Raw genomic sequence first — 209,836 nt, 5'->3', positions numbered from 1 at the left:
GGCCCTGGATGAAATCCTGAATCCCTTCCAGACAGGATTCAGCCAGGGGACAGAAACAGCCTCGGCTGCAGCCTGGCGAGAGCAGGATGGGGGTAGCGCAACCATCCTTGACCTCTCAGTGGCCTTCGATGCCATTGACTAGAGTGTCCTCTGGGGCTGGCTGTGGGGCTTGGAGTTGGGGGCTGGTGGCGCAGTTCTGGGCTGGTTTGTCTCCTTTCTCCAATCAGTGTGGATAGGGAGTGAGAGGTTCAGTCCATGGTCGGATGCATGGATGCATGGCTGGGTGGGTGGGTGGAACAGTGGCCCTCTCCTTTCTGCTCATTCCCAGCTCCAAAGCCTCTTCCTCTGCCTTGATCTTCACCTGATCCTAATCCGTTCCCTGCAAGTACGTTTCCCTGCATCAACCGGCACATCCCTTTGAGAAACCAGCAAGCCAGGAGAGGACTTTTGTCTCACAAGATGAACCTGGCCGATGCAGACAACATGAGATAACCCTGGGTGGTTTGGGGGGAGGGGGGGAGAAGCTTCTGCTATTTCACCAATATGGCATCCAGCAACGGAGTCTGGAGGGTTGCATGTAACCAAACACACCGGAGGGCAAAATCTCTTGAAAGCTGAAAGCTCCCAGAGCTAGCAGCCCTCCTCCTGCTGCTGCTGCTGCTGCTGCTGCTCCTCCTCCTCCTCCTCCCCCTCCTCCTCCTCTTCCTCCTCCTCTTTGGCTGCTCTGACTCAGAGGCTGCTTTTAGTGCCCTCTTTCAACATTAAGGATCCTGTTAAAAACCTCGGTAAAAAGAAAAAAAATCAATCTGTCGCGCCTCAGGATGGTTTCTCACAGAGAAGAGCACCCATTAAGTCATCATGAAATGTTCATGGATTTGTCAGAAGAACGATGATAAATGAAGGCCTCACCGTTGAATCATTGATGGCAACCGCCGAGAGGCCGGCCTCGTGGGCAGGAAGCCGGGTGAGGCACGTCAACCGGTTCAGGTCCCAGAAGATGCAGGATCCGTCCACAGAGCCACTCAGCAGGAGGCCGTAGGCCGTGGAGGCGGCCAAGCAGGTCACCGGCTGGGTGTGTCCATAGAGAGGCTGGGGAGCAAAGCAAGCAATGAGTACAACACGCACACATACACACACACACAGAGAGAGAGAGGGAGAGAGGGAGAGAGAGAGAGAGCGCAGTGCAGCCTTCCTCTTAGGCCTGCCGGCCAGGGAGGGGACTCGGTGGGAGGAGAGCCCCTTGGGAAGGGACATAAGGCACCAGGGCACAATCTCCTCCTTTTGTGACACACACACACACCCCTGGATAGGAAGGCAACGCAATTCCAAAAGGGCTTGAAATAAAAGCAGAGAAGTAGGATTGCCCCTTTAATATCCGAGCAGCAGAACTTGAACTTTGCAACCAAGCCGGGGAATGTTAGAGCCACACCGTTTTTTAAAAAGAAAGATATTGAATAATGAAGCCTTCTCTCAGACCTATAGTACTAAAACACATCAGTCAACGGTGAGAATGCAGAATTAAATTGCCGACATCGCTGTCTGCCAACTTCTGGCATGACTATGGTTGCGATTCCTGTTCCTGTTCTGTCACTGCATCTCAGAGCTGGGGAGAGCGGAGGGCAGCTGCTCTAGGCTACTCACTGAAAGATGGAAAAGGTGGCGGGAGGGGTAAAGATACAACAAATTATGCGTGTGTCGGAGGAAACAAGAAAACTTTTCTCCGTGTCTCCAAAGGGTTAATATTTGGGGCAGCCAACGAACTCCAAGGGCAGGAAAATCAGGGCAGGCTAAGCGGGCGCAGGCCGAAGCAGGCAGGGGACAAACTCCTGGCCCTTGACTGTCGTCCCACCGGGGCCTGGTTTACGCTGTGCCCGGTTCCTTGGAAGGGAGCGGTAAAAATATTCTGATCCAGGAAGGCAAAACTGTTTGCACTGATGGGCCTCTCTGGAATTTGGAGAAGGGGCTGTGGGTGCTTCGAGGAAAGAAATGCTGGGGGGGGCTCCCCATAACAACAGGGCTGCCATGGAGGACGGGGTCACTTCCCACCATGTATTCCAATGCCACCAACCCCTTATTTAATCCCTACAAGTGGCTTCCTTCTGCCCTTTGCCTGCCTTTGCCCCTGTTCTGGGCGGAGGGTCCACTCCCAGACTATTGTTTGTTTTGGGGGCTCATTTAAAGATGGCCAACATTATGTAGAAGCCGGCCCTCTGCTTTAGGGCAAGCCAACATCCCGTGTTTTAATCATGTGCAACCGTTTCTGCAGAAGGTCAAGAGGTCTGAGGAGGAGAGGCATGGGAGGGTCTGCAAGGTTGCCGGCCCTTCCAGGCGCCATGCTGAGAAACCCAGATGCAGCCCTCCCGTCACTGAAAGCCGCCTGGAGTCACGTAAAAGTGAGATGAGTGGCTATGTAAGTCAAAGGAATGAAATAAAGAAATCCTCCCTGATGCACAAGGACACGCACACAGACACAGACATGGTTTATATAACGCCCGTCCCTCCTTAGTTAACACCACCCTTCTTCATCCTGCGAAGGGCAACCTCTGCACTGATCGGTGGGCACAGAAAGTCCCAGGAAATCATCTTTGGCCGCTACTGAAGGCCCAGCCGATGACATCTGAGCGGCCCCCGGAGGGTCTTCAGGAAGCGCAGCAGGGGCCTGGGAAAGTGGCCCCTGATAAGGACAGCTGGGCTGGGCCAGCCAGCCTTGCCCTCTTGGCCCGGCTGCAGCCAAGAATGCTGCGAGCCAAAGGAATCGTGGGAGGGCTGCTCCCCTCCTTCACGGAGGCTCCCCTGCCCTCTTTCCTCTCCCACCTGGTCAGGCCATTGTGCCTGGATAATTAAATAAATAAGATCAGGACCTGCAGTCCGGTATAGCCGTTCAATGGCATCCAAGGGGGATCAGATAGTTTCATGGAAGAGAAGGCTGTTAGAAGCTGTCCTGGCGGTTATATGCATTTATTTCAAAGTTCATTCTTCAGATCAATAGATTTCAGGGTAATCAAATACAATTAGTAAAAGCAATAAAACATGCATATATACGCACCCATCATGCTTTTTCTTTTCAGAATGAGCAATATTATATAAAGATAAGCAAAATAAATTAAAGGCAAAAGACAAGATAAGGCAATCTAACTAAATAATTAACCACTCCACATCTTTCTGCTTTAACAGACTATTCATATTCTCCCATTTATTCCTTTTACCTCTCTCTTCTTGTACATCTCATCAAGTCCAGTTAACCCATTTATGTCTTCTTCTTTTTTTAATGGTTGGATCATTCAATCTCTCCCTATGACCCAAATACTTCAGTACCCACAAATCAGCCATTCCTCTGCTCAGTCCACATTCACCACCTGTTAATCTTTCTCCCTTTCTCTTCTCTTTTTACTATAAGCGCCTCTGAGGCCCACCGTTCCCACTGCCTCCTCCGCACAAATTTTGTTTCTGCTGACATTCCCAACTGTCTCCTTCACATGACAAAGAGCTCCCATAGACAGCAATCTTCATAATTTTGAGAAACATCAAATGATTGCAACAGATCAATATTACACTCCACGTACTATGTTTCTACTAGAATTTACATATCTTAAAATTCAACATTGTACTATTTATTGTATCATGACCCTCAAAATGAGCTAATTCATTAGTCAGAACAGTTCTTTTATCTTTTCCTGGCTGGGGACTAATGGTTACGTGAACCCTGTCCCTAAATCAGAACTAATCCTGCTAATTTCTCTCTTTTCTCCACCCATTTTTCTTCCTCTTCACTCCTGAGAAGGAACAAGGTGAGAAAGGGGGATACGGAGGAGGGAGAAGAAATCTCCTGCTCTGCTTCCTGCTAAGCCCCTGTGGGCGGCTCTTGCCCCAGACTCTCTACCCCAGCAGCTCCATTCGGCTTCAGAAGAGGAACTGGGGGGGGGGAACCTACCTGTTTCAGAAGTAAAGCCGTGGCTCCCGCCGTGCTCCTGCAGAGATCCCAGACACAAACCCCGGAGCTGCTTCCAGAGGTGATGAGGGTGCCGGGGGTGGGAGACACAGCGCAGAGACAGTCACCCCAGTCAGCTGGGGCCTCCAGGACGGTCGGCCTCTGCTTGGACCAAGCAGCCAGCAAGGCAGGACGGAAGCAGAGAAGAGCACAAGGGAAGAGTGAAGCCCACGCTTACTTATATGCTTACTTACTCTGGAATTTTAAATGAGTTAAGTAAAAGATACTTTTGGGCTTAAAAAATTAAATACAAAAATAGTTGAAGAGCAAATATGAATTTTGAAACAATTTAATACTGTTTTTTGCCAGTTTTTTTCCATAAAATGCGGTCTACCAAATTATTTTTGAATATAAAGTCTGTGCCTTCTTCCTGCAGCCTCCACTGAGACTGGCTTCTTTGTCCAAGTCACGAACACCAGTGAAAAACCAACAAACAACTGACAATATCAAAACACTAATGAATTCATAATAATGAGTACATTCCAAAATATACTCAGAACATTTCATACCGCTTATTAAGTGGAAAAATGCATCCATCTTATCTGCTGCTGAAGGAGGGAAGGAGATTTTCCCACTCATCTAGCAGTGCTGTAACTTGTCTTCCTTTCGGCATTTCACGCAAGCTTCTCTTTTTAAACAAGGTTGGGGTTCCAGGCCATCTGGCTTCCCCACCAAGAGGAGGTCGCCAAGAGCGCCGTCCACACAGTGGCCGGAGGTGTGTCACGCCCCGACTGGCCACCTGTCTCAGGTTTGGTGGGCGGGAGTGGCTTGTCATGCACTACCCAACAGGTAGCAATCTGTAGTTCATTATTACCTTGTCTGATCCAGAATCAGCCAGACAGCAGGTGAAGTCACTGAATCCCCAGGAAAATATTTTACTCCACAGTGGAGGAAGCAAAATACTTTTCTTCTCCACAGCCAAAATCCCCTTTTCTGTACATACAATATGACCAACAGGTCCTTGAGGTGCCTCTATGGACGAGAAAGAAAATAATTTTAGAACACATTTTACAGAGGGAAAAAAAATCTGCTACTTGAATTTGTTCCAGAAAGTTTTGTGCCATCCGATGTCTAGAATGCTCTTTCTCCCCCAGTTCCCCTCTTAGAGCTGAACCGCTCTAAATGCCAAAAGAAAAGTGCCCCGATCTAGAAGTTATACTGCTCTTTGTGCACTGTTTATCCAGTCTATACCTTTGGGAATAATTGATGTCAGTTTCAGATTATACAGATTACTGACAGAGAGAGCCGGAGAAGGAAAGAGGAAGCTGTCTTTCCCCACTGAATGTTTCCTCAGGCTCACAGCATTTCTGGAGGGATGCGGTTTCGTAAAAAGCTGAGAATGAAAAAGAACCATAAATAAACAAATTACATCAAATCAATGGATTCCGTAAAGTAACATACACATGCATCAGGAGCTCCACTGTATATCTTTAAAATATTTGTTTCCTTAGAAATTACTTTTTACTTTTCAATGCAAAGAGTTATGGTAGCAACCAAAAATCTCTGAAAAAGTTACAGTAAGCACAGTATTAGCATAATAAAGCAGACATTAAAGCTGTACATGAATAAAATAGTAAAAGTATATTGTGTCACAGGGAGGGAACACCCTGCTTCAGGCGCTGATGAGAACGAGGGAGGGATCCCTGCTGTCCTTCAGGAAGGCCAGCGAGGAGGAGAGCAACCATTCCTCCTCCTTACATTGTGATTTGCAGAGTGAGATGTAAACGTTCACATGAAAAGCCCTTTACAAACTTGGGAGGAAAAATGATTCAAGTCCAACGAGTGAGCTAAGCAATTAAATAATAGTACTTAATAACTTTGATTACTGATTAGATGAAGAAAACCTGATATATGATTTCCAAGTTATCAAAACAAAACAAAATATATTAAAATGATATTAAACTCAGAGGGTATCAGAAAAGTTAGCACATGAATGAAGACAAAAACGGGATCTGCACCCTGACTTGTATCATCTTCTAGAGTCATCGTTGGATAAATTAATATTATATTAATAAAGATAAGTTTTATATTGCTTCAGTGGTGGCTGAGTGATGCCTGAAAACACCAAAATTCAACTTTCTTTTGGCAACCAGGTTAATTTTTCAAGAAATCCCATAACAACAAATCTCAACATGAGATGAAAATAATTTCATTTCCTGCTAATTCTATGTCCTTGATTGCTCAATGGCACCCTGCCCGTGTTTGTATCGTACCTGCTTTGGGATCTGTCCAAAATTGCTGACAAATCCCAGGATGGTGCTCTTGATGAGAGGGTCACCAATGTTGTCCATTTGTACTTGATCGCTGTAGAAATAGGGGTGGAAGACGTTCGTGGCCTTCACGGCAGCCGAGCCCTGCTGCTTGAAGCCGAAGATCAGGTCGATCCAGTGGTGGAGGTGGCTGCTGACGTAGTCGCTTTCCAGGGCCTGAAACCCAACGGAAGCCACTCAGTTACCTGGACGGCAGGAAGGCATCCTATCCCTTCTCACAAGGGAGGGGGCTGGGGGGGCTGTAAGAAGCCTACATGTCTGGTTCATCACAGTGGCCTCATGTATAATGTCCACTTCAAAATACAAAGGCTATGAGTAACGGCTGCAAAAAGGGAATCCTATTTCTTTTCAGAAATTTCTCTTTACCTTTATTTTAGACTAAAACGTATGTTGTGAATATTATCTCTGACTTTGTGGTCCTGATTCCACCAAACCGCCTCTCCGTACAGACCTGCCTGTGCAGCCTAATAAACCAGTGAGGGTTTCCTCCCGCCCAAGGTGGCAGGTCCACGTCGTTCAGCCGGGTCCCGTCCTGCAAGCATCCTGCAAGGGACAGAAGAGGAGACGCTCTGGTGGTACAGAAGAATCCACACAAAGAGGGTATAGTTTAAGAAGCCCTCGTCAGAGGACAGCTGGGATTTGGTGGGAGAAGCTGCTGGCAACAAGTAAAAAAAAAATTGGAAGGCAACAATGGAGCAAGATCCTTAGTGATCATCCCAGGTCCAAATCTTGTGGCGTGGACTTCAAGCAGATTTAACTGCTGAGTTGATAACCGCTGTGATCTGTCCAGTTTTTGTCTAGACAGAATCTGTTGATAAGGAAAAATAGATTTAGCCATGGACAAATTCCTCCAGGGTGTTTTAGAAGGGAGGGGTGCTGAGGCAGGAGCACTTTGGCTGCAATTAGAACTATAAAAATGAAAAAAGACTAGTTTTTAATGGGACATCCAGCCAGCTCAACATTCCAACGTTTATTTGCACGTTTGAGCATAGGTTCATCTAGAAGTCTTTAATTTTGGTTCTTTCACTCAAGAGACAAATCCGTCTCAATCATTCTGAGACTGTGGAGAGCCTATGATTCTAACCGGAAATCCAACGCAGCGTACGCCTACTCACCAAAGTCAATGTGGTTGTGGTTTGTTAAAAATTCAGGGAGGTAAAAGAATTCAGGTATCAGTTCCCGGACATCCGTCATGTTGTCTCTTGAGGCTGACTCCCAGGTGTTCCTCACGCTGTGGAACATGCGATCTGCAACATCCAGGTCCCCTCCCTGTTGAGAGGAGGGGGAGAAAAGAAGAGAAGCCATGCCACCAACCACAGCTTTAGGCCACAGGCCTCCGGGAATCAGCATCCACCAGAACTGCAAGCCGTGATTATGACAAAACATTTCAAAATGGTTTGAAGAGTCAGAACAAAGCATTTTGAAATGTTTGGACGTCACCCTGCAAGGCACGTTAGGAGGAAAAGGAGTGAAGCACGTGGGGAAACGGATTCCTTGCCAGCCATTAATCACGAAGGGATCTCTAGGGTGCTTCCGGAGAGTGTGGCGGTGCTGATGTGCACAGAAAATATTGTACAGGTGAACGCAAGCATGTGGCTTCTCTAAGTTTCGGCATAACCTCAAAGGTAATATTTCCTCAGCAAAGGAACTGAAGCTGAAAAGAGTTTGGATGTTTCAAGAAGGCAATTGTCTAAAATGTGTCTCCAAACTCTGCAGAAAATGCTTTAGAGGAAAGAAGGGGGAAAGGGCTTGAAATGGACTTCAGAGTCCTCAGACCTGAGCACGGATCTCAAAGGGACGCAACAGGCAGGGAGCAGGGGTAACATTTCCCAGAGAGAAGAGTTTTGCAAGGAAGACTCTTAGCTGGGTGGAGGAAACATTTGCAAGCTGTTATTTTTTTCCCCCAAAAGAATGATACGAAGTATTGACTGGAAGGTGGCTCAGATTGTTGCACCTTCCATACTCAGTTTCATTATTTTGAATCTGCAAACAATTACAGGTTCCCACAGTGAGGCCATCCTTAACTCTGTCCAGGCAGAAGGTTGTTGCATCAGCTGCTTTCCGCTTAAGGATTTCTTGAAACTTACAGTCTCATCAGTGATGCCAAAACATTTGCACAAAACTGCCCTCCCCCCCCCAAAGTGAAGCAAATCATGTTCCCAGGGTGCTCCTCTGATAATCCACGGGGGGAGGGGGTGTTACCCCAAAAAGTAAGGGTTCGCCTCCTTCTCCCTAATTGCACTACTCTCTGCCCCATCCTGTGAGTAAATCTACACCAGTGGGATTGTGCAAGGGAGGACAAGGAACCGTGAGCAGGTTGGCGGGTGTGTTGCAAAGTCATTGTTGCAGAGGAGTTCATCACTCAGAGGCAGCCTTAGCGGCCCCCGGAACCATTTTCCAGTTAAAACTAGACGAGTCAGCTCTGCAGAAAGCGCCAGCTAACGAGCTCTCTCCGAAACCTCTTCGGGGCTCCCTGGCTTTGATCTGCATAGATAGAGGACACTCTGGACAGAGTATGTGACTGACACCTTTTCATCTGCTTTTTCCGTTTTTATGAGATCTGATGGTAATCTCTAGAGAGACGATGTGATTTGTAATAAAAAGGTTATCTGTATTAAATAAAAATAATATCTACATAGGAAATGTTGTTAGCGCCTCAAATCTGGTTAAAGATATTACCATCCAGAAAAATGTAATTTTTTGCAGCTATCTAATGCATTTTGGAGAAAGTAATATCTCTAAAACGCACGCCTGTTTTATTTATAAAGAAAGCAATAACTGATTTGCAGTATTTCTTATATTAATAACTGTATTTGCATATACTTGTATCAGAATTAGTGGGCTTTCTTTCTCTCAAGATGCCCAGGTTGCACAGGAAAGGAGGGGCGGCTAATTAGTCCATGCAGGAACCTCCCCCCCCCCCCCCCCGGCTCTTCTCTGGGGTCCTGGGTGCAAGGCCTGGGAGCCAAATTTGTTCTCTGAACCTGCAGAACTTAAGAGGCGGCAAAGGTTCTGACTGCCTGCTAAAGGGGAAACGTAACATATTTTTAAGATCACCGCTGGATAAAGCTCCCTTCATGGTGAGTTATGAAACTCAGAATATTCTCCAGCCCAGAGAATTGTTCCTGCAATGCATGAACCTTATTCCTGTTTGCTTCGTTTGCAACTCTCACCTCTCCTACAATCCATTTCTGTTTTCTTTCTCGCTGTCACCGTTTTTAATGTTTTAAAAGATTTTTTTTTACTTTTTTCCATAACAATAAGGGACAATGGAGGCTTTTCCTTTAGCTCATGTTACTGTACAATGTCCCTTTGTTAGGCAAGTCTGCCTCTAGGACTAGGAGGGATTTGCAGATCAAGGTCACAGATTCCTTCCGTATCTTTTGTCCGGTGTCCTGCCTCTGTTAGGCACCGAGGCATCGCTTCACGCTTAGCAAAGTATATTTAACAGTAGCACTTCGTTCATAACATAGTTTCATATTTCTGCTGTGAGTTTAAGCACTGCTAGGGCTTTTTCAATGATACTTTACTTGCACGTATAGTGCTGGAGTGAACTATTCCATTTATTCATTCATTCATTTACTTTTGGAAGCTCTCACCCTCCTCACAGAAACGAAATGCTGCCAGACGACCGTGCCAGTAGCAGTTACCAATTGAAACTGGCGCAAGAGTTTGCCTGACCTTGACCTTGGCTGATTCAGAAGACCCAGATCAAAGGAAGGGCTCATTCTTGGCTCTCCATAACTGAGGGATGACGGTGCCCAGAGCGTTTGTCTCTGCTGGGCCTTCATGATGTGCCCTCCTCATTCCTCTCCTGTTAATGAAGAAGCTGACCTCCATTCTTAGTGGTCGGTCGTTCTTACCATTTTGAGTTAATTCTCCTTTTCCTTTCCTGATGCTCTCATCTAGTTGACGACTAGTGGTGAGGGACAGGAGAAGCTGCCCGGTTCCTGTCAGGTACTTTATGAAGCTGCAGGGAAATTTCCACATCCACACCGACACCTCACACCCCCACCCGCCACTCCTTGTGCTCCACGGCTATTTTGGCAATGAAAATTGGACCCCTGACTTCCACAGAGACTCCTGCAGCCTTAATGCAGTTTCCAAAGCAAGGACTCCTTTTGAAAGAGCACCAGACTGACTTTTCATACTACATGGAAGGTGAATTTAAATCTTACTACTGTTTAATTGCTTTAGGCTGTTTTGTGTTTTGTGCAGGGTACTTTTTACTAGTAGGCAACAGGAAAAAGACGAATGAAAGAAACAGTGGGAGGGGGGACAGAGAAATTAAGAGTTAATGGTGAAGACTGAGCCTATTGCATAAATAACTTTCTTGCTAGGCCATTGAGTTCTCAGCTACCTTAGAAGGCAACTCTCGGCTATAGCTTTTCCGCCTGGCTTCCAAGTTTCTTTAGGCTTGCATAGCTCCTTGCAATCCTCCCTGCTGCACGCATCCATTTGCTACCAGAAGCACCAGGACAGAGTCCCACGGGGGGGGGGGGCTCGTGCGGCTGAAAAGCTCCCAATTTCATCAGAGCCTTTGCCACGGGTGCCACCCCACCCACTCACCCACCCACCCCTGTGTTTGGAAGACCCCACCCCGTGCAAAGTTCATCCCACCTGCAAAGATCGGAAGGTTTCTGTGAAGGGCTCCAGGCGGACCAGGTAGGAAGCCACAATCATGGCGGAGGAGTAGTGGGTGCAGTAGTGGCTCTGAGCCGAGAGGTTACCTACAAACAGGAAAAATCCACAGTTTATGGACTTCATTTCTGGATATATCAATTTGTCTTGATTTCTTCAAAATCAAGCAATCCCTGAAATGTGTAATAATGTGTCTTATCAAGCAAGTTTTCATTCACGTCTTTAACCAAAGCAGGCCCCTGATCAGGGCTGACCGATGGCTCAGGAAGATGCCGGACCAGTCAGTTCTAGTGGGCTGCACTTGCTCATGCCAACCCCACCCCACCCCGTTCTATCCAGCTCCTAATCTCCGCTCAGTTTTGTGAGAACAACCTTCCTGCTGCTTCCAGTTTGTTCCAGACCTTCTTGCCAAAAAGACAAGGGGGTTGGGGGGAGCAGGGATTTGGGGTACAGCATGGTGATGCTGGAAATGAGGTCTGTACCTTCAGTCTTCTCCACTTCTTTGAAGCGCTGGATGAATTTCTCTTTCCTCTCTTCTGTCTGTGCCCCCATGGGCTTGGAGAGGTCACGGAAGGTGTTGGGATTGGCCAGGTCCAGAGCCTGGGATGCAAATGCAACATCGCTTTACCTATCGGCCCAGCGGGGGAGGGGTTCCAGTGGCACACCAGGCGCACTTTCTATGGACTGCTATGTTGTTCTAGGGACGTTCTCGGTCAACCAAGCCCTGATGCAGTCGCCTGACCGGGAAGGGGCTCACCTGGGAATGGTAGTCTGCAAGGACCCAGGGAAACACGGGGTACTGCATGAGGTCACTGTGGGTCCGTCCCGCCAGGGAGTTCAGGTGCATGAGGTACTCAAAGTTGCTGATCTCTCTCCTCTGCCAGGCCATGAAAACAAGGAGAGTTGGCTCAGTTGCAGGGCTGCCTCCCAGAAAAACGGGCTTATCAGTTACCTCATTTGCTAAACGTGTTTTCCCAGGACGGCGGCCACTGTCTTTTCAGCTAGTTTCTCCAGCTTTCTTTTGTGCCTTTTCCTGTGGATGCCTGTGGTCACGTGTGGGAAGAAAAACAGCTTCCCTCACTCCCCTTCCAGGAAACCTCCTGCTCTGGACACCCACCCCAGCCTAGCCTGATTCACCCACCAGGAATGGAAGAAAGCAGTGAGAGAGGAGGAGGCACGAAAGGCACGAAGCTGAATGAAAGCACCAGCTGAAGAGAGCGAATGGGACTTCGTCGAAAACGTCGCCAAGACACTCCAATTTTTACGTGGAGAAAACCCGAAACAACAAAGACCTTACATACAAATACCGCGAAAACCTCGAACACATATATATATATAATATCATATATATATATATATATATATAGATATAATATATGTATACATATCTCTATATATGTGAAGTAGATATATGTACGTTATATTATAGTGTAAGTAGTATATATATATAATATATATATATATATATATATATATAATATATATGTAGGTTTTGGGTTGTTCGGGTTTTCTCCCGCGTAAAATTGGAAGTGTCTTGGCGACGTTTCGACGAAGTCCCATTCGTCATCTTCAGGCTGGTGCTTTCAGCTTCGTGCTTCGAGGAGCAATGTGTGGTCTTAGCTGTTTCTTCCTTTTAACTGCCAGTGGGGGTATGAACTGATGGCTGTGTTCTGATTGGGGGGTTGGCTGTGCTCTGATTGGCTGGGGGGTTGGCTGTGCTCTGATTGGCTGGGGGAGTGTTCTGTTTGGTTGTGCTCAGGTTAGTCTGAGTTGCAGAGGGATTCAAGATTTTGGGCTGCCCTGCCATTCCTTGGCTTCGTGTTCGTGGTCGTGCTTCCTCTTCATGGAGGGTGTCAGTTTGCTTCATGTATGGATTGGGGGGGTTTAAAGTGGCTAATGATGCAGCTGTGGTCTGGCTTCTGGTTTGTGGTCGTGCCTCATAGTCAGTGTGGCTTTGGGTTTGTTTTTTGCGTGGATGTTTGGTGGTGACATCCTGTGTGGTTTTTGTGAGTGTGGGTCTGGTATCATTTTTTGTGTTAGGGAGTCGTTTGTCAATGAGGGCGGGTTTCCAAATGGCTGGTAGGCGGGAGGTATCATCTCGCTTGTTCATGCTGTGTGGGCGTTTTTCTATCTCGATGGCTTCTCTGATTATTCTGTTATTAAAATGTTCACTTTTGGCAATGGTTCTGGTATTTTTAAAGTCAATTTCATGTCCTGTGGCTTTAAGGTGTTGGACCAGGGAAGATGTTGGTTCCTCTTTTTTGACTGAGTTCTTATGTTCTTCAATGCGTGCACTTATTCTTCTGTTGGTTTGTCCGATGTATGTGGTGGGACAAGTGGTGCATGGGATTTCGTATACTCCTTGATTTTCTAATTCAATTTTATCTTTGGGGTTTCTAAGGATGGTGGATATTTTTCTGTTTGTGCAGAATGCTGTTTTGATGTTGTGTTTATGGAGGATCTTACTGATTCTGTCTGTGATGCCTTTTATGTATGGGAGGATGGCTTTGCCGTTTTCTTGTTCTTTGTCTTGGATTTTAGTGGGGGTTTCTTTTTGGATTAGGTTTGTAATCTTATTTCTATGGAATCCATTGGATGTTAGTACATTGGTGAGAGTGTGGTAGTTCGGGTTTTAGGTGTTGTTCGTCAGCTAAAGCGTTTTGTTTGGAGAGGAGTGTCTTGCTACAGAGTTGATCTGTGCTGGGTGGTGGTGTGAGAGAGCGTGCAGATAGCGGTTTGTGTGTGTTTTCTTCTGGTAGATGGTGTGTCCTAGGGAGCCATTGGATTTCTTGTAGACTAAGACATCCAGGAAGGGAAGTTGGTTGTTAGCTTCTGTTTCCATGGTGAACTGTATTTTGGGGTGTAGGCTGTTGAGGTGTGTGAGGAAGTTGTCCATTTTTCTTTCCCATGTGGCCAGATTATGAAGGTGTCGTCTACGTATCTGAGCCAGAGTTTGGGTTTGTGATCAGATTTTTCTAGAGCTTGGGTTTCAAAGTGTTCCATGTAGAGGTTGGCAATGACAGGTGAGAGGGGTGATCCCATGGGTGCTCCTTCTGTTTGTTTGTATTTTTGTCCATTATAGATGAAGTATGTGTTGGATAGGCAGTGGTTGGTCAGATCTAAGATGTGTTTGGGGGGGGTATATTTGTTTTGGATAGCTGTCAAGGCTTCTTTGATAGGCACTTGTGTGAAGAGGGATATGACATCGAAGCTCACTAGTAGGTCGCTGGGCTGTAAGTTTTGTTTCTTTATGATCTCTATAAACTGGAATGAGTTTTTTACGTGTGAGGTGATGGATTCTGCATAGGGCTGTAGTTGTTTGGCGAGAAATTTGGCTAGGTTTTGTAGAGGTGAGCCTATGGAGCTGACTATAGGTCTGAGTGGGGTTCCTTCTTTGTGTATCTTGGGGAGACCATAGAGTTTGGGGCATCTGGATGATTTCTCTCTGGGAATGATTCTTTGCTGGATCTCTTCGCTAATGGGGGAGGCTTTTATAACAAAGATCTCCTCACACTCCACCTCAAACTCAGCAACAAGATCCACCCCGCACTTTGGGACAAATCCAAACAACTTGCCGTCTGGAGAGCCGAAACACAGACCACCCTCAAGACAGATACACACACCAACAAACTCCGAAGACTACAAGAACGCCAGAAACAAACCCCTCCTCCCTCACAGCCACACATGAAGCAGACAGTGCATAACATCTCAGATAGGATCCTCACCAAAGCCGAAACCAATGTCCTTTCCAAAGGATTCAACTTTGCAGTCGCTCCCAAACACATCCCCACTGAAACCATTATATGTGGAGTTGAAACCAGCCTGACTAAAATCAACCCCGACGACGCCAACAGAATCAGACTCGAAATCACCAACATCCTCTGCACCAGCAAGCCACCCAAAAGCAACTTACCCAAAGAGGAACAGACAGCACTACGTAACCTGAAAGAAGACACCAGCATAATAATCCTACCAGCAGACAAGGGCAACGCCACGGTGGTTATGAACACATCTGACTACCAAACCAAATTAACCAACCTACTCCAAGACTCCACATACAAACCCCTAAATACAGATCCCACCACCTACCTGGAAAAAACCACCAGATCCAAAATAAAAGCCTCCCCCATTAGCGAAGAGATCCAGCAAAGAATCATTCCCAGAGAGAAATCATCCAGATGCCCCAAACTCTATGGTCTCCCCAAGATACACAAAGAAGGAACCCCACTCAGACCTATAGTCAGCTCCATAGGCTCACCTCTACAAAACCTAGCCAAATTTCTCGCCAAACAACTACAGCCCTATGCAGAATCCATTACCTCACACGTAAAAAACTCATTCCAGTTTATAGAGATCATAAAGAAACAAAACTTACAGCCCAGCGACCTACTAGTGAGCTTCGATGTCATATCCCTCTTCACCCAAGTGCCTATCAAAGAAGCCTTGACAGCTATCCAAAACAAATATAACCCCCCCAAACACATCTTAGATCTGACCAACCACTGCCTATCCAACACATACTTCATCTATAATGGACAAAAATACAAACAAACAGAAGGAGCACCCATGGGATCACTCCTCTCACCTGTCATTGCCAACCTCTACATGGAACACTTTGAAACCCAAGCTCTAGAAAAATCTGATCACAAACCCAAACTCTGGCTCAGATACGTAGACGACACCTTCATAATCTGGCCACATGGGAAAGAAAAACTGGACAACTTCCTCACACACCTCAACAGCCTACACCCCAAAATACAGTTCACCATGGAAACAGAAGCTAACAACCAACTTCCCTTCCTGGATGTCTTAGTCTACAAGAAATCCAATGGCTCCCTAGGACACACCATCTACCAGAAGAAAACACACACAAACCGCTATCTGCACGCTCTCTCACACCACCACCCAGCACAGATCAACTCTGTAGCCAAGACACTCATCTCCAGAACAAAACGCTTAGCTGACGAACAACACCTAAAACCCGAACTACACACTCTCACCAATGTACTAACATCCAATGGATTCCATAGAAATAAGATTACAAACCTAATCCAAAAAGAAACCCCCACTAAAATCCAAGACAAAGAACAAGAAAACGGCAAAGCCCTCCTCCCATACATAAAAGGCACCACAGACAGAATCAGTAAGATCCTCCATAAACACAACATCAAAACAGCATTCTGCACAAACAGAAAAATATCCACCATCCTTAGAAACCCCAAAGATAAAATTGAATTAGAAAATCAAGGAGTATACGAAATCCCATGCACCACTTGTCCCACCACATACATCGGACAAACCAACAGAAGAATAAGTGCACGCATTGAAGAACATAAGAACTCAGTCAAAAAAGAGGAACCAACATCTTCCCTGGTCCAACACCTTAAAGCCACAGGACATGAAATTGACTTTAAAAATACCAGAACCATTGCCAAAAGTGAACATTTTAATAACAGAATAATCAGAGAAGCCATCGAGATAGAAAAACGCCCACACAGCATGAACAAGCGAGATGATACCTCCCGCCTACCAGTCATTTGGAAACCCGCCCTTATTGACAAACGACTCCCTAACACAAAAAATGATACCAGACCCACACTCACAAAAACCACACAGGATGTCACCACCAAACATCCACGCAAAAAACAAACCCAAAGCCACACTGACTATGAGGCACGACCACAAACCAGAAGCCAGACCACAGCTGCATCATTAGCCACTTTAAACCCCTCCAATCCATACATGAAGCAAACTGACACCCTCCATGAAGAGGAGCACGACCACGAACGCGAAGCCAAGGAATGGCAGGGCAGCCCAAAATCTTGAATCCCTCTGCAACTCAGACTAACCTGAGCACAACCAAACAGAACACTCCCCCAGCCAATCAGAGCACAGCCAACCCCCAGCCAATCAGAGCACAGCCAAGCCCCTAACCAATCAGAACACACCTCCACCCAATCAGAACACAGCCAAGCTCCCACCCAATCAGTTCATACCCCCACTGGCAGTTAAAAGGAAGAAACAGCTAAGACCACACATTGCTGCTCGAGCACGAAGCTGAAAGCACCAGCCTGAAGATGACGAATGGGACTTCGTCGAAACGTCGCCAAGACACTTCCAATTTTACGTGGGAGAAAACCCGAACAACCAAAGACCTACATACAAAAGAAAACCTCAGAAAACATATATATATATATATATATATATATATATATATATATATATATATATAAATGGAATGAATAAAGCGCATTCACCAGGAGAGTTTAAAGTTAAAATACATTAATTAAAGTATTTTACTATATATATATATATATTAAAGTATTTTACTATATATATATATTAATATATACATTAAAGTATTTTACTATATATATATATATATATATATATATATATATATGGAATGAATAAAGCGCATTCACCAGGACAGTTTAAAGTTAAAATACTTTAATTAAAGTATTTTACTATATTAAAAGGTTGCCAAGCTTTCGTTGGGAAAACTCCCCAACATCTTCAGGGCTGAGAGACCGTTTCTAACAAGGTGATTCAAACGGGTTCCATAGACGTCTGCACGTGGTTCCTAGACTGTGCTAGCATTCCCTGCTGAACAGCTGATAGGTGGGGGGGGGAATCGGAGTAAAGATTTCTTCTGTCGTTCTCTCGAGCACGTGCAGACGTCTATGGAACCCGTTTGAATCACCTTGTTAGAAACGGTCTCTCAGCCCTGAAGATGTTGGGGAGTTTTCCCAACGAAAGCTTGGCAACCTTTTAATATAGTAAAATACTTTAATTAAAGTATTTTAACTTTAAACTCTCCTGGTGAACGCGCTTTATTCATTCCATTTATAATTATGCCCGGGAGTCGCATTTTCACCATCATTATTGATATATATATATATATATATATATATATATATATATATATATATATATATATATATACATATATATATATATATATATATATATATATACATATATATATATATATTTGTTTTCTGAGATTTTCGCGGGTATTTGTATGTAGGTCTTTGGTTGTTCGGGTTTTCTCCCGCGTAAAATTGGAAGTGTCTTGGCGACGTTTCGACGCTGTTCGAAGCACGAAGCTGAAAACACCAGCCTGAAGATGACGAATGGGACTTCATCGAAACGTCGCCAAGACACTTCCAATTTTACGCAGGAGAAAACCTGAACAACCAAAGACCTACATACAAACACCCGCGAAAACCTCAGAAAACATATATATATATATCACAGGCCTCAGTCTTTGAGCATATGCTGCATGGTCCATATGGTGAAAGAGGGCTGTAAGAAGAGGCGCTCGCAATTCTGTATGAGCTTCCAACGGTTCTCCTGGCTCCAGTTGGGAAATAGGCTTAAATGAGGATGCGAGAGGGGCCCATTCTGGTAATAGGTTTGATTAGGAGCTGATTTCCAGAAGCTGCTGCAAAGATAGAACTCAAATATTTCTCCCAAACGTCTGCTAAAATTCCACAGTCGGTTGTGTGTAACAAACCCCCTTCTAATCTAATGCCAAAAATTGGCAGAATTTTTCAACGTAACAGCTGATATTATTTGCTATCAATTCTCTCTCAGGGTGTTCATTTTTTTCTTTCTAATGAAGGCTTTATATTGCATTTTCTGCCGGCTCAATGTTTGTGGAGGAACGGGGCAGTTCTCCCCCCCTCCCTTGAGTGCCTTGTAGCTGGGGCTTTTTTGTCTTCCTGCATTCAAGATTAAACCCACACTTAGAGTTGGGACACCTACAACATTTCCAAATATGGCCTTGACACAAGGTCACAAGGGGTTCGAATTAGTATCCAAAATTGCTCATCAGCTATTTCTGATTAATCGGCTGATATCGTTGCTAACTTAACTTGGTGAAACCTGAATCTAGTAAAAAACCAAACTCATCTCCTGGCCACGGAAGACCACCAAAGCCTTGGATCACCTTTTTCTACCAGATAAAGCTGGATTCGAATCAACCATTTGAAAGTTCAAGTTAGGAGCTTGAAGACGGCATCGGACTCTAAACCCATCGACTGAACAAACAGCCTACATTGGACTACAATATAATCAATGGCTATGTAAGTCTCCATTTGTCTATTTGCTATTTGGGCAAAGCATAGCCCTCCCATATATCACAAAATCCATCTTTTGATTCCAACCCAAAGCATCATTATCCCCAGCACTCATTATCCAGTGATATACTATCAAACCATACATACAACCTCTAGTGCCGTTTGAATTCAACCAAGCATGGAAGTCTCCCGCTATGATAGCAGCTGCTTCTGAATGAGCCCGCAAAAATAGGCCTTTCTATCATTCCAAATTATCCCAAGCCGCGGTAGAGGAGTGCAGATATTAACAACTGGGAAGTGTTTCATCTGAACATGACTAATTAGAAACAAATTGGCTCAGGACTGTAATCCAACGAGGAAAACTTTGTTTGGGACAAAGATTTTTGGGATATCCCTTTGGCCAAATTTCATGGGTGCTGGAAGTAGCTTCAAGCCCAGGAGAGACAGCCCTTTCATTCTAACGTAGCTCAGGACTTCTGACACACAAGTAGGCAGCACCCTGGATTGGGCCGGACAGATCAAGAACGAGAAAGGCAGTTTCTAACAAGCAAGCAAAGATTTTAGGACCCACTCTCACCACCCCCACCTCCCCCTCCTCCTCCTCCAACCCTTCGCCAGACTCAGGGGGCTCCCATGCTTGCTTCCTGGCTTTGCATATAAAATTCTTAACTCTATGGCTTATAGAGAAATAGCACTATCCTTCCTGGCTCCGACGTAGAGAGTGAAGCACTTTTTGTAAAGTTTGGTATGTATAGAATACTCAACTGTGAAGAAAATAATCTTAAAAAATTAATTGATGGTGAATGGATTGATTTCAGTGGAACAACACCAAAAAAAGATTTTACCTGCCACTTCAACAGCATGGACTTTTTTCCCCCAGATTGTTTTCTGCAAAAAATAAATAAATAACATTGTATCACTCACATTTCCTTTTCTAATGACCACAGAATGGGAACAAAACCCGATTTGTGCAAATCAACCTTGATTTCATTGGAGATCTGAGATTCAAAGAAGACCTGATTCAATTTGTGTCTGAAATCTGAACGCAAACTTGGTCAGTTTAAACATCAACATGAGAGCAGGCGCTGCTCCCTTAGCAGCACTGATGCTGCTGCCTAGTTTGGGCCATGAAACGTCTGTGAGAAAACCGCCCGGCTCAGAGAGCACCCAGGACCCTCAGTTCGACCCTGAGCTGCCAGTATTCTCCTCTATCACAATTGTAAGACCACTGCAACCACCAGATGCTGTGCTTAATGGCCATGTCTCTTAGCCCCAGAATTGCCAGCCCTAACTGTGGTCATTAAGTGAGGACAACCTATAAATGTATGCAGTACAAATGAGGAAGAAGTGGGGGGATTTGGGCTTGGCAATGGTGTGTGTGTGGAAAGGATTTCAGAACCACAGCTGACCCCGAGATAAATGAGACTCAGCAGCGTGACCTGGCCTGAAACAGGCCACCACTTTTCCAGAGGGTGGGGGCTCCTCCTCACCGGAAGGGTCCAAACAGCCATCGGTGGAAATGACTTCATTGCCCCTTCCCCCCCCGTCCTGAGCCAGGGGCCCTGCGGTGACTCTCTGCTTGCATGGAATGCAAATGAACATGCTTGCTGCAGCATTCAGACATGTCTTGTCTCTCCATCGGAGAAGACGCTCTCTCTTCTGCTGGGTGTCACTGGGACTAGAACGCCGCAATGATCTCACAGACATGGTGGAGCTTCTGACATGGTTCCAGCCCCCGTTCGCCAGTCAGGAGCCCCTGGCTGGGGCTGTTGGGAGGCTGAAGGCGCTTTCTGTTAATAGGGCGGGGCTGGTTTCCCAGGCCCGGGAAGTGGAGCTGGCCTGGCTGGGCTGCCTTTGAACTTGCCCGTTGGCACGAGGCCCGTGTTGTGTGATCTCCAAGGGCTTGGGATTTCCTGTCGCTTAGATACCGAGTTTCACAGGCGGCATCACAACAGCTGACAACAATATCACAGGAACAGGGTAAGTCGCCCTCTCTTGAAGCAAGCAAATCGGCAGTTGTTTTAAATTGCTGTTTCAGTTTTAGAATTTGTGGGCCAGCAAATATCAAATAGAGTTTTCCATGCAGTTCAAAGATTTATCTCCAAACACTGGGAAAGAAATTCTCCATTAATCAGAGAAGAGTCTTGGAAGAATGGGTTTGCCAAGAAAGCATGAGGCCAGGCAATTTCTTAAAAATAAATAAATAAATACTTGTTTTCTTGTTGATTCTGTGTACAGTAGAATTTACAAGTCCGGATTGGGAACTGCAGGCTCCATTTAATTTAAAGCAGCCTGTTATTTGGAAGTAAAGCTATTAAAGCGCTACTCAGCTATACCACAATCTAGGAAATTCAGCAATCTGGTGAGACTGCAAGGAAATCTTTAAGGCTTACATCATTCCTGGGTTAGACGGGCGCTCCAAACGGGCTGCAACCCTTAGTAAGTGCCATGTATTGTGGAAGTTATGCTGACAGCTGTGACCCCGAGGAAAGTCCCTCTGAATCCTTTCTTGGCCAGTCCGGTTCAAAAGTGATTGCATAGAAGAAAGGAAAAATTTGCCAGCTCCCGGAGACAAAGTTTTCCAGAATTTAGGATTCTGACAGTTCATCTGTGACTTTGAGGGGAAGTACCTGCTGCGTGCTGGCTTAGTGATGCTAGCATTTAAATGAGCACTAAGTCTACAAAGGAGAATTTCCAAATATTTTATTGCCTAATTCAGAAATCTTACTTTTGCAAACCATCTTGATTATTTTGACCCCAGCCATAGAGCTCCTGGCACACATCCATTCCTCCTGGTGGTTGCCTGTTAATCTACATCTGCACAAACACACTAAGCAGCATTAGGGCAGGAGTTAGACTAATTCTTACTCTCTTTGTCCATCTTATTAATTTTGATTAAAAAGTGAGCAATTAAAAGATCAAAGCAGATTTCAGATGAAGTGGGGCTTTTGTAAAAACTTTTTCTAATACTTCTAAAACACTCCTCAGTAAAGTCAAGGCCAGCCTGGCCAGAATGTGACCCAGGAATGCCTTCCCCCACCTCTTTTTTCCTCTGAATGAATTTTAGGGCGAAGGGAGGAACCTGGCCCAGACAGCCACAGCCACACATGTATTGTTCAGGTGGGTTATTGAGACAAACGCAAAGCCATCGTTTCTCTCTGATCTTGCTGGAGGTCCCTGGAGTTGCCATGATTAATGAGCAGTCGAAAAGCCTGAAGCGCTTGTAACAGAAGCCTTCTAATGGAGAAGTGTGTTCTAAACAAATCTACATTCTTTTACAAACAATCATTTATGAAAACAGTGATTTGACTCCTCACAATTAAATGTGGAGAGTTTGGATCAGCTGGGGATAAGCCAACCGGAACCTCGGCTCTTCCAAAACAGCCACCAGCTTATCCCTGCTTGTTTCCTGGCCTCTTCTCTGGGGGGGGGGGAGAGGGAGGGCAGCTGCTTCTTGAACGCTGTTCTGCCCTCGGACCCCTTGAGAGACCCATCTGTCCAGAGGAGCCACGCGGAAGACCAAGCGTGAGGCACCCTGGCATTTAATGGGTAAAGGCGGAGAGCAGCCTGGGGGGGGGGGCAGTTGTCAGGAGAGCAAGCGAGGAGGGGCTGTACAGGGAGTCCTTGCCTTATGATAGCAATGGGGATCGCTAAGCAATGCAGTCGTAAAGCAGGACGTCACACAACCGCATCGCTTAGCAACAGAAATCCCGGCAGTCATGGTGGCCATTGTAACACCAAGCCAGGTGGGTCATCATGCGGGAAGCTGGCGGAGTCCCAGGTAAGAAGTGTGGGGGGGCTGTGGGGGGGAGGTGTTAGGATTAGGGCAGCCCTCCCCCCCCCCCAAGCATTCTCCACCTGACTGCTTTGTCAGGGATGGGCAGACTGGTCCAGGGGAGCTCTGACCAAAGCAGGCAGAGGAGATAAATGCCCTAAAATAGATGATGTGTTGTGAGGCGGCTGTGATGGCTGCCAGCAGTGGCCAACGACCTCACAAATGCACCCTTCTGGTGGCCTCCCCAGGCGCAAATGCCCAGGGCAGGCTGGGGGACCCTGGAGGGCCAGGTGAGTGACGCTGACGCTGCTGCCTTGGCCGCTGCCGCGAGGGGCGAGAGGCAAGGAATCAGCCAGAAGCAGTAAGAGGATCCCACCCTCCTCGATCTCAGGCAGCAGAGCCTGGGGGGGGGGGTAGCCACACTTGCTGCGGTCTCCAACTCTCCAAGCCTGGCAATTTGCCTCAAGTAACAAGGCTACGCAGGCTAAGGGCAAGATGTATCCCGGTTTGTGGGACTATAAAATCTGGTAGAAGTTTAACTTGTCCTCCGCCAGAGATCAGGCTGGGGACTTTGGGCCACCTGAGGAGGAAAACCTGGCCTTCCGCCCTTGGCGCAGGCCGAGCCGTCTCCCTCTCTCCCCTTCCCTCCCCAGGACTGGGAGCCGGGCGAGAGGGAACGCGCTCGGCAAAAGGACCTCAGGTGGGCTAGGGACGCCAGGCCTAAGCAGAAGGCGCCAATGGCAAACCACTTTGATAATGTTTTAAGAAAATAGCATAATTTGTGATGATGTCACTAGGATTCAAGTCTCAACTTGAAGTAAACCTTATTTTGACACAACAAAACTATCGCATAAACACTGAAATAGATCTAGTATATTTCTAAAAAAGAACCCTTGAAAGCCTTACAAGCTTCTATCTCTGCTCCCCAAGTAGCAGATCCACAATCAGTGACATAGGATTCCCTTCCCCTATAAATCCTTTAATTATAGATGTACCTCCTTACTTCGCTACAGGGAGCAAAAATCAGCCCTGAATTGCTGTAGTGTATAGAAGAGGAATGCAAAATAAATCATGGTTGACACCTACGTGAACCAGTATTTTTCCTTTCTGTTGAAAATGTACATGCTCCCACTGAATTTGTCTAATGAAAGGAGCATATAATGCTTTCCTCAAATGTTTGTTATAAACATACTGGCTAGCTCCTTTTGTCTACAATAAAAAAATCCTTTTATTGGCTGGCTATAATCCATGGATTTGTGGCAGTTCTACTTGCTGCTTTAACCACAGAGATGAAACATGAAAACATCTAATATTAAAGTATGCCAGAGGTTTGTCTATCATGTGTAAATTAGTGTCATGAAAAGTAATTATCTGAATATGACTTTAATTCATATATTGTTAGGTACAAATTGCCTTCCTTTGCTTTAGCCAGCCATGGATGGCCTTATAAACTATAAATCTTACTCCCTGAGCTGGTACAGCAGTTGTAATTCCAAGCCAATTACAGGTCCAAACTGCATCAGTTCCAAACAATAACAGTTGAAACCGCAGGCTGTGCTGGTAGCTGTACAGCTTTTGTTTCATTTAAGACTCCTTAGAATAAAATAATATTATTCTACTTCTATGACAGGCTTTGAAATGATAAACACTTTCCGATTAAGATCACTGCAGCAACTCTTTGAAATACTAATATATATATATATATATATATATATATATATATATATATATATATATCCATGCGTAATATAATATTTTCAAAGTGTTCGTGAACCTAGTAGTAAGATAGATTTGAAAGTCACTTTATAGATGATATTTGCTTCCCTAAGCTTACCTAGCTGTGAGTAAAACAATGCACACATTTGTAAAGATATCAGAACACGTAGAGATGACAGAACACGTATTTATAGAAAAAGTATTACCATGAGAAGCAAAGCATTACCAGTTATCAAGAACTTGATGCTCAACCCATTCTAGCAGCTCCCTCCTACCTGGGAACAGGTGCCTTTCTGTTCTCTGTCTCCCCAGCGCCCCTCGGCAACCGGCCTCAGCAGCCCTGCAGGCTGGGCAGGCGGGCTCTGGAGGAAGGGTCCCTCTCCTGGTTAACTCTGCTGCCCGTCTCTTTGCAGGCTTCTAAGGTCCAGCCTCGAGCGACACCTGCAGATATCACCGGGATACCTTTCCATGCCCTCTGAGGGGCCCCGTTTCCAGCCAGAGAGATGGCCAAGGGAGGAGCCAAACCCCCCAAGGGGAAGAAGGTCACCTTGAAGGTGGCCAAGACCTGTATCAAGATCACCTTTGATGGGAAGCGCCGTCTTGACCTGAGCAAGATGGGCATCACAACCTTCCCCAGGTGCATCCTAAAGCTGGAGGACATTGACGAGCTGGACCTGAGCAGAAACATGATTAAGAAAATCCCGGAGTCAATCGATAAATTCCAGAACCTGCGCTGGCTGGACTTGCACAGCAACCAGATTGACAAGCTGCCGGAAACCATCGGGAACCTGCAGAACCTCATTTTCCTCAACCTCTCCAACAACAAGCTGACGGCCCGCAGCTTGCCCATGGAGCTGAACCAGCTCAAGAGCCTGCGAAACCTTAACCTGGGCCTCAACCACATTGACAACCTCCCGACCACCCTGGGGGCTTTAAAGGAGCTGCAGGAGGTTGGGGTCTTCGACAACCTGCTGACCCTTATCCCGAACAGCGTCGCAAAGCTCCCCAAGCTGAAGAAGCTAAACGCCAAGAGGAACCCCTTTCCTGGACCCACCGAAGAGGAAATCTTTATTGATAACATCAAGCGCCTCGAGACGCTCTATTTGGTAGAAGAGAAGGACCTTTGCCCCCCCTGCCTGAGGAAATGCCAGGAAGAGAGGGACAAGCTCAACAAGCTGAAGAACACGGTGCCTGCCCCCCTCAGAAAGCCAAATTTCTCAAACCTCATGACCCCCAACTCCCTGGCAAAGGAGAATCAAGCCGAGTGGAGGTGAAGAGGCCGCCAGGCCCATCCCCACCTGAGCGACTCAGCGCAGGGCAGAGCAACTGTGCACCCCTTCCTGAGGAACGATCCCAACTAATAAAACAGCACTAGGTCACGTGTGACTTCTATGATGCTCGCAGACCTGTGTCAATCCAGCACACATTCCCACAGCAAGAGACCAGGCTCTAAAACCTGCTATCCCCAGCTTCTCTCCCACTTGCCCCTGGAAGCAGACCTTCCGATAGGTGCCACAGCGGTGAAGGCCTCCCCTCCCCTCTTCTGACCCAACAGAGCCGGGCTGGGCCTTTGGCCACCAGACACAAGAGGGGCACCCCAAGGTAGCCCAGGGCTAGAGGCCTGCTCTCTCCTCCTTCTCAGAGGTCCCAAGGTGATTGGCTGCCAGAGGCAGGATGCTACCACCAAAAGGAAGGGGCGGCTTTGCCTTTTAGAACCAGGCTAGTTTCCCTTTCCAGTTCAAAACTTGGATTTTGGGAAGAAGAGCCAAGGGTTGTCCCCGTGTCCTTAACCCCTCCATGACTAACAATATTTAGGAGCTTGAGGTCCTGAATTAGAAAAATCACAGAGGGGTGAAATCTATTCTTCTGATGATTCTTGCTCCTGGCTAAATCCAGTCAGGTCCCAAGGATCATTAGAGAGCAGCCAGGCTGCCTGCTCCAGCGTGTCTCTCTCTTACCAACAGATCACATGTTGCACCTCAACCTAGCGAACAACAATTGCAATTCTTTTGGCTCCTTTCAAAATTCTTCTTTTTTTTTTTTTTTTTTTTTTTTATTGAAAATTTTTACATTTTACAAAAACAAATCCCCTTCCCATACCCCCCCCTACCTCACCCCCCCCCTTCCCAAGCTCCCAAACCCTCCCCTGGACTTCCCAGAGCTGAGTACAGGCTTAATTAAAAAAAAAAAAAAAACTTAAAACACTTTTAAAACCTAAACAAATTTAAATACAATCATCATTCTATATAAGCTCCCTCCAAAAACACAAATTTAAACATTACTTTCTTTGAATATCTATATCTATAATATAAAATCTAATTTCTCCCTCTTTCTTTATCCTAAAACGAAAAAATAAACATACAAATCTTTGTTATACCATTAAAGCTAAATACTCTTAAAGAACTTAAAGTAAGTACATATTTCCTTCAATCTTCATAATCTTCTCTCCTATCCAAAAAGAAAAAAAAAAAAAACAAAAACTTAAAAAACCTATAAGTCCTAAACAAATCTAAGCACATTTAATTAAACAAATTATTTTGTCTTAAAAATATTAATAATAATATTTAAAAACTAAAAACACTTTTAAATCCTAAACAAATCTAAATACAATCATCACTCTATATAAACTCCCTCCAAAACCACAAATTTTTAAAATTTAAAACATTAGAATCCACTCACTAAAATAAGCAAATTATAATCCCTTCAAAACACAAATTTAAACAATATTATCATTAAAGGTTCAAAACTTAAAACAACAAAGTTAATAAACACATTAAACATTTCAATCTTCACCAATAACTAATTCCATCCGTAAAAAACTACATCCTTATCAATCTCAATTATATTAGTATTATTAATTATTCACATTCCAGTTTTTTCCATTCTCCATTCTTCCATTCTTCCATTTCCCTTCTCCATTCTTGTATCAAACTCGTAAGAAATGCTGCAAGTTCTGCCTTAGGAGACTGCTCCAAAATTCCTGAATCTCCCATCGACTCCGAAGCCAATAAGGGTTCCTTAAATTCCTCCTTGTATTGATCTTTACAATTGTAAGTTGTACAAGTTATCCTCTGCCCATTCCTCTCTTGTTGATGCCCCTCAGACTGAGATTTCCCAGTTTCCATTTCAGGCAACAATTCCACCCTTAAAGATTGCTCCAAAGACTTTGTAGGTCTAACATCTCCCAGAGATTCAGAAACCACTAAATATGAAACTTCCTTAACCTTCTTCTGTTGCTGCTTTTCTTTGGGATTATATACTGCACAAGTTGTCTTCTGCTCCTCAACCTGGACTTGTTGAGGCCTCTCACACAAAGATTCTCCAGTTTTCATAAATATAGGCTCTTCAAACTGTGATTCTACATTCTTTTCTTCCAAAGCTTTAAACTTAATTGATGGCGATGCACATACCCCCAGGACCGAAGTATAAAAATCTTTTGCTTGAGAAACAGTATTAAGTCTATAACATGTCCCCAGGTAATTCACCACCATTCCAATCGGAACATCCCATCTGAATGAAATTTTTCTCTTTTTAAGTTCATTTGCTAAAAAAGCAAACTCCTTTCTTCTTCTTAAAATTTTAGATGGGATCTCTTTAAAAATTATAACATCTTGTGAAGCAATTTGAAATCTCTTCTTATAATAGGCTTGCACAATTTCATTGCGTAAAGATCTTTTACCAAAGTAAATTACCACATCTCTTGGCAGATTCTTCTGTGCTGCCACCACAGAGTTAACCCTAAATAATTTTTCAATTTCATTAAGTATTCCCTCTTTTTCTTTATTCAAAATCAATGCAAAGTCCTTTGCAACCATCTCCTTCAGATCTCCTTGCAAAGACTCTCCCAGGCCTCTAATTCTTAAGGCATATTCCATTTGTCCATATTGAAGCATAAGAATCTCATTTTCCATTTCTTTTTCCATACTTTCAATTTTCCCCTCCATTATGTCCACTTTTTCAGCTACCTCTTCCACATGGGAGTTCACCTTTTCAAGAACAGAAGCAACACCTTCTAAAGCCAAAACAAAATCTTGTCTCAAGATCTTATTGTTTTCCTCTAAAATCTTTTTCATTTCTGCCCTAATTTGAATTATAACATCTCCCATCATGTCTTGCAAGTCCTTCATAGTTATTAGCTGACCCCCAGAAGAGGGTGAAACTGTTGATTTAGAAGCTGTAGAAATCCCTGGACGCTTTGGAGCCATCTTAAAGAAAAACCTTTAGTCCTTCTTAAGAAATTATAAAAATTCCTTCAAAAATCATAACTCCCTCCAAAGAAGGTCATTATAATAAAAAGAAAAAAGGGAAAAAAAGGAAGAGAAAAAGAATTAAAAAAAAGTTTTACTCCTTCTTAAAAATTACAAAAAATTAAACAGAAAAAAAGTCCTTCAAAAAAGGGTCATTACAATAAAAAAAAAGGGAGTTCAAAGGAAAAAAAAAGGGAGAAGAAAAAAAAAATAATAATTAAATAAAAAAAGTCCGTTCCAAAAAAAATACTTAGAGATACCAAAAACAACCATTCCAATCATAAGGAAATAAAAAGAGAAAGGGAAAGGAAAGAAAGAAAAACACCAAAAAGCCTGCCGGTCAGCATTCTAACTTCCAGAAAAAAAAAACACCGAGGAGTTTGCCGATCGCCATTTTACTTTCCCTTTCAACAAAGAAAAAAAATAAAAAGAGAGAATAAAAATAGAAACAAATCTTAAAACTTAAAATCCAAATAAGTCAAAGAAAGCAAAAACTAAATCCTCTACTCAGCTCTGTCCATTTAAAAAAAAAAACTCACCAGTTCTCTTTAAGCACGGAGGTGTTTGCAGCGGCTCGTTTTGTCCCTGAGGACAAAAACAGCTGGGAAGCGGAGACAAGTCTGAACTCCGTGGGAGCACTCCTTTCACCCCCCCAAAAAAAAAAACTTGGGGGGTGCGAAAGAGGCTCTACCACTATTCAGACACTCTCTACCCCCCCCCTTTGCCCGGGAGGGGGATTTTGAACCGCTGAACAGCTGGTGTCTGCTGTTCATAGCGGTTCTTACACTTACCCAGGAGGACGGCTACAAAGTAGCCGCCATCACGCACGCAAAATCCACCGGAAGTCGCTCCTTTCAAAATTCTTTAGATATTTGGCCTAAGAAAAAATCTCTAACTGCATTTTGAATTTTACAGTATTTTGGTAGCCCTTTGATTGTGAACCTTTAACACCATATCAATTGTTGAAATTTCCTGGGTGTGGACCTATTCCTTTTCTTGCCTCGCTTGTAAGAGTTAATGCTGGCAACCTTGGTAATTGCATACGGAAATTACTATTTTAAATTGTCCTATTTTATGCCTCAGCTCAACCCATAATGGAGTTTTGCAGTTTCTCTGTATCTCAGAGTGTCAGATGAATTAGTACACTGAGAATTTCAAAATGAGTTGCTTCTCTAGCGTTTAAACACAACGTTGGCCAGGACACAAAGCCTTCAGAAAATTCAAAGGATGCATCATTGCAAGCAGAAGAAAAGAGGTTTACAGCCTGGGGCCACAGACGGCATTCAGGTTATGAAGATGGATAAGGGATGCCTCGATCATTTGCAATCCGGAGTCACAAGACTTTGCTGTGCATGCAGAAGGGGACTCTGCAACTCAGGCTATGGAGATACGTTGCACATTTGTTATGTTACCAGTTGTGAGGGTCTTTGGATTACGCTGCCACTATCACATACTGGGCGGCCCCTATTGTCAGTCCCCCTAGGTACACCAGACCAGGAAAACAACTCCACAAGAAGGCTAAAACTACATTTGGAGGTTGGCCATAATAACAGAATGTGGAAAACCTGGTTGTGCTGTTTTTCTCCTCCTTGCAGTTCAATGAATTCACGACATGTCTTTGTGGGAGCTGCTTCCAAGTGTTGTCATGATGTTCGGGACTTGAAAAAGTTTCAGCCCCTTTTGCCTCGGCTCTAGCATATTTCCATCCAGGTCATCCCTAATCTCTGCTTCTGTTGAGCCATTTCACACAGACCTAGCGTTTATTGTGTACCCACAAAACTCTTATCTGAAAGCGACCATGTGCCAGCACTCGGATGTCTAGCATTTAGTCCTTGTGTGCTATCTCGTGTGCATATGAGAACTAGTCAAAAGAACATCATGGATTATCGATATGGACATGCATGATCCCGAGTCACATTTATGCAGGACATTTGACCGTCTTCTATAAAAACCAAGCTGCTTCCCTACAGAATTTCCTCTCAAAGGAGCAGCCAAGGAGTTCCAAAACACATGAGGCACTCCTTCCTCACACACCAGGGATGCTGCTTTCGACATGAGGTTTCTGGGCCAAAAGAAAATGTTGGGCCTAGGGCAAAAATTGGAATGTAATTATCATAAGTCATTCAAGGAGCAATGAACCTCTGTGCTATGATGAACATATAGTTTCCCAAAACCATTTTAAGAGGCAAACATAAATTAAATCTACAGCCAATAATTTTGCAAATTTGTCTGCTAACTAGTGCAAATACAGGGATCACATTATCTCTGTACTGTTAATTTAAGATACTAGCCCTGAAAGTCCTAAATGGCTTAGTTAGGGTCTCCAGTTTTAAACCTAGCTAGTTGTTAAGATTGGCAGGAAGCCCACCTCTTCAGAAGCCCACCTCTCCAGCCAGGTCTTTTCCTGAGCTTCTCCAAGGCTTTTCCTCCCCTACGTCCTCCAAGCCTCTGACGTTTGCCTGGGAAATGGCTTCAGTATTAATACAATGCTTCTACTTCTTAACATGCATCCTACTTTCTATGTTCTGTTTAAGTGTTTTGAGTTGGAAAGCAAATGCAGACTATGTACCTGATAGATTAGATGAGATTAGATGAAGGGAAGGGAAAGGAAGGGGAAAAAACCCTGAAGTGAACCATACACTTTGAATCCAAAAAATGTTTCTAGAGACATCTACGAAAGCCCAGGTTTCTAAGAATAAAACAAAACAGCATGAATCAGCTGTTCTTGAGAGCTAAATCCAGAGGCTTCCCGGTCAGAGGCACACAAAATAGCTGAAATTAAGGCAGAGCCTGAAGCGCAAATGATGCCTGGCGTTACAGGATTTAGAAGAGGGATGTAGTAAATGATCCTGACGTATCTGCGTCCATCAAAGGCTGATTTAAGAAATGAACAAAACTGTAAATGTGGTAATTCTGTTCATTGAACTTTCTTCTTGGAATACCCATATATTTCTGTTACTGTAATACTGTGTTTAGCATTTACTAAAAAAATAAAAATAAAAAAGGAGAAATGTAATCAGCTCCAACAGAAACTGTTAATGTTCTCTGTCTTCTGCAGGACTGCTATACGAGCCTCTAAAGGTCAATACGGCAGAAATCTTCTTTGTTTGGAAAGAAATATGCTTTGCTTCTTTCTTTAAACACTTTCATGTGCTCCGTGCTCATTCTGTTCCTCCGTTAACTGGAAATCCCTTCATTTGTTATTTAAGTGTTATGTTAATATGTCCAAATAGTAAACGAGCGTGGAAGAACAAGATCTGAACTCTGACGTCATGCTAGCCTCTGAGAATGCAAATCCATTTACTTTATACCTGAATGTGTACAGGTAGTCCTCAACTTACGACTGTTTATTTAAAAATGATTTAGAGTTACAGCAGCCTGGGAAAAAATGACTTTCCTGTCCTCAAAGTTATAACTGTTGCTCTACCTCCACCCCATCCCCGGCGCCCCGTGATCACAATTCAGGCAGGTGGCAACTGGCTCACATTTACAACGGTTGTGTCTTGCAGTCACCTGATCACAACTTGTGACCTTTCAGCTGGCTTCCAACAAGCAAAGTCAATTGGGGAAGCCAGATTCACTTAATGATCATGTGACTCACTTAACAGCTGCAGTAAAAATGATTGCTAGAGAAAGAACCATCTGTCCCCCAAAGCTGAAATTCAGTGTTTCTAAGGCAAATGTCAGGAAAGGGCTAATACAAAAAACTACAACATTTAATTGGTCCTATATTAGGATATGCAAATATACCTTTTATGAGTAGACTCATCTGTGGTGCCTTTTGATTTCATTGAACAAAATCTGAGGGGGAAAAGTAGCGTTATTCCTCTGGAAGGTGAGAGCCTTAGACAATTCATTCTGAAAATTCTTGCATATTTATGATGGACATACAGCAATTACCACCCACCGACAGGATTGGAACGACTTTGTTTGGGGATCCTATTTCTAAAAAGAGCACACAAATATGCAGCCACACCTGCGCAAAAGCAAACAAGACGGGGAAAGCCTGCAGAAGGGGTCCTCCTTCATCCGCCGCATCCGGGAGTTGTCTACCTCTCATGCTTTTTATGGGGCACCCGGGGGCCTCCCTGGGGCTGCTTGCCTGGGAGACTCTCCAAAGCTGCCTAGGGTCCTCTCTGGGTCATGTGACCAGGAGAGACTTTGGAACCGAGCAATTGCCAGCATCCTCAGCTCTCCCAACAGGCACCTCTCTCGCTTGCCCAGGGATGCACGGAGGGGAAGATAGATAGATAGATAGATAGATAGATAGATAGATAGATAGATAGATAGATAGATAGATAGATAGATATAGTTATAGTTATAGTTATATTTTGCTCTTTTCTTCAAGAGTTAGTTATTTCTTAGGTCCACTTGATTTTTCGTATGGTTTTCTCATGGTTGTTCTATCATCGCTCTAACAGGGTCAGAAAGAACAATTCATCCAGCGTGCCCCGATTTTGCCTGCCAAAGGCAGGAAGCCAAGTTGTCACTCTCATTCCCACTTGACTAAGGCCAGAATGTGTTTGGGCTTAGCGATTGTCTGTTTTAATATTCTGCAGATACAAGAGAAACACAGGTTTACAAAGAAGGTCTTGGAAATCTACCTGTTACATTCATATAATTGGAACAAATAGATGACTCTGTGGGCCTCTGTAGAATGTTTGATAATGATGCGAAAACGTGCAAATGCTGGTGACACGGCAACACGTAACGTATGGTCTGTTGCACAGAACAAATGTTTCTCAAACAGCGCAAATAGCTAGGCATACTGTATGTGGAAAAGTAAGATTTCTAATGAACTCTTGAAGAAAACCCTGTGGGACCAGGCAGAAAGCAAAGCTTCTTCACAGCTGCTCAAAAGGTACCTTGTCAAGACCTTCTTCCTGTCGCTGTTGTGGAATACAAGGAACATGGAATAGCCGTTGTTTAAGAAGATCTCCAGGGCGACCTCCTGTGAAGACAAACCAAATGGGGCGTGGTCTGCTGGCAAGGGAAAGGGAAAAATGCTTCTTTCTCTAGGCGATTTCAGCTGCAATCGGCTAGCCAACCGGACTAGATCCAGGGACCTTGGGAACTCCATGCTGCTATCCCTAGAATTCATTGTCAGGGATGCAGATCAGACAGCTACAGAAAGCTTGTCCTCCAGGCATCTTCAAAAACTACTACTGAACTTTACGTTTAAGGATACAGCTAGAGAGTATATATATGAATGACTTAGAGAATTGTTTCCCGGACTTAGCCGCTGTTTTTTTGGAGCATGGCCTCTGGCAGGACCCGCCGAAAGGTTCAGAACTCCCAACCCAGAACCCTGCTCCGGGTCCACAGCACAGCCGCTCGTGCAGTCGGTCAATTGTCCTGAAGCTGAAAACCTTATGAGGTTTCCAAGAGCTCTGCTGGAAGAACAATTGTTTTTGTTCAGCTTGCTCATCTATGCAATTCCAGTTCTGCGATTGCTTAAAGCATCCCACTGACAGGAAGACTCAGGCTTGGAAGAAATGTCAAAATCAGAAACCACTTCATTTAACCTGGCAAAACCCAGGCAGTTTTTTTTCTAAAAAAATTATACTTGGTTAACTTCACTGGTTTATTGTTGCTATTATTCTTGCTCTGTCCCTGATCAAGTTGAGGATTTAGAGCACATTCAAGTCAAATGTAGATATGGAATTCATTCAAATATTTTCAGAATCATCCTGGCTTTTTCTGCCATCCAATGAAGCATTTAACAGTTTGTGCATTTATATAATAGTTGATGATTTCTTTCACTCTAACCTACTGAGTATCTATCCAAGACTTTGTTTGTCTTCCTTAGGTGTCCTCTCCTCAAAGGAAAGTCTAGGTGCACAGCCAGCTGGTTCTTACCTGCAGAAGGAAACGCATTGGCCGGATCTCCCGAATGTCACCGTAGGAATGGCAGGAACACGTGGGCTCCACAGCCATGGCCTCCGTTGAGCGGCACAAGTTGTAAAGGAATGGCTCACTGATGCTAGAAACAAACATAGGAAGTGTGCATTAAACAACCATTGCATCATTCATTGGACTCTGCTAGTGGCAAGCAAGGCGGTTGTCCTCTTCTGCCTTGCCCTAAAACCTGCAGATGACAACTTGTTCCAGGCCCGTCAATCTGAGTCAGAAAATAAGACCAGCTCCTGCCCTATAAACAGGAAGCCATTTGGCTTCTTTCCTCAGCACCTTCTTTGCTCCCCTAAAGAGGAGCCCTTTTTCCAAAGCCTCAGCCAGCCCGAACCCTTTGGGACCATGGAGTCTGAGACCCGCGGGGGGGGGGTCTGGATGGAGGGCAGCATCTCCTTTCCCTCTCTGGATGTAAAGCCATCTCTCCGGGAAACATGGTAGCAAGGTGAGAGACAGGGCATGTTTTGACCAGCAATAGCCCGTTTAACCCCAGGTGCCGCTCAGGTAGGGAACCACTCACCAGGACAAGCAGTGGCGCGTGCAATAAACATCCCCCAGGTGGGACAGAGTAAAATGCTTGCAGAGGTAGAAATGGTCCCGGCCAAAGAGAACCGCCCCTTCCAACGCTACGTGTCCGTCAACTATCACCACAGACAGCCGGCAGGTAATCTTAAACAGGGAAGATGGCAATGCATGTAAACTGCGTGGCCCTGCTAACTTTTTCTGCCCTGTTAATATTTTACAAATAAAAAATTAAGAATCATTGACTGAGCAACACTTGCTTCTAAATGCCCTTCCATCCGTAATGTAGACTTATTCATACTAAAATAATTGTTAGTCACTTGAGAAATTAATTAATCCTAACCATAAAAAGCTTCAAAAAGGGGCCGTAGTGAGTGGGTGAAAATAGCCCTGCTTTTCTGATGAAGAGTTTGCCTCCTGATTGGAAAGGGGGGCGCCTCCCCCCCCTTTGGCCTTGCCCATTCATTTCGCAACAGGAGAGGAAGAACGTGGAAGCGGCTGAAATTTGGGGAGAGCACCGGTCAGCCCTTCCCACGTGCTCCAGACTTGCTGTGATTGTACCTTTTCATCTTGTACTAATTCCTGGAGGATGATTTTCCTTTCCACACAGACTTCCATGAACTCCTCCGAATGGAGATGTTCATGCAGGGCAGGAAAAAATGTCAGCTGATCCCGACCTGCTTCTGCTTCTCTGCTCAGGGCTGGTCGTTCACCTGCGTTAAAATAAAAGGCAGAAACTGTGCAGCACCTTAATAGCTTTCCATAGCACTGTGGAACAAGAAGATCCTTCTATGAGACGCTCTGTTCTTTAACTGAAAATCTAATCTTTGCTTTTATCACATACTGTAGCTTAGGAACGCGATATGATTTTTTTTTAAAAAAAGCGTGTGCTGCCTGCTCTTACAAAGCACGTCAGCAGGCGGCGGGAAGGGTTAGGGTTGGAAATATTGGCTTTAGCAAAGGCTGCCAGGCCTCTGTGTGGTCCCTGCAGTCAGGCCGGCATGTTCTGTGCCATCACGGCACCTCAGCTGGGAAGATTACCTTGATCTGCCACAAGAGCTGGAGGGGAGGCCGCCTTCCGTGTCTGGGGAGCCTGGAAAGAGGAAAGGTTTGAGCTGCAGGGAAGGCCCTGAAGACGGAGCCAGGCCGCTTCTGCACAGGGACTGACTCCTGGAGGCGCCTAGAACCAGAAGCAACAGCTTACTGTAGACTTATGCACCGCTTTCACAGCCCTTTCTGCAGCCCTCTCTCTAAGCCGCTTACAGAGTCAGTCTATTGCCCCTCCCCCCTCCAACAATCTGGCTCCTCATTTACCCAGCTGGTAAATGGATGGAAGGCTGAATCGACTGTGGTGGCGCAGTGGTTAGAATGCAGGACTGCAGGCTCCTTCTGCTGACTGCCGTCTGCCAGCAGTTTGGCAGTTCGATTCTCACCAGCCCAAGGTTGACTCAGCCTTCCATCCTTCCGAGATGGGTAAAATGAGGACCCAGGTTGTTGAGGGGGGGCAACAGGCTGGAGAGGGCTGTATATAAATCTAAGTGCTATGGCTACGGCTATTGAGCTGGTCAGGATCGAATTCCTGGCTATGGGCAGAGTTTGCCTGCAATCCTTCACTCTAACCACTGTACCAGCCCATCAGCTTATTTCCTTCATGCAGTTATCTAAGAGTCACCTGCCACGCCACCTCAGCCGGCGGCGGGAGGGAATCCTGTTTCCCACTCTTTTCTTGCTCGTAATCGCTCTGCATCGCAAGCTCGGCTTCACTGGCCCGTTTTCTGGTTTTGTGGCCTGAAATCCCCCAGTGTCACCCTAGGACTTTGCATGGCAAGCCAGGAACTGAAATAACCTCTTCAGCCTTATCAACAGCTAGCAAACCTCCCAGCCTGCCAGCTCAGAGGGCTAAACTGCAGACTTTGAGCGTGCCTCTTTTATAACACAAAGCAGCCTCTTTTTTTTCTTCTTTTCCTTTCCTGGCTGGCACCAGGGGCACAGTAAGGCAGAATTTAATTTTTTTTAAGTTTTCAACTGCAATTAATGTAATTCAGCGATCCGTCATTCGGGGAAGTCTCGGTTGATGAGACAACCCTGGGCAAGAGGGGACTGGAGCCTGTTTTCTCGTCTCCTGCCCTGAAAGCAGGTTACCTTGTCTTGCAGTGGTTCCGCTGGATCGTGGGCGACTTTGAACTGGATCCTCTTCCTCATCCGAGCAGGACCTTCGTAGGCATCCAGGACCCACCTTGCAACTGGAGAAGCTACTGCAGAGCCCCACGGGCCCCCCTTCCTAAAAAGTCGATCTTCAAGCTCAGTCCAGGCTTTGGCAGACTTAGAGTGCATGCACAGCAATCTCTGCAGGAAAGAGAGAATCCCTAAGAGCAAAGTCTTCTTCTCTGCTCCTACTCTTACCCAGCTGCTGCATCTGTGCCTTGAAAAGGAAAGCAGAATAATAATAATAATAATAATAATAACTCAGTTACCTGCAGAAGCTCCAGGTGGTGCCCTGGTATCCCTCCTCCTCCACTTATGCTCCACAGAAGGCAGGTTGGGATGAGACGAAACTCTCCCCGGTAGCTGAGGAGGGACTTGCACACTCGCTCTATCCCCAGAGCTCCACCTATTGTGGAGTTCTTTATGCGAGAACTGATCATTTCTTTGGGACCAAGGGAGGCACAGGGCTTTTGAAGGATTATCAGGACTCATAAACTACCCTTGATTTAATTTAAATGCAATCAAAATGAAATAAATTGAAGGTAGTAAAGAGGGCTGCATTTAGTACTTTGCTCTAAAATGTCACATAGGCAGAATGGGACATCTTGTGAGTCAAATCCTCTTAGCTCACTCAGTGAGCAGTGATGAAGTATTTTTTCCTGTAATTGCTTTCAGAGCAATAACTCCCATCAATTCACTATATTTTAAGCAGATAAATATCAAATCTCCTGCTAGAAATGAATTCAGGTAGTGACTACTACTATATCACTGATATACGAGCGTCACGGAGAAGTAAATGCAGATATTAATACATTTGGGGCCCCAAAGCTTTGCAGGAAAATAAAATTAAAATGGTATTTTGTAACAGAGAGGGATCTGAATGGGAAGAAAGCCAAAGAAGCACAAATGAATCTGGAATAGATCACCGGATCAGTGATTGGCCGAAACCTTGAACAGAAGGATCTGCTGTTAGGAGGCAATATGCACAGCAAAAGGTTCTGCTTCATCCCCAAAGGAGTAAACATGAGTCCCAAAGGAGTAAACATGAGTTAAGAAAGTGAAAGTGAAACAAAGACACTCAAAATAAAGAGAAACCCCCTGCTTGGATAATGTTTACTTAAAAAAAAAAAAACAGAAAGAGAATAAGGATTCAAGGGAATTTGACGCATAACAACTCCACTGGATGGACATCATGATTTTAGAACTATGGTTCGTTTCTCAATCTTACTATTTTCTTTCTTTCTCCATTTTTACTAATGTAAACTTCTCAGAGTCTCCTGATGGTTGCAGTATGTGATCAATGTAATCAATCAGCCAATCAATCAATAGAACCATCCCCTCTCCTTCCCTGGAGGCATCCAACCCTATTTTGTTTTTCCTGCCAGGGAAAAACAAGACTTTATAGATCCTTACCTCAACGTGATCCTTGCACAAAGCTGCATAGAGTTCTTGGCCAGTTCTCCTGCATTTTTCTAAATATGATGTAAAATCCTGATTTAAAACAAAAATTATTAATAAACTGATGTCTGTAACAAAACATTTGTGCTTCACATTTGATGAGTAAATCTTAAATGAGTTTTAAAATTGTGCTAGGAAGTCTTTAAGTGAGAATCTCGCAGTCTTTTCTGTCATGGACCAACCTTTTTAAGGTCCCCTTGATAAACTGGGAAAACCAGACATTTAAAAACAGGGTGTGTTTGTGTGTGTGTATGTGTGCATGTGTGCACTTCCAAAAGAGTGATGGCACAGATAGAAAAGAAAAGAGATCAAAGAAGGGGGGGATAAAGAAAATTAAAGGTAGAGAATGAAAAAAGGAAGAAAGGAAGAAAGAAAAAGAATAACCGGGTAACAGAGTTGGAAGGGACTTGGGAGACCTTCTAGTCCTGCTCAAGTAGGAGACCCTCTGCTATTCCAGACAAGCAGCTGCCCGCTCTTTTCTGGATGGAGCACCCATGGCCTTCAAGATCCGTGCCAGGATGTAATAAAGCAACCGGTATAGTACTCTGGCTTCCAAGATTTGCAGCAGAAGGAACAAATTTTCTCCTCTTGATGAAGAAACGAAAATACAATAATATCCCTAGTGTTATTAGTGGTACTCTATGATCTGATCTCAGTTTTGGCCATGCAGACAGAAAAGCTCTTCCTGCATCGACAGAAATCACCCAGATTTACCAGCAAATCAGCAGTTTTAAAGAAATGTCATTTCTAGTCTAGCTGTGAACTAGATATCAAAAAAAAGACATTCATGCTGCAGTGGGGAAAAAGTTAATATACATCATTAAAAGCAAATTCTCTGGTTGCACTGAAAGAAAAAAAAGGGTTGCCATGAGCAGTTCTGAAATGAATATCAGATTCAAAAGTCCCCCTGTGTATTTAATGGCATGCTAATTTACATTTTAATTACTTCCTAAGAAATCAAAGCATTTGTTGACAGTGGAACATAATGTCAGCTTCACAGAGCACTGTCGGTAGATGCTTAATGAATTTAATTAGATAATCAGTGATGTTATCTTTCTATTATGAAGATAAAGATGTTACACAAATGATTAGCAGAAATATAATTAATTATAAATTTGCTTGTTTGGTCTCTTGAAATCGAAATAATATACATGGCATTATGATAAGAGACTTGAAGAGACCCTGACATTGTGCACTTCACAGGCTGATGAAACCCCAGCTGTGAAAAGGATTGCAGGCAAAACTCACATCCGGACTGGTGACCTGCTAGCACAGCCACTGGACGTTCTGGTGAGCTCAGAACAATTGACTTCTAGCAAACATGTCTTGGAGGGCCCTGCATATATCGCAGTAACATTATATGCTTCCTTTGAAACAAAGTACACAAGGGGACACGGACATCATATTTTGGCCAAGCCAAACAGAATAAATGAGTTGCAGGTAGAGGTGAATATGGGTTGCGCTGCCTCAACTTCCTTTCATTTATCTGGGTGGGCAAAGGGAGCTTGCCTGAGTATGACATTCAGACAGCCTTTCCCTAATTACAGCCATTGTGTTAAAAAGCAAAGGGATTGACTTAAATATTAAAAACATCTTTGCAGAAGAAAGGGTTAAAAGTTGTGATGTCTTTGGAATTCACCAAAAAATGATTAGCTACATGTACAAGAACCTCTGCTTGGATTATAAAAACAACTATTTCCCCTTTTCCTTTTGGGGAAATAATACTGTTTGTTTTTAAATTTGGACATTTTGCTTTTTGAAGTCTATGTTTCTATTTGCAAGCTGGGAGAACAACTAAGTGCTTGAGCTGTAAGAAAATGCTCGTTGTTGAGAGTTGTACTAGTGAATGAAGAAACTTTATGAAAATTTCTCCTGGTGGCAAATTATTTCCATATACTGTAGGGAGAGAGAAGTTCCGATTCAGACATGTCGGTGGAAAGGCATTTATTCTGAGAGGAAACCCTTCAGGGAAGCTTTTGGTCCAACATGAGGGAAGAGCCGAGGTGGCGCAGCAGTTAGAGTGCAGTACTGCAGGCCACTTTAGCTGACTGTGTTCAGCAGGTCAGCGGTTCAAATCTCACCGGCTCAAGGTTGACTCAGCCTTCCATCCTTCCGAAGTAGGTAAAATGAGGACCCAGATTGTTGGGGGCAATGTAAAATATATATATACATTGCTTACTGGTGTACACCGCTTAGAGAGTGCTTGCACTTAAAGCGGTATATAAGTCTCATAAATAAATAAATAAATAAATAAAGATCTATAAAGATCAGGGCACAGTCACATGTTTTGGTGAGAAAGAGACAGAGCCAAAAAGAAACCCTCCAGTTGAAAGCAGAAACAGAAATTTGATGCAGAAGACCAACCTCTCCAAGGGCAAGACTGTGTCCAGCCTCTCCAGTTGGAAAGTCAGATGTGAGGCAACATCTGCCCAGCCTCAGATTCAAACTGGTTCATTCTTTGGGGTCAGATATTTTCAAAATCTTCTAATTAAAAGATCCACATGTTGATTATAATAAAGAGTTATCTCTTTTTTAACATGATCTTATGGTACTATGGCTGACTTCCCTCTTTATATCACAAGCAGGCATCTATCTTGGTTCCCTGAGATCTATTCCAGAAGATGCCTAACACAGACACGGGTGGCAAAAAGGCACCAACTCTACTTGGGAATGTTTCTGGCAATTAGGATAGGATCAACGGTACTTGCTTAGTTGAATAAAAATGCAAGAAGACAATAAGCCTGGCCATGGATTTTGTAGCAGTGGTTCTGTATTACCACTCAGCTCCTATAAAGTTCCTCGCCCTAGTAGGTCAGCCTCTGACCTATGTCCACCCTGACACCCTCATCAGCCTCCTCTCCTGACTGTCTCCAAAGGGGCTGAGGGCTGAGTTTGGGGAGGCAAAGCAGCACATGACAACACCCCCCCCCCCAAAGACCCCTTGCAGCATGCCAGGTTGATTTCCTAAAGGACGCTTTGGCCAGGACTGATCTACAAAGGCTCTGAAATCTGGTCAGCTCTTCCTCCTGTCCTTCTCTCTGTACCTGGCTTGCTTACGGTTGCCAACCTCCTTTAGCGAGAAGGCTGAGTGGAGAAACAGTTAAAACAATCTAGGAGGGAGCAGAAATCTAAACCACCAGCACTGTGAATTCTTCTCTTTCCAAGGTGCACAACCCCACCCCACCCCGAATGCACCAGAGCTGTAAAGAATATACTTCTGTCTGTCTGTGTATCTGGAAGACCCAAAGATCTCCAATCAGTCATTTAGCCCACTGTACAACTCATTTCCTTGAAAAGCACAGAAAAATATAATTGCCTGCAGCAGAAAGAGAGCCGAGAGTTGCAGGCTCGGTGGCATGTCACACTACAGCGAAGCGTCTATCAGATCTTGAAGTGTCAGTTCCTGACATCACCAAGAGCAACACAAAATGAGTAATGTTCCCCTGTAATTCAGCCTCTCCTTTAATTACAAGCCTCTCCTTTTTAGAAAAGAAAGACAGAAGACGCAGGAACCCCAATTTCATGCACTTGTGCCTGAATAATGCGTCTACTCGTCCTTTTCCAGATGGCCTCCCTTCCTACCACAAGAACTAATGATGTGGGCACATTTAGGGAAAAACCAATAACAGTCTTTAACCTTCAACAGCAAATACAAGTTGTACAAAATGTTCCTTGGGATACATTAAGAAATATCAATTACTTTGCTCACTGATGTGTAATCAGTTGTAATAATCAAAATTAATTTTAAGAAATAATTAAACAGACCCCAAGGCAAATAGTTGGTGTCAGCACTGAACAGTAACGTGTATTCCCATCACACCTGGAAGGAAGTTACTTAGTCTGAATCTCTTTCTCAGCCAACAAAAATAGCTAAAAAACTAGCCCTGAGTTTGTTCACCCACCGTTCATTGCACTTTGCGCTGCTGGGGAAAAAAGGTCCCCTGGTTATTTGGCCATTGCTTGTCATCAAATAGAGCAGGACTAGGACTTCAAGTCAGGAAGCTCAAGATATTACTTACAACCTTTTTTTTTTTTTTTGGCACCTGAGGTTCCCACAGGGATTTGGAAAGGCCAGTTTATGCCAGTTTTGTGTTATCACCTGTTTTAGGTTCCTGCTGGGAGTCGAGGTCTCGTTCAAAGGGCTCATCTTGCTTGAAGCACTGACTAGAATTTTGCTCTGGGAGTTTTTCTTGTCCGACACTGGAACCACAGAGAGGAAAGGAACAACACGTGCAGTTAATGCTATTGTTATGCTGTATCCCTTCAGGTGCCCCGGAACGCCTATTCCTGACCGTGGATGCCAGGCCCTGCAAAGCAGCACCTCAGGGGCTTCAGGTTATTCCCCAAGAGCCCAGGCTTGGCAAGGCCCAGAGGAGAGCTGACCTCATAGGCCGCCAGTTGCATTTCCTCTGACCTTATTGATGCTTGTTTTTCCAAACAGCAATCTAGAAGACGCTTTCTGCTGTCTAGCAAGATCTCCACTGCATCCAGCTATGGGCTGCTCAGGACATCTCTGCCCTGTAAATAACCGGAGCCCACCTGTCGTTACTAGTTATAGCCCTCCAGGTGGATTCAGAAGTTTAGATCACAACGGGACCTGTCCCACCGCTTGCTTGGTCACATCTATCAGGGTTAATAGCTTCCTAACAAACCCTAACCCTCCCCCTCCGCCCCCCAAAGGCCAAGAGCCCTGCGGTGACGCCACGTCCGTCAAAGACTCTGTGCAATTTAAGGGCAGAGACCTAGAAAGCCCCGACAGGTCTTCCTCATGGCTTCTTCCCACAGAGGAGCTACGTCAGCCATCTTCATTGTCTCTTCTCCATCGCCTTTCTCTTTAAATAAAGAGATTTTATATGCGTCCTCTAAATCTTTTCTTCTCCCAGAAAGAAGCCGGAGCCAGATTTCCTCAGCTGCCCTCTGGATCTCTTGCTGAACTAGAAATAAATGAAATGCAAACGTGCTTTGGTGTGGAAGGATCACATCAACAAAAGGGCCACGCATCACTTCCAGATTCACGGGTCTGCCAAGGTGAGCCTGACCAGCAGCTTTGCTGGTATTTATTGAAACCAGGACGCTTACGAAAGCAAAATCACTCGCAGCACTCCAGATTTTGATACTGCTTGTCCAGAATGTATGTAGAAATCAGAGCAGACATGACTAAAATAATAAATGGTCCATTTCTCCCCACGTATCTCGTGTAACATTGTCTTATTTTGTTGCCATACAGTAAATTATAAACAATTTGGGTAACTGAGGGGTGCCCTCCGAGCTTGCTTGTTTTCTTGCAGACGTTTCACTACCCAAACTAGGGAACATCATCGGTGCTAGTTGTTCCTGTATCTACATTACAAAATGCACCCGTGTTTTAAAGAGTGTACAGAGCAAAGCAGGACGCACACAAAGGCCTTCTCCTGTCCTTCTCTTGACCAGCCCCTGCCCCACACACCCCGTTTCCACACCAATCTCGTCATGTTTACCCTCCTCCAGGGCAGGAAGGTCACCATCAGTTCTCTCTTCCTCTTTTCTCGGGGCCAGAGAAACAGGGCAACCCAAAGCTGGCATCCGTTTCGCCTCACCACTTTCAGGATAGCTCTGGCTGAAATGCAAGCAGATTCATTAAGACCACTATCTGAGTTGGGGGGGGGAAGTTGGGCTGTGGATTATTTAATACATCTTAATCCTGATATATTTATTTTCAAAAAACTTCTAAAAATATATGGTTATTTTTAAGAACTCTAATAACCAAGAACAACAACTAAAAGACATATTGCTTTGATATCTGCTATTTGGGGATTTACTCTGGCCAAACACAGCATTTCGAGGTAAAAGAAGTATCTGTCTCCATGTCCCTAGGATGGATTCCATTTATGGATCCATTTTTTTCTTTATCTTTATCCTCTTCTTTAAGTTGGAGGCGGTGCTGTTGTTCCACCAGTGAGGGATGGGTGCCGTCATTTCCGAGGTGAAGAACCCTTTCCAAATCTAAGGGGAAACGGCATCTGGGTCCTTCTTAACAGCGAAATGGCCGTCCTTCGTTGCCACCTGTCTTATTTCAGCTCTTGGAATTTTCTACTGAGCCACAGGAGGATGCAGCCTTCCGATAAAACAGCCTAAATAGAGCTGTTAAGACTTTGCAAGCAAATGGCAAACTATCCAAGGATCAAAACCAGAATAAAGTAAGAGACAACTGGGGCCAAGGAATGTGCCACACTTACGATCTGACAATAAGTTGGTGACGCTACTTATTCACCAAGAATAATCACAGGTTTACTGAAAGTTTACTCTCTCACGATGGGGACTTCATAGTGCCACATGCGTGGTGCTGGAATCCCCCTTCTCAGTTCGGGAACATCAAAAGAAGTTCTTCCCCCAGATTTGAAATGACAGGTAAACAGAGGGAGCTTTGAAGGTGGGCAGCTTCCCTTGGAAACATGCCTAGAAACAAAGAGGCCATTACGGAAGTCCTTGCAACTCCATAGGACACATCCACTGGACACATTTGTTCCCGTGTTCTACATTAAACTCCTGGAGTTTCTTCAAGATCAAATCAACACTGACCACATTGGAATTATTCAATGAGTACCCTTGAAATGCATACCCCTAAAGCAGTGTTTCTCAACCTTGACAATTTTAAGGCGTATGGACTTCAACTCCCAGAATTCCACAGCCAGCAATGCTGGCTGTGGAATTCTGGGAGTTGAAGTCCACACGCCTTAAAATTGTCAAGGTTGAGAAACACTGCCCTAAAGGAAACATATCGTCTCTGAAAAAAAGGTTTCTTTAAATTTCTGCTCTCTTGCATCTAACAGTTCTGCCAGAGTAAGAAAGCCCGGCCGCACCTCATGGATCTCAGCTGCAGCAGGCAATACAAAAAGCTTGCGATGAAATCCAGGCTAGAATTGTGTGCTGCAAAGATGATGTCCCATTGTGTCTGAAGAGTGTGCAGAACTTCCAGAAGATTTTGTGACCCAGAAAAGGGGTCCGATAAATAGTACAAGATGCTGTGGTTCAAACAGTTGTACAAGTTGCTCAAAATTGATTCTTTGTGGGGAAAGAGCTTTCTTGTTACCTGTTAAAAAACAGTCAAGAGGTTCAAAATGCTCTGAATTTAAGGATAAGACCCAAGCGTCCCTAAAAATATGAAAAATTTAAAAATAATTCTGATCTAAGACACTTAAAAGCAATTATGCATACAGATTTGAAACAAAATATTCCAGAACGAGAAATGCTGTCCATTCTTCTGCTTTTCGTGGAATTTGTTTTTGCTTGTTTTTACAGACATTCAGTCACATGCAGATACAAATGAAGATGTTTCTCGTTTCTGTTATTTTTAATCTGTGGCATGTGAGAATGTGCACTGAAATGCACGTCCAATCATGATTCTTAAACGCCCGTTTGCCTTGTGCAAAATTTTCTCTAATCCAACTACTTTCCTGATCCAACAGGCTTGAGCAAATGTGAGCACTGAAGCTATCAATCCCCTCACAATGAAAATTAAATCCATTATAAAGAGGATTTAGGGTAATTATTTGTTGTCACAGAAGTAGCATCCCTGGGGTGGAAACCATCCCTAATAAGCTTACAGCGGCCATCACGTCTTACATCTGCTGCTCTCTAAAAATGGCTGGGAAGGGCCCTTGTGGGGGGGGGGGGAGAAGTGAAGAAGCTCTTACCAATTGCACGTGCTCTGCAATGAAAAGGATGGTCTTCCTCGGGTCTGTGACACACATTCCCTCATGAAGTTTGCCTACCAGCTTCTGAGTAAAATAGCAAACATTTGTGAGAAAATAAGGCCTGGCAGATTCCAAAATGTTCCTGGTATCACCACTTCCTGCAGGGCGGAAGAGAAGGATGTACTTCTAAAATGCAATCAAAAACAATGGAACCTCTGCGTACTTTTTTCTACAAAATATTATGCGGTGGCTTTCTCTTGTCTTCTTAATTTTTATTTTTCTAATATTACAGAAACGATCTTCAATTTAAAAAAAAATAGAAAAGAGACCACCCCAAACAATATAAAATACAAACTAAGAAGGAAAAAAAGAGAAAAAAATTACCTTGTATTTTATATTTATTGTTAGTATACTGCATTTACTAATAAATATATTGCTAATTCAAATAAATAAATAAAATAAAATATAGGTAATTATCAGTCCTTATACTCGGCAATCAAGCAGTCTAAGCAATTAGGAAAATGTACGCCTTCAGTGAAGAAACTTTCATTTCTACAAATAATGTTTTGATTAGGAAGTTATTATGTTATTTATGACCTCCAGCACACTGGCTGGTCTTGCTGTTACTGGCTCCCCGGATAGTCAGGATTCAGGTTAGATAACATACAGCTGAATTGCAACTCCCAACACTTAGCATGGCTGTTTACAAAAAAAAAAAAAAAAAATGCTGGGATCTGCAGTTCAGCCATACCTGACCTCATGGTACGTTCTGTGCATTTCAGGTAGACTCAGGTAGAAAGGTGGCTGAACTGCAAGTGATACTCGCCTGTTGAACCGGAGGCTTCCTTGTAATTTTGACCAAGGTTGTAGACAATCTGCATAATGGAAAGCAATAGCTCTGTCTGGAAGGACGTCTTTTGCTCAATAGCAGCGTTCTCTGGAGAGGCCTGTATAGCAATAATATATAAACGATTGAATCTGCGGGGTTAGCGTTGTAAGCAAACAAAAAACAAACCCAGTTCTTAGGAAGGTTACACTGGAGTGAAAATATTTTCAGAGAATGTTCTAAAAGAGTGAGACAATAAAAATAAAGCAGCCATTTCCAGAGAGCCAGGCCTTTTCCTCAATAAAAGGTTGGCAGTGGTCCTAATACTCCATAGTTCACTAACGAGGCTGTACAGAGAGCCATACCTGTACATCATAAGATCCCTAAGGAAAGTAAGCTTGCAAAAACTCTGGAATGCCAAAAGTGAGCCAAAGCATCTGCTTCCCCTCTGTTTTATCAAATTCTCCTACCTAGAGAGTTTTCCTAAGTAACAATGCAAGCAGCAAGGGACAGAATATGTCAGTGGCAAGCAAGGGACAATCCTGGACTTCCAACTCTCCTCCCGCCATCTCACCCCCCCCCCACAACTGAAGGGACAGACAAAAGCACCAGACCTCAAGAATGAACTCCAGCGGGTGCCACCTTTTGTCCCTCCAGTCCAGCAGCATTATTCCCCTCAGGAGACGCTGAACCAAGTCCCAAACTTCTTTCCTAGCTGGAGGCTGAAACCAAGAATCACAAAGGCCAGAATGATTTTCCTGGGAGGAGGCAACAACTGACCCGCTCCCTCCGCCATCTTGGAAAAACAGGAAAACATTAGCAATCCCAGCGTGGGACCAGCAGGTTGGGTTGTGTTTCCACAGTTACATTTTATCCCCTATGCGGAAGGCTGGTGAAAAATAGATCAGCAACTGGAAGATCAACTGTATATAAACATAAAACCACAAATAAGACAGATTGCTAAAATGTAATAAAGCAGCAGTCATGATGTTAGACGAAATTGCATATGGAAAATGAGCAGCGGCAGAAGTAAAGGATGCTATAAATGAAAAGCCCTTTGAAACCATTTCTGGTGGGAAAAGAGACAAAGATGGCTTTTGTCAACAAGAGTATCTGGAGCCCCACTTTAAATGAGCTCATCCTTTGTAGGAAAATCCAGATGCCCCCTTCCCCAACTGGCACTTTGGACTCGCTCAAAATTGTTTCTTCCAGGCTCAAAGAGCACATTAGGACCTGCCGGCATCTCACTCGGTTAATGTTCCCAGAGTCGGATGGCCGCGTGGAGAGCAATTGCAAGAGTAATGGAGTCCTTACTGAGTTGTGGCCAGCATTGATGATGCTTTCCTTTTTCGTCCGCCCCCTCCCATCATTTGTAAAATAAAATAATAGTAACAACAACAACAACAACAATTATAATCTGGTTTCCTGATTTCTGAGGTGGCTTTACACTTTTCAGGTTGCAGCTACAAACTATAATTCCAAGACTCTACTATTCTCTTTTAGAAATTCTTGAGCATAAGTTGTTTTTAGTGTGGCTGCCTGGCATTTCCCATCCTGGGGTTTAAATTAAGGGCTGCTTGTGGGGTGAGAGAAGCAAGAAACAAACGCGTGGGCAACTTTCTTCCCCGAGGCAGGAAGAGAGGCAGGTAAGAAGAACAGAACTTGGCCTCTTTGCCTCTTTAGAGCTGCTGGAGAGCAACCAACTTGATTAAACTCCTGACTGGAGGGAAAGCGGGAAAACTTTTTCCAGATGGCCTCTGCTCTCCCGTAAGCCACAGCATCTGTAATCTCAAGGGGCTTGACTGACGTGTTGTACCCAAGATTCGTGCTATTAAACGAAGCCGGATGCTTCTGCTCCTGGTTTCAGCCACTCCGCTTCCTCAGCTAAGTCGCCCCTATCGCCTTGCCTGGGGTCAGCAAGACTGGGCCCTCTAGCGCCTTCCTTCACTCTCTGAAGAAGGAGAATTTGTTTCCTGGAAGAGCACTGCTGGGCAGAGTCTGTCCCCCAACAGATGTTGTGGGAATCACTACAGGGCTTTCTCTGCTGCTGAGCTGGGGTGCCATCCACCCATCCATGAATGGGCAGAAAAACAGACGAGCCTGAACTTTGCTCTATCGGTATCCACTGTTGATCCCCGTCTCTGTTTCCAGTCACTGCAGTCAGCTGACTCCGTCCTGGGTACTAAGTGACCAAGACTAACATAAACCTCTTACAGACTTTGAGGCACTTTGGGACATTGTTGGTTTAGGGGGGAGAAAGCACAACTTCCATGTGGATGGAGATTGCTTCATGCTGTCTCACTCACAAGATTAAACCATCTTATGAGGACACAACAGAGATGTTGCCAAGGCGTGTTTATGTTGTGGTTAGATGCAGGTGGGAAAAGTCCACTCAACTTCATGTCTCTGTGAAAGAGTTAAGGCATAACACGTAGCTGGTCAGAAATGAGCATTTTCCCATATATTAGCCTTATAATATCTAGATAAATTATATGTTGCCTAAAAAGTACAGCCTAGGCTTGGGTAGATGCAGAGTTAGATCAAGCAAAGTTGAAAGAAGGAATCATTTATTAATTTTATAGTCTGACTTTTCCTTCAAACTGATTCTCAAGACAGTTAGCAGTTCTTTAATTTGCCTTTTCACTGACTGAAGACTTCAGTTCAATCGGGATGATGCATCAATTTGTTTTCTGTCATCTAATCATCTGGTACTATTTGAATATCGTCCTTGAATGTCAAATTTCAGACTCAACCATAAGAATAATAATATTGTCTGGATCTTAGGTTTATCCAATTAAAATAAAATCAAGTATACCAATTCCTCAAGACCTCTGTACCAACTCCTGGTCTGTTCCATCTACTTCTATGGGGCTGCTTGCTTGCTGAACCAGCCTCTTGAACAGAACAGAATCAGCCAGTCAGCCAATCAGCCAACTGGACAAAACCGCAGCACTTCCTACCTGGGATGGCCCAGAGGGGAAGGCAGCCAAGGCTGCGGCTTGGAGGAAGTGAGGATTAGACCAGAGGGGATCCTGAGGGGATCTGTGGTACACCAGGTGGATGAAGTGCAGGACGTCCTTTAAGAAGCTGGTTTGCCAAGAATCCTCTCCCTCTGCTGGAATCTAGAGGAGAACATAAAACTTAGTCATGAAACACCATCAAACAACCATCCAATTATTTAGGTTTTACTTTCACTGAGAGAATAGAAAATAAATGAGTGGAATGGACAAAAAATAGCAGAGAAAGCAAAGTTTAGATGCTGTTGAAGAACTTGAGAAAGGCTTCCTGCCGTTGAATTGTAAAGCTATTTGGCTGTTCTTTATTTTTTCCTTTTCAGGGCAATTTGTCTTTCTTTTCTCATTCCTTATTTCCATCCTGTTTTCTGGAAGCTTTTCCTCCTCGTTGTGCATATTTTAATCCTTCCCTCTCCATCCTGTTTAATTTTATTTTAACTGAATTTTTACATTTGCGATCTTTATTGTTTCAATGTTTTATGCTGCATTTTATTCAATGTCTAGGATCACCTTTGGCAAGATGGGCAGCAAAGAATTTTGGTTAAATAAAATAAATAAGCTACTGCGTATACAGTAACTGAGACCCAGTTGACAAACAGGGTTTGGTGTCCTACACAAAGGTGTCTCCATCCAGATGTATTCCACACGACAGAAGCTCAAGCCTGACAGTCTGTCTACTGACATATTTTTTAACCCCTTTTCTGTTATTTTGTTCTAAATTTTGTACTAAATTTTCAAAACAGCCTAAGCTCAGATGTATGTAGAGACCAATCAGCTGCTGGGACCGCTTCACCCCCTCGGTTGCCCCCTCAGTTGTGGCTGTGGGGCTTCATCCTGCAACACCCCCCAGGACAGCAGGACTCACCTGCCTTGTGAGGGACGAGACCATCTCCAGCAGCAGAACAGCGGCTTCTGTGCACAAGCCGGCTTTGACCACTGTCCCTGTGTGAGGGTTGCACAGCAGCCACTCTAGTGTTGCACCCAAACCTGCCTGGAAAATAAACATCTCGTGAAGATGCAGAAAGTGTCCCAAAGTACGAGCTTTACCCCACCGCTAAGCCATGCAGGAGTCTGGGTGGATTCTCTTGAAGCAATCGGGTCTGTATTCACTGGAAAGCACGAGGAAACCTAGAATTCTAAAAAAAGATACCTCCAAAACTGTCATCACATTTCAAATTGATTTTTACTTCTAAATTCTATTCAAAATATAGGTAAATGAGGGAACCTGAATCAAAATATTGTGATGCAAATTCTTACAACACTAAAAAAAAGTAAATAAGGAGCAGAACTTGCAACATCGCATCACAACACACATTTGAGAAAAACTCCTTTGATGCAGATAGCCAGAATAAAAAACACTGCTCAGTTTGTTGTTCCTTAAGTGTTCTTGTGTTAATGAAAAGTATTCATTAATACATCTTCGGGGGGGGGGGGAGAAAGCAAAATGTGACAGTAGCCTATTTATATCAGCATTTTTTCTGTTATGCTTACTTTGCAAAAATTTGTATATGCACATCATCATCTCAAAGAATTAAACAAGGTATACCTGAATGCGTACCCCCCACACACAGACACAATTTTTTTGTGGTTTAATCAATAGGCACACGCAGGCTGATAATTACCTATGACAATAGACCTTATTAAAATTTTCATTTGTTAACCCTAAGGACAGATGGCCCTCCAGCCATGTTTTGGGGAAGGGGCAATTAATTCTATGGGTTAATATCTCTCGTTATCAGAAAATTCCTCCTAATATCTTTCTTTACTGAGATGGCCAACCAACACAAGAAAATTAGTATTCGAATATTCAAAATATCCCAAACTAAAACAACAATGTCAGTATAGTTAAGAAAAATGTATGCAGACAGAAATATTTTAAACTGTGGGACTGTTTCCAAAGACTAACGTAATGGCCACACGATGACCCTTCTTTAAGTCTAAGCTGTACGAGCTGATCCTATTTCAAGTAGAGTTTTGATAGCCGACAGGCACGAGATGTAAACAATACACGTGAATCATTGTATACACATGATAGTATACAAAATAGGTTTTGAACCCCTCCCCAGAGTTGAGCTTTCGCACAGATCTGATTCCCAGGAAAGGGGCTACACAGGGGGTAACCTGGGCTGCGTCTGCTGCGCCCTGTGAGGTGAGGCGGCTCTCAACAGTTGGAGGAAGATCCCTCCATTGAAGGCTGCCATTCCTCGTTCTGTTGCCTTTTCTGTGAAGGTTCCCTTCCTAGGGCCTGCTCGTGGTTGAAGTTTCTGTCCTTTCGCTTCGTCTAATAAACCGTTTCGGCTGCTACAAACCTTTCCCCGTGCTTTACTGTGTCAGTGCAGTGGCTTACTTGGGTTTCATCTGGTGGCTTGGACAGTGGTGTGTCCAGAAGAAGTCCTGAGAGAAGGAGGTAAATCTCCGGAATGTGGAGTGAGTAGCTCAGGAACATCTTCAGCTCCATTAATCCAGAGAGCGGATATGGATGATACTCAAATAACTGGGGAGAACTCTTCAAATTGTCTAAAACAAAGAACAAGAAACTTTTCCTCAGGCTCTCTCTGAACTGACCTACTGGATAAAAGAAGAACAAGTCCACAGGAAGGAACTAAACTGATCTTATTTACCCAAGGAAAAGCTACACAATACAGCCATCTGTCGTGGATGGTCTCAGCAGAGAAGCTTCTACATGGTGACAGCACCGAGACTAGATTCCCCAGGATCTCCTTCTTTGTGATCCTCATAGGCTGCTCTGAGTGACAGAAGCTCGCTATTGGGGGGAGGGGGGCTGTTGCAGCCAGGCTAGAAGCCTTTGCATGAACTAAATGGATGCTCTCCCCAAGACCCAGCTCCATTCTCTTCTCTTTCCATGTGGACTGTCGCTGGTCTAAACTTTCCTGCTTTCATTTCAGTCTCCATTAATACCTGAAATAAAACAATGTCTTAATGTGGACTGAAGATTTTTTTCAACCAAATAACCAGAATTTAATTGTATTGGTCAGCAAATAAGACACCAAAAGCAAGTTAAGAAGGTCAAACTTGAAGCATGAAAGATCAGGCCCAAAGAGGACACAGTGAAAGTGATATTGGTACACAGTCACCAATTCCTTGGCATCCAGGCTGGGCTGCTAGCTTTCCTTCGAACTTCTTAGGGTTATTTTTAAACAAAAGGCAAAAACATCTTAAAATAATTAATACATTCTATAGAAATCAAGCAGTGACAGACAGAGGGTACATGATGATAGATGAGGGGGAGAGGGGAGAGGGGAGACAGAGAGAGAGAGAGAGAGAGAGAGAGAGAGTTATTGAAATAATTAGTCATGATCCACAGCTAGCCTCAGCATCACACTGCAAGCCAGCTGAAAGCACTCAGGACCTACCAGTCAAAATATTCAGCCCCTTTAAGCTGCTTCTCAGCCACAGGCCCCCCATCATCCCGTCTCTGAACTCATGCAGGTGTGCACGGTTGTGCAAGAAATGGAAAAGCAATTTGGCTGCCAGTACAACTGTGGTATCATTTACATGACTTTGCATAAACATCAGGAACCAGTCAGGGCCCAAGGCCTGGAACATTTTTTCTTGGATCCTGTGAGGGAAACACCAGATTGAAAGACACAATACTTAAATGTTATTTGTTGTAACTATACTACATGGTGGACTTACTGGAACAACAAAAATTGAAAACATTTGCTAGCTCCTGAGCTACTGTTGTGGCTTTAAAATCCCTTAGGTATCCCAAACATAACAAAAATACAGTTACAGCCTAATCTTTTTTTTTTTTTATTAAAAGTTTTATAAATTTTACAAAAGAAAAGGAAAAAAACAAAACAATACAAAGACAAAAAACATATACAAAAAAAAACTAAACATTACACAACAAACCCTCCCTTCCCCAACCTCCCCCAAACACCCCCCCTTCTCCCCCCCCCCGAGCTTCCCAGAGCAGAATATAGGCTTAATTAAAAAACAATCAAAAAAATTATACTTTAAAATATATATGTATATATATAAAAATAAAAATTAAAAAAAAGCTATATAATATTTTTTAATATCCATTTTAAACTGTATAAATTTTATCCATTTATCCCAAACAGCAAGAAATTTCTCTTGCGTTTGTTGCTTTAAGAAAGCCGAAATCTTTGCCATTTCCACCAAATAAGACACTTTAAGAAACCATTCCTGCAATGTAGGCAAAGATTCCTTCTTCCAATATTGTCCAACTAACAGCCTCGCGGCTGTAATCAAATTTAACATCAATATAACCTCCTTTGTATCACAATCAGTAACTATACCCAACAGAAATAATTGCGGAGTAAATTTTACCCTCCTTTTAAAAATTCTCTGGATATTCCACCATATCTTAATCCAAAATGCTTTTATCTCTCTACACGACCACCAAATATGATAATAAGTAGCATCCATACACCCACATCTCCAACATTTAGGTTGTAGATCAGGGTACATAAAAGACATTTTTTGTGGATCAAGGTGCCATCTATAAAACAGTTACAGCCTAATCTTAACCTTGTTTAGGTAGAAATAAGTAAAAGTCCCTAACCCTGTGTAGACAGTCTTCTACAGCTGGTAACTCAAAGAAAGCAAATCAAGGTGGACGTGGATTTTGAGGTACGGGCACCTCCGAAGCAAAGGAGAGGTAAGTTTATAATTGTACTTTTAACCGCTGTAAAGAAGATTGTATACACACAAACCCACGCATGCACACATACACTCTTACTTACTCGGAGGACAAATGAAGTTCATCTGGCTGAATTACATCCAGCAGCATGCTCAACAACTGATTTCGAAGCCAGACCATTTTTCCAGATGTCTGAGTTAAATCTAAAATTCAAACAACACAAAGAATGGATGTGAAATTCTGCATAGGAATGTATTTGACTTTTACTGAATGCAGGATACAAAATGAAGGGAGCCTCAGCAGGTAATACACAGGGACTGGTAATAAGAAACTCTTCAAATACGAGAAGCGTTGATCAAGTCTATCCTAAGGATTATCTCTTGTTTTATTTTATCTTGTAGAGTTTGTAGAGTTAGGAGGAACGGACACTCTGTAATAAGGCTTTACTCTTAGGTTTATAGTCCACTTTCAGAAGAAATGTGCCTTTTACCCAAAGAGAAGCCTTCTCTTTGCATGAGGCAAAGGCAGGGCAGCCTGGCTTTTGGCCCCACTGTTAGACAGGCCTCCCTCCCTGCCCTCTCGAGCGGCTGCTCTGCTGCCAGGACAGCTTGGCTGCCACCCTCTCTCCTTGGGCAGAGAGGCCAAAAGAAGGGAACCGCTGGCACCTCTCTGTGGCGGGAGGTTTAGAGCGCAATTCTGGAAGGCCCAGTGAGCAGCACAAAGCATCCCGTTGCGCCATGACTTTGTTTTCTTTCCATTCCTGCATCATGGAGTTAAATGTTTCTTTTTGTACCCTTAAGGCACTTTACGCTCTTAGCTACTAGAAGCATAACAGGAGAGTAATGAAAAAGAAACAAGCAGCTTTTGGAAGTTTTTCTATGCATTTCAATTTTGGTTCCAAGCAGGAGATGCTGCTGCTGCTGCTGCTGCTGATGATGATCATCATCATCATCTTCCTCCTCCTCACAGTCTCCCCTCAGGCAGGCAGGGAACAACCAGAAGTTTGGCTAGTGGAGCCCGCAGGGAAGACGGACACTGAGGGAAGCATTATCTGACCTGCAAAGTCTGTGCAATATTTGCTTCCTTGCCTGGATCAGCAGCTGCTGCAGCTCCTGCTATTTTCAGGAGGTTTGGTTCTCCCTTTTGAGCTGAAATTATGGATATCTGCTGTTCCACTGTTCTTCTCTTTCCCTCAGCCACACCTCCAGCCTTCCACCTGAGGCAAACTTATGTCTGCTAATTATTAGGCAGGAGCACAAACCTTCTACAAATCTTGCTGTCACAACCATAGAGTGGCATCAGTTCATAATCCCCCCCCCCATTTATTATGAGACAATGACCAGCAGGTCCTTAATTGCCTGCTGCATGGATGGTGCCTTAATGCTCTATTCCTTCAGCCCAACTTATAGCTTTTCAGGAGTTACGGGACTAAAGCTTGGGCCTGAGAGACAGAATATTAGCAATAAGCAGCTACAGAGGCCAAGAAGACGACGGCTGAGACATCAGGGCCACAGTAACCTTATGTCTTGTGCTATTTCTTGACGTGTAACCTGAGCAGTCCACAACTAGACAATCCATTAATTAACAACTGTCCAAGCCACAGCTGAAACAAGCAGACTGCTGGAAAACAAGGCGTGATGCAATGAAATGTGTTCCATATCACATCGTTCTCCTTTTGTGATGTTGCACGCAAATACTTTTTGAGTCTGTATTGCAATGTATGTTTTATCACTTGTCAAAGATGCAAGCCATTATGTGCCTTATTTTTATATTACAGGTAAATAAAAATATTCTAAAATATTTTTAGCAACACACAATTCTGTTTCATACCTTGTCCAAATGACTCTGGAATACTATTGGAGAAGGTCTCATTTTCATCAATAGATGCAGGACATAAAGTGTAAACCAAGAATAAGCCAATCCTGAACAAGAAAAAGTAAATCACTTAGATCAAATTGCAAAAGCAAGGCCTTCAAATCACTCTTAGAGGGAATCCCAAAATAATATTTTACAGGTGGCTCACAGGAGAAATAAATATTGCTCTGGATAATGTGCAAACTCACAAAGGACGAGGAGGCTACTCATGGGTCCAAAACAAGATGTTTGTCATAAAGAGGAGCTAAGCCTCCTCTGATGTTGTAAAGCGGTGCTTCTTACCCTCACCAACTTTTAGATGTGTGGACTTTAGCTCCCAGAAGTGCCCAGACGGGAACTAATGTCCCCCTTTTTTAAAGGTTGCTAACCCTCCCTCCTAGAAAGAGGAAAGATGCTGAGAAGACCCACGGGAACCGAGGGGTGAGCAGAGGCATTGCTGCACAGGGTCAGGGCCCCCTGGTTCCTCCGGGGTTGACCTAGCATGGACAAACTGCCCCTCCACTTTTTCTCCCTGCCACTGATTGAGCTGTTGAAAGGGGTCTTCGCTTGTAGCTGAAAAAACATGAACTGTGTAGTGAGGGAAATCTTTTGGCTTAAGTTTAAGCAACCCAGGGGTTCTGTTTGCTGACAGGCTGCAGGAGTGGAGCGGAAATACCAGTGCAAATCCTTGATGCTGAAGTGGCCCTGAAGGGAATGGCAGAGGAGGGCAGAGATCCGACGGACGCGAGAGGTTGGGATCCCAGAGTCCCCGAGGAGAAGGAGAAGCTTGGGCACCATCTGCGCCTGCTGGATGAGGGTCACGGTGGAATTCTTTTCTCTACAAAAGACAAAAAGATAATTTAAAAAAAGAGATTTTTCTTTTCCTGGGGATAATATAGCCACAACATTATTTGTATTTCTGCTTTTGAACTCTTGGCTTCTGATGTTGTCTTGGCAGCTCTCAAGATACCAGCCATCAGATTCTCAGCCAGTTCACCTTCTGCTCTGCATCGACTCAGCTCTTCTCCTGCACGATGCCCAGCAAAGAGAGTTCAAGTCAAACCAATTATTGATTCCTGGAGCTGCACAGCACAGGAAGTAAGTGCTGCTTTGACAAAAATCACTACATTATCAGAATCCTGAAGAGTTTTTCAATAAAAAAGAAATGGCATTCACAAATCTTCACGGTTTTACATTTACAAAGCACGACTGCCGTTCTGGAATCTCAGGAGCCTGCCTCATGCTTCCATAGACATGTGCAGCGCAAAAGGTTATGGATACATGTGGAAACATGCAGTAAAGTCTGGTGTTTGTTTGTTTGTTTTTAAAAAGAGAAAGGCATTGTCAATCATATGGATTTATAGGTGCCACAATTAAGAGTTTTAGTCCCATGGCATGGCTGCCATGTGAGCCCAGGATACTTGTCATTGCTGACCCGCTTAGCTTAACCGGCCTCTGTACCTGGAGGACTGGAGGACTTCCGTGAGATGTTTAAACAGAGGGAGGTCCAGATTTTCCGAGGCAGGGCACCACAGCTGGAAGCCAAAGGGAAGCAAAGCAAGAAAGAGAGGCAGTTTGGTCTGCATGCTAAAGAAAGGGGGAGGGTCAGCCTAGATTGCAGGAAACAGGCAATGGCTACCTCTTTCTGCCTTCTAGTTGCCCAGATTGTTGCAGCTCAGTCATCATTCTCAGAAAGCATTCTTTTCTCCTGGAAAACTGGCAGGTTGTGGGGAAATCTAGAACTCCTGACAATATTATGTGTCAGGGGCTTTTTTTATAGAGAGAATCATTCCATCAGAGTCGCCCCGATGAGATGGGTGGTGTAATAATAAATAATATATGATATGATATATGATAATATATGACCTGAATTACTGCCTCAAGTGCCACTGTCTCATATACACCGAAAGGGCTTCTAAGAAGGAGACATCTCTGTATGCCAAGTAGTTTTGTTTTAATATGTATTTTGAGAGGCTGATTGCCATGGCATATAGTAATTTTAATTAATGATGTCTCATAAGTGAGCAGGTTCACAATATTTTTTTTACTGCCAAACAAGATTGGGGAATTTTCTCTCCATTTATTGAGAGAGAATTTTGGAAGTAAAATTATAGGAAGATTGTGTTCTCCAGGGACTAAAAAAACCTCATAAATCACCCAGGTTACTCAGACCTTGCTGCCAATAAACAAACAAACAAACAAACAAATAACGGCATAATTACCTGAAAATTGCACACAATATGTTGGAAGATCTCCATGTTCTTGATCGTCGGCTGTTCTAAGCTGGCTTCCGAGGTGCCTCCAATGGAAAGAACGAGGTGCAGAATTCTGCTGTTTAATAGGTGGGCCTTTTTTTTCAACAGATATGCCAGAATCTATAAAAGAATATAACCCAAAACCACAGCAGAGATGCTAATTCCACAGTATTTTATTTTTATTATTGGATAAACCATCAATAGCCAAGTATTACAATCCATGTAATTACATAATATAGCTATTTAATTAATTTTATGAAAAACCTGCAGAATTATGAAGACTCAAGGTGGACACAACATCTAGAAGGTAATGAAACTTGTCAACTTTAACCTTGTTCAGAATTCTGTAAGCATTCCAATTTTTCAAAGATCAAAAGGACAACTCTGTCTGTCCACTTTAAATCCGCCCTTTCCTCTTAAGCAGAGCTTCAGCCACAAAGAAAGACTTGGGAAAATCCATTTCCCATTGTGGGAAATGAGACTAACTGGCCTTTCCCCGTCTGACTCGCTCATCCACTGGAGTGGGCTTTCCGAAGGGGATTCTTGCCACCAAGACTGCTGTTGGAAGGGGGAGGTCTTTTTCATTAGAAGGACTCCAAATTCCAGGCTCCAAAACTTTTGGAAGTGACTGGGGAAAATACCTTATCTCATCCTCCAAAAATAGAATGAAACAATCATGAAAAATTATATTAACTTTGAATATGAAAATATTGAAAGAATGTGACAATCCGCTTTTTTGTAATGAATTTCAGTGTAAGCCACAAATCAGGCTGCCAGCAAATACTTGCTGTTCAAGTCCTGCACTTCTGAATCAATGCACAAGCACAATCACAATTTTTTTTTTTTTTGCGGGGGGGACCCGTTCAAGCTCCAGTTCCCAAAAACTGCCCAGGAAGAGGCAGCAGTGTCTCACCTGATACCCATCGCCTCCCCGCATGAGGCTTTCGCTCACTGCGCTGCAGCTCAGGACGGTCTGCAAGACTTTGACAGCCGCATAAACAGCGTGGTCATCCTGAGCCCTGGCCAGCAGAGCCAGCAGAAGAGAAGGGCCACCAAGGTAGTTCAGACTGACCACTGCCGGACAGGACTGGAAGACCCGCGTTCCTGGAGAAAGAGAGAGAAAATGCTGACAGGAATTGAATTGTCGCTGAAAACCTGCACAGGATAAAATGAACAGCCAAAAACTTTCTAGAGGTGTTTAGAAACAACAAAAATAATAATAATAGTAGTAATTTAGAAAATGAAATATTTTCTCATGCCACATATAGATTTACATATCTCAAATGCTTTCTTCTAGAAAAATCAATTGTTAAAGGAACATGTTATTTTTGCCCTGCATTTAACAAGAAACACCACGTCTTGTGCTTTTTAGTACAATTATTTCTACTTCATGGGCCTTTTTTCCATGCATAAAATCCTACTATGAGCCTGACTATTTAATCACCAACAAATAGCTAACCTGATAAAATACTGTCCCAAAGACAACAATCCACAAACCAGCTCTTTTTGGAGCAGAGGTGATCTTCCCCACAAGATCCGGTGCAGATCCGGTGCAGACAGAAAATAAACTAGCAGATCACAGAATTGTCCAGGTTGGTTGAATTAAGGGAATTATTTTATGCTTTTTCAAATATTGCTCTCAAGATGCGGCAGCTTTTTCTTCTTTTTTTTTTCTGTCCCTCTAGATCAGGACAATCTTAAGTTTCCTGACCAGCAATCTAGAGGTTCCTGACCATAGAAGTGGCATCCTCTCAAGCTTGCAAAGACTTCTTCTCCATCATTTTGGACGCCAGTTGGCGGAATAAAGGTTAGGGTTAGGCATAGGTCTAAATACATGTTAGGAAGCTACAATTTTCTATATAGGATGAAGCTTTGCGTTTCTTTTATATTTCTGCTCTTTCATTTTACAGATTTTATTTATCTATTCATTCATCATATTTCTACCCTGCCCTTCTCACCTAAATGCCTCTGGATGGTTCATACTTTACAAATGTGGTTCAGGATGGATTTTGGCTTACCATGCTGGCCCACCACAACGGCACCAATTGTTCTTAAGCACCCAGGGAGCTTTGCAGCAGTATTTTGAGCCATGAAAACAGGTGTTGTATTATCACGGGAGGACAGCTTCAGCTAAAAAAAAAAAAAGCATGCTGTATTAGAAGACAAAACAAACAGAAAATATGTTTTGGTTTGTTTCTTAAAAAATTCAAATACTATGCTGGTTGATTTATATGTTTACAATCTATTCATCTTGATTTTATAAGAAATAGTTCAGATGTTTTAGATCAGGTGTAGGCAACCCAAAACACTCAAAGAGCCACTTGGACCCGTTTCCCACCGAAAACAAAACACTAGGAGCTGCAAAACCCTTTTGATATCTAAAATGAAGATAACACTGCATATATCTTTTTACCTTTATTGTGTGTGTGTGTGTGTGTGTGTGTGTGTGTGTATACGTATACACACACACGCACATATACATATATACATATGCAAGGCAAAAGAGATTGTAAAAAGTATAACTGCAGTATAGCAGTTAAAAGTCTCAAGGTGTAATCATTCAGACCTGTCTGTCTGAAAAACTTCTTGTATATAGATATATATCTTCTAAATAGCCAATAAAATCGTGAACACCAGGAATATAATAAACTAAAAAAGTTTAATACCATCACCAATCACCAAGCTTTCGTCAGAGACTTCTGACATCGTCAGGGTTAATGCTAGTCTATGGGAGAGTTCCTTTATAGGCAAGGAACATTGGTGATGGTATTAAACTTTTTTAGTTTATTATATTCCTGGTGTTCACACACACGTACATACATATATTATACACACACACACAAACACACACACACATAAATAATAAAGATAAAAAAGGATACATGCAGTGTTATCTTCATTTTAGATCTCAAAAGGGTCTCTCTCTCTCTCTCTCTCTCTCTCTCTCTCTCTCTCCCCCCCCCCCTCTCCTATCTGCTGCTCACCTGGCAAACTGGCTTCAAGCTGTTTTCCAACAAGCTCAGGGGTAGGCAACCTCGGCTCTTTTATAACTCATGGACTTCAACTCCCAGAATTCCTGAGTCAGCCTAGCTGGGCTAGCTAGCTCTCTCCTGCCCTTCCTGCTTCCTGCAGAGACGTAGCAAAGGGAGGAGCCTTGCCTAGTAAGCTTTTCAGTACACACACACACACACACACACACACACACACACACACACACAGAGAGAAGGAGAAGCAGGGAAGCGTAAGTGCCTCTCTCTGTCTCTCTCTCTCTCTGCAAATGGCAGAGGAGGCTGGGAGCCACAGGGGAAGGCTCAAAGAGCCACATGCGGCTCCGGAGCCGCAGGTTGCCGACCTGTGTTCTAGACTGTTCACCAAGAATTTCAGATTAAATCCTGAGCTACCTGGAAAGTGACTTTTGCATTATTGGCATAGAAAGAAACCAGAGTGAAGTTATAGTGTCTGTGGTACCAAACTCTCTTCCTCGCCAGATAATAGCAAGAGATTCTAAGGTCTTTGTGGGGCCTGCATCTTTCAAGCGGAGCTGCCCACGCAAACTTTCCAGCTTTGAGCTCAAAGGAAAGGGAGGCTGTTCTGTTTCATCCATATTTGTCAAGTGTCCTTAGAGACTTAGAGACAAATGTGCCACTAAAGCTGGGGAGGGACTGAGCTAATGTTAATGGCCACATGTCAGTGATTGCAAGGCCATAGAAGAATCATAGATTTCTCACAGAAAGTGTCAATTTTATGACATTGGGCATCAATATCTCCAACTGGGAATAATCTCTGCTGGGAGATCTCTGAAAAAGCCTCAGTGAGTCTCTGTTCCTTGGACCAAGGATTAGATTAGCCATGTAGTAATAAAGCACCGTTTAATCTAAATATGTTATCTCTAGTGAAACGCTCTTTCCCAAATGTTTTTTAACAGAAAAACCCCCTTCTTATCTATCTTATCTCAGCAAGTGACAAGATCTGGCTGACTTTGTGTGAATTGGAATCAAAATAAGTTGAGGCCAAACCAGTAAGCTAAATTTAAAAGTTGAAAAACATGGTAAGAGAGGAAAGTCCCGTTGCCTCGTGAAAAAGCATCTTTGGGATAGTAAGAGAAGCTGATGGCAAATAACCTCTGCATTGTTGGGAGGAAAATAATATAGATCCTTCGTTGCTTAGAGCTGCAGGACCGAAACAGCATAGAAGTATGTGCAATAATAAACTCTGAGTCTTTACTTTCTCCTTACTTGTCATCTGTCTCCTTGACTAGAAAGCTGAGACTGGAAAACCATTAGAAAAGGGGTGGCTTACATTTTAAAATGCTATATAGTGAAAACATGGGAACAGGTTTAATTTCACGTTCCTGGCTTGGAATCCCTTAGCATTCTGATTCTTCTTAAGGCGGTTGCTTGGATAAAGCCTGTCTCTCAAACTTAATGAAGACAGCCTGGTCAAACATCCATATCTAATTAGCATCAACTCCTTCTCTGTCCGAGAAATGGGACAACTCTAATTTTTCTGTGCACCGAATGATGCAAAGGACTTACCTCTTTAGCGACCAGACGCCCATCCACTTCACCATAGCTGTCCTTTATGCCTTTAACTGTTGCATACAATGAGCATCTGGCGTTGATTCCAAAGGAAATCTTCTCTGGTGGCAACAAAGGAGCCATCTGCACATGGCCATGGGAGCCTTCTCCTGAAGGAAGAAACACACAAGGAGACAATGCAAGGGATCAAAGGAAGCCAGAAATTCTCAATCTCCAGTTCCAAAAATCAACAAAATCCTTGACTTCCCCCCACACTTAACAAGTCAGGTGATGCTCTGAGCCAAAATTATATTTCCTCAAAAACTGGTGTCCACATTTATTTGGACTGATTCCAACCATTACATATTAATGGTTGCAAATCCTTTGGGGAAAAGGAATTGTAGTTGGCAGGTCAATGGCTAGCCTATTGCCCAAGCTTAATTAGACCTAATTTTCTCTTCTGCAATAGTCTATTTTTATGTCATTGAACATTTCCACCTGACAGTCTTGTTTTCTGGATGCTTTGAGAATTCCATGATGCTAGGGTCTGCGCAGTTGGTTGTGAGAGTTACCTCTCCTTCTGTCAAAATATGTCAAAATAATTCCATAGCTGGATCTGGTTTCTCTACCTTTCCATGGCTGAATCCAACACAGGTTGAAAGATACATTTACTATACTGTAGTAGGAACGGTCACATAACCGGATCTAGTGAATGCTCAATCACATGAGAGCTCTTTTACTGAAGTCCCTGCAGCTACAGGTTTTACCTCTAAGCTCCACAGCCTGGAAATTGCTGTAGTATCTCGGACCAAGTTTTTCCATAAGCTGCAGAATCTTCATGGACAGAACTTCTTCAAATAAGAATATGGGGCCTTGGCGCCAAGACAAGCAAGACCTCTTTTTCCACATCAGCGGTGTAGCCACAAAGCCAAAGACATCGATAAAAGAAGCAGGGTCCATAGAAGTGAAGCTCCCTGGCAGTGACCGGATGTACTGCATCTGTAGTAGAAGAAAAAGGAACAGCTGAAACCCTTGAGGTAGTTTCTCCCTGGGAAATGAGCCTGGACACAGAAGGCAGGAGAAGAAGCAACGGATGGAAACTGATCAAGGAGAAACTTCCTGAAAATGAGAACAATTAACCAGGAACCGGAAGTTGCCTCCCGAGGTTGTGGGTGCTCCCATCACTGGAGGTTTTTAAGAAGAGGCTCGAGGGCACAAGGTCTCCTGCCTGAGCAGGGGGTTGGACTAGAAGGCTTCTAAGGCCTCTTGAAGCTCTATTCTGAATGAACTGGCTGCGTATTGAAACATACTCATACATGTTGAGCCTCCTCCTCAAGCACCCAGCTTTATGTATTTTAGAAGGTTTTTTTTTACTGGAACATTGCAACCTATCCTACTTTTCTTGAATTGCCCTTCCCTCTATGCAAGGCAATCTGAAAAGAAATACCTGGCATGAAACGTAATCAGATTAGCTAACCCTTCTTTTTTCAGCCATGATCTTTGTCATGAAGCAGAGCTTAAGGCAAAGAATTCTTCATGCTGAGTCCGGCCGGCAGGGAAAGCCGAAGGAAGGAAGGAAGGAAGGAAGGAAGGAAGGAAGGAAGGAAGGAAGGAAGGAAGGAAGGAAGGAAGGAAGGAAGGGTCTCATTCTGCAAAACGTTTTACCTTCGCAGAGCCCACCAGGCTGCCATTCAGATAGGCCGAAACGGTGCAGATCTGCTTCGTTTCTTTTGCCACCGTCACAGCAAGGTGATGCCACTGCCCGGTCACAAGCAGTGGGGCACATCTGAATTGAGCCTGGCACATGAGAGAGGTCTCATCTTCAAAGTCAGGCACCATTGTGTCTGTGTTGTCACAAAAAAGGAACAATTTGCCACATTATGGTGAAGCGAAAGGGAAATGTTTTACCACAAGGTCAGGAAAAAAATGTTTGGGGCAAGATGGTGATAAATTCTCTAGCAATTTTTTTTCTTTTCCTTTTGAACACTGAAGGGCTAGCTACTTTTTGGACATCAACCTCAGACAGCCCCAAAGACCCTCCCAGACACAACTACGGGCAAGGCCTCACCAAGAAAGAGCAGCCACTGAAAGGACTTCTGTGTAGATACGAATTTGGATTCAGAGGAAATTGGGACCTGATGAGGGCAGAGGATCTCTTAGGTTTTTCAGTTCCAAGGTAACTGGGGATTTGAATAAGGGAGTTTTATATTAGGGTTCTGCAGTGCTTTGCATTCAAGTCCTAAAAGGTTCTTCAGACCACGGAAAGGCATGAAAGCAGCGCCTGCCTGGAACCCTTCACAGCAGCTGCTCAGATGCTGCTGCTTTAAAAGGAGAGGAGGCAGGTGTCAAGCTTGCAACTGCACTCAATCCAAAGGACCTTGTAGACTTGAAGCAAGCCTGTTGTGTGCTCTGATGGTTTAGAGGCAGTTGTAAGTGCTGCTTCCAAAACTCGACTTTGCAAAGGGGCTCAATGCAGCCCTGAGAAAGAGAGAGAGAGTGAGAGAGAAAGAGCATTACTGCAATCTGAGCAATGACCCGGAATGGTGCACCCAGTCTCTTCATGAAATGAAGGGTGAGCATCACGTGCTCCAGAAACACACTTGGAAAGAAGCTCTCTAACCACAGTGGTCACTGAAGCTTCAATTTCTTTGCTTGGCCATATCTTGATTAGAGAACTGCAAGGAGATCTCACATAGAATTTGGAAAGCATGTGCACAATGCATTTATGCCTGTGCTGAAGAACTGAAAATGTTTTCTGGGCACAAATTCAGATTTGGGTTTTAATTTTTCAAGTAACTCAGGGCTTGAGGATTTTAAATGGTCTACATCTCAGGCCTTTGTCAACCTCCTTTCACTGAGGCCGTAGATAGGCCCTCCGGCCCTGAGATCCTCACCTAAAGCTTCGAATGCCACTTCCTCCGTTGAGATGGTTAGACAACCTTCCGTGGGAGAAAACCTCACGGCAAAGCAAACAAAGACTTCTTCGGTTCTTGCCATGTGACGCACCAAAGTAAGGAAACGTAGCGGGTGGTAATCACGAGCAGAACTCATCTTATTGATCAGAAACCAGGAAGAAAAAGTCAGGCCCTCAGGTGGAGGGAACTGCCTGATGCCTAGGAGGGCAGAGAAAGGGATAAACCAGAGACTGCTAAGAGCAAGGGAGAGATACTGTCCAAGCCAGGTGGGACAAGACACTGTGACACAAAGCCCCTTAGGAAAAATGAGTTTACAAAACGTACAACTTCCACTTTGGCACAGAAGGAGCAGATTGTATGATGGATACATCCAGTTTATGCAAGAAAAATCAGGCATTTCAAAGTCTTGAATCAAAAATAAACTCCCCAATGAATTAGTGAAGCTTTTAGGTCCAGCCTTTCTTGAACAAGAGCAAATTATCTTCAAAGCTTATTGCTGTTCCCATCCTTTCTTCTCTGGGATGATCTCAAAATCGCAAGAGAAGTACACTTTATAAAACTCCTATATACGTACATATTAATCTATCTATAACCTAATTATAACATAGGCCTCAAGCCTTCAAACTTCTGAGCCATAAACGCACTGCTATCCGTAGCAATACAGCCAGCATTTTGAAGACAGTATTTTAAAAATGTACCTTTTCCGGCTCCTCCCAAAACAGAGCGTTCGGTGCTTTGGCCCAGACTGGTGGCCACACTTGGGATAAACAAACAGCTGCAAACACAAGAAAGTAAAAACAGTAATAGATGGTATTTCTTTTTAAAGGAATAGAAATAAATAGAGATTAACGACCACAAACTTTCCCAACATAAAGCAAAATCTCTCTCCCAATTACTCCTGAGTCACCCCCTTCTGTTTTGTAATTCCTATGACTACTCAACAGAAATATAAGACAAGACAGATCTTTTGAAGAGTGGCAGTTCCTCACTTTACAGTTTCACAGATAATGGTGCTGTGTGAGACTTTAAATGAAAGGCCCCAATTTACTTCTCAAAGCAAAACAATTTCCCCCCCAAAAACCCGTGTTGCTTTGCAGCTTCGGAGCCCCTCAGCCTTTTCCCACAGAGATGCCCCCAAGAAAGAGGAGACCCCACGGTCCAGAGGGGGGGCCTTCCCCAGGCGTGGGCAACCCTGAAGCGCTGGCCAAACTACCCAGCCTGGAGCTGGCTCTGGACCAGGTTTGGCAACAACGGCGGTCGGGAGAAAGCCAGCGCCCATTCAGAGCCCTTGCCGAAAGTGCTGTGAGGAAGGCAAAGAGCACACCCTTAAACCTGCACTGGGGAGGGGATCCCACAGTGATAGGGGGTGGACGGGGGGTGGACCTTCCCGCCGTGTGCTGGGCGTGGGCAGCCTTGATATATGCTGAAACTCACCCAGGTTATCGCAGCTCCAGAATGTGTGTTGAACATAGCCAGGCTGGACACACACACACACACACACACACACACTTTGGCACGAGAAAAGATCTTCTAGGCTGGTTATCTCCACCCACTCCACCGATATGTTTCTCCTCCACTCATGCAGAAGACAGAGCCTCCAAACAGGGCCGTATCCATGCTTCAGCCACTGAGGAATAACTGAATTGCTCTTCATCCCAGATAAACAACAACTCACTAACCTAACATGTGAGGTAGCTAGCCTGGCCATTCAAAGATAGATACACAAAGACAGCTTTGTTTTTGTACTTCTCTGAATTCTGCAATTCCACGCTCCCTGTTCTCCTTTATAGCAAAATGTGCATTAAAAGTTCCATAAAGGTATCTGAACACATGAGGAAGTGATACAAAGAGAAGGACTTCCTTGCTGCTTAGAAATAGTTATTCAGCACTGTAACCGTAGGAGCTACAAAAAATGCTTCTACGTGAAATTCAAAGAGCTACATCATTTGACATCCATCTGGTACCATTTCATCCCTGAGGTTAAATATACAATAACTCCCCCCACACGCACCCTAGTGGTCCCCACACATGCTCTAAATGCTGCCAGCAAAATATGTAATTCTCTCCTTAAATACGTAGGGAAAAATAATATTAAGTGCATTTAAATTTAAGTGTTGAAAAACTTAAATAAGGTCAAATTACATTTTATCCTACCCCCTACTCAATTCTTCATCTTAATCATGCCCTTTGTGGATGGGTGTTCCCGCGCCCCCAGACACCATTCAAAAACAGCTCAAAACAATTGGCCATCTCTGGCCTGCACTAAGCAGGATTGGCTCAAAACACCTTAAGGAGGACTTGAATGACCTGCTCATGTATGTAAACAGCACTAGATATGCAAGGATAGTCTTCCTGACTTAGCCACAGGGGAATTTCCATGCATATTTCCCATTATACATTACAGAACTATGAGTAATAACAAAAAGGGGAAATCAGAAACCTCTGTCCGTAAAGTTGCTGTGAACTACAACTCTTATCTAATTTGCCCCATAAATGGGTGACATTCCTTCAGGTGACAAAGGCATCTAAACAACATGATTGATTGATTAATTGATTTTTGAACTATCCACCCATCGAAGTAGCCTCCATGGAACCAAAGGCAAAGGACCTGGAGGCTGAGAGGAGGAATGGCGGAAGGGGAAGCACAAATCAATGTATTACCCATATCCTTCAAGGGACATGTCAAACTCCACGAAGGAAGGCGCCAGGCAGGCGCTCTGCAGGTGCAGGCTGCGTGGTGTTGCCAAGGAAATAAGGCTCATGGCCGTTTGGAGAGCCATTGCAGAGCCCGTGGGGGTGTCAGAGCCCAACAGGGTGTGAGGAGGCTTTGTGCTGTCGTTCCATGCAGCTGTTCCAGAACCTGATGCAAGACACACGCCAAGTCAGTGATACCACTGCAGGTTCCAACCTGGGAACTTTGAGAGACACGGCAGAAAGAAGTAACTAGAGAAACACCAGCAAAGCATTCCACAGTTGTGAGCTGGATGCTTCATTCAGCACCCTCATAACTTCAAAAGGCTGTTGAACAAATGGATGCCAAGTGGGGGGTCTGCCGTACTGACTCTGCCCTCTCGGGCAGGGGAGGGCAAGTCCATACGCTCTTCCCTCTGAGAATTCTCCATATATTTGAAAGCTACTAACATCTTTTTGTAGTTTAAACAGACCTTTTAGCTGCTTCTCGTAGGGTTTGGTTTGCAGATCCACAATCTTCTGGGCTGCCCTCCTCTGGACTCGGTCCAATTCCTCTCTGTCACCTAGGGGTGCCAGGGGGAGGTTCACACGGGGTGGGGCAGCGAGGGGAAGGGACATCATCCGTGGGCACAGAAACTGTCTGAAAGAGATCGAGCGAAGGACAAATGTCACACAACCAAAACAAAGGAACTCCTGGACGAGGCATCTAGGCAGTAGGTGCAAGGCAGAGGTGGAGGGGCAAAGACGAAGTGGGTGGGTGAAGGTCCTAGAAATGCCTTAAAGACTTCACTGTGTGTTCCCCAAACCCGGGACTGCCAGTTGCATCGGCCAGCGGTTCTGGAGGACAGGATTCTTGAAAGAGGCTGTCACGGGCCTTGGGGAACTTTCAGAGTCTTACCAGTTGTACCTCTGTGGCATGTTACCAATAGTGTTGTTCCCAGTGAAGAAAATAAGAAAATAATAAGAAGAAGCTGCTTTATGAGGTGGTGCTGGAGATGTTCGCTGCCTTGAGTTATTATTTGTAAAATAACAAATAAGGGCAGGATACGGATACACGGAGAAATAGGTCACCTCTGAAAACACCAGCCACAGTTGCTGGTGAGGCATTTGGAAACCTGTTGCCCAGGCCCAGTCACTCAAAGCCCCAGGCACACACCCCCGCCAAGGCGTCACCTCAAGACCCCGGGCTGAATGGACTGGGAGGCGAGCTTCTCGAAGAGCCGGATCAGAGGCGGGTGGAGGGGGCTGCTCGCGTCATGCAGAACTTCTGGGCAGGAGCCGACGAGGCTGCCCAGCAGGCCAGCTGCACAAGCCGCTTGGCGGTTTTTCTCCAAGCCCATCGAGGATTGAATGTGGTTAGCTGCAGCGAATTGGATCTCCAGGGATAACTGAAACAAGCCAAGACAGGGCAAGAAGGAGACACCTGAGTGGAGGGCTGGTAACGAGAGGGCAACCAGTAGCCGGCGGCCATAATGAGCACAGAGAAGCCCTGGACCATTGCAGACATTAAGTCCAACTTTCTAAACAAAAATTTAAGAGATGATGTAGGAACCCAGTTAATAAATAAGTTTAGAAATAATATAAAATTGCCAAATGCTGCTTACTATTGCGTGCTTTTTGTTAGAATCATTCATTGCTCCATATTAGATTTTATTGAAATTAGTTGCCTCTTTGTGTGTTATCTCCACTGCACACAAATTTTGCTGGAGAATTTTAGAGTTGCAAACTCTGCTGCTGAATATTTAATTTTTGACTGATATTAGCACACATGTTCATGATCAGAAATTAGAAAGAAATAGGGCACCTAAAGTCATTCTGCAGTCACTTTTGTGTATGATATAAATGTATGTAAAATACAACAGACAGGAAATTAATTCAAAATTTAAATGAAATGGCTGTTGGAAAAAGGCTAAGATAACAAATGTGATCAGATAAATCAAACACAACAGCAGAACATGTTCAGAGATGTTTATGTTCACTGTAATATGCTGTCTCCACAATGAAGCTAGATTGGTTGGAAATTAAGATTAATTAATTAATAATTAAGTTGCTGGCTGAGAGACTGTGAGTTCTTCTCCATCTTAGGCATGAAAATTCAGCAGGATAAATAGGCCTGTCACTCTTTATCAGCCCACCTCACAGGGTTGTTGTAGGGAAGACAATAGGAGGAGGGAGTATTAGGTATCTTCACCACCAAGTTGTATATAAAAAAAGCAAAATAAAAACCTAAAATAAATAAATAAGCTACATTTTATCTAGGTTTCTAAATATGATAAATCTGGATCCTGTTGCTACATTTCTTGGAGGGGGGGAATATAAGGTGATTGATTGTGCCTATATTCTTCTGATATCCCTGATGATCAGTCTGGGTTGCTCAGATGAATTAAAACTGATCCAGCTTCGTCACATGATCTAGATCAGCAGTGGGGAACCATGGGTCCATCTGTGACTGGTGGACTTCAACTTCCAGCATGGCTGGCTCACGAATTCTGGGAGTTGAAGTCCACGAGTCATAAAGGGGCCCATGGTTCCCCACCCCTGATCTAAGGCATGTTTTCCTCCGTAGAAAGGTAGGGATTCTGACGGCTAAGTGGAAAATTGGTAACTTATGCCAATTAGAAAGAATTGCTAGTTTAAAACTTGGGAAAATACAGACTATGCAGAAACTAACTGAATACATGTTTTAAAGAAAAAGTGGTGATAGTTATAGCCATCTTCTTCATAGTAATTTTAAAAAACAACTTGAATTTATTTAGTATGCAAATAAAAATTGTATCAAGTAGTGTAAAACTATAATAAATGGGGTATTTTGGTAAATCTGTTCATTAAAATTATAAATCTGAAAAATAAACAGTGGCATTATGGGATATCCGGCACACATACTATATAAAGCTCTCCTGTAACCCAAGCAGAGATCTTTGTCGAGCACGGTTTTTCTCTGCTCAGCCAGCCAAAGATCGGCAGTGCAAGCAAGTTCGTGTTTTAGCCACAACCCTGCTTGAGAACCAAAGACATAGGAAAGCTGCCCATGGTCTCTCGGTCACCTGTCATGGGTGTGTTTGGTGGATGGCCACCCCCGAGCCGGCTCGGATCTGCCCAGGTTAATTGAGCTGAAGCTACCAAAAGGGACGGGACCCATTCAGGGTCACTTCCGGCTCCCTTCAGTTGGGGCTGCAAAGGATTTTCATGAATTGGGGCCTCTGATTCACCAGCAACTGAGAAAGTGTCATCTAGATTTTCTAAGTAGGCTCTAATGCTTTTTGTACCTTAAATATTGCTCTTCCTAATAATAATAATTTTGCTTCAGCAAAAAAGCAAGGTTAAGGGCAAGAATGACATCGTGAAGATCTTGGCTCAGTAAATCCGCATTGCCCTCACAAATTCAATAGAGCCATAATGGAGTACAAGGAATTGATTGTTCGCATTATGACAGCAGTCCTGCCAATAATGAGATTGCCTTGTTTTGAATAAAATGTGCTCTTTTCAGAGATGCTCGTTCCAGGAAAAAAGGGTTTTAGTGAAAAAAATTAATGGTGTCAGGAAAGTACTTTCTGTTTCCCCAGCTGTTATAGGATTGATTTCCCTACGCATCCCTCCCGGAGTCTGTCAGGGGCCCAGGAGACGCAACTACAGATCAGCAGAGAAGCCCACAACTTTGCACCAGGACGACGTCTGAGGGCAAACGTGTCAGTCGGTCCACCGCACACGCCTGCTGTTATGAAGCGGCCCCCCTCTTCTCTTATCAGCAGGCTCCACACTTGGAGGGCCTCGCGAATTGCACTTTGTACATGACTAGGACGGCAGATGATGCTAATATACGACTCCTTATTATTTTGTTTTGTAGTTGGGTGACCATATTTATTTGCAATAGTGGTGAATATCTGTGACTCTGGTGTAGGATGTGGTTCCTTCTCCGAGCTTGTGGTTTCGTTCCCAGGCTGGGCGTTTAGGGGATGTCAGTGTCGTGCTCTTCTCTTTATAAGGGCTTCAGGTGTGGGTGTGTCAAGTGAAGGCCTTGTGATGGGTCTTGTGATGGGCCAGGTGTGAGTCATCAGTGAGAGAGGCTTGTGATGGGGGAGGGGGTGTTACATCAGGTGGGGGTCATTGGGAAGTGAAGTGCTGGTTGGGGGGGGGCTTGTATGGGATGGTTGAGGGTCGTTGCTGCCTCTGGCTGGCTGTGCAGTTGATTCGGATCCTGAGGGCTTTGTGGGCTGGTTGTGGGTCAGTGTGTCTGTGGATGGAATTGCTGGTGGAGGGCCAGGCTTCCATGAAGTCAGGAATGTGGCAGGTGGTAGCGTGGCCAATGTTTTTTGTGCTGCTCCAGTCAAACTGAGGCTGTTTGGTGTCGGTGTGGGTTGAGATGAAGGATTTGGGGTCGTGGTGTTTTATATTTCTTTATTTAACTAAACAAATGTATCAAGTGACTATGAATACAGATGAAAGAGGGCACTGGAAATAGGATGGGTGTAGAATAGATTTCCTTTCTCTTTTGCTTTCATTTCCTTTCTTTACTTTTCTCTTTTGCATAATACAATATTTTGAAAGGAATAATGAGTATGCTATGCTATATAATCTCACCTTCATGAAGTTGAGTCACCCTGGTGGGCATCAGTCACTTATCGACTCACCTCTGGATAAGCTTCATTGTAGAGTTTGCCAATCAGTGTCACCATGACACACAGGGCTCCAGGACACACGATCATCGAGTCCTCACCTCGTGGCCTTCAGAGAAAAGACAGAGGACTCCTATTGCATTTTTGTAAACTTGTACACATTAAAACAAAAGAGTAGGAACCAGGTCACAGTCCTTCTTGTCCATTCCTGCATAAAAACAGGAAAGCAAATGTTTCTGCCATCCGGGAGGGGAGGAGAATTTGCAACCTTTCTCTTCCAAGGATAGCCCAGAAAAAGGTGGCTCTCCCAGCTGGCCTGGGGAAGCTGAAGCTCCCCCATGGAGTCCCATCAAGCACTTCCTATCAGGAGAGAAAGGGAAGGAGCAGGCTTTGTGCTTCAGATCTTCCTTCCCGAGGCAGAAAAAACAAAACTAATCCTGTAATGTTCTGTAAAGGTTAGCTTGCTCTTCGTTGTGTCTGAGTAGAAGGAGTTATTTCCTCAAGGTTACCAAAGAAGGCGTTCTGATTTGTGATCTCAGTTTTTCCAACATTTTGAGAAGTATCTGCTTATTTGGAACTGCCTTTTAAACAAAATTAATGAGTGGAAACTTTAATTGCCTTTTCTTTTCATAATTTTGTGAATGAACTATGGCTCCTCCCAAGAGCAACAAAGAGGATCAGGGGACTGGAGGCTAAAACATACAAAGAAAGGTTGCTGGAATTGGGAATATCCAGTTTAATGAAGAGAAGGAGGAGGGGGGACATGATAGCAGCCTTCCAATATCTCAGGGGCTGCCCCAAAGAAGAGGGAGTCAAGCTCTTCTCCAAAGCGCCTGAAGGCAGGACAAGGAGCAACAGATGGGAACTAATCAAGGAGAGAAGCAACCTTAGGACTAAGGAAAAACTTCCTGACAGTCAGAACAATTAACCAGTGGAATAACCTGCCTCCAGAAGTTGTGGGTACTTCATCACTGGAGGTTTTTAAGAAGAGATTGGACAATCATTCGTCTGAAATGGTATAGGGTTTCCTGCTTGAGCAGGGGATTGGACTAGATGACCTCCAAGGTCCCTTCCAATTTCTTCTTCATCATAATAATCATCATCACTATTATTATTATTATTACTATTATTATTATTATTATTATTGAAAAACAGCAAAGAGAAAAAGGAAGATTCCTGTTTGGCATCTCTTCTTATGATAAATTATTGTGAATTAAAATTGTTGGTCTTTATTTGATCTGTTATGGGCTGCTAAATATTGGCTATCATACTTTGCAATTTAGAGCCAACTTTAAATATCTATAATTTTGTTAATGAATAGTCCATGTACGCAATCAAAGACTTCCCATATATCTAGATAACATATGCAGCTGAATCTCTTTTGTAGAAATGGAATATAATGAACAGGGTGTAAAAGTGGGGAGACTTCCAGAAAAGACTGCACAGTCTGGAGACTGAATCATGCACGAGAAAGAAGCTAAGAATAATCCCATCTTAATTACTAGAAACTTGGACAGGCTTCCGGGAGTGTGTGTGTGTGTGTGTGTGTGTGTGTGTGTGCCCGTGTCCCCTTGTTGACCTGTCTACCTGAGAGGGCTGAGAGGGGATAAGAATCCAGGGAATCTCAACCTTAGCAACTTTATGATGAGTGGACATCAGCCTGCTGGGGAATTCTGGCAGATGAAATCCATACATCTTAAAGTTGCCAAAGTGAGAAACACTCATTTAGATTGATATGTGTGTAGAATTCTACTTATAAGTAAGCATTATTTGAAAGCAGAAAGATCCAGAAGGCTATGAAAAAATGCCAGTCAGTTTGATGGGAGCCTCATTTACCTTTATATTTCCCAAATACGCATGAACGGGAATGAAATCCCATGGTATTCAGAATCCAAATCCAACTGCAAACCACCCTTTTGTCCTATCGAAGGTGCTCCTCACCCCACTTTTCTCTAAAAGAGTGGGAAAATACTTTAGAAGAGGAGCTGCTGATGGCAAGTGATAGCAAAGAAAATTTATCAATAACTTCCTTTGCACTTGAAATAATTGTGCCACTTCCTGCGACTAACACAGAGGATACTTAAGTCTGCTATTAACATTAAATCCTTTGAGCTTGTCTTGTAGGTAAACCTACATTGGAGTAATCTACAAATGTGTACACTCATGAAAATATAGGTTCCAAGACATGTAAGAAATAGGATAATTAGAACATCCAAATGAGTACTTCAAACATCGACAGCCTACCTGCTCTGGGATTCTGGCGGCTGGATGGCCCAAAGATTCCCTAGAGACCCTTCTTGCTGGTTTTCTGTCCCATCCTGAATGCCCAGTGTGGGAGGATCTGTTTCCACCAAGCAGCTCTTGAAGTCGAAGGGGTTCCTCTTGGCCATGGAATCAAGGAAGCTGAATATCCTGATGCAGCTTTTTAGCCGTGCTGGGAAAAGCTCAGGTGAGCAAACAGCTGCATTTGAAAGCTCAACGAAGGATCGTGGTTTGTTGATCTGCATAGGGGTTTGTCCCCACCTTTGTGCTGAAAAGCAGCCAAGCAGGCCGAGGTCCTCCGCCATCCTCTCAAAGAGAGCGTTCTTCTGGAAGAAGTCTGCATTGGCAGGGTCCGAGTAAAGAGCGGCTGCCGTGGTCTGGAGAAGGCGCAGTACCAGCTCCAGCAGGTGGCTATGAGCAAAGGAGGCCCAGACACCCGAAGGCGGGTCCTGCAAGGCACCTTCCATGTCAGCCAGAAGGGAAAGCAGCCCATTGAAACCGCTGCTGATTCTGAAGGCGGAGCGGCCCTTGGGGTTCACCAGGGTCTTCAGGAGAGACTAGCGTTGGGGGGAAAAGGGAAGAAGAATCTGTCATTGCATACACAGAATGTGCAAAGTACAACAACCAACTCCATAGGAAAACTGGTCTTGACTAAAGTCCTTCAAATGAAGAATTTGCTGTGCTAAAGACCCATCGTTTCCAGAAAGCCTCCACAGAAGGGTTCCGCCTAGCCATTTTTTAATAACACGAGCACCAGGACAGAAAAGCAACCCTCTCTGGTCTCGGTTCCTGGAGGTTGGGCACCAGAAGCAGCTTCCCCCTGAAGGGGGAACCCCAAACAGGTTAAAAGAGGCGGCCGCCCCTGGCAGCAGCCACGCCCTGCTGGGCTTCCTTGGGATCCTATGCATAGCAACAAGCACTCCGAATTGCACCTGAAAACCTATCGGCCACTGACGAACAAGAAGCCTTAGGTGCAACCTGGGCCTTTAAAATAGGTTTCTTAGGACTGCACGGGCTGGGACCCATCAAGCAGCCAACTGCTCCATTTTGAACTAGCAGTGGCTTTACGGGCAGCCCCACACTGAATGCCCTGTAGTCGTCTAATTGCATGAGGGCAACGTCTTGAGTCACTATGTCGGGACATTTGGTCCATACAGTGTCAGGCCACAAACCAGAGCTATCATGTCATAAGACAAAATGAATTATCCTTCCATCAGAAGGCATCTAGCAACACCTTTTTAGAGTAACACATTTTATCAAAAGACATAATTCTTTTGTGAACTACAGCTTACTTCATCAGAAGATTGCCTTTGTGAACTTAGGAGGATGTGACGTATATGTTTGCCTGTAAGGGGTTTTAATTTTTTAAAGATATATGATTTCAAAACTTCATCCTATACATACTTCTCCCTGATGCCGATCCTGCCTCTTCCTCCCCCTTGCCCTTGCCTTCCTCCTCCTCCTCCTCCTCTGAAAGGGGGGGGGAGTAGCGTGCCAGAGATTGGAGGGGGAAGCTTAGTTACTGCCATTCAGTTTGCATGCTAATGTATCACACCAGGCAGTAACTCCTGAACAGGCATAAACCTAATAAACTGGACCTTGATGTATCAGAATGGCTTTGACACAATCTGGAGAGGTCAGTCGTAACCACATTTCTTCTGGCTCTAACTCTGTTACAATTTAATTGTCTATTCTTCTGGCTTTAATCTGTAACAGGCCTGCCTGGAGTGGAAATCCCTAACTAAGTTATAGCTAACAGAATTTATTTCTGCATGGCTTTCTTCGTTATTCCTCATAATTGCCCACCGCCTGCCGCTCTGGAACTCTCTAGCACTTGCACTTGGGGTTTAACAGCTAAATATAAATTAGCAAATCAATCTGAATTTGAACATAATGCAATCATGATCCCAAAGGCTACAGCTAGTAAATTCATTCTCTTATATTATGTATTAATATAGTTATAATTTGTCAGAATTAGGCATCAAAGCTGCATTAGTTTTTATATCAGTTCAGGCAAGCAGCAAACTTTGCCATAAGAAGAATTTTAGATTAGCTGTAGCTGTGGCAGATTTGTTCTCTTCACTGGACAGAGAGCATGGGGGGGGGGGTGTTGGGTTATCTCCTTTCACTCCCTCTAACAGGGAGGCTATAGCCTTCCCCCCCTCCCCCAGCCTTCTAGGGGAAATAAAAAAGGAATATAAAGAATCAGGAGCATACAAGAAAAGTGTTAATCAGTGGGATTCAAATTATTCTGAGCAAAGATTCTGAAGGTTGAATTTCCTCCCAGAACTAATAATTCAGCAATAAGACATTCTGGATAGAAACCACCCCTTTTTCACATTTCCTCAGGAAAGTAGACTTGCCATAATATGTCCAAATGATTTTCTCCATCAGTAGCTATCAGGGACTAGAAGCCACATCAGTCTCTAGGTGGGTGAACTTACTGGACGATAAGACTCTTGAAAAATTCCTCTGAACAGGTGCTATTATCTTTATATAATTTTATATATATAAAATCAGGTTTATAGCAATAGCACTTATATACCGCCCCCTAGTGCTTTACAGCAGAGGTGCCCAAAAGGACCAGTTACGTGGAGAGAGATTTTTCTGCAGGTTTTGTGGACAGCCTGCATCCCGTGGATGGGGCTTTGCTTGTTTGTGTGGACCAGCTGCTGGCATGCTGTGGCCCGGTACCGGTCCACGGACCAGGGATTGGGGACCCCTGCCTTACAGCACTGTCTGGAAGGTTTGCAATGCCAGCATCTCCCCCCCCCCCCAACAATCTGGGTCTTCATTTTACTGATCTAGGAAGGATGGAAGTCAACCTTGAGCCAGTCAGGATCAGACTCTTGGCTGTGCGCAGCAGTAGCCGGTAATGCTGCATTTTAACCACTGCGCCACCGTGGCTCTTATCCCAAACATGGGAAGTTAAATCTGAACTTCTAAATAGTTTACTACTATACTTGGTTAATTAATTGTGTTTTGCATTTTGCCTGACACACTTACCCTCTTCACAACCTAGTCAAATTGTGATTATAAACAACCATCTCTACGTTTAGCTTTTAGCGCAATATGGCCATATAGAGTATTGTGTTCAAAATCCAAGGTTCTAGTGATCAGTTGCCAGTTGCCAGCTGCTGCCTTTCTATGGCTTCTGCCTGTGTCCTGCCCAAAAAGAGACACGGCAGGTCATAGAACAAGGGTTGGCCTCTTGACGAACGTCCTGTTCTTCCCTGTGGCCAAATGGATCCCGTGGAAATTGCACCAGGGGGTCATTGCCCCGAGAGCAGCCTCGTCCTCCCCTTCTTCTTCTCTAACACTTCGTATCTGGAGGCCTCCCGATGATGGTAGATGGAAATGAAAATTGCCACACCGGCTAAATCTGCTCTCTCTACTCCAATCCTCATTCCCATCTTATTTTAAGCCTTCTTGGCCTTACAAAAGCGCCAGACTGGGGTTCTTGTGGATTGTATCCAAACCTTGGCTGTTCACAGGCCCCTGAAAAGGATAATCGCTCTTAAGGGTCTTCTCTCCACCCACCCCCGATCCCTTTAATGGACCATCGACCTACTTTAGGTAGTTGCTGACTACTGCAGCAGCAGGGAACTTTTTAGAGGCCAAGAAACGTATCCGACATCAGGCCCTGTCCTCAGGGGCAGCCAGGAACACAGATACACATCGTTCACCAAGTTGGAAGATACCCGAGAAATCTCTCCCACTGCCCATCCCTGATCCTTGCAGGACCTACTAGAGATTTAGGTGCCAGCCCAGCCTCTCTGGGAAGACTTCCAAGGAAGGCGGAGGTATCATTTCACGAGGCAGCCTGTTCTGCTCTCGGACAGGACTTACTACCAGGTAATTCCTCCTAAGGCAAATAGTATTTTCAGTTTTCAGTCAGTTTTAGGGGCCGATGACACATTTCAATGCATTATTTCCCTATGCGGCAAAATAACTATATTTCCATAGTTTAGAATTTCCCGGTGATTCATGGCCTAGTAGAGGAACAAAGCCCAACCATTAATCTTTTTCAGATAAGATAGAGCTGGCATTTACTATTCCTTACTTTAAGCAGATCCAACTTGAAGTGCAGTTCGCCCTGAGTAGCGGAGCAGAGAGCCCCAACAATGGAGCTCATGTACTCCTCAGGGTTGACGATGGACAGTTGCTCCAGGATCTTCACGGCATCACTTCGGTACTGCTCATTGTCCATGTAAATCTTGATGTAAGGCACCATGCCATAGTCCCTGAGAATGACTGAGAAATCGCACGTATAACTTGCTACTAAGCCATATTCCAAGCAGAATCTGAAGGATGGTCACTTAATGATATAAATGTGATGATTTCATAGATTATTTTACAATATAAGACCAAGTTCAGAGACCTGTTACTAGAATAATTAAATTTCATTGAGTAGCACAATGAATGCAACATTGTACCAAAAGAGTAAATAAAATATTTATTCTCCCACCCCTGAAAAATCGGTGTTGTTAACATGTGCCAAAATTGGTGCAGCCTCTGTCTCAACCTTTGGCTCTAAGTATTTCCTCCTTGAAAGTAAGGCACTGTGGTTCATGCCACTGTGCAGATCACTGTATGCTGCTATGGCCGCACTGTAAATACCTCTGGAGTATTTAGTTCTCGGGGGGGGGGTTCCTAAGTATTATTCTTTATAGCCCATCTCTGCTTTCCTGTCTCACCATCTGAATTCCTCCCACGGAAAGATGGGAAAGCATCTCTGGAGGGCGCCTGCCACAACCATTCTAATGTCCATGAAAAAGTTTTCAATTCTGTCCCCCTTTTAAGTTTTTTTTTTCTGATTAAGAAAGATAGGAAAATGTTGAAAAATGAAGAGAAAGACATAAATGGAGATAGAAATAGCATTGTATTATCTGGACTTTCTTTAGATTCCATGAAAAGAAAATGTAATTGCCTCTGTTGAATTAGCCTAACCCAATATTTGCATGTAAGCGCCTTAAAGCTTCTCTAAAATTTACAAGATTTTTCTGAATCCGTAGCCAGGTCCCAAAGTCCCTACACAGGTTAGGAAATAATCCTCAGAAAGCAGTGTGGGAAAATGCTGCTTCTCTTTCTTTCCCACAGTCAGTTCTTATTTTGATGGAGAGTTGCCTGAATCATGAATCTTCCACAGACTGGCGCAGTGGCAAGATTAGGAAACCAAGTATCTGCCAGCTGATTGGACCATCCGCTGGCTTCAGGCTCAACAGAGGAAGCAACGGATGAAGTCTCTTACGAACTAATCCCCTGCAACCCTCACCTGGTGGCCCATGAAGCTGGGCTGGTTCTTTTTCTTTTTTTCTTTACCTGTGTTCCTCACAGATCCCACCACCAGAGCGGCCGTCATCTTCAGCATCATTTTGAGGAGTTCCTCCACTTCCGACACCTGAGGACCTGCTTGGATGCTTCCTGCATGACAAGAAACCAGGTTGATTTCCTCATGAGTAGCACTATGTACAGATGGTTGTCCTTTCTACACACGGGAAATAAATTCTCAGAATGACAGAGCTCACTTGGACCAGCTGTCTCAGAGATGAGGAGACGCCACAGCTTTGGAAGCTGGACAGTGTGGGGGAAAAAAGCGCCAGGATTTGGTTAAAGAGATTGGGGGGCGTGGAGGGGTGAAGCTAAAATGGAACCTATTGGGGGGTTGTGGGAAAATAACAAAAGTATGAGGAAAGTGTGGGGGAAGGTTCCAATGAAGCTCTGAGCAGATAGAATCTCAGAAAGCTGCTTATGTGCTGTGAATGGTGGAGGGAAAGGAGAAGGAGACAAGAGTTTCTCTGAGCAAAAATGTTGTTCTCCTAAAAAAACCCTGAAAAGATGTCAACTTCTGCGGGCACTAAAAGAAGGTCCAGCAGGAGGAAGCAGCACATCCTGCGGGACAGATGGCCCAAGCATGAGTTGCAGCTAAATTTGGGGTCCCTAAGGCAAACATAAATTTCAGAAGGGGCTACTGAAGACCACAGGCAACCAGAGAAAGGGGTGGAGCTGATGTCAATCCATTCCCAGCCTGAAGAGTTTGGAAAAGATTTAGAAAAGCACATTTTTATTTTTGTATGTATGTATGTATGTATGTATGCATAAAAGATACCTTTCTTTATCAGTCTTTTGGCTTCTTTACGCAATTGAACAAGCAGCATTCCTAAAAGTCCTGAATCTCGGAAGATGTCCGTCAAGAGGGGGTCTCTCTGTGTGACACTGTGGAGGCAGCCCAAGGCAAGCGAGGCGCATATGGGATCAGCCTTCTCGTTGACCAAACACTGAACCTTCTTCAAGATCTCATGAGGGATATAAGACAGGTCCACCACCACCGACTCCACCAGCTGGAAGAACTGAACCTGGACCAGGAAGGGCTTGAGAGGGATGACCCCCACAAACTGGCAGATGGGCTGCAGAGACCACTCAAGCAGGAAGAAATTCATGGGGTCCCACATCCAGATGGATTTCAGTACGTGCAAAACGTACTGGCAGAGATTTGGGTTGTTGGATTTCTGAAAAAGCAGTTCTAGTACCTGAAAAGCTTTCAGGTTCCTTATTCTTTTTCCTGTGAAAACAATAATCCTATCAACAATTTCTGTAATAGTTTTTAAATCATTGTTGCTCCCTTCCTTGTGCTAAATCTAGGAAAACATGTTATATTGCAGCTGTTTGTCTTAGTATAGATGTCTAGAGCAGAAAACAGGGATCGTCTGTCTTCCATGAGGCCGTCCTGATGGCCATCTTTAATCTTCCCAGGTGAAGCCTGCACATCCTTTTCAAGGGGGCCTCACAGTGCCTCTCTTGTTCGCCCTCTGCACATTTCCCCATCCGCCCATATTCTGTTCAAACACAGCATGAAGAAAAGTACTTTTGCACTTTACTATGAGCAATAGCCACGGCCCTTAGACTTATACACCGCTTCACAGGGCTTTACAGCCCTCTCTAAGCAGTTTACAGAGCCAGCCGATCTGGACCCAACAATCTGAGTTCTCATTTTACCCACCTCAGAAGGATGGAAGTCTGAGTCAACCATGGGCCGGTCAGAATCGAACTGCTGGCAGTGAGCAGTGAATTAACCTGCAATGCTGCATTCTAACGAGAGCGCCCCCACAGCTCTTACATGTTCAATAAATACAACCTAGTTCTATAAGCTGTTATTCAATTGCACAATAATCTTATTTTTTTTTTAAAAAAAGAAGAATTTAATTGAATTTGGAAATCTTTAGTTAGAAGTATGTTTGTACATGGTGGTACTGGTGACAGAGATAAAGGATATTTAATTTATGTCCCATTTTTTTACTTTTATAAACATTTCAGGCAGAGTTATCATTTTTATTTATCACCACTTTTTAATAATAAAAAAATATCTGCTCAAGTCTATCCTAAAGCATTCAGCTTTTAATTTACATTTTAGAACGAACAATGAAACCAGAAAAGGTAAATGCAATGTAAAATATTAATTCTCTTGAAACAAAATTATGTTGCATTTCTTGAATAGCCATATTTGCGGTCAGGAAACCCACCAATACATTGCACTGTTTTAATATCTGCATTACTGGCCATTTCCCCCCCACACACTTCCATTTATTAGGCAAAATTTAAATCTTTGACATATTTTCTCATATCTGTGCATGTCATGGACGGAAATGTCCTAACTCACTCCTATCTGAGTTCCTTACCAGAAGAAACAGGCTGTTTCTCATCAAACTGTGGCAGTTGTGGATATACAATATTGCGTGAAACACTCAGTTCAGTTTCCCCACAAAGGGTCAGTTGTGTCACTAACTCCAACGTCTCCTTGATGCTGGCATTCTCTTTTTTGTCCAGTGGCCCTTCATATCTGGAAACAAAACTGGAAGAATTAATTGGCAGACGAATAAGTTCGCATACAATTACAGAGCATAAAAATCATACAATAACCAAACTTGAAGGGACCTCAGAGGTCTTCCAGTCCAACCCTCTTCTCAATGGAGGAGACTCTTAGGGTTAGAGTTACATCACCATGAACTCATAGAGCAAAATGGACATTGCCACCAAATTCGGAGTGCTTGGGTATGTTTGGGGGGGCACTGACTTTTCTAGGCTGCCCTATCTATCTTTCATGATAAAATACATGGGAAAATCCCATAGGAGGAAAATTCCACTTAGGGTTAGGGTTAGGTCACCATGAACTTTGAGAGCAAAATGGACATTGCCAACAAATTCAGAGTGCTTGGGTATGGTTAGGAGGGCACTGACTTTTCTAGACTGCCCTATCTATGTTTCCTGGTAAAATACATGGGAAAATCGCATTGGAGGAAAATTCCACTTAGGTTTAGGGTTAGGTCATCATGAACGCGGAGAGCAAAATGGACATTGCCAACAAATTCGGAGTGCTTGGATATGGTTAGGAGGGTACTGACTTTTCTAGGCTGCCCTATCTATGTTTCATCGTAAAGTACATGGGAAAATCCCATAGGAGGAAAATTCAACGTTGGGTTAGGTTTAGGTCACCATGAACTCAGAGAGGAAAATAGACATCGCCAACAAACTCGGAGTGCTTGGCTATGGTTGGGAGGGTACTGACCTTTCTAAGCTGCCCTATCTATGTTTGCTGGTAAAATACATGGGAAAATCGCTTTGGAGGAAAATTCCACTTAGGGTTAGGGTTAGGTCACCATGAACGCGTAGAGCAAAATGGACATTGCCAACAAATTTGGAGTGCTTCGGTATGATTAGGAGGGCATTAACTTTTCTAGGCTGCCCTATCTATGTTTCATGATAAAATACATAGGAAAATCCCATAGGAGGAAAATTCCACTTAGGGTTAGGGTTAGGTCACCATGAACTCACAGAGCAAAATGGACATTGCCAACAAATTCGAAGTACTTGGATATGGTTAGGGGGGCACTGACTTTTCTAGACTGCCCTATCTATGTTTCCTGGTAAAATACATGGGAAAATCGCATTGGAGGAAAATTCCACTTAGGGTTAGGGTTAGGTCATCATGAACTCAGAGAGCAAAATGGACATTCCCAACAAATTTGGAGTGCTTGGGTATGGTTAGGAGGGTACTGACTTTTCTAGCCTGCCCTATCTAAGTTTCATGATAAAATACATGGGAAAATCCCATAGGAGGAAAATTCCACGTAGGGTTAGGGTTAAGTCACCATGAACTCGGAGAGCAAAATGGAGATTGCCAACAAATTCGGAGTGCTTGGGTATGGTTAGGAGGGCATTGACTTTTCTAGGCTGCCCTATCTATGTTTCCTGTTAAAATACATGGGAAAATCCCATAGGAGGAAAATTCCACTTAGGGTTAGGGTTAGGTCACTATGAACTCGGAGAGCAAAATGGACATCGCCAACAAACTTGGAGTGCTTAGGTATGCTTAGGAGGGTACTGACTTTTCTAGGTTGCCCTATCTATGTTTCCTTGTAAAATACATGGGAAAATCGCATTGGAGGAAAATTCCACTTAGGGTTAGGGTTAGATCATCATGAACGCGGAGAGCAAAATGGACATTGCCAACAAATTCGGAGTGCTTGGGTATGGTTAGGGGGGCATTGACTTTTCTAGGCTGCCCTATCTATGTTTCATCGTAAAATACATGGGAAAATCCCATAGGAGGAAAATTCCACTTAGGGTTAGGGTTAGGTCACCATGAACTCGGAGAGGAAAATGGACATCGCCAACAAATTCGGAGTGCTTGGGTATGTTTGGGAGGGCACTGACTTTTCTAACCTGCCCTATCTATGTTTCCTGTTAAAATACATGGGAAAATCCCATAGGAGGAAAATTCCACTTAGGGTTAGGGTTAGGTCACTATGAACTCGGAGAGCAAAATGGACATTGCCAACAAATTCGGAGTGCTTGGGTATGGTTAGGAGGGCACTGACTTTTCTCGGCTGCCCTATCTATGTTTCATTGTAAAGTACATGGGAAAATCCCATAGGAGGAAAATTCAGCGTTTGGTTAGGCTTAGGTCACCATGAACTCAGAGAGGAAAATAGAGATCGCCAACAAACTCGGAGTGTTTGGGTATGGTTGGGAGGGCACTGACTTTTCTAGCCTGCCCTATCTATGTTTGCTGGTAAAATACATGGGAAAACCCCATTGGAGAAAAATTCCACTTAGGGTTAGAGTTAGGTCATCATGAACTCGGAGAGCAAAATGGACATCGCCAACAAACTTGGAGTGCTTAGGTATGCTTAGGAGGGCATTGACTTTTCTAGGTTGCCCTATCTATGTTTCCTGTTAAAATACATGGGAAAATCCCATAAGAGGAAAATTCCACTTAGGGTTAGGGTTAGGTCATCATGAACGCGGAGAGCAAAATGGACATTGCCAACAAATTCAGAGTGCTTGGGTATGGTTAGGAGGGCACTGACTTTTCTAGCCTGCCCTATCTATGTTTCATGATAAAATACATGGGAAAATCCCATTGGAGGAAAATTCCACTTAGGGTTAGGGTTAGGTCACCATGAACTCAGAGAGCAAAATGGACATTGCCAACAAGTTTGGAGTGCTTGGGTATGGTTAGGAGGGCATTGACTTTTCTAGGCTGCCCTATCTATGTTTCCTGTTAAAATACATGGGAAAATCCCATAGGAGGAAAATTCCACTTAGGGTTAGGGTTAGGTCACCATGAACTCAGAGAGCAAAATGGACATTGCCAACAAATTCGGAGTGCTTGGGTATGGTTAGGAGGGCATTGACTTTTCTAGGCTGCCCTATCTATGTTTCCTGTTAAAATACATGGGAAAATCCCATAGGAGGAAAATTCCACTTAGGGTTAGGGTTAGGTCACTATGAACTCGGAGAGCAAAATGGACATCGCCAACAAACTTGGAGTGCTTAGGTATGCTTAGGAGGGTACTGACTTTTCTAGGTTGCCCTATCTATGTTTCCTTGTAAAATACATGGGAAAATCGCATTGGAGGAAAATTCCACTTAGGGTTAGGGTTAGATCATCATGAACGCGGAGAGCAAAATGGACATTGCCAACAAATTCGGAGTGCTTGGGTATGGTTAGGGGGGCATTGACTTTTCTAGGCTGCCCTATCTATGTTTCATCGTAAAATACATGGGAAAATCCCATAGGAGGAAAATTCCACTTAGGGTTAGGGTTAGGTCACCATGAACTCGGAGAGGAAAATGGACATCGCCAACAAATTCGGAGTGCTTGGGTATGTTTGGGAGGGCACTGACTTTTCTAACCTGCCCTATCTATGTTTCCTGTTAAAATACATGGGAAAATCCCATAGGAGGAAAATTCCACTTAGGGTTAGGGTTAGGTCACTATGAACTCGGAGAGCAAAATGGACATTGCCAACAAATTCGGAGTGCTTGGGTATGGTTAGGAGGGCACTGACTTTTCTCGGCTGCCCTATCTATGTTTCATTGTAAAGTACATGGGAAAATCCCATAGGAGGAAAATTCAGCGTTTGGTTAGGCTTAGGTCACCATGAACTCAGAGAGGAAAATAGAGATCGCCAACAAACTCGGAGTGTTTGGGTATGGTTGGGAGGGCACTGACTTTTCTAGCCTGCCCTATCTATGTTTGCTGGTAAAATACATGGGAAAACCCCATTGGAGAAAAATTCCACTTAGGGTTAGAGTTAGGTCATCATGAACTCGGAGAGCAAAATGGACATCGCCAACAAACTTGGAGTGCTTAGGTATGCTTAGGAGGGCATTGACTTTTCTAGGTTGCCCTATCTATGTTTCCTGTTAAAATACATGGGAAAATCCCATAAGAGGAAAATTCCACTTAGGGTTAGGGTTAGGTCATCATGAACGCGGAGAGCAAAATGGACATTGCCAACAAATTCAGAGTGCTTGGGTATGGTTAGGAGGGCACTGACTTTTCTAGCCTGCCCTATCTATGTTTCATGATAAAATACATGGGAAAATCCCATTGGAGGAAAATTCCACTTAGGGTTAGGGTTAGGTCACCATGAACTCAGAGAGCAAAATGGACATTGCCAACAAGTTTGGAGTGCTTGGATGTGGTTAGGAGGGCACTGACTTTTCTAGCCTGCCCTATCTCTTTTTCCTGATAAAATACATAGGAAAATCTCATAGGAGGAAAATTCCACTTAGGGTTAGGGTTAGTTCATCATGAACGCGGAGAGCAAAATGGACATTGCCAACAAATTTGGAGTGCTTCGGTATGGTTAGGAGGGCATTCATTTTTCTAGGCTGCACTATTTATGTTTCCTGGTAAAATACATGGGGAAATCCCATAGGAGGAAAATTCCACTTAGGGTTAGGTCACCATGAAGGTGGAGAGCAAAATGGACATTGCCAACAAATTCGGAGTGCTTGGGTATGGTTAGGGGGGCACTGACTTTTCTAGGTTGCCCTATCTATGTTTCCTGGTAAAATACATGGGAAAATCGCATTGGAGGAAAATTCCACTTAGGGTTACGGTTAGGTCACCATGAAGGCGGAGAGCAAAATGAACATTGCCGAAAAATTCGGAGTGCTTGGGTATGGTTAGGGGGGCACTGACTTTTGTAGCCTGCCCTATCTATGTTTCCTGGTAAAATACATGGTAAAATCCCATTGGAGGAAAATTCTACTACTATCCTAGTCAAATGGTTGTTCAATCTATTTTTGAAAACCTCCAGTGATGGAGCATCCACAACCCCAGGAGGTAAACTATTCCATTTAGTGCTGCATTAGGAAAGTTCACTGGAGGTGTGGGGGGAACGACAGGAAAATCTCAATATGGGCACTGCTCAGCTTTAGCAAGGACTGAGCCTACAGTTATTGATCTATTGATACTACGAATAGTTGTGTTCTTTTGTTCTGTCCTGAACAGGACAAACATGTCTAGAAAAAGCTGCAAGCTTTGATTTATGTTTGCAAGACATGTGGGACAAAGTTATATAAGCCTATCCCTGAAGAAAAATTGTCCAGTGTTAAAAAGGAAAGTCCATACAAGAAAACTGAATAATTTGCATTTTAGGTACAACATGTTATTGTAGTCTTTGTCGAGAATGGTTTAACACCTCAATTCCATCACTTTAAAGAAATGTGCATTTACAAGGGTGTATGAATGTTAAAAGGTACTAGAAAGTATTTTCCCCTCCCCCCCAAACAAAACAGTAAGACAAAAATCTGTCAGTGTCATATCTAGGCAGCCACTATGCTATCAATTGACTTGCCTTAAAAAAAAATTCAACAGCAGCTGGTGCCCTCCATTGTTCTCATACTCCAGAAGCAAGGTTGGGGAAATTGGGTAGGAATTCCTCACAAAATGCAGGATAATATTGATGGATTCACATACTTCCCAAGTAGGCAGGGAATCATCAAGTTCTGACAAATTGTGAATAGAAGTTTTGATGCAATCTGTAGATAGAAAAGTATTGCACATAAGAAGTAACCACCACATGTAAGATTGTAGTCATCATCATCACTGTTGTGTAGAAATTTCTACTTATTCTTCTGGCACCATAATATTAATTTATGTTAAGCTTCATACATACCAAAATATGACCTACAACTTCTGAACTCCTGGAAAAAATAATGTTTAAATCAAGAAAGGATAAGTGTAAGAATATAACCAGAGCCTTACTGGATCCAGTCAAAGGATCTGCAACCTGCTAGATTACTCAAATTGGATTATTGTAATCAGAACTCTATTAAAAGTTGGACAGCAGCACAAGTTTAAAGAAAAAATAACACCAACTGTCAACCAGCAAGAGAAGATGAACAGTCCTTGAAGAAAATGACCACCAAAACTGGCTACATTTTAGCTGATGATTTTTTTTTAATTTTTTTTAAAGTCTTTTATCAATTCAAAGAGCAGAATACAAGGTAAAAGGCGAACTGATAACTGAAGCAGCTTCCATAGGGAATATCGTCCAGCTTTCTCTGTAATGAAAGTAACAGTCACAAGCAAGAGGCACAGAAGATGTTTTGGACAGAAAATTTAGAAATAATGATCAGGGTCTTGCCGGTAAAACAGGACCTGCGCATTTAAGGAAAGAAAAAACACATATTGCAAAACAGAGAGGACAGTGGATTGAAAGGAGAGAGGGAATTCAGTTGTGCTCCACTAGAAACCAAAGAGTCATTATGGTAATTATGAAGAATCCAAACGAATGTGTCCTGACCAGCCCCCCCCCAGCTCATTAAGCGTACCGTGTGCTTTGAGCCAAGGACCAGGAGCCCCATGCAGGCACGCCCAAACTGAGGACAGGGGAAACTGGGGCCAGTTACCTTGCAGGTATGAAATTGTGGTTGTAGAAAGGGCCTCTGAAATCGTTTGGAGCACTTGGCTTACGGACTGTTTCCACCCAGGGCTGCTTCGGTCCCAGAGAGAGGATCTTGCTATGATTAAAGATTTAAGATGACCAGACATAAGAAGCATCTCCACTCCTTGTTTTTCTGCATAAATGTTGATCATCGTCTAAAAGTAAACAAGAACAACAATACTATTTGTGTCAAACAAAACTTGCCAAACAAATCCTGGATTTATTTATTTATTTATTAAAAAGAACAAAACTTCTGTTTCTAATCTGTTTATTTGTGGGTCAAGGCCCCTGAAGGCCCAGCGATGGCCGCCCACCTGCACCAACATGTCCTGGGTCTTCCATGAGCCCTGATGCTCCTCCCTGTCACCAGGAGCCGCCTCCGGGGGAGACACAAAGAAGAGGTGCAGGCACTGCAGCAACGTCACAGGCAACCCAGACTTGATCATATTCCACCGGAGTTCCTGTTCCTGCCCCAAAGAAAATAAATACAATGTTTGGTCCTCATTTCAGAACTTGCCCAGAGAACATTTTTAGGGGGGGGGAGCAAGACCGGTGAGAAAAGGGGTTCGCTGTGATTCTTCTAGGACTTGTTTATTGATTCCCTCTTGCAGCTTTTCCAAAGTTTGGTGTCCACCTACTTCTCTCTTTCCTTCGGTTACTTACCTCTTCTTCCCTCTTTGTTTCTGGGTTTCCTGTCCTGACTTATCTGACTTTTTTAAAAAAAAAATTCCACCCCAGACTAGTAGCTTCTCATTCTCAGAGCTGCTGGCCTGAACTTGTTTGGTATTCTGAGTGTTTAAACATCCAAATCACCACTCATTATCCCAACAGGAATCCAATAAACTCTAGAATAAAAAAATACACATTTATGTATGGGCAAAAAATAAATAAATCACATGCATAATCTTAAAAGTTTTGTACCTTCCTGGAATGTGCTTAAACTGAAGTGACTTGCTGTTCATTGGGTTCTCTTATTCTCCAAAACAGACGGGACCATTGAAGTAATTTGGACAACTGGCACTTAAAGCTCCTCCATGGTGTGGAAATGCCCGGTGGCTTATATATTGTCCCCCGTCCTCTCGACTCCCTAGCAGTCACCCAGAAGGCTCAGCTCTGCCCTACTCTGCACAGCCGAGGCAGCTGTGCCTGTGAGAGCACCTGCTGGTCTTCAAAGAGCTCTCAGTAACGAATGGAAGACAAGCTGGCACTCAGTTGGCAGAAAGCTAAAATCCTGGCTTTTGCCCCCAGTCCCAAGAGTCATTTCTGGAGCATCGATGGCCATAAGACTGAGCAGGTCTCTTGTTTCAAACACCTGGGGAGTTAATCCTCCATTGTGCCAGCAGCAGGAAAGCCCACAGAGACTGTTGTTGTTGAAAATACACATCCTTATATTCCTCAGGGCAAAAGGTGGCCACGATATATCTGCAGGACTCAGTGTCAAGCCAATAGTTTTGCTCTTCAGAACTGAAGAAGCTTCTTGGATTAGAAGCAAAAAAGTGATTTTTCAAGGAAAAAAGAAAAACACCAAGAAAGTCCAGCTGCCTCTTGAAAATGTGCCTTTGGGACAACCCTGACCTGGACGAGAACGGAGGATCTCTATAGACAACAAAGCACCTCCTTCTCCAGGGCTGGAGCCTCATCCCACCATGACTGCATAAATAGCCAGGACACACCGGTCAAATGGGCTGCTTTCAGTCTCTGCTACGACATGCACGTGTTGGCTGATTCTGCACCACAGCACTTAAAGTCTGTCGGGTGATGACCTGTGTCTTAAAGTAGACTTCATGAGCCTCTGGCTTCCCCTGTTATATGGGGCGAGGGAGACGGTCTTCCTCACCTGAGCCTCTATGCTCCCCTTCACCCATCTAGCGCTCCCAGCAATCCTTTTACATTCTTTTCGACTCGTGCTTTTTATATAGTTGCCTTATGTTTTGATATATACATTTTTATATCTTCCATTTTTCATAATGTTTTTAGACTCTGATGTAGATTCTACGCTTGTTAATTGACCACCCACCCTTCCTATGCTGGTCTATCACCATAATAAAGGTTTGATTAGATCCGAGTCCGAGGAGTGAACGCAGCATCCAGGCAGGCTTGGGGCCAACGTTTGAACCGCACGAACGCCTGAACCAGAGAGAACGTCCTTCTCTTACCGAGCTGTACAGCGAAAGCAGGTAGATTGATTTAAGCAGCAGGTAACCGTCAGAATCCAGCTCCCCCTTCCACTGCAGAAATTGCCACACAAGTGGTCCAGCGGCTTCTGTTCTTGCGACAGCCAAAGTTCACCCCATGCAAGAAAGGAAGGAGAGGGTCAGCGGACGGCAGAGGTGCCAGTGAGGATGCACTCCAGACAAGCAGGATACGGCACAGCTGCAGAACATCGTTACTCTGCATGTGCCCTATAGAAATCCATACAATACAGGCTAGAAATAACTGCTGTATAAAGTGGCTACTAAACTGCAGCAGTTCTAGGAAAGCAGCCTAATTTCCAGGCTCCTTGCCAGCTCTGGATATTTTCCCTGCAGTCATACCTAGTACAGTATTAATCTTGCCCTGTTTTAGCTATTAGTCTGTGGCCGCTTACAATTTTTATAGAATCCTCCCATTCCGCATCCTCGTCATTCACTCCATCGTGCCTTAAAGGAGTGAACCGGCATCCTGGCCTGGCCTGAACAGAACAGAGCTTAGAAAGACAAAGAGTTTTTAATGTCTGCTGGGCACGGTTGGCACAGATCTTTTCAGCAATAAGCTAAGTCAGAAAGCAGAGAGAGGGCTGCAGGTTAAATACGTGAAAGAGGCTCACCTGTTGGATTTCCATTCATTTTCTTCTTGATTTCTTTCACCAGAAAACTGGAAGTTTCACTCGCTAAAAGCGGGATATTTGGAAAACAGATACCGCCGTCTGACCGCTCCCAGGCCTAAAGCAATTTTTTTTAAAATGTCAGGAAAAAAAATGACATTCAATGCATTGACTGGGTAATTTCCCCTATCAGAATGATTTTTTTCAACTGACTGGTTTTTGTTCTTAGCTGGAAGCTTCTCACATTCAGGACTGTCCTTTTTTGAGGAATATAGGATAACTACCATGGCCTTCTAACAACTACTGCACCCCCGGCACCTTCCAGAATGGACCTTCCTGGGGCCAGCTAGAGAAGCCAGCTAGCTCTTCCGAACTGGCATCTTCAGTTGGACAGCCCTACTCAGGACTGGATTGTCCCAATGGCTGCTTTCCACCTCTCAGGGGCTTCCTCTCAGCTTAAAGGAAGCTGAGGAGGCCCCGTCCTTCTCTGCAACCTTTGGAGATCTGTAGCTCACAAGGCGTATGTCCATCAAGCCGCTTTGAACTAGTGGACAATAAAGAGACGTGCAGTTCCATTCTTCCACATACGTTGGGTGTTGATTAAAATATGCCCTAACACTTACTTACTTTGTTATTTTCTAGGCAAATGACTCCCAATACATTTGCTGTTCTGGTCAGTTGTACTTTTATAGGTTGGTTTTTGGTTATGAGCCACCAGTATAGAAATACAATGGATTACAACAGAAAAATACCAAAGCTAAATCATCACAAATCAGATCAAGGAAAAGGAGAACTATTCTGAAATGATAGCAGTACAAGAAGCCTCTGTGCTGTCAACTAGGTGCAGAGTTCTCTTAGGTGCATCCTGGATTTAAGGAACTTTGCTTAAAGCGCTTGTACAAAGAAGAATCTGGAAGTTAGTCAGTGACTGCTAGCAAAGCAGAGCTCAGGCCGATGGGGTTCACATTGCTGCCCCTCATTGCTAATTAGCAGCCACAGTTAAGCAACATTGCTGCATTCTGTAATGAACACTTAACAACAATCCCCCATTCACCTCCATCTGATCCAGGGCATCATTTGTACCAAAAATGCCTCGGGGGTGTTATGAATCTGAGTTTGCATGATCCTCAACAACTTAGCTGCCATAATCATACCGTTATCCCAAAAACAATCTAACGGGAACAACTGATAAAAGATTAAGTTTATAATCAAATGTAGCTGACTCAAAAATCTGTGGTTTTCGGCTTCACCTCAGCAAAAGGTTGACACTTCCATAGCACAAATCACGGGTTAAGTAAATTTATGTCCCTTCACAGAGGCACATTCTGTTTAAGAAGTCTGAATGTTGCCCTTTTAAAAAAGTAAATAAAGAAAAAAAATAATGAAACATCAAAAGGTGGAAGTGAGAGACCCCCAAGCATAGAGTGGAAACGAGAGGTATTTAAAGACATTCTTCAGTGCTCCTTCAAGCAGCTTCAGCTTCCTCTCCTGGCTGAGCCTTTTCCAAGACTCCTGGGGGTGCCTCTGTACGCGTCCTTGTCTCACCAGGCAGTTCCTAAAGAATCCCCTGAATGCCGCTGACTCACAACCTGAAAACGGCCGCTGTTTCTGCCTGGAAGTAGAGCGGAAGCACCTTCCCTGATGCCTTTTCAGGTAGGCCATTTCCTTTCTTTCTTTTCTTTTCTTTTTCTATGGGTATCAGCTGGACTTCCTCCTATTGAAAATATCCAGTATATAATGTGAAATCCAACTAACCTTCAGAAAAGTGGTCAGAATGGAAAGCCATCGTCTCTGCTGTTCTTCTGGACTCAAGAAAAGAGCCGCCTCCATGTACTCCAAGACCTGCTGGTCCAGGGTCTCCGGTCGGAAGGGGAGCTGCTGGCATGGAGGCTCTTTGCTACGGTGTGAAGGCTGCGCTTTGGCTGCTGTCCCATTGCCTCCTTCGGGAAGGCTGGGATCCTGGCTTCCATGCTCCTCTGGTGAATCCGCTTTCTCTTCCGGTGGTTTTGGAAGCTCTAGCACAGGTTCCATGCTTTGGCCAGGATCTGGAAGAAAATAGAACAAAAACATAGAATAACAGAATTGGAAGGGACCTTGGAGGTCTTCAATCCAACCCCTTGCCCATGGCAAGAAAGCCTATACCATTCTGGATAAATGACTGTCAGTCTCTTTTTGGAGACCTTCAGTGACGGAGAACCCACAACTTCTGGAGGCCAGCCGTTCCACTGGTTAATTGTTCTGTCAGGAAATTTCTTCTTAGTTATAGGTTGGACCTGTCTTTAATAATCTTCCAGCTTGCTTCCACCAGGTACTTTGGAGAAGAGGCCAACCCCTCTCCTCTGCGACAGCCCCTCAAGCATTGAAAGACAGCTATCATGACAGCCCTAATCCTTCTCTTTGACAGGCTAGATATACCTACTTCCCACAACTGGTCATCGTACAGTTTTGCCTCCAGAAGTCTAATCATCTTTGTTGCTCTTTTCTGCACTCTTTCTAGAGTCTCAACATGTTTTTTTTTAATCATAGTGACCAAAGCTGGACATAGTATTCCAAGTGTGTCCTCACCAGTGCAGTATAAAGCAGTATCAACACTTCACATGATCTTCATGTATCTAAGGCATTAAGCTGCTTTCATTCCTAATTAAAACAAACTTTGGTGCTATCTAAACTTGGCAGTGGGCTGTTTCTGAGCAGGAAAGGGACCTTGGAGGGTGGGGAAGCAGCCACACTGTGGCCATCTTTCAAAGGCCAAAGTTTCAGAGAGGGTTTCCCACAACATTCCTTTGCCTGGCATATAAAGATAATAACCGCATATAATAACTGAGGGCCTGTTGGGTGCAGAAGTTAAGGCGTCAGGCCAGAGACCGGATGACCATGAGTTCTGGCCCCATCTTGGGCACAAAGCCAATTGGGTGACCATGGGCCAGTCACTTTCTCTTGGCCTCAGGCAGGAGGCAATGGCAAAACACTTCTGAAAAACTTTGCAACATATACTGTATATATATTTAATACTTAGAAATAGTTCTGTTTCCATGAGTGCTTGCACCCACCCACTTGATAAGATTAGTTTCATTCTGAGCTAGTTCTGTATGGCCTTCCCCTTTCTTTTTCCAAGTCAAGTCTTAGTCTTTCATAGGCCCGACTCATCATCAGATAGGCCATGAATACCATTATGGCTTGATAAATCATGGTTTCCACCTAACACATTTTAGTGCAACTGAGAAGAAGCATAGCCGAAGTTTAATTTTATCCCAGGCATGTTCTAAAGATCTTGCAGACCGGACTCCATCCATTGCTTAGTAGTAGTACTAGTAGTACTAGTAGTACTAGTACTAGTACTAGTAGTAGTAGTAGTAGTAATAACAATAAAGTTGGAAGGGACCCTGGAGGTCATCTAGTCCAACCCCCTGCTCAGGTAGGAAACCCTATACCATTTCAGACAAATGGCCTTGTCCAGTCTTCAGGTGCATTGGAGAATGGGTGGACCTCGTCTGTGGATGGCCCCTCAAGTACCGGAAGGCTGTTATCATGTCCCCCCAATCCTTCTCATCATTAGACTAGAGACATACCTAGTTCCCACAACCATTCATCACACAGTTTAGCCTCCAGACCCACCCAATCATCTCTGTTGCTCTTCTCCACACTCTTCCTGGGGCCTCCGCATCTTTTTTGTATGGTGGGGACCAGCACCGGACACAGGCCTGGGTGCAGTATGGATGCAGGAGAGAGCGGTGGGGCCGGGCCTAGCGCTGGGCCCTTCAGAGATACATTCCCACCACTTTCTCACCAAGGCCCCCTCTCTCACAGAGAGGCTAAGCAGAGCACAACCACACACTTCCCTACTCCAGGGGCTTTGACCACGCAGAAGGGGCACAGGTCCAAACACAGCCGGTTGGGCCAACAGCACCAGTGATTTTTCCCAACTCCAAAGAACTTAACAATTTCAGCCCCTCCCAGATAACAGCACAAAACCACGCGTCTCGTTTTACACAGCAATACCAGCTTCTTTCCAAACCTTTGATTTGGAGGCAACTCTACAAGCCTTACAGAGACAGCAATTTCTGAAGACCCCCAAGGAGGGCAAATTCGGACATACCTGTGCAAGTTTTGTCCTGAGCTGGTTGCACGTCTAAGCAAGAAAGGGAAAGCGGCTTTCGACAACTCCCCCCCCCCTTTACTCATTTGACTAGGCAGCCGCGCTTATTTCCTGGCGAAAGCAGAAGTTCAGGAGCGCAAACAGAATCAGAGCTGGGCTGGAGGTAGAAAAGGCCACGGGGGGGGGGGGGCGACGGAGGGTGTTATCTGGCCAGGCTTTGCAGAACCGACCGCACCGAAACACATGAGGGAGCCGAGAGCGGTGGCGGCCATAGAATGGGAAGCCTCCTTCATCTTTCTGACCGGGGTTTTCTTTATTTCCCTTTGAAATGGTTCCTCCGTTTACTGTGGCAGGGAGTTTCCTCGGAGTTTCTCCGTTTCTGAAACTCACGGGAGACTTTGATATTCACGTTTCTTTTCCTGGCAAAGAGGTCCGCCAACCCCCCTTCCCCCCCCCCGTCAGAATCCACAACAGCCAGGGATTCACTCTCTGCCTGAACGTTTATGTAAAGAATTTATTTAACTGTCCATACAACTGCCAGCTGGGCCAAGCAAATAATTCCTCCACATTTAATGAAATGCAGAAGGGAGAAGGAAAGGAAAGGAAAGGAAAGGAAAGGAAAGGAAAGGAAAGGGGAGACGGGATTTGCACCACAAAATCTGCCCAAATAACAAGTCTGTTAGTTGCTGACTTCAGTATTCACCACTTCTACCCATAAGCACCTTGGAAGGTGGAGAGGTTTATCATCATCATCTTCTTACTAAAAGACTATTTTGCAGAGTGAAACTAATACATAGTTTTCTTTCTTTTAAAAAAAAAGTTTTATGATTTTTTTCATACAGTTCAAAAGTACTTGTTCAACAAACATGTTGTCTGAGTTTATCATTCACGAATACAAATTGGATTCCTAATCCCTTATTCTTTTCTCCAGCCATTGATAAAATAAGTCCCAAGTTTGAAAATATCCTGTTTCTTCTTTTTCCTTCAACTTCAAAGTAAGTCTGTCCATTTTCACATTCTAGTATTTTTTAATTATTAATTAAATTAACTAATACACAGTTTTCAATTAGCTGCTCTAACTTCCTTCACCTGCTTGAATTTGCTGTCTTGCCCCATCTGATCCCCTTTCAGGGTATTTCTGTTAAAATAGCAGAAGTACAAATATATCAAAACCTAAATTACGAACACTGGTTACATCATTCCCAATTGCACCCCCTTGTAGAGAATGGCCTGGGTTAGGATATTCAGAATATAGCAATAGCACTTATATACCGCCCCATAGCACTCTATGGCATTGAGAGGTTTACAAATGTCAGCATATTTCCCCCAACAATCTGGGTCCTCATTTTAACAACCTGAGAAGGATGGAAGACTGAGTCAACCTTGAGTCTTGTTGGGATCGAACTCCTGGTAGTGGGCAGAATTTGCCTGCAATGCTGAATTCTAACCACTGCGCCACCACAGCTCCTATTCAGTCTTCCAGTGCCATCCTCTGGATGTGAATTTTACCGAAAGGCTGCAATCCAGCTCACCACCCTCTCAAGGGCGGCAACTCCCTTCCATAGGAAAAGCAGCAGTGCTGAGCCTCCCACAGCACCAGGGGATTCAGAATAATGGGAGGATGTGAATCCCACCTGGAGGGTGGAGCTGGCTGAGCTATGCAGGCCAGGACTTGAGAGTCTGGGATTCTTGCACCAGAGTCCTGGTAAAACTTACAGGTAAATGGGAGACTGGTGTGGTCATCACACAATATTTCGGTTGTGCAGTTTTAGCAAGCCTGACCCATAAGCAAAAGAAAGAGGAAGTCTATTATGATAGTGAAGAGCTGAGTACCATGGGGTGAGCTGGGCGTGAATAAGTGTAAATGCTAGTGGGAATTCCAAAGTTTGAGTAAGACAGAAATTGTGGTGCAATTGGAGGATGAGATAGTTATAGTAAAAAATGCCTCTAAACTTTGCCCCAGGCCTGCTGCTGGCATTCAAACCTTCAAGGGGCCCAGTTTCACAATGAAAAAATTCTAGAAGTTCTTCCCCATTTAATTCAGTTGCAGAGGCTCTCAGCTCACAGTGAGTCACTCCGTTTCAGGCATCCATGGTGCTTCCACATGGCCTGCCGGTGTGTGTGTGTGGCAAGGGCTGGGTGACTCACCCTGGGTTTCCCAAGTCAGGCTTGTCCTGAAGCCCCCCTGCCTCCCTCAGTCAGGCGGTCCTCAGATGGGTAAATTCCCAAATGCTCCTATTTCCAAACAGAGATAAAGGGGTGCCATCAAGTTGAAGGTCAGTGTAATGAAGTGCTTTGAGGGATTATGCCCAGATTTTGCAGATTGGACATCATGTAGCAGACTCTGCTAGGTAAGGAAAGGTCAGGCCAATTCAGTTACTGTAAGATTTCTTTACAAAGCTCTCTCAATGGTTTAGCCATATCCTCCCCAACATCATCGAGGAGAATTGGTCTCCTGGCCAGGCTGGAAGGCCTTGGTAGGCCAAGGAAGAAAAACAGACTCATTTGCTGGGTGACCTCGTAGGTGACTTTGGGCCTGGGCTTTAAGAAATGTAAGATTCCCATGAAGTATATTACTCTACATATAAAATCTTTTCAAAACCCAATCTAATGAAGTTGCCCCAATTTATGGGGGTGTCAATCTTTATAGTTTTTAAAAAGTACTTTGAGAGTTAATTTGGTGTAGTGGTTAAGGTTAAGAAATCAGGAGACTCTCATGTTGGGCATGAAGACTGCTGGGTGATCTTGGGCCAGTCACTTTTTCTCAGCCCTAGGAAGGAGGCAATGGCAATCATTTCTGAAAAACCTTGCCAAGAAAACGTGTCCAGGAAAACGTGACTGAACAGAAGGGAATAAAAGTTGCTTCGGTGGATAAAATGTATTAAAGTATACAAAAATTGCTATATTTGCAGGAAGATCTCTTGGAAAACACACTAAAAACTTACTTTGGCAAATGTAAGTAAAATTGCTGCAAATAAGTTGTGTGATGGTCTCTGCCGTGGCCAGAAACTTCTGCTTTCACAGGGAAAAAAATGTAGATGTAGAGAGCATTCACAGGCTTTCAGTGAACAAACCTTATAATCCCATTCTATTTTCACTTCTGCAAAAAATCTGCATGATCACAACTTTTGCAAAGCAGGAAATATAAACGTGGAAGGGAGTGGAGGATCATCCCTCATGAAGGTCTGATCTATTCCTTCAGCTGGGCATCCCTCCCCCGTCAGCCTGGTGACTTTCTGCCCGCTTACCTCCACAAGTGTGTTTTTCTGCCTCCAACACACACACACATAGTTCGGGCCAAGCCTGGGCCTGTTAGCGAGCCATTCCCAGGCAGGTTGAGGGGCTTGAGGCCTCCTCTCTCTCTCTCTCTCCCCCCCCCTCTCTCTCTCTCACACACACACACACAGTCTCTCTCTCTCTCTCTCATACATACACACACACACACACCCTTCTCCAAACCCCCACCCACCCAGGTGCCCACCCCCTGCTTTTCAGGGCCATTTGCCTTTGGCAGCACTCCTCACATGCCAGATGGGAGAGAGGGGGAAGGAGAGGATGATGGTCTCTGGGGTGCCAGCAGCATTAGGTAAAATGATGCGAAAGGAAGGAAGGAAGGAGACATTTCTCTACTGATCTCAGGCAGGTCAGTCTTGAAGGCCAGGTCATTCTTCTTGACTACCGGCAAGACCATCCTGACATCTTGTGGCCAAGCGAACTCATTACAACAAGCATTTTATAGAAATTGAGAGGGAGTCTCTTCTGCATTAAAAAAAAAAAAATCTGGATCAGGAAATGTTATACGGAAAGGAGATTTCGAAGGAAGCCTGATTTCAGCCTTCTTTCAGAAAGGATTGCTTAACTTTAATACTCACTAAGTTTCTATTTCATCCTGTCAGCCCCGCAGGCTCCATTCGGCAACTCTGGAGGGAGCAGAAGATTGAACTACTGTAAGTCTCTGAGTAAAATCTCAGGAGGGCAAACACCGCATGGCATGATGCTCTAACCTCCGTTAGCTTCAGAGCCCATGGACAGCCTGGCCAAGGCCATCCCTGTAGGGACATTAAACATCCCCCCTCAGCAAAATGCCCCCTTTTAAATAAACTTGTTTATTGAAAAATGACTTTTTAAGAAAAATCCCCAGTGGGAATGTTTTTATTTTCAATTAATCGATTTTTTCTCTCTAAAATTTATTTTGTTTCTTATTGCATTTCTGTAAGTCAGCTAATTTTTAAACTATCATGGTAAAGCAGTGGCAACTGGCAGCGGAGCTAGTAGCTGTGGGGCTTCAGGCTGGGCAGGAAACAGAGACGAGTTTTGCAGGTTAGTAAGAAACGCCCCTGTAGGAGAAGCGATTGTTATGTATGTTGATGTAGGAGAAATGTACAATAAAAGGACCAAGTGGGCCTCAATTGGGTTTTGTACAATTATGGAACTGGATATTGGAATACGTAATTCAGCCCTAAACCGGGCATAAGCTAGTTATTTCATGGATTTGGTGATAAAGGTGCAAGGAATGTTTACTGATTGTGCATTAGGGGTGTGTTGATTGAAGATGTGAATTGGTCTGTATTTGTGTGTGCATCTAAGAACCCAAATGATCTGTGGCAAATGTTAGGTTGTGTGATACAAGAGGCAGCTTGAATCTGAGATTAATCTATCAAAGACCAAGACAACTATTTTGGCAGAGAAAATGGATAACCAATGCAGGTTATTGATAAACTGTAACGAGAGAAGACAGACTACTGTGACTTTAATGTAACTGTAATGATCCTGGTGCCACTGTAGCAGTAGCCCAACCTTAGCCACTTCTAGCTAAATGAACTTCAAATCCCAGAATTCCATAGCAGTAAGGGGTATTGGTGAGGATTCTAGCAGTTGAAGTCCATACAGCTGGAAGTTGCTGAAGTAAGGGAAATATTGCTTAATGTTTACTAAAGAAAATAATGGATGGAGTAATTTTAAGGCATGCCACATCAGGGAGAAAGTTAAGAGTAGTATATGGTCTTTTTCTGATAAATTAAAAGTTTGGAAGAAATGAAGACAGCTGTGGATAAATGGGATTTTCCCATATACCACTTCCTATTTTAATGTCATACTTTTATTTCTTTAGCTGTTTGTTACTCCTTTTCTGAGCCTTGTGTAATGCTGTGTACATCAAACTGGATAACATGACATCTGTGTATGTAACCATCAGGTCAAAACATGTCCCTTGATAGGAATTTACCAAGTAAATTACAGAGAGGGATAATTAGCTTATTTTGAAATTTTAGCTTTCCCAGAATTAAAGTACAAAAATATTAACACAGTTGGCCTCTATGCCAGACTAGCAACTCCTCGTACAACTCTCCACTACCCAACTTGTGTGGGATGCTGACCACTGTGGCCTCTTCTGATGTCAGGGCTCGGATGGGCAGGCTTTGGACCAGAGTCCTTGAGAGACGGTGCTAGGCTTGTGCGGAGTGATGCTGTTCCAGGTCCTGTGCTTGGAGCTGGTTCCTCTCACGTGAAGGAACCACCTGAACGGTTGGCTTTCCTCTTCCTGCTCTGATGACGGAATGATTATTATCGTAATTCCGGATACGCCTGTAAAAGACTGTGGCTTCTCTTGTGGGAGCCTCCTACTCTCACTCCCATTAATGAAAGAGCTTCGTGATCTGGCTATCTGGCAATTTGCTGCCATTATTCTCCTGCTTGAGCTTAACTGACTCAAGTGAGCAGCTGCTTCCTTGACAGCTTAAGCCCTGGAGCATCAACAAGGATAATTGGGAGGTGAGCAGTTGGAGTCCTTCCTTGGGCCCACGATGGAGATGCTTGTTGCAGCAACCAAGGGCTGCCGTAGATTTGCCATTAAATGCTACAGCAACCAGTTAATATGTGCACAGAGGGTTAATTAACTGCATTGATGAATACGCTTGACTTCTGGAATTAGATGGCGAACACCAGCATCCCTTGCATTAGTAATGCTGCAGCCCAAGCAACAATTAAGACTTGCACTCATTGGAAATCCTCCAGCAGCCTTATGTATCAGAATTCTTGCTAGCACAGACTCCTTGCTCTTCCCCCTCATTTTTACCCCAATGTTGGAAAGTTGCAAAGAAGTGGGGCACGGCTATTCCTCTGTCCGTCCGTCCATCCATCCGTCCACCCACCCACCCATTGGCAGAGAAATAATCTGAAAACAGAACAGAATGAGAAGCTGGGAAAATAGAAAAGGAGCCGAGCCAGGCCAGAAAACCATTCAGGGGAGAAGACAGGGAGGGGCAGATCTTCTTGGGCCCAATGCCAGCGACCTGGTTGTGCCCTTCCTGCCTGCATCTGACCCCCTGCCCTTGTCCCTTGGACCGGCTCCGGGCCTCTCGGCTTCTCTGCGGGGGAGGCCCCCGCCTCCATGAACCTGCGGCGATGTTTTCATCTGGATCCCGAACTGAAGGCGCGTCCGACTCCACTGCCCGAAGGTCCGCCTCTCGGCCTCGGCCCTGTAACATCCCCGAGCCTCTTCCGCCGCTTCCATTCGGCTCTCCCGCTCTGCCCTCGCTGGGGGGAAAAGCCACAGGGAAGGTTTGCTCGTCTTACCCTGCAGCCGAACCAACGCGGGTCCTGCTTCTTTGGGGCGCAGCTTCAGTCCTGACCCCGTGGGAAGGTCCGCCTGGATCAGGCCGGGCTTCGCTCCTCAGGCACGAGCGGCCAGCGCCGCAGCCGGGCCCGGGCAGAAGCTTGGCGCTGAATAGCAGCTACGTGCGAGGCTCCAGCGCTGGCAGCGAAGCTCCCGGGAAGCCTGGGCGAAGGCCCGGCACCGCCGACCGACTGGCCCGCCCTTGGCTGGCTGCCAGGAGGAGGAGGAGGAGGAGGAGAGCGCCGGGCAAGACGCGGCCTGCCCAGGAGAGCTTCAGGCCTCCGGGGATCGTTCGACTAGTTGCGCGGCGGCTCCTCCTTGGCGCCGAGAGGGGCCGAGATGGGCGGCCACCAGCCCCCTCCGCAGCGAGGGACGCCGCCGCTGCCGCCGCGCGCCCGATGCCCGGCTTCCCGCTCGGCCGCTGCGGCCCGCTCGCCTTGCCCGGCTTCTGCTGCCTTCCGGCCGCCTGCCCCGGCTCCGCCTGCTGCGCCGCCCCGAGAGGTGAGAGCCGGCAGAGGGGCGCCGCCGGTGTCGGGGGCAGGGTTGGTCCCGCGCTCGCTCCGCGGTTGGCCCGAGAGAAGCGGTGGGGCAAGGAGGGGGGGGGGGGCTGTCTCCGCGCAGGGATGGCTCATTTGATCCTGGGGGGGCGGGGGGGCTCGTTTGGTTAGACTACTGTGCAGAGTTTGTGTGCTTCGGCTGTTGTTTCTGAGCACACTGGGGTACTTTCATCAGCTGTGAGATTTCCACCAGACTTGTATCGTGCATCACCGCTCTATTTTGGAGAAACCCGGCTGTATACCAGAGCTGGGGGGGGGGGAATACGCCCCCATGAATTACATGAGAATCGGCTTCTCGGGTGCTGAATGTGTGCCGTTTTCTGGCGTCTCCTAGATGCCGCTTAGCCATCTTAACCCGGGTCTCCTTGCGCAGGCGAGCTATCCCAGCACGGGCCAGGAGTTTGGTGCAGCATAAAAGGAAATGGATGGTGTTGGGTTCCTCTTCCTTCCTGGATGGACTGTTGGAGGGACATTTGCGGGCAGGCGGCCCTGAAAGGGGAGGCCAGCTCTCCCTTCCCCCAGGGTCGCCCAGCCAGGTGCCGAGTTAAGAGGGTTTGGAAGCCCTCCAGCCTGCCCTGGACGGGCTCGGGCCTGCTTTCTGCTCTGCTGAACATGTCAGGAATCGAGTCCGCCTGGAGAGAAGCCTTTTCACCCCAGCAACCAATCAGATTTGTCATGGGAGTTTTTCAGACTAGGCAGAGAGATCTTTCCCTAAATCTTAAACCAAATATTGTGCAGAATGGACACTCCGGAACGGGTTGCGATGAAGCCAAATAAAACACCCAGCTGGGCTCTAAGGCCAGGATGGAAACTCCTGAATGTGCATAACAACACAGGTTTTGGGTAGTAAAGTTGATTTTTATTCCTTTTCTTTCCCCCCTAAGTCCTGGTGTTGATTTGTTTGAGAATGCTATGAGACTCCATCCTCCCTTTCATCTTCATGGCATACAACGTCAAGGATTTCCCTCTAATTTTAAGAAACCATGCTAGATATGCAAATAATGTTTTCAAAATCAATCATATTGATTCTACAATCACCACAGTTTATTACAATTATATTCTTCAGGACAAAGCTGGAATTTGTTTTCATTTGCAAAGAAAAGGCCCACAATACCTTCCTCTTTTGAAGTCATAGAATCCTAAGGATTCTGGAAGGGACCCTGGAGGTCTTTCTTCTAATCCAGCCCCAACCCCACGCCTATGTCAGGAGACCTTGTACCATCCCGGGCAAATGACTGTCCAATCTTTTCTTGAAATGTTTTATCCTTCCCTGTTTTTCAGAGTATCCGGTTCATGCTTTTGTTTGTTGTCATAATTAAGTAGAACGTGGCACGTTCACATAGTACACTAACCCAGGGTACCCGTGATTTACTGAACTAACACCAAGTTAGTTGGGTTTATACAATGCCATAAATGAATCGCACCGGCTGGCTTCACAGAACAGCCCAGCTGATTGCATTGTTGCTGAGCGTGTGGCACAAACCCATCACCAACTGGGTAGAGGTTTCCCAGAAAATACAACAGGAAAAAGAAAAGTCTAGACCTCTAGAGTTGGACCTATGTAACCCTAAATAAAATTATGTTTTGCAAATTATCTGAATATTTACTTTGGAAAAGAACACTCTTCATCTTAAAGAAGAAAATGATTGTTTGTGACTCAGGTATAGGAATAGCAGGAACCTCTTCAAAAGCAACCACCAAAAATATCAGTGTGCAAAAATAATTCATATGTTACATCAAAGGTCCCAGAAAGTTTTAAGGAGATAATTTCTTCAAAACATGCTGGGATTTTTAGCATATTAAAGAATATATTTTTATTATACCCTTTTCTATTTTCCACTTATTTGGTTGTTGTGTTGTTGTCCCTAAGCAGGACATGTAATGGGTAAATAATATTTACTGGCTTATAGTTTAGACAGAACATTTATGTGGCCAGCCAACTCAAACAACATAACTCTGGGTGGTAATCTCTAAACACAATGCCACCTAACAAAATGGAAGAATTAAAGGGCAATTGGAACCTGAAAATCTTTCTGCCCATCCTTTCCCAAGTCTCAGGGGAAGGCTGAGCCTTCGGCTGCCTCCCCAAAGGAGCTGCGTGCAGACCGACTCAAGTGCAAAGGCATCTGCCTTCCCTTTCTCCTTTGTTTCCTGCTGGGGGGGGGCCTCCTGGACTCCATATCCCCTCCCATGTGTACAGCTGTGGCTGATCCAGGGCAACGGTTGCTTCCTCTCATTGGCAGGGATTTTTGGTCAGCGCTTAGAAGACACAGTCTGCTACGAAAAGAAGTTTGGGCAGTACCTGGTGCCCCTTCTGGTGGAACAATGTGTGGACTTCCTCCGGGCACGTGGCCTCACCGAGGAAGGGCTGTTCCGCCTGCCTGGGCAGGCCAATCTGGTCAAGGACCTCCAGGACTCCTTTGACAGCAGGAAGAAGCCCCAGTTTGACAGGTACGCCGGTCGTTTGCCAAGGAACAGCCGAGGGAGCTGCAAGGCCCTCGTCGGACTAGAGGACCAACTCTGCCCTGCTTGGAACTGCAGGGTGACTGTTTTATTTGCTTAGGGGTGTTATGAGATCCCCCCAAGCGGTGTCCCAGGGTGGTAGAAGATTAAAAGAGTGAAACAATATGGCAATAAAACAAGTATAGAACCATACAGAATCTTAGTTTATTATGGTGCCGTGCAGATGCTTTAGATGGCATCTCTCATCTCTTTTAGTCACCGTGGCCACTGAACATGCTGATTGGGTGTTACCTTCTACCAGACAGATATTCTCCAAGATGTCATGTTCTAACTAGGTAACATCATCGGTGCTAGTAAGGAGTGGGGATTGCTCTCAGTTGATGTTCTAGTGGCTTGCCTTGGGGCTGTCCTAGAGGAACTTGCGAAGAACAGTGGCAGGAAATGGGTATGGCCAGGCTAGAGAAAAGAAGGACCGAGAGGTGACATGATAGCCAGTCTTCCGGTATTTGAGGGGCTGCCACAAAGAGGAGGGAGTCAACCTATTCTCTAAAGTACCAAAGACAAAACAAGAAATAATGGATGGAAACTAATCAAGGAGATAAGCAACCTGGAATTAAGGAGAAACTTCCTAACAGCGAGGACAATTAACCAGTGGAAAACAAGTTGCCTCCAGAAGTTGCTCCATCACTGGAGGTTTTTAAGAAGAGGCTAGACAGCTACCTGCCTGAAGTGGTACAGGCCGGTCTCCTGCTTGAGCAGAGGATTAGAAGACCTCCAAGGTCCCTTCCAGTTCTATTCTGATTGAAGTTCTTTGTACTGTTGGCTTTTTTGGCAGTTCCTTGATTAGGGTATTGTTTACTTGATTGTTGGTCTGATGTTAATCTTGGGAGTTAATCAATCCATGCTTGTCTATGTGCTGATTGTTGGTAGGGATTGCTGTCTCTTGTGCACAGTATCTAGATGTTGTTTATGTCTAAGTGTCTACTGATGGCTAATTTGTCAGAGTGTCAGGTTTCTAGAAAATGTAGAAAAAGAATAGCAATATTTTTAAAGAAAACTCAAAATTCCTTACCTGCTCCATCTTCAAATAGTTGTGGAGTCAAAAGTCACAGTGAAAACTGATTTTTCAGGATTAAAGCCGTATCCCTAGAGAACATTGCAAAATCAGAACTGAAGATAAACCACTTGGAAGACACAATCACAGCTGGAAGTCAATTTGAGTCAACAAAAGAAAGGAAAATAGCATCAGGAGAATAAATTCAAAAAGGTATTTTGTACTGGGCTGAGTTATCCAGAATTATATTAATGTACACAACTAAGTGCAGTTTCTGAGTGGTCTTTAAAAACAGCCCTAGGCAAAGTGCATTGCCATGATCTGCCTGGGTGGTACTGAGGCCAAGAGTGAAGACAGCGAGCGAGGTTTTCCTGCGTCAAACAAGGCTGCAACTCCTGCACCAGTTGGAGGCAGGCAAAGGGCCACCAGATATGGTTCCACCTGCTGCTGCTGCACCGACAGGCTACATCAGCCTAGAAGGATGCCCATAGTCCCTTCCTTTCCCCACCCCCACCCCCGAGGTGGTGAACTTCCTCTTTCAGGATAATGCCTCCATCTTGTCTAGGTTCAGTTTCAGACCTTTGGGTCCCATCTGGTCCAGACCCCGACAGCCTCAGAGGACGGTGAAATGACATCATACCTCATTGTTCTGAGGTAGCAACAGCGAATTGGGTGTCCCTCGAACGGTGGCAAGTCCTCACCCATCAGCTTGGCCTGGATCTTAAACAGCAAACAAGAGAGGGCAAACTTTTCTTTCGTGCAATTCAAGGGCCACAGGGCATCCCTTGCTGCCCTGGACTGGACCCGTCCACCCACTGGAAGGAGCAGATCGACAGCAAAACTACACCTCCAATTCCAACTGCATAAGCTGCTTGTGTGATAAGATACCCTCAATGCTGAGTGATTGGTTGGTTGCCAAAACTGGCTTTTTTAACTGTTGTACGGGCATAACAGAATAACAGGATTGGACGGGGTCTTGGAGGTCTTCTAGTCCAATCTCCTGCTCAAGCAGAAGGAATGATGAACGAATTAGGGATTGCGCCAATTAGCATCCGCTCTTACTAACTTGGGAGACGCATAGTACAGTATTCCAGCGTAGGTTGCCTGTTGGCATTCAAGGCAGGATAACTTTTTGAAGCAGCGTCACTGTGTAGCAGATCCCGAGTGCTGCTTGTAACTAGGTTGGAAGAGGGAGCGCGCCCGATTCCTGCCACTTCTATTTCCCATATCTCACCTTTGCTGTGTCTCATTCTGTCTACGGGGAGATCCCACTTCAGCGTCCCATCCCCAGAGGGATGAAGGGTAGGAGCTGCCTGTGCACCTGCCTGGCCCCTAACTAGCGTGTCGTCCTGGCTGCTCAGCAAGGGTTTTGGTTTTTGTTTTAAATCAATGAAGTCTGAAGCCCACCAGCCGTCCTGTCTGTACCCAGGGCAGCAGTTTCTCTGCCGGCTGCCGAACCCCCTTGTGGGCCTTTCTTGCAGAAACACCGATGTCCACGCAGTCGCCTCCCTCCTGAAGCGATACCTTCGAGAGCTTCCCGAGCCCGTCGTTCCTTTCGCGAATTACGAAGACTTTCTCTCCTGCGGCCAGTTGCTTTCCAAGGATGAAGGCGAGGTCAGTGGATTCGGCACAAGTAACTACCCAAAGGAAGAGCCCCTGCATGAAGTGGACCAGGGGAGTCTGGGGATGGTGGGAGGGATGCAGGCTGTGCGTTGCACCTGGCATTCCGCTGCCTCCAGGAGGGGAGGAGGAGGAGGAGGAGGGGGCAGCACCAGGACCACCGGAAGATGGGGGGGGGAGTCTCAAACACCTTTCAGCCCCTTCAGTGTATAAGGGATGAAAGGAGCCGAGTCATTATGTTCACTCATTAGTCTTGCATTTGAGATTGGAGGTCAAAAACAAGTAATGTTCCAGTTCATATCAGGAAGAGTTACATCTGACTGAGTTCTTGGATGAAAGATTGCAGGGAATCCTAGGGGTGTAGCTACTCTGGAAAATGATCTTTAAAAAATCCTAAAATAAGACAGTGGCAAACCATTCCTGTAGTGGTGACAAAAAAGGAAAAAAAATAACAAATTGGAATCACTAGGAATCAAACTCAGACTAAAGCAGCGTTTCTCAACCTTGACAATTTAAGGAATGAGTTGAAGTCCACATGCCTTAAATTGTCAAGGTTGAGAAACACTGGCCTAAAGGTTTCCCCAGCTTTACTAGTTTAAACTGGCAGTTATAAATATCTATTAATTTATAAGCTTTTGAAATGTGATTTTTAAAATTTTCATAAAAAATGAGTTTTATGTTGACAATGAATTAGGCCCATCTATATCCTGCTTTTTTGGGTGTGAAAATTTCACAAAGCAAAAGCTTTCCTCCTCGTTTTAACCTTTCCCTTCTTTATACCACAGGCTTTCCCCTCATCACTGACACGGCAGGTGGGGTTGGTACTCCTAAAAAGGTCTCAATGGATTGAAAAGGGGGAAAGTCTTAGCCTTTAGGGCCCAGAAGGAGGTCCTGGATTCAGGCTGCAACCTCAGAGGTTCAGGCCAAGGGCTGAGGCCTTGGAGTGAAGAGGAATGCCATGGGGCCTCTCTCTCTCACACACACACACACACTCTCTCTCTCTGTCTCACACACACACACAGAGAGAGAGAGAGAGAGAGAGAGAAATATCAGATAATTTTTGCTTAGCTATTACGTGAAAAGTAGCACCTGCTGTTCCTATTTATGTGATCCCTCAGGGAACTCGGGAACTGACCAAACAAGTGGGCTGCCTTCCTCAGGCCAACTACAACCTCCTCAAGTTCATCTGCAGGTGAGTCCAGTCCCAAGAGCAGGGAAGGGGATCCAGGTTGGCCGGGCCAGGTGCAGGTAAGGTAAGTTCTAGCCCCACTTTATGCATAGGGCCAGCTAGGTGACCTTGGGCCTTTTCCGCTCTCTCAGCCCCTGGAGGGAGGAGGAGGAGGAGGAGATGGCAAACCACTTCTGAAAATGGTGCCAAGAAAATTGCATGGACTTGTCCAGGCAGTAATCAGAAGTCAGGACCGACTCAGAGACAGAAAATAAAAGCGTTAACTGTAATTTTTCTGGAGCTGCATAGGAGTGTGAGTAATAGCCTAGGCAAGCAGGGTCAGATGTGGTTGAACAGAAATTTTAAACAAATGAAACCCAGATGTGGGCTGGGTCCCAATCTGGATCAGGGCTCATCTGTGCAAGTCAGGGAATCTTAAACCTCTTCCTGCAGCATTTCCAAATCCCACCACCAGTAATCCCGCCCTGCTTACTGATTAACCCCCACCCACCCCCAAAAAGACGCACCTCCAGAGGCCGGGTTGAGCCTGTTGTCCAAACTAGGCATCCGTGTGGGTAGCTTGGCCCATGTGAGGCATGATAGTAAGGTTGGAAATCTTGGTCTTTGCCACTGAAAATTTCCAATGATTATTAATGAAGTTTTCATTGATATTTTGGTGGGGGCCTTTCAAGGTTTCTTCATGAAGTTCAGTCTTACGCCAGCCATAACAAGATGAGCGTCCAGAACCTTGCCACGGTCTTTGGGCCAAACATTCTTCGGCCTCAGATAGAAGACCCTATGACTCAGATGGAAGGTGGGTACCCTATGTCCCACAGGACAGCAGTCCAGCCCCCGGAGCTGCAAATTCAGTTACCCGTACTTGAGAAGAGTTGAACTTGGAATACCAGAAGTATACAAAGGAATAGACAGAACCCCCCCCCCAAAAAAATGTGTGTTCAGCTGATAAGTGGATGATTTGACTCAATAAAATGGTGAGTTGCTTTTGAGGGGTACCAAGCTGTGTGGACTGGCTCTAATTCAAATCTTCAGATTTGATTTAGATTTTCAGTTTGATTTGATATGAAAAGTTGAATTCATTCAGGAAAAATACTATTTTGCAAATAATATGACTCAATTTTTTTTTGTATCTTTTGAGTGTATTGAGAGGCATTCAGTTTTCTGATTTAACTCAAGTTGTCACATAGTCCTAGAAGGAAAATGTATATATAATGATTCTCTCTTTGAATACCAATCAAGACATCTGATGAGTACTCACCCAAAGGAATATATGCCTTTCTGAATTTGAGACTCCTTAAGGTGTCACAGCACTCTTGGTTGTGTTTATTTAACATCCCACTTCAGAAAGTCTTCTGTGTTTTTTCTCTGCAAGATCCTTTCAGGTCCTTCAAAAGAGAGCTGCCATATTCCCTGCTTAAGTCTTTTTTTTCTCAAGTTGAAATGAATCGTCTCTTTATTTTCTTCTTGTAAATCTCAGTTTCTGATTCCTTGATCGTCTTTGCTAACCATTCTCTGAACTTGTTCGTCTTTGGCTGAATCCCTCTTGAATTGTGGTATCTGGAGCTGAACTCACCACTCAAGATATTCACCCACAGAAAAGGAAAAGATATCAGATCTCCCACCCAATTTTGTGTCATCTACAAATCAGATTAGCATTCCCTCCAGCTCTTTCTCATTTAAATCCTTAAATGAAAATGATGAGTTCAGATCCAGCACTGATCCCTGCCACACCCCATTTGAATATCAGTTTATTGTTACGGCCATCCAGGCCACACTTAACTCACTAGTTCATCAGAAGGGCACGGAATGATTGGTTTTCAAGGATACTGAATGCCTTCATGTTGAGTAAATGTCCTTCTCTGCAAAACAAATTGACCTAATGAGATTGTCTGAATACTCATTTCACAGGTACTTCGCTGGTTCAGGGCTTAATGGCTATTTTGATAAGCGAGCATGGGAAAATCTTTGATCCCACCCTGACTCAGGATTCACTTCAGCCGGAAGTCGATCTCCAGTGTCCACCTAGTTGGGTAGACGGGAACTTGCCGAGTGGCTGGACAGAAAACAGTCTTTGCAGCCGTGTTGGCTCACTTCCAGCTCTCAGGCCTTCTGCAGCTAAGCCTTGCATGCAAGACTGCAACCAGGAAGAGAACAGCACCCAGCCGCCCATCAGCCCCAGCCGCAGGAAGCAAGGCTTGTCCCCTTGGAAAGGCTCCCCTTTGGAGCAGCAGGGAGCTGGGTCGTTCTACCACCCACCGCGGAGCTCCTTCTTGGAAAGCTACTGCTTATCCTCATGGGAGAACCGGCTGGTGGATGGACGGTCAGCTGTTCAAGGCCACTGTGGAGGACAAGGCAAAGATTCCGATTCATGCCAAAGGCTCTCCATCTATGACAATGTCCCCCTCCTTCATCTCTCCGAGGGTGTTTGCAGCCACACCAGCCCCAGCTGCTCCATTTCCTCCAGTGGTCTGTCTCTCACGGTGGATTCTGTCACCCCCTGTGCCTGCCTGGCCTTGAACCTTCTTCCGAAGGAACACTCTCCTGGCAGCCCCTTGCCACAGGGTGAAGTCCCTCTGGAGAGCAGCAGTGGGGAGCCAGAAGCATGCTGCAGCAGAAGCAGGGACGAATGTAATCTGTCCTTCGCTTCTAGAGACGCCATTCAGTGCTCGGAAGCCCTGCACGATCTCATCGCAGAACTGAAGGCGGAGCTACAAAAACAAAGATCTGAATATGACACCACTTTTAAGAGGTATGCAAGTCCAAAAGGCAAGGAAAGAGAGGCAGGAACCAAGGCAGTTGGTTATGCAAGAACAGCTGGTATCTTCCCGTAGCTGCCTGGCCAGTGATGCTAGGAACCATAGTATACAATGCACATATTCCTATAGAGACCCTTTGCCCTTCTTCATAAAATCTTACTGCTCACCTTCCATTATCTTGTAATCCTGACCTGAACTGTGGGAGGACCAAGACATTAACTTTCACAAACATCCTCAGGGATGTGTATTTTGGGTGGGTAATAATCTTGATAAAGTATGGCATAATTAGGAGGGCCTTTAGTATTACCCTCACAACACTCTGCCAATCTTCCAAACCCTGCAGTTTTCTGTCACCAGAGTTATGGGCAGAGGGGGCCTCCATGGTCAGGAGAGGAAGTGGTCAAGAGCAGCAAGTAGCCTCTGCAAGCCAAGGGCCACCAGCAAGCAAAGTGGTCAAGGGGGTGGCTAAAGGAAATGAACGGTGGCAAAAAAAAAAATCTTAACATCTCTTCAAACTAAAGTTGGCTATAACTATGGAGACTTTTTCAGGCATTCTGGTGACACAACTGTTCAAAATGCATCTGCTCTATGCAATTAACTCGTGCTCTCTCTTCGCTTTAAGAATGGAAGAAGCAAGCGCAGAATTGAGGAAGCTGGCGACAAGACTGGAAGAAGAGCTAGTCAAACAGAAAAAGAAGCAGACGGTGCTGGAAAAGAAGCTGAGGAACTCTGAGCAGGCAAGGAAAGACGCAGAGGAGAGAAATCACCTCCTGCAAGAAGAGATGGCGTATTTCTTCACAACCCTGGGCAATATCACCGCAGGAAGTCAGTGGGGCAAAGCCTGAAGGTGGTGGATGCCCTCTGCACTCTTTCCCAGCCAAGCAGTTTTGCCCTGGCCTCTCTCTCTCTCTCTCTCTCTCTCTCTCTCTCTCTCTCTCTCTGATGTACATATGAAAGTGCAAACCTACTTTGCCACCTTATTCATGCACTGACATCCCAGTTGTTGGTCTAAATGGAAAATCAGAGATTGGTGAGGAAGAGGTGAAAGGATTTCACTCACAGCACAATTGCTTTGCTAAATCTAGCATATAGAATACATAACGGCAAAGACAAAGACTGGAAAAATAGTACTTAGTTGATCTACAAAATTAGAATTACTTTTGTTGCCTTTTAATGCTCTCCTTTTATGGAAGGATTGCTAGAACTGGCAACATTGCCCCTCTGCACCATCCACAGCGTGCCTTTCCCTTACAGACTTCTGCATCGGCTGTGTTAGGCTCGTTCTCAGAGGGAACTCTGCCTCTTTTTTCCAATGGCTAATTCAAATCCATCGAACGGCTTGTATCCCTGACTGAAAATGAAGGAGGGGGAGGCAGCATGACACAGCAGGCACAATAAATTAAGACGAGTGAATTAATCAATTTATGCTCTGTGTATCGGATCCTTGTAGGTAATTGCCTTTGTTGACAAATTTTACAGGATTTGGAAATAATTGCCTAGACTTGATCAGAAACTGGCGCTATGTTGCAAGATAACTCCTGGTGCTATACCTCAGTATCTAGAATTCTCCATTTTTCTCTTACCTCTGAGTTTTTCTAGCACCAGACAAAATTAATCCTGAAATGCAAAGGGTTTCTTTAAAAAACCCAAGCTAAACTGATTTAAAAAGAGTCACCATACAGGGAAATATCTTCCACCTTCCAAGCATGTGACCCACCTGACATGCATGTGCCCTCTCTCCCCTTGCAGTGCTAATGTCCGTATTTATTAACCTTTAAGTCCACAACAGGAGGGACTAAAGCTGGACACTGGGGGGGGGGGCTGTTCATTAGCTAGTGAGAGCTGATTTGGGTTGTTAATTGTTTCGGGTGGCTTTAGTTAGTTAATAGCTACTTTTAAGCTCCAGTATTAGGAATCTGGTTGAAAGTTGCTGTGAGGAGTGGCAGTGCAGCGGGAGGCAGAGAACCCCTTGGCTGACTGGAGAAACGGCTGAGGAAGGCTATCCTGCCTGTTTTGGTGGCGGCAACGGAAGCTCAGTGACTGGGAGGACCAGCCTGCGGCAGGTGCCGAGGCTGCCAACGGTGTCGCAGGCAGCCGGGACAAGAGAGGTCGGCCGTCGCCTAGCAGCAGATGACCTGGGTGGTCCCTTGTGGATTGGAAGGCGACCGGAGGCATTCAAGGATTTCTATTCAGGTCTCCATCATGAAGCGAAACAGCTGCTCTCTGTATCCACAGGCTCTCTCGTTCAGAGTTGCAAATCCCGTTTTAGGGAGGAAGGAGTAACTAAATCTCCTACTTGGTCTCTTCAGGTCTCTGCTCCGCAGAACACATTGCCCCAAAACCAACTCAAGCTTGCCTCAGACTTGATTCTTAAAGGGCCATGTGATCTTGTAACCCCAGTGACACTTGCAAAATTTTTCAAAGGCGTTCAGACTGTGGTTTGAAATAAATAGGACACTTTCTAATGTATTTTCCAACAGGGAAGACTAGTATAGGACAGACGGGACCTTGGAGACGGTCAGTGTCTCAATGAGTGCAGTCACAATTCCTGCAGCCTTGCTGGAGACTGTGGTACATCTTCCTACAGGATGCCCTTTCTTAATCCAGCAACAACTGCAGACCATTACAGAGCACCCTGGAAGAAGTGGATTATCTGGATCCTTTTTGATCAGATTCATATTTGAGATAAGAGCACTGGGGATCTTTTCCAAGACTTGGATGGTGCATTTGGGGCTTCCCCTTTCCTGTTCTCCTGTCAGTCCAATCAATCATGGCACAGGAGCTTTCCTTGTCCAGACCTTACAAATGTTGAAGATAGAATCATTTAAATTTTTGTTTGTGGGCAGTTTCAGGTGGTGACTTACAAGTGGAGATGCGACAGGCTGCTTGCGTGGAGGGAATCCAGACCCTTTCCCGTTTTTCAACACAACATCTTGCTTGCTGCCTGAGTTCAACTTCAGACCTGCTATTCAGACAGTTCTTGGTTGGCCCAGCATTGTCCCTTAAGAAAGCGGGTCCATGAACTGGGCTTTCCCTGCACACACGGCCACTGCCGGATGCACAAAGGATGGCTGGGCAGGAAGGCTTTGGGCCCCTGTGCTCCAGTTGGGGCCTTGCCCAGAGTGTGAAGACTTTGTGCCTTCATCATCATCATCACCACCACTTGTACAAACGACTCCGTGTGCTCTACCCAGATCTGCCTCTGAAGGCCACCCGGGAGCGGCATTAGGCCAGGGCTTGCGGCTCTCGGCTGGCTTTGGAGGGCAGCCCTAAGGGCCGAGTGGACCCACGGGTCTCCTCCCTCCCTGCATAACGGGAGACTCCACCGTTCCAGGACAGAGGAAGGAAGGAAGGAAGGAAGGAAGGAAGGAAGGAAGGAAGGAAGGAAGGAAGGAAGGAAGGAAGGAAGGAAGGAAGGAAGGAAGGAAGGGTGACTGAAGCCAGGAACGAGCGTTTTCACCCAAAGGCCCAAACAAAGGGTGCAGCCTCACTTATGCTGCCCCCCCCCCAAAGAGTACAGCTTCCCAGAAAACACTAAGGTCGGAATTGTTCCCAATGGGCTTGGGGGGGCCAAGCTCAGTTCTGCTTTTGTCACTGAGATCTGTGGACGTGGTGTGACTGTCACCTGACTGAGGTATAATAGAGATTGTTTCGTGTCTGCGGGGTGTCGGTTTGCCAACCTGCACTGTCTGTTATGGTTTGTCACGGTTGTTTCAGTGTTACTTTTGCCAAGTTTGTTTTGCTGTTTGTAGAATTACGCAAACCATGGACATTTCGGTTACTGTAACCTGCCAAGAGTCACGTGAAACTGGCAGCATACAAATTTAATAAATAAAAACAAACAGAAATGACTTCTATCTACACCGTGCAGATAGTACAAGCTTAATTCTTAAAACTCTGCATTTTTTAAATTCACAATTTTAAATTCACAATGAACTCAGAATTTGAATCTGAGGAATAAAATGAAATACATATTCAAAGATATGTATTGAAACTCATTTCAGCAGAAAGCAGAACCATTTTCAATTATATTCAGCATTTCTACACTATTTTTTTCTTGGAAGGAAATTAACCAAAACATGATCTCAGTGCAGTCCTCGTGTCTTTTGTGATTTCTGTTGGGTTGTTCTAATACCCAGTGTCACAAAAGGTTGCACAGGTGACTCCCCCCTGGAGCGTACACAGTACACTTATATAATACTTATACCACAGATCCAGAAGTATCAGCTACAGGTTGAGAAGAAAACCGTCAAAGAGGAGGGGAAAAAACATTTTTGTTTCTAGAACTGGTACTAATCTGAATGCAACAAATGAATGGAGAAGCGAACACGCTCCAGGTGCAAACGGGGGATTATTTTAAAGGCCTTGTGCAAGGGAGGTGAGCCAGGCCGATGGCAACTTCGAGGTTTGCCAAGAGCATTCAGCCGCCTCACCCCTGGAATCGCTGGCATGCCTCCCCTCCTGTATCCTCCCTTTGGGCAAATGGACAGACGGCGTCCGTTGAAGACAGCCAGCTTAGACAGCGTTCCCTGGATAAACACTTACAGAAACATTTTTGTTCAAAGACCTTATCCAGGCATTATTGTATAGCCTATAATTAGATATCCCACGAGTAACAACAATTGGAAATAAAAGATTAAGTTTTGGAGCTGAAAAATGCCTCTGCTGATACAGATTCTCTGAAAAAACAAATCTAAAAGACCCCGAAAGAAGCTGTGATATAGCAAACTGAATAGCAATATTACATTTCATAAACCTATCTTATAAATGCATCCTGAAAAAATAAAGTCAAAAATCACAGTAGTAAAGCATGCAATTTTAAAACAATAAAAATTAAGTTCCATACTGTACAGTTAATTACAGAATAGCATCGTGATTTACTATTTTACTTTAAAATTAGCACTCTGAAAATTAATCCCACAATTAACTTTTAAAAACACCCCGAAATAATACCACTGATTCTTGTGGCTAGCCATTCCTCTCCTACGTCCACTCGTCATCATCTACAGCAACTTAAGGGGCTCGCTGGGGCTTCCAGGCTGCTGTCGGTGTTGGAGGCCAGAGTCCGGTCAGTGGACAGTGAAGATGCATCACAGACTGATGGGGATGAAGATGGAGGCCGAGGGCCGCTGACCGTGGCTACACCTGTGCTATGAGAAACAAAGCAGCCCTTCAGCCACAGGGCGATCCCTCACTCCTCCTCCGATTCGGAGTTTCTCCTCCTCTAGCCGTTTCCTGGTGGCCGGCCATCTTGTTCCCATGGTCAGGGAGGAAAACCTGCCCAATTCAGTTTAGCCCTGTCCTAAAGGCGTACCTTGAGAGCTTGTCTGATGTGCCGGTGAAACCAGCAGGCCACGAGTTCCAGTTCTGCCTAAGCCACAAAGCCAGGTGGGTGACTTTGGGCCACTCTCGGCCCTCATTTAATCGCAACGGTAGTATTCCGTTAGATCGTACCAGAAACGATCAGAGACTATGACACTTCCCAACGTGTCGACAACAAGAGTGGAAATAACATTTCCCGCCTGGGGAACGGAAACAGACCTAGAGGGTTTCTCAGGACAGCTGCACAAGGGTGATTCAGGCTCCCATGTGTAAATACTATTGCCAATCTTCTTGCAGAGAAAAAGTGTGCACTCCCATGGCATACAATTATTCTGATTCCCAACGTCAATATGGACATTTACACATACAAAACGATATGTAGCTATCTACATATGAATAAGAGCAGGCATAATCTCAACATTCAGACAAGGCACCGCATATGTGAACTAAGGCTACATAAAAACAGCCTCTCCCCCCCCCCTTATAGGTGGCATTAACCAAAGAACACCTACAGCAACTAACCTAAAGGAGGCGGCTGCCCACGTATGACTCCGTTCTTGGTCCTCTCCTCCAGATCCACAACTTCTTTGTAAATCAGTTCTGCAAATCATCAGGGGAAGCGTTATCTGCAGAGCATGTCAGGCAAGCTAGAGAAGCAATTTCATCTGCAAGACAGAACTCCACTTATCGAGCAGCAAAGCCACAAAGGGAAAGTATCAGACAAGCCACACAATGCCCGTGCTTCATGCTCCGATTCCGTTCTCCTTTAAAAACCGTGCACCCACCTGAATGGGTGGGACTAAGGTAGGAAATACAGGACATATGGAACAAAAACTTCCCGGCACATGCAGAATATGGTAATTAATATTTTTTCAGGCTTTTTACGATTGTATAGATTAATGTTTCAGTCCAAGACAACCCACAGAGTACCTACAGAATTTCCTTTCGGAAGGTCAACCCATTCACCAGGAAAGGCCATTACCCAGCCAACGTGGCCAATCTATCTGGGGCCAGCCGTTCCACAAACACATGATTTATAATGGCTGGTTTCTCATTTTCCCCCTGGAGTTTGCCTCCATTTCTCCCAATTTTCGAACCGTTTCTCCCACCTGAGTTTGGGACACTTTGCAGCATAGGAAGCTGATCTGGTTTCACTGTTACTTTCAAAAGAGGCTGGTTATTACTGCTATTCAGGCCTTCTGGTCATAAATAAAATGATTATGATTGACTTATTATATTCAGTCTTTTTTCCAACTAACCCAGATAGCAGGGAAACAAGACGTGGGTTCCCTCCGGTGTGGGCAGCCGCAGAGTGGAATGCCAGGAAGGGCCCTCCCACTGAAAGCAATGATGTTACAGGACAGGTAGCAAGTTTTCCACCCCCTTTGTGCTACACCCCCACTTTTCCAACCTTGTAGCAGCCCTGAGAAACCATCCATCCATCCATCATCCCCCTCCACTCTGTCATTGTTGCCTCTGTCTAGGTCACTGGTTGGTCGATGTTTAAAACGCCACAGTTCAGCGCTCCTCCTGACCCTCCTTCCTTGCATCTCTACTGGCATCCAACTTGGCTTACGCTGATCATGAAAAACATTTATATCTCACCTTTCCATTCTTCTATTGTGTGCTCTCTTTCATCTAATTGCTTGTCTGGTATCTTTGGAGGAGGCTAGGAACAGAAGAAGAACTTAGCTAAAGGGAGCAGTGCGAACAAAATAACAGATACACCCAGTTTAATAACAGGTATGCAGTAAGCCTAGCTTATTAGCTTGCTCAAGTGACAGGCACCAGGGTGTAGTTCTATGTCATTCAATCAGCAATTATTTAAAAAGAGCAAGGTTAATTTTTTTACAAGCAAGCAAGCACATAAAATTTGGCTCTTCCATCACTCTTTTATAGACAAACCCCGCCCGCCGAACCCCCACCAGTTATACGGTTTGAGTTTCCGCCCTGCAGGGCCTCTCCAGCTACGGCTCTGGGCCACACCCTGCCTCCCGCTTCCGCTATCCTTCCCTGCACAGAGTCCAGACTCCGGAGACCAGGACTTACGGCTTCAGCTTCCGAGGGATCATACCAGACGTTAATGTAGGGGTGCTGCAGAGCTTCATCCACTGAAATTCTTCTTGAGGCATCGATCACCAGCATTTTGGACAACAGATCTCTTGCCTGGCTAGCTGCAAGAGCAAAGTTTAATACAGAATATAATTAAACATTTGGGAAAGTGATACATAAAATAGGATAAACCCAGATCGATTACACCAGTGAGTAGGAGCCGTAATCCATTTTTTTTTAACGAATGGCTGATTTAAGGCTGATTTAGAGAAGAAGTCAGCCAGCCTCCAGAGAGAACAAGGAGCACAAATTTCCTCAGCTCCTGGAGATGTCCAGAGGAGAGAGGGGGAAAAACGAATCCCATTCCTGTTCAAAGTTGGTAAAAAAAAAAAAAAAAACCTGGCAACTAGACTCTGCTCTTGTTGGGTGCCCGGCATCAGAAGTTGCCCCTGCTTTGCTTCCTCTCAGCTGGGGGCAAAGCAGAGCCAGTCTCTCCAGCTGCTGCCTGGGGCTCATGGCCAGGAGGACCAAAATAAGCCCCACCCCCACCCCCGTCCAGGCAGAATTTCCCACCAATGAACGTCAGCGAGAGCTGAACCTGCACTGAAGTTCCAGGTGTGAACAAGACAGACCAAGAACAGATCAAGGAGAGAGGTGATCCTCATCATCTACAATCTTAAATTGGTTACAAACTTCTGATAGTGAGACTGTAAATAATAAAAAGTGGCATTATTAAAGACACAAGTATTTGCCTATTAGCTCTGTAATCTGCTAGCAGAACCCTATCGCTGGTCAAATGAGAAGGGGAAACTGAAATTTGAACTTACCACGAGGAGTCCTTCTGGTCAGCAAAGGGTGGACCTGATAGGACAGGAAAGAATTAACTTCTCTCCTCCTCAAGAAAGCAGGGCCAACAACATCAGAACTTGGCTCCCCCCCCCCCCCAGAGAAGGACACACCTCAGTCAAAGAACCTGGATTTCAGCTGTGACAGACTATCGCAAAACAACCTTGCACCTAAAGCTGGGGCTGAGAGGATTTGTGGCTGGCTAGCTTCAGGAGAACCTCTCTAAATCCTCCCCCCCCCCCCGCATACACACACACTCGGAGCAACCAAATGTTCCTCACCCAAAAGAGGGGGGATATTTGCAGCTCCACTCAGCACGAGAAATGGAACTTCTGATAGGAAAGCGGTTCCAAAATGGGTTTCCTCTCATCCCCAAAAAGGTTCCCTAAAACAGCAACAGGCAAAGCCTGTCTGCAAATCTATCGGGTAGAGCCAGCTGGTGCAAGACGGCGTACGTTCTGTCTCGCCATGAATCCAACCTTTTATGCTGGGATGGTGGTGGTGATGATAATAATGATGATGATGATGGAAAGGACCTTGGAGGTCATCTAGTCCAACCCCCTGCTCAGGCAGGAAACCCTATACTATTTCTTTCATTTATTGGCTATGCTCTGAAGCTAGGATTTCAGTGTGAAAAAGAGCTGAAGGTGTGCCTTGGGTTCCTCACTGGAGGAAGTCAGGAAATCCGAGTGCTGGAAAAAATGGGACCCGGAGGGCAAAGGCCTTGGGCAGAGGAGGAAGTGAAGCAGGGCCAATAGGATCCAAAGCTTGTGGAAGCAACCACTGTGGGGTTCGTGGATCCGTCCTGATTTCCAGAAAGTGAATCCCAAGAACTGGATCATGGGCAAGAAAGAAACCATTAGGTATAAGAGGATGTGGATGAATACGGCTAAAATTGTGTAACTGGAAAAGGAATATTTTCAGAAAATTCTAAAAAGAAGCAAGTGACAAACCGGTTAAGAGTCTTATATATGAGAGGAACTAGGAGACAGGCACGCTTGCAAACTGCCATAGTAGAAGTAGAAAGAACTAGCTGGGTTGGACTAGAAGACCTCCGAGATTCCTTTGAACCCTATTATTCTATGTTCTAACATGACAAGGGGCTGGGCATTAACTCCTTATTAAGAGAAATTTATGACGGTAAGAGCAGTTAACCGGTTGAACAGGCTGGTTCATGTGGTGTCCCCCTCTGCATCCACCTGATTGCTGAGTACTGGGGAGACCAAACTGGCCTACAAGGAAGACCAAATAAAGAAAGGAATAGAGGCATAGAAAGAGGAAGTATTGCAAGGACAGTGCATTAAAAAAAAAAACATCTGACAATGGCTAAGAGTAGAAAGATTGAGGAAAGAAACAGAGGGGCCAATTCTGGCTGCACAAGACCAAGCCTCAAGAAATGCATACAAAGAAGACAGCAACAGACAGCAAGTACCACATCTGCAAAGGAGCTGGGGAAAAAAGTCTATCACTTGGTTAGCTTCTGCAAGAAGATCGCACAGATGGATTACGGACAACAGCTGACAAAGTAGCAACAATGGTGCACTGGAATACTTGCAAGAAATACCATTTCCTTACAAGCGAGAACTGGTGGGGCCACAAAACAGAGAAAGCAATAGAAAATGAAGAAGCCAAAATTCTCCGGCCTTTAGAACTAAGACAAGCACTTGTCACATAACACCCCAAATGTAACAACTGTCAGTAGGGAAAGCAAAAAAAGTCTGCCTGGCGGACATGGCAGTGCCCAGAGACAGCAGAATAGAGGAGAAAGAACTGGAGAGAATCACAAAACACAAAAGTGGAAGTGGAATGAGTATGGGGAAAGAAAGCAAAGGTGGCACCGATAGTAACGGGTGCAATCCCAGAGTATCTGGAACCCCACCTGAACCCCATCAGCACTGGCAAAATCCCCATCGCTCAATGGCAAAAGGCAGCTTGGTGTGGAGCAGCTCACATCCTGCACCAATCCCTTGGACGCAATCAAACATCCACCTCTGCCTACTGCCCCGGGGACTCAGCAGGGGAATGAAAACACCAAGTCTAGGCCAAACATCCCGTGTGTGGCCAACCATAACAGTAACAACAATTTATGGGACATGCTGCTGTCCAAGCAGGACTTGGAACAGCAGCATCAAAAACAGCTCCTGCTGCTGCTGCAAGAGGCAGCCCCCCCCCCCGCCTCTGGGCCTGAGGGAAGAGACCCTTTAAACCCCCCCCCACACACACACACTGCTCACCCCCCCCCCATCTGCCTGAAGGGAGACACTCCGCTCCTCCTCCTCTCTCTGAAGCCAGCTGGCGACTGACTGGCCAGCTCCTCCACCGATCTTTCCATCTTTCCGTTGGCCCCAGGCTGATCGATATCAACTCACCCTTTCGCTGCCAAGGAAAGGCAAGAAACGCGCCTGGCCCTAGCCCCACCGGCGGCCTGAGCGGTGGAGAGACCGGAGCAGGGCTACCTTTGTGGCAGCCGTTCCAAAGAAACTGAGGAAAACTAACCCTGGCATGCAGGGCAGCTTCTTCTTTTCTAACATGGCACGTTGTTGGCTCTGCCTTCTCAGGCAAAATAAGACCATCCTCTCTTGTCCTGTCCACTTGCACCTCCACTGACCAAGGAGAACCGACTGGCCACAACCTGCATCAACTGAAACATGAAAAGGCCCTTCCTGGTCAGGGCCACTCCGCTCCCCCCCCCCCAGCATCTAATTCTGTGCCACAACTTTCTCTCTGTGACTGAATCCAAAAGAATACAAAGTGTCTAAATGAGATTCTATAAATATTTTCACGGCCCAGTTTCTATTTAATATGAAAATATGATTGTGGCACCACTGTTATTTCCAGGCAGTCTATAAGCTCGTCTTCACACGGGAAATGACAGCCTGACGACGTGTCACGCCATCTCTGCATCAGGAAGTCAGGACGCTGAAACGCCAGCCAGGCGCGCGTAATGTGGCGGGGCTCAGTGCAACCAGGAGCAAGAAGTATTCCCTCCCCCCATCAGCTTTACAACTACTTTCCATGGGTGGTGGGCGTGGCTGCCTTTAGGCACGGTGTTGCCTTTGCTACCGTTCTCTTCAGCTGCTCAGGTGCAAGCAAGGGCCCTGCCTCAGAGGCGGGCTCCTGCCCTGAAGGCCCAGGGTGTTGCCTTCTTGCTTCAAAGCTCCCTCCCTGGCCAAAGCCCAGGCCTTGTTGGCATGCAGAAGGCGGCAAGGTGTGATGATTCTCTTGGCAGAGAATGGGGTCTCTCCCAATCTCTCCTCTCCCCCTCCCCAAACGGGCAGTTTTGGCTCCCTACGACAGGGCTCCAGCCCCTGCCTCAGCCGTCTTGACCCACTGGCTCCCTGGAGGCATTTTGCTGCTGCCACCCCGGCCTATCTGAAGGGCCGGCTCTTGGCTGAGCAGATTTTGCTCCACAAATGGAAAGCAGGAGAAACCTGAAATCCCGTGAAGCAACATGGAAAAGCTGTTCCTGAAGACAATAAATAGCTTCTCAAGTTTTGGGGAACTGAAAAAGTGGTCTGACTGGGTAATTCCTGCCTTCTGTTCTAATGGCTGTCCGTGGCCAAGGGAAAAGTACTTTTAAATTGGCCAGGATAAATTTTGGCATTCACCATACCAACGAAACAGAAATCTCCTTCAACGAAGTATAACAGACCACCAGCTCTACTCAGATGTATATATACTTCTGGTATATTTGTAGTGACATGTAATAATAAAATAATGTGAATGTGAGGAAAGTAGCGTTTTCTTTTTTTCTAAACCATAAACTCATTTGCCAACAAAGGTGAAACTGTGAACAGTCATATAAAACATATAAAAAATCTTTAGGTGAGCTAGTTATTTATAGGAGAATGAGAACGATTAACCAATTAGATGCGATCCCAATGCTAAGGCAAATTAAGATTCTACTTATAGGAACCCGCAATCCAATGCATCTTTTACTTTTATTATTCCTAAGATGTCATTTCAACATTTGCAGGAGAAAACTTTAATGGTATCTTACCTTTCAGTTTATTGTGGTCAGAATCAACTGGAAATAGAACATCTGGAAAGAGTTTTTCAAAACTATAGCCAGCATATTTAGGCCTAGTCTCCACATACGTCCTCACTGTTGGTTGCAGCTTCTTCATAAATTCAGGACAGGGTGTCCCTAGTTGTTCAATAACTTTATTCCACTGATCAATATCTGAAATCATGAAGCTAAGAAAATCTATGTATTTGGTGTTTAAAACAAAAGTTATGTTAAAACTACCAATCACTCAGAAAAAGTGGTGAGAAGAACAAGAAAAAAGAATTTTAGAGTTCCACAGCAATTCCACTCTTTAATGTTGGTAATCTACAAGAACAGATCTTCTCAACAGAAGCTGAGTAAATTCATGTCTGGGATACAGAAATGTAGAAAAGTCATATATGAGCAACTCAAAAATAAATGTTTGCAATTGGAAAATAAGAAACTCATCCATTCCTCACACATATCAACTCTAAAGTGGCCTCCCATTTTAACTGAACAACAAACAAAAAAACAGAAAAAAATTAGATGAGGTTGTGTCTTTATTGAAAGTGTTCCATTTTTTAAAAAAAAAAATCTTAAAGGTGTTGGCAAATTCTGAGCTGGCTGATTCAGTACAGGTTTGTCCTGGTTTGTAGTTAAAACAAGGGGTCGAGAACGTTGATAGCACTTGGTGATGAGGTTTGGGTCTGTCGGAGAACTTTGAAGATTTCAATACAAACATTCTGTCCTAAGCATGAGATCTCCCTATGAATGAACTCTGCTTTTGCAGCATCACAGTTCACCAATACCGTTTTAAGATCAAATTCAGACAATGTATTCTTGGCTAACTGAACTCTTAATAAAAGACAATTTTTTTCGTACCAAATGTTTGTCAATAAAATTTATTAGACCATTAAAGTATCTAATGCTCTTGTGTGAGTGTGTAAAACTTAATGTTTGTGTTAAAAAGAAAAAAGGCAGAGAAGATCTGTCTGCTCAGATTTCTGTTCAAGGCCCCAGGAAGGATACGATCTGTGCCAGGAAATAAAACACCACCTTTGATCATTTCTCCCATGATGCACCCCACTGACCAAATGTCAACTGAAATCAAAATGCAATGACATTAACTGAGTGGAAAGAAACAAAAAAGGGAGATTGAGAAGGAAGCACACAAACAAAACGACCAGGGAAAACAAAGAGGGACGCAGGAGGAACATAAATGGATAAAAATGCGCCACCAACCCAGTGGAGACTATTTCCTACTGCTAGATGCAGCCTTAACAGAATCAATTTCTAATTTTTATATTTATCAGAAATAAAGATTAGGGCTTTCAAAAACAAATACTGTGTCAAACTTATATCCCAAGAAGGAACATTAAAAAAAAAGAGGACAGAAGAAATCTACCTGAAGAAATTAATTATTAAAAATTAATCCCGCTGCAGAAGCACAAGGATACAGTCCCTTCCTGGAAAGAGGATTTTGTGGCAAACCATTTCTCCCATAATGCACCCAACAGACCATAAATCCACTATGTTTGTAGCACAAAAAGAAGAAGCAAAGCAAACTGTCACTAGAAATTAAAAGAAGCAGCAGGACATGACTGCATCTTATGGCAAAGAAAGCATTAACAAAAGGGAAAAGGAATCATGAGAACAAGGCGTGAATGTATTTTCAGAACATACATATGACTCCCACGGCAAAAACATCTTCTGTGCAAGAAAAACAGAAGGAGAGACTGCTGTGGGACTTCTTGCACTGATCCCTTTTTGCATAGGGTACATCGGTTATAGAATAAATTCTAACACTTTCAGAATTCTTGCATTATAATCTAGCTCAAATAAAAAATAGTAAGAAACTGAATTATTTAACAAAACTAATACAGAAGCACAAATTTTATTAGCAATGAGAATCAATAATAGGCTGCTTAAAAATTAATAAACTAAATTAGTGTCAAAAATTGAGGTTTTAGGATGAAAAGGGATCAATTTTTCCAGAGAGGTGGCAGTGTGTGTATGCTTCCCCCCCCCCTCCTGGAGAGAATGCCCGAGTGTATTTTTGGATCCAGTCTTGCTATCGGAAGCAAGGGATGGTACCTTCCACAGTGCTAACAGGCTCCTCTGGTGGCAGACCTGGCTGGATCTGGGCCCAGAAGCTAAGCTAGGTCAGGTCAGGTCAGCACATCAAGGGGACACCTGCCCTGCCCCCCCCTCCCCCCCAGGGCTGGAGTGGAAGGAGGCCATAGTGAGCCACTTCCACCCTGGGCCTAGACAACAGCATGCCTGGACTCAGAAACTGAGCCGAAGGAAATTTTGCTTTTATTTTTCTTGCACTGAGATAAGCAACAATTATCCATGCTGAGGTAATATATGTGACCTTGTTAGATGTTCCTGTTCAGAAGATTGTTCAAAAGTGCTCTTGGTTTACACACACACAGTGTGTTGTGTAGAAAGACTGAGCAAATGCCTCGAGCCAAGTGTGGCTCCTGAGGTCCACAGAATTTTCCTGGCAACAAAACCTAAAATAGTTTGCCCTTCCTTCTTCGGCTTTCTAATCTAGAATCCCAGCCCTGGGAATCCCTGGCCTTTCCCCCATTCAAGTGACCAGATCGCTGCCTGCTTGGGGGGGGGGATGATCAACCACAGAGATGCAGAGGCATCTGCAGAAGGAACTATCCGGCTTCAGGCCGAGGGAACTTCCCTTTCCTCCAGCTGAACCGCGGGGAGGGCAGAGCAAGGACAGGGCAATCCCAGCGGTGCCTCTCGGGGTTCATGCCACTCCTTGGGCAGAAGTTCCTCTGGGGACCAGGAAAGGGCTCCTTTTCTCCCAGCCTTTTTAATATATTGTTCTGATATGTTATAACTTACTTACCTATTAGAAGTATTCCTACACTGCATTTCATGAAAAGAAAATTTCTTTCAGTAAAGTAAAAAGAACAAAATTGCAGACAAAGAAGATGAAAGCAAACTATTAGAGAATGCCAGGGAGACCCCGAACGTCCTTCGTAATCTGTCTCACGCCAAGTGCCCTCAATCCTCAACCCGTGGAGCTGCCCAAGGACGATACTGCAGTGGGTGTTATCAAAATCAGCTTAGGGATCAAGGAAGGGCTGTTAAGAAGAGGCAGCACTTAATCACAGAGAGAGAAGATGGCCCACTTGACCTTCCAGGTGTTTTGCATGTATATTACTGCACGTCTCTATGGTTTATAAAAACACGGTTAGCAGAGTAAATCATATATACTAACCCTCAGGAAGCATTCAAAAGGGCTCCACCGGATGCCTATAGGGACAATAAGTAAAGCTACTTAACTATTCTCATCGTTAGGCAACAGTCGAGACTCCGGGGCCCAACCTCTGCCAGGTCAACTGTGTGAGGAGCCCCTTCTGCCACCGATACCTCAGCCTTTCTCTTCTTCTCTCTGCCTATATAGTATTTGAATGGTGTTTTGGAAGCTATCTTGAACGCTTTGCTTTCAAGGGTAAGATAGGTTTGTTTAAAATAAAATATATTTCCACAGATATTATGAAAATATCTATGATTTCTTCTTCTAGAATTGATATTTAAAGTTTTACATTATTTGTATGAGTAAACATAAACGTATACATAAATATCAAAAACTTGAATGGGATATATGGAGCATTAAACTATTATTCACTTAGAGTTTGGAGCAAAAGCAAACCTTCCTCTAATATGAAAGTTTTTAATAAATATGACCGATCATTACGTGCAATAATTCATTTGTTTTGAAGCTTACCTCCAACACTGTCTGTGAACAATGTGAATTAGCACACAACTTCATCATGAATAATATCCTTTTATGAGCCCTAGTATACAGAAAGGCATCTTCTCATCCCTTCAACGTCACAGCTTTCAACCCACAACAATGGCATTGTGTCAAAAGTAGGTTTTTTGTAGCTGTGAAAGTGGGGAAAGCTCAAAGGCAGCATGGAATATTGTATTTATGTCCTGCGTAATGGGCCGATAAAATAACAGGCAAAGAGGTTTTCTTCTATCCTTTGTTTCAAACTGGGCAGTGTTAACTAGTGCCAACAACCCTGGCTACTGACCGGGGGCTAAACTGCCCAATGCAGCAAGCAGGAGCGGTGACTGACTTGCTCGCTCACCTGCAGCAGCCCCCCCCCCCGCCCCCCTGGGGCAGCCTTCACACCTTCATGGCCTCAGAGGAGCCGCTCAACGATAGCAACCAGGACGCGAGTCGGCACTGAGCAGCACTGTCACATGGCACCACACTTTAAGAGCACATCACGTAGCCACAGACACGGCAGGCCCAGTTCCTCTCGTTAAGCAAGGACTTCTTGTACACAGTTCAAGCTTAATTTTAGCCACTTCATAGAAGTTACTTTTTCCATTTGAAGAAAATGTTTTGTGCAAGAAACTAAGCGCTGTGTCCCAACACCATCAACCTAATATTTCCTAAGATGTTTTCAACATGGAACAGAGACTAAACATACAGCACCTTTTGATAATGCATTAGGTTTCAACAGCTAAACAAAACATAAAATGAGGCACATGAAAAGATGAGAGAGACCCACGGAATGTAATTTAAAAAGGCATTTTCTAGGAACCAAAATGTAAAACTGCTAACCGTTTTCTTTGTATCCCATTCCAAGAATGACTTCGGGTGCTCTGTAGTAGCGCGTCACGACATAAGGAGTCATCATAAAGCTGGTCCCAGCTGTTCTGGCCAGCCCAAAATCTAGGATCTTCAGCGTGCAGTCAGCTTTCACTACAATATTGCTAGGTTTTAAATCCTTTGAAGAGAAAGATACAAAATAGGAGACCTCCAAGGAATATCAAGCAGACTACAAAAGAGAAATTAGCTCAACAACTATGACTGCACTCGGCATCATCTATGAAAACAGCACCATAACTTTTGTAAGTTATTACATATATTCATCTTTTAGCTGTCAGAGGGAAAATACACAGCTCTGAAATTTACAGGAAGGGCCGCTGCTGGCCATGGCCCTTCCTGGACGAGATGTAACACCATTTGTACTGTTCACGTAATAAGGAACAGGGATTAGTCATGGAACCATTTACAAAGCAACTCCAGGCAGTAGTCCTTTCCTACTCTCCAGGAAATAAATTCAACACATTTGAGCTAACCGAAGGAAATTATGCAAAAAAAGTAATGTCTTCCTCCAGCTGAGTTCAACTCCTGTCTTAGCCTTCCAGGTAAACCAGATAGAAAACAGGATGTCATCCGCACATTCCATTATACCTGGTAAATGTTTTGCCTTTTTTCCAGGATCCTTTTCAGAATTTCCAGTCAAATTTCTTTATAGTGCACAGCCCTAGCATTCCCTGATCCTCTCATTCCAAATGCTTCATCGGATCCAGCCCTGCTTAGCTTTTCCAATAACATCTCTGGTTGGCTACGAAGCATCTCCTTCAGGGAACTGCACAAACAGTAGAATTCTTGGACATTTTTAATACAAGAGACAAATGAAATGTGCTTTTTTCACAGCAGAGTCGCCCTTAAATCCAGAATATTTAGAGATTAATTAAAAAGCACCCATCTTAGAATGCGGTCATTTACCATGTCCAGACTTAAGTTGTACTGATGATTTAAGAATCATCCGTTAATTAAGAGCAAATGACACAAATATTAGTCAAGTGTTGTATTTGAGAGGAAGCTTGTAAAACTGGCACAGATGGCCTTTCAGGTATATTAAAATCTGCCTAGCTTAATGGATAAAAATTACACGACACGTGAAAGGGCAGGAGTGGTCTCACCCACCCTGTGTATGATTCCAGCCGAGTGAAGATGTTTGATGCCGCACAGCATCTGGTACAGCAGGTAGGACATTCGTTCGTGGTCAAGCTCCATCTGGATCACTTGGCAGAGATTGGCATCCATGAGCTCCATCACGATGTAACTTTGGAGGGGAGACAGAACAGGCAACAAAATCACCGCAGAACATTTCACCCTATCGTCAGTTGTGTGTTATTATGGCTAACACAGGCTTCCTGAAATTCATACTTACACATCTTGGAATTCTTCCAGTGATTTCTGTGGGGTGAACACGTTTAACAGGCCAATTATCTATGAACAAAAAAAAAGTACAATAATAAGCACACAATTTTTGATTATCATTTATATAAAAAGTAAAATAAGCAGCAAAACTGGAAAATCTGATCAACAGTCTTAAGAGCACTAAAATCTCCATATTGGTTTCTTATTTACACCTAGGTTACAGTACCAATCAATTTTATCCTTACTGTTGAAAAATGCCCAGATTTAGAATTTGGTGGTCTACAATGGGAAAAGAGAAAATCCTTCTTGAGTAGAATTAGTGCAAAATTAACTTGAATAAACAAACAAGAAAACAACTCAGATGACAGGTGTATTATTGTGAGAAAAATAATACCTAAAAAGAGCAAGTAGATTATGCTGGCAAATCTGGGGCCTCTCTCTCTTCCTTAACTATGCACAATTTCTAAAACATAAAGAACCAAGAGAAATGTGTTCAACTGACTCTCAATTTAACTTAATGCCAGGTATAAATAAATCTACAGAGCTACATAATATCCACCCAGAAAATTCAGACCAAAGAGACATGATCTTTGAAAAGAAACCCTATGTAGTCTAGGGTTTTCCCCATGCAAAATAAAATGGCTGTCCTGTGCAGGATTCCAGTTAATTATTTGTTTTTCTAGAAAGTCAGGAAGTTCAGGGCTGAGAAATCATGCACTCTGGGCATATTTGAAGCCAAAGGAAAAGATTCAAAAACTGGCCATCTTTTCTCAGCTAGCGAACAGATGAGCCATGGCAGTTCTGGGGCCAGAGAGGAAGCAGGCAGGGGGGTCAAGACTCACGTTCCCTCCTTCCCGTCGTTTAGCTCCGTCGTTTTCTCCCGGCCCGTCCTACTAAGGACGGCATGGGAATAAAATGAGGGGAGACCTGATAGAACGGCTTTAGCCTTCAACAACAACAACAACAACAAAAGGCAGGACAGATTTTCAATAAATCAATTCAAATGATAAATCCAACCCTTCCCTGTGACAGTTATACCTTGTGGTTTAGTCTTCTTAATTTATCTTTACCCTTGAATGGTAAAGAAAGCAAAAGGATCAAATCCTAAAGGACAATTCTGATATCATCTTTAAGTCTGCACAGGTAGACTTACATTTTTGTGGTTGACACACTTCATGAGGACCAGTTCTCGATAGGCTCTTTTAGCATGTGTTTGATTCTGAAACGGTCGACTGAGTTTCTTGATTGCAACATTTCTTTCAAGAAGAGCATCATAAGCTGCACTGTGGATAAAAGAGAGCTGCCATAGTCCACAAGCAGGCTGCCGGCACCGCCAGAAATGGATTCAAAAGCTCCTTATCAAAATTATATTAGCGGTATATGATTTCAGTTTAGGGGAGATGTTAGAATTCAATAAAGGGATACATAAGACCTGAAGTATAAACTTTAGCTATGAACCCAAGCAGAAATCTGAAGCCAGATCAAGCAGAGTAAATTCTACACTTACTACAATATAAGCTATTAATATTTTTGTTCTTCTCCAGAAGAGTGAGTGACAGGGATAGGGTCTCTTCTATGGGACTAAATGCTTCTGATTTTTCCAGAGAATAGAACCCGTCTCTTGTTCAACCCTCAATGGCTTCAATTCAATACAGCTGCAGCCCTCTACCTCCCCCCCACCACCACCATCACCAAAAAGTAACACTTTAAGAATTTAACAGAATGTACCATCCTCTGGAAGCACCATCTGGAATTAAGAGCAACTTCATGTGGGGGAAAAATCCCCTTGACGTGAAAGAATCTCCCCTCTTTTCCAGAGTCCACAGAGGCCTATGAGCAGCCCCTGCTGAAATGCAGATCAGGATTGATGGCTGCCAGCCATGAGACCAAGGATCCCACCTGTCAGAAAACAGGCTGAAGTTTCCTCCTCTTTATTGCTTCCCACCTGACACTCTGGTTCTACCCGAGGAGGAGCTGGGAGTCTTTGGTCTGATGGAAAGTACTGAGGGGTATTGAGGAGGGGGGAGGGATTCTTCTGTCCCAGGGAAGACTAGATGGTGAATGCCCAGCAGGGGTGTGTGCCGGGTGGGGGAAAGACTGTTTCCCTCTGTCTGAAGCAGGGATGGTGTTTGGTCCAAGAAGAGGGTCAAATGGTGGCAGAATGCTGGCTGAAAGGGACCGGAAGCCGGAATAAAAGCAGGACCCCTTGAAGGCAAACGGGGAGTTGATCTCAGAGACCATTACTTCCTAGGGAGGAAACTGACACTGCTCCATCTTTATTTTCTCTTCTTCAATAAACAGAGATTCTTTCACTGAGGAAAATGCCTTACCATACTATCCCCTGTGCACCTGAGCCAATCGGCTTCAAGTTCTGGTATCGCTTTAACACACTGAAAGTAGAGTCTCCAATTTCAACACTGTAGAAGTTGTTTTCAGGCTTGCTTCTGCTCATGATGCCTCCAGCTGAGGAGCTTAAGCTAAAAGACACTCACCTGCAGCAAGACATAAATCAACGTTTTCCAGACTGGCATAAAATGGCACATTATTTCTCATGCTTTCCTTTGCCACATAAATGAAAGAAAAATGCTACTAAATAATATGTAGGAACTTCAGGTACATACTTCACACTTTACAATAAATAACGAGCAGAATTATTTTCTGTTCAACTCCAAGACAATTTGACTTTCATTTCTAAGTCAATCTGAGTTAAATTTCATATTCATATGAATGATTCTACAATCCCAACCTGTCACTTCTACATCCATGGAATCATGTCAAGAATTTGAGTATGCAACCTGATTTTGCATCTAATCATCTGTGACAGTCCCACAAAGCAAGAGTGCAGAAAAAAACAAGAGACTATCTCCCAGTTCTACCCTATTCAGAGGTAGCTAACCCCAAATTGCTTAGCAAACCAACAAAAAAAAGGGGGGGGGAACCTAAACGTTTTCAATCATCTTCAAAAGCCCCTTGGTCCACATCACCATTTTAAATTATATCATGTTGGAAGAGGCCATTAAGCCTAATGCCATGCTCAGTGTGGGAATCCAAATTAAGGCATCCCTGGCAGACAAAATTTGTTTTTTGTCGGATAGAAACAGTGAGAGGAAAGGAACTTATCAAATTCCTTAATTGGCTGCACGGCTCTTACCATTAGTGATTCTTTTATTTCTAAAATTCAACCTGAATCCACCTTCCCGTAGCTTAAATCCATTATTCCAAGTCCTGCATTCTGAAATAATAAAAAGAAGTCTCAGCCTTCTTCAATATGACAACTCCATTCAGATATTTAATGAGTGCTATCATCTCCAACCAGCCTTCTCTGTGCAAAGCTGTTTTTCTAATTTTTTCCATTTCTCTCCACGGTCCCTCTTATAGCCCTCCTCCCAAATGGTTTTAACCCCTTAAGATGTGATGCCCAGGACTCCCAAATTTCTACCAGGCAACCCCAAAATACTCTGATCTTCCAAGCGCTCATTCATATTCGGTTTGCAATCAGCTTCTATTCTGAGATCTTTTTCACAAATAGTATTAGCAAGACAGGCACATTTCATTCTATACCTGTGCATTTAATTTGTAGACGAAACCTGGAGAGAAATGCAAAGGACACAGAAATCACCGTTACTTTCAGCTCACCTGTCTCACTTATCAAGATTATTTTGAATCTGGCTTCTGTTCTTTACCATACTAGCTAAGCCACACAATTTGGTATCATTTGCCTAGCTGATAAATCTTTAACTCATGTTAACAATATAAGTGTATGCCTTGTGGCATTCTCCTCAATATCAATTTCAATGAGGTATTTATTTACATGTCAAATTTAAACATTTTAGAAAATTAGACTTCCTTTGTTTACTGATAATTGTCCCCTCCAGGTGAGAACTAGAGTGTACCATGGCACATTTACACAATGGGAGGGAGGCTGGTGCTTTGTGATAAAAGAATTGGGAGGAGGGCAGGGAGGAGGAGGAGGAGGACTGAGCCTGGCTGTTTTCTTGCAGACGTTTCATGACCCAAACTAGGTAACACCATCAGTGCTACAGGGGAGGGGGGCTTATTGGGGAGGAGGAAGGCGAGGAGGGGGAGGAGGAGACAGGGAAGCCCCCCCCCGGAGGGCGTGAGAACCGGGTCAGGCAGCCTCACCGGGGGGGGGGGAGAGGAGGTCAAAGGCCGGGGGGGGGAGGAGGAGAGATGCCCCTCCTGGACGTCTCAAGTCCCGGAAGCCCCGCGAGGGCCAACTTCAGCCTCGCTGCATTTAACGCGGTTTTCACTGCAAGGTGCGGGCAAGCCAGACTCGCGGCTCTGCCGCTCACAGGTTGCGTTAACTACCAAATAAACAGTGGAAATTATTACATCCACCGATCATTTTTTGTTTTAAGCCAAGAGGCCCAAGAGGTTATTAAATCCGCATCTCCACCATTTTACGGCATGGATTTTGTTCTTTTTTTTTTACTTCAAAATCTGACTTCAAAAATAACCGTCCTGTTCCAAAGCGGAGCGCGGAGGGACCGTCTGCTGCTCCGAGCCCGGGAGGCCCCTCGGGACCTTCCGCCCGGCCGGGAAACCGGATCCCCCTCCAGCTCAGCGCCGCTCCGCGCCTGGCCCGGCCGCCCCTCGAGCCCCCGCCGCCCCTTCCAGGGGGAAAGGCGGACGGGGGGGTCCCAGGGGTCCCACGAGGCCGCTTCTGCGGGCCGCGCAAGGTGCAGCTGGGGTCGCAGCCGGGTGAGGGGGCGGCGCAGGCAGACCAGCCGCGGGAAGGGACGGGAGGCGGGCCGAGCCGGGGGTGGGGAGGCATCCCGAAGCCGCTCTGCTCCTCACCTGCACCGGCCTCCTCGCCCACTTCAGACAGGCGGAGATTCCGCCTCGCTCGGCCTTGCGCTCCTGCCACGGGCCCAGCAGCCCCAGGGTGCTCAGGTGCAGCGCTCGCTGCCTCCTCCTCCGCGCCCTCCGGGTCGGGGCCGACAGGAAGGGAAAGGAAGGAAGGAAAGAGCGAGCAGCCGCCGCCGGTGCGGCCTCTCTGGCTGCCGCCTCTCCTCTCCGCGGTAGCGACTCCGCCCCCCTCACGCCCCGCCTCTTCCTCCTCCCTTCCCCCCCCGGGCGCCTAGAGCGCGAGCCCGCGGCCCCGCCCGCCTGGCCCCGCCCCTTCCGCTGCGCCGCCTTTTCGCGCCCCCGGCAGTAGCCTCTGCCCCGCCCGCCAGCCCCCTTCCGCTGGCTGGGTGGGTGGGGTGGGGGGAAGGACTCGGTCAGCCCTTCTCCCTCCCCCCGGGAAAAAGGAGTACATAGATGAAGCGGAAGCCCGGCTCAGAGAAGAGCAGTGCGGGAGAGCGGCCTTGGGGCCCCGGAGGCGGAGGGGGGGACAAGACCCGAGACCCCCTGAAGCGCTTTCTCAAGGGCCCGTGGCCGGAACGCGGCGTCCACTTTTGTTCAGCCCGTTGCAAAAAAGACGTTGAGACTTGGGGGGGGGGGAAGTGCAGAGAAGAGCCACAAAGATGCTCCCGGGGTGCGGAGGGCGGCGGGTGGCAGGACTCGGGCACGGCCAGCCTGGTGGGAAAAAAAGAAGGGCGGGGGGGACATGATGACAGCTCCAATACCTGAGAGGCTGCCGCGGAGAGGAGGGGAGGGGGGTCAACCTGCTCTCCAAGGCACCAGAAGGAAGGACGAGAAAGGTCGGATGGAGGCTCATCAAGGAGAGGAGCAACCTGGAATTAAGGAGAAGCTTCCTGACAGGGAGGACAATCAACCAGGGGGACCGAAGTTATGGGTGCTCCATCACGGGGGGGGGGGGGTGTTGAAGAAGAGACTGGACAAGCCGCTTGTCTGAAATGGTATAGGGTTTCCTGCTTGAGCAGGGGGTTTTCAACCTTTTCACAGATTGTACCACTTTTAGGACATGACAATATTCGAGTACCACCTGTGCCTAGCAAAAATTTGATGACTGAAAAAAGGGGGGGGTGCATTTTAGGTTTTACTGGTTAGATTCATTTGTTGCTATAAAAATGGCTAGTTTATATTATGGAAAACTAAAAAGTTGAGGTTCGAGGTTAATGCTTCATTCTACTGCAACAGAGGAAGTCAGAAGTCAATGCCTTTTCCCCTTTTCACTTTTTTCCCCTTCCTCCTCCCCACTGCGTCCTACTGCTTTTGTATTTTTGTATTTTATTCCATAATCTAATAGAAAGTTACAAACCGTAAAAAAAGGGAAAAAAAGTATTGGTTTTAATTTATTCGGTGGCGGTTCCTCTGCTCTCAGGCCACGTGGAGGACCCCTGGCTGTGCAGGCTGCCCAGAACCCTGAGCAGTGGAGGGCAAGCACCCAGCCCAGCCTTCCCTGTGGAGGTGCCGGCTGGGCTTACCCTCCAGATTGCTGCTACTTGGCTCACTCTCCTTGGCCAGGTTGCTCGTGTGTGTGGGAGAGCAAAATGTGTGGGTCAGAGGGAGGCCCACTCCCTCTCCATGCGAGGAGACCTAGCTTTGTAACCAAAGCATCCTCAGCAGTAGGATGGGAGGCCACCAGGAGAGTCAGCAGGAGGGGACAAGGGGATGGCAAAAGGGCAGCAGGGCTGGTTGTGGCCAAGTGCTAAGGCAGGACTTCCCTCGGACCCCTCTCCCTCTTATTATAATCTTTCTTCTTTCCTTTGCGCTCAGGAAGGGATGACGGGAGGGGGAGAGATTGCCAGTGGCCATGTTGCTGCCGGCCCCAGCTATCTCACACAGGCAGGGGCGGTCCTGGTGAAATGGAAGCCTGGTGGTGGCTGCGAGGCTAGGTCAGTGAGCGAGCGTGGTGCTGATCTGCTGGTGGTGGCCATTAAAGCTGGAACACGCTCGGCTTTAGATCCACGGGCAGTCCTGGAGCCAGCAAGCCCCCCCTCTCCCACCGTCTCTGCCCCACCCCTGGGGGTGCACGGAGAAGACAGCAAGCACACAAGCGCTGGCGTCCTGGGGAAGAGACACGCTTCTCTTGCCTTTTTTCTTTCTCAGTGGTCAGCAGGGATGGTGGGCATTCGTCGCCTCTTCGTGTGCCCAGGGGGCGGGGCAGGGACAGCCCCTCACTGGCCTATTCCCGCCAAAACCTTTTATATCCTCTTCTCTCTCCCCCCTCCTCCTTTTTCAGGACATCTCCAGCTCCCAGAAGCGCCGATCAGCTGGAGCCCGGCACTGATCCTGGCGCCTCTGCTGAGCCCCGACAGCCCTGCAGCTCCAGCTCTCTCTCCCCCAGGCTTGTGTGGCGCTGCCACCGCTTCATCTCGTTCCTCTCCGCCTCAGCTACCCCTTCTCTAGGACGGTCGCGTTCCACCTGCCAGGGGCCAAAGTACCACTGGTGGTATGCGTATCACCGGTTGAAAAGCCCTGGAGTAGAAGATCTCCAAGGTGCCTTCCAGCTCTTTTCTGATGTGCCTCTGCAGAGCCTGGGTTTGGCAGACGAATGTTGTTAGAGTTAAAAAAAGCTCTGCTGATGGGTTTCTATAAGAGGTTCTTATGAAAGGATTTTTTTAAAAAAGGAGGACATAAATATTCAATTATTTTCTCTGCCATCCTGGATTTGAAGCCTGAGCTTTCCTACAGTATTCTGGGTGTGACCTCAATGGAATGCAGGATAAAATTGGCTTCTCTTGATTTTGATACTGTATTTCTGTGGGCACAATGTTGTAAGCCGCCCAGAGTCACTATCTATCAGGGTTAGAAGGGGGAGGGGGCCAGGGCAAGGCACTTCCGAAATCTTCCCAAGAAAACCGCAGGGGCTGGTCCAGGCAATTGCCAGGAGTCAACACTGACTTGAAGATGGGGGGGGAGGTTTTTGACTTTGTATTAAAGAGCCAATCTTTGAATATAGAATTGTAGTAAAGGCTCTAGTGCGCTTGGCAGTTTCCTAAGTCCTGGAAAGCAAAGTGCAGCTGCCAGAACCCGGGTGACGTCACAGAGGGAGGCCCAGAGTTCCACCTCCCAGTGTGGCAGTTGGAAAGCCGGCCCCAAGGTGAAGCTGGCGGAGGCTCGGAGCACCTGGGCGCCCCACGGGTACTGTGAACTAGCACAAGTGCAGTAGTGTTTTGAGGGTTGGTTTTTGTTCTCTTGCTTGGATCCCAATTAAATTCCTGAAGATTAAATGAGCTTCTGCCTTTTCTATGGATCGTGGTGTTGATGTGCATTGCCTTGGAGAGAAAAATTCCCGGCCCAGTTTTGAAAGTGTAATAGCCAGAAATACAGATAGCTTGAACGAATTATAAATTATCTATTAATGGCCTCACCAAGTAAAGGAGCAGGATATAATTCTTTACTCGGTTCCTTTCACCTACAATGTCAATAGTTTGGTACACCAAGTCAAGATGAATTTTTTTATTTTTCTCATGAGTGAAAAATGTCTTTTATCCTAAGCAGACTTTCATGTTCTAGAGGAACTACTGCCATCATCCTAAGCCAGGATAGGAAACTTACATCCCTCCAAATTCCCCATTAGCCCTCCCTCGTGTCCACGCCTGCTTGGGCTCCTGTGGGCTGGAGCCGTGTCCCTCCTCTCGAGAGCAGCAAGTTGTTTATATTTTGCTCTGGATGCTGGCCAATTTTCTTTGTGGACTCGGTTCCCATCACTTGTGCCGGCTCCGCTCAAGTCACTCGAAGGAGAGAGGTCTTCACACCCTTTCGGCTTTGTTTACTAACCTCTTGAAGCCTCTCTTCTTTCACTCAGAGTGCCCAATATTGATTCTTCTGTTCAGATGAATATGGTGGCCTGGGAATGTGAGAAGTGCAGCAAGCCATCACATGGAAGGATCCAGTCAAGACCAGGAAGGAATCGGCCAAAACCTTGAAAAAGCCCGTCAAAACCAGGACGGTACCAGTCAACCATATAGCCATCAGGTGAGGGAGGAATGGAACTGTAGCTTTCCTCTACCTGTGATGTTTATGGATCTGTAATATTGCTGGATAGCAGACATCCAAAGAAGGGGTGGGAACATAGTAACAGGAATGCAGATTTCAAGGATAAGGGAATCATTCCAGGTTTCTTTTTAAAAAACTGGAAATTTGGAGCAAGGGAGAGGTGATCTTGAAACTGTAAAATCTAACCATTAGGTCAATTTCCTTAGGCAAAGCCCCTTGGCAGAGAGAAAGCTTTCTTAGGTAAGAAAAGAGAGACAAAAATATTCATTTATACCACACTGCTGGAATGGTTTTAGATATTAGATAAAAACTGTTCATAGAGCCAAACAAGGTCAGCTGTAGAAGCAGTACAAGACATGCGTAAAATTTATATGTTAAATTTTGCTGTTTATATTTGCATATTTTCAAAATGTGGATGTGCATTCTTTTGCTGCGTTCAGTAGTAATTAAAATATACCCCATGGTTTAATTGCAAGCTGCTGGATCCTATTGCATCCTATCCATGCAATCTTATACATTTTACTGTATTCTGAACCACTTGTATAGAATTGAAGCTCAAGATTGCTTAGAGCGGCTTCTGTTAACAATTATTTAAGCTGTCTGTGAAATATAAATCGATTTCACCCATTTTGTAAAATTCTCTCCAAAATTCATGAAATTTTAAACAGAAACGTCCAATTCAAATTGTCAAAAGCTTTTTCTGCATCTAAAAAAATCAACACAGCTTTTGTTTTTCATTACTGTATGTTCCAAATATTCAGTGGTGGGATTCAAATAGGTCAACAACCAGTTCTCTGTGTGGATGCCGCTTCTGTAAGTCCATTCTGGGCCTGCTGGGCAACAAAAAATGAGCTACCGGTTCTGCCAAAGTGGTGCGAACTGGCTGAATCCCACCACTGCAAATATTCCAAAATATTCAACACGGTTCCAGCACTAACTTCTTTGCCCTAATCTCTTAATGGATATTTTGTAAGGAAAAACTGAAATCAAGTAAAAAACTATAATTAAAAATAATGTAAAGATTTTGCTAGCTGGTTGAAAAGTTACAAGTATCCCCAGTGCTTTTTTTGTAAAAAAAAAAAAAAAAAAAAAAAAAGTGCCAGAACTCACACACCTGTCATACAACCCGCCTTGCCTACCCTACAAGGTTCCATCCCAAAAAAGGTGCCGGAACTCCATTCTGGGTGGTTCTATGACCCCCCAAAAAAGACCTGGGTATCCCCCTTATGGATATATACTGATTGACTTAATTTGCCCTGTTTAAAGATAATTCATTAAGGCTTTCTTTTTTTAAGGAAACTGATGTTCAAGCCTTCTCTGCAATCAGAGAGGATTGGCCTGGGAATTCTGAAAACATTTCTGACAGGTAGGAGGTTCAAGCTCATCAAGATTATTGTAAGATTGTAAGCAATGTAACTATCTTTGGCCACGATGCAGACGCTCTGCAGGGCTTGTCTTTCCTTCTAAGAAGGCTCCCTTTTAAACAGGTAGAAGGAAACAGAGTCTCTTAGCTTCGCCTTTCCTTTCCCAGGCCAAGAGGTCCAGCCCTGCTCATGCAGCCAGGTGGGTCCTCCTTCGGCTGACTCTTGGCTTGATTGAGGGACCCTGTCACACTTCACTGCATGGAGGAACTGGTCCTGCGATGGCCCTATGTGGGAGGGACACAAAGACCAGCCCTGTCGCTGGGCTTCTTCTTCACCTCTGTATGAAGCCCTTAAGGGGAGGGCTTCCAGAAGTTCAAACTGAAGGATCATCACTATACGGGGTCCTCACTTAACAACCGTGAGTTCAGTGATGGTTGGAAGTTAAGTTGATGCTGTAAAGATACATCCCATTGATGACGGTGTATGACCTTCACAGTGTACTCATTCATGCAACCACCATTGTAGTCAGTGTATGTTGTTCTGTGCTTGACCTGTGGGTTTTTTTACCTTTCTCCCCCCCTCCCCCTTGCAGAGCAGAGGGATTACAAGAGAGAAAGCTGCTTGCTCTTTTACACCTCAAAAGCAATGCAGCTGCACTGGCAAGTGGGGCTGGGAACCGCAGGGGCACAGTGCAAACAGCTGGCTCTCCTGTCCTGAAATCTCCTCCTCTTCAATCACTCCACTCTGTGAGGCGGGAGGAGAGGAAAAAGGCAAGCAATTTCATGAGGCGATCTCTCTGTTGCCTCACCCTCACTCCCCCACCCTGTCCTTGCAAAGCGAGAGCAAGTTCCTCTTCCCTACAAAAGAGTTGCCTGTCCTAATTGGGATCACTAAGCAAGGACTGCCTACACCTCTTCTGTTACTTAGCGAATCAGGGAAAGCCTCAAGAACGATATGTGAGAACTGTTTCAAGGTGGACCCTGTGATTAAAGGGAGGACCTCGAGTGGCCCTCCTCGTGAATGGAAGTGGCCCTTCCTCCTGAAGTCTGTCGCCCAGCATACAAGCTGATCCACCTGGCATGTGCTTTGCCTCGGGCATTCATGAACCAGGCTCCTCCTGACTGTCCCTGCCAGGCCTATTTCTTAACCCACAAATGAGTTCTCTGTGGCCATCTTCCTTCTGAGAGATTCTCTCTGGTAAACGAGAGGGGGAAGGAAGCTAATGCTTGCTTGGAGTTGCTTTCATTCTAGGGACTTGACTATAAGCATGTTAAGGGTCTACCTGAAATTCTTAGATGAATAATGTTATTCTAAAGCCCTCAGAGAGTTTACTCAAAAGCACAAAGAAGGCAGGAAACTCTAGGAACAGAAGGCTACAGCAGTGATGAAGATGAAGTCCAAAGGTTGACCACACTGCCCCAAGGTATCTAGTATCTGCCTTCTATTGACCTTTTAATGCCATTGAAGGATAAACCCTCTTCTGTGTAGTCTCAATGATATAGAAAGTGTATTTTGGATTATAATGAGTAGATAAAGGCTTCTGTAAATTAGGCTTTTGCCAAGGACCATAGGGAAGCTGTTTGGCTAACTTGCCATCTACAGATCTGATTTTTTTTTTTGAGAGAGAGAGAGAGGGGGGTGGAGGGAGGGGGAGAGACAAAGAGAGAGAGAGGGGGGGAGGGAGGGGGAGGGAGAGGGGGAAAAGGGGGAGGAAGGAAGGGAGAGAGGGGGAGGGAGGGAGAGAGAGGGAGGGATGCAATATTTTTTTCATCATTCACAATTCTAACATTTTAATGTCTTCTTGTCTGAATTATTTTTGGTCTGTACTGCTGCCAAAGGAGGCTGCCTGGCAGCTGCAGAGAGTCCTGGTTGAAACAGATTATCTGGACCCTTTTCAGCCAGGTCTCAGGCCCAATTATGAAGCACTCACAGAAACATTCGCACTTTGGATGGGAGTAGTGCATCCACCCTAGATCTTCTCGGTGTCCATTGGCCATAGAGTATCCTTGGGGGGGGGGGCACCTGTGGGTTCTGAGCCAGGCAGGGCAGTGCTGCGCTGGTTTGCCTCCTTTCCCAAGGTTAAGAGGGAGCGAGAGATCCCAGCCCATGCCTGCCCCTTATGGGTGCCACAGGGCTTGGTGCTCTCTCTGCTTGGATATGTTTTATTGGCTTTGCTGTTTTTATTGTTTAATTTTTTATTTTTTAATTGTAATATATTTTATGAACAGTCAGCGGCCCAGAGTCACTGATTGAGATGGGCATCCATAGAAATGGAACAAGCGAACGGAGGCAGGAAACCAGACCGAGGCTCTTAGGTCTCAGCCACCCAGCGAGAAGATGCTCGCCTGCCCCTCGTTCCTCCAGCAGTCCTTGGAGGTTTTAATCTGCTGGGGAACCGAGAGTGAGGTTAAATGCTCTGGATAGAGCTCTACGGCCTGTTCAATTTCTTCAGCTGGAAATGTAATTATTTTCTAATAATTTGAAGGGCCATCAGTTATCAATGAAGAGGAGTTGGCCCAACTGGCACTTATCAAGCCATTACGGTCAAAAGGTGGCCTGCGACATAATGCCAAACAACTAATCCAGGAGATTCAAAGACAAATTGAAGAACAGGAGATTCTGAAAGAGTTTTTGGTGAGTTCTCTTTACTTTATATCCAAACTTTCGTTATTACAGTCTTGGCAGAAATGGTTTCCAGGAAATGAACTTTTGGGTCCCGTTTTGCATACAAAGTTAGATTTTATCACCAAGTTTGTACTCAGAAAGGAGCATCGGCCAATCAAAAGTTTCAAAGGGAGCTAAATTAAAGTATATTTTGTTAATCACAATATATGGAATAATTCACTGGTTTTATATAGTATGCTAAGCAAATCCATTATATCTAACTTATTTCAACCACTCCTTTAACTAAAGTAAGCAAATGCTTGTTTAAAAAAATCATATACCTGACTTTATCTTTGTGTTAGAGTTTAGAACACCTGAAGCCCCTGGATGACTGCCAGGTTGCCAAAGCACCAGAAAACCGGGAAAAGAACAGATACCGGGATATTCTCCCATGTAAAACATATTTCTTTGTTTCTTTATGCTATTTTCATCCCAATGAAATCTTACATGTCTTTGAAGTTTATAATAAAAACAACAGGATGAAAAAAAAGCATACCATCCAAATCTCAAAGCAAAAACCAATTCAGGAGAGTAAGAACCACAAGGCTTGCAGGAGGTGGAGGTCTGTGAAAGGCTGCTTGGACAGCTCCATTTCCAGGGGTTCCCTAAAAGCTACCCAGAGGGACCAGTCAGGTCTCAATGGGCAGCCATGGCATGGCTCTGGCACTGCCACGAGGGGCAACACAGTCTGCCTTTGGCTTCCCTTGGGAATATAATAGTGCGGCACCTCGGTGACAGGGTGGGGGAACATCAATCTGAGGCCAAGTATGACCCCCTGGCCCATATTTAATGTTTCGACTGTTCTACTCGGAGGAATTCCGGCTCTCTCTCCCAATGTGCAGCCATGCATTCAGCCTCCGTGGATATGAGGACGGAACGGTGGCCGCGAAGGGTCCACAGAGGGGGCTCGGTGGCTGCCATTTTACACCCGCCCCGGCCAGTTCCCACACATAGCCACAAATATATGCAACTTTGGATCATTTTCCTCAAAAGGATAAATGGACAACTAGCTCATTTTTTGTTGGTTGTCTAGTTTTAGAATCACATTTTAGGTCATATTTATGCAGGAATATTAAAATTTAAAGGATTCAGAAACCTTTCACTGCATGTCAGTAGCCAGAAGGTTTATAATTAAATTTGTTGCTTAATTTTATAACTTCTTAGTTTGTGAAGACAGTTATGATGCAGCGTTTTATTTCTTCAGAATTTTTACAAGCTGCTCCTGGATAGTTTTATTTCCAGGACAACTAGTAAAATAGAAAAAAACAGAAAAAATAGCACCATATAATGTATAAACATCTAAGCAGATATTCTGCCAATACTTCTGTATCAATATCTTGGTGACTGAATAATCAAAAAGCCCATTGGAGTTGCTTTTTTTCCTCCATTCCTCCCTCCCCTCCCCTCCCTTTCTAGATGATGCCACCCGCGTCCCCATTGGGGAGGCGAAGGGCTACATCAACGCCAGCTACATCCGTGTGCCAGTGGGCACAGAAGAGCTCTGTTACATCTCCACTCAGGGCCCTCTGCTTTCTACCACCAGCGACTTCTGGCAAATGGTCTGGGAAAACAACTCCAACATCATTGCTATGATTACACGAGAACAGGAACACGGAGTATCCAAATGCCACCAATATTGGCCGGAACCACCTCTCAATTCTTTGGATTTACTTCGTTTTCGGCTGCAACTACTCAACTACCAAATCCTGGATTATTTTGTCATTAGAATCATAGAAATAATCAACAAACAGGCAAGGCACCCCTAACACAATAAATGCAACAACTGGCAATGCAGCATTTGGTTTTTCAATTAATAATCCAGGCTAGATTTGTTTATGTCGTGGCAGCCAATGATAAGAAATATTTTAGACATGAATCTTCTGTTAGAAATGCATCTAATCTTGCACAAAACAAAACATTTGTAATTTAGTTTTGTAACTCATCTCTAACAAAATCGTGCTCTGCTTGTCAGTGTGTACAGTCTGTCCCCAAAATGTCATTGCTAATAGCAATAGGCTTATACATCGCTTCCCAGTGCTTTACAACCCTCTCTAAGCAGTTTACTGAGTCAGCCTGTTGCCCCCCCCCCCAACAATCTGGGTCCTCCGTTTACCCACCTTGCAAGGACGGGAGGCTGAGTCAACCTTGGGCCAGTCAGGATCGAGCTGCTGGCAGTGAGCAATGAATTAGCTTGCAATGCTGCGTTCTAGGTCCCCCTGCGCCACCACATATGTCCTCAGTGGCAAAAGAGTTCCCTAAGGAGCAGGGGGACCTTTCCAGCTCTGGGGCTCCCAGGCGGTGGAAGAGGCTGCTGTGCAACACGGAGGCTTCTCCTCAGCTGACAAGCTAAATTGTCACCTGCCAGGAGCCTGCCCTGAGCCAAGGTTTCTTCAGATGATCCATAAGACCCTTCCCGACTCTCTGGTTCTAGGAATTGCTTTAAGAGCGCTTCATATGTCCGCAGGGATTTTTTTCTCATAGAACGCCCAGAATGGAGTTCCGGCACCTTTTTTGGATGGAACCGTGTAGGGTAGGCAAGGCGGGTCGTATGATGTCTGTGAGTTCTGGCACTTTTTTTTTTTTTTTAGCAAAAAAAGCACTGTATGTCCGTGTATCTTTCTGTTGCAGACACAGGAAAGGCGCCTTGTGCAGCACCTCCAGTTTACAAACTGGCCAGACCACGGGACTCCCAAATCGTTACAGCACCTGGTCAAGTTTGTTCGCTACATGAGAAAATCCCACCAGTCAGGCCCGGTCATTGCTCACTGCAGTGCTGGGATCGGAAGAAGCGGGGTGCTGCTTTGCGTGGATATTGTGTTGATTTACATAGAAAAGGACTTGTGTGTAAGTCTCAAAGCAAACATGTTTGTGTTTGTCCTGTTGCAAAGAATGAGAGGAAATTAGAAGAAGGTTTCCTTCTTAAAGCTTCAGCAGCATAAAATGTAACAGGCCTGCCTAGAAATACACAATCTCCACAATCCTTCAAGTGACTGGCCTTTTCAAATGCAAGTGGAAAGGGATTCTGTTTTACCTTCCAGTGTTGTTTCTCCCAGACTGAGCTCCAGATATACCAGTTCCGCTGTGAATTTGATTGGTTGAGAACTGACCAGTTCATAGATTTCTCATAGATCCTCTCCTGCTGGATAATAAATTAGTAACTTGGGTAAGAAAAAGCCCTCCGGCTACAGGCAAAGCTTCTCTCTGCTCTGCCATTCTGTCCTTCCAGTCCCAGAGCTGTTCCTGTCCTCCAGAAACTATTTTTCCTGGCTGATATGAACTGTATGTGATTAAAATGTTTATTTTAAAGGATTCCAAAAGAGAAATAGCAAGAATCACCATTTCATCTGAATCCAATGCCCGCTTCTGGTTCTGAACTCTGCATTTCTAAAGCATTTAGAACCACATTGCAAAAAAGCTCTTTAAAAAGGAAAATCGGGAATATCTCCTGCTTTAATTCCCAGAGTGTGGACTGTGATCACTCCCTACACTTTATATTGTGGTCCCTCCTTACGCAACTTCAGAATGGCTGCCAAAATTAACCTTTAAATTGAGTCTTTGGGTTCCGTTATTAATTACTCTTTTCTATTCCATTATTTTTAAGTTCAACATTTATTTATTAGTACTATGATTTTTTAAATTTCTCTCATTTTTTTATTATTTTCTGCCACTGCCTTGCCTGCCTGTTGTTGGAAGGGCTTATAAATCGTGCTCAATGCGGCTGCATCTGTGCAACTCCAGGGCATTTCGAGAGTGGCAGAGTTAAAAGGTTCAGCTCCTTTGGGGAGCTTCAGGAGCAGAAATGTGTCCTTAAAGTTTGCTTATTTTCCCAAAGGGGTGTGAATGGCTCCCACAGTCCCCCCCCCCCAAAGAGGCCAGAATCCCAGGGACCATCACCAATCAGGGACCTGGAGATCTGTAATGGTAGAAGTGTGGCTCCTCTTTGCAAACTTTGTCCTTGTAACAGAAAATTGTTACAAATTAGAAATTGCTATGTAAATGTTAAGAATTATAATTACATGCTCAGTGCCATGTCCAGTAACAGATAGCTTTTTTTCCCTCATGCTGCAGTTTGACATCAAGCAGATAGTGACCCACATGAGAAATCAGCGCTTCGGAATGATCCAAACCAAGGTTAGGAACACCGGCTCTTTCTTTGCCCACGCAAGGCCAGCTTAAGCATACAAAAGGTTGCATTATTTTATGCTGGAGAAGGATAGGCCAGTTTGTGCCAGGTTTGTGCCAGGTTGCCAGGAGGAGCCTCAGTCCAGTTCAATCCATCAGAATGAATCCCCCATCCCCCCCCCCATCCAAGCAGATGCTGGAGGCAAAGCCAGTCTGCTTCACAGCGTGAGATCAGACAGGAGGACAGAAGGAGAACATGTCCTCCTTCCGCCAGATTTCTGTGCTACTTTGACTTGCTTTTAGATTTCTGAGATGTCCAGATGTCCATTGGAAGGCCCAGGTGAGACGGTGAAGCCCCCCCCCTCTCCTTCTTGCTCTTCTTGGCACCTTCCCCCTTTAGGGGTGGGATGATTCAAACTGATCTCTGCCTTCCTTTGGGGCCGAGCAGATTCGCTTTGGTCTTCCCAGCCCCCCCTCCCGTCCCCCCCCCCACTACTATCTGTTGCTTACCTGCTTAAGTGAAGATGTTCCTCCACTGAGCTGCTGTGATGTCATAGCAAGCAAAACTATTGTCTGGAGGGAAGCCAACTGGTCCATTCTCTCCAGCAAGCTTAGGAGAGCAGCTTGGGAAGACTCAGAGTGAATAACCCAGATGTAACCCAGATCTCCCCCTATAGAGAGGGAAATGCTCGAATGGAAGAACGGGAACAGATGTCCAGATATAGACAAGCAGCAAAGTAAAATTGGACAGAGTAGGCTGCTCTGTTCTTGTTTATTAGAACACCAGCACTGCATGTCTTTAATGTACTATCACTTTCTCACTGTTTTGATCATGACACATATCAAATAACTCTACTTCATTGTGAATTTGGGTGGACGTGCTGAAACCTGAAGTAACTATCTATTTCCTTCAGCCTCCGCTGGGAAAGTAACTGGTTGTTTTCTTCTTTTCCTCCTCACCTAGGAGCAGTACATGTTTTGCTATGAAATAGCTCTTGAAGCTCTGAAGAACATCCAAAGTAGGGATTCCCAGTAAGGACAGCCTGCAGTTATCAAATACGTCAGACTCATTTTATTAATTGCAACTCGAGATATGAAGAGAAGCACTGTAAACATTGGGTTGCATTCCACTTCAGTGCCTGAAGACAGGAACTCTTAAGACATCCGTCCAACATAGGAAAGTCAGTGTAGACAGAGCGCTAGCTGTATAAACAAGGCTGCTTGTGACTGAATTCAGCTCTGCTGGCCTCTGTTCATGGTGAGCCTGAGTTGCATCAAACACAAATATGGTATTTTCCCTGGGATCTGAGTGGCAGCTGAACGGGTTTTGTGTGTGTGTCTTTAGGGGGCTCTGAGGCCACAAGAGGTCCGTTTCTTTTTCACCACCAGAAAAGAGAGCGCTGAGCCCACCATTTAAAGCAGGCAAAATCTTCAAGAAAGATGATGAGAACCCACCCAAGCACTCTGAGCTTCAGTGATGAAAATAAGACTTCTGAAATCCACAGTGTGGATAAATGTTAGCGTTATAATATGAGTTGCACCATGATAGAAGGAGATAGAAGAAAACTCAGAAGAAAGCTTGTTTGAATTCCAGAGTATAATGGGGGCTTTTAAATACTGTCCTAACCATGTATGCACTGATTTATTTTATTTTCTAGCCGTGTTTTGAAGCTCAGCTTCCTAAATTAATATTTTATTTAGGTATAAAGAAAGAAGTGGAGGAACAAGTTGATTTGATTCAAGGAATTCTTCTTTCTTTCATGAAAATTTAATGTCTTTCAGTTTCAAAGTTCTTTTCATAAGTTAACAGTATTTTGAAACTGAAACATATTTTGAAGAATGCTAAAAGTATAATTTCACTCCTTGGAAATGGTTCTAGATGGGCAGCTGATTAGGGTATATAGCAAGTAAAAATATTTTATGCTACTCTTTATAAATTAATAGGACATCTGAGTATCCCATATGGCTTTAAATCTTTGAGCAGCAAAATATATACACATGCAATTATTACTGCTTAGGTATTTCTGAGTCTGCTTTTGTTCACCCACATGACAAAGTTTTGTGACATTTTCATACATGGGAATTATCATACACGAGAAGAAAAATCAGGGTTGTTAACCCCCATTGCAGCGACGGTAGCGTTTTCAGAGGCAATATATTGCTTAAATAAAAATACTGTACCTACTATGGCTGAATAATTTACAATTCTGACATGTTTAGATGCCACTGTAAAAGGCAATCATAAAACAATTTTTCCTTTTTGATGATATTCTTATGTGATGTGGACACCACAAGATGGAAACACTGACTTACTCAGTTGGTATCACGTCCACCAGTGCAACTATGAAAGGATCCATATTTTCATTGGTAGGAAATAAAGTATGATTTCTCTTTAGGTGAATATTGTAACTTGAGTTGATGCTGTAACCTTTAAAATGTTATTGTTCAGTTGTGCTGTGTTTTCCTTCTGTACTGTGTATGTATGTTTTATGTTTTTTTCCATGCAGCATATATTTGTGTTTTTCCTGGTTTGCAGAATTTCATCTTGTGCTATATTTGAATTGAATATAATACTTAAAATTGTATAATGAATGAATACATTTTAATTACTGCCTTTGGCCAGTCAGCAAATACAATAAACCCCACAACTGAAGCCTTACTCTTAAATCATTAAAGCTTTGTCCTTAGCTCAAAATTAAAGGAAAAAAACCCTTCGCAGCCATTTGCAGGTAGTCCTTGCTTAATGACCACGATTGGGGCTGGAATCTTAGTTGTTGAATGAAGTGGTTGTAAAAAAAATATTCTCGAAAAAGGTTCCCCCAACCTTAATCCTTCTTGAACAGTACCACATTTACATATTCTTTCTATTCCGTTCAATCATGTCCGATCCTCGGAGAGTGCCTGGAAAAGCCCCTGCAGTTTTCTTGGCAAGATTTTCCGGAAGTGGTTTTGCCATTGCCTCCTTCCTAGGGCTGAGAGTGAGTGATTGGCCCAACTGGCTTTGTGCCCAAGGCGGAACTAGAACTCACCATCTCCCGCTTTCTAGCCCAGTGCCTAAATCACTACACCAAACTGGCTCTCCTCACCCAAGTAGATAGTAAGGAATCATTTTTGTTGGTGGAAGCAATGCACACATTCTCAAATTCTCTGCAACATTACAACCAGCAGATGTCACTATTTCCTTGTGTACCGTTTTATCTGTGCTTGACCTACAGCTGAGTGCCTAACTTTCCCTGAGCAGAAGGAAAAAGAAACCCTTCCTGTTCACCCATTTTAATATGAGATGGCACAGAAAGTCTTTGGCAACCCCCAGTTCTCAGTTGCTGCATATCAAGACTCTTGGCCCCCTCCCAAGAATCAGGGCCCTTTATCTGTGATTCAGAAGCAATTCAGCATCAGAGGGATGGGGGGTGGTACAGCATGATCCACCAGGGAAAAGTGGATTCAAACGATGGGGGACCTGGGTCTTAGCACATCAAATAATAGACACAATCAGCACCAACCATTTGGTTTCCTCACCGTGTATTTGCAGAAGCAAACAGGAGCAGCTCCAACAATATTTTGTTCAGTATATTTATCTCCTCTTGCAGATTCAACCCGCGTCACCAGGCTCTGCCCAGACAGCCACCAGATACCTTTAAAAAAGCCTGTCCCCTCTCCCATGCTTCTGTGAAAGCAGGTCCTATTAGAAAAAGGACAAAAGTAGTCCTGCAGCAGATATGGCATCTTATTTCCACAAGGATAATTATCAGAGACAATGTTTAGATTTTTCTTAGTGCTTCAAAAGATTTTATTTTGAAATAACTATCAGTGGAAGTCTGTTTAGGACTTCTGCTGTGTGTCCAAACAGAAACTCTACAGAGGTGTTAAATGGCTTGCACATAGAACTAATCTGATTGATTGATTGATTGATTGATTGATATTGATAGATCACTTCACATTTCTTAACCACCCATCTTCTTATGTTGAAATCACAAGATTCACACTCACCCCCCCCTGCTCAAATGCTGAAAAGGATCATAACGCTTTTAATGTGCCCCTCACAAAACGGGAACAGAGTCTGCCTGGCAATCTGCAGCAGGGAAGCACATTCGTCTTAATGCAATTTCAGTCTTGTCAGGGATCAGGAACCCCCACTTGTCAACAGGCTACACTCACTCCAGTATCTTGAAGCATGTCAAATATGTGACAAAAATTCTCCAGCATTCTGGAATGTGGGAATACTTCTGCACTTGGGTTTGTGGCCACCAACACCATTCAGTTCTAAACATACACAGGCAACTGCTCAGTCACCTGAACTGCAAAATGAGCAGCAAGTAAATTTGATAAATGCATAAATAAGTTGTGTGAATTGGAATCGCCTTTACAATCACACAGTTGAACTTCTGAAGACTAGAAATAATTGAATAACTTTAAGTTAGATCTAGAACTTGAAGTTAAAAATAGTTTGCCTTGAACTCAGCCTGGAGACGATGCTGGTGACCTCAGCATCACGAGGGGAGGGGCTGTGCAGGTCATACCTGCTTCGGGTCATGACCCGGAGACATCTGCATTACCTGCGGTTTCTTTACTTTGGTGATGTCACTGATTAAACAGACAAACTGCTGCTAAAGTTGGCCTACGCTACTCCTGCTGCTGCCAGCGCCGTGGCAGTGCAGAAACATGCAACCATCTGTTCTTTGCTTTCTTCCATTTGTCATTTCTTGATGTTAACACAAAGCGATGCTGGGCCCAGGGAGCACTCTGTGCCTTTCCCTGTCACAGCACCTGGGGAGACAGTTCTTGCCAGACAATATTAAATTTCTTCTCACCCAGTCAGCTGTGCTCATTTCAGCATAAACTCTAGGATGAGGGATTGGAAGGAGCTGTGGAAAACAAGGGCTCTGTCAAGTAAGCCCTGATTCTGTCATTTGGACTAATACGTGACTTTTCATAGCTTTTCACTGAATGTCAAGTCATTTCATTCAAAAATGCGTTAACATGCACAGTAGGAAGCTACCTTCCTCACTCAGATCATTGCACTGTCACTCTCAACATTGCCTGCTTTGACGTGACATCAGCAGCCGTCAAGGAGAGGACCTGTCCAGCTCTGCTGCTTGAAGTCAGTTGAAGAGGAGGCAGGGCCCCTCTGAGAGGACCCAGCATCAGAGCTGCAGGATAGCCTTCTTCCAGTTTCTTGCAGCTCCACTCCTTGATTCTCCATAGAGTGAAAAAGATGAGGCTGGTCATGTCATAGCATTTGACCTTCTCATGTTGACCAGGAAAGCCAGGCCCACATGGGCTCTTTTTATCTGTGGTAGCTATGAACTGTGACATTGGGCAATAGTTGCACAGAGATGCTGTCAGAATATGGTCTGGGCATTTTAAACAACAACAAAAGAAAAAGCATTTTGGGGAAAGTGGAGTCCTACAGAGAAACAGAAGAGAAGTGGATTCATCTCAGTCTCCAAGTGCTTTTGCTATTCACCAGTAGAATCTCCATCTTGTTTGGATTTAATGTCTGCTTGTCCCCGCTCATCTAGCCCATTCAACTGCTTCTGTGGAGTTAGTAGTAGGGCTGGACAGAGCTTGTTCTCAGAGGTCTACTCTGAATGACTTCACCCTAGTTTCTGGTAAAGGTGAAATGCCTTTGGGGACAAAGATATGAATTTGTAAGACATCAAAAGATGACAGGAACAAACAACTTGAAGGCAGACTAGTCTGTTACTATTCCAAGCATTCTTAATAGCTTTTATTTATTTTTATTCAATTTACTTATCAGAGATCTTGAAATCCTGTTTGTGCAAATCCAATTCTGATATCAGAAAGGAGAAATCGACACTGGGCCAACCATCTACATTGTTTGAAGTCTTCCGGCACCATCTTCTATGTACCCCCTGAAGGAAGGACCAGAACCGCCACACAGCTATGACCCCTGGCCCATCACTGACAAGTGGTCCCGAAAGATGCCGAGGCCCATGAGGCTGAAAGCAATAAGAATCTGGGAGGTCAAACAGAGTCAGATTCCCCACCATCTATTTGCCAGAATAAATCACCTGCCCAAATGGTTAAAGCAGTCCAAACTCCAAGTAAAGCACTGATTGAAATAGATCCAGACCATCAGCTATTCAAATGCAGCTAAATAGGCTGCCATTTTCACATAAATAGAGGATGTAAGGCTAGTGTATAATTGCAGTGGTCGTCCAGAACCATGAAGCGCTTTTAACTGCCTTGTTTGATTGTCTGTGGAGGCCTTAATCATCTTCTGTAGCCATGAGACCGGCAGAGGGGGAAGAAGGAGCCAAACGGAGGTGACTGAGGTGCAAAGAGCAAGAGGAACGGAGAGCCTCCAACCATTCAAGCTTCCCTCACACGGATGCAGCTCCTCCTGCACTTGGTTGCTCTCCGTTCTCTGGTAAAACGAGGCGCTCCCTGAGCCACGTTGAAGGAAGAGCAAGGGATGAGGCCGCCCTTCCTGGCCATCTCTGGGTTCAGCAAAAGGGGTGGGGCTTAAACGGAATGGCCCACAGATGAGGGAGGAAATTCTGGGACCATCAAGTGCCTGGGTTGGACCATTTTAACTAATCGACATGTCGATTTTAGCTTATGTTTTACAGGTAATCCTCGACTTATGACCACAATTGAGCCCAAAATTTCTGTTGTTAAGTGAGACATTTGTTAAGTGAGTTTAGCTCCAATTTACACCTTTTTTGCCATAGTTGTATGAATCACTGCAATTGCTAAGTTAGTAACACAATTGTTCTGTGAATCTGATTTCCCCATTGACTTTGCTTGCCAGAAGGTCACAAATGACCCCAAGACATGTAACGGTCATAAATATGAGTCAGTTGCCAAGCATCAGAATTTAGATCACGTGACCATGGAGATGCTGCAACGGTCTTAATTGTGAAAAGCTGCCATAAGTCATTTTTTTCACTGCCCTTGTAACTTCAAATGGTCACTAAACGAACTTCTGTGAGTGGAGGACTTCCTGTAACCTCGCCTCCCTCTGAAATTCCCCAGCCCCTGAGGAAGGCCTGTGTTTGGGTGAGCCTCCCTTCTCTGGAGGGCAGTGCAGTTGTGTGCTGAGGCGGCCCTTCTCCTTCTGTCTGAAAAGGGGAGAGCCCCCCCTTCTTCTCTCAAGACAGGGATGCCAATATCTTATGGAAAAATTCCAGGCATTGTAAGATATTATAGTGCCCCCCATCCTCTCTCAAAAATCATAATTAGCTGTCCTGAGGTCTCATAAAGGATGCAATATTTGTGAGTCCATAATATAAATTCACACACAGGGCTGGTTCTTGCAAAAATCTCCCTTATAACTAGATAATTTAAATAGTTTGTTGCAAGCAATTGCCTCCAATTTCTGGAGCTGAGGCTCTGATAAAACTATCCTCCACATTAAGGGCCCTCAGATGCTAATTGAGGGAAGCATGTTCCTCCAAAGCTGATCATTTGTCTTCATCATCTCTGACCATCCTTGAGTGCCCTGACAGGAATCTCTGTTTGGAAGATAATAGGAACCACAATTGCTGAGAGGGAATCTAATGCCTCATCAGCCTTTGGGAGCAATTTGTATTCATTAATGTTCTCGCAGATTAACTTTCCTTGATTAATAGATGAGCATTGTAGGCACCAGGGCTGTCCTGCTTGAGCTGCGTTGATAAATCAGCCCTGACTGTCATCAAAGCCTAATAGAACGGAAGCCTCACAGTCGCCCGTCCTCATCTCCTTTCGTCGTCATCATGTTCTTTCCTACTGACTGCCAGAAGCAGGTCAGGGAAGAAGCTTTGGGCCATCAGCCAAACCAACTCATCACTCTCCTTCAGACGGTGGGATAGGGCGTCCAGAGCCCATGAATACATGCATTAGGTAGAGGGAAGATTTGGTTCTCCCTTCTTCAAATTCATAGGGTGTACCAAAAATCAGGCCCAGAGGCCAACAGACGGTCTAAAGGAGCCCCTCACAAAAGAATTTGCAAATGTCAGAGAACAAGTTGTTCTTCTAGGGATGTTCAAAGGTCAAAAGAGTGAGGACCTTTTGAGAAAGAAATGGCAACCCGTTCAAACATTTAATGTAATCTTTATAATAAATTGTCTATTTTTATTTATTTATTATCGAACTTCTATGGCGCCCATCTCACCAAGTGTATTGTTTTACAAAATGAAACATATAGCAGTGTGTGTTGTGTTTAATTTTAGATGGTAAACAGTTGATAATCCTTGAATTATGGAAAAAAGCAATATGTTGCTATTTGTTAAAACCAAAATAACTATAATTTACAGTTTTGTAAATTACAGTTTTGGCTCTTGTCTGATGAACTTCTCCGTTCATCCCAGAAAATAAATCAAAGGAAGGAACAACATCTGCAGGCATGGATTGCCCTCTTCTGTCTAATGGACCTTACCCCTGTTAAATAAAAATCAATATTTCTCACATTCCTTGAGCATCCCAATCAACCAGTTTCCTGTCTCCCGTCATCTCTTTTGTCTTTTGTTAAGGTTAACACTGAGTGCTGACAGTTCCTCTGGAACCCACCCACCCCTGTGTGGGATATTGAGGGCCACTGGGAGGTCTCTCCTCCTGCTGCTTGGGGGAGGGTCAGCGGAATACAGGGGCCCAGCCAAGGAAGGCCAGCACACGCCCTCCCCACAAGTAAACTTTGGCTAGGTCTGGTTACGTCCTCCTGTGCCCACCTACAATGTGAGAACAAGACAAAGGATAGTGGACAAGAGTTCCTGCTATTTGTCTCTATCCTGATTTTATCCAAAATGTTTTTTTTTCTTTTTAACATAACAGTTTTCCATGGTTTGTCAGACACTGAAATATCCACCACGCATAGAAGACCTGCCTCAGAAAAGACTCAAGCATTCTTGAGCACAAAAGTTTCACAAATGTAATTGACCCAGAAGATCTTTTTGTTTTGGAGAATCCACAAGAACAGCATCCTTCCTCAAAGCATTTGCGTATCCTGGGGTCCCATGCCAAGGAAATGCATGCAATGTTGCCTGTGTTTGTGCAAAAGGGGCCATGCGCAATGGTGCAAAATGGGAGAAGGAGGAGATATTTAAAGGGCTGTCCATATTTCAGCTCAGATTGTTGGGGTGCTGGAGGCTGTCACTGGGTTATCTGTCTGGGCGCTCACAGTTCTGATTAGGAAAGGAAGGCTGAAAAGACAGCAGAAAGCCTTTGGTGTAAAAGCAATTGCAATGGGAAGATAAGGGGAGGGGATTCAGATATTTGCATAATGACGGGATTGGTGCGTAACAGAAAACACAGAAACCTTCAACCTGGGTGACATGTACATGAAGGCTAATCAAAATGAGTTCTTATCCATTCTCATCCTGGTTTTGCCTGGTGTGGGAACTAAGGAAACAGTCTACCATATGCCTGCCCTGAAGAATCTTAAAATATGTATTGTTGCTGGCAAGGAAACGATAAAGGAACATAATTAGGCAATGATGACCCCAAAACAAACATAGATTCTTTCCTGGATGCCACAAGCCATCTGTGCTTGCCTGATGTTTATAGAATCTTCATTAGTGGAGAGCCTCAATAGATAAGAGGCTCAACTGGAACATCAATGGCTGAGATAAGGGCAAGTGCACAACCAATCTGAGGATTCACAAGGGGCTGGGAAACACCCCCCCCCACACACACACACAGCAGAAACACAGCTTTCGAAAGTGACAGGCCTTTTTTTTTTAATCCACTGCATGTTCTTTAGACTTCATCAGAAAAACTTTGCTGTTCTGGACCATTTGTTTTCCCCCAGCCCTGGAAACTTAACAACATGCTATATTTTGGTGCCTGGACTCTTCTGTACGCCATCCTCATTGTCCTGCAAAGTGAAACCCTCATGGGAAACCAGCCCAGCTTACCCACAAAGGAGAATTCTCACAAATCTTCTGGTGAACTTGGAAATATGGAGGGAGAGGCCTATTTCGACTTTAAGGCTTTTCTGGAGAACCTGAAAGCTGATTTTTTAAGGAACTTGAACTTATCGGCAATACCTTCACAAGAAAAGCTCAAAGAGGAACCACCCAAGTTCATGATTGATTTATATAACAGATACTGCCAGGACAAGTCCTCCAGTCCCATTGCTAACGTTGTGCGCAGCTTCAGACCTGAAGGTATGAATAGTTTTCAGTGGGTAAGCTAGAGTTTTTTGAGGCGACAATTGGGATCCCAAAGTCCATTGGAACAGGGTTTTTTTTATATTCTCCACTTGTTTTGTTTTATGATGTAAGATATAAAGAAGGATGTTTTTAAAAAGCAAATTGAAAGCACGGATAAATTATCAATGTAATTTGCATCAATTTCTCAGACCAATGTTAGTACTTCTATAGTTCTTTTAAAGTGCAGGTATACAGTTCTGCTAAAGCATACAGTGCAGCTCTGAATAATCTCTGGGTATTCTAGAAATCTCAGGAACCATGAATATTTGTCAGAGGGTGTGTGTGTGTGTGTGTGTGCTGGGGATCCTGAAATCAAAAGAAAACTCATGCCGTTTCATTTCCTCCTGACCTCCAGGTTCTCCTGAACCAAAATTGTCCAGCTTTGATCATGGCCCGATGCTTTGGGATCTTTCTCTTTAGTCTGGTTCAACTATAGATTAGTCTTTGCTATCAGCCGCCTCCTTTTCAATATTGCCAGGTGGAGTAAAAAGTTTTCAGCTTTGCTCCAGGAGGAAGAGATCTTTAAGTACTAAATTTCTAAAAAAGAAAAAAAAAAGCTAGAACAAATGTTAGGATAGTATTATCTGGTTGTAATTGCTGTTTCAGAGGAGATTCAAAAATAGGTCAATTGACCTAAAGCCGAGGATAAAGGCAAGCAGGGTTTGAGAGCCCATCTTCCCAACATAGAAGAAAGCGCCATTAATTATGTGCTTATTTACTAATTTGTTTGGCTTCATGGAAGAAATCCCAACCCTGTTCATCATCAAAGGTTGGTCAACATGGAACTCTTTTGAAAGGCAGTTAATTAACTGATCAGTTAACATAGAGCCATCCAAATGTTACAAGGGGTTTAAAAATGTAATAAACACATAAGTAAGTTTATATGGAAGATGAAAAAGTTGCAAATCTCCCATTCCCCCGTAGATAATTGCCCCCTCCTTGTGTCCTACCAACTCAAAGTCACAGATAAAATATTGAACACATCATCAACAAAAATACAAAACTCAACACTCACACATTTAGGCAAAAGAAACCAGCTAATGTCTCCAATCTCTTTTGATAAACATAGATCTGGAGCCCATATAAGCTTCTAAAGTTTCTAAGAAGCCTTTAAGAGGATTTTTTTTTTAAATAAAAAGTCTACCCACTTTAATCTTTTCCTTTTGCCTACAGCAAATTTTTAGGCTGATAATTTTCCCAGTTGATACTAATCATTCAAACAAAACAGTGCAAATCGCCCATTCTCTGAAGTTTGCCTAATTCTTTTTAGACAGAGCGAGTCTAGTGAAATGTTCAGTGTTGGGTTAGAACCAAAGAAAGCCAGGTCTGAACCCCCCCCCATCCAGAAGGGGTTGAATCTGTCTGAATATGCTTTTCTGTAATAGTTAAAGTAGCTCTATTATGAGTTAAAGCACAGCCAATACAATCAATTTAGCACGTGTATGTGTGTGTGTGTGTGTGTGTGTAAATTATATTCCACTTTCATTTTACAGCCGCTCTGAGGGGTGAGTTGGGCTAAGAAAGAAGGATGGACCAAAATCACCAAACCAGCTTCCATACCTAACACTCTCTCCCAGTTGCTACCATCTTAACCACTATATTAGCTGGGGTGTTTACTGTTATGTAAATTTATGCACATACTCCCCCTTCTCATTTAGCCCTTTGCTCTGATGATGTTAACAGGTTGTTAACGAAAGCTCAGCAATTAATTAAAAAAAGCCTTTCATCTTACATCCCAGAGCTCTTTATTTTTATCTGATTGATTTTAAATGTCCATACCTGGGATTCCAATATTCAAAATATTAAAGACATATATATATGTCTTTAATATATATATGTCTTTAATAATTGCTGCTCGAAGCACGAAGCTGAAAACACCAGCCTGAAGATGACGAATGGGACTTCGTCGAACCGTCGCCAAGACACTTCCAATTTTACGCGGGAGAAAACCCGAACAACCAAAGACCTACATACAAACACCCGCGAAAACCTCAGAAAACACACACACACACACACACACACACACACACACACACACATATATATATATATATATATATATATATATATATATATATATATATATAAGATTTTCATCAATAATATTTATTTTATTTATTTATTCAATTTCTGTAGCCATTCATCTCAATCAATGATTCCAGGCAGTTTGCAATATGCTGGAAAATCTGTCTACTTTTCCATATTATTATCTTTCACTTATATAGGCATAATTTAATTGCTTTACTTTGTTTCATATTAGCATTTTAGTACTATTGGTAATGAAATATTGAAGTTTCAGCATTGGACATCTTTCCTAATATACAGGTTCACATTCCTTTCTGTGCTAGAGAAAGTCAATTATCATTATAACAGTGTTTATCATTTTCTCCATCAGATATTTCTTCTCTCTCTTCACTGGAAATAAATCAGAAATACCTCTTGCTCTTCAACGTTTCCATCCCATGGCATGAAAAAGTCACTAAGGCTGAGCTGAGGATCCACATTGCATGTCAGAAAGAGGCTGAGTGCTTTCCTCATGTTCATGGGAATGTAGTAATTTATGACGTGCATGAAGGAGATAATGGGGAGGAAGCAGAGGGCGTAAAGAACTTCCTTGCCTCCAGAGAAATCCAGGGATGTGGCTGGGTGACATTTGATGTGTCCAGCACTGTGAAAAAATGGGTCAAGGCAGAAAAGACCAGGACTGTCAACCGGTTGGAAACCGCCATGAAGAGCTATGATCCAAGTGATTTCAACTGTGGGCATCTGAACATCAGTGTGGCTCCTGACTCAAACCATTTGCCCTCCCTGGTAGTGTTCTCTAACGATCACGGCAAGAGGGTCAAAGCAAACCACGCAGAGCTCCAGGAAATGGTGGCACATGAACAGGAGGATGTGCTGAAGAGTTTAGCAAAGGACCATGCTGCCCACAGGCGGAATTCTTGGCCTGTCCACGGGACCCACCACTCCCTGTCAAGAAGCAAGCGAAGTACTCAGCTCAACCATTGCCGGAAAACAGCCCTCCATGTGAATTTTAAAGAAATTGGCTGGAACTGGATCATTGCTCCTCCAGATTACGAGGCTTTTCAATGTAAAGGGGGCTGCTTCTATCCTCTGACTGACAATGTCACCCCAACCAAGCATGCAATTGTCCAGACCTTGGTCCACTACAAAAACCCCAAGAAAGCTGTCAAGGCCTGTTGTGTTCCCACAAAGCTGGAAGCAATCTCCATGCTTTATAAAGATGAAGCCGGAACCCCCACCCTGAAATACGAATACGAAGGGATGAAAGTAGCCGAATGTGGCTGCCGGTAGTATGAGAGGACCTTGCATTCATAATTTAAACATAAAGTTGTGAGTGCAGCCCTTTCTCCCTGAATTTTTCATAGAATGGCACTTGTTGTAAATCAGTGACTAAGAATGGAACCATTAATTTCTAGACCGAATCTCTCTTACCTACATAGCTCTTTCTCCCCCTGCAATATTTCCTTTATATACTTACTGTATATTTTTAGGAAGATATCATTAAAAAAACCTCTATCTGTGCCCATCAACTGTACTGTAAATATTTGTGGGGTTTTATTGACTGCAGGAGCTATTTCCAGAAGATGAACCGCTGATGACCGTATGCGCGGTTGCAGGAGTTCTTTTGACTATTGTGCCAATATCACCTATGTTTGCAGAACTGTAGTTTTTTTTCTCCAGCCCCCAAAGGGTGGGTGTTTTTTTCACATTTCCATCATAGAAAAAACATTTAGAAGGAAAGCATTATGAAATACTTTTCTAGTAGTGTAATTATTTTCCAAGCAGTGAAAAAATGTTTTAAAATGATATTGAAATCTGACTACTATAAAGATTACTAAAGTACAATATGCAATGTGTAAACAACTTTGAGACATGAAATGCATTCTGGGTGCTTCCTTTATCCCAAATTGACTTCAATTTGTTATCTCTATCTATTCTAAAACTCACCATAGATTTGGTAGGACTGGCATCTGTGACATTCCCCACCCTCACCCACCTGCCATAGAGAAGAGACCGGAAGTAGGTAGAAAAGAAGGAAGTTAGGATAGGACTGCAAACAAGTTGTTGTTTCATGGAATAAATCTTCTCTAGATTGTGGGATTCAGCACTCTAAAATGTCATATTAGTAATAGTAATAGTAGTAAAGTTGGAAGGGACCTTCAAGGTCATCTAGTCCAACCCCCTGCTCAGGCAGGAAACCCTACACCATTTCAGACAAATGGCTGTCCAGTCTCTTCTTAAAAACTTAAAAACTTTTTCAACTATGAATTTTCGTTGGGTCAAAAAGGTACAAAGGATAGGAGTAACCAGGCCCCAAAGATGTCAGGGCCGGGTAAGAAGGGACCCATTCAGAGTCTCTAAAATAATAAAGAAATGAATAAAAACGGAGTAATGAAATAATACTAAATGACTATTTTAGAGAAAGGGCTAGTCCATTGTCACAAGGAGAGAAATAAACAAAATAAATGGAAGCTTTATGAGTGTAACTTGTCACATTTACCTCAAATATGAGCAGTTCTAAATTGCCCCAAACATGCTGCTGGAAGACACACCACCGTGATGGGCTGCAAAAACCCTGACAATCACCATGTGACAGCCCAATTATTTGCATCCGGCATTTCTTTGCTGCTATCTAGCGGTCACCTGGATTTTTGCAGCTCAGGTAATCCTAGAAGGAATCTCCATCTCAGCTCTTTCTTTCTGGTGCTTTCCTTTGGCTAAGCAGCCGGTATCTCCTCTCGAGTTCTCTTGTCCATCTGGCCTCTATTTTTACCTACCTACTTGAGTGATCACATACAGAACTACATGACTTTCCCAGAGGGAGGGAATCCTTTATCTCTATTCTCCACAAAGCCTTGACCTTCTGAATATTTTGAGCCTTTCCATAGATAAACCTGTGGCTCATTAGTTAAACTGCCTCGTGAGGCCCGTTTACCAATAAAGGGAGAATATTTGCAGCTCAGGGCTGACATGAGGGTGCTCTCAGGGCTCGGCTGGTTTCCTTGCCATTGACTTTCCCTTGCCATTGACGTTTCATTGGCAACATCATGAGGGCTAGTGACAATAGCAATGCATCAGCACTGATGATGTTCCCTGGTCGGCAAATGGAAAAGAAATAAGCTAAGCTCGGAGAGCCCCAAGCAGCCTTCAGGCCCATTTACTCTCCCTTTTTACCTGCTCACTGAAAGGGAGTGAATGTGTCAATAGACGGAAACAGGAGAGCTGAGCAAGCTCAAGTGCTTCTTTTATTTATTAATTTCAATTTCATTTGATGCCCTGCCTTTCCATCCCCCATGATGCTTCGGGCTTCTTACAGTCAAGAAAATGTAAAATAATAAAAAGAAGTTCAACGCTTTAAAATGTCACATATTTATATTTATGCATAATATAAAGCTTGAAATCCTGATCAGCCAATACAGGAGCTCTATTAAAATGGGTCCAAATAATCAATAACTTCTGGGATGTGCTGGAACTGAGCATAAATCTGGAATTGAGCGCGTCCCCACCTTTTCCATCAATGTATTTGAGGCAAGCCTGTCATTTTTCAGCTTGAAGTCTCCAGCATCTCTTTTATGTAGTGGGGAAAGGGTGATGTTCCCTCCATACATCTTGTCCACGTCACTGAGAAGAATCCAAAATAGTATATTAAAATTACATTAATATGATTGTTCAGAGAAAATCTTTATCAGGGTCCAGTCCAAGCCAGGAATGAACAAAATGGAGACTGCTTTAGAAAGAAGGTTCTTGTTTATTTAGTTGCCAGAAACTTCAGTGACAGCAGCATGTTTCTGGGGTGGCTGACCACATGGAGCTGGGAGTGGTGGGTTTTTATATCTTCTTGAGCTTTTGTATTTGGAGTTGTTCCTGTGGCATGAACTTTGACCTGAGCTTTTGAATGTGCCATTTTGGTATTCTGATGGTGGTGGGTTAAACCTATTATGTCCTAAAGGTCATGTCCTGCTTCCCTGGGGCTGTGGCTGATGGCTATGTCCTGTGTTGGATTTTTTGGGGTGAGATGTTAGTTCTAGGCATCTTTGTCTTTCTAATCCCATCATCTCCAAGCTTCCTGGCTCCAGTCTTTCTGAAAGGATTATCAAATCTGCATTTCTACAGACCTGGCTTCTGCTTGCAGCAGAGAGACTTGGGCTTTCTTTCTTTTGGGTAAATATAATATTCTGCTTTTTTAATATCCCCCAAAATATTTCCTTCTTGGGGAGGGGCTGACTTCCCACATGATCTTTCTCAGCTGTTTTTGTTTGTTTGTTTTTGTTGAAAAGTATCCATTGTAGCTATATTTTTGACCAGCTGTAGTTCTATAACTTTTCTTTCCTGAATCTTCACTTCCTATTCTGAAAAAAGGATCAATTAGTCAACCTATTTTTTATTTTAGAAGTAAATGTTAAACTTACTCTTAAAATAGTTGAGAATAATCATGGAAAATTTGTATTTAAAAATCAGCACTCCTCAATCAATCTTTATTATATCCATAAATAATTAGATAGACACACCCACACATACACACATATAAATATATGTTGATAATTATAAAAAAGCAAAATAAAAAAATGAATACAGTTCTTCAATGACAAGGAAAGAGGCTGAATAATCCACGAAGAGGACAGGAGACCCATTCTCGTTCAGGAATTTCTTCAGATTCCCCAAAGAGGAAACAGCACTCCTCCACAAAGGGGCAGGCATGGATCAGGGGTTGTTGTTTTTTCAAAACACAATTGCCCTTCCCTCCGCACACTTTCTGCCCAATCCTCCCATCTCTAACCAAAGTCAAGGGGATTTTGCTTTCCCTTCACCAACTCCCAATGGTGCCCACCGACTCACTTCAGCTGCCCCAGGAAGCAGGGCCGCTTTCTTCCCTGGGTGGAATAGCTCAGGCGGGCTTCCACCGGGCTCCTGGGCTTAGGGTAAGCGTTTCATGATTAACTGGGGCCATGTAATCAGCAGATAGAGGGATGAGTTAATCAGGATTTCTTTGTCTTGCATTACAGGCAAAGGGCTTCTCGTGCTGCTACATCTCCCTAAAAGCAAATCTCATTTCCGCACCCACCTACAGCCCTCCAGCCAGAACTGTTGTGATTCCTTCTTTCCATCTCTTTCTATCGCTAGCAAAAGAGTCCAAGAGAAATGAAATAATTCCAACGGTTTCATTCTGTCTAGATCTATTTCTCCTGAAACAGCAGCCATATGTTCGGGGGTGGTATTACAAGTAAATCCTAACCGATTACACTTACGAAAATCAAAGTCACCTCAGGATTTAGCAGCATTCTGGGGATAGTGCAGAGTGCAGCCAGGAGCAGTGATAATAACAGAGGTTTTAGCTAAATCATAAAATACTATTTCTTACTCTTTTTTAGTTCTTGGCATAATGTTGCTCGGCCTGAAAGTGAATGACATGACAGCCGTGTGCTGTACGTATCTAGCTTTTTAATTAGTCAAGCAAATATTGTAATGAAGCAAATGTCCCTCACTGAAAAAGTCCCCGGAACAAGAGCAGATGAAGGGCTGGTCCATTGCAAACCATTTGGCCAAAGAAGAAGCTCCACCCTGACCCTGGGCCTTTCTTCGCCCCGGGACGAAGCGCTGTGAGGGCTTCTATGCCTTTAGAGCAGGACATGTATTTTTGTTTTTTTTATCACCAAAGCCCTCTTCTGACATTTATCTCACCAAACTTTTTATTTATTTGTTTGTTTATTGGCTTCTAAACAAAAAACAAACAAACAAAAAACAGAAGACCAAACATAATTGATGAATAAAACTGGGTTTTAAGATTGAGAAGAAAGTGAAATATCTGGGTATCTTTATGACAAATACAAATTGTATGTTATTTCAAAATAACTATAATAAGACCTGGAAAGAAATTATAAAGATGTTTGTGATAGCAGCGAATATCTGTAGCTCAGGTGGAGGATGCGGGTGGAGGTTCGTTCTCTGAGCTTGTGTTTCCGATCGTTTTGTTACCAGGCTGAGCAACATCTTCAGCGGAGTTTAGGGGATGTTGGTGTCGGTGCTCTGCTGCTTATAATAATAATAATAATAATCATCATCATCATCATCATCATCATAGCCATTGTCTATCCACTGCAGGATGAAGGCCTCTTCTGCATGTTTCCAACCAATACAATCCTGAGCTTCCTTTTGCCAGTTGGGCACACCATACTTAACTGATGTCATTGCTCCATCTTGTTTTAAGTCTCTTTCATGGAGGCTTTTGATCAAGTGGCATCTGTTTCAGGATCACCTTGGTCTACCTGCCCTCAGTTCTTCTTCCTATGTGACCATTTCAGTTCTTTTACTCTCTTGGGTGGTATCATATACTTTAGTTTGTTTTCTCATCCATCTTTCTATCTTGTCTTGTAATGCCAAGCATGTATCTTTCCATGGCTCTTTGCACCACTTGTAACTTTTGTGCCGATTGTAAGGGCCATGTCCATGGTTCATTGGCATGTGTTAGAGCAGGCAGCATATGTTGATCGAAAACTTTTCAGGCTTGGGGGAGGGTGTTCTTGAAAATTACGCTTAGCTTGCTGAATGCCTGCCAACCACATTTAACACACAATTCAATTTCCTTTATTCTATCATCTTCCACTGAGATCCGTTGGTTAAGGTATATGTAGTGGTCTACTACATCTAGTTTTTTTCCAGATATAATTTTTTTTCTTTCTTTGGTGACTTTATTAAACATAACCTGGCTCTTTTTCAGGTTTATTTTTAAGCCAAAGATTCTTCTGCTTTGTGCAGCTTTTGTACGTGCCTTTGTAACTCTTCTGGGTCTTGTGAGAAGAGAATGACATCATCTGCAAATCTTGTGATTTAAATAGGTGCCATTGATTTTTATTCCAATATTTTGCCCAGTCTAGTTTGCAAAATACTTCTTCAAGACAGGCTGAGAAAAGGATAGGTGATATTGTATCACCTTGTTGTATACCTCGTTTATGTTGATTTCTACTTTAAGGCCATTAAGGCAAATTGTCACCAATTTTTTCATATATTGATTTTAATAAGTTTATGTAACCCTGGCTGAGCAATGCATTAATATATTGCTTGCTGGAATACTGAGTCAAATGCTTTTCGTAGTCAATGAAAGCCATGCACAGATACATGTTGTACTTGTGCCTTTCAATGAGTTGCTGACTAACCTGGGTGTGATCCATTGTGCTGCAGCCACTTCTGATCCCTGCCTGCTCCTATGGCTATGCATCATTTAATGTTCTCAATATTCTTTTTGCTATTATCTTGATGAAAACCTTGTACATGACTAAAAGAAGTCTTATTGGGCAATAATTCTTTAAATCAGTGGTTCTCAACCTTTCTAATGCCGCGACCCCATAATACAGTTCCCCATGTTGTGGTGACCCCCAACCACTTATACATCACCGGGTGCCAGGGGCGTGGCCAAAGAAAAGGGGGAAAAAATGGTGGACAGTCTTGTTTGGCGACCCCCGTGAAATGGTCGTTCGACCCCAAATGGGGTCCCGACCCACAGGTTGAGAACCACTGCTTTAAATCATCTTGGGCCTCTTTCTTGTATATTAGAATCACTTCAGCATTTTCCCAAACATTTGGATATTTTTTCTTCTCTGAGGCATCTTGAATATAGTTTTACTATTATCTTGTGTAAAGTGTGACCACAAACTTTCAGCATTTCAAACATAACACTGAAGCTTTGTCATTTTTCATTGATTTTATGGCACTTCCTCCACTAGGATATTTGGCATTTCCTCTTTTGTGGGTGTTGTTACTTTTGAGTAATTTTGATCTTTGTATAGCTCTGAATAGAATTTTCCGATTATTTCTAATATTTCCTGTCTTGTTCTACACAGAGCCATCTTCACATTTTAATACAAGAACCTTTTTTTCTTATATTTATAATTCCGTATAAGCAGAAGAACACCGACACTGACATCCCCTAAATTCTGCTGAAGATGTTACCTAGTCTGGTAATGAAACATTTGAAAACCAACCCACAAACTCACAGAACGAACCTCCACTCTTATAAAGATTTGTTAAGATGGTTTACAATTGTCACAGCTGAAGAGAATTTCAGTGACAAAAATGAATGTCCTATATAGAATGTTTTTGTTTTAGACAATATCTGTCTGAACATTCTTTTTGTTGTTGCAGCTGCCAGTATTACTAAATAAGGTACTATGAGTCTTGGGTTGCCCTCCAGTTTAATAAGATTAAAGACTTAGAACTAGATTTAAAGATTAGTGTCAGTTAAAATGGATATTCAGTCTCTCTGATTTACTATTCACTTCTGAGACCAAGTAGGAAGAACCTACATTTCTCACAGTCTGTAAATTGTTTTGAATTCATTTGAACTTTTCTAACAGCATGAAAATAGTAAGAAATGTATTGTTCGGAATGGCACTTATATTTGGTAGCATCCATACTGAGAGTGTCTCACACTCCATCCTGGTACTGGACATGGCCAAGATTCTGTTGGATAATTATTGTTTTCCAGAAAATCTGGTGGGAATGCAGGAAGCCATTGAACAAGCCATCAAGAATGGGGAGACTTTGGATATCTCAGATCCTAAAATCTTGGCAACAGCTCTGACAGCTGGACTTCAAGGAACTTTGAATGATCCACGGCTGATGGTATCTTACGAAGCTTTGGCTCCTTCAGTCCCTGAGAAAGAAGTGGATGCTTCTCTACCATTAGAAGCACTTTTAGAAGTTATCCAGCATACAGTCAAATCTGAAGTGATGGGTGATAATGTAGGCTACTTAAGAATAGACTACATCGTCGGGGAGAACATTGTGCAGCAAATTGGTGCTTTCCTGGTAGAAAAGATGTGGAAGCCCTTGATGGAGACATCAGCTCTGATCTTAGATCTGCGTTATACCACTGGAGGGAAGATCTCGGGCCTTCCATTTGTTATCTCCTATTTGTACAATGAGGACAAACTGCTGCACGTGGACACTGTCTACAACCGACCTTCTAATAGCACTGTGGAAATCTGGACTTTTCCGAAAGTGCTGGGTATGAGATACGGTAAGAACAAGGAAGTTGTTTTGCTGACCAGTAAACACACCTCTGGGGTGGCCGAAGACGTGGCTTATATCCTCCAGCAAATGCACAGAGCCATCATAGTGGGTGAAAGGACAGCAGGAGGTTCCTTGGACCTCCGGAAATTGCAGATTGGGGCTTCCCAGTTCTACATGACTGTTCCTGTGTTGTGTTCTATGAGCCCCTTAAGTGGTGGTGGCCAGAGCTGGGAACTGAGTGGGGTAATGCCAAGCATTGCCGTTCCAGCAGAGCGAGCCCTGGATGATGCTCTGGCCATTCTGTCCTTTCGTAAAGCAATTCCTGACAGCATCAGTCACTTAATGCATGTCTTGCAAAACAATTACTCAATAGTTGAACAGGTTCCAGCTTTACTTCAACGACTCTCTGCATTTGATTATTCAGCCATCCTGTCAGAAACAGATCTGGCTTTCAAACTAAATACAGAATTGCAAAGCATATCCAAAGACCCACGACTTTTCTTGTGGACTACCACAACTGGTGAGGCTACAGTTATGGCAGCTGAAGAGCCCATGGACATGAACATAGAGCTGCCGGATGGCGAACAACTCAAACAAATCCTGGCTGCTGTTTTTCAAGTGTCAATACTATCTGAAAATGTAGGTTACTTGCGTTTTGATCAATTTCCTGATGCTGGAGTGCTGATCAAGCTGGAGCCCTACATCATCAATCAAGTCTGGGAACCTTTGCAGGCAACAGATTATTTGATCATTGACCTGCGCTACAACCATGGTGGACCATTTTCAGATGCTGTACCAGTCCTATTATCTTACTTCCAAGATCCGTCTGCTGGTCCTGTGCATTTGTTTACCACCTATAACAGACTCACAAACCAGACCCACATTTACAACAGTAGAGTTGAATTGCTAGGCAAGCCCTATGGGACCCAGCGTGGCATCTATTTACTCACCAGCTATCTCACAGCTACAACGGCGGAGGAGTTTGCCTACCTGATGCAATCCCTCGGCCGGGCTACTCTGATTGGTGAAATTACTGCCGGCAGCCTGGCCCACTCGCACCCCTTCTGCATACTCAGATTAAAAGAAGAGGAAGGCTGCAGCCTCTTTATCAATGTGCCATTTGTCACCTTCATTGATCACCATGGTGAATATTGGCTGGATGGCGAAGTGGTGCCTGATGCCATCGTGCTGGCCGATGAGGCTCTGGAGAAAGCCCGAGAAGTGTTGGCATTCCACAGAGAGATGGGAGCACTGATTGAGGAGCTTGGGCTGTTGCTTGAAGCTCATTACGCCATACCAGAGGTGGCCACACGGGCAAGAAGCATATTAAACTCCAAGCTGGCTCAAGGAGGCTATCGCACAGCAGTGGATTTTGAAATGCTTGCCTTGCAGTTGACTACTGACCTTCAAGAAGCTTCTGGGGATCACCAGTTGCATACATCTTACAACCATGTGGAAACTTTCTTACAAGAACAGCTTCCCAACAAGACTCTGACCCCTGAGGAGATCCGCTACATAATTGAGGATCTGTTCAAGGTAGACATTTTGCCTGGCAATGTAGGATATTTGCGCTTTGACTTAATTGCTGAAGCAGAGATGATGAAGGCCATGGGACCCCAACTATTGCATATTTGGGACAAGCTTGTGACCACAGATGCTATGATTGTTGACATGCGCTACAACACGGGCAGTTATTCCACCGCAGTGCCCATCTTTTGTTCCTATTTCTTTGACAGTGAGCCCCAGCAGCACCTTTACACACTCTTTGACCGCAGCACCACTCGAAGCACAGAAGTGTGGACCTTGCCACATCTCTCTGGCAAACGATATGGCTCGGCGAAGGATATCTACATCTTAGTTAGCCACGTGAGTGGATCGGCAGCTGAAGCCTTCGTTCGCTCTCTGAAGGATCTCAATCGGGCCACAGTCATTGGGGAGCCCACGCTGGGAGGCTCGCTGTCTGCAAGTGTTTACCATTTGGGCAGCAGCCCCTTGTATGCTTCCATCCCCAGCAAGGTGGTGCTGAGCCCCGTCACAGGCAAAGTGTGGAGCCTCTCTGGCGTACAGCCACATGTCACCAGTCAGGCTTCAGAAGCCATGACTTCCGCCCTGAATATTGTTGCTTTGCGCTCCAGCCTCCCCAGCATTTTGCAGACGGTGGGCAAACTGGTGGCTGACAACTACGCTTTTGCTGATGTTGGGGCTATGGTGGCAGACAAACTTTCCGATGATGCCAAAAAAGAGACATACCGGAAGATCAATTGTGAAATGAAACTTGCTGAAAAAATTGCAGCTGACCTAAAAGCTCTTTCTGGAGATAAACACTTGAAAATAACCCATATTCCTGAGCACCCACGCAACCATATTCCAGGGATCATGCCCATGCAAGTAAGTGCCCGTTAACTTGTTTCATTAGCCACTGACATAAAACTTGTGTGAATAGGTTCATATTTACTATGGATGGGATAAATCCCTTTGAATTTGCCTCAAGAACTGGATTTGTTCAAGTAACACCTCCTAAGTTTCTACTGTAACACCTCAGTTAATATTATTTAGTTTACTGTGTTTTGTTACATTATTTTATTATTGCTTTCCCTGTGTAGCTTTGGTTTCTGTTTTTGTCTTTCATATTTTTAGCAAAATGAAAACTAGGTCAGGCATTTGGAAGCTAAGTTAATCAAGTAAGTATCATAGTGATTTATAGATTTTGCTATCATAACTATATTTAGCTCCATGAATTTTAGTCTCACTTATAACTATTTAGCTCCATTAATTTTAATCTCACTTTTACTCCAATTATAGAATTGGCAATAATGCATTCTTTTCTATTTTTTCTCACACTTATTCACTTATAATCTCGAGTGTACGGGTGTAATCTTTTAGATATTGAGCAGGGGTAACCATACTCCTGTAGTTTTTGTCCTAATACTCTCATTGTGTTATTAATATTTTATCTCACAGTTCAAATCTTACGTTTCAACTTGCAACTTTATTTGTGTTATGCTAATGCTTAACTGAGTTATAGATTGAAATCACAGGTGCACAGCTTAACAGGTTTACATTTTGATTTTGGTTTTAATCAGTATTCCGTTAAAAATAAAATTCTTGCCGTAAATATTTTAAAAATTATAAAATAATTTTAACCGACTTGTCCCAGAGGGCTCAGTGTGACTAGTTCCTGATAACCATTTCATTAAAATACAGATTAGAAAAGACATTAAATAGATAAACTTTAGTTTGAGTGATTTCCATTTATTTGTTCATTCATTCATTCATTCATTCATTCTTGTCAGTGCTGTGATGTTGACTAATTTAAGTGAAGATTTCAGTCCAGATCACCCCAACTCTCTATTTGCAAGATGTGATTTTAATGCAAGGTGGATTCTCATGTATTCTTGAAAATTACTTATTTTTAAAAAATATTTCAGATTCTTTCCCCAGAAATGTTAGAAGACCACATTAAGTTTTCTTTCCAAACCAAAGTGTTCAAGAATAACATTGGTTACCTCAGATTTGATACGTTTTGGGACGGTGACCTTTGGCCTTGGTTCTCTGAGCTGATGGTGGAAAATGTCTGGAAGAAGGTGGTCCACACGGAAGCACTAATCCTTGACATGAGGTAAACCATCCATCCTAAGCAGAATAAGCAACGAAGACAAAACTTTTGAAATATATGCTTTGCTGCAAAGATACTTGTCAAATTCCTGGGCCCAACATAATTGCAGTCTGTGTTGAGAGGCCATCATTGACCAGATTATGAGCTATGTATTCCTTGCAAGAGGGATCTACCCTTCGAGATAAATGCATGGATGGAGGTCGGGTACTGGGATGGAGGTCATAATATCAATACATCCAAAATTTGACCTCTTGGGATCTATTCAAAAATATGTGTGATCGAGGTACAGAACCTCCAATCTCTTGAATTTGAAATAAATCAGTGGGAAGATGCAGCAATGTTTTCCTCGGTGCAGTTGAGGCCCTTCTCAAAGCACAAAACCAGCACAATCAGGCTATTTGATGTTACAGCTGGTTTCTAGAAAGCCTTTTTATCAATATAAAACATAGGTTGAACGGCAGGAGCCACGTCTCCTTCGACATCTTTTTTCTGGGCCCATGAAAAGCACTACAGCCTTAGCCCGTCTGGTTCAGCCACTGTTATTATTAGACTTCAAGAAGGTCTTGGTATTTTCTCGTAAGGACATTGCAACAGTTCAGAACCACTAGGGACCCTTCAGGGTCCCATGGCATCAGCTGAAATCTGACAATTTATTTCTACCAAAGCAATACTTGAATAATAAAACTAATTACTTTTTATTAAGTGATGTGGTTTTGTAGAGCTTCTACGTCAGGATAGGCAACCTTGTCTCTTTTATGACTCGTGGACTTCAATTCCCAGAATTCCTGAGCCAGCTTGGCTCAGCTTGGAAGCTTCTCCCTTGCCCCTCAGCGTGGCTGAATCAGGAATTCTGGGAGTTGAAGTCCACGAGTCATAAAAGAGCCAAGGTTGCCTACCCCTGTTCTAGATAGATCACGAAGTCTTGCTTTGTCCTGCATTCCAGATTTCTAAATCTTTCTAGCGTATCTATGGCTTGATGAATTTTTTACAGGCAAATTTTTTAAAAAATCAGACGAAACAGAAGAACAGAAATGGGAAAGTGCGATGCAAACAGTTATTTTCTCTTTTAACTGGAGTTGGGTTATGAGATCTGGGCTGGAAAAATTCATATGACTGTTATATGGAATCAAAGAGTTAGAAATTTTCTGTCTGTTAGGGATTGTTATGGCTGCCACTTAGGGCAGTCAAGATGGTTTTGCTCTTTGTTCTGAGCATTTCAAGATATGATTGTGGATCATTTTCAGACTGCTTCGGGGGGATCAGAGACTAGAAGTTGTGATAAGGTAGGGTTGCCTAATCCCAGGTTTCCTCATCAGTGCCTGCTTCCCAAAATGTCTTCCATGCCTAACCAGGTACAACACCGGAACGGGGCCCGTCTCCTCTGTGGCAACTCTGTGCTCTTACTTCTTCGATGAAGGACATCCAGTTCTACTGGACAAAGTCTACTACAGACCCAATAATACTCCCAGTGACCTTTGGACTCTTTCCCAACTTTTAGGTAACAACATTTAAACTTGTGAATGTCAGTATTTATCTTTACCTACTGCACATTGTAGCTAAAGGTAGCACTTCAATCTATTAAACTATTGCAGACATGGGTCATAGGCTGGCATAACCCCAGAGCAAAATCATTGACTGGCACAGAGACACAAAGCCAGCTCAGCCATGTCTAAGGACCAGATCCCTAGAACAGGGGTCTCCAACACCTGGTCCGTGGACTGGTACCGGGCTGCAGCATGCCAGTAACCGGCCTGCACAAACAAGCAAAGCCTCATCTACAGGATGCAGGCAGCACACAAAACCACGCACTCTCCAGTCCATGGAAAAACCTTTCTCCATGGAACTGGTTCCTGATGCCCAAAAGGTTGGGGACCTCTGTCCTAGAACAGGGCCTGCCATGTGAGGCAGGGCCCAAGGTGCAGACTGTGGAGAGAGGCCTCAGAGACAGTCCGACACATAGTGCCCGGGTGTCGAATGAATTGCAGTTAACTGAATCATGTGGTCATTAAGCGAATCTGACTCCACTTCGCTTGTCAGACAACAGCTGGAAAAGTAGCAAATGGGGATTGCACAACCCCAGGATCACACAATGCCTATCAGAGGGATATTAATTTTAATATGGGTTCTGATCAAATTTACAGTCCGGTGAGACTGATTTTCTGCATCTTCTCCTGTCTCTTCAAGGTCAGAGGTACGGCTCCGAGAAAAGCGTGGTCATTCTCACCAGCTCTGTGACCGCTGGGACTGCTGAACAATTTGTGTCCATCATGAAGAGGCTGGGCAGAGCCTTGGTCATCGGACAAAGGACCAGTGGGGGTTGCCTCCCTCCTCAGACGTTTCATGTGGATGGGACTGGCCTCTATGTCACCATCCCAACTTCTAGATCCACTATTTCTTCTGAGGACTCTTGGGAGGGTGTCGGAGTGGATCCTCACGTGGCGGTTCCCATTGAGAAATCTCTCATCCAAGCCAAAGAGATTCTTGTTTCCCACCTCCATAGTCTGAGTTAGATTAGCAGATCAAACCAGGCGTTTGCATGAAGGCAAAAGGACATCCAGTTCCCTTCCCTTGAGACTGCATTTTGGCCTTGTAAATTCATGCCAGACATCACATCACTCTAGGTCTTCCAATATATATATATATGTATAGATAGTACAATATATATTTATATATAGTGCAATATAAATGGTGCAATATACCTATTTTTGTAATGAACAAAATTGTTGATGTCACTTCAAAAGGCTTTGGACTAAATGGAGTAATTCTTTGCCTGCCCTGCCTCAGAACAGATGTCAGTTACAAAAGTAAGATAAAATGCAAATAAAAGCACATACCATTAGTATTTGACCACTGAACACCTATTACATTAGTTGTACAACTTTGTTTCAGACTTCTGATACAACAAATATCTTTACAATCTCAATAGTAGAAAAATATATGGAATAAAACCATATTTATATTTAGAATACTGATACCCAATCCAGTTCTTAAATGTAACTTGAAGGGGTAAAATTGCTCCCTGAAATTGGTACGTGGAGGCAAGCTGTCACCCATTCAAAGATAATCTTGACCTTTATGTCACTTGTGCTATCCATAATCCACAATATGATGTGGCTGAAAAATTAGATACCTGTTGGGAGTGGTTTAATTTGGACTCTTGCACTGGATTGGATGCCCCAAAGCGATACGTCCTGCTTCTCTTATTCTCATCACTGCGCCCTCTTTCAAAAGCTTGCAGACAATTTGTGGATGTGAACTGGGAGGCTGGCATTTCCATCCTCACCTGTTCAGTCCCAGTTGAGATACCCTCCCCCGCCCTCCCGCCCTGCTTATTACTGTGTGGTGCAACACTGTGGCACAACTGAAGAGCATTTTATTACACCAGTAAAATGACATGGATTTGCTCTGATGGTCATCAGGAGTCAAGCTTAACTTAAAAGAAATTTTATCCTTTACTTCCATCCTAGGGAAGAATTTCATTCCACAATGGCTCTGGTATGGAAAAAGTTGCTGCTTCAAATTACTAAAAAAAAAATTATCAACATTTTCATAGTTTAGGTTGAATAAAATGGATCTTCAGAAAGCAAAACTTTTCTCTTTACATCTCACTGTTTATTTCCTTATAAGTGTATTTCATTTTCAGAACTGGAGCTATCTGGAGCTTGTGTAATTACATTTATTCTGAATGCTTCTACAACAGGCTGACTTTTGAAGATTCTGGTTAAATGCAGTAAAACCACAATGGAATTCAACCAACACGTGCACACAAACATATCCAACAAGCAGACATCCATTACATTACAGCTGCAGACTAGTTGTGAGAAGTCATGTGCCGAGATAAATGATGCCTTTCTCGAAAATATTCCTGGCAAACAGGACAGGACAGCTTTTCCTCCCGTCTCCTTTTCTTCTGGGATTCTGTCGAGACTTCTACCTTTTTGTGATGGGAACGCATGTGCAGCACAAGGTCCGATGTCATGTGGAAGGAAAGGCTGCACTTGGCACACCAGTTCTGGGCTGCCACACTGAAAGGGGCGAGAGTGGAAGGCAGCACTGCCCAAGAGGCAGAGGAAGCAGGGATGGCCTGCGTTCGCTCGCCTACTTCCTTTGGCCACGGGGCCGAAGAGAAAGAGAACGGGTTGCTCCAGATGGGGTTGGTTGACAGCAGCTGGAAACCGTCTGAATCACTTACCAGGAACCCAGAAGCGAGGCGGCCACTGTATGGTATGAGGTCAGTGGCACCGAGGCATTCCGGCAACTTCCTTGGGCTTCCTTTCTTGATACCCTTCAGAGGTCGAAAAGCAGCTGGAGCCCCTCCATCTTCCCGGCACTTGGCTGGTTTGCTGAAAGCACTTTTGGGTTCCCCAGCAATGCTATTGGGCCACACAGCGGAGAATGCGCTGCCAGGGGAACTCCAGACTGCAGCTTTGTCCAAACCAGCCTTCCTATTTCCTTGTTCTGCCTCTTTGATTTTCTCTACAGACCTCCTCACTTCAGTGAACGCACTCTCCTTTGGTCGCAGCACCTCCTCGACTAATATGTGTTTCCTGATACCAAACGTCCAGCAGGGTTCCCTTAAGATGTGCTCCGCGGTTCTTCCATCCTTGTATGCTGCTTCCTCCAGTAGGCAATTTGCTTTCTCACACAAGGTAGGTTTCCTGTTCTGACAGCTCTCCGTTTCATGGCTGTTCATTCTCCTCCCTTCAAAGGAAGTGACCATTTTAAACTTAAAGTCCCTAGACAAACCATGGAAATTTGTGGATTGTTCCATAAATCTGCTTTTCACCATCTTTGGAGGAAAAACTTTTCTTCAGAGCTGAACCCCGTTCTTCAGAAAGTGGAGGAAATGAGCAAGAACGCACCAGGAGGCTTTCTTGAAATCTGGAAAATCGAGTTCTAGAACAAGAGAAATCAAATAAATATAATCAATGGAACAGACTCTTGGTTGGGAGAAATTTAGTAACCAAACTAAGAGTGACCCTTGATGACCTAGATTAACATTCTGTTTTGCAAAACCATTAAAACAGCTTCTCCAAAGGTCTTGAGCAAAGGATATGTGCAAATGTTGCTGGGAATTGTTGCAGGGACATGCAGTACTGAATCTCATACTCCTCACAACGGGAGGCAATGTTTATTTTTATTATTTTTTATTAAATAAATTTATATAGCTGTCTAACACAGACATAGGTGACTCAGGTACAACATATAAAAAATCTACTGCATAATAAAAGAACATAAAAAGGGGGGGGGTTGCATGGAGCCTTCCCTCCCACACAATCCCTCTCCTCCTGCACTTCCAAACACATTCTCAGAATCAAATCTAAAGCTCTGCACTAGTGTTGTGTTTCCTCACCCTCTGACCCGTCCTCAAGGGAAAAAACACAGGAATGGAGGGGAAGATAATGAAGTTTGACCATGGATATTAGCAGAAAAGGAAAAACAGAAAACTCGACCTTCTGGATTCCTTGGAAATTAGAGCAGCAGGCAATCTGCTGCTGTCAGGATGAACACAAACACATTTTCAGGAAAAAAATAAAATAAATCACAAAAATCACTCAATGCGATGAATGCCCCATCAGACATTTTCTCACCTATGCTGCATCTTGCCTACATTTCCAGCAAATCCTGTCATAGTCTTTAATTCCTTTCTGGCAGCATCCAAAAAATTATAGGGCAGTATGTATTTCTATGGCATTCACATTTCCTTTCCTCTATAGATGAATTTCCAGAGGTGCCTACTGAGAAGTGCACATTCTAAAGAGAGCTTTAAAGAAACAACAAACTTTATTTTATATGTTCAGTTGAAGATAATTTCAGAAATAGTTTTAACATTAATTTGTAGTGTAATCCTATCTATATTGTCCCAGACGTAAAATCAGTTTATTGGCTATCATACTAACCTTAAATGGTTTTTCCAATAACCTATCATAATTTAGCACATTTTTTCCAACAATAAAACTTCTACTCTGTTCATGGTTTCTTTTTCAATAATTAGTCCCATTATGTTCCTTAATCCTTGCATGTTATTAGACAGAAGCCTAATCAACTTCGATAGGAAGTGAATACTGCAGAGAGCACGGTTAAAAAAAACTGCAAGAAAATACGTTAATAGTCCAAAAGCACCCAATAGCTTCTGCTGGACTGTTTTCTACTAATTCCAATTTTCACGCATCGATGACGTTCAGATTCAAGAGCAGAATGTCAGCAACTCGGGTTAGTCTTATTATGATTTTATCACGACTTTTTATAAAGTATATAATTCAAAGCGGCAAAGATTGCTAACACTCCGGCCCCTTATTTTCTCTATCCAACACCCCTGCGAGGCGGTTGAGCCGAGAGGGACCGGCCCAACTAACCCGCGAAGCAGCGCTCCGGGACCGCGAGAGAGGAGCGGCGGAAGCGACGCCCGAGTCCGGGAGGCGCCCGGCTTCCCCCACGTCGACCCTCCCCGGCCGAGCGGCTCCCCGCCTACCGCCCCGGCCCTCCTGCGCAGCCCCCAGCCCCGCGACCCACCTCCTCCTCCTCCTCCTCCGGCCGCCCCCCGCCTGCTCGTCCGGCAGGCCGATCTCGCCCGCGCCCAACCTGCGGAGGAGAGGCCGCTCCGTCCCGCGCAGGTGGACCCGGCGAGTGCGCAGCCAGGGAGCGCCCGCCACGCGCGGAGGAGTGGAGAGCCGGGCGGGGGGGGGGGCGGGCAGGACTCAGCCTGGACTAAACTAGGCGGGGCGCCGCGAGCTTTGCGAGGGGTGGGCGAGGGCGGGAGTGCGGAGCCCCCGCCCCAGCCCGGCCGAAAAAGGCGCAGCCGAAAGGCAGAACTAGGGGGGGAGGGCGCGCTGCCCCCGAGCGGCGCCCCCGGTCGGGAAGCCCCGCGCGGTCCGGCATCAGCTCGCAGGCAGGAAACTTTTGCGGCGGAGCGAGCGCCTCTCCTCGGCTGTGGGGGCCCAGGTGGCGGGGCGGGCTGGGGCCCCGAGAGTCGCCCTGCGGAGCCCCGGATTCCTCCCAGTGGGGCTTTCTAAAATCTCCGCGGCAGATGCCCCGGAGCCTCCGGGATCAGCGGCGCTCGGCGGAGCTGCCCTCGAGAAGGGTCCCCGATCCATTGGACCGTTGGCGCCCGCTTCGACGTCTGCTTCGGGAAGCCTCTCGCCCGGTGCGTCCGGAGAGCGCCAGGATCGCAGTGATTTGTAGCGCTCGGTCGTTCTCCCCCCTCGGCTGCCTAGACCAACCTTTGTCGGGCTGGGAGCGTGGAGATGTCTGCAGGGGAATTCTGGAAGTTGAAGGTCCCTCCCTCCCGTTCCCGCTCCCTCCGGTCTTAAAGCTGCCGAGGTCGAGAAAGGCCGGCCTGGGCGAAGAGACTGGGGGTCCTTTCCCGAGCGCCGCCTCGGGCTCTCCTCCCTCTGACCACAGCGTGGGCTTTTGTGACTGTCCGAACACCCAGCTACCATGGTGTGTGTGTGTGTGTGTGTGTGTGTGTGTGTGTGTGTGTGTGTGTGTGTGTGTGTGTGTGTAGTTTGCGTGTGTGTGTGTGTGTGTAGTGTGGGTGTGTGTGTGTGTGTGTGTGTAGTTTGCGGTTTCCGCTGGCCAAGAGTTGAGCTGGACCCCATTCTTGGCTGTTGCTGCTGCTCCTGCCGCCTTGAGGTGGGCGCGCCGTTTGGCCCACTCCGAGGGCTGCTTGCTTCTGATCACCGTAGCTGCTGCCCAGTTAGCACCAGTTGGAGATGGTTTGCTCCTGGTTGCTTCCTTCTATTTCAACTCCTATCAACCCAAATGATAACTCCAAGAGTGTGGAGGGGAGCACCCACAATGCTTGCAACCTTAACAGTGGCCAAAAGAGCCCTTTAAAGCACCCACCTCCCTGCCCCATGTACATTAAGAATGGTTTGTTGTGACACTCACTGAGAAGGAAAATTCACCTGTTCTTATGTCTTGTCCTGGGTTCAAGTTGCAAGAGCAGCACATTGAACAGCCTCATTCCTGGGGCATAACAGAGGTCAAGCAAGCTTTTCTGAAAGCTCAAGGCCCAGTGGATGGCACTGAGCCTTTAGGGGTGCCCATCACTCCATCTAGTTCTCTCGACAGTCTTCCTATCTGGTTGAGAATGCAACACAGACATTTTTTGGAAACAATCAAGAAGCAGCAGAAAAGCCACAGAATCTATTATATCCTCCCCATGCAAGTAGAGCAGCAAAATTAAGCTTGATTATACTATGAGTTTGTTAATATTTATGTGAGTTTTTATAATTTATTCCCTCTCCTCCTTTCCCTTATATCAACTGAGAGAGTGGAGAAATTCAGATTCTCACTACCAGGAACCCTTTAGCCCTTCAGGTTTGCCGGCTGGCATTTTCTGGGCTTTTCTGCAAGGATTAGAGGGTGGGGATTTGGTTTGACTGCTGAGGCCAATCCTGCCTCCTGCTTGGGTGAAACAGTCCCTGCCTCCAGCAGGACTCTGTCCTGGGCTCCAGGCTGGCTTTGTCCTAAATGTGTTTTCTTCTCCCACAATGGCCTCTTTTTCCTCTCTCCTGTGAAAAAGACCTCCCCCCCCCCAAATCCAGATAGAGTCTCTTCGTAGCAGGAGTCCACCTGAGTCAGCTGCTTTTCCTTCAGAGGGGGAAAAAAATCAACCTGGGAGAGAACTGCTCATAAAGAGGCTGCAAAGCACTCCTTTCACCAATAACAGGACCATGCAATTCCTGGGCAGGCTTCGACACATGTGTTAAAAAGTTTCAAACGGATTTCAATCCTTTCACATTAAAAAAGGAAAATTGCATGGTCATAGTTTGACAATGGATGTGATGCAGCTTGCAAGTACTAGAGAGCAGGGGAAAAAATGGCATGAAGTACCACATATTTTGTGGAGCTACTCCATTTCTGAACTAATCAACAGATGGAAACTAATCAAGGAGAGAAGCCACCTGGAACTAAGGAGCTATTTCCGGACAGTGAGAACAATTAGTCAGTGGAACCACTTGCCTTCAGAAGTTGTGGGCCCTCCCATCACTGGAGGTTAAAGAAGAGATTAAACAGCCACTTGTCTGAAATGGTACAGGGTCTCCTGCCTGAGCAGGGAGTTGGATTAGAAGAGCTCCGAGATCCCTTCCAACTCTGTTATTCTTCAAAAGATTTTAATCCAGACTCTGCATGTGGCATCCACCAGCATTTCCCACGGACTGAACTAGCTCCTAATTCAACAAGTTCAAGTTTCATCCCACTTCAACAAGCGCCTAACAACCATTGTATCCCACATAATTACATGCTCCATTCACATATGCATGAAGCACCTCTGGAGCACCAGCTGTCAGACAGCACGAGGCCTTGGAATGCTTGCGTTAAAGATGACTGATAGGAAAGCAAATGAAGGGATGTTTCACGTGGAACATTCCCTTTTCTCCTTTCAACGGGGTCCAATGACAGCTCTAAAAATGATCGTAATAACTGAAGAATTTTGCTCTATCATGGAATTCATTGAGAAATTCACATGTGAACCGGATGTGTAACTAAAAGCAGCAATTATATTTGCAAGTAGTGTCTGGTGCTAATTTTTAATTCTTTCATCATAAGCATTGGATGGAAATAATTTATGGATGTATATTGCAAATGATTTTTGGCACAGCTGGTACACAAAATATAACCATCAAATGTCTTGTCACAATCTAATAGCCCTGAACTGGGATTCACCTCATTGCTTTTGAAAGATGTCACTCCATATAAATGCCTTTAATGCCTGGTAGAAAAATTTTATGAGCACATTGACAAATGAAATAACGGGAATCTGATTAATGCTCAAGTAAAATGAATGTTAGCTAATGGGAAGTGAAAGAGGAAAGAAAGATTGTGTTGTGATAGTTTATCCAACCAAATTGCAGTTAAGAAGAAAAAAAAGATAAAAATATTGCTTGCACAATGAGGTTTTACTGTTAAGAAAAGAAAAAAAGGGAGGGCAATGTCATCCTCCCCCACTCCCAGGATTGCTGCAGCCGAGGAGTCTCCAAAGTGCAGAGTAGCAGCAAAAGCACCAGCACTCCATGCTTCTCTTAAGGGGTAAGAATAGCAGGTGGCTGCATTGAGTAGCGGTTGTTGCCTTCATTTTGGTGCGGGAGACCGAGGTTCAAATCCCAGCTGGTACCTACATTCCCAGCTGTGGTCCTTTTCATTTAAAAATATTTTTCTTTGAGCTGACCTGTTTTTCTTTTAATGGGGATGTTGGTTAGAAATATCTGGAGGAGGCTTTCATCCTGCAGTGGATAGATAATGGCTAAAATGATGATTATATATATATCATCAAACACACACACACAGAGGTTTGTCACACAGTCAGCCAGATTTTCAGACGGGATTTGGCATTTCTGTTGACTTATTGAGTCCTTCCCAAGGAGTTGGGAGAGGCAGATGTTTGATGGTGGTACAGAGATTGTCGCAAGATGTAAAGCTACCATTTGCAATTTTGCAAATGGTGAAATTGTCAATGCTGACAGTGTTTAAGTTTTGGGATTCGAGTTACAAATGTAATGGAGCCTGCCAATTATATTCGTAACCCAAGGATTTGTTGGAGTGAATCAAGTTAAATGAAAGTGAAAACTCCCTGCCTTTGCTCATGCATTTGCTAACCAAATGCGCGGGTTGTAATGTGCACGAGGCATCTCAAGGTGGGTGCTTCCAATCACCCAAGGCTCATGCTTCCCCTGCCCCCCCCCCAATCCTACCCAACCAGGTCCATTTACCTTTTGAAGATCTCAATGAGCTGTCTCCTTTCCAGCCTCTCTATTGTGGTTTCGCCTTGAGCAAAGGCTTACCAAAAACGGAGCATGGGAGAACACGACAGTGTCTCTGTTTTCAGCCCTTGCTTCTGAAAACGGAGCCGAGGTGAAAATGGAGCCCGGGAGGGACATCAGCGGCTGTTTTTGGTGCAGCTTCATTTTTGATGGCATGGGCATTTTGCAAAGATGATCGGAGCCTAGAGGGAGATTGTGTCCCTCTAGCCTCTGATATTCTTTGCAAAAAGCCTTTGCCGGCAAAAATGCAGTCCAGAAGGGATGCGCTGCCCCAGGCTTTGTTCTTGCTGGCAAAGGCTTTTTGCAAAGATGATTGGAGCCTAAAAGGATGCAATCTCTCGCTCCTGCAGACTTCAGCAAGTAAACGGCAAATGGAGAGAGGGCCTGAAGAAGCAAAGTTCCCTGTTTGCAAAGCTTGTTGTTGCAGATCTCATCCAGGCCCCAATTCACAAAGAACAAAGGGGTAAAGTAGCGCAAGAAACCGAAGACTAGTTAGATCTTCACAAGGTGAGTCTCCATAGGCCCAGTGCCTGTGGAGACCCAGCAGGGGGTTGGGGGGGAAGAAATAGGGTGAATGTTGTGGTGTCTCTGCGGTCATTCTAAAGATGAGCAACTGCTGCGGTGCTACAATATTCATAACTTTGGGACTGTGTTGTAAGTACTGGGGGGGGTGTTATGTCTTAATTTTGAACGGTCGCTAAATGAACTGTCGTAATTCGAGGATTTTGTGTAATTTCCTATAATTTTATATGTTTATCTGTGATAAATTAGATATTTATTAATAAATAATAAATTAATATAGAAAAATATATATTGCCTATTACAAATATTTGCTCCTCGAAGCACGAAGCTGAAGACACCAGCCTGAAGATGACGAATGGGACTTCGTCGAAACGTCGCCAAGACACTTCCAATTTTACTGTGGGAGAAAACCCAAATAACCAAAGACCTACATACAAACACCCGCGAAAACCTCAGAAAACAAATATTACAAATATATTTCTATTTCTATTATCGTTGTAGAAGAAATATGTCATATTAATCTAAAAAGCATACTGGATGGCTGGATAGTGTGGTGATTAGAGTCTTGAGTCTAGAAAACTACACTTCAAATTCTGGCTGGTTGCATTTTTTTTTGTTTATTTATAGTAAATTATATTGGATGTGTTTGTGTCTTAACCTAATTTTTGATTTGTTTTTCCAGTATTGATCAGTTCGAAGGACTTTCCCTTTTTTTGCCTCCTTTGTCCTGGCAATACTCCGATCAGGTGGGGAGAGGGAGGGAGTGAGGGCGGCCAAGGACGTGCTGGCCTTATAATAATAATAATAATAGTAAAGTTGGAAGGGACCTTGGAGGTCATCTAGTCCAACCCCCTGCTCGGGCAGGAAACCCTACACCATTTCGGACAAATGGCTGTCCAGTCTCTTCTTAAAAACTTCCAGTGTTGGAGCATTTACTGCTTCTGGAGGCAATCTGTTCCACTGATTAATTGTTCTCACTGTCAGGAAGTTTCTCCTTAGTTCTAGGTTGCTTCTCTCCTTGATTAGTTTCCACCCGTTGCTTCTTGTCCTGCCTTCAGGTGCTTTGGAAAATAGCTTAATTCCCTCTTCTTTATGGCAGCCCCTGAGATATTGGAATACTGCTATCATGTCCCCCCTTGTCCTTCTCTTCATTAAACTAGACATACCCAATTCTAGCAATCGTTCCTTATATGTTTTAGCCTCCAGTCCCCTAATCATCTTTGTTGCTCTTCTCTGTACTCTTTCTAGAGTCTCAAAATCTTTTTTACATCGTGGTGACCAAAACTGGATGCAGTATTCCAAGTGTGGCCTTACCAAGGCATTAAAGAGTGGTATTAATACTTCACGTGATCTTGATTCTATCCCTGTTAATGCAGCCTAGCACTGTGTTGGCCTTTTTGGCAGCTGCAGCACACGGCTGGCTCATATTTAAGTGATTGTCTACTAGGACTCCGAGGTCCCTCTCACAGTTACTACTTGCTTAGTATCATCACTTTCTCTGCCAGGGTTTATTGGGTTTTGTTGTGATAACGCGGTTTCCTCAACCGAACTATAGAAAAAAAAGGAGAAAAGGTGAAATTACTGTTTAGCACAATTACATTTTATTGCTTAGAATAACAACAATAAAACAAAACGCAGGGAGGGCAAAGTGCTGACAATCGCTCGCCCCCTGCTTTTTGCCCAGGATCTTGGAGACCGAGGAGCGAAGCCCCGCATTGCAGAGCGGCAGCAAAAGCACCTGCCCCTCTATGCTCCTCTCCGGGGGACGAGCGGCTTCCTTCGGCCTTCTCCGCATGGCCGCCGGCTTCTTTTGTGCACGGTCTCTCTGAGAGACCTTACGGTATGGTCGACTTCCTGTCCGCTCTCCGTTACCGTCCCCCAGTGCCTTTGAAAGCGACCTTCTCATCATGGTCTACTTCCTGTTATGCCGCCTTAGTTATCCCCCAACTTCCTTTCGCAGCGACCTTCTCGGCATGGCCGACCTCGGCGGCCGTCCCCAGTACCTTTGGAAAAACGACCCTTCCATCATGGCTGACTTCCTGTCAGTCAGTCGAAGCTGTTCCCCCACTTCCTGTCTATTTGCAACATGGCCCCTGCTTTTCCCCGTCCTCTTTTCTCCTCTACACAGCCGGAATGCACGTCTACCGTCAAGGCCGCAAGTCGGAGACATAGAAGCCTGGTAGTGCCGCAGGTGAGCCGGGTCAGCCCTACATTTTCTGATTCCCGAAGAGCCGTGGTCGAAACAGCCCCTGAAGTCTATGGTAGAAACAAATATTTTTTTTATTACCGTTACCCTAGTGGGGGATCCCCACCTGCTCCATCCCCCGTCACTCTGGCCACTCATTTGCTCGTCGCCCATAACCTTGTTCCTCGCTGCTTCTGTAAGGAGGCGGCTGAGAACCGGTGATGGTGGCCACCAAAAGTTGGGAGGCCGGGTCTCTTTGTACTCTTTCCCTTTCAGCTTTAGAAAAACCAGGGGAAAATGAGGAACGTAGAGATAAAGTTCGCGTATTTCAATCGCATACGTCAGGGTTGTTTCTGCAGGCTCAGCCGCGGCTTCTGCAGTGCTGCAAAGATTCTGGAGCTCATTTCTAGAGCCGGGGCGGGCGCGGCTCGGCGCATGCAAGGCTTTTGGGGCCCGGGAAGGGGGTTTCGTCCCGTCTCGGAGGTCTCCTCGAGGGCTGCCAAGCAAGGCCGCTGTCATTTCGTGGCGTTTCCCCAGCGCTTGGGATTTTCGGATATAGAGGAATGGGTCGTATTGAGCTTCTCTGTATTCGATCATAAATGGGTTCCGTTTAGAAGTATACCCCACCCACCCACGTCACCCAAACCTGTTTAGGCCAAGATGTTTTTATTCAACAATGTTTTTCCCCCCCGAGGTGCTGTTTCAAGAGGCAACTGGACTTCCTTGTTTTTCTTTGAAGACGTTTCGCTTCTCGTCCAAGAAGCTTCTTGGATGAGAAGCGAAACGTCTTCAAAGAAAAACAAGAAAATCCAGTTGCCTCTTGAAAAAGCAGCTTTGTGGCAACCATGCCCTGGGTGACTGAGAATCTCCGTAGAGATTCAGCATTATTTTTGGTTGACCTGTCCTGCTATTTCTTTAATGAGGTTATATGTATTTATTTATATTTAATGTTTCTGAAACATATTTCTCAGAAATAACTATATGTTAATACATGCTAAGTATTATTTAATTGAAAAAATGTATACTAATAAATATAAACTAATATAAAAATGAATATATATAATGGCAATGTACATAATATATTGATACCTTAGGTTTATTATTAAAAATATAGAAAAAAAAGGATGAGACAAGAGAAGTTGGAACTAATGGAATTTATTTTTTTATTAGATTTGTTTGCCACCCATCTCACTTTGTAGAACTTTGTAGACCTTTGTCCAAAGAGAGTCAGGGTTAGGAAGGGCAGGAGATCCCTTCCCTTTCTCTCCAGGTTTGCCGGAAACAACCTGCCCATCTCCCAGATGTACAAAAAATTAAATCAGGTTTCTCTTGAGGCAACAGAAGACTCGAATCTTTGCAGAGTCTGGCTTGCAATTTTGCTAAGTTCCCCCAGTCACAACTGCACTCACAGATGTAGCGGACGTGTGGGCAAAACGGGAGGATTAGGTCCTAGTATATAAGTCTTTTGGGAAAAGCAGTGGAGAAAGGAGGTTTTGCTCTCTGGATTTCCTACCTAGAGCCCCTTCCCCAATAATAATAATATAATAATAATAATAATAATAATAATAGTAGTAGTAGTAGTAGTAGTAGTAGTAGTAGTAAAGTTGGAAGGGACCTTGGAGGTCATCTAGTCCAACCCCCTGCTCAGGCAGGAAACCTATACCATTTCGGACAAATGGCTGTCCAGTCTCTTCTTGAAAACTTCCAGTGTTGGAGCATTCACCACTTCTGGAGGCAGGTTGTTCCACTGGTTAATTGTTCTGTCAGGAAGTTTCTCCTTAGTTCTAGGTTGCTTCTCTCCTTGCTTAGTTTCCACCCGTTGCTTCTTGTCCTGCGTTCAGGCGCCTTGGAAAATAGCTTGACTCCCTCTCCTTTGTGGCAACCCCTGAGATATTGGAACACTGCTATCATGTCCCCCCTCCCCTCATCCTTCTCTTCATTAAACTAGACATCCACAATTCCAGCAACAGTTCCTTATATGTTTTAGCCTCCAGTCCCCTGATCATCTTTGTTGCTCTTCTCTGTACTCTTTCTAGAGTCTCAACATCTTTTTTACATCGTGGTGACCAAAACTGGATGCAGTATTCCAGGTGTGGCCTTACCAAGGCATTATAAAGTGGTATTAACACTTCATGTGATCTTGATTCTATGCCTCTGTTAATGCAGCCTAGCACTGTGTTGGCTTTTTTGCAACCTAGCACACTGCTGGCTCATATTTAAATGATTGTCCACTAGGACTCTGAGGTCCCTTTCACAGTTACTACTATTGAGCAAGGTACCCCCTATATTATACCTGTGCATTTGGTTTTCTTGCCTAAATGTAGAACCTTGCTTTTTTCACCATTGAATTTCATTTTGTTAGATAGAGCCCAGTGTTCAAGTCTGTCCAGATCCTTCTGTATCTTAAGCCTGTCTTCTGGAGTGTTGGCTATTCCTGCAAGCTTGGTATCGTCTGCAAATTTGATGAGTTCCCCATCTATCACCTCGTCCAAATTGTTGATGAAGATGTTGAAGAACAGAACAGAGCCCTGGGGCACCCCACTACACACTTCCCTCCATGTAGATGCGGTTCCAATGAGGACCACAGGGTCGGGTCAAAGGTCAAGCAGGGGTCAAAGGTCAAGGAGTAGGGTCGGGTCAATGGGTAGGGTCGGGGGCAAGAGTAAAGTGGTGGGGTCAAGGGGTAAGGTCCAGGGGTAGGGTGAAAAGTTGGGTCACGGGTCAAGGTTGGGGTCAAAGGTCAAGGGATAGGGACAAAGGCTGATGTCAAGGGCGAAGGGGTCGGGTCAAACGTCAAGTTTCATGGTCAAAAGACAAGTGGTTGGGACAAAGGTCACCGGCAGGAGCAAACGGCAAGTGGTGGGATCAAAGGTCAAGTGGCAGGGTCAAAGGTCAACTGCTGAGATCGCCAGGTGGGAGCAAAGGTCAAGTGGTATGGTCAAAGGTCGAGGCATCAGGTCAAAGGTCAAGTGGTTGGGTCAAAGGTCAAGTGCCAGGGTCACCCGGCAGGAGCAAGGGTTGGGCAGTGGGGTCAAAGGTCACGGCCATGGTAGGGTCAAAGGTCACGGCCATGGTAGGGTCAAAGGTCAAGGGGTCATGTTGAAGGCTGGGGGCTGGCGTCAAAGGTCAACGACTGGGCCAAAGGTAGTTGGGTCACTGGTAGTAGTAAAGGTCAAGTGGTTGGGTCAAAGGTCAAGGGTTGGATCAAAGGTCAAGCGCTGGGGTAATCAGGCAGGAAAAAAGTCGATTGGTAGGGTCAAAGGTCAATGGATCATGTCAAAGGTCAAGGGCTGGGGTCAAAGGTTAAGTGCCGGGTAGAAGCAAAGCCTAAGTTAAGCCTGGGTTCAAATCCCTTAAATTCAATGTGTTGGGGGTTTAGGGTTTAGCTCTGATGCATTTGTCTTTATCCCTCTTTTGGGGCAAGAAGGGCAAAAGTTGAGGGATCAAGTCAAGGGTCAAGGGGCCAGGTCAAAGGTCAAGGGGTGGGGGTCAAAGGGTTAGGGGTAGGTCAGGGGTAGGCAACCTTGGCTCTTTGATGACTAGTGCACCAACTCCCAGAATTCCTGAGCCAGCCCTGCTAAGGGACAGAAAACTGGTCAAATCGGATACTGCGGCCAGAAAAATAAATAAACCTCTTTAATGGCGTTGTAAGATGATTATTCTTGATTATTAAAACCTTATTAACAGGGCCTTAACTCGGTTTAAGATTGGAACCAGGATTTTTTCTGCGCCCGTGGCGCACCGACCGGGCCCCCCGTCGCCACGTTAATATTAATAATAAGGCGTTAAGAATAAAAATAGAGAAGAATAAGCTTCAAATGCTATTCAAAAGTATTTATTTCTTTGGGCGGCAGCAGTACCCGCTTTTGACCACAGGAGGGCAGTGTTTCCCGTCCCATAGCGTTACCAGGGAGGCCGTCGTAGGCCACTTGCCCAGGATCGGGACACCGAGAAGCTAAGCCCCAAAGCGCAGAGCGTCAGCCAAAGGGTCGCCGCTCTATGCTCCTCCGAAAGGGACGGGCCGCTTCCCTCGGCCTTCTGCGCATGTCGGCCGGCTGGTTCTTCGCGAATAATCTGCGAGAGGCCCTCTCTGGACGGCGGGCTTCCTGCCCGTCGGTATCGGCCGTCCCCCAGGTGCTGCGGTAAAAGGACCTTTCCATCATGTCCGACTTCCGTCCCTTCGTAATTAATCTTTCCCCCTACTTCCTTTCGGGTAGACCTCCTCAGCATGTCCGACTTCCTGTCCGCGCAAATTCGCCGTCCTCCAGGGTCTCTGAATTGCGACCTTTCCAATATGGCCGACTTCCGGTCCGTCCTACTTAATCGTCCACCCACTTCCTTTTTTCCGGGGACCTTCTGGGCAGGGCGGACTCCACGTCCGATCAACGAGGTAAGCCTTGAAAACCCCATTCAAAAGGCTTATTTCCCTTGGCGGCCGCAATACCCGTCCCATAGCATTTACCATCGAGGCCACCGTAGCCTTTTCCACGGCCTCAATGCCGCGATAGCTAATGCCGCGATAGCTAAGGGAGGGAAAACAGTGCCCTCCCGTGGCCAAGCCGAGTATAGCAGCCACCAAAAGAAATAAACCTTTGAAAATGGCAAAAGGGCCTCCTATCGCCCTATTAATATTAATAAGAGGCTACTAATAAAGACGGGGGGGGGAATAAATAGTCTTAAAATCCCATTTAAAAGCTTTACTTTTTTCGGCGACCGCAGTACCCGATTTCGACCACAGGAGGGCACAGTTTTCCGTCCCGTAGCACGACCACCGAGGACGACGACGACGACGTTCCCAGTACGGCCGGGTTCCTGTCCATCCGCCGAGGCCGTCCCCAACTTCCTGTCCGTTCCCTGCTTTTTCCCGTGCTCTTTTCTGCACTACGTTGACGGAGCGGACGTCTACCGGCGAGGCCTCAGGAAGGAAAAAAGGAAGCCTGCTACTGCCTCAGGTGAGCCGAGCCGTCCCCGCATTTCCTGATTCCAAAAAGATACCGGCTTTCTCTGTTACGTAGTTAGCGGGGGATCCCCACCTTCCCCCGCCTCCTCCCCGGCCACTCGTTTGGTCCTCTCCCCTAAGATGTCCGTCTGGCCTTTGGCCGCCCCCGTCCGTAAGAATGCGACCGAGAACCGGTGGCGGCGGCGGAGGTTGTGAGACCTGGTCTCTTTGCGCTCTTTCCCTTTCAGCTATAGGGGCTAAATTGGGAACGTAGAGACGAAGTTAGCTTGTTTTAATAAGACACTTCGGGGTCGTTTACGCGAGCTGAGCCGCGGCTTCTTTTTAGCTCCTTTTTAGAGGCGGGGCCGGCGGGGCACGCTCCAGGCTTTTGGCGTCCGGGTCGGGAAGGGGGTTCCGACCCGTCTCGGAGGTCTCCTCGAAGGCTGCCAAGCAAGGCAGCCGTTGAATGGTGTTTTCCCAGCGCCCGAGTCCCGGATGTAGAAGAACCAGTCGTATCGCGCTTCCCTGTGTTACACCTTAAAGAGGTTGCTCCTCCTAAAAGTGCACCCCGCTCGCCCCCTTCAAGCAAATCCAGGTGTTTTTATTCAAGAATAGTTTTGTTTGTCCTGCCCTGCTATTTCTTTAAGGAGATCGTACGTATGTAGGTTTGTATTTAGGTTTGAGGTTTCTAAACTATATTTCTTAGAGATCCCTATGTATTAATCTAGGTGCAATATCAAATCTCTATTTGAAATTGTGAGCATTTTTATTAAGAAACGATCGATATAAAAATAAATGCAGTTTATTTTGAAAATGTGTATAACCTATCGTTCCCTTCTGGGTTTATCATTTAAAGGATGGATAAAAGGGATGAGACGTGAGAAGTTGCAACTAATGGCTTTTATTATTTTGTTCGCCGTCCATCTAACTTTGTAAACCTTCGTCCAAAATAAGTCAGGGTTAGGAAGGATAGGAGATTCCTTCCTTTCCTCTCCAGGTTGCCGTAAACAGCCCACCCACCGCCCAGAGGTAAGAGAAAGGTAAAGCAGGTCTCTCTGGGGGAAGCAGGAGACCCGGGTCTTTGCAGAGTCACTTAAAGATTAGGATTCCACTTAGGATTAGGGTTACGTCACCATGAACTCCTAGATCAAATTGGACATCACCAACAAACTCAGAGTGCTTGGGTATGGTTAGGAGGGCACTGACTTTTCTAGGCTGCCCTATCTATGTTTCCTGGTAAAATACATGGGAAAATCCCATTGGAGGAAAATCCCACTTAGGGTTAGGGTTAGGTCACCATGAACTTGGAGAGCAAAATGGACATCGCCAACAAACTCGGAGTGCTGGGGTATGGTTAGGAGGGCACTGACTTTTCTAGGCTGCCCTTTCTATGTTTCCTGGTAAAATACATGGGAAAATCCCATTGAGGAAAATTCCACTTAGGGTTAGGGTTACGTCACCGTGAACTCCTAGAGCAAAATGGACATCGCCAACAAACTCGGAGTGCTTGGGTATGGTTAGGAGGGCACTGACTTTTCTAGGCTGCCCTATCTATGTTTCCTGGTAAAATACATGGGAAAATCCCATTGGAGGAAAATTCCACTTAGGTTAGGGTTACGTCACCGTGAACTCCTAGAGCAAAATGGACATCGCCAACAAACTCGGAGTGCTTGGGTATGGTTAGGAGGGCACTGACTTTTCTAGGCTGCCCTATCTATGTTTCCTGGTAAAATACATGGGAAAATCCCATTGGAGGAAAATTCCACTTAGGGTTAGGGTTACGTCACCATGAACTCCTAGAGCAAAATGGACATCGCCAACAAACTCGGAGTGCTTGGGTATGGTTAGGAGGGCACTGACTTTTCTAGGCTGCCCTATCTATTGTTTCCTGGTAAAATACATGGGAAAATCCCATTGGAGGAAAATTCCACTTAGGGTTAGGGTTACGTCACCGTGAACTCTTAGAGCAAAATGGCATCGCCAACAAACTCGGAGTGCTTGGGTATGGTTAGGAGGGCACTGACTTTTCTAGGCTGCCTTTCTATGTTTCCTGGTAAAATACATGGGAAAATCCCATTGGAGGAAAATTCCACTTAGGGTTAGGGTTACGTCACCATGAACTCCTAGAGCAAAATGGACATCGCCCACAAACTTGGAGTGCTTGCGTATGGTTAGGAGGGCACTGAGTTTTCTAGGCTGCCCTATGTATGTTTCCTGGTAAAATACATGGGAAAATCCCATTGGAGGAAAATTCTGTCAGAATACAGCTGGAAGGGACCTCGGAGGTCTTCTAGTCCAGCCGCCTGCTGAAGCAGGAGACCCTACGTGGAATTTTCCTCCAATGGGCCCTATTAATAAGGTGTTAATACCGTTAATAAATTTAGAGAATACCGTCATTTTAAAATGCCATTAAAAAGGTTTATTTCTTTTGTTGTTGTTAATTGCGAAGTCGAGTCTGACCCATCGCGACCGCATGGACAATGTTCCTCCAGGTCTTCCTGTCCTCTACCGTCTTCTGGAGTCCATTTAAGTTCACACCTATTGCTTCAGTGACTCCATCCAACCACCTCATTCTCTGTCGTTCCCTTCTTCTATTGCCCTCAATCTTTCCCAGCATTAGGCGCTTCTCCAGTGAGTCCTTCCTTCTCATTAGGTGGCCAAAGTATTTGAGTTTCAACTTCAGGATCTGGCCTTCTAAGGAGCAGTCGGGGTTGATCTCTTCTAGGACTGACCGGTTTGAACGCCTTCCAGTCCAAGGGACTCGCAAGAGTCTTCTCCAACACCATAGTTCGAAGGCCTCAATTCTTTGGCGCTCAGCCTTTCTTATGATCCAACTTTCACGGCCATACATTGCAACTGGGCAGACCATGGCCTGGACTATACGCACTTTTCTTGGCAGGGTGATGTCTCTGCTTTTTAGTACGCTGTCTAGATTTGCCATAGCTTTCCTTCCCAGGAGCAAGCGTCTTTTAATTTCTTGGCTGCAGTTCCCATCTGAGGTGATCTTGGAGCCCAGAAAAATAAAATCTGTCACCACCTCCATTTCTTCCCCATCTATTTGCCAGGACTTGAGTGGGCCGGATGCCATGATTTTGGTTTTCTTAATGTTGAGTTTCAAGCCAACGTTTGCACTCTCCTTCTTCACCCGCATCAAGAGGCTCCTTAGTTCCTCTTCACTTTCTGCCCTTAGAGTGGTATCATCTGCATAGCTTAGGTTGTTGATATTTCTCCCGGCAATCTTAATTCCAACTTTTGTTTCATCTAGCCCTGCCTTTCTCATGATGTGCTCTGCATATAAGTTAAATAGGCAGGGCGACAGTATACAGCCTTGCCGGACTCCTTTTCCAATTTTGAACCCATCGGTGGTTCCGTGTCCAGTTCTCACTGTTGCTTCTTGAGCCGCATATAGGTTTCTCAAGAGACAAATAAGATGGTCTGGTATTCCCATCTCTTTAAGAACTTGCCACAATCCACACAATGAAAGGCTTTAGCATAGTCAATGAAGCAGAAGGAGATGTTTTTCTGGAACTCCCTAGCTTTCTCCATGATCCAGTCGTATCGCGCTTCCCTGTGTTACACCTTAAGAGGTTGCTCCTAAAAGTGCACCCCGCTAGCCCCCTTCAAGCAAACCCAGATGTTTTTATTCAAGAATAGTTTTGTTTCTCCTGCCCTTCTTTTTCTTTAAGGAGATCGTACGTATGTAGGTTTGTATTTGGGCTTGGTGTTTCTAAACTATATTTCTTAGAGATACCTATGTATTAATATAAGTGCAATATCAAATATCTATTTGAAATATTGTGTATTTTTATTACGAAACGATCAATATAAAAATAAATGTAGTTTATTTTGAAAAAGTATATAACCTATCGTTCCCTTATAGGTTTATCATTTAAAGGATGGATAAAAGGGGTGAGACGTGAGAAGTTGCAACTAATGGCATTTATTAATTTGTTCGCCGTCCATCTAACTTTGTAGGCCTTCGTCTGTTACTAAGGTGTTAATACCGTTAATAAAGATAGAGAATACGGTCATTTTAAAATGCCATTAAAAAGGTTTATTTCTTTGGGTGGCCGCAACACCCATTTTTGACCCCGGGAGGGCACAGTTTTCTGTCCCATAGCTTTGGCTTGGAGTCCATCCTAGGATGGCCTCCATCCTATAGCTAAGGCAGGGGTAGGCAACCTTGGCTCTTTGATGACTGGTGGACTTCAACTCCCAGAATTCCTGAGGCAGCCCTGCTAAGGCACGGAAAACTGGTCAAATCAGATACTGCGGCCAGAAAAATAAATAAAGAAATAAACCTTTGAAAATGGCAAAAGGGCCTCCCGTCGCCCTATTAATCTTAACAAGAGGTTACTAATAAAGACGGGGGGGGGGAATAAATAGCCTTGAAATCCCATTTAAAAGCTTTATTTTTTTCGGCGACCGCAGTACCCGTTTTTGACCACAGGAGGGCACAGTTTTCCGTCCCGTAGCATGACCACCGACGACGACGTTCCCAGTACGGCCGAGTTCCTGTCCGTCCGCCGAATTCGTCCCCAGCTTCCTGTCCGTTCGCAGCACGGTTCCCTGCTTTTTCCCGTGCTCTTTTCTGCACTACGTGGACGGAGCGCACGCCTACAGGCGAGGCCTCGGGAAGGAAAAAAAGGAAGCCTGCTACTGCCTCAGGTGAGCCGAGCCATCCCCGCATTTTCTGATTCCAGAAAGATACCGGCTTTCTCTGTTACCTAGTTAGCGGGGGATCCCCACCTTCCCCCTCCCCCGCCGCCTCCCCGGCCACTCGTTTGGTCCTCTCCCCTAAGATGTCCGCCTGGCCGTTCCTGGCCTTTCGCCGCCGGTGTCTGTAAAAATGCGACCGAGAACCGGTGGCGGCGGCGGCGCCGGAGGTTGCGAGACCTGGTCTATTTGCGCTCATTCCCCTTTCAGCTGTAGGGGCTAAATTGGGAACGTAGAGACGAAGTTAGCTTGTTTTCATAACACACTTCGGGGTCGTTTACGCGAGCTCAGCCGCGGCTTCTTTTTAGCTCCTTTTTAGAGGCGGGGCCGGCGGGACACGCTCCAGGCTTTTGGCGTCCGGTTCGGGAAGGGGGTTCCGACCCGTCTCGGGGGTCTCCTCGAAGGCTGCCAAGCAAGGCAGCCGTTGAATGGGGTTTTCCAAGCGCCCGAGTCCCGGGTGTAGAAGAACCAGTCGTATTGCGCTTCCCTGTGTTACACCTTAAGAGGTTGCTCCTGAAAGTGCACCCCGCTCGCCCCCTTCAAGCAAATCCAGGTGTTTTTATTCAAGAATAGTTTTGTTTGTCCTGCCCTGCTATTTCTTTAAGGAGATCGTAGGTATGTAGGTTTGTATTTAGGCTTAATGTTTCTAAACTATATTTCTTAGAGATCCCTATGTATTAATATAGGTGCAACATCAAATCTCTATTTGAAATTGTGTGCATTTTTATTAAGAAACGATCAATATAAAAATAAATGCAGTTTATTTTGAAAATGTGTATAACCTATCGTTCCCTTCTAGATTTATCATTTAAAGGAGGGGTAAAAGGGATGAGACGTGAGAAGCTGCAACTAATGGCTTTTATTATTTTGTTCCCCGTCCATTTAACTTTGTAGACCTTCGTCCGAAACAAGTCAGGCTTAGGAAGGGTAGGAGATTCCTTCCTTTCCTCTCCAGGTTGCCGTAAACAGCCCACCCACCGCCCAGAGGTAAGAGAAAGGAATAGCAGGTCTCTCTGGGGGCAGCAGGAGACCCGGGTCTTTGCAGAGTCCGGCTTGCAATTTTGCTAACTTTCCCCCAGTCACAGCTGCATCGACTGATGTAGCGGCCAGGAGGAAGGGTGGGGACGCCTGCCGGCTGAAAGCTTTGGCCTTTTTGGAAGAGGCAGTGGAGAAAGGAGGTCACGCTCCCTGGATTTCCAGCCTAGAGCCTCTGCCCAGGTGACCCCCCACCCCTTGCTGTGGCTGTTAAGAAGGAACTGGGGGGGGGGGGGAACAGGTAAGTTTCCCCTTTTTTTTGCCACTTTCAGTGGGGTTAAGGCTTTTCCTTTTAAAGAGACAGGGATGGAAATGGAGTAAGGTTGGGAGCCCAGTAAAAACCCCAAGAGGAAGCGGGAAACAGGGTGGGAGGTTGCGATGGCCACCGCTCCTCTCAATATTTCAGTTTTGGTGGGAAATAGCGGGAGGGACCTCTCCAAGGGCCTTCACACTAGCAGAGCTTGGCAGTTCTTTGCTTCATTCTTTGCTCTCACCAAGAATAAAAAAACTCCAAATTGGATAGCAGTCCGTATGTTCTCTGTACGACTCGTACAATATTAATATTATTAATATTAGGCCATCCTAAGCTTTCTTAACTAGGTTTAAGAATTTATTTTATTCTCGGTTAGAGCAAAGAATGAAGGATTAGGAATTGAACATCTATGAGCTTAGCAAACTTTTGAAGCAGATTTCTTCTTCCGCGCCTGCGTTGCAGCAAACGGGCCTACCCTGGCCCTATTAATAAGGTGTTAATACCGTTAATAAAGATAGAGAATACCGTCATTTTAAAATGCCATTAAAAAGGTTTATTTCTTTTGTTGTTGTTAATTGCGAAGTCGTGTCCGACCCATCGCGACCCCATGGACAATGTTCCTCCAGGTCTTCCTGTCCTCTACCATCTTCTGGAGTCCATTTAAGTTCACACCTACTGCTTGAGTGATTCCATCCAACCACCTCGTTCTCTGTCGTCCCCTTCTTCTATTGCCCTCAATCTTTCCCAGCATTAGGCGCTTCTCCAGTGAGTCCTTCCGTCTCATTAGGTGGCCAAAGTATTTGAGTTTCAACTTCAGGATCTGGCCTTCTAAAGAGCAGTCGGGGTTGATCTCTTCTAGGACTGACCGGTTTGAACGCCTTGCAGTCCAAGGGACTCGCAGGAGTCTTCTCCAGCACCATAGTTCAAAGGCCTCCATTCTTTGGCGCTCAGCCTTCCTTATGGTCCAACTTTCACAGCAATACATTGCAACTGGGCAAACCATGGCCTGGACTATACGCACTTTTGTTGGCAGGGTGATGTCTCTGCTTTTTAGGACGCTTTCTAGATTTGCCATAGCTTTCCTTCCCAGGAGCAAGCGTCTTTTAATTTCTTGGCTGCAGTCCCCATCTGAGGTGATCTTGGAGCCCAGAAAAATAAAATCTGTCACCACCTCCAGTTCTTCCCCATCTCTTTGCCAGGAATTGAGTGGGCCGGATGCCATGATTTTGGTTTTCTTAATGTTGAGTTTCAAGCCAACTTTTGCACTCTCTTTCTTCACCCGCATCAAGAGGCTCCTTAGTTCCTCTTCACTTTCTGCCCTTAGAGTGGTATCATCTGCATATCTTAGGTTGTTGACCTTTCTCCCGGCAATCTTAATTCCACTTTTGTTTCATCTAGCTCTGTCTTTCTCATGATGTGCTCTGCATATAAGTTAAATAGGCAGGGCGACAGTATACAGCCTTGCCGGACTCCTTTTCCAATTTTGAACCCATCGGTGGTTCTGTGTCCAGTTCTCACTGTTGCTTCTTGAGCCGCATATAGGTTTCTCAAGAGACAAATAAGACGGTCTGGTATTCCCATGTCTTTAAGAACTTGCCACAATTTGTTGCGATCCACACAATGAAAGGCTTTAGGATAGTCAATGAAGCAGAAGTAGATGTTTTTCTGGAACTCCCTAGCTTTCTCCATGATCCAGTCGTGTCGCACTTCCCTGTGTTACACCTTAAGAGGTTGCTCCTAAAAGTGCACCCCGCTCGCCCCTTTCAAGCAAACCCAGATGTTTTTATTCAAGAATAGTTTTGTTTGTCCTGCCCTTCATTTTCTTTAAGGAGATCGTACGTATGTAGGTTTGTATTTAGGTTTGGTGTTTCTAAACTATATTTCTTAGAGATACCTATGTATCAATAGAAGCGCAATATCAAATATCTATTTGAAATATTGTGTATTTTTATTAGGGAAGATCAATATAAAAATAAATGTAGTTTATTTTGAAAAAGTATATAACCTATCGTTCCCTTCTAGGTTTATCATTTAAAGGAGGGGTAAAAGGGATGAGACGTGAGACGTTGCAACTAATGGAGTTTATTAATTTGTTCGCCGTCCATCTAACTTTGTAGACCTTCGTCTATTAATAAGGTGTTAATACCGTTAATAAAGATAGAGAATACGGTCATTTTAAAATGACATTAAAAAGGTTTATTTCTTTGGGTGGCCGCAATACCCATTTTTGACCCCGGAAGGGCACAGTTTTCTGTCCCCTAGCTTTGGCTTGGAGTCCACCCTAGGCCTTTTTGATGGCCTCCATCCTATAGCTAAGGCAGGGGTAGGCAACCTTGGCTCTTTGATGACTGGTGGACTTCAACTCCCAGAATTCCTGAGCCAGCCCTGCTAAGGGGCGGAAAACTGGTCAAATCAGATACTGCGGCCAGAAAAATAAATAAACCTCTTTAAGATGATTATTCTTGATTATTAAAACCTTATTAATATGAATAAGCCACAATAGGCCTTAACTCGGTTTAAGATTGGAACCAGGATTTCTTCTGCGCCCGTGTGGCACCGACCGGGCCCCCCCCCCGTCGCCACGTTAATGTTAATCATAAGGCGTTAAGAATAAAAATAGAGAAGAGTAAGCTTCAAATGCTATTCAAAAGTATTTATTTCTTTGGGCGGCAGCAGTACCCGTTTTTGACCACAGGAGGGCAGTGGTTCCCGTCCCATAGCGTTACCAGGGAGGCCGTCGTAGGCCACTTGCCCAGGATCGGGACACCGAGAAGCTAAGCCCCAAAGCGCAGAGCGTCAGCCAAAGGATCGCCACTCTATGCTCCTCCGAAAGGGACGGGCCGCTTCCCTCGGCCTCCTGCGCATGTCGGCCGGCTGCTTCTTGACGAGGAATCTGCGAGAGGCCCTCTCTGGACGGCGGACTTCCTGTCCGTCGGCGTCGGCCGTCCCCCAGGTCCTGCGGTAAACGACTTCCGTCCCTTCGTTCTCAATGTTCCCCCCCTTACTTCCTTTCCGGTAGACCTCAATATGTCCGACTTCCTGTCCGCTCAATTTCGCCGTCCTCCAGGGGCTTTGAAACGCGACCTTCCCAATATGGCCGACGTCCGGTCCGTCCTTCTTACTCGTCCTTCCACTTCCTTTTCTTCCGGGGACCTTCTGGGCAGGGCGGACTCCACGTCCGATCAACGAGGTAAGCCTTGAAAACCCCGTTCAAAAGGCTTATTTCCCTCGGCGGCCGCAATACCCGTCCCATAGCATTGACCATCGAGGCCACCGTAGGCCTTTTCCACGGCCTCAATGCCGCTCTCGCTAAGGGAGGGAAAACAGGGCCCTCCCGTGGCCTAGCCGGGTATAGCAGCCACCGAAAGAAATAAACCTTTGAAAATGGCAAAAGGGCCTCCCGTCGCCCTATTAATCTTAACAAGAGGTTACTAATAAAGACGGGGGGAAAATAAATAGCCTTGAAATCCCATTTAAAAGCTTTATTTTTTTCGGCGACCGCAGTACCCGTTTTTGACCACAGGAGGGCACAGTTTTCCGTCCCGTAGCATGACCACCGACGACGACGTTCCCAGTACGGCCGAGTTCCTGTCCGTCCGCCGAATTCGTCCACAGCTTCCTGTCCGTTCGCAGCACGGTTCCCTGCTTTTTCCCGTGCTCTTTTCTGCACTACGTAGACGGAGCGCACGTCTACCGGCGAGGCCTCGGGAAGGAAAAAAAGGAAGCCTGCTACTGCCTCAGGTGAGCCGAGCCATCCCCGCATTTTCTGATTCCAGAAAGATACCGGCTTTCTCTGTTACCTAGTTAGCGGGGGATCCCCACCTTCCCCCTCCCCCGCCTCCTCCCCGGCCACGCGTTTGGTCCTCTCCCCTAAGATGTCCGCCTGGCCGTTCCTGGCCTTTCGCCGCCGGTGTCTGTAAAAATGCGACCGAGAACCGGTGGCGGCGGCGGCGGCGCCGGAGGTTGCGAGACCTGGTCTCTTTGCGCTCTCTTTCCCTTTCAGCTATAGGGGCTAAATTGGGACCGTAGAGACGAAGTTAGCTTGTTTTAACAACACACTTCGGGGTGGTTTACGCGAGCTCAGCCGCGGCTTCTTTTTAGCTCCTTTTTAGAGGCGGGGCCGGCGGGACACGCTCCAGGCTTTTGGCGTCCGGGTCGGGAAGGGGGTTCCGACCCGTCTCGGGGGTCTCCTCTAAGGCTGCCAAGCAAGGCAGCCGTTGAATGGTGTTTTCCCAGCGCCCGAGTCCCGGGTGTAGAAGAACCAGTCGTATCGCGCTTCCCTGTGTTACACCTTAAGAGGTTGCTCCTACAAGTGCACCCCGCTCGCCCCCTTCAAGCAAATCCAGGTGTTTTTATTCAAGAATAGTTTTGTTTGTCCCGCCCTGATATTTCTTTAAGGAGATCGTACGTATGTAGGTTTGTATTTAGGTTTGATGTTTCTAAACTATATTTCTTAGAGATCCCTATGTATTAACATAGGTGCAGTATAAAATCTCTATTTGAAATTGTGTGCATTTTTATTAAGAAACGATCAATATAAAAATAAATGCAGTTTATTTTGAAAATGTGTATAACCTATCGTTCCCTTCTAGGTTTATCATTTAAAGGAGGGGTAAAAGTGATGAGACGTGAGAAGCTGCAACTAATGGCTTTTATTATTTTGTTCCCCGTCCATCTAACTTTGTAGACCTTCGTCCGAAACAAGTCAGGCTTAGGAAGGGTAGGAGATTCCTTCCTTTCCTCTCCAGGGTGCCGTAAACAGCCCAGCCACCGCCCAGAGGTAAGAGAAAGGAAAAGCAGGTCTCTCTGGGGGCAGCAGGAGACCCGGGTCTTTGCAGAGTCCGGCTTGCAAGTTTGCTAACTTTCCCCCAGTCACAGCTGCATCGACTGATGTAGCGGCCAGGAGGAAGGGTGGGGACGCCTGCCGGCTGAAAGCTTCGGCCTTTTGGGAAGAGGCAGTGGAGAAAGGAGGTCACGCTTCCTGGATTTCCAGCCTAGAGCCTCCGCCGGATGGGTGACGCCCCCTTGCTGTGGCTGTTAAGAAGGAACTGGGGGGGGGGGGAAATAGGTAAGTTTCCCCTTTTTTTGCCACTTTCAGTGAGGTTAAGGCTTTTCCTTTTAAAGAGACAGGGATGGAAATGGAGTAAGGTGGGGAGCCCAGTAAAAACCCCAAGAGGAAGCGGGAAACAGGGTGGGAGGTTGCGATGGCCACCGCTCCTCTCAATATTGCAGTTTTGGTGGGAAATAGCGGGAGGGAGCTCTCCAAGGGCCTTCCCACTAGCAGAGCTTGGCAGTTCTTTGCTTCATTCTTTGCTCTAACCAAGAATAAAATAAACTCCAAATTGGATAGCAGTCCGTATGTTCTTTGTACGACTCGTACAATATTAATATTATTAATATTAGGCCATCCTAGGCTTTCTTAACTAGGTTTAAGAATTTATTTTATTCTCGGTTAGAGCAAAGAACGAAGGATTAGGAATTGAACATCTATGAGCTTAGCAAACTTTTGAAGCAGATTTCTTCTTCCGCGCCTGCGTTGCAGCAAACGGGCCTCCCCTGGCCCTATCAATAAGGTGTTAATACCGTTAATAAAGATAGAGAATACCGTCATTTTAAAATGCCATTAAAAAGGTTTATTTCTTTTGTTGTTGTCGTTAATTGCGAAGTCGTGTCCGACCCATCGCGACCCCGTGGACAATGTTCCTCCAGGTCTTCCTGTCCTCTACCATCTTCTGGAGTCCATTTAAGTTCACACCTACTGCTTGAGTGATTCCATCCAACCACCTCGTCCTCTGTCGTCCCCTTCTTCTATTGCCCTCAATCTTCCCCAGCATTAGGCGCTTCTCCAGTGAGTCCTTCCTTCTCATTAGGTGGCCAAAGTATTTGAGTTTCAACTTCAGGATCTGGCCTTCTAAAGAGCAGTCGGGGTTGACCTCTTCTAGGACTGACCGGTTTGAACGCCTTGCAGTCCAAGGGACTCGCAAGAGTCTTCTCCAGCACCATAGTCCAAAGGCCTCCATTCTTTGGCGCTCAGCCTTTCTTATGGTCCAACTTTCACAGCCATACATTGCAACTGGGCAAACCATGGCCTGGACTATACGCACTTTTGTTGGCAGGGTGATGTCTCTGCTTTTTAGTACGCTTTCTAGATTTGCCATAGCTTTCCTTCCCAGGAGCAAGCGTCTTTTAATTTCTTGGCTGCAGTCCCCATCTGAGGTGATCTTGGAGCCCAGAAAAATAAAATCTGTCACTACCTCCATTTCTTCCCCATCTATTTGCCAGGAATTGAGTGGGCCGGATGCCATGATTTTGGTTTTCTTAATGTTGAGTTTCAAGCCAACTTTTGCACTCTCTTTCTTCACCCGCATCAAGAGGCTCCTTAGTTCCTCTTCACTTTCTGCCCTTAGAGTGGTATCATCTGCATATCTTAGGTTGTTGATATTTCTCCCGGCAATCTTAATTCCAACTTTTGTTTCATCTAGCCCTGCCTTTCTCATGATGTGCTCTGCATATAAGTTAAATAGGCAGGGCGACAGTATACAGCCTTGCCGGACTCCTTTTCCAATTTTGAACCAATCAGTGGTTCCGTGTCCAGTTCTCACTGTTGCTTCTTGACCCGCATATAGGTTTCTCAAGAGACAAATAAGATGGTCTGGTATTCCCATCTCTTTAAGAACTTGCCACAATTTGTTGTGATCCACACAATGAAAGGCTTTAGCGTAGTCAATGAAGCAGAAGTAGATGTTTTTCTGGAACTCCCTAGCTTTCTCCATGATCCAATCGTATCGCACTTCCCTGTGTTACACCTTAAGAGGTTGCTCCTAAAAGTGCACCCCGCTCGCCCCTTTCAAGCAAACCCAGATGTTTTTATTCAAGAATAGTTTTGTTTGTCCTGCCCTTCCTTTTCTGTAAGGAGATCGTACGTATGTAGGTTTGTATTTAGGTTTGGTGTTTCTAAACTATATTTCTTAGAGATACCTATGTATCAATAGAAGCGCAATATCAAATATCTATTTGAAATATTGTGTATTTTTATTAGGGAAGATCAATATAAAAATAAATGTAGTTTATTTTGAAAAAGTATATAACCTATCGTTCCCTTCTAGGTTTATCATTTAAAGGAGGGGTAAAAGGGATGAGACGTGAGACGTTGCAACTAATGGCGTTTATTAATTTGTTCGCCGTCCATCTAACTTTGTAGACCTTCGTCTATTAATAAGGTGTTAATACCGTTAATAAAGATAGAGAATACGGTCATTTTAAAATGCCATTAAAAAGGTTTATTTCTTTGGGTGGCCGCAATACCCATTTTTGACCCCGGGAGGGCACAGTTTTCTGTCCCATAGCTTTGGCTTGGAGTCCATCCTAGGATGGCCTCCACCCTATAGCTAAGGCAGGGGTAGGCACCCTTGGCTCTTTGATGACTGGTGGACTTCAACTCCCAGAATTCCTGAGCCAGCCCTGCTAAGGCACGGAAAACTGGTCAAATCAGATACTGCGGCCAGAAAAATAAATAAACCTCTTTAAGATGATTATTCTTGATTATTAAAACCTTATTAATATGAATAAGCCACGATAGGCCTTAACTCGGTTTAAGATTGGAACCAGATTTCTTCTGCGCCCGTGTCGCACCGACCGGGCCCCCCGTCGCCACGTTAATATTAATAATAAGGCGTTAAGAATAAAAATAGAGAAGAATAAGCTTCAAATGCTATTAAAAAGCATTTATTTCTTTGGGCGGCAGCAGTACCCGTTTTTGACCACAGGAGGGCAGTGTTTCCCGTCCCATAGCGTTACCAGGGAGGCCGTCGTAGGCCACTTGCCCAGAATCGGGACACCGAGAAGCTAAGCCCCAAAGCGCAGAGCGTCAGCCAAAGGATCGCCACTCTATGCTCCTCCGAAAGGGACGGGCCGCTTCCCTCGGCCTCCTGCGCATGTCGGCCGGCTGCTTCTTGACGAGTAATCTGCGAGAGGCCCTCTCTGGACGGCGGACTTCCTGTCCGTCGGCGTCGGCCGTCCCCCAGGTCCTGCGGTAAACGACTTCCGTCCCTTCGTTCTCAATGTTCCCCCCCTTACTTCCTTTCCGGTAGACCTCCTCAATATGTCCGACTTCCTGTCCGCTCAATTTCGCCGTCCTCCAGGGGCTTTGAAACGCGACCTTCCCAATATGGCCGACGTCCGGTCCGTCCTTCTTAATCGTCCTTCCACTTCCTTTTCTTCCGGGGACCTTCTGGGCAGGGCGGACTCCACGTCCGATCAACGAGGTAAGCCTTGAAAACCCCGTTCAAAAGGCTTATTTCCCTCGGCGGCCGCAATACCCGTCCCATAGCATTTACCATCGAGGCCACCGTAGGCCTTTTCCACGGCCTCAATGCCGCTCTCGCTAAGGGAGGGAAAACAGTGCCCTCCCGTGGCCTAGCCGGGTATAGCAGCCACCGAAAGAAATAAACCTTTGAAAATGGCAAAAGGGCCTCCCGTCGCCCTATTAATCTTAACAAGAGGTTACTAATAAAGACGGGGGGAAAATAAATAGCCTTGAAATCCCATTTAAAAGCTTTATTTTTTTCGGCGACCGCAGTACCCGGTTTTGACCACAGGAGGGCACAGTTTTCCGTCCCGTAGCATGACCACCGACGACGACGTTCCCAGTACGGCCGAGTTCCTGTCCGTCCGCCGAATTCGTCCCCAGCTTCCTGTCCGTTCGCAGCACGGTTCCCTGCTTTTTCCCGTGCTCTTTTCTGCACTACGTGGACGGAGCGCACGTCTACCGGCGAGGCCTCGGGAAGGAAAAAAAAGGAAGCCTGCTACTGCCTCAGGTGAGCCGAGCCATCCCCGCATTTTCTGATTCCAGAAAGATACCGGCTTTCTCTGTTACCTAGTTAGCGGGGGATCCGCACCTTCCCCCTCCCCCGCCTCCTCCCCGGCCACTCGTTTGGTCCTCTCCCCTAAGATGTCCGCCTGGCCGTTCCTGGCCTTTCGCCGCCGGTGTCGGTAAAAATGCGACCGAGAACCGGTGGCGGCGGCGGCGCCGGAGGTTGCGAGACCTGGTCTCTTTGCGCTCTTTCCCTTTCAGCTATAGGGGCTAAATTGGGAACGTAGAGACGAAGTTAGCTTGTTTTAATAACACACTTCGGGGTCGTTTACGCGAGCTCAGCCGCGACTTCTTTTTAGCTCCTTTTTAGAGGAGGGGCCGGCGGGACACGCTCCAGGCTTTTGGCGTCCGGGTCGGGAAGGGGGTTCCGACCCGTCTCGGGGGTCTCCTCGAAGGCTGCCAAGCACGGCAGCCGTTGAATGGTGTTTTCCCAGCGCCCGAGTCCCGGGTGTAGAAGAACCAGTCGTATCGCGCTTCCCTGTGTTACCCCTTAAGAGGTTGCTCCTCCTGACAGTGCACCCCGCTCGCCCCCTTCAAGCAAATCCAGGTGTTTTTATTCAAGAATAGTTTTGTTTGTCCTGCCCTGCTATTTCTTTAAGGAGATCGTAGGTATGTAGGTGTGTATTTAGGCTTAATGTTTCTAAACTATATTTCTTAGAGATCCCTATGTATTAATATAGGTGCAACATCAAATCTCTATTTGAAATTGTGTGCATTTTTATTAAGAAACGATCAATATAAAAATAAATGCAGTTTATTTTGAAAATGTGTATATCGTTCTATCGTTCCCTTCTAGGTTTATCATTTAAAGGAGGGGTAAAAGGGATGAGACGTGAGAAGCTGCAACTAATGGCTTTTATTATTTTGTTCCCCGTCCATCTAACTTTGTAGACCTTCGTCCGAAACAAGTCAGTCTTAGGAAGGGTAGGAGATTCCTTCCTTTCCTCTCCAGGTTGCCGTAAACAGCCCAGCCACCGCCCAGAGGTAAGAGAAAGGAAAAGCAGGTCTCTCTGGGGGCAGCAGGAGACCCGGGTCTTTGCAGAGTCCGGCTTGCAATTTTGCTAACTTTCCCCCAGTCACAGCTGCATCGACTGATGTAGCGGCCAGGAGGAAGGGTGGGGACGCCTGCCGGCTGAAAGCTTCGGCCTTTTTGGAAAAGGCAGTGGAGAAAGGAGGTCACGCTCCCTGGATTTCCAGCCTAGAGCCTCTGCCCGACGGGTGACCCCCCACCCCTTGCTGTGGCTGTTAAGAAGGAACTGGGGGGGGGGAAACAGGTAAGTTTCCCCTTTTTTTTGCCACTTTCAGTGGGGTTAAGGCTTTTCCTTTTAAAGAGACAGGGATGGAAATGGAGTAAGGTTGGGAGCCCAGTAAAAACCCCAAGAGGAAGCGGGAAACAGGGTGGGAGGTTGCGATGGCCACCGCTCCTCTCAATATTGCAGTTTTGGTGGGAAATAGCGGGAGGAAGCTCTCCAAGGGCCTTCCCACTAGCAGAGCTTGGCAGTTCTTTGCTTCATTCTTTGCTCTAACCAAGAATAAAATAAACTCCAAATTGGATAGCAGTCCGTATGTTCTTTGTACGACTCGTACAATATTAATATTAGGCCATCCTAGGCTTTCTTAACTAGGTTTAAGAATTTATTTTATTCTCTGTTAGAGCAAAGAATGAAGGATTAGGAATTGAACATCTGTGAGCTTAGCAAACTTTTGAAGCAGATTTCTTCTTCCGCGCCTGCGTTGCAGCAAACGGGCCTCCCCTGGCCCTATCAATAAGGTGTTAATACCGTTAATAAAGATAGAGAATACCGTCATTTTAAAATGCCATTAAAAAGGTTTATTTCTTTTGTTGTTGTCGTTAATTGCGAAGTCGTGTCCGACCCATCGCGACCCCGTGGACAATGTTCCTCCAGGTCTTCCTGTCCTCTACCATCTTCTGGAGTCCATTTAAGGTCACACCTACTGCTTGAGTGATTCCATCCAACCACCTCGTCCTCTGTCGTCCCCTTCTTCTATTGCCCTCAATCTTCCCCAGCATTAGGCGCTTCTCCAGTGAGTCCTTCCTTCTCATTAGGTGGCCAAAGTATTTGAGTTTCAACGTCAGGATCTGGCCTTCTAAAGAGCAGTCGGGGTTGACCTCTTCTAGGACTGACCGGTTTGAACGCCTTGCAGTCCAAGGGACTCGCAAGAGTCTTCTCCAGCACCATAGTCCAAAGGCCTCCATTCTTTGGCGCTCAGCCTTTCTTATGGTCCAACTTTCACAGCCATACACTGCAACTGGGCAAACCATGGCCTGGACTATACGCACTTTTGTTGGCAGGGTGATGTCTCTGCTTTTTAGTACGCTTTCTAGATTTGCCATAGCTTTCCTTCCAAGGAGCAAGCGTCTTTTAATTTCTTGGCTGCAGTCCCCATCTGAGGTGATCTTGGAGCCCAGAAAAATAAAATCTGTCACTACCTCCATTTCTTCCCCATCTCTTTGCCAGGAATTGAGTGGGCCGGATGCAATGATTTTGGTTTTCTTAATGTTGAGTTTCAAGCCAACTTTTGCACTCTCTTTCTTCACCCGCATCAAGAGGCTCCTTAGTTCCTCTTCACTTTCTGCCCTTAGAGTGGTATCATCTGCATATCTTAGGTTGTTGAGATTTCTCCCGGCAATCTTAATTCCAACTTTTGTTTCATCTAGCCCTGTCTTTCTCATGATGTGCTCTGCATATAAGTTAAATAGGCAGGGCGACAGCATACAGTCTTGCCGGACTCCTTTTCCAATTTTGAGCCCATCCGTGGTTCCGTGTCCAGTTCTCACTGTTGCTTCTTGAGCCGCATATAGGTTTCTCAAGAGACAAATAAGACGGTCTGGTATTCCCATCTCTTTAAGAACTTGCCACAATTTGTTGTGATCCACACAATGAAAGGCTTTAGCGTCGTCAATGAAGCAGAAGTAGATGTTTTTCTGGAACTCCCTAGCTTTCTCCATGATCCAGTCGTATCGCGCTTCCCTGTGTTACACCTTAAGAGGTTGCTCCTAAAAGTGCACCCCGCTCGCCCCCTTCAAGCAAACCCAGA

The 209,836-nt window shown here is 44.8% G+C and overlaps 8 protein-coding genes across 24 annotated transcripts; 5 read left to right on the top strand and 3 right to left on the bottom strand.

The window, feature by feature from the left end:
* Positions 1-6,221: 6,221 nt before the first annotated feature.
* LOC120319585 (WD repeat- and FYVE domain-containing protein 4-like) lies at positions 6,222-97,300 on the bottom strand. Of its 4 annotated transcripts, XM_039368598.1 has the most exons (54): positions 97,209-97,300; positions 94,868-95,157; positions 93,116-93,230; positions 92,466-92,572; positions 90,624-90,776; positions 90,275-90,464; positions 89,218-89,401; positions 83,743-83,903; positions 82,176-82,628; positions 81,389-81,490; positions 80,130-80,320; positions 76,049-76,623; positions 73,820-73,913; positions 70,365-70,579; positions 69,665-69,831; positions 69,162-69,360; positions 67,199-67,275; positions 66,480-66,698; positions 65,251-65,429; positions 64,353-64,584; positions 63,604-63,755; positions 61,087-61,198; positions 59,982-60,172; positions 59,036-59,188; positions 58,275-58,348; positions 57,490-57,651; positions 56,790-56,881; positions 55,063-55,162; positions 53,704-53,909; positions 52,677-52,846; positions 51,195-51,320; positions 50,276-50,437; positions 47,930-48,037; positions 47,316-47,436; positions 46,490-46,647; positions 45,656-45,885; positions 44,294-44,412; positions 43,559-43,750; positions 42,916-43,016; positions 38,772-38,849; positions 37,296-37,499; positions 36,195-36,246; positions 35,715-35,866; positions 35,152-35,300; positions 34,581-34,704; positions 33,587-33,672; positions 32,472-32,522; positions 19,829-19,871; positions 11,657-11,776; positions 11,382-11,499; positions 10,879-10,988; positions 7,374-7,527; positions 6,714-6,801; positions 6,222-6,414 (listed from the first exon to the last, which is right to left on the bottom strand). In XM_039368598.1, the coding sequence occupies exons 2-54, from the start codon at positions 95,141-95,143 to the stop codon at positions 6,363-6,365; spliced, it is 8,199 nt and encodes a 2,732-aa protein (XP_039224532.1). In that variant the 5' UTR covers positions 95,144-95,157; positions 97,209-97,300; the 3' UTR covers positions 6,222-6,362. The 4 variants fall into 4 exon arrangements, with proteins under 4 accessions (XP_039224532.1, XP_039224530.1, XP_039224533.1 ...); XM_039368596.1 differs by lacking the exon at positions 6,222-6,414 and having other exon boundaries at positions 6,421-6,801; XM_039368599.1 differs by lacking the exons at positions 6,222-6,414; positions 6,714-6,801; positions 7,374-7,527; ... (2 more) ...; positions 11,657-11,776; positions 19,829-19,871 and adding an exon at positions 26,872-26,922.
* Positions 9,234-26,484, top strand: LOC120319586 (leucine-rich repeat-containing protein 18-like). 2 transcript variants are annotated; one of them, XM_039368601.1, is made up of 2 exons: positions 9,234-10,419; positions 24,888-26,484. In XM_039368601.1, the coding sequence occupies exon 2, from the start codon at positions 24,978-24,980 to the stop codon at positions 25,746-25,748; it is 771 nt and encodes a 256-aa protein (XP_039224535.1). In that variant the 5' UTR covers positions 9,234-10,419; positions 24,888-24,977; the 3' UTR covers positions 25,749-26,484. The 2 variants fall into 2 exon arrangements, with proteins under 2 accessions (XP_039224535.1, XP_039224536.1); XM_039368602.1 differs by lacking the exon at positions 9,234-10,419 and adding an exon at positions 20,944-20,963.
* Positions 97,301-101,323: 4,023 nt separating the features above from the next.
* LOC120319587 (rho GTPase-activating protein 22-like) lies at positions 101,324-117,308 on the top strand. Its single transcript, XM_039368603.1, has 7 exons — positions 101,324-104,322; positions 106,622-106,829; positions 109,377-109,509; positions 110,634-110,707; positions 111,376-111,497; positions 112,610-113,450; positions 114,080-117,308. Exons 1-7 carry the CDS (start codon positions 103,488-103,490, stop codon positions 114,300-114,302), a joined length of 2,436 nt encoding a protein of 811 aa, XP_039224537.1. The 5' UTR covers positions 101,324-103,487; the 3' UTR covers positions 114,303-117,308.
* On the bottom strand, positions 117,236-136,731 carry MAPK8 (mitogen-activated protein kinase 8). Of its 6 annotated transcripts, none has more exons than XM_039368605.1 (14): positions 136,482-136,731; positions 134,815-134,895; positions 133,994-134,155; positions 133,392-133,562; positions 132,817-132,946; positions 131,674-131,732; positions 131,427-131,565; positions 130,272-130,437; positions 127,123-127,194; positions 125,678-125,860; positions 120,829-120,953; positions 120,385-120,448; positions 119,302-119,379; positions 117,236-118,602 (listed from the first exon to the last, which is right to left on the bottom strand). In XM_039368605.1, the coding sequence occupies exons 3-14, from the start codon at positions 134,113-134,115 to the stop codon at positions 118,457-118,459; spliced, it is 1,455 nt and encodes a 484-aa protein (XP_039224539.1). In that variant the 5' UTR covers positions 134,116-134,155; positions 134,815-134,895; positions 136,482-136,731; the 3' UTR covers positions 117,236-118,456. The 6 variants fall into 6 exon arrangements, with proteins under 6 accessions (XP_039224539.1, XP_039224538.1, XP_039224543.1 ...); XM_039368604.1 differs by lacking the exon at positions 127,123-127,194 and adding an exon at positions 126,695-126,766 and having other exon boundaries at positions 136,482-136,730; XM_039368606.1 differs by lacking the exon at positions 127,123-127,194 and adding an exon at positions 126,695-126,766 and having other exon boundaries at positions 118,464-118,607; positions 136,482-136,729.
* A 524-nt stretch (positions 136,732-137,255) lies between these two features.
* On the top strand, positions 137,256-151,351 carry PTPN20 (protein tyrosine phosphatase non-receptor type 20). Of its 6 annotated transcripts, none has more exons than XM_039368614.1 (10): positions 137,256-140,513; positions 141,830-141,900; positions 142,022-142,097; positions 143,215-143,321; positions 144,384-144,532; positions 144,865-144,955; positions 145,979-146,313; positions 147,191-147,406; positions 148,631-148,693; positions 149,649-151,351. In XM_039368614.1, exons 2-10 carry the CDS (start codon positions 141,837-141,839, stop codon positions 149,718-149,720), a joined length of 1,173 nt encoding a protein of 390 aa, XP_039224548.1. In that variant the 5' UTR covers positions 137,256-140,513; positions 141,830-141,836; the 3' UTR covers positions 149,721-151,351. The 6 variants fall into 6 exon arrangements, with proteins under 6 accessions (XP_039224548.1, XP_039224547.1, XP_039224546.1 ...); XM_039368613.1 differs by lacking the exon at positions 142,022-142,097 and having other exon boundaries at positions 137,258-138,427; positions 138,775-140,513; XM_039368612.1 differs by lacking the exon at positions 142,022-142,097 and having other exon boundaries at positions 137,258-139,676; positions 140,372-140,513.
* Positions 151,352-158,456: 7,105 nt separating this feature from the next.
* On the top strand, positions 158,457-162,356 carry GDF2 (growth differentiation factor 2). The gene is made up of 2 exons (XM_039368595.1): positions 158,457-158,796; positions 161,237-162,356. The coding sequence occupies exons 1-2, from the start codon at positions 158,457-158,459 to the stop codon at positions 162,154-162,156; spliced, it is 1,260 nt and encodes a 419-aa protein (XP_039224529.1). The 3' UTR covers positions 162,157-162,356.
* A 6,788-nt stretch (positions 162,357-169,144) lies between these two features.
* Positions 169,145-176,352, top strand: RBP3 (retinol binding protein 3). The gene is made up of 4 exons (XM_039368616.1): positions 169,145-172,260; positions 173,301-173,491; positions 174,841-174,986; positions 175,673-176,352. The coding sequence occupies exons 1-4, from the start codon at positions 169,216-169,218 to the stop codon at positions 175,996-175,998; spliced, it is 3,708 nt and encodes a 1,235-aa protein (XP_039224550.1). The 5' UTR covers positions 169,145-169,215; the 3' UTR covers positions 175,999-176,352.
* A 601-nt stretch (positions 176,353-176,953) lies between these two features.
* Positions 176,954-180,800, bottom strand: ZNF488 (zinc finger protein 488). 3 transcript variants are annotated; one of them, XM_039368618.1, is made up of 2 exons: positions 180,709-180,800; positions 176,954-178,384 (listed from the first exon to the last, which is right to left on the bottom strand). In XM_039368618.1, the coding sequence occupies exon 2, from the start codon at positions 178,275-178,277 to the stop codon at positions 177,300-177,302; it is 978 nt and encodes a 325-aa protein (XP_039224552.1). In that variant the 5' UTR covers positions 178,278-178,384; positions 180,709-180,800; the 3' UTR covers positions 176,954-177,299. The 3 variants fall into 3 exon arrangements, with proteins under 3 accessions (XP_039224552.1, XP_039224553.1, XP_039224551.1); XM_039368619.1 differs by lacking the exon at positions 180,709-180,800 and adding an exon at positions 180,002-180,124; XM_039368617.1 differs by lacking the exon at positions 180,709-180,800 and adding an exon at positions 179,080-179,911.
* Between the last annotated feature and the right edge of the window lie 29,036 nt (positions 180,801-209,836).

This window comes from Crotalus tigris, unplaced genomic scaffold, assembly GCF_016545835.1.
Source record: "Crotalus tigris isolate CLP2741 ecotype Arizona unplaced genomic scaffold, ASM1654583v1 scf7180000020858.209836, whole genome shotgun sequence".
Taxonomy (NCBI): domain Eukaryota; kingdom Metazoa; phylum Chordata; class Lepidosauria; order Squamata; family Viperidae; genus Crotalus; species Crotalus tigris.
This window is presented reverse-complemented; position numbering and strand designations above follow the sequence as displayed.

What these genes read in the sequence shown, in the direction of transcription:
- LOC120319586 (XM_039368601.1), top strand. Translation starts at nt 24,978, where the DNA reads ATGGCCAAGGGAGGAGCCAAACCCCCCAAGGGGAAGAAGGTCACCTTG.
- LOC120319585 (XM_039368596.1), bottom strand. Translation starts at nt 95,143, where the DNA reads ATGGAACCTGTGCTAGAGCTTCCAAAACCACCGGAAGAGAAAGCGGAT. An exon ending in CCGCCAGAATCCCAGAGCAG is followed by an intron (nt 73,914 to 76,048) that starts GTAGGCTGTCGA and finishes TTTTCTCTGAAG; the next exon opens with GCCACGAGGTGAGGACTCGA. An exon ending in GACCTGTCGGGGCTTTCTAG is followed by an intron (nt 43,017 to 43,558) that starts GTCTCTGCCCTT and finishes CTGTGGTTCCAG; the next exon opens with TGTCGGACAAGAAAAACTCC.
- LOC120319587 (XM_039368603.1), top strand. Translation starts at nt 103,488, where the DNA reads ATGCCAGCGACCTGGTTGTGCCCTTCCTGCCTGCATCTGACCCCCTGC. An exon ending in TTTCCAAGGATGAAGGCGAG is followed by an intron (nt 109,510 to 110,633) that starts GTCAGTGGATTC and finishes GTGATCCCTCAG; the next exon opens with GGAACTCGGGAACTGACCAA. An exon ending in TATGACACCACTTTTAAGAG is followed by an intron (nt 113,451 to 114,079) that starts GTATGCAAGTCC and finishes CTTCGCTTTAAG; the next exon opens with AATGGAAGAAGCAAGCGCAG.
- MAPK8 (XM_039368605.1), bottom strand. Translation starts at nt 134,115, where the DNA reads ATGAGCAGAAGCAAGCCTGAAAACAACTTCTACAGTGTTGAAATTGGA. An exon ending in AATGGGATACAAAGAAAACG is followed by an intron (nt 127,195 to 130,271) that starts GTTAGCAGTTTT and finishes CTACAAACATAG; the next exon opens with TGGATTTATGGTCTGTTGGG. An exon ending in ATCCCTCGGAAGCTGAAGCC is followed by an intron (nt 120,449 to 120,828) that starts GTAAGTCCTGGT and finishes TTCTGTTCCTAG; the next exon opens with CCTCCTCCAAAGATACCAGA.
- PTPN20 (XM_039368613.1), top strand. Translation starts at nt 140,418, where the DNA reads ATGGAAGGATCCAGTCAAGACCAGGAAGGAATCGGCCAAAACCTTGAA. An exon ending in TAGAAATAATCAACAAACAG is followed by an intron (nt 146,314 to 147,190) that starts GCAAGGCACCCC and finishes TTTCTGTTGCAG; the next exon opens with ACACAGGAAAGGCGCCTTGT. An exon ending in ACATAGAAAAGGACTTGTGT is followed by an intron (nt 147,407 to 148,630) that starts GTAAGTCTCAAA and finishes CTCATGCTGCAG; the next exon opens with TTTGACATCAAGCAGATAGT.
- GDF2 (XM_039368595.1), top strand. Translation starts at nt 158,457, where the DNA reads ATGCTATATTTTGGTGCCTGGACTCTTCTGTACGCCATCCTCATTGTC. An exon ending in GCGCAGCTTCAGACCTGAAG is followed by an intron (nt 158,797 to 161,236) that starts GTATGAATAGTT and finishes TTTCTCCATCAG; the next exon opens with ATATTTCTTCTCTCTCTTCA.
- RBP3 (XM_039368616.1), top strand. Translation starts at nt 169,216, where the DNA reads ATGAAAATAGTAAGAAATGTATTGTTCGGAATGGCACTTATATTTGGT. An exon ending in GCACTAATCCTTGACATGAG is followed by an intron (nt 173,492 to 174,840) that starts GTAAACCATCCA and finishes ATGCCTAACCAG; the next exon opens with GTACAACACCGGAACGGGGC. An exon ending in GACTCTTTCCCAACTTTTAG is followed by an intron (nt 174,987 to 175,672) that starts GTAACAACATTT and finishes TGTCTCTTCAAG; the next exon opens with GTCAGAGGTACGGCTCCGAG.
- ZNF488 (XM_039368618.1), bottom strand. Translation starts at nt 178,277, where the DNA reads ATGGTGAAAAGCAGATTTATGGAACAATCCACAAATTTCCATGGTTTG.